The sequence below is a fragment of the Cetorhinus maximus genome, chromosome 14 (assembly GCF_964194155.1).
Source record: "Cetorhinus maximus chromosome 14, sCetMax3.hap1.1, whole genome shotgun sequence".
In the NCBI taxonomy this organism is placed as follows: Eukaryota; Metazoa; Chordata; class Chondrichthyes; order Lamniformes; family Cetorhinidae; genus Cetorhinus; species Cetorhinus maximus.
In genome coordinates this window covers 59,656,511-59,944,868 of record NC_135892.1, presented here as the reverse complement: position 1 = coordinate 59,944,868, position 288,358 = coordinate 59,656,511, and the positions used below count along the sequence as shown (strand labels likewise).

General features: G+C 43.2%; 2 protein-coding genes across 8 annotated transcripts; one reads left to right on the top strand and one right to left on the bottom strand.

Moving 5' to 3' along the window:
• Nucleotides 1-152,387: 152,387 nt before the first annotated feature.
• On the bottom strand, nt 152,388-240,771 carry asb3 (ankyrin repeat and SOCS box containing 3). 5 transcript variants are annotated; one of them, XM_078556992.1, is made up of 10 exons: nt 240,714-240,771; nt 228,367-228,571; nt 222,381-222,539; nt 219,212-219,324; nt 216,063-216,198; nt 184,038-184,215; nt 183,018-183,215; nt 176,104-176,355; nt 170,276-170,409; nt 152,388-155,047 (listed from the first exon to the last, which is right to left on the bottom strand). In XM_078556992.1, exons 2-10 carry the CDS (start codon nt 228,560-228,562, stop codon nt 154,821-154,823), a joined length of 1,593 nt encoding a protein of 530 aa, XP_078413118.1. In that variant the 5' UTR covers nt 228,563-228,571; nt 240,714-240,771; the 3' UTR covers nt 152,388-154,820. The 5 variants fall into 5 exon arrangements, with proteins under 5 accessions (XP_078413118.1, XP_078413115.1, XP_078413117.1 ...); XM_078556989.1 differs by having other exon boundaries at nt 240,652-240,742; XM_078556991.1 differs by having other exon boundaries at nt 240,515-240,732.
• A 251-nt stretch (nt 240,772-241,022) lies between these two features.
• On the top strand, nt 241,023-268,862 carry chac2 (ChaC, cation transport regulator homolog 2 (E. coli)). Of its 3 annotated transcripts, XM_078556985.1 has the most exons (3): nt 241,023-241,286; nt 251,350-251,385; nt 267,916-268,862. In XM_078556985.1, exons 1-3 carry the CDS (start codon nt 241,152-241,154, stop codon nt 268,297-268,299), a joined length of 555 nt encoding a protein of 184 aa, XP_078413111.1. In that variant the 5' UTR covers nt 241,023-241,151; the 3' UTR covers nt 268,300-268,862. The 3 variants fall into 3 exon arrangements, with proteins under 3 accessions (XP_078413111.1, XP_078413112.1, XP_078413113.1); XM_078556986.1 differs by lacking the exon at nt 251,350-251,385 and having other exon boundaries at nt 241,033-241,286; XM_078556987.1 differs by lacking the exons at nt 241,023-241,286; nt 251,350-251,385 and adding an exon at nt 251,947-252,114.
• The last annotated feature ends 19,496 nt before the right edge of the window (nt 268,863-288,358 follow it).

Here is a 288,358-nt window from a genome sequence, read left to right as displayed (position 1 = left end):
TTTAAAGAAGGATGTAAATGCATTGGAAGCAACTCAGAGAAGGTTTACTACACTAATACCTGGAATGGGAGTGTTGCCTTATGAGGAAAGATTGGATAGGCTAGGCTTGTATCCCCTTAAGTTTAGGAGAATAAGAGGCGACTTGATTGAAACATATAAGATCCAGAGGGGCCTTGACAGGATGGATGTGGAAAGGATGTTTCCTCTTGTGGGAGAATCTAGAACTAGGGATAACTGTTTAAAAATAAGGGGTTACCCATTTAAGACAGAGATGAGGAGAATTTTTTTCTCTCAGAGGGTAGTGAGCCAATGGAACTCTCTTCCTCAAAAGGCGGTGGAAGCAGAGTCTTTGAATATTTTTCAGGCAGAGCTAGATAGATTCTCCATAAGCAAGGGGTGAAAGGTTATCGGGGGTAAGTGGGAATGTGGAGTTGAGGTTACAATTAGATCTCATTGAATGGCAGAGCAGGCTCGAGGGGCCTAGTGGTCTACTCCTGCTCCTAATTCGTATGTAAGAACCTTTATGATTTTGCATGAAGTTAGGAATTTACCAAATTGAAGTCCTTGAAGAAAATGATAAAAAATGTTGTGTGAAAATAAGTAAATATGTGAGTGTATGCATGTGTATTTGAATATGTATGCACATATAAGCAGGCAAAAACAAACTGCACATTGTGGTTTACTGAAATTTAAACTGATTCACAGGGCTACTGAAGGGGAGTGTTCTACATAGCAACAGTGATTACAATGTGTTCCAGTGTTCCAGTGAAGCCCAACGCAAATTGGAGGAGCAGCACTTCATCTTCTGATTAGACACTTTACAGCCTTCCAGACTTAACATTGAGTTCAACAACTTCAGACCATGAACTCTCTCCTCCATCCTCACCCCACTTTTTATTCCCTTTTTCAATATTCATTTTCATTTCTTAATTTTTATTTTTTCATTTTTTAATTTTTATTTTTTATCCACTTAATTTTATTTATTTTCATTTTTATTCATTGTTTTATCCCCACCTTTTATCCTATTTTCAATCGTTTTTTTCCACCACTGTCCCCTCCCCCTGCCCCACCTCCACAAGGGCCATCTGTACTTGTTCATGTTGTTCTTTCCAGAGTGCTTACCCTTGTCCTGCAATTATCACATTCTGCTTTCTGACCTTAATGCCACCATCAGCACTTCCTTTAGCCAGTATCACTACCATTAACACTCCCTTTGTCCCTTTGTCCATGACATCTCTGGCAATCTCTCCTTTGCCTCCACCTATCGCTGGCCTTCTATCCAGCTCCACCCGCCCCACCCCCCTTAAACAGTATAAATTTCATCACATTTTTACTTCTCCTTAGCTCTGAAGAAGAGTCATATGGACTTGAAACATTAACTTTGTTTTTTTTCTCTCCACAGATGCTGTTAGACCTGCTGAGTTTTTCTAGCATTTTCTATTTTTGTTTCAGATTTCCAGCATCCGCAGTATTTTGTTTTTATCTTAGTGGTTACAATATATTGGCTGTGAAGCACATTAGAATGTTCTGAGGCAATGAAAGGTGTTATATAAAGGCAATTTATTTTCTTCCATTATTTCTTAATTCAATTCAACATTCCCTCTAAGCTGCCTGGGACCACCGCCATGCAGCAATCAGCAATGTACCATGCAGTACAATAAATAGGTCACGGACAGCCAAAGTTCCCTTAAAGATGCTGTGTGGCCCACAGCAACCTTGAACACACCACACAGTGCAATCAAAAGGCCACAAACAACAAAGGAAAATTGAAGAGCATTGATTCTAACCATATTGATTCTGTCTTAACACAAGCCTCTAAGACAAACTTATGTTCTAGCATTGCAATAACATTAACAGCATCTCCATTCTGTTTTTTCTCTACTCATCTTTCCTGAAAATGTTAAACCAAGAATATTAACTTCATAATCCAGTTATGGCAACTATACTATATCCCTCAAAAGACATTACCACTTCTAACTCTTCAGTTTTCTTTTGAATGTCTTTGCATTCACTTATATACCATTCAATCCTAATTCCAATCCTAATTTAATGTTTTGACATCCCTTGCCCTTTCTACTACCAGGTTTTTAATTTTACTGCCTCGCAGCCTTTTTACTTTCCCAATTCTTTCCCTAAACATACCTTCCAGTTGACATAGTGATTTACTTGTATTTCTTTCTATTTAGTATATTGTACTCATTGCTCACAATGTGGCCTCCTCTACATGGGGGGACCAAACCCAGATTTGGTGATCACTTTGCTTAACACCTCCAATCAGTCCAGAGTGTAACCCTGAACTTTTGGCTGTTTGTCATTTTAATTCTCTGCCCCATGCCCACCTGATCTTGGCTTCCAACATTGTTCTAATGATGCTTTACAGAAGCTTGAGGAACAGCACTTCACCTTTTGATTAGCCACTTTACAACTTTCAGGACTCAACATCAAGTTAAACAATTCCACACCGTAACCACCGATCCTAAAAAATGCTGGTGCTGCTTCTGCTGTTGCCATTTACAGCTCCTCTGAACCCATCTTTCTTTTCTTTATTTGTTCATTACCATCCCCTTTTGCCTTGCACCATTACCCCTCTTGTTGTTTAGTCTCTCCTGCCTGCCATCCTATCTGTTAAACCTGTAAAATCTCCAACTTCTTCCAGTTTTGTGAAGAAGTAATTGACCTGAAACATTTCTTTCTCTCCATAGATGCTGCCTGAGCTGCTGAGTGTTTTCAGAATTATCAGTTTGTATCAAAGACAGCACTACAGGTAAATAAGGCTGTGAGAAAAGCAAATAGAATTTCAGGTTTTCTCTCATGAAGTATAGAATAGAACAGGCAAGAGATTACCATAAGCCTATCTAAAATCTTAATAAGATCTCAGTTAAAATATTGTGTACAGTTTTGGGCACCACACTCCTAAGCAGGACGTTGACGGTATGACAGAGATTCACCAGGATACCCCTTGATATGAGGAAATTCAGTTATGAAATAAGACTTGCAATTCTTTAATAATGTCTTTTATAATGTAAGGACAATGCAGATTACAGGGCAATGTAATAGTAGTGTTCAAAACGATGAACAGGATAACACACAAACTGTTTCCAGTAGTTGAAGAGGTCAAGAAAGAGTGTTCATAGATTCAAGATTAGATATAAAAGATTTAGAATTGAGGACAGGATAAACTTCTTCACATAGATAGTTATCTGGCTGTGTAATTCAATTCCAAAGCTGATGGTTGAGTCAACAACTATTTCGACTTTCAAGATTAGATTGGATAGGGCTTTAGGTAACATGGGAACTGAGTGATTAAATATGGTTAGAACTACTTGCTCACACAGAGAGTAAATGTCGACTGGTTGGATGGAGGGCCTGGTTCTATGTTGTAGCTTCTATGTAAATCTATGTATATGCTGCAGATACAGATAACTTCACTGGCGCCCCAGAAATGGCACATTCCTATTCTGCTGTAAGAATGGGGATATAGTTTGGCCAGTAACAAATGCGAGCGTCAGATAAGCAACAATTTTGAGAAACAACTCTGTCCCTGTCCCTTTGCATGAATGGAGGACAAGTCTTGATTACAGGCACAGATCAATATGTGTCAACATCATTGCACTACTGAGAGGTCCTAGAATATATGCTTGAGATTGCCCCTAATGTACTTTTATGAGCATTTTTATTGCACTGTGCACTGTGCACCTCATTGGCTAGATATTTTGGCTCAAATCTGGGTATCAACGAGGTACTGTGGACCATCAGCAGCAGCAAAACTTTTTCAATCACAATCTGTAACCTCATGGCTTGGCATATTCCCCATTCCATAATTACCATCAAGCCAGAGGATCAACCCTGGTTCAATGTGAAGTGCAGGAGCACATGCCATGACCAGCACCAGGCATACCAAAAAATGAGGTACCAACCTGTTGAAGCTACAACACAGGACTACTTGCATGCCAAACAGTGAAATAAATATGCAATAGACAGAGCTAAATGATCCCACAACTAATGGATCAAATCAAATCCAGACTTGAATGTGATGGACAACTAACTGGAGAAGGAGACTCCACACATATCCCCATCCTCAATGACGGGAGAGCCCGGCATATCAGTGCAAAAGACAAGCCTGAAGCATTTGCAGCCATCTTCAGCCAGAAGTGCTGAGTGATGATCCATCTTGGCCTCCTCCAGAGGTCTCCAGCATCACAGATGCCAGTCTTCAGCCAATTCGATTCACTCCACGTGATATCAAGAAATGACTGAAGGCACTGGATACTGCAAAGGCTATGGGCCCTGACAACATCCTGGTAATGACAACATTAGTACTGAAGACTTGTGCTCCAAAACTAACCATGCCCCTAGCCAAGCTGTCCCACAACACTGGCATTTACCCAGCTAAGTGGAAAATTGTACAAGCATGTCCTGCCCACAAAAAGCAGGACAAATTCAACCCAGCCAATTATTGCCCCATCAGGTATCAGCAAAGTGATGCAAGATATCATCGACAGTGCTACCAAATGGCACTTTCACTGGCAACAACCTGCCCACCGATGCTCAGGTTGGATGCTCAGCTACTGACCTCAATACAGCCTTGATCCAAACATGAACAAAAGAGAAGAGCGCAAAAGCTGAGGTGAGAGTGACTGCCCTTGATATCAAGGCATCATTTGACCAAATGTGGCGTCAAGGAGTGCTAGCAAAACTGGAGTAAAACTGGAGTCAATGAGAATCATGAGGGAAACTCTCCACTGGTTGAAGTCATACCTTACACAAAGGAAGATTGTTGTGGTTGTTGGAGGCCAACCATCTTAGCCCAAGGACATTACTGCAGAAGTTCCTCAGGGTAGTGTCCTAGATAAGTGGCAGGTAGCATTTGCACCACCCCAGTGGCAAAGCATGACCATCTCCAACAAGAGAAAATCTAATTATTTCCCTTGACACTCAGTGGCATTACCAACGCTGAATCCCCCACCATCAACATCCTGGATGTTACTATTGACCAAAAACTTAACTGGACTAGGCATATAAATACTGTGGCTCAAGAGCAGTTCAGAGGCTGGGAATTCTGTGGCGAGTAACTCACCTTCTAACTCCCCAAAGCCTGTCCACCATCTAAAAGGCACAAGTCAGCAGTGTGATGGAATATTCTCCTCTTGCCTGGATGAGTGCAGCTCCCACAACACTTAAGAAGCTCAACACCATCCAGGATAAAGCAGCCCGCTTGACCAGCACCCCATCCACCACCTTAAATATTCACTCACTCCACCACTGGTGCACAGTGTCAACAGTGTGTAGCATTTACAAGATGCACTACAGCAATTCACCAAGCCTCCCTCGACAGCACCTTCCAAAATCACTTCTTACACCTAGAAGGTCAAGAGAAGCAGACACATGGGAAAACTACCACTTGCAAGTTCCCCTCCAAGCTGCACGTCATCTGATTTGGAAATGTCACAGAATTGTTACAGCGCAGAAGGAAGCCATTCGGCCTGTCGTGTCTGCACCGACTCTCCAAGTGGGCAATTCACCCAGTGCCATTCCCCACCTTCTCCCCGTAACCCTGCATATTCTTCCTTTTCAGATAATAATCCAATTCCCTCTTGAATGCCTCGATTGAACCTGCCTCCTCCACACTCTCAGGCAGCACATTCCAGATCCTAACCATTCGCTGCATGAAAAAATTCTCCTCATGTCTTCTTTTGTCAATTACTTTAAATATGTGCTCTCTAATTATCGATCCTTCCACTAAATGGGAACAGCCTCTCCCTATCTGCTCCGTCCAGGTCCCTCTTGATTTTGAATACCTCTAACAAATCTCCTCTCAACCTTCTCTTCACCAAGGAAAACAGTAATACATTGCCATTCTTTCACTATCATTGAGTCAAATTTCTGGAACTCCCTTAACATGAGTGTAGGTATGCCAATGCCAGGTGGACTTCAACAGTTCAGGAAGGCGCCTCACGACCATCTGCTCCAGGGAAATTTGGAGTGGGCAACAAATGCTGGACCTGCCAGCGATGCTCACAACCCATGAATGAACAAAAAATTAAGAGATGGAGCATTCCTTAAAGACGCTGTAGCTGTATTATTCCCCTAAGTGCCTGAAGTCATTCCAGCAGATGTCACAGATACTGAACGCTGTTCCGTGACAATCTGCAGAAGAAAACCCTTACTTTGTGACATTGCATAACAACTCTGCAATACATCAAATGAAATGCTCCCCAGTTCATGCTTTTTAAGTATCCTGTATCTTATTTGTAATCCTGATTAATCAGCATCTCAAAACAGTTCAGCAGAACCTGTGGTCATGCTGCATCTCCACACAGCAACTACCAACTTTTCTTTAGCCTTTCATTATTGTCTCACCAAATGCTACATTCATAGGGCTAACGAATTAGTTGTCTCCAAGAGTTAATTTCATCAAGCACAATGTTCCTGTAATAATTCTAATGAAACTTCAGCCAGGATCGGAGGATCACATATATTATAATGAAAGGTCTGGAAATAACAAGATTTTATTTTACTTCAATATTCAAATCAAATAAAGCAAATTTAAGTATGCCTGTCAAAAGATTGACTCAGGACATTTTATTTCATTGAGTAACTTATTCAGCAAAAAGTTTACTGCAGAAGCAAGAAAACTCTGCTCTGCCATGGTAATTCTATGATCTAGATCTTACAGTCAGCAACAATGCTGGGCGCATTGGTGCTGCCCATGAAGTTCTCTCTAACCCAATGACCCTACCCAATTTCCAACCTTATCTTCCGATCCTAGCTTAAATAGAAATGAGCAGGGTAGCCTCTCCAGGGTAAGTCCAGCAAGCATAGGAGAGCTGAGGAAGGAGAGGACACATTCACTTTTTACGACAGTGACTGCCATATTCCGGTAACTTTTTAAAGGTCTCAAGTCTTTTAATGAATGAGTGTGGGTTAGTGAATGGGTGACTGTGTGAGTGAATGGGTGAATGGGTGACTGAGTGAATGGGCAGGTGGGTGAGTGGGTGTGTGGTAGTTGTGTTGGAATTGTTGTTGGGTGGTCAAGGGTGTAGTCGGGTGGTCAGGGTGGTAGTTGGGGTCTGGTTGGGGGGTTAATCGGGTGGTCAGGGACAGTCAGGTGCTTAGGGGGTAGTCGCATGGTCAGGGGAGCTAGTCAGGTCTGGTTTGGGGCAATCGTGTATTAAGGGCTAGTCGGGTGGTCGGGAGGGTGCTTGGGTTTGGTTGGAGGGGAGGTGGGTCTGGTCGGGGAAGTCAGATGGTTGGGGGTAGTCAGGTGGCCAGGGGGGCAGTTGGGTCTGGTCAGGGGGGTAGTTGGGTGGTTAGGAGGGTAGTTTGGTCTGGGCGTACTTGGGTGGCTGGGGGGAAGTTGGGTAGCTGGGCGGTAATTGGGTGGTTCATGGGGGTGGTTGGGTAATTGGGGTGGGTAGTTGAGTCAAGTTGGGGGTAGTCAGATAGTCAGGGGGGGTAGTCAGATTGTCAGGGGGTAGTCGGGTTGTCGGGGGTGTTAGGTGGTCGGAGCAGTATACAAGATGAATCGGGGAGCAGTCAGGTCAACAGGACGGCAGTCAGGTGGTCGGGGGGAGTCGGGTTGATGGGGTAGTCAAATGTTCAGGGTAGTAGTCAGTCAATCGGGGGAGTAGTCGGTTGGTCAGGTGGGTAGACAGGTCGTTGGGGGTGGTCGGGTGGTCGAGGGAAAGTAGCCAAGTCAGGTTGGGAGGGTAGTCAGCTGTTCAGGATGGTAGTCAGGTAGTCTGGGGGTGGTCGTGGGGATCAGGTCGGGTCAGGGTAATCGGGTGGTTGGGGGGATAGTTAGATTGGCTCGGAGGGGTGGTTGGGGGGTCAGTTGTAGTGATCAGTTAAGTTACCCTGGCTAACGACTGAGTTAGGCCAGTTATTAAACTGTCTAACATTTCCAGGGTAAGTATGCAGGTAAGTCCCACATATCTGACCCAAGTCTCCACCTGATGTTCAGGGTCGGAGGCATTCACAGAGGGTCCTGCACAGCAGGGAATCAGTCCTTTGGAAATTTAAACCTCCCAAGCAATTTCTGGATATGTCTTTGTGTCAGGACTTCCACAGGGTCCTGGCGCACATCTCTCAACATACGTCCCATCTCCAATGATACAGAGACTGGAAGATTTGGGCCAAATTAAAGTGCCTGGGTACCTTGTCAGGATTATGTAATGCTGATGATAAATTGCACTGTTTACCATATATTTTTGCTTTACCTATTGACTACAGGAAGTTAATGTCTGCTCTTAACTATATGTTTCCATTATACAGCTATCAATTAATGCTATTGTATCTAAGTTAAACAGTTCTGATCTGTTATGCAATATACCCTTGAGAATATGTTTTAATAAACGGGCTCTTTCTTTTATAATACAATTGCTAGTGTGATGACCCATGTGCTTTAGGAAGCATATATTACCTGTTTGTGCGATGTCCCTTTAAGACCAAAGTGGGCTGGGGAGTATTCTGAAAGAGGGTTAATTGTTTCCCCAATTATAACATTATTAGGTTCCAAAAATGCCCATGTGACCTGGACTTGCCATAGGGATGAACAGCTAAGAGGCAAAGGGTTAATAGAAAGCTATTTGCATTAGGATTGGGTTTTAGTCTGTGTTTTCTGGTTGGCAGTTCAGAACAAATTGAGAATTTGTGTGAAGAGCAGACAAGTAATGTCCTCTCTGAATGGGACAGTTTTCTTTTTGTCAGTTTTAGAACAAATTCTTGTGTTGAAACAGGGCTCTGAGAATAAAGCAAAGTCTGGGCTACTGTGTGTTTTATATAGTTGGAAAGGACAGAGCACTGAAGAAAATGGAGGGCAAGGGATTGTGGATTGAACAATGCTCGTTGCTGCTGTTTCAGTGTTGCCAGAGCCCATCACACTGTTTAAAGAGGTTGGAGAAGGGAGTCCCTGAGGACTCTGTGCCACCAGGACTGTTGTGACCCAAGTCAGAGAGGGTTCATAGGCATGTGGATAATTTTAAATGAAGATCAGTAGAATAACAAACTACAATTGAAGTCATTAGTCTCTGGATACTTTTGTACTGCATCTCTGGCACTTACCTTGCTACAATAATATCACTCTTCATCTCATCAGCCCAATATAAATGTTATCCATACATGTTAAGAAACACAGAAGTATTGTCACTTTCTGAAATAATGTCAAAGGACTCTCAATGCCATCCGGGCGAGATATCCTATTTCTTCTATGTAAGCATGTAAAGGCTTAACGGATTGAAAATCCTAAGCCCACAGTCCCTCTGATTGCTTTCAGAAGCCTATTGTATGCTGCATAGCCTAGTAACTTTATTTTAAAAGGGATTAGTTCAAAAGGCCTATTTTTATTAAAATTGTATTTTGATATTTACATTTTCTGTTATGATCTCAAATTTCAAATATATATACTGTCATTTCACTGTATGAGTTTTAGCAGAAAAATAGTACATTGACCTGAGCTTTATATTCAGCGTATTAGGTACTTGGATCCAAAAGTTTAAAAATAGCGTGAATAAAATTCATACAATATAGTAAGCAATTTACAGAGTAGTCACTCCATACTGCTGTGTAATAAATGGAATTAATCAAAGTCTCAGCTCGATCAATAATGGTGGCACCTTTTTCACCAACATTAAAGGATGGAACTAACAGTCTGCAATGTCTCTGCATATACTGTCCTTCAGTTCCACCAAGGTCACCCTTTGAATGATCCCAGTTCTTTGCTCTATTGCAGAATTCTGTCAGTAATTGCTTGTGGTAGAAGAGGTTGTGATCCATTATAATCTTGAAAAGAAGGTTCAACTTTTTATTGTGTGGTGATGCTGTCATTTTGTTCAAATGATATATTATTTTGGCATGTGTTAGCTGAAGCACTTTATCTCTTGCAGTATGTCTGTGCACACCATTCAATACATGTAGAGAGTTCAGGAACTCTAAGGATTTTCAACAATTTACATAGTACACCTTAACCCTTAGACTTCCAACAACTCCAGGGAAAGGATTGCTTCCAGGAGCTAAACTAGGCTTGCTGGAAGAAACCCTTATATTACAGTAATAAAGCTACCAAAAAGTCAGAAGTAGCTATATTGCATTAACTTCAATCATATGGAATTACAACATGCATGTAAAGCATGATTTCAATTTTAAACAAGGCAAGTTGAACATTTTAGGGATTTTTTTTCAAACTCATTGCAGTGGTAAGGGACCCTGCCCACCAGCAACTCATATTGAAACATAATGGGAGCAACCCTTAATTCTGTGACCATTTCAATTGGCACAATATGACAGGGAGTACATCATCATCATCAAAAGCAACATCATTTATAGAGCATCTTTATGATAATAAAACACAACAGGAGCATTGTAAAGCAAAGTTGATACCGGGCCACATAAAGAGATCTGAGGGTAGATGACCAAACAGCTTTGTTGAAGTGGTAGGCTTTAAGGAGCTTCTTGAAGGATGAGAGCGATGTAGAGAGGCTGAGAGGCTTATAGAGGGAATACCAGAGCTTTGGACCTTGGCAGCTTGGAACCTGGGCATGCCACCAAAAGGGGAGCAAATAAAATTGGGGATGCGCAAGAGGCCAGAATTAGAATAGTGCAGAGTGTTGTGGGGCTGAGAGGATTACAGAGATATAGAGGGGTGAGGCAGTGGAGGGATTTGAAAACAAGGATGAGAATTTTAAAGTGAAGGCATTGCTTAACCGGAGCCAATGTAGTTGAACGAGCACAGGGGTAGTGGGTGAACAGGATATGGTACAAAAAGGACATGGGCAACACATCTTTGGATGCCGTCAAGTTTACAGTGGACAGAATGTCGGAGTCTGGCCAGGAGTGTGTTGGAATAGTCAAGTCTAGAGGTAACAGAGGAATGGGTGAGTGTTTTAGCAGCAGATGAGCTAAGGCAGGGGAAGTGTTGAGCAATGTTAGAAAAGAAATAAATGGTCTTAGTGATGGCACTGATATGTGGTCAGAAGGTCATCTCAGAATCAAATATGACACCAAGGCTGTGAACCATCTCGTTCAGCCACAACAGTTGCCTAGAAGACAGATGGAGTCAGTATTAGGCTACAGAGTTTGTAGCAGGGACCAAAGACAATGGCTTTGATCTTCCCAATATTTAATTGGCAGTAATTTCTGCTCAGCATGTCATTGTGGAATGGCATCCACAATTTGCAGTGGGCTACCCCACCCGCAGCACATCATTGGAAAATTATTCTCCTTTATTTCTGTTCCCCTGCTACACCCATTTTCCACCAGTTCTATCTTGCTATTTTCTTTCTATTTTGCTTTCATTTTAACTTTAATTATTACTTTTGCCCCTAACTAAATTATCTTTCATAGGCTTTGTTTCCCTTTGATGAATGAATTTAAAATAATTTACTTACCTTGTTTCATCTTACTTCTGATTCTCAAGATCCATTTTGAACATTGAAGTCAGATTAGAATATTTGGGTATTTCTTGGCTGATAACTAGCTTTAAAGATGTTTTTGTATAATAGATTCCACATCAAAATGTGACAGTTCTTCAACCAAGTACACTTTCAGTGAGCCCCTGAATTCCTTAGCACCCAGCTCAGTAAACTCGTCTACTCCAAGATGAAAAAATTAATTCACATTTTAGCGTAATATAGTTGATGCCAAAAAAAACTACTGTCACAGACTTTAGGAAACCAAAATTTGTATCCTGCATTTGCTTGTTGTCTTTGACAATAACTCGTTTTAAATTCCCCATCCCATGGTCATGCACCTTACCCTGAATTTAGAGGCTCCATCCCAAATTGTGGTGCCCCAGTCATTTGCAAAACAGGGATAAGCACATTATTCCTGAAAGGGTGCTTCAGTTTTAAAGGAAATATAATTTTTTTTCCTAAAATTACTGTAGGATACTAAAGCAGGTTTGTGAGGGCTGTGTGTGTGTATGTTTGTGTGTCTGTGTGTGACTAATTTAATTTAATGAAGACAGCCAGGCCGCAAGCTTTGAATCATCAAAGGGGTTAAGTATAAAAGATGGCATTTTGAAATGGAAATGGATGAGTTAAGTAAGACAAGTAAATAGTTAGAGCTAACATTTGCATTTGTAGATAAGTTGAGAGCTTTTGAATTTCAAAGAGGCGTGATAGGATGTTTTACAACTGGCAAAATCATAGATAAATAAGGCAAAGTTATTAAGTTTATTTATCCCAAAAGTGCTGGCCATATGGACAACATGAAAGGTTTTATTATTCTGGGAAAAGTAACCTCCAAAGCAAGGTTAAAACAATTGGATTTAGAGATCGAAGGGGAGAAATATATTTAAGGAAAGACTGGAAGCTGTATGAGGAGTGATCAGTTGAGATCATGATAGGTGGACTGTGTGAAGATGGACTGGAGAAGAGATAGCCTCTAGCCACCCCAGAGAAGTGTTTGCTTGTCCCGGAAAACAAGGCTTTGTTAAAAGCCTTGGATTTCCCGTGTTGAGTGAGAGGGAGAGAGAAGCTGTGAAATACCTCCTGGCCCCATGAAACTGAATTATCATCATTTCCCCATTAGGTTGCAGATGTTCTATGTTCCCTCAGCATCAGCTGATTAAGAATCTATTTGACCTGTTGCCTGGAAAAGGGTGTTGTTTTGGGAGTCTTTTGGGAAATGTTGTAAGACTAAATTTAACTATGGCCTGAATTTTCCCGTCGGCGATTTGGGGGCGGGGCCCGATCACCAATGGGAAAATGATGCGGAATGACGTCGGAAGGAACCCCCGACGTCATCACGGTCCCTTTAAATTTTTAGGAAGGCAGGCGGACAGCGAAATCAGCTGTCTGCCCGCCGACCTGTCAATGGCCAATTGAGGCCATTGACAGGCTAATTAAGATAATTAAAGACCTGCCCATCCACCCTTAAGGCTGGTGGGCAGGCCAGGAGCCTCAGTGGGCTTCAGATAATACATGAAACCTCATCCACTGGTGGGATGAGGTTTCATGTCCGTTTTTAAAAAGTCTAATAACGTTTATGTCCTTTTTATTAACATGTCCCATCTCGTGTGACATTGAGGACTTTGCCTCAGGGAACAGTGCGCTCTTTCGCACGCCTGCACGAAAGAGTGCACTTTGACAGTTGGGGATTCCCTTCCCCACCCCCGCGCAGGAAGTGCATAGTGCTTCTTTTCGGGCAGGCCGCTGGGCAGGACTTAATTGGCCCGCCCACTCAAAATGGTGGCGGGCCCTGTTTCGGTGGCGGGGGTCAGCTGTCCACCCGCCGCCAAGCCAGTGGGGCCCGCCCGCAATCCGTGGGCAAAATTCTGCCCTATGTATCTGTAATCTTGTGTGTTTAAGTTCTCTTTTCTTTTGTTAATACATGCTTTAATTTAATCATTAATATCTCCAAAAGTGGTACTGGACTCTTTACCTCTGACTCCAGTGCACATACCTTCTCATTATAAAAATGCAAATTGCAAATTGTTGTGATAGCTTGGCCAAGTTTCCCTTTGGGATTTGGTCAGCCTGGCAATTACCACCTGCCATTTCATAACACAGTGGCAATCACCCTGATACACCTGCCAGAAGGTAGAGTAGCTCACTTCATCTGAGGTTCCCCCGTCCCTTTCAAGCCAAAGATGAAAAATAGCCAAAAAATTTTCCACTCCCACGACTGATTACTCCGGTATAAGTGTGGGGATTTTTTAAAGGACTCATCAAAAATCATGCCTGTTATCATTTGACATGAGTTCTACTGATTCCTACTGGAGGTGTGTAATGGGTTGAATTTTGGGGGAAGCCCAGGAACTACTCACCTCTCAATGTAGCCCAGCTACTGAAATTTAAAGGTCCACAATACCACTTCAAATTTCTGGTCCTCTAAGTGGAAATCAGGCTTTCTGTACTCTCCAGGTCCGAGAATTTTTTAGGCCCATGTTTATTATCACAGATATAAGGAGACAGGTCCTGTCCTGTTTTGCACAGTTACCAATCTGAGACTGAAATCCTTGAACTCAAAATGTTACTAATTTCTGCCTAATTTGGTCCTACTTTGTAGTCATTCTGGGATGGTTTTGAAGCACCCTTTGAAGTGGGAGGAGCCATTATTCAGTATTCAATGCACAGCCACTCAAAATAATGTAATGACTTTACAGATCAGACAAGGTAAGAGAAGCCTACCAGATTTTCCAAGAATATGCTGTACTATAAGCATGTCTGACAGTTACAACTACATTTCTCGCACTGCATAAAAGTGAATTATCATCATTTCCCCATTAGGTTGCAGATGTTCTATATACCCTCAGCATCAGCTGTAATTGTTTTTTCATTCACAATCACTTATACGTAATCATCATATTAAAATGTCACATGGCAAAATATTGCCTGTAATATTTCCCCCATAATGTGCTATAAGAAGACACCTGGATTTGTCATGATGTAGCAGATGATGTGTGCCAGGCAGGTCAAATCCACCAGGGAAACTTGATCATGTGGTCACAACTGTTCTGCAATTTGTATTTTATTTCGGGATGCATGCCATGAATTCAAAAGCAATCAGACTACTGCGACTTCAGAGGTTTTAGAAAACTAAATTAAACATTTATTAACAAAAGAAAAGATTTCAAGCACATACATAAGTCTACAAATTACTATTATAACTCCTAAAACCCCTAATTAATCTGGTTTCCAGTTACACCTCCATTAAGGCAACAGTAAAAACAAATAGATATAATCAGACCCAGGCAAAGCAACACAATACCCTGGATATGAAAATTCAAAGTGAGTTTTCTCAGCTTCAGTTCCTGTAGACAGCAACTTGATGCACAGAGGCTGGAGGCTTTCCACACTTGTATTAGTTCTTAGAATACCTTCTTCTCTTGCACATAGCTTCATCTCCTTTATACAGGTTTCTCCCTTTTTAGTGCAAATTCCATTGTTCCAATACGTCTTTGCAACTTTACTTTTCTCTTAATATAAATCTTTCATGGTACTAATTTCATCAGTAACCTTTGAGAAAAAATAAGCATACTGTTTGGCTTAGCTTCTTCTGCCTAGGTATAACATCTTACCAACACTTTGAAATTCAAACTCCTCTAATTTATCTAAAAACGCAAATTTTACTTACACCTCACACTCTAAAACTTCAGCCATGTTTAAGTATTTAGCATTTCAAACCTAGCTTCTTGTTGATCACTCAAAACCTCCATAGCAGCTGTCTCCAATTCAATTAAATCCCACACACACACTCAGACTTTCCAAACCCCACTATTACACTTTTACAATAAATCACAATAATATTATGAAAATTATATTTTTATGACAGATTTTATTACATCTCAGAGTTTATGAAATTGACTTGGCTCTTTCTCAAAACAGTGTCAAGAAATAAGAAACAGGTATGGACCACAAATCTTTGCCCTTTCACTGCTTACCCCTGTGAAATAGAGAGAGTTAGAGTGGGGAGGTAGTAGACGACAGGTGCCAGAACCAAGTTCATGATGACATTCTGCTTCTCTTTATTCTGATCCTATTCTATCCCATGTGACCTGGTCGTAAACTATATCACCTCAACAACCCATTCTAATCTCTCTTAGTATGCTCTTCTGTATATGCCTAAGGGCAAAAATGCAAACCGGACAAAGAAGCAACAGGCTTCACTAGATCCATATCTAAGAGGACTTCCTGAGCATCAAACACACACAGGCAAATCAGATGTGCCCATTGCAGAAAGTAGATCATTTGCAGAGATCCACTAATTACATTTCAGGCAGCATGGCGGATGTGAATAAAACTATGCAGTTAATCCTGGAGAATTCTGCAGCTGTGGAAAAATGTGCAACTACAAGTTCTTCTATTGATGCGTTGGCCACCTTTGTGGAGGGTATCCACAGTCTTCACACTGAGAATGCCCTCCATTTTTTGTGTGGCACTACCACCGTGCTATATGGGATGGATTGCGAACAGATCTAGCAACTCAAGACTGGGCATCCATGTGGAACTATGGAGCAGCAGAATTGTACTCAACCACAATCTGTAACCTCATGGCCCGGCATATCCTCCACTCTACCATTACCACCAAGCTAGTGGATCAACTCTGGCTCAATGAAGAGTGCAGGGGGCATGCCAGAAGCAGCACCAGGCATACCTAAAAATGAGGTGTCAACCTGGTGAAGCTACAACACAGAACTCCTTGCATGCCAAACAGCATAAGCAGCAAGTGATGGACAGAGCTAAGCAATCCCACAACTAACAGATCAGATCTAAGCTCTGCAGTTCTGCCACATCCAGTCGTGAATGGTAGTGGACAATTAAGCAACACATTGAAGGAGGAGGCTCCACAAATATCCCTATCCTCAATGATGGAGAAGCCCAGCACATCAGTGCAAAAGATAAGGCTGAAGCATTTGCTGCAATCTTCAGCCATCTTGGCCTCCTCCGGAGGTCCCCAGCATCACAGATGCCAGTCTTCAGCCAATTCAATTCATTCCACGTGAAATCAAGAAACAGCTGAAGCCACTGGATACTGCAAAGGCTATGGGCCCTGACAATATTCCAGCAATAGAACTGAAGACTTGTGCTCCAAAACTTGCCGCACCCCTAGACAAGCTGTTCCAGAATAGCTTCAACACTGGCATCTAGCTGGCAATGTGGAAAATTGCCCAAATTTGCCCTGTACACAAAAAGCAGGACATATACAACCCGGACAATTACCGCCCCATCAGTCTACTCTCAATCATCAGTAAAGTAATGGAAGGGGTCATCAACAGTGCTATCAAACGGTGCTTGCTTAGCAATAACCTGCTCACTGACACTGTTTGGGTTCTGCCAGGGCCACTCAGCTCCTGGCCTCATCACAGCCTTGGTTTAAACATGGACAAAAGAGCTGAACTCCAGAAAAGAGATGAGAGTGACTGCCCTTGACATCAAGGCAGCATTTGACAGAGTGTGGCATCAAGGAGTCTTAGCAAAACTGGAGTCAATGGGAATCAGAGAGAATCAGACCACTCTCCGCTGGTTGGAGTCATACCTAACACAAAGGAAGATGGTTGTTGTTGTTGGAGGTCAAGCATCTCAGCTCCAGGACGTCACTGCAGGAGTTGCTCAGGGTAGTGTCCTCAGCCCAGCCATCTTCAACTCCTTCATCAATGACCTTCCTTCCGTCATAAGGTCAGAAGTGGGGATGTTCGCTGATGATGTGCAATGTTTAGCACCATTCGGAACTCCTCAGATACTGAAGTAGTCCATGTCCAAATGCAGCAAGACCTGAACCATATCCTAGCTTGGGCTGATAAGTGGCAAGTGCCAGGCAATGACCATCTTCAACAACAGAGAATCTAACCATCGCCCCTTGATATTCAATGGCATCACCATCTCCAAATCCCCCACTATCAACATCCATTGACCAGAAAATGAACTGGGCTAGCCACATAAATACTGTGGCTAAGAGCAGGTCAGAGGCTAGGAATCCTGCAGTGCGTAACTCACCTCCTGACTCCCCAAAGCCTGTCCACCATCTACAAGGCACAAGTCAGGAGTGTGATGGAATATGCTCCACGTGCCTGGATGAGTGCAGCTCCAACAACATTCAAGAAACTTGACTTCATCAAGGACAAAGCAGCCTCTTTGATTCCACCACTGGCTCACAGTAGCAGCAGTGTGTACCATCTACAAGATGCGCTGCAGAAGCTCATCAAGACTCCTTAGGCAGCACCTTCCAAACCCAACCACTACCATCTACATGTTTAAGGGCAGCAGACACATGGGAACACCACCACCTGGAAATTCCCCTTCAAGTCACTCACCATCCTGACTTGGAAATATATCGTCATTCCTTCACTGTCACTGAGTCAAAATCCTGAAACTCCCTCCCTAACAGCACCATGGGTTCAAGAAGGCAGCTCACCACCACCTTCTCAAGGGCAATTAGGGGTGGGCAATAAATGCTGGCCCAGCCAGCGAAGCCCAAGTCCCGTGAATGAATAAAAGAAGGAAGTGGCTAACTCTCAGGTCTTCAAAGACATTGGCCATGATTTTCTATTATATTTGGGTAGAATGCCAGGCAGGGGATGCACAGGAAGGCCAGGAAAATAAGTCATGACACAAATACACTGTGTCCCAGCACCTGTTGTACTTTTCCACAAGGCTTTGTTTGAGGGTGAACTCCCATTTGACCCAAAAAAAAGGCATTTGTGTGAGATGGGGCATGGAGGAGTGAGGCAATCCCAGGCTGACTGTTTCTTCAGATCCGATCTGGGATCTGTCAGGCAGTGAGGCTGGGTGGGAAGAGGAATATTTGGTCTAAGCATTGGAGGGGATATTCTTCTGAAGAGTTTTGGCATTTTCCTAGAGTCACCAGCCTTCTCATTTGTGGTTTCCTCCGAGATTGAGCAGGTGCCCAAGGGGCACCCGTAGTAGTGCAGTCCAAATTAGGAAACCATCCCAGATTCTAGATAACTCCATGGAGTCAGTGGCAGACATTCCTGACAAGTCAGCCATTGACTGGTGCCATTCAGTCTGTTTTCCTGTTGATCACTGGCCAAGGAGAGCCTGTCCAGTACCAGTGGCAGATGCGAGCACTCTCATGACAGTGAAACCTATGTACCCTTCCTCTGGATCTCTCTGGCATCTGCATGTAAATAATTAAGCTGCCAGAGCCAGGCTGGCTTTGCTATTTATAGCAGCAGGGAGGTGGCCTGTAGCAGATCTCCCTATCATCTCATCTGCTCTGAGTCAAGGTCACTACAGGTCCTAATGGCTCCTGCTGCAAAATATCAGTACACATCCCTCAGAGAGACCGGTGTGGAATGGTAATATCACCGGACTAGTAATCCAGAGGCCCAGGCTAATGCTCTGGGGAGAAGGGGTCAAATCCCACCATGGCAGCTGGTGGAATTTAAATTTAATTAATAATCTGGAATTGAAAAGTTAATCTCAGAAATGAGGTGCCATGAAACCATTGTCGATTGTTGTTAAAATCCATCTGGTTCAATAATGTCCTTTATGGAAGGAAATCTGCCTTCCTTACCTGGTCTGGCCTACATGTTACTCCAGACCTACAACAATGTGGTTGACTCTTAATAGCCCTCTGAAATGGCTGAGTAAGCCACTCAGTTCAAGAGCAATTAGGGATGGGCAACAAATGCAGGGCTTGCCAGCGACAGCCACATCCCATGAAAAAATAAAAAAGAATCACCAACCATTGAGCAAGTACAGGAGAGGCAAAGAGGCCAGATTCAAGAGGGAACACAACTGTAGGAACTAATGAAAGACCCAGTGATAAGAAACATTGGGACAGGGAAAATTTCAGTTCCATTAAATACTGATTTTCATTGAAGCGATCTGAGCAGTTGGAATGGCAATGCCAAGCTGACACAAACACTGGAAGCACTCAGCAGATCTGGCAGCATCTGAGCGGATGAAAACAGATTTAACATTTCAGGTCAAGTTCCTGAAAAGGCATCAACCTGAAACTTTGGCCAGAGTTTTCCGGCCACATTGGCATCAAGCATTGTGCGAGCTGAGGGGGGGAGCAAGGTGGGGAGAATATGGCAAGAAGGCCAAAAGTCGGTTTCACACCAGCACAAAAGCACAGTGAGGTCATCCGATAGTGTCTACCATGGTGGAACACTGGAGGCCAGCATGAACCCAATTTGTGTCCCGTCAATGGAATGCAAAGTAAGGTCCAACCGGAATCGACCCCCTTGCCGGATTTACCGTTACACCAGCGGGAAAACATGCCAACCCAGAACATATCTGGACAAGTGTGACACGCAGAAGTCGGGACTTACTGTTAGGGCCTTGCTTAGATCATGGACGTCCGAGGAGCAGAAGATGCTGAAGCCCGACAGCTACTGGACCCTGGAGGAACATGTGCATCGCATGGTGGGTGGATTCTCATGGACATGGCTCTGCCGCAAAGCAACTCACCGAATTTGGGAGCTCTCTGTTGATGTCTGAGGTCTGCTTGGGACATCACGGTCTTGGTCATGGGTGGCTATGGACAGCCGGCGAAGGAGGGGGAGGGGAAGGTGTAATGGGGGGTGGGGGGGCATTGCTGGGGGGGTGAAGTTGGGTGTGGGGGAATGAAGGTGCCAGGATGGTGAGGTTAGGAGAGGGCGGACAAAAGTGTTGAGGGGTGTGAGGTTGGGGCGGTAGGGGGGGGAAATGAAGGTGTCAGGCGGGTGAGGTTGGGAAGGGGAGGATAAGTACAGAGGGAGAAGGGCGAACGGGGGAGAATGCGGCAAGTGGGAGGTAGGTGTAAGGAGTAGGAAGGTGTAAGTGAAGGAGTTTGGAGGATGGAAGGAGTTCGGAGAGGAGAAGGAGTCTGAAGGACAAGGGAGTTTGGATGGAGGAGGAGTTCGGAGGGGGGAAGGCATCCAGGGGAGGAAAGTGTCCAGGGTAGGAGGGAGTTCAGAGGAGTGAAGGAGTCCAGGGAGAGGAATAAGTCTTGGGGGAGGAAGGAGTAAGGGTGCTGCAAGGAGTAAGGATCGAGGAGGGCATAAGGGGTGGGGTATGTCCAGGTGAGCATGCAAGAGAGGGGTCTGTGGAGTCAATGGCTGCCTCCTGGGGAATGAAGGGTAGGCATGGCAGGAGGGAATGGTGAGTATGAGAGGGAGCAGAGAGAGCCAGAAGGGTGGGAGAGTGAGGGTGTGAAGGTAGCAGTAGAAGGGACGGTGAGGTTGGTTGGTGGGGATTTGGAGGCAGACATAGACACTGGGGATGGGAAGGAGAAGGTTGGGGAGGTCAATGTGGATGGTGGTGGGTTACTCAGGAAGGTAGAGACCATGCACATTCACCTGGACATACTGGGGAAAAAAGGGTTTGGATTGATAGGTGACAGTGGGGAGGTGGAAGACGATGTCAGGGGGGTCGACAATGATAGGGGTAAGGACATGTTTGATTGGGGCAGGGGAAAGGACAGGGGGCGTTGAGTAAAAATCTGACTACGACCATCGTTGTCAAAATCGAGTGAGCGGAGCCTCGTGTTGGACGGGCACAGGTGCTGCATGCGAGTGTGATCAGTGGGTGGGAGATGCAGGTCAGCTCAGATGGACAACTGAACGAGAACCCCAGTAGGCAGCATTGAAGATGCTCAGGACAGCGAGATGAGAGTGATGGTTGAAGGCTCTGCGTGTGTGTGAGAGTGTTTGCACGAGGCTCCGAAAGGCCCTGCCACACACACACTTCTCCCTCCAGAATCACTCGTTGTCTGACTGTGTGCAGCTGAACTGCTAGTGGGAGGGAGGATGCAGTGGGAGGACTTACAAAGCCTGTAAATGAAGCTGAAAGACAACATTACACATTATTCAGTGGAAGTGAATATATTTTCAGATTATAAAGTGACAAAATGTGTTCACCCATGCAACCGCTTGTGATCAGAATTTCTTAACTTTTCTAGGCCTACCGCTTCTTCCGGGTGCTGCTCTGACATCCGCAGCAGGGGTGGAGACAGTCTGTGCAATGGTTGGCCCTGTTGCCTCTGATGACTTTGGTCTGCGTCCCCTGGAGAGCTGAGGGCTTAAGGGCCCCAGCTTGGTTTAGTTGTCCTCCTGTGGGCCAGCTGCTTCCTCTGCGGTGACAGAGGACAAGGTTGAGGGGGTCACAGGCAAAGGGGACTCAGAGGGAGTCCTGAGTAGGTGACCCAGGGGTGTCCAGCTGCCACTTCTTCTCCCTTTTGATGCCTGAGGGCCCCGGCCTGACTCCTGAGGGGAAGGAGCACTTGGGGGGATGTCAAGGTGCCGTGTTTTACCCCTCACGTTGCCACTGCAGGAACTCATCCATGGCTACCATGATGGAATGCAGGTTTGCACATATCTCTGCATTCTGCTAGACCAGGGTCTCCATGACATCTGCTGTTCTTCCCATGGAGAACTCCATGTGCGCACATGTGGGCATCACTCCATCAGAGAGCAGGCGGACGCACTCCTCTGACTCATGTGCCTCTGTGTTGCGGGCTTCCTCTTCCTGTATTGGATGGCTGACCACCTTTGTGCTCCAGTGGTGCTGATCGCCGCTGCCACCGCCTCCCAGGCTGGGTTGGTGACTCTGGTGGACCTCCTGCAGCCAGAGCAGAGGTAGAGCACATCGTGGCAATCTTCCACTGCGTCTAGCAGGTGCCCCAGGGAGGCATCAGCAAATTTCATGCTGCTGTCTTCTTTGCTTTCGGGGCCATGTGTCATCTGGAACAGCCCTGGTTCGTAAACATGAAGTGGGCATGTGCTTTGGTGCCCTTTAAATGTGGTACCCAGAGCAAGGGCACGCTGACGTCACAGTGGGGCTAGCAACTCTGAGCTCACCCATCAACGATCCAGCATGATTCCCGTGAATGCATTATTAATGAGGCAGGATGCCCTGAGAATGGGGCGATACCGCACAAAATCCTACCATTGCGGCCAGCAGGCAAAACAACTTTTTTCCCACCTATTACCACACTTTGTGCAAATCTGGGACAATTCTGTCCTTTAACTCTTTTTCCTCTGTCCACAGACACTGCCAAACCTGCTGAGAGTTTGCAGCATTTTCTGTTTTTATTTCAGTTTTTCAGCATCTGCAGTATTTTGCTTTTGTACAGAATGCAGGAGATATATATTCACTGTTGTTCAGTAAATACAAAGAATCAGACACATGGGGCCTTGGGGCATGATTTTTTTCAATGGGCACAACAAAAGATTTAAATGGAACTCTCTCTTATGAGCTCTACGCTCAATTGCCTGGTAGCTGGCAAAGGCGACTCATGAGTGAGCTCATCTAATGTTAAGAATTCCTCTGGGTGCCGAGCCTGTGGACTGTGCCCATCTGAAACTTCACTGATTGACAAGGCGATCAGCACAATATTAGCTCAGAGAATTAAATTTACAGCTGACAATAGAATATTTAGCACTGAGTAATAAGGCTGCTTATTGCTCCCTGTTTTAAAAAAACAATCCTCCTTATGGAGGTGTTTGCAAATCAAACCCATCTGCTAGTGGGCCCTCACTGTATCTTGAGTTCAGTGTGGCTCTCAACAGGGTTTATAACAGAATTGTAAATCTGAATAGCTTTATGTTTTCGGTCGCACAGTGTGCAGAGGAAGTCTGTTCTCTGCATCCTTTGCTCTCCCACCAGAGTGAGTGGATCTGAGCGGTGCATTGTTACAGCACAGTTTTTGTTTCTCCCAACACCAGGCTGCTATGCTGATGAAGTACAGAACCTAACCATGTGATGATCCTTCTATCAGAACTCATAAAAAGTGGAATAGCTCGATCTTTTTAAACACAAAAAATGAAAGCTTGCACCTCTCTTGTTAGACTTGGCAGCATTTCTCACCCACACACACTGCTCACCTCTTATATATGTTTGGATGTTAGGACCAGTAGTGTTTGTAATTTAGAAGGTTCAGTATGTAAAGGCTGGGCTACTCCTATTGATAGGTGATCTTGTGTGAAATACTTATAGTTTGTGTTGCAGTTTCATGTACATATACACTTGGAGATCATAAATAAACAGTACCAGCTTTTGTACCAAAAAAAAAGCCTTCTTTTGCAGCAACTGTGTTCATTAATTCATATGGGACAGCATCAAACAAGCCATAATGCTTTTTCATAGAGATGATCTGGAGGTGGAGAAGAGATAATCAAGACATTTGTAAGCTTTACAATAACTGGCCATACAATCCCTGCAGTGACTTGGCTGGAGGTCAGGTTGTAACATGCGATGCAATACATTAATGGCTTTCTTTGTAAAGTGCAGCCTCCACAAACACCAGGAGGGATTTTATGGATCCTGCAGGAATGGGAAACGTGGCATGTGGGATGACTGAATTAGGCAGGTTGTAAAATTTCATTGTCCCGCCATCAGGTTGAGATGCAGAGATAAAGTCAGCAGTGTGTTTGTGACGTGTCGAGCCTCGCACCAGCCTGTGGCAGGTTCATACTGGTAGTACATTGATGCCATGAATACTCATTAACATGAACCTGTCTTTAATTACATCCTACCTTCAAGATAAAGTCAGCGGTGCACAAGAATGTTTAAATGTTTATGTTTGTTTAAAGGTGGCGTGCACCAGTCTGCTTTGTTAGGTTGTTTGTAAGGTCAGCGGTTTTCAATTGTTCAATTCTATGGCACAAGAGAGGGAGGCAAGAGAATGGTAGCTTTCTATTGAGGCTTGGGACCAGCAAGGGTGATTCAGTGCTGAGGAGGGCAGATGTGGAGTGAGTTTGGGACATGAAGGAATGGAAGAGGGATCCAAGGAAGGACTGAGGGTGTGGTCAGGGCCATGGAGGAGTGGAAGAAGAAAGGGCCTGGTGTCCTGGATGTGGTGGGGGGGGTAGGAACAGTCAGTCAGGGTAAAAAAGGAGGGGCCTAAAGGGTGCTGTCAGTACTGTAAACATGTGTGTCCATCTCAGGGTATTGGCTGGCAGAGTCCTTACAGGGCTTTGAATTTGCCTCCAATATTTCAACTATCCCCACTGAGAGTGATCTCTGACAACGTCCTTTACCATAGAAGGGAGAGCCAACTGAGCCTGCAAGTTCAGCCATGTCCCACAGAGTGGTGAGTATAACACTGAACATTAACATGAACATTCAATAAAGAGTGAACCAAAAAAACACAACATTGTTTCTTCCACAAAAAAGGAAACGTCCCTAATTCCCTGCAACCATCAACGGTGAGGTGTGCCAGTACATTTAGCTCTCTGACTAACCTAGACTCAACAAATAATGATGATGCACACATGAATCAAGTGAAATCAATGTATTGTGAAATTGTAGATGTACTACCATGAGACTTCTTTAGTTGAACAATGAACTTTATTTACAGAGCTGCTGGATTAACTGAAGGCCTCTAGCAAGGCTAAAATATGCACTCTAGACTAGGAAAACTCCGGTCATTATAAGCTTCCCCATGCTCAGTGTTGAGTGGTTGTTCTGACCACATGCCTCTTACCTGGTAAGGCTGGCCTTAAAGCAACAATCACCACATCCCTATAGATAAAAACAAAAAGCTAAAAGCTACTGCGGATGCTGGAAATCCAAAACAAAAACAGAATTACCTGGAAAAACTCAGCAGGTCTGGCAGCATCGGCGGAGAAGAAATCAGTTAACGTTTCGAGCCTTCATGGCCCTTCGGCAGAACTGAAGCATAGTTAGAAGAAGGGAGAAATATAAACTGGTTTAAGGTGGGTGGGGGGGGGAGAGAGACATTAAGGGTGTGTTGATTGTGGAGATGAGCAGATAATCAAGAGATGTCACAGACAAAAGGGTCAAAGAGGTGTTGAAGGTGGTGATATTTGTCTAAGAAAAGTGCTAATTAAGAATGGAAGACAGGATATTCAAAGTACAGCTCTAGTGGGGGTGGGGTGGAAAGACTAACAAGGTTTTAGTTTTAGATTTAAAAATAATGGAAATAGGTGGGGAAAGAAGAATCTATATAAATTATTGAAAAAAAAGCGGGTGGGGGGGGGCGGTGGGGGGGAGAAACGGGGTGGGGATGGGGGGAGGGGGAGTTTAAGATCTAAAGTTGTTGAATTCAATATTCAGCCCGGAAGGCTGTAAAGTGCCTAGTCGGAAGATGAGGTGCTGTTCCTCCAGTTTGCATTGGGCTTCACTGGAACAATGCAGCAAGCCAAGGACAGACATGTGGGCAAGAGAACAGTTTGCGTTTGGTCTCTCCAATGTAGAGGAGACCGCATTGGGAGCAATGAATGCAGTAGACTAAGTTAGGGGAAATGCAAGTGAAATGCTGCTTCACTTGAAAGGAGTGTTTGGGCCCTTGGACGGTGAGGAGAGAGGAAGTGAAGGGGCAGGTGTTGCATCTTCTGCGTGGGCATGGGGAAGTGCCATAAGTGGGGGTTGAGGAGTAGGGGGTGATGGAGGAGTGGACCAGGGTGTCCTGGAGGGAACGATCCCTATGGAATGCCGCCAGGTGGGGTGAAGGGGAGATGTTTTTGGTGGTGGCATCATGCTGGAGTTGGCGGAAATGGCGGAGGATGATCCTTTGAATGCGGAGGCTGGTGGGGTGATAAGTGAGGACAAGGGGGACCCTATCATGTTTCTGGGAAGGAGGAGAAGGCATGAGGGAGGATGCGCGGGATATGGGCTGGACACGGTTGAGGGTCCTGTCAACGACCGTGGATGGAAAACCTCGGTTAAGGAAGAAGGAGGACATGTCAGAGGAGCTGTTTTTGAAGGTAGCGTCATCAGAACAGATGCGACGGAGGCGAAAGAACTGAGAGAATAGGATGGAGTCTTTACAAGAAGCTAGGTGTGAGGAGCTGTAGTCGAGGTAGCTGTGGGAGTCGGTAGGCTTGTAATGGATATTGGTAGACAGTCTATCACCAGAAATTGAGACAGAGAGGTCAAGGAAGGGAAGAGAAGTGTCAGAGATGGACCATGTGAAGATGATGGAGGGGTGGAGATTGGAAGCAAAATTAATAAATTTTTCCAGGTCCCGACGAGAGCATGAAGCAGCACCGAAGTAATCATCGATGTACCGGAGAAAGAGTTGTGGGAGGGGGCCGGAGTAGGACTGGAACAAGGAATGTTCCACATACCCCATAAAGAGACAGGCATAGCTGGGGCCCATGCGGGTACCCATAGCCACACCTTTTATTCGGAGGAAGTGAGAGGAGTTAAAGGAGAAATTGTTCAGTGTGAGAACAAGTTCAGCCAGACGGAGGAGAGTAGTGGTGGATGGGGATTGTTGGGGCCTCTGTTCAAGGAAGAAGCTCCTCTCACTTCCTCCGAATAAAAGGTGTGGCTATGGGTACCCGCATGGGCCCCAGCTATGCCTGTCTCTTTATGAGGTATGTGGAACATTCCTTGTTCCAGTCCTACTCCGGCCCCCTCCCACAACTCTTTCTCTGGTACATCGATGATTACTTCGGTGCTGCTTCATGCTCTCGTCGGGACCTGGAAAAATTTATTAATTTTGCTTCCAATCTCCACCCCTCCATCATCTTCACATGGTCCATCTCTGACACTTCTCTTCCCTTCCTTGACCTCTCTGTCTCAATTTCTGGTGATAGACTGTCCACCAATGTCCATTACAAGCCTACCGACTCCCACAGCTACCTCGACTACAGCTCCTCACACCCCGCTTCTTGTAAAGACTCCATCCCATTCTCTCAGTTCCTTCGCCTCCGTCGCATCTGTTCTGATGACGCTACCTTCAAAAACAGCTCCTCTGACATGTCCTCCTTCTTCCTTAACCGAGGTTTTCCATCCACGGTCGTTGACAGGGCCCTCAACCATGTCCAGCCCATATCCCGCGCAACCTCCCTCACGCCTTCTCCTCCTTCCCAGAAACATGATAGGGTCCCCCTTGTCCTCACTTATCACCCCACCAGCCTCCGCATTCAAAGGATCATCCTCCGCCATTTCCGCCAACTCCAGCATGATGCCACCACCAAACACATCTTCCCTTCACCCCCCCTGACGGCATTCCGTAGGGATCGTTCCCTCCGGGACACCCTGGTCCACTCCTCCATCACCCCCTACTCCTCAACCCCCACTTATGGCACCTCCCTATGCCCACGCAGAAGATGCAACACCTGCCCCTTCACTTCCCCTCTCCTCACCGTCCAAGGGCCCAAACACTCCTTTCAAGTGAAGCAGCATTTCACTTGCATTTCCCCTAACTTAGTCTACTGCATTCGTTGCTCCCAATGCGGTCTCCTCTACATTGGAGAGACCAAACGCAAACTGGGCGACCGTTTTGCGGAACACCTGCGGTCTGTCTGCAAGAAAGACCCAAACCTCCCTGTCGCTTGCCATTTTAACACTCCACCCTGTTCTCTTGCCCACATGTCTGTCCTTGGCTTGCTGCATTGTTCCAGTGAAGCCCAACGCAAACTGGAGGAACAGCACTTCATCTTCCGACTAGGCACTTTACAGCCTTCCGGGCTGAATATTGAATTCAACAACTTTAGATCTTAAACTCCCCCTCCCCCCATCCCCACCCCGTTTCTCCCCCCCACCCACCCCCCCCCAACCCGCTTTTTTTTCAATAATTTATATAGATTCTTCTTTCCCCACCTATTTCCATTATTTTTAAATCTAAAACTAAAACCTTGTTAGTCTTTCCACCCCACCCCAACTAGAGCTGTACTTTGAATATCCTGTCTTCCATTCTTAATTAGCACTTTTCTTAGACAAATATCACCACCTTCAACACCTCTTTGACCCTTTTGTCTGTGACATCTCTTGATTATCTGCTCATCTCCACAATCAACACACCCTTAATGTCTCTCTCCCCCCCCCACCCACCTTAAACCAGTTTATATTTCTCCCTTCTTCTAACTATGCTTCAGTTCTGCCGAAGGGCCATGAAGGCTCGAAACGTTAACTGATTTCTTCTCCGCCGATGCTGCCAGACCTGCTGAGTTTTTCCAGGTAATTCTGTTTTTGTTTTGGATCACCACATCCCACCCGTTTAATTCCTTATTTTACATTCTTTATTACTTTATACAGGTGAATAGAAAACAATATCAAAAATCTTGGAAATAATCACACTGGCACTTTGTCAAGAATTCAGATTATACACTTATATACATTAGGTCCAATAATTACAAATCAAGTCATTGAGGGGGTTTTCTGTTCCAGGTAAAGCAGTGTAATTCTATAGCCTGAGGCTCTCCTACAGGATCGACACTAACAGAAACTGCAATGACAGGTACCTCTTTTGGCACAGGCAGTTCATCACTATGTGATTCAATGGAGTCATCAATTATGTCTATAACAGGTCGATCAGGTACTTCAGTGCTTACGGGTTCGATAACATTCCTTGGTGGCAACACTGACTGTGGAGGCATTCCCTTGCTCCTCAGGTGATCCACGTATTTATGAACGATCCAGTCTTCCACATCTACTTGGTATGAAAGGGGTCCGGGCTCTCACAAAATAATTCCTGGGATCCAACTTGGACCACTACCAAAGTTTTTTACACAGACAGCTTCATCTACTATAATTTTATGGGTTCTGCTATGCAAATCGTGGCTTGTTTTCTGATTACCTTGGTTCTTCCCTACCCTCCCTGGCAAATTTGGAAATACGAGGCTCAGTCTCATTCTCATCGTATTTCCAAATTTGCTTCATAAGCAGTTCTGCTGGTTGAACCCCCTTTGTTGCATGTGGAATCGTGCAGTAGCTAAGAAAGAAGCGTGAGATTTTGGTTTCCGGGGTTCCTTCCAACAAATTTTTAGTCCTGACTTGAAAGTTTGGACAGTCCCCTCGGCTAGTCCATTTGATGCTGGATGGTAAGGCACAGTTCAGACATGTGTAATGCCATTTAGATTTGTGAAGTTCTGAAATTCAGCACTTTTAAATATGGCTCCATTGTCTGATACAATGGCTTTTGGCAATCCATGAGTCAAAAATCATTGGCGTAATCTTTCAATGGTAGCGTGCGACATCGGTGATTTCACCTCAAAAATCTCCTTCCATTTTGAGAGTGCGTCGATTGTGAGCAAAGTCACTGTGCCTGGGGATGGGCCCACGTAGTCTGTATGGATCCACACCCATGGCCGGCCAGGACATTCCCAAGAGTGGAGTTGGGCTGCGGCTGGCAACTTTTGCTGCAGTTGGCACTGTTGACCGCGCTAACTTCTAACTAACCTCAATATTTGCATCTATACCAGGCCACCACACATAACTCTTAGCGAGAATTTTCATTTTAGATATGCCAGGATGAGTGCTGTGTAATTCGGTTAGAAGCAGTTCCCTGCCTGGTACAGGAACGACTAGTCTTGCTCCCCAGAGTGCGATGACACCCTGCGGGTAAAAAGTGGTTTCATTTCCTCGGAGACTGGTTCATTTAACCATCCTGTAAGTATCTGGTCTCTCACTTTGGACAGAAGTGGATCTCGATAGGTCCAGTTCCTGATCTGTTTCACGCAGACAGGAGATGTGTCTAAAAAATGCAATGCAAGGGTGATTTCTTGGGATACTGCAGTACATGAGATGCTTTCTTGCAAGGGTGTTAGACTAAGGGCGTCCACATTCGATATGTGTATCCCAGGTCAGTGCTTGAAAGTGTATTTGTAGGCGGACAGAGTTAATGACCATCGCTGAATTCCTGCCGAGGCTATTGGCGGGATAGCCTTGCCTATTTGAAAAGGCCCAAAAGCAGTTTATGATTGGAGACGATAGTGAAGTGCCTGCCATGTAAGTACTGGTGGAATTTTTTAACTCCAAAGGCTATTGACGATCATAAGAACATAAGAAATAGAAGAAATAGGAGTAAGCCATTCGCGCCCCTCAAGCCTGCCCCGCCATTCAATAAGATCATGGCTGATCTGCCCCAGGCCTCAACTCCTCTTTTGTGCCAGCTCCTCATAGCCTTCATCACCCCAATATTTCAAAAATCTATCTACCTCCACTTTGAATACTTTGTGATCTAGCCTCCACAACTCTCTGGGGTAGAGAATTCCAGACATTCACTACCCTCTGAGAGGAGAAATTCCTTTGCATCTCAGTTTTAAATGAGTGTCCCCTTATCCTGTAACTATGCCCCCTAGTTCAAGATTCCCCCACTACTGGAAACAACTTCTCAACATCTACCCTGTCAAGCCCCCTCAGAATCATGTGCATTTCAATAAGATCACCCCTCATTCTTTTAAACTCGAATGAATAAAGGCCTAACCTGTTTAACTGTTCTTGATAAGTCAACCTCTTCATCCCAGGAATCAGCCTAGTGAATCTCTTTTGAACTGCCTCCAATGTCAGTATATCCTTTCTTAAATACGGGGACCAAAACAGTACACAGTACTCCAGGTGTGGCCTCACCAACACCTATTATTCCCTATTTTTAAACTCCAACCCCCTAGCAATACAGGCCAAAATTCCATTTACGTTCTTAACTACTCACTGCACCTGCATGCTAACTTTTTGTGTTTCATGCACAAGAACACCCAGATCCCTCTGTGCTGCACTTTTTTGGAGTCTCTCTCCATTTAAATAATAGTCTGCATTTTGATTCTTCCTACCTAAGTGCATGACCTCACACTTTCCTACATTAAACTCCATCTGCCAAGTTTTTGCCCACTCACTCAACCTATCTATATCCCCTTGAAGATTTCTTATGCCCTCATTACAACATGCTCTCCCACCTATTTTTGTATTGTCAGCAAATTTGGATACATTACACTCTGCCCCCTCCTCCAAGTCATTAATATAGATAGTAAATAATTGAGGCCATAGGACTGATCCTTGTGGCACTCCACTAGTTACATCTTTCCAACCTGAAAAAGAACCATTAATCCCGACTCTGTCTTCTGTGTGTTAACCAATCCTCAATTCATGTGAATACATTACCCCCAATACCGTGAGCTCCTATCTTGTGCAATAACCATTTACGTAGCACCTTATCGAATGCCTTCAAATACACTACATCTACCAGTTCCCCTTTATCAACTCTGCTTGTTATATCCTCAAAGAACTCTAGCAAATTTGTCAAACACAATTTCCCTTTCACAAAACCATGTTGACTCTGTTTGTGTTAAGCTTTTCTAAATGTCCTGCTATTTCTTCCTTAATACTGGACTCTTGCATTTTCCCAACGACAGATGTTAGGCTGACTGGCCTATAGTTTCCTGTTTTTTGTCTCCCTCCCTTCTTGAACAGGGGTGTCACATTAGTGGTTTTCCAATCCGCTGGGACCCTCCCAGAATCCAGTGAGTTCTGGAATATGTCGACAAATGCCTCCACCATTTCTGCAGCCACTTCCTTTAAAACCCTTGGCTGCAGGCCATCAGGTCCTCGTGACTTGTTTGCCTTTAGTCCCATTAGTTTGTCAAATACTTTGTCCCTCGTGATAGAGACTGTTACAAGATCTTTCCTCCCATTAGCTCCTTGCTTATTTGATACCTTTGGGATATTTATAGTGTTTTCCACAGTGAAGACCGAAGCAAAATATTGGTTTAAGTTATCTGCCATTTCCCTGTTCTTCTCAATCTGTGAATAACCGTTCTCGGCCACTGAGAGGTATTCTTGATACATAATCTATTGGCCTCTCAGGGCTGTCATCCATGTCATGGGACAACACTGCGCCAGTGCCATATGGAGAGGCGTCACATGTCAATATCAATTTTGTAGATGGGTCAAAGTGCACTAACAAGGTTTAGGAGTGCAGCAGTTGTTTTACTCTGTTGAAGGCTGCCTCCTGTGGAGCCTTCCAGGACCAATGATGGTGTTTCTTCAGCAGTATGAGCAAAGAGGCCAGCACAGTCGATAGGTTTACCATCCCTAGTAGCTTACCATCCCTAAAAATGATGTGAGTTTGGTGATATGTGGGGGAAGGCCTTAATCGTTTCTTCCACAGGGTGTAACCCTTCTGCGTCTACACGGTGTCCACGGTAACCTCGGTGGCTTGGAAAGTGCATTTCTCCTTTTTTAGTCAGATTCCAGCTTCCAGAAATCTTTTTAACATCTCCTCTAAATTTGCTGAATGCTCGGCCTCTGTCGATCCAGTTTTGAGGACACCGTCAAGGTATACTACAACCCCTGATAATCCCTGTAGCAAACTCTCCATCGTCCTTTGACATATTACACATTCCAAGGACACACCAGAAGGTAGGCACGTATACTGGAATAGGCCTTTGTGTGTGTTTATTGTGACCACTGGGATGTGTTACCTAACTCGAGTTGCTGGTACACGTGGCTCATATCCAACTTAGTGTAGGATTGACCTCCTGCCAGCTTTGCATACAAGTCTCCAATTCTTGGAATTGGATATTTATCCAATTCAGTGGCCCGATTAACTGTTAGCGTATAATCTCCTCAAATGTGGACTGTCTTATCCAGTTTTAGTACGAGGACGATATGCACTGCCCATTCCGAAAATTGAACTGGCTGTATGATGCCTAGTCCTTCCAACCTGTATAACTCAGCACCCATTTTTTCTCTTAAGGCATATGGTACCGGTCTTGCCTTAAAAAAACAAATTGGGGAGTTGCCTCTGGATTAACATAAATCTTGGCTTGCAAGCCTTTGATTTTTCATAATTCATTGCGAAAGACACTGTCGTATTTTTTTTAAACAATTCTAGCAGTCCTCCTTCCCGCACTTAAAAAATCTCGGACTAATTTAACTTGGTATCTTTTAGCCAATCATAGCCCAGAAGGATTGGTCCTTCCTCAGTCACTATTTTCTTTTTATTCATTCACGGGATGTGGGCTTCGCTGGCTGGGCCAGTATTTATTGCCCATCCCTAGTTGCCCTTGAGAAGGTGGTGGTGAGCTGCCTTCTTGAACTGCTGCAGTCCATGTGGTGTAGGAACACCCACAGTGCTGTTAGGGAGGGAGTTCCAGGATTTTGACTCAGCAACAGTGAAGGAACAGCGATATATTTCCAAGTCAGGATGGTGAGTGACTTGGAGGGGAGCTTCCAGGTGTCATCTTCCTGTTCCCATCTATCTGCTGCCCTTGTCCTTCTAGTTGGTAATGGTCATGGGTTTGGAAGGTGCTGTCTAAGGAGCCTTGATGAATTCCTGCAGTGCATCTTGTAGATGGTACACACTGCTGCTACTGTGTGTCAGTGGTGAAGGGAGTGAATGTTTGTGGATGTGGTGCCAATCAAGCAGACTGCTTTGTCCTGTAGTGTGTCCAGCTTCTTCAGTGTTGTAGGAGCTGCACTCATCCAGGCAAGTGGGGAGTATTTCATCATACTCCTGACTTGTGCCTTGTAGATGGTGGACTGGCTTTGGAGACTCAGGAGGCGAGTTACGCGTCACACAATTCCTAGCCTCTGACCTGCTTTTGTAGCCACAGTATTTATATGGTTAGTCCAGTTCAGTTTCTGGTCAATGGTAACCCCCAGGATGTTGATAGTGGGGGATTCAATGATGGTAATGCCATTGAACATCAAGGGGAGATGGTTGGATTCTCTCTTGTTGGAGATGGTCATTGCCTGACACTTGTGCGGCGCGAATGTTACTTGCCACTTGTCAGCCCAAGCTAGGATATTGGCCAGGTCTTGCTGCATATCGACATAGACTGCTTCAGTATCTGAGAAGTCATGAATGGTGCTGAACATTGTGCAATCATCAACGAATATCCCCACTTCTGACCTTATGACAGAAGGAAGGTCATTGATGAAGCTGCTGAAGGTGGTTGTGCCTAGGAAACTACCCTGAGATGACTGACCACCAACAATCACAACCATCTTCCTTTGTGCTAGGTATGACTCCCACCAGCGGAGAGTTTTCCCCCTGATTCTCATTGACTCCAGTTTTGCTAGAGCTCCTTGATGCCACATCGGTCAAATACTGCCTTGATGTCAAGGGCAGTCACTCTCACCTCACCTCGGGTGTTCAGGTCTTTTGTCTGTGGTTGAACCAAGGCTGTAATAAGGTCAGGATCTGAGTAGCCCTGGCGGAACCCAAACTGGGCATCAGTCAGCAGGCTATTGGTAAGCAAGTGCTTCTTGATAGCACTGTTGATGACCCCTTCCATTATTTTACTGACAATGGAGAGTAGACTGATGGGGCGGTAATTGGCCGAATTGGATTTGTCCTGTTTTTTTCTGTACAGGACATACCTGGGTAATTTTCCACATAGCCGGGTAGATGCCAGTGTTGTAGCTGTACTGGAGCATCTTAGCTAGGGGCACGGCAAGTTCTGGAGCACAGGTCTTCAGCATGTTGTCAGGGCCTAGAGCCTTTGCAGTAACCAGTGCCTTCAGCTTTTTCTTGATATCATGCAGAATGAATCGACTTGGCTGAAGACTGGCATCTGTGATGCCGGGGACCTCTGGAGGAGGCCGAGATGGATCATCCACTCAGCACTTCTGGCTGAAGATTGTTGTGAATGCTTCAGCCTTATCTTTTGCACTGCTGTGCTGGGCTCCTCCATCATTGACGATGGGGATATTTGTGGAGCCTCCTCCTCCAGTGAGTTGTTTAATTGTCCACCACCATTCATGACTGGATGTGGCAGGACTTCGGAGCTTAGATCTGATCCGTTGGTTGTGGGATCGCGTAGCTCTGTCTATCACTTGCTGCTTATGCTGTTTGGCACGCAAGTAGTCCTGTTTTATAACTTCACCAGGTTGACACCTCATTTTTAGGTATGCCTGGTGCTGCTCCTGACATGCCCTCCTGTACTCTTCATTGAACCAGAATTGATCCCCTGGCTTGATGATAATGGCAGAGTGGAGGATATGCCGGGCCACGAGGTTACAGGTTGTGAATGAGTACAATTCTGCTGCTGCTGGTGGCCCACAGTGCTTCATGGGTGCCCAGTCTTGAGTTGCTAGATCTATTTGAAATCTATCCTCTTTAGCACGATGGCAGTGCCACACAACACGATGGAGGGTATCCTCAATGTGAAGGTGGGACTTCCTCTCCACAATGTGCGGCGATCACTCCCACCGATAATGTCATGGACAGATGGCATCCGAGGCAGGTAGGTTGGTGAGGTTGAGGTCAAGTATGTTTTTCCCTCTTGTTGGTTCCCTCCCCACCTGCCACAGACCCAGTCTAGCAGCTATGTAATTTAGGACTCGGCCACCTCTGTCAGTAGCGGTGCTATCGAGCCACTCTTGGTGATGGACATTGAAGTCCCCCACCCAGAGAATATTCTGCGCCCTTGCCACCCTCAGTGCTTCCTCCAAGTGATGTTCAACATGGAGGAACACTTATTCATCAGCTGAGCGAGGTCAGTATGTGGTAATCAGCAGGAGGTTTCCTGGCCAATGTTTGACCTGATGCCATGAGACTTCATGGGGTCCGGAGTCGATGTTGAGGACTCCCAGGTCAAATCCCTCCTGACTGTGTACCACTGTGCCACCACCTCTGCTGGGTCTGTCCTGCCAGTGGAACAGGACATACCCAGGGATGGTGATGGTGGAGTCTGGGACATGATCTGTAATGCTGGGGACCTCCAAGTCTGGGACATTATCTGTATGATTCTGTGAGGATGACTATGTCAGGCTGTTGCTTGGCTAGTCTGTGAGACAGCTCTCCTAATTTTGGCACTCACGATTGCTGTTGTCGTTTCCGGTGCCTAGGTCGAATCGGGTGGTCCGTCAGGCTTCATTCCTATTTTGTGTCTTTGTAGCGGTTTATTACAGCTGAGTGGCTAGCTAGGTCATTTCAAAGGGTATTTGAGAGTCAACCACATTGCTGTGGATTTGGAGTCACATGTAGGCCAGGCCAGGTAAGGACGACATGTTTCCTTCCCTAATGGACATTAGTGAACCAGATGGGTTTTTACAACAATCAACAATGGTTTCATAGTCATCATTGGACTTTTAATTCCAGATTTTTTATTGAATTCAAATTCCATCATCTGCCGTAGCAGGATTCAAACCCGGATCTCCGGGACATTACCCTGGGTCTCTGGATTACTAGTCCAGCAACAATACCACTACACCATAGCCTCCCCTCAGTCACTATTATTACTGGGAGCTGGGCTGACTGCTGCCCATAGCTCACAGGTACCATGACGGTACCTTTACCTTTTATGGCTTCTCCCGTGTAAGTCTTCAACTGGGCAGAAGCTCTTTCCAGGCGTAAGGGTTAGGTACCTTCTCTCAGGTACTGAAATGTGAATTCACCCATCACTGTGGCTGATGCCCCTGTATCCACTTCCATTCCTAGAGGCTTCCCATTTACATGGAGTGTGACAGTAATAGGGTTTGCCTTGACTGATTTAAGATTAAGAGAGTGAATGTCAGAATCAGTTATTTCAGGCTTTTTCACCTTATGAATTCTAACACCTTTGCTGGCTGGTTGCTTGGCAGTCTGGACTTAGCTCTGCACTGCTTTATCAAATGTCCTCTTTTGCGACAGTAATAGCACTCGGCCTCCTTAAATCTACATGTTTCAGGAGTGTGGTCACCCCCACATCGGTAACAATTTAACTTCAGGATCACTGTCTGATTGCCTCCGGTATATTTTTTTGATTTCTGGGTGATTGGGAATGATTCCTGCTTCACTTCTGCTTCTGTGGTTTTAGCGCCATGCCTGGCTGCAGGTTCCCGCCCTAACTTGTAAACGGCACCATTTTGCAAGCTCTGTAGCTCCTGTGAATCTTTATCAGTGCCTTCCATGGCCAGCCCTATCTGCATTGCTCATTTTAAACTTACACCGACTTCTGCCAGCAATCGACACTGAATCGAGTCATTGCACACGGCACAAACTAACCAATCCCGTAGCCAGGTGCGCTTGGGGCTGTGAGACTGAGAATAAGGTTGTAGGTTTGACTCCCACAGATGCTCAAGAGAATTGCTTTCCATTTTGCCTCCTCCTCTATTTCATTGGCCTGGAAATAAAACCCGAGGCGTTTGATGAATTGAGTCCAGTCCTTTAGAACCATAGAACCATAGAAAAGTTACAGCACAGAAGGAGGCCATTTGGCCCATCTTGTCCATGCCAGCCCGAGGACACCCAGGTGCCCTTTCTAATCAAATGGGTTGATCCTCCCAAAGAGAGGCATCCTGGTGAGTATATATTCTTTCCTTCTTTAAAACGAGATTCTCACAGTTGTAGGGTGAGAGGCAGTACCAGGATCATTTATCCTTGTTGCCAGATGTAGAGATGTACTACCGAGAGGTTTCTTTAGTTGAACAACAAATTTTATTTACAGAGCTGCTGGATTAGCTGCAGGTCTCTAGCAAGGCTATGATACACACTCTACACTAGGAAAACTCTGCCCCTTATCAGCTTCCCCATGCTCAGTGTTGATTGGCTGTTCTGACCATGTGACCCTTACCCAGTCAGGTTGGCCTTAAAGCAACAATCCCACAGAAATATTTACCAATGAAAATTAATTTTAAAAAACACCCATGCCACAATTATGCTCCCATGTCAATGGCAATGGAATTGGGCAGGTAGGTTTTCACCATAATGCAGAGCCTCCCTGTTGACCAGGCAGTTCTTTTACAGCCCACCTGTACCTTCAGCATTGTCAGCAGACAGTGGGTTTCACCACTGAAAAGCATCCTCTGCCATGAAATCACACGTGTTTCCCATGTACACCACTTGCACTTTAAATTTTAATTGTAATCACGTGTGAAAGGGGAAAAAGCAATAGAGTGGAAGTGGCACACACTTCCGGTTCCACCATCGGGAACGGCATGTTCTTGACAAAATCCGACCCCACCCCCTCCAACCCCCACCACTATTTGAGACAACCGAAAATTTTCTACAACTGTGGTGGCTGACTACAAACTCTCTAGATTTATGCCAGAATTTTCTTTGGTGTTTTTGGGGGGAGTTTTTATCCTCAAGAACATTGGTTGGGGTTTAGAATTTATAATCAGGAGTGCAGCTTGGCTCCAAAATGCCCACTTCCGCGTTTAATGGAGGCACTTTTGGATGCCAGCAAGAAGGCGTTGAAGTCCAGGGTTTATTTCTGATGGGTGGTTATTGCCGTAATTAATGCCCCTAGGGGATGTTCGTGAGGTTTTTACCAGTTACTTTCAATTTTGCTCCAATTTAACATGTACTGAATGGATTTTCCAGGTCTCGGGGAACTAACTAGTATCACAGGCGAGATTAAGCAGCAATTCAGGTGGTTATTTAAACTTCTTACTGCTGCTACTGTCTCAGTTCCCTCTGACAAACATTTGCTGAGCGTTCTTGTGTGGAAACAGCTTTATAAAGTTGAGGCTTTCAAAACAAGACAGGTTGGGAGGCGTGTTGAACGTATTTGACAGCACATCAGAAAAGGAGGACCATCCCCATCCATGGTAGTGACAATATGCTGTGGTGGGATCGGCACATACATAGGATGAAGGTGCACAAGAGAGAGGCCCAGGTCGCTGGATTCACTACCCACATCACAGCACTTACAAAGGTTAACCCGGTGTGAAACATAATGAATGAAATCCAGCAGTCTGCTCCCACCACCAGGACCGTTCCCACTCTTGAAACCAAGTCCAACAACCACACATCCACCCATTGCACATTCACCCAATGGTTCAGATCACATACTGATATTCAACGTGAAACAAGTGAAAGATCAGGTTTGTGATTCGGAAGCAATAATGGGCAAGACATGTAAATGGTTCTAATCAATAAATTTTCCATGGAGCTACAGAAAACAAAACTGAATAACATAACATTTTGTTAAACACCCATATGCATATCCTTGATGAATTGCAATTGCTTGAATTTATGCTTATCACTTCTGCAGAATGCATTCCATGTGGCTTCAGCAGGGATACAATCTGGCTGCTCATGCGGGCCCACCCTTGATGTTTTTGGTCTATGGGTTTTGGAGCTCCTGAGAGGCTCACCAAAGCCTGTTGCACCTGCAGGTGGGCAGTCAGCAACTGGGGAAAAAAAGCATTGTCTGAGCAAGGACCAATGGGTGAGAAGTGGGAGAACTTTAAGTGGACTTCCCGCTTCCATAGCCTCCATTCTGATGAAAGGCCACAGACCTGAAACATTAACTGTTTTTCTCTCCACAGCTGCTGTCTGACCTACTGAGTATTTCCAGCGTTTTCTGTTTTTCTTTCAGATTCCCAGCATCCGCATTATTTTGCTTTTGTACCTATGACCTCTTTCACCATCATTCCTCTGCTGGATTAGTTCCGGCTGCAAACCAGCTTGATAAAGATCAGTGGCACATTGTAAGGCCAGTGGTAAGATGGCCATGGCCTGCATGGACTCATTTGAGAGGTGTGCTTGAAGCTCCCTGTAGACAGCCACAATCTCCATGATGAGCATTCTCACCTATCTACTTCACAAAATCACTAGTGTTTGAATTGGAGTCCTCCAAGCTCTTTGTTATTGTAAAGTGTGTGCAGATTAAATCTGTCAACACCTAGCTAAGTTGTTGATGCACTTCTAGCATTCTTCTTCTCCCTGGGGTTTAACATCACTGTCCAGCTGACTAGAGCTTGGAGAGGATTGCACCCTATGATACTGACTCTCCAAAGCTGTCCCTTGCATCAGTGTCTGCTCATGCTCACTTGTACATTGTGAATCACCAGGTGAAAACGCAACCAACTGTCTAAGTGAACCCACTGAAGTGTGAGTATCTGTGCTGATACATGGCTGTAAGTCCAATAATGGTGTACCCGCAGAAGGAGTGAGGAATCATCCCCACGTATGTCTGCAACACTTGTTGCACGTGTAAATACCCTGGGAGACAAGTGAAAGGGAGAAAATTTAGTCATGGTAAAGTCACAATCTTGACTATCACTATACTCAGTCTACAGCAATGAGTTGGACCATTTGCTGCCAGCCACCTTCAATTTTCTCTCCCTTTTCCCTGTATTATGTGCTCTCTTCTCCCACAAGGGGCAGAAAAAGAGACCCGTGAATGAGTGAAGGACAGGTGTTCACCCAAAGGATGTAGCACATTCAGTAAGAGTGACCATGAGACAGTTGCATCATGTTTCATAAGGATTGGGATGAGTGCCAATGATGAATGGATAAATGGGCAAGTGATAAAGTCCATAGAAAGTGGAGGTTGGGTGTTGCTGAAAGTTGATTGGGTATGAGGAGTGACATAATGGAGTTCAGTAAACAAGACAGAGTGAAAAGGGGGAAAGGTGGCACTGAATGACTCTGAATCAGCAAATGTACCCACCTTGCTGATTGGGTTAGATCATTTAATCACTTCCTGCATTACATCCAAGACCTGGGCACATAGCTCCTGTGACTCATCTCTTCAATTACCTCCAATCACATCCTGTGTGTGAAAGCCAAAGGTTTATTCCTCTCATTGCTGTGGAAAAGTAAATTCCTCCTGCTCCTGAATTCCCCCAGCTGGAATTCCAGTGAGACATCATTAAATCCGAATACTCATCTTGTACTATGCCTGCCATCCATCCCGAAATCCTTTAATTTCCCTAAAGGGGCAGTGGGCAATGGAGATTAGAGGACTTCAGGATGGATGGTAGACATAGCACAAGGTAGTACATGATCATGTCACCTGGGTTACCCCTGCCGCACAGCTTTGGAGACACAAGACCTGGAAGTCAAAATTAATTGGTACAAGTGATTTGAGATTGCACATTCCAACACATTTAGTTGACTTCCAGGTTTTACCGTGCAATTCCATCGTCCCCCCGACAACCTTCAGAAGCTACTTAAACTGTTAATACCAAGGCCCTTATCTCCTTCTGTGACCTTGGCCTGGTATTTGTGTGCTATTGTAATTTTGCAGGTAGCATCATAGGCAACACGACTTTTTAACAGCCATAATCCATCCAGTATCTACGTTTCTGGGATTTCTGGCAGTACTGGTGTCTGGTGCCAATCCCTGAAGGTTCACTCTCAAGGTCTATGGTTAACACAACCATTTCAATAACCTGTGATGACTTCATTACCAAGGTACTTTGTCCTCTCACCCTTAATAGTTCCCCGCTTTTGTCAGCCCTTGTAACTTCTTGTATGTTGCTTTCTAAAAACATAATACTTCTGTTGGATCCTAGTCACTAGTTTGGCTGGACTTACAGATCCAGGCTGCACGCTCATTTCAGGATGGCCAAGTTGGTACAATAGACAGAGTAGATCAGCAGACAGTGCTTAGGTAGAACACATTCTATTTATTTACAAAGGAAACTCAGTAGCCACATGTGTGCTTTCAACTCAAACCCTGTCTCTGCATTATAGGCTCTAACTATAGACTACTGAGATAGCCCGTGCTACTCTGCTATTGGATACCAAGATCGTGTGAACTTCCATTATAACATTGTTCTTAAAGGCGTATTACACATCAGGTTACCACATTCCCCCCTCCCTTTACTCAGAAATACATTTTGCAGTTACAATCATAATTTTTCTCAAAATATCAAATCATTTACACAGAGAAGTAATGAACAAATTCAGTCTTTCTGAGGGTTTCCTTATGCGTGTAGAACGTCTCAGCTCTACAGCTTCAGATGCTTTGTCAGGAACCTCCTTTTCTGAAGTTTTCTGAACATCAGGTTCTTTGGTGGGCACCTGCAAATCTGTTTCCTCAACTCTTGCAGGCCCTTCAAACACATCTGTACTCGGTTGAGTTCTTTCAACAGGAAACGTTGACACAGTCGTGAACACTGGTGGTATCATTTCTTGGTACTTTGTTTCTCTCCTCCTGATATGATCCACATGTCTCCATAGGACTTGGTCTTCCACTTTCATGTGGTAAGAAAGAGGTCCAGTCACTGCACTTCACCCGATAACCATTTGGGTCCTTCTCCAAATTTGTTTACATATACCGTCTCTCCTATGGTAAACTTCCTGTCACGGCTATGCCAGTCATGTCCAGTTTTCTGATTTCCCAACTCCTTTCCACCTTCCCCCCTAAATTTGGAGTTATTAAGCTCAATCTCGCTCTGAGACAGTGTTTCATCAACAATTCTGCAGGTGTGACACCTGTTGTTGCATGAGGTGTGATCCTATAATAGAAAAGAAAATGTGCTAGCTTGGTCGCTATGGAATTTCCAGTTAATTTCTTCATGCCAGCCTTGAACGTTTGAACTTGTCTGTCCAACTTAGCCACTCTATTAACTGTCAATTTGTAGTCTCCACAAATTTGAATGCTTTGGTCGGGTTAAAAATGAGGACTATTGGGGCTGCCCATTCTGAGAACTGCACAGGTTGTATAACTCCCAGTTTCTCTAATCTGTCCAGTTTGGGGTCAATCTTATCCTGCAGTGCACAAAGTACTGGTCTTGCCTTCATGAATCGGGGAGTTGCCTCTGGATCCATTTGAATTTTTGCTTGTAGCCCCTGGATCTTCCCAAGTTTGTCCTTGAAGATTGAGGTGTATTTTTGTAGTAGCTCAGGTAGCCCACTGGCTCTCAGCTGGAAGATTTCAGCCAGTTTTGCCCAAGGAGGATTGGCCCCTCGCCTGCTACCACCATCAAGGATGGTTTTACCGATTGGCTTCCAGGCCGTACAGCAACCTTACTAATGCCTTTGACTTTGATGTCTTCTCTCATGTAAGTTTTCAATTTGGCATCTGTTTCGTCCAAATTTAAATTACGTTCCCCATAATTCAAATATTTGAAAGTATGTTCATCAATTACTGTAGTGGAAGCTCCTATGTCTACTTCCATTCTAATAGATCTATTGTGCACTCTCACTAGATGGGTTCTGTTCTTCCCACCTTCAAATTATACAACAAATAAATATCTGAATTTGTTACTTCAGGCTCTTCTACATTATGCATCTCAGGGTATTTTCTTCTGTTTGAAAGTCTGCCTCATTCTATCCTTGCAATGTCTCATGAGGTGTCTGTTTCGATCACAGTAAAAACATTTGATTTTTTTAAATTTCCATTCATTACAAGGTTATCTGCTTCCACCTCTGTTACCATTATTCCATGTTTTTGCTGTAATCATTTCTTTTTATTTGTCTGCTAGCGGTAGCTGCTTCCCGCTTCTCAGCAGAGCCTTGCATTTTTGCATCCTTTTTGGCTGAGGCTTCCCACCCAACGTGGACGACGCACCATTTTGTGCTCCCTGTATGGCTGTCGAATCCCTTACTGCACTTTCCATGGCCAGTGCTATCTCTAATGCCTTCTTAAAATCCAAAATAGTCTCAGACAGTAATATCTCCTGAATCGTATCTTCATTTACACCGCACACCAAACAATCTCTAAGCATATAATTTATAGATGTACCAAACTCGCAATGTTCTGTTAACTGTTTCAGACCTGCCACATAACAAGGAACTGTTTCCCCTGGGGCTCTATTTCTTGAGTTAAATTTGAACCATTGCATCATTACCAAGGGCTTTGGCTGGTAATGGCTCTTTACGAGATTCACTCAGTCATCAAAGCATTTTGAATCAGAGGCTCTGGGTGCCATAAAACTTTGAATCAATCCATAGATCTTACTCCCAAATGTGGATAAGAGGATCGCTTGCCTCTTCTCCTCCCCCGCAATGTCGATCACTTGGAAAAAGAACACGAGATGTTCAATATAATGAGACCAATCATCCACGTTGGATCAAAAGGATCAATTCTTCCAAATTGCAGCATGCTTTGAGGGAATTGCATCAACGATTAGGACGGAAATTCTACTGACATTTATTGTGCAAGATATGGCCCAATTTGGTTTCTCTTGATTTCCTTTGTTAGCTTGTTTTGTTCTCGAAGCCAGCTTAACGAATCTTTGCTTTTTTCGCACTTTATCTTGCCTTTTTCTCATCCTACCTTGCTTTTTCTTGCTTTTTGCTCGTCACCAGTTTGTTGGAGCCTAATCACTAGTTTGGTTGGACTTATGGATCCGGGTTGCATGCTTGTTTTGGGCTGGCCGAGTTGGTACCATAGACAGAGTAGATCAGCGAACAGTTCTTAGGTAGAACACATTCTATTTATTTACAAAGGAAACTCAGCAGCCACACGTGTGTGCTTTCAACTCAAACCCTGTCTCTGCATTACAGACTCTGACTCTCGACTACTGACTACTAAGGCAGCCCACACTGCACTGCTATTGGATGCCAAGATCACGTGACCTTCCATTATAACATTTTTCTTAAAGGTGTATTACACATCAGATTACCACAGCTTCCTTGATGCTTATTGATTAGCAAAGAGTTTTTACATCTCTTCACTGTCTATTATATCTGGCATTCTCCTTTGTAAATATTCCATAGCAAGCACATCTCATGGCCTCCATCTTAATTATCCCTTTTATTTTAGTTTTTTTAAAATCTCAGATAGCTCCTTTTTGGTTTTGTTTTTGCTGTGCTGTTATACTTTTTGTTGTTCACAGGTCTTATTTTAAAATTTTTAGGGGACAATTTTCAATGGCTTAATCAGGTGTTAATGAGCTTCTGAAGCAGTCAACATGGGGTCTTCAGCTGATACACTGGCTTAGCCCACGTTTAAGGCAAGGTAACATCTTGGTAAAGAAATTGAAACTTGCACTAGGAAAAGCCACCTCATGTTCAGCAACTGGCTACCAATTAAATTGCCTGCTAGAGCTCATTAAGGAGGCTGCACTGCATTTTGGTGGCTAGCGCTTGACCTAACCTTCTCTCCTAACAGTGACCAGCTGATTCAGAGTAAACTAGCTACACCTTAGAATTTTGACCATTACTTAAAGATAGATCATATTTAATTGTTCACTTACTGTTGGAGGTTTGAAGAGGACATTTGAAACACACGGGGAGACTTTCTGGGACTGGTTGTCAAGATTTCATCGGCATTTATCTTGGAAACCAACTGAGAACTCCACATAAAAGCAGTGAGTTCTGTGCTACTTCGCTCTATCAGACTGCAAAAACGGGTCACCAGGAGAAAGGGAGTGTTTGATCATGGGCACCTTGTCTACAGGAGGAATGGGAGGAGGGCATGAGACCTGGCAGAGCAGCACCAGCTGCTGCAGGAATGGGTGAGATGGACTCGTTCCCTTCTTGAGTACAGGACATCCCTCCTCCTCGGGACATCCTTCACCAGGACCTCCAAAGCTACATCCAAGAACGTTTGTGCCTTCGCCCTCATACTTTCAGCATTTCTGAAACCCACCACTTTGTCAGCCAGAGTACGTCACACATGAAATGGAAGTAGAAGTGGAAGTATGGAGCTCACCTATACTGAAAATTATGTCTCATCAGCACTTGAGTGCTAGGATAGCACCTGCAGACAAGGTCAAATTATGAGAATCAGCAATTAGGATACTATTGTATACTTGTATATTGTATACTAAAACTGTATACTAAAATTGCATACTAATTGTATACTAAAACCAGACTTTCACACAGGCATGCCTTATTAGCACAGCATCCATTTAATGACTGTTCTCACTTTTTCATCAACATAATCCACTTACTGTCATGGGTTATTTTTTAAATTTTGATTTGTCTCAGGTCATCTAATTTTCACAGGTGTTCATTTTATCTTAACTACTCTCAGATGTTCTTCCTTTAGAACTATTTCTCCCAATTCTGCACCTTTGAAGATTCCTAGTGTATATGTCCCTTTTTAATTCTTGCCTCCTTTACCAAAGGAACGGAATGCATTGTTAGTAGTAGAATTGTAAATATTGCCAGGGCTCACTATCTGCAATAGGATCAGGGAATTGATTTCCTAATTAAAATAAAAAGCATAATCTAAGAAACTAATTAAGGCTGCTTTGCAAATAATATTTTAGAAAGACAAAAAATCCTCATGAGAAAATTAGGTATATTTTGTTATATTTTAATAATAAAATATGCAATTTCTTTCAACTTGTTACCATCAGTTGAATGTGTTTTGTCAATTCTCCACTGGAGCCCAGGAGGAAGCAAAACAGAAATCAAAGAAACCAATTTGGACGGTCAGTAATTTTACCTCTGAGCCAAAATTAAGGGTACTTTAATGGTATTACTCCCACTTCAGATGTCTAGTAATAGGTTCAATACAGCAGTAAGCAATTATCTAAATGAGAAAGCAAGGTTAATGTTCAGGTAGCGCTCTTTATCAGAACCTTCATCAGCTCTGAAGAAAGGTCCCAATAAAAATGATAAACTATCTCACTTTCAGTTGCTAATTGAATTGTTATGCAATTCAAGTTACTTTTATTTCAGGTTTCCAACATTCACTCTTTTAAACAAATATTACTAGTTAACTAAAAACTGTAACTTTGTTTGATCAATAATTAAGAGGGAGTTTGCATTAACTTTCCAATGTTTTAAGCATTTTAGAGTTGCTTTAACAATGGTCCGCACACAGACTAAGCCCGGAGCCTGCCTCACGATTACTCAAGAAAGTTGAATATGTTTTGTCAATTCTCCACTGAGGCCCTGAAATAGGGCCTGATTTTGACATGCTGAGGCTGTCAGGCTTAATAGCGGGCAGGATTTTCCCCCCGTCAAGAGCGAAGTTGAAGGGCAGGCGCGCACAGGCGTGCTTCCGATCGGCACCCCCGATCAGGGGTGCAGCGCCATTTTACGTGGGCGGGCCAATTAAGGGGCCATTGACAGGTTGGCGGGCGATTTTGCTTCACCCCCTCCTACCAGAAAATTTAAATGGGGCGTGGCGACGGGAGTTCCGCCCGACGTCACCGTGCGTCATTTTACGCGTCGGCGAGTGGGCCCCGCCCCCCGCTCGTCAACGGGAAAATCCTGCCCAGCATTACCAAAAAAAGTGTATTATTCTAACAGAAAGGACAATGAAAATTGAAATATTAAAGCTTTATATGTAGGTGAGGTGCAACGAAAAACTAATAATCTAACTAAAATATATATCTTGCAATTAGGCTATTTGCATTATGAAATGCTTAGAGATTTCTTAATTAGTATGTATGAAAACTTTTAATGTACACAACACAAGAATAATTACACAGATCAGCACTGAGTAAATGGAAGCAGCAATAAAACCTGCACAAAACCTAAAACTTTTTTTTGTGGTTTTTGGGCAGCAAAGTCACTGATGCTGTCCTCAAATGATAAGCTACGAAGTTTATCATTTTCTATGCCCATAATAGTTAGTGCAGACAACTTTTCTTGCAGCATTGTTGTCTGCCCTTGATGTTTTTCAGCTGCGAAAATATCCTTTCTTCTGATATTTCATCAGAAGCTTTACACCTTCACGCAGCTATTTTTCCAAGGCATTTAAATCAACCAAAAACGAAAAATTATTTGCAACATTTTCATATATGATTGCTCTTCAAGTTGGTTCAAGTGCATCCATCATAGGAATAAAAGATTTCACTTGAAACTTGTCTCTTGGAGAAAGTGTTTCATCAGCATTTGGTGCATCACCATCTTTGTAATGATGGTGACCACACACTTGTAGTCTAGATCAGGCAGTTCAGTTTCACCAAAACTTTCTTGGGTTTCTTTCAAGAAGTGAGAGAGTGACGTGTGAAGTTTGCACATATAGTAAGGGCTATCTGTGGATCCTGTAGAGCCTGGCTGATTTTGTGGAACTGATCCAGCAAACGATTCCAAAATTCTAACATGAACACAAATTTTAACTCACCATTTTCTCCTGCAGAATGCCAGCTTCTGTCCTTGTATCACCTTTTTCATTATCATCAGTATGAAGATGAGTCAGAGCACCAATAATTGAACCTTAACTCTCAGCTATGACTGAAGTACTCTTTGCATGTGCTTCCCAAGTAGTGTCAGAGAAATGTTTTAGTATAGTGGAATCAGGACTCAAAAATGATTTGAGTACTGTCCAGCATTGTGTAGAGGCAGAGAAGAATGTGCATAATTGTTGCGCAACAACAAAAAAAATTACTGCACTTAGGCAGCATGGCCAATAAGGTTCAGCGAATGTCCAGCACATGGAATATATATAGCATACTTATTTTTCTCCAGAAGTTTTTGCTGCATGCCATTATACCTTGCTGCCATGTTAGCTGCATTGTCATATCACTGTCCTCTGCACTTACTGAAGTCAACTGTATAGTCATTGCCTAGATAACCCAGCACCATACTGGCCATACTTCCACCACTATGGTTTGCTAATTCAAGGAAAGTTAGGAGGCGATCAGTGGGAAAGCCATCATCGGGTGACACATATCTTACAATAGCAGTTAGTTAATCAACATGTGAAAGATCTGATGTAGAGCCAACAGACAAACTGAAGTATCCTGCTTTTCTCAAGTCATCCAAAATAGATCCTCTTACTCTTCAACCAGAAGCTGGCTGAGTTCATCATGTATTGTTTTTAAAAAGCATGAAGGCTTCCCAGATCCACAGCTTCCATAATGTTTTATATGGCTGGCAAGAAATGGATTAAACTTAGCAATGAGTTCTATGAAGCCAAGAAAGTTCCCGTTATGTGGGGAGCCAAACTTGTCGTTGCCTCCCCTAAAAGCTAGTCCACATTCTGCTAATGTGCACATAACTGCAGTAACATGTTCAAGTACATGCCTCCAGTATTCTTGCTCCTTTTTTATCTGTTCCTTCAGATGTGAATCCAAGGTTAACCCACATTGCCTCATTAGATAGGTAAGCAAAGCTTTTCTATGAGCCTCAGAGTTCTCATAATTTTGAATTCCAACAGGGTTTCGCCACTCATTAAATCTATCATTAGCCAAAGCTGTTGATGATGTCGAGAAGAGTTTGCAGACAAAACAGTAAACATTACTGGTTGTTGGAGAGTATACTAGCAACATTCAATTGTATTTTTCACCATTACCTTTTGTTGAATGAACTAGGCCCTTTGAACAATATCTAATTTGGTTTTTGAATGACCATTTTGATTTCTCAAATGGGCCATTCCAATGTTGACACTCTGAGTGACCTTTCTGTGTCCAGAATGCAATATCATCCTCAGTCAAGACACCCCAGAGACCAAGATTATTGGACTTTGCATATCTATTTCCTTCAGCTGGGATTTCAGGCTCTGTTACATTCTCAGGTGTAGTAGTCACATTCATATCTGTATCATCTATCTTAGTAGAAGAGGTGGATGCTTGTGGTTGCTGTGGGCCCGGCTGACTCTCTTGAGTATGAGGTCCCTCCTTTTTCACAGTGAAATAACTGTCAGCTTTCAGTAATTATTTTACCTGACCTTCAAGCTGCTGCTTCTTTTTTTCTCTTCTGTCATCCACATTCTAAACTCCTTTTCATTTTTAACAGGCCTCTTGATAATAATGAGACAATTAAACCTTAGACAAATTCTACAAACTCAGTCCTTTATGTTTACAAGTATCAGTAAAAAGTCCACACATATATTTCAATAATATATATATACTTACCTGGGCCTGAATCTTCGGCTCAGCGAGAGGGGGCGGGGCCTGCTCACCGAGGCGTAAAATGACGCGCAGTGATGTCGGGCGGCCATCCCAACGTCGCCGCGCGTCATTTAGATTTTCAGTTTGGCTGCGCGCCTGCCAAACTGTCAAAGGCCTATGAAGGCCATTTAACTATCAATTAAACAAATAAACTGAGCTGCCCATCCAACCTTAAGGTTGGCGGGCAGGCGAAGAGCAGAGGCGGCCTTCGCATTTTTCATGGAACCTCATCTATGGGCGGGATGAGGTTTCATGAAGTGTTTATAAATTGAATAAAAATTAATTGACATGTCCCAGCTCATGTGACACTCTCACATGAGGGGACATGTCTTAAAATGTTTTCTTTTCTCTATTAAAATTTTGGGAACTTAAACTAATCTCCCTGAGGCATCTCCGTGCCTCAGGGAGATTTCTGCACTCTTTCGTGCGTATGCATGAAAGAGCGCAGGCCCTGACTCAGGGAACCCCCCCCCCCACCCACCGCTTCCTGCACAGGGAGCGCTCAGCACTTCCAGGTGCACATCACGTAAAATGGCGGCGCGGACCCAATCGGGAGCACCGATCAGGTCCGCACCCGCCCCCAGCCGCCCACACACAACCCCCCTGATGGGGCGAAAATTCTCCCCCTGGTGTCAAGGACAGAAGGGAGATCCCTGGGCAAAATTTTCTGCAGACAACTGCATCACGGATTACAACAGCATCACATGTGTTTTTCACACTTTACTAGTTTTCAGAATTTTCTTTAAAGGAAAACATTTTAAAATAAAAAAAAGTACTTTTACATTTATTATTGCCTTGAAAAAAGCCATATAAGGCACTGGTATTTAATGATCGAAGTGTCTAAATGGATCATGTGACTCTCGGAGGTCAGGGAAAGGGTGGCATCGACTCCCACCACAGAAATGAATTATAGTTATTTCTGTACCGATTTCTAAACTCAACATGACAAATAATTGTGTAGCCATATAAGTATATTTTTGTCATATCAGGACCAGAATGTCCATTTTAGAGAGTCTTTTTCCCCATTTCCTTTATTTTTCAACCAATTATGTAAAACATGAAAACTTAGTCCTTTTTTTCATATTTAGGGGCCCCTCATAATGTGAGGCCTTAAACTGTAGGCTACTTAGCTTATGCATAAATTCAGCACTGCCCTGAAGGAAGAACTTTCTTCATTTTAAACAAAGATAAAAACAAAAAGCTAAAAGCTACTGCGGATGCTGGAAATCCAAAACAAAAACAGAATTACCTGGAAAAACTCAGCAGGTCTGGCAGCATCGGCAGAGAAGAAATCAGTTAACGTTTCGAGCCTTCATGGCCCTTCGGCAGAACTGAAGCATAGTTAGAAGAAGGGAGAAATATAAATTGGTTTAAGGTGGGTGGGGGGGGAGAGACACATTGAGGGTGTGGTGATTGTGGAGATGCTCATCTCCACAATCACCACACCCTCAATGTGTCTCTCCCCCCCCACCCACCTTAAACCAATTTATATTTCTCCCTTCTTCTAACTATGCTTCAGTTCTGCCGAAGGGCCATGAAGGCTCGAAACGTTAACTGATTTCTTCTCCGCCGATGCTGCCAGACCTGCTGAGTTTTTCCAGGTAATTCTGTTTTTGTTTTCATTTTAAACAATCCTATGTAAATCGATCCCAAGTTGAAATCAGTAATCCTTTTCAATTGCTCATTCTTTCAGCATTTATCACATATTTGAAACAGGCACTACTGGGATTTCCTGCACTGGTCCTTCAGAATTTTAATTGTAAATCAGGGTCTTAAAGGCCACCTCAGCTATTGACCTCACTATAGACTTTCAGCAGCTTCTATTTGCCTCTGTGAAAACCAATCATGGTGCGCATTGAACACTGGACATATAAGTTCATGTTTCTGTACCCAAATCTTTCCTGCAGCTGTCATTAAAAACCTCAGTCTCATCATCGGCTATATAATGGACACTGTCTTCGATATGATGGAGGAGTACAGGGCAGCTCATGATGCCCAGACTACTTGTCATAGTACAGTGTTCAGGCTTACACATTGCTAACTGATTCAGCCAGGTCTTCAACTGAAGGATTTTGGCAAAAACATGCCCGCCTCTTTGATCAATAGTAACTTATTGTCTCAAAAGACAGGGCATTAATATGTGAGCTGACAGCACGAGGGAGACTGATTCAACTGCTGCCATAAAGTATGCCAGTGTATTGGACGCAATGAAGATCACGGAACAAGTGTGGAACATTGTGACTGGCAACAATAATACGTTCAATACTTCAATGAAAGTGGGTTATAAAGGAGAATGTGGACCAAGTACAGAGTGAGATTTTGTCACAGGATGAACTGAACTAAAATTTAATTAATTACGTACGTAGGGTGTTACATTTGATATTTTTCCAACAGCATTTCCTATTGTAAGCTGATGGACAAGTTTCCATTAGTAGAATATGTTCATATGATCTGAAAGTTACAACAAGTGTATGGCAAAGAAACAGGCCATTCAGCCCAACTGGTCTTTGCTACTATTCATGCTACATAAAAGTCTCCTGCAACCTTACTTCACTTAACCCTACCAGCAGATCCTTCTATTCCTTTCTCCCTCTTGTTCTTATCTAGCTTCCTCTTAAATGCATCAATGGTATTTGCTTCTTGTAGTAACATATGTTCCACATTCTTACCAAGCTGGGTAAAGAAGTTTCTCATGAAATCTGTTTTGAATTTATTCATGACTACCTTATATTTATGATCTCTAGATTTGGGCTCCCACAAGTGGAAACATTCTCTAGATCTACCCCAACAAATCCTTCCACAAACATAAAGATCTCTATCAGGTCATCCCTCAGCATTCTCTTTTCTTGAGAAAACAGCCCCAACCTGTTCAGCCTTTCCTGATAAGTATATCCTCTCAGTTCTTTCACTCTCTGCTGTACTGACCCAGCATAACCCAGGATTAACAATTATCTTATATGAGTAATACTGTACATTGGACCTTGCAGAAGATAAAGACAAACATATAAAACTGTAGGCTTAACACGGAAAACTTTCTGATTTCATTTATTTACAATTACATTGTTTAATGAAGTGAAAATGTAGAGGTTGATTCCATAATCTTGTGCTCCCAGTGAAGAGTGACTGTCGTTTGGGCATCACTTGGGAAATCGCTGATGTGCATCCTATGATTTTCCACCTGCTTCCAGTACTTCCTGAGATTCATTCTCTGTGAGTGCTTTTCCCAATGGGAAGAACCAATTTCAAAATCACTACCATAGACACATACATTACAGCAGGAATTTGTAATGCATACAACAGGGATAAGTGTTTAAATTGCTATTTGTCCCAACACATTTAAGCAATTCTTAAAATGGTAAAATCACCGGTTATAATGTATAAGCCATCTGTTTATAATCGCAACTTGCATTAATATAGAAAGTTTAATGCATTAAATGTGCCAAGGCTCTTCACAAGTGTACAAGAAATGAGATTGAGCTAAAAAAGGAGCGGTGATCAAAAATTTGATCAAAAAGATAAGTTTTCTTAAGAATTGTCTTAGGGGACAGAGGTGGAGAGTTTAAGGAGTGGATTCCACAGCACAAGGCCTGGACAGCTAAAGACACAGTCACCAATGGTGGGGTGAAGGAGTTAGAGGAATGTGGAGATCTCAAAGGGTAGTATGGCTGGAGGAAGTTACAGAGATAAGAAGGAGTGAGGCCTTAGAGGAATTTGATGAGGTTGATGAGAAATTAAATTTGAGATGTGGCTGGTCCAGGAACTAATGTAAATGAGTGAGCACAGGGGTGATGGGTGAATGGAATTTAGTGTGAGTTAGGAAGCATGCAGTGGAATTGTATATGAGCTTATGCTTATAGATGGTGGAAGATAGGAGGCCAGCAAAGAGAGAATTAAAATGTCAAGTCTGGAGATAATGACAATATGGTGCATCCAAATATATATCAATGTCATTACAAAAATACAGAGTAGTGAAAGATTCTTGTAGTCTATCCCCTTGATGTAAAAACAAATTTCTTAGATGACTGTCCTTTGCTGCTACCTTTGATAAGCTTACCGAACACAGGCAAGTGGTGTTGCAGTTGCTTAAGCATCTGCATCTATCTCAGAAAAATATAAAACAACGAGCAATGTTTTGTGAGACAAAGTGATGCATTACCCCAGTTATAAAGCATGTTTCTGGCTGGGAAGTTGCTAGTTGCTATAGGCATGTAGAGTCACCTCTGGACAACCATTTTAATTTTCAAGTGAGTAGAATTCATCCTCAAGCTGACTTAGCACATCTTTTAAAAGATATATATGATGTAATCAAGCCAAGACGGACAAAAAGTTAATGTTTTATCATGAGGGAGAACTGAACTCAGGGATGCTGAGCCTCAAAAGGATGCTGTTAAGTTTATTACAGAATTGATGAACAGCTGGATGCAGACACAGGGGACTAGATTTTCACAGAGTCAGGAAGACTCAATGGAACTTTAAAAATGGCAGGCGGGACCTGGATGCAGAAGTTCCATTCCCATTTCCGACAGATCCCATTTTTGTCAGTGGGGAAAGGGAATGAATCACACAGGAGAGAAACCTGAATTCGGAGTGCCATTTGAACTGTGCGCTGATTTCGTACAGACCCCAATTGGCTATTGCAAGGGTCTTAACCTGTATTGTGGAGTCATGAATTTATGGAGTATCTGTGGGCATTAACGCTCTTGAGGTGTGGATAAGTCTGTTTAACTGTCACAGGCCCAGTTTTTCACCACGACTGAGAGCCTCTCTGTTGTGGTGAAAATGACGGATGAGCCTGGAAAATTCTAAGTTCTGCACCCGAACACGATACAGTATAAGAGTCTAGAAAGGATTAACATGGGACTGGGTACAGTATTCCCACAGCATAATGTAAAAGAAGATATGACCTGAGTCTAGAGGGCATTGCTGGACTGGACAGAGACATGTGTAGAAGCAAGCATGCAGATAGCTCCTAGCTTAGACCTTATACCATATATATGCATATAGTTACTATTAGTTAATGGCATTGAGTTGGCATGGGGAGTGAGGGGCCAAGGGGGGTAGGTGGGGAGTGAGGGGTGAGGTCTTTTAAAACAACTGGGATGAAGTCCCAAAGAACTGAGGCCTGAGGCAGACCTTCTAACCAGCCCAACCTCAGCACCCACCTGTTTCCGGGGTCAGCGGGCCCAACTCCATCCCACACCCACCCCTCCAGCTCCTCTCCCCACCCAACACAAGGGAAAATCTTGCAATTTGGGGTACATTTCACTGAGACGGGTCCAGTGAGTCGGGAAAACTCCCAACTCAAGTTACCTGACTCGGTAACGAAAGTCCGGCCCAAGATATAGGATATTCATGGTGATGAAGAGGTTCACCTTAATAAACTTGTAACAGTTGTGTTGGATCCAGTGCCCTTGGTTTGGAGGGGCTAAAGTATCCAGGTTGCACGCTTGTTTTGGGCTGACCAAGTTGGTACAGAGGCAGAGAACATCCGGAGATCGTTGTTAGAATAAACTCATGCCACTTATTTACAAACTATACTCAGCAGCTACACTTGTGTGCTCACAACATAAAACTCTGTCTTCACTCCTCAGTGACTAATTCAAGACTCTCACATAGAGGTAGACGCGCTACTCTGCCATTGGATATTAAGATCACATGACTTTACATTACAATGCTTGTCTTAAAGATATATTACATATCAGATTACTACACGTTGTAAGTGCACTGATGCCCTACTTACTCTGCAAGAAGCCATCGAGCAACTTGCCTGACTTAACTATGGCTGAAGTTCTCACACATAGGGCTGAATTTTCTGCCTGTCGGGCGGGTAGGCCCGACCCAATCTCTGGCGGGTGGGGAGCCGATCCCCGCCAGAGAAGCAGGGCCTATCGCCATTTTATGTGGGCGAGCCAATTAAAGCCCACCCAGCGTGACATCCAGCAGGAAGCGCTATGCGCTTCCTGTGCAGGTGGGGGGGATTCCCCAAAAGCGAGAGTGCGCTCTTTCACACATGCACACAAAAGAGTGCACATCTCCCTGAGGCTAAGTGCTGCCTCAGGGAGATCGCTTACACTTTTGAAAAATTCCCTAACATGTCCCCCTCATGTGATAATGTCACATGAGATGGGACATGTTCATAATTTGCATAATAAGTTTATTAAACTTTTTAAAACCCTGCATGAAACATTATCCCACCAGTGGAAGAGGTTTCATGTTTTTTCTATTGCCCGCCGGGGCTCCTGGCCTGCCCACCAACCTTAAGGTTGGACGGGCAGGTCCTTTAATTGTTTTAATGATCCTGTCAATGGCCTCAATTGGCCATTGACAGGTCGGCGGGCCCGCAGCAAAATCAGCTGCGGGCCCGCCTTCCTGAAAATTTAAATGAGGCGGGATGACGTCGGGGGTTCACCCGACATCATCCCGCGTTGTTTTATGCATCGCCAAGCAGGCCCCGCCCCCTGCTCGCCGACGGCAAAATTCTGCCCATAGAGGAGGTATTTCAGGCCTGCACTGACAATAGGACACAACAGGGAGACAACTGACATTTTCACAATTAACACTTTACAGTGAATTGAAAAGTTCTCTTTGTTCCATTGTAGGAAAGGCTTTTTTGTATATTTTGGGGTTCACTCTTTATGTACTTTATTATATAGCAGCCAGTCAGATGTGGCAGTACCGCGCCATTCACTCAATTATAAATAGATTGCACTCTACATTAAATTCCCCTTTTTATAATTTACGACAGAATTTGCAATATTAAATGAGTATTTAAACACTTGTGATGCATTACACATCACTAAGCAATACAAATATTTCCCAGTACCAACACATGCTGCCGTCTATGTAGTAGACCCACTAGAAATATAACAACGTTTGTCTGAATGTCCTCATAGGGAAAATTGTTATATTTTCAAGATACAAAATAATTGATTGGTTTCATCTGGCATAATCCAAACTGCCTTCCACACGAATACTAAACAAAGCATGTCTCAAACGATAAATGAGCTCCAAGTAGAATCATAGAATGGTCAAAGCACAGAGGAGGCCATGTAGCCTGTCAGCTCGGATTTCTACAAGTACAAATTAGTTAGTGTCACTATCCAGCCTTTTCCCCATATGCCTGTATGTTTTTTCCTCTCAAATGCTCACCCAATTCCCTTTAGAAAATGACAATTGAATCTACCTCCCCCACCCTATCGGGTAGTGTGTTCCAAATCATAACTACTTGCTGCAAAAAATAAATTTCCCTGGGTAGGGTTTTGCCCCTGTCGGGTGGGCTCGGTGGGGGCAGGCGGGAAGCCGACCACCGCCCGCGATCAGGGCCGGACCGCGATTTCATGCTGCCAAGCCAATTAAGGCCCCCCAACGTGAAACACGAGTGGCAGTGCTGAGCGCTGCCTGTGCGGCAGGGGAGGAGGGCGAGCGCGAATTTCATGCATGCACGTGAGTGCGTGCTTGAAAATCTCCCCGAGGCACAGAGCTGCCACAGGGAGATGAACAGTTTTCAAAAAAAGTAATAATGGTTTTTAAAATGTTAGAAAACACATCCCCTCATGTCACTCTGTCACATGAGCAGGGACATGTTATAAATGAAATTTAAAATGTTTCATTTTATTTTTAAATGCTGGTGGAAACCTCATCCCGCCCGTGGATGAGGTTTCCTAAAAAGTGCAAGGGCCGCTTGGCCTTTTCGTCCGCCTGTCAACTGCAAGGTTGGACAGGCAGCAAGAAATTTAAGTTAATTATCTTTTTGATGGCCTTAATAGGCTTTTTAATTGTCGGTTGGTGTGCTGCCAATTACCGTGTGCACCCGCCATCCGAAATATCATAATACTGCGCGTTGATGTCGGAAGGTTCGCCCAATGTCAAAGTGCAACATTTTACACTCGAGCAGGTCGGGCACACACCCGCCACCGAGGTAAAAATTCTGTCCCATATGAAATCTTTAGTTCTTTTGCCAAACATTTTAAACCTGTGTTGTCTGGTTCTCGGCCATTCTCCCGCAGGGGGCCAGGTTTTCTCTTTCCACCCTGTATAGATCCCAAGTGATAGACTTATAAGTAAAATTAAAATCCGTGGGATTAAAGGGAGAGTGCCAGTGGGAATATAAAATTAGCGAAGGGACAGAAAGCTGAGTAATTGTGAACAGTTGCTTTTTAGATTGGAGGGAAGTGTACAGCGGTGAACCCCAGGGGGCAGTATTAGGAGCACTGCTCATTTTGATATGCAAGGCATACAAGGTATCAATTCAAAGCTGATGATATAAAACTTGAAAATGTATTAAACAATGAGGAGGATTAACAACAGACTTCAGGAGGGCATGGAAAGACTGAAGTGAGCAGATTCATGGCAGATAAAATTTAGTTGAGAGAAGTGATACATTTTGATAGAAGAATGAGAAGAAGCAACATAAATTATTTTAAAAGCGATGCAGAAACAAAGAGGCCTTGGGGTGAATGCACACGGGTATTTGAAGATGGCAAAATGAATTGAGGGACCTGTTAAAAAATTACATACGATCTTTGGCCTTGTTAATTGAGACATCAAGTGCAAAAGCAAGGAATTTATGCTAAACCTTTATAAAACACTGTTCAGATCCTGGTTGGAGCATTGTGTCCAATTCTGTGCACTACACTTTAGGAGAAGGTCAAGTCTCAAAGCGAGTGCAGAGGAATTTTACTAGAATATTACCAAGGGTATAGGACTTCAGTTATGTGAATAGATGAGAGAAGCTGGAGTTGTTCTCCCTAGAACAGAGAAGAGGGAGGTTTGATAGTGGTCATCAAAATAATGAAGCAACATAAGCCAATTAGCCCCATGAGCCTGTTCCACCATTCGATGAGATCATGGCTGATCTGCGAACTAACTCCATATTAACTTCCTTAATACCTAATAGGGAGAATCTTCTCCCCATCGGGGGGGCTGTGCAGGAGTGGGTGCTGGCGGGCACACAGCTGATCACCGCTCGCAATTGGCTGTGTGCCGCCATTTTACGTGGGCGGTCCAGCATGACACGCGCCCGGAAGCACTGAGCACTCCCTGTGCAGGTGGGGGGAGGAGGCTGAATCGGGGCCTGCACTCTTTCACGCATGCGTGTGAAAGAATGCAGAAATCTCCCTGAGGCACAGGGAGATTAGTTTGATTATTATAAATTGAAATAGAAAAAAAATTATTCAGACATGTCCCCTCATGTGACAATGTCACATGAGCTGGGACACATCAATGAATTTTAATAAAAATTGTTATTCAATTTATAAAACCTTCATGAAACCTTATCCCGCCAGTGGATGAGGTTTCATCATAAATGCGAAGGCCACCCGGGCTCTTCACCTGCCCGCCAACCTTAAAGCTGGACGGGCAGCCCAGATAACCAGCTCAATTAGTTTATTAACAGCTTTAATAGGCCTTTGACAGTTCGGCAGGCGCGCAGCCAACTCCAGTGCACGCCCGCCGAACTGAAGGTCAGAATGGCACACAGTGACGTCGGGGCGCACGCCCAATGTTACCACGCATCATTTTATGTGTCGGTGAGCAGGGCCCACCCCCACACGCCGACCCAAAGGTTCAGGCCACGGTGAACAAAAATCTATCCATCTTAGTTTTAAAATTAACAATTGATCTAGCACCCATTGCCATTTGTGAAAAAGAGTTCCAAGCCCCTTCTATCATTTATGTGAAGAAGTGTTTCCTGATTTCACTCTTGAAATGCCTGGCTCTAATTTTTTGACTATGGCCCTAGTTTTAGACATCCTGCTATCGGTGATTATACCTCTTTCTTAAGTTCAGCAACTGAGAATTATGATCGGCACAATCTCACATTAAGTCGAACAAATGTATTGAGAAATTTAAACAAAAGTTTCAATTAAATCATCACTGTGACTCCTGCCAACACAAGATGGCTGCCGATGCCCACCACTCAGGCACAGAAATCCAATGATATCGCTCCGCTGCGCCCAGCCTGCCAGAAAGCTCCTTTTGACAAGGGACAAAATGCTATGGCAATGGTTTGATTGACAGGCATGTCAACCAATGGGCAGACTCGGGGTGTGGTGGGCGGGGGAGCCAATGGGCAGGAGATGGTGGCAAGACCCAAGATCCCAATTCAGCCTCAGTCATTCATTTGTCCCAAACCAAGATTTTTTTTTGAAAAAGGGCTGGGGTGGGCTGCGTCCTTCGGAACTCACAGGCTGGGTGGCCAGGGGTGAGTTTGTGTGTGTGATGCAGCCTAACTCACACCCTCATTAACAGGTTAGTCAGGTGAACTCTACTCTGGGACAGACGGCATTGAAGGTGGGCCCAGGGGTGGAGGGATGGAGGGAGGCAGAGGCTTCTCGACAAAGAGGGTGGAGAGAGGAGGAACATTCCATTATCTTGACCTTTGTTTCCCTAAATAAGCTGAGTAAAAGCACTGCCATGTTGCTCCTTGTTTACTCTTTTGCTCACAATGACGTGACAGAGTTAAACACAAGAACTGTGCATGCAAGGCATTGGCAACAGACGCAGCTTTAAATCATACATTTATCCCTCAGATGGTTGATCTGAGATGACTGTAGGTTGCCTAGAATGATCTTTAACTGAGATCTTCCTCCTGGCTCACCGGGATTCTTCTCTTTGACACATACCTTCTGTCTTCTTCTTGAGCACTGCTGTGTGCTACTTTTTTCCAGGGGTTTACATACAGAGTACAGTTTTTGAAAGACCTCATGCACAACCCTCTTCTGGATGTGGATTGGGTGCATGATTGGCTGTTGGTTGGTTAGTGTACTCCCAAGTTGTCTTCCATTGGCTTAGCCATATAAGGACTTCTTCCTGTCCTACCTGTCTGGCTTTGATCAGTTTGCTGCAATTAACTGTTCTATTTCAATGTAAATTGTCCTATTCAATTCAGCAGTATCACTGCAATTAACAAGTATCAATGAAATTAGCAAATATTGCACTCATCCAGTTTTCACATAACAAACACTGCTCTGAACTCTGTTAATCCTTTCCTTTCACTACCTAGCATAAATAGTTTATCCCATTCTGCCCTATCTGTTTCCCTTAATTCCTGCAAAACTTCGATCAAATCATCCCTTAACCTTACAAAAATCCAGGGAATACGACCCTAGTTTGTGTAACCTCACCTCATAGTTGAAACTTTGAACAGCAAGTTTCATTCTAGTAAATCTACCCTGCACTCCCTCCAAGGTCAATGCACCTGCCTGAGTTGTGATGCACAGAATACTCATTGTACTGCAAAGGCAGGATTTTTAGGTCGGCACGCGGGCATGATTGGCGGGCACGGTTGGGATGGACCACCGCCCGCAATCGGCCCTTGACCACAATTTCACGCTGGTTGGCCAATTAACAGTCAGCCAGTGTGGAGCGCACACTGAAATGCTCAGCGCTGACGGGGTGGGGATGGGAAGAGGGCGGACGCTGACATAGGCGTGGGCGTGGGGGAACGCGGAATGAAAGCTCCCTGAAGGCAGACAGCTGCCTCAGGGACCTGAAGAATTTAAAACAAATAAAGGTTTTAAATTATGGAAAAAAATGTCCACGCATCAGAATCAGTCACCTGAACATGTACATGGTGAAAATTCTGTCCATACATTTTTATTTTTTATATTTAATAATGAAAACCTCATCCCACCCTTGAAACTCTAATTAGTTAAAATAAATGCAATAAAGATGACAGGCCAGGCAATGTACTGCAGCTGTAGCATATGGGAACTGCTGGACACCTGTGTGATCTCCAGCAACCACATTTGCAGCAAGTGTCTGCAGCCTGAGGAATTTTGGTGAAGAGTGGATGAGCTGGAGTCCAAGCTTTAGACAGTGATACATTTAGAGGCAGGGGGGCAAGCTACCTGGACACTTTGTTCCAATGAAGCAAGTGTGGGGATCCAGTGATAACACTGGAGGAACCATTGCCCTTGCACTTGTCCAACAGGGTTGACGTTCTTGCAGTTTGTGTGGACAAGAGCAAGGACTGCTGGGTGGATGAGCAAACTGACCACAGCAGGGGGACATTCAAGTGGGGGGAGTAAACTGAATGCAGTAGCTGTAGGGAACAATATAGTTAGGATGGTGGGCACTCTTCTTTGCAGCCGATAGCATGAGTCCTGAAGGTTGTGTTGCCTACCCGGTGCCAGGGTTAAGGACATCTGCTCAGAGCCACAGAGGAACTTGGAGTTGGAGGGGAAGGATACAGTTGGCATGATCCATGTGGATACCAATGACATAGGTAGGACTAAGAAAGATATTCTGCTAAGAGAGTATGGGCAGCTAGGGGCTAAATTAAAAAGCAGAGCCACTAAGGTAATAATCTCTGGATTGCTACCTGAGCTACCACCAAATTGGCATAGGGTAATTCTGATCAGAGAGTTAAATGCATGGTTCAATGATTGTTATGGGAGAAATGGATTTCAAATCATTGGGAGCTGACACCAGTACTGGGGAAAGAGGGGGCCGTGCCAACGGAACAGCATTCACATGAACCGTGTTGGGACCAGTGCCCCCCCGGTGAATAGTTTAACTAGGACTGTTGAGAGGGCTTTAAACTAAATAGTGTGGTGGGGAGGGTTCATGTGAAGGAGGATTTGGAAAATCAAAGAGAAAGAAGAAAGCAATAGTGCAGGATAACAATATGGGAAAAGCTTACCGGAGTTTAATTTAGGTTAACAGAATATGAGCACCAGGTTTGTAAACTTAATAAGTACATAACTGTTTATTGGAGCACAGGCAGGTAGTCGTCACTGAACCATGGGGCCACCCAGAATCTTCCTCAGGCCATGCCAATAAGCATATCACTTCTCATGAGTTCTTCCGAAGTTGATGGGTAAAAGTTAGAGGCTTCATGCTGGGATGAATGGTACAGAAAAGGAGGTCTGAAGAAGCTTTCTGGTGCTGGCAGATCTTTAAACATGGCACCAGCACATCTGACCATGTCAGCTGACAATGCGGTTGCCGACTCAATCGTTGCCCTCGGCCAATGACAGGTCAGCCACTCTGTGTGCCAGCCGCTGATTGATCGGCAGGCATGAGATGGCTCTGGAAATGGGAATCGAATCAGGAGGGTCATTACTACCTGCTTCCAGCTCAACCTTCCCTTTCCCAGGTCATGTAAAATCCTGGCTGTAGTACCTAAATAATGCTACTACAGAGCCCAGTTTAACCCCTACAATTATAAAGCATTGAATTTTAGAAAACAAGCAAGCAAAATTCTTAAGCCTATTTAATGGCCTCCAGTGGGAAATATGGAATGGTTGCGATCTGACTTTCTCTTCCCAGAATTTGTAAGGTTTTCTCCTCACAGATAACAAACAAGTGGTCTCAAGTTTCATCTCCGTGCCTGTTGCCAGTCCCTTCCAACAGTTATAGGCTTCCTCTTTCTTTCTTTAAGCTTTCATGGGATGTAGGTGTCACTAGCGAAGCCAGCAATTGTTGCCCATCTCTTATTGCCCTTGAGCTGAGTATTTCAGAGGACAGTCAGGAGTCAACCACATTGCTGGGGCTCTGGAGTCACATGTAGGCCAGACCAGGTAAGGATGCCAGATTTCCTTCCCTAAAGGGGCATTAGTGAACCACAAGGGTCTTTACAACAATCGGTGATAGTTTCATGGTCATCATTACTGAGACTAATTTTATATTCCAGATTTATTAATCGAAATCAAATTCCACCAGCTGCCATGGTGGTATTTAAACCGATGTCCCCAGAGCATTAGTCTGGGTCTCTGGATTACAAGTCCAGTGACATTACCACTACACCGCCATCTCCCCCCCTCAGAATTCTCAAGAATGCAAAAAATTCGAATCAGCTGCCATCAGTAAAACACTCTAGTGAATGCTCATATTGTCACACAGACCCATCCCATCACACTTCCAACAAGTGTGTACATTGGAGGAAATCTAAGCTAGCATGTCCACCTTTCCTAGTGCTTCAAGTAGTTTAAGAAGGGAGAATTTTCAGAATTTTACACAACTATGTCACATACCACGCTCTTGGCACTTAAGGAAAGATTTCACAATGGAGCAGATGACAAATTGCAGCAAAACACTAGTAAAGTTAGCTATTTTAAGTCATCAGTGAGTAGAATACTGACAACCCATAGTGACTGCTGAGGTCAGCCGTATTGCATCCATTTCACATTCCCCAATAGAGGTGCTGCCTTGAGAAAGAGGCTGAAGCAATTTACAAATCTGCATTCAAAAATCAAATATTTTGTAATTGCATGCTCTGTGCAATAGCACCCTCTTGTAGCCATTTGTGTATGTATATAAGCAAACTGGGATAAACCAGTTCAGTTGGCTACTTGAACTCCATCTGGATGCACCAGTCCCTTTTTGTCCTGCAAAGATATCACAGACTGGCCGTAAGGATAGGATTATGGATTCCCTTGCTGAATAAAATTTGGTTGGCAAGAATTCCAGCAAACCAGCAGAGGAACTGTGAGTTTTTTTTTCTTGCTGAAAATTAGGCTTGAAAATCCAGTCTTAGGGGATAGGCTGTTTGTACACGTGGGTGGAGTGACCTCAAAAGCTGTTACTGGGCACCTGGGAGAGTACATCCATGACCTAGAACCTTTCGGTGGATATGTAGAGTGGCTCGAGATGTTTTTCACAGTTAATAATATCCTCAAAGATCCTGATAATCCGGCTGTTAAACAGGCAGTGGCAGAATAGGAAAGGGCAATCTTTTTGACAGAAACAGTTCCAGAAGTGGATGAAATGAATAAGAATTTGCTTGCCCCACTAAACCAAAAGACACTCCGCTGTGAGACATTTTGTGTAAGCTCGAGCAGCACTACAATCCCAAGCCATTGGAATTTGCAGAAAGCTATAAGTTTAGAACCAGGAATCAGTTGCCCAACTAGGACATGGGAGACTTTATCGTGTCTTTAAAAAAGCTGGCCATCCATTGTAATTTTGGCGAATTTCAAGAGAGAGGATTGCAGGACAGGTTTGTGTGCGATTTAAAAAGTAAAAGCCTTCGCAATTAATTGCTGACATTGCCAACATTAACTTTCGACATAACTTGCCAAACAGCATTGCCATGAACATGGTGGAATGTGATTTGTGAGAAGTCAGAGTTAACAACTGCCAGTTGTCTGCTGAAGTAAATAAGCTGCAACTGAATAAACCTAAGGGCCCTAATGATGGCAGTTGTAGCAGAGGCACAACAAAGCCTAGTTACTGGTACTTAGGACAACATTGGGCATAGAATTGTCCATTTCTGAAGGCAGAATACTACAGCTGCAAGAAGAAGCATTACTTTGCCAAGGCATGTTGAAAGAATTTAAACGGCGAAAGCACTGGCTGAAGGAAACGGCAGTCACTGCATACGGTTGTCAAACTGCACCAGGTCAATGAGGGGTCGGTTGAGACCCATACAATCCGAAGCACAAGGAGATTCAGTGGAAATTTGCAGGGCATCGTAGTCCAAGTAGCGTTGGATAGAATTTCAATAAACATGGAGGTCAACATGGGTGCGTCAGTTAGCATGATTCCTGAATCACTATACTGGGAAAAGTTGAGTCAACATCAACTGGAGAAATCACGCATAGAATTATGAAGTTACGGAGGAGAGAAAATCCCCATAATGTGTCGGTTCCAATGCGATCTATATGATCAACACTTAGGGATGTACTTGGCAAAGAGTCTAGCGAGAAGCTATCTTTGGTGGCCAGGGTTAGATAAGGACATAGAAGACATAAAGTGAAACAACATAGAGTATGTCAAGTAGTAGAAAAGAAGCCACCATTAGTGCCTTTGCAACCGGGGAAATGGCCAGCTAGAGTGTGGCTAAGGCAGCAGGGAGATTTTGCAGAACTTGAAGGGCACCAGCTATTCATTGTGATAGATAGCCATTCAAACTAGGTTGAGGGGTTTCCAATGAATCAAACAAGAACTAGAAAAACTGTAGATATTTTGTTCAGAAGAGTTTGTAACACTCATGAAAATGAATGAGGTAAAGCACACCAGCGTTCCACTGTATTATCCTGCTTCAAATGGAGCAGCAGAGCACATATCACAAATTGTTAAGCCCGCTCTTGTTAAGGTGCTAGATACAAATTGAAAAGAACGCCAGCTATTGAATCACAAACTGTCAATTTTTTAATTTATTTATCGTATCAGACCTCACACTACTACTGGCTGAATGCCAGCTGCATTGTTTCTTAGAAAACAGCCTAGAACAAGGTTTTCATTGCTAAAGCTATATTTAGCACAGTCAGTAGAAGAGCAACAGTCCAGGCAGAAAGAGAGTCACGATAGGGATAGAATGAGAAAAAGAAGATTGAAATTGAACCAAAAGGTTAAGGTGAAAAGATCATCATCATAAGTGATCAAAGTGGCTACCAGGAAGAGTCGGGAAAATATGTGGTCCTCACACATACTTGGTCGAGGTATTTGGTAGTGGAGAGGTTACATTTGTACATATGGATCGTGCTTTACTTTCAGAGGTTCATGAAGAAGAAGGAAGTTGGGAAGAAACAAATGAGTCTGATGAATTGAATAGCTGGGCTACGAGTAGAGCGCCAGGAGTTACTTCAACACAAGTTCTGCCTGAAACCAGTTCAGTTCCAAGTCAAAGTCAGGCAGACATGTCTGATAAAGTGGACAATTCAATTGAAGGCCAAAGGAAAAATCAGTCTTTACTGGAGAAAGGGCAGTCAGTCTTTGTTCTCCTCAGACTTGGGTCAAGATCATTCCCCCAGTTTTGAAAGTTTGGGTCAAGAAAGGTGGTATCCTCTCAGGAATCGGAACCTAGTGGCTAACTTAGATTTGTAAATAAATGAAAAACAAGAAATGTATATAAGTTGTATGGAATTTGAACTTTGTGTGACTTTTTCATGCAGGAGGGAGGAGTACAATAGCACCCCCTTGTGACCAGTTGTGTATGTATGTTTATAAGAAAACGAATTAAACAATTCAGTAGAGCACTTGAACTCCATGGGCAGAATTTCACCCTTGTCGGGCGGGCTCGGTGGGGGCAGACGGGGACGGTCAGTAAGCCGACCGCCACCCGCATTCGAGGCCAGAAGGAGATTTCATGCTGGCAGGCCAATTAAGGCCCGCCCAGCATGAAACGTGAGTGGCAGTGCTCAGCGCTGTCTGTGTGGGCAGGGGGAGGAGGGCGAACGGGGTGAACGCTACCTTCGCACATGCATGAGAGCGCATATAATCATAATCTTCATAATCTCCCTGAGGCACAGAGTTGCCTCAGGGAGATGACGCATTTTCAAAAAATTAATAAAGGAATAAATAATGTAATAAAATATGTCCCCTCATGTGATTCTGTCACATGAGCAGGGACATGTTATTAATTAAATTTTAAATTTTTTATTTCATTTATATTTGCTTTAGGGAACCTCATCCTGCCCGTAGATGTGGTTTCCTAAAAATTGCAAAGGCCGCATGGCCTTTTCGCCTGTCCGCCAACCGTAAGGTAGGACGGGCAGTGAAAAATTCTATCCAATCGATCCTTTAATGGGCTTAACAGGCCTTTTAATTGTCGGCAGGTGAGCCACCGACTCCGGCGCCGAACGGAATATTGTGCGACTGCGGGTTGACGTTGGAACACTCGCCCAACGTCAACACGCATCATTTTACGCTCAAGCGGGTCAGGCGTGCACCCACCCGCCAAGCTAAAAAATTTGCCCCATATGCACGCACCAGTCTCTTTTTGTTCTGCAAAGATATCACACTCTGTACCTCATACAGTACCTTGTAGAATCAGGTCTAAAATTGATATGTAATGCATCTCTCACATCCAATAAAAAAAGTAACCTTTATTAAGATTCGTGCTGTCCAGAAAGTTTTTTTTTTATTTCTTTCATTCTTATAAAGCAGCTGAAAGTTTCATTATACTAATGTTGCTAAACATTTGTTGGACCTGGTTTTCTTTGGTAAATAAGTTCCAAGCCTTAAAACTGCACTTATGTTTGCACTAAACTGCAACATTTGATGCTTGGTTTTTCAAATTGCCGAAGCTGTAACCTTAAATTAGGAAGTCATTCTTCCCCAGTGCAAAACCGGGGCCTGAAGTTTACCCTCGGGGCACGCCCAAAGTCAGCGCAGCCGGAAGCGGATGTAAAACCTGCTCCTGGCTGAGATAGGGCTGTGAATGCAATCTTACACTGGCTGGACAATTAACAGTCAGCCAGCGTAAAACAGGCCTGGAGAAAGGCTCAGCACTGCCAGTGGGGGCAGGAAGAGGGTGGGCGCCGACATCACTGTGGGCACGGGTGAACGCTTCCACTGAGCTCCCTGAAGACAGACAGCTGCCCAGGGAGCTGCAGACCTCCAAATAATAAAAGAAAGCACAAAAATGCTGCAGAAAATGCCCATGCAGCACAATCAAGCACACAGAAGCATAACTCATTAAAAAAAAAGTCCCCAGATACTTCTTTTTATTTTCAATCCTAACGGAGATTTCATCCCGCCCTTGGATGAGGTTTCATCAAAAATGTAAAGCCTGCCTGGCTGGGCCACGAAAAATCGCTTTCAATTGGGCCATTATTGGGCTTAATTGCCTACTTAAATATCAGCGGGCGCTCTTCCAACTTTTGTGCGCACCCACCGAGCAAAATATCGCGCGAGTGCACAATGACATCTGGACGCTTGCCTGACAAAAATCTCACGCAGACTTATGCCCGTTTGGGTCGGGCAAGCGCCCACCCACGGGACGTAAAATTCCAGCCCTGGTGTGTACTTAGCTATCCAGGCCTGGTAGAACCAAAGTTCAATGGAAGATCCATACTGAGTTAGGTGATCTCACCAACGTACATGCCTTTTCGGTGCAGAAAGGAAAATCAACCAGACTTTCTGCTTCTGGTTGTGATTGAGTAAATCCTGCCAGAAAATCAGGACATCGGGTGAGAAACAGGATTAGGTTCAGCTGTGATGACCCACAAAGCTAACACGTAACAACATGCACAGTCTCGGTTAAACATGAAGGGCTGAATTCTCAACTTCAACGAGGGTACAAAGCAGATGGTCGTAGATTGGCTGCCTGTGACTTCAATGAAAGGAAATTCAGCAGGGTTTATCCCAAGCAGCCCATCCACCACCAACCACTTGATGCCTTGCCAAAGTTAAAAGTTCCACCTGCAGACTGGCCACTTGGTTAACCACTGGAGAGTCACCAGCAACTTCTGAAGCAGACCCACTTTCAAGAGAGAAAACGATGTAAAATTAGAAAAAAGAGAAAAGGTTACTATATTGTGCGTTTGTTGCTCAATTAAATCATGCTGCAGTTATCCTGCTTGATTAGGTAATGATCACAACTCTTTAATTTACATCTTTGATTACTGTGGTAGTAAGGCAGAAATAAACCTCCAGCAGAGTGTGTTTCTCAATGTCACTTATTAACATGCAAGCTAAAAATATTTACATTTATTAGTGCAGATGTGATATAACTTACTGTGGGTGAATATGTGTGTAGAGTGTAGAATAAAGAGCAAGTAAAATCAGTTCTTTTTTAATAAATGTATTATCTCTAATTATCTCATAGCATCTTGTATTTATATAATGCCTATAACATAGCAAAACACCCCAAGACATTTTCAAGCAGTGTTATCAGGCTAAATTTAACATGGAACCACACAGTGAGATAGAGAACAGGTGACCAAAAGCTTGGTCGAGGAGGTAGGCTTTAAGGTAGGCCTCAAAGGAGATGAGAGAGGTAGCAAGGCAAAGAGGTTTAGGGAGGTCATCCCAGTACAAGAGGCACAGGCAGCTAAAGGCACGTACACCTATGGTGGAACAAAGGAAATTGAGATTCTCAAGAGGCCAGAATTGGTGGTGTGCAGAGCTCTTGGAGGGTTGCTGGGCTGGCAGAGGTTACAGAGATAGGGACAACATTCATGGTAAGCAGCTCAGCCAAAACCTGTACTCATATCCTCATGGTCGCTCACAAAACCATGGGCCTGATGTCCTAAACATGCATACATTAAAGCATTTTAAAAGATAATTAAATCAAATTAGGTTATTTCCACGAGCACAGAGCTCACTCAAGCGAGACAATCAAAAGCAAAATAATGCAGGTGCTGGAAATCTGAGCTAAAAAAAGAAAATGTTGGACATATTTAGCAGATCAGGCAGTATTGGTGGAAAGAGAAGCAGGGTTAATGGGCAGGATTTTCTGGCCCCACCTGCCACCGGAATCACCTGGTCCCGCCAAAATTTCTGCCCCAGGTCTGTGGCATTCCATCAAGTCTTTCACCAAAATTGATCAGGGGCAGGATTTTCCGCTCGTCGGGCGGGCACACAATGTCATCGCGCACTCATGCAATATTTCGGTCGGCAGGTGCGCACGGGAGTTGGCACCGCTCCCATCGACAATTGAAAGGCCTATTGAGGCCATTAAAGGAATAATCGAGTTCAATTTTTTGCTGACGAAAAGGCCAAGCGGCCTTTGGGTATTTTAGGAAACTTCATCCACGACTTCCAGCAGCAAATAAAACTTAAATAAAAATGTTTAAATTTAATTCATAACATGTCCCTGCTCATGTGACAGAGTCACACAAGGGGACATGTTTTTAACATTTTAAAAATCTTTTCTTTTCATTTTCAAACATCTTCACCTTCCTGAGGCAGCTCTGTGCCTCAGGGAGCTTTTCCTCCGCGCACCTGCGCCCTCGCCCTCCTCCCCCCCACCAACACAGGCAGCGCTGAACGCTGCAGCGCACATTTCACGCTGAGAGGCCTTAATTGGTCCGTAATCGGTCACAGCCCGGTCGGCTTCCCGGCCTCTCCCGCTCGCCCCTGCCGAGCCCGCCCGATGAGGGCAAACTCCTGGCGCAAGCGTGCGTCAAATCTGTTCATCACATGGAGAATCCGTGAGATCTGACATGTCTGCTTTATGAAGCCTGATATATGTTTTTTGGTACATGTTATGGCAAGGTCTCCTTGTTGCGCTCAATGATTGTTTCGATAATTCTGCTCCATTAAGTGAATAACCGACACAATTTCCTCACTGCCCTCATCAGGCGGGATTTTGCCATGGAGCCTGATGCATGTTTGGAGGTCGGCACGGTGACAATTTCTCAGTATCAGCCGGCTTGCCAGGATGCTGCCTGTTTCCGCCTCTGGCCCTTTCTCAGGGAGGCAGCTTCCGGGAGGGCTGGCTACCTACCCACCACTGCTGGGTAGCCAATTAGACCAACTGAAATGTCTATTGAGGGCACTTTTCCCATGCTGTCTGGATATTTCAGATGGTAAAGGGGCCCCCGACGTGGCTGCAGCCAGTCACAGCCGCGATTGTGAGCCTTCTGTGGAAGGATTCCTTCACTGCAAAGACAGCCTGGCTGCTGTGGCCACAGTTTACTTGGCTGAATGTTCAATTCTTCAGATGGCACCTCTGGCCCAAGGCTCTTGAGCTGCCAACCTCTGTTTTGGGGCCTGCAAAATCGAGAACCTGCCTGCCATCCTTAACTGGACACCAGGTCGGAGGCAGCAAATTAGGAGGCCACCTCCTGGAAGATCACTGAGCCAGTCTCGTTGCTGGCGAGTGCAGACTCATGATCCCCATTTGATCCTGACATCGGGGTCCCAAAATCTATGGAAAAATCCAGCCCATCATGTCGATTTTAAGACATCCAACACCTTCAGCTTAAGTTCCAGTAAACCATTTCACCATATACGCCATTCTAGAGATTACTAGAGTTATCCCTCTGTTTACTTGTCTAGAGAATAAAGGGAAACATTGGGCCATAACTTCTGAGCTCCCCAGCATTGTATTGCGGGGGTACCCCAAAGATGCACTGGGGAATCCCCTTCGGGAGTTCACAGGTAAGATGTGCACAGCAATTGCCTGGAAATGCAAACTTTCCCTGGGCAATTGCCCTGCACTGGGAACCATCTGAAAATGTGATTTAATCATAAACTTCGGATGGTTCTGACGGGGTTACATCAATAATTACCCAAAAAAAGTTAGAATAATTAAAACCTCTTCTAACTTCCGGGAAACTATTGTACAGACCCAGACTGACACCCCATGGGACTCCCCTCACACCCCGGACCCCCCAGCAGACACCTCCACACCCTGACTGCACCTCCAAAGGATTCCTCCACACTCCAGACCCCCCACGGGACACCCCCACACCCTGACTACACCCCCCACAGGATTCCTCCAACAGCCCCTGACCCCCAGGGGTCCGCCCCCAACCGCCCCAACTAACCCCCCACGGGACTCCCCCCATCCCCAAGGGAACCCTTTTCATCCCGTCCCTCCAAGCCCAACTCTCACACTCACCCTTCCTGGCTGGAGGTCCAACCTGACCCTGCCCAAGGCCCGAGCCCTCCCCCAACCCTGGCCCAACATCCTTCCTCCATGACCCCCAGGCCCAAACCTGACCTGACCTGACCTGAGGCCTGAACCCCCCTCCAATGACCAGCACCCACCCCGCAACCCCCACCCCAGGCCCAACCAACCTGACCCAAGGCCCAAACCCTCCCTGTTCACCAGAGGCTTGACCGCGCCTTCCCTGCCTCCAGGCCTAATCTGACCCAACTCGAGGCCCGACAGCAGCCCCCCCCGCCCTCAAAGCCTGACCCAACCTGATCCATGGCCCGACCACCCCCAACCTCCAACCCCTAACCTCCTCCCTCAGACCTGCTGATTCCTGACCTCCCCAACCTCCAACACCCCCAACCACCGACCCCCCAGCCTCTGATCCCCCACCCACATCCGATTCACTACCCTGACTTCTGATCCACCTTTCCCACCTCTGATTGCCCCCACCCCACAAGTCCTATGCACTTACCTTAGACACTCAATTTCTCCCTGGCCTGTCAAGGATCTTTAAATTTCAATGGCCCTTTATACTGACCTGGTTTACAGCAGCTAGTGCCCTTAAAAAGTGGGTGTGGCCTGCTTCCCTTTGACTCTGCTGCACTTCCATGCTAGGTCCCGGGAACATGTTGCACTGCCTGGATCTCTCCCGGCCTGAGTCAGAAGGTCGGGCGAGATGGGCTGGGAAAAAAATTCAGATAAGAAATTGGGCACGTAGCGGCAATCTGACGCTAATTGCCACTCCAATGAAGTTCAGGCCCAAAAACAGACTGGAGGAAGTCCAAGCCCAATAATAGACTGGGGCTCTTTTCCCTAAAATATTGAAAACTGAGAAGTGACCTGATAGAGGTCTTTAAATTCATGAAAGGGTTTGATAGGGTAGACCTAGAGAAGCTGTTTCCACTTGTGAGCAGTCCAAAACTAAGGGCCATAAGCATAATATAGTCACCAAGAAATCCAATAAGAAATTCAGGAGAAACGTCTTTCCTCAGGGAATAGTAAGAATGTGTAATTTGCAATCACATGGAAGCATTGAGGTGAACAGCATAATGCATTTAAAGAGAGGCTAGCTAAGCACATCAGGGAGAAACGATCAGGACAGTATGGTGATGGGGTGTTGAAATAAGATGGGAGGAGGCTCGTATGAAGCATAATGTTATTTTAATGGCGACGTTGATGGACCTATCAGTGATCAAAGGCACAAGAATAGATATCATCCAAAAACATTAAGTGTGTCTTCAGGCAGAAGCTAGAGTTTATGCAAGACAGGATAAGCCAGAAGCAGTTAAAAATTGGGAGGATGAGAAACCTTCTTACTTACAGTGCTCACTTTTCTGCTCAGAGAGATGAAGTGATTACTAACCGGAAAGATCAGGAAGTAGAATGACTGAACCAGCGGGATCAAGATTTGGAACTGTGCAAAATGCAGACGACCGCTGCAGCAACATGTACCTAACCTCTAACAGGGAGTTAGTGTGCCGAAACAAGCTGTTGAGAGGGCAGTTCAAGAAAACGAAAAAAAATTAAAGAGTTGAAACCATCACTTAGGCTCATAGTAAATGCTGTTAGCTTCCATGCTGAGGAAAAATTAAAGTTGTTGAGGAGGGAAAACAGCTGAGAGGAAAAGAAATAGGTTAAAAGTCCACAACAAGGGTTAAAACTGCTGAGAAAGGACTAAGTGTCATGCTCTGTTTTAAGGGAGTGGCAGCTAGATTCCGTTTTCAGTATTTGTATGTGTGAATGAAAATCTGTTCATATCTCTGCATACGTGTGCTCTCGTCTCCAGAAGTAAAAGTAGTTAATCCTTTGTTGTCTGGCATTTAACGTTGAAAGCATATGTTTGTTACTTATTCCATCTATACACGTGTATATTTGGTGGGAAACCTGAGACATGTTTTGGCTGTGAACTAGTTGAAGCTGTATGTTCCTTGGGCTCAGGTTTGGGAATATAATGCAGATTTTTGGCATTTGAATTCATAGTCCAACATCAATATCTCTAAGTTGCTCAAATTATGAATGTATAAATATGATTGTTGAGTCTGGTTGTTTCAATTTAAAATCATGTGGCAAGAATTGGAAAAATATAAAAAATGAATTGCATTTTAAATTAAACTTACCGATCTGGGTGTTATTTTTATTTCTTTTTTTTTGCAACTTTAGGAAAGGAACAGTTTTTATTGTAAGAGATAAGCTTCAACCTTGAAGCCTTGAGAATGTTTGGCAGAAATCCAATTTGAACTGTACAAAGTATTTTGCTTTGACTACTATGGTGGATAACAACTACCATTGTTATCCATATTGTAAATTATAGATTTGTGGACTTAATGACCTTTTTCTCCACATAAGGTTACGTAGTAAACATCAGAAATTGAAAATTGGTTTAAGGGAGGAAAACATAAACAAAAGAGATATGGGAAAGATTCTGTTAATAGTTTTATTACAATGGTTTGAAAGGACAAGAGTGACATAATCTATCTTTTCTTCTTAGAGTATGTGCTATTATGTTTTGTGTTTAGATAGGAAGTGTTGGTTGGAATTAAGTTGGAGTATTAACATTAACTAACCTGTCAAGTTTTGAAAGCTAGAATTTCATTAGTGGCCACAGTGACATTCTTGTTATTATGTGAAGGTATGTGGGAGTATTTAATTCTGAATAATAAGACTTACACATCTAAAACTTGTCAGATTTTAATTTTAAATGATCGATGATGTGAATTGGATTTGGGATATTTGAATTGATTCTGGTTGACAATCATAAAAACAAAAAGCTAAAAGCTACTGCGGATGCTGGAAATCCAAAACAAAAACAGAATTACCTGGAAAAACTCAGCAGGTCTGGCAGCATCGGTGGAGAAGAAATCAGTTAACGTTTCGAGTCTTCATGACCCTTCGGCAGAACTGAAGCATAGTTAGGAGAAAGGTGAAATATACGCTGGTTTAAGGTGGGGGGGCGGGGGGAGAGTGAAGTTGAGGGTGGGGTGATTGTGGAGATAAGCAAGCAGTGATAGGAGCAGATAATCAAAAGATGTCACAGACAAAAGAATCAAAGAGGTGTTGAAGGTGGTGATATTGTCTAAGAAAAGTGCTAATTAAGAATGGAAGACAGGACACTCAAGGTACAGCTCTAGTGGGGGTGGGGTGGAAAGACTAACAAAGTTTTAGTTTTAGATTTAAAAATAATGGAAATAGGTGGGAAAAGAAGAATCTATATAAATTATTGAAAAAAAAGGGGAGGGGGGAGAAACGGGGTGGGGATGGGGGGAGGGGGAGTTTAAGATATAAAGTTGTTGAATTCAATATTCAGCCCGGAAGGCTGTAAAGTGCCTAGTCAGAAGATGGGGTGCTGTTCCTCCAGTTTGCGTTGGGCTTCATTGGAACAATGCAGCAAGCCAAGGACAGACATGTGGGCAAGAGAACAGGGTGGAGTGTTAAAATGGCAAGCGACAGGGAGGTTTGGGTCTTTCTTGCGGACAGACCGCAGGTGTTCTGCAAAGCGGTCGCCCAGTTTGCGTTTGGTCTCTCCAATGTAGAGGAAACCGCATTGGGAGCAACGAATGTAGTAGACTAAGTTAGGGGAAATGCAAGTGAAATGCTGCTTCACTTGAAAGGAGTGTTTGGGCCCTTGGACGGTGAGGAGACAGGAAGTGAAGGGGCAGGTGTTGCATCTTCTGCGTGGGCATGGGGAGGTGCCATAGGTGGGGGTTGAGGAGTAGGGGGTGATGGAGGAGTGGACCAGGGTGTCCCGGAGGGAACGATCCCTACGGAATGCCGCCGGGGGGGTGAAGGGAAGATGTGTTTGGTGGTGGCATCATGCTGGAGTTGGCGGAAATGGCGGAGGATGATCCTTTGAATGCGGAGGCTGGTGGGGTGATAAGTGAGGACAAGGGGGATCCTATCATGTTTCTGGGAGGGAGGAGAAGGCGTGAGGGCGGATGCGCGGGAGATGGGCCGGACACGGTTGAGGGCCCTGTCAACGACCGTGGGTGGAAAACCTCGGTTAAGGAAGAAGGAGGACATGTCAGAGGAACTGTTTTTGAAGGTAGCATCATCAGAACAGATGTGACGGAGGCGAAGGAACTGAGAGAATGGGATGGAGTCCTTACAGGAAGCGGGGTGTGAGGAGCTGTAGTCGAGGTAGCTGTGGGAGTCGGTAGGCTTTTAATGGATATTGGTGGACAGTCTATCACCAGAAATTGAGACAGAGAGGTCAAGAAAGGGAAGGGAAGTGTCAGAGATGGACAATGTGAAAATGATGGAGGGGTGGAGATTGGAAGCAAAATTAATAAATTTTTCCAGGTCCCGATGAGAGCATGAAGCAGCACCGAAGTAATCATCGATGTACCGGAGAAAGAGCTGTGGGAGGGGGCCGGAGTAGGACTGGAACAAGGAATGTTCCACATACCTCATAAAGAGACAGGCATAGCTGGGGCCCATGCGGGTACCCATAGCCACACCTTTTATTTGGAGGAAGTGAGAGGAGTTAAAGGAGAAATTGTTCAGTGTGAGAACAAGTTCAGCCAGACGGAGGAGAGTAGTGGTGGATGGGGATTGTTCGGGTTGTTAGATCATCAAGGCATTGACATATACTCCATAAAGAAACTGACTTTAAAACAATTAGGATAGAATTAAACACCTAGATAATGATCAAAGTAAGTAACATTAAAATAAATGGGATAAAATTTGGATTGGAACAATTAAGGACTTGGGAGAAATAATACTAAGTAAGAACTATTCACAAGATGAACAGAGATAAAGGGAGAGGCCGAGGATACTTTAAGTTCATGATTTATTGATCATATAGTAAACTATAGCCTTCTGTACAATGTATTATGATTTTCTTTACCTATGTCCTGCTCCTATTTCTTGAGACCTTATGGGCAGGATTTTTCGATTCTAAACTGCACTTTCCTAACTCTAAACTAAAATATACATGGATACCAGATTGATATATTCCATTAAACTACACCCAGGTTGAATTATTTTTGGGCGTGTGCCTGACCCGCTCGAGTGTAAAATGACGCATGATGACATCGGGCGAGTGTCCCAACATCATCACGCACTCATGCGATATTTCAGTCGGCGGGTGTGTGCAGGAGTAGGCAGTGCGCCCGCCAACAATTAACAGGCCTATTAAGGCCATGAAAGTCATAATTAAAGGCAATTTTTTTGCTGCCCGCCCCACCTTACAGTCGGCGGGCAGGCGAATCAGCCAGGTGGCCTTTGGATTTTTTATAAAACCTCATCCATGGGCGGGATGAGGTTTCCAATAGGAATTAAAAATAAAATAAAGATGTGTGAATCTCATTTATAACATGTCCCTGCTCATGTGACAGAGTCACATAAGTGGGGTCATGTTTTTAACATTTTTCAATTCTCTACTTACGTTTGTAAAAATCTTCAGCTCCCTGAGGCAGCTCTGTGCCTTCGAGGAGCTTTCAGTGCGAGCACTCGCGCGCATGTGCAAACTTACACACTTGCCCTCCTCCCGCCCCCCTCCTGCCCTCCCACACCTCCACCCCCACCCTGGCAGCGCTCTGCAATTCATGCTGGGTGGCCGTTAATTGGCCAGCCGGCGTGAAATCGCGGTTGGGGCTTGCTCCCGGACGGCGGTCAGTTTCACGACTGCTCCCGGGCCTGCCCGCCGCGCCCACCCAACACGGTAAAAACCCTGCCCTATGCACTTACAATGTTGCCTGAATTGTGTAACCAGTACAATCTGCTGATAACTTGGATTTAGCAACACTCCTGCAAAAGATATATATTGAGTGGGATGATTTATAGGTGGGAAGTGTTGGTCTATGTGCCTGTTAACAATAGCTAGGTTAGCTAGAAATCAGTTGAGAGGCCGGTAAGTTAACTTGCCCTCAAGTGTATGCCAATAACACTATTATTGAAACACTGACACACTGATAGAGGAGCTGCCTCTGGCATTCAACTGACCATCAGGTTCTGGTGGAGAGCCTGCCTCTGGCATTCGACTGACCAGCAGATCAGTGTGAAGGCAGTGGTGAAAGGAGAGAGAGGAGGGGGAGCCTGAATTCCATCGGCAGCGCATCAGGCTTCGTGCTGATAACTGCCTGACACATCTGCCATCTCTGCCACCCCAGGATGTCAGAGATGAATGTCACAACTGTTGCTCCAGGGCAACCCTCCTGCCACCCCGCCAACCTCACCGGTTCACATTGACCCAGTCCATAACATCAGCTGCTGGCGGCAATGGAAGAGGCAAAATCCCAGACAAGCCCACTGTTTGATGATGACTCACTGCGTGACCTCCCCGAGGCTGTGATTGAATGTCAGGAGGTTCTCTTCCTGCATTATGGGAAGAAGAGATTTCCCCACCAGACCAAGCAACCTGGAAACCTGGATGGAGGTGGCAGAGGAGGTGGGTAGCTGTGAGGTCATCTGGAGAACCTGGCTGCAGTTCCACAAGCGGGTGGACAGCCTTTTCTGCTCCACCAGTGTGAGTGACAAACCTAACTCTCTGTGTGGGCGCACACAGGTGGGTGAGTATGCGGGTGAGCTACATGGCAAGTGGTTGCCAGGGAAATGGAGGAATGGACGCCACATGGCCAGAATGCCAACTCAAGGAGTCTCGGCACCCTGCCTAGCTTTGGGTGTGTGGGGTCGGGATCGGAGTTAGGGAGTTAGGCACTGGGGAAACACAGCCAGGCAGAGGAGCGAGGAATGTAGATTGTCATCCCTATCCTGAAAGTTTGCTCCCTCCAGATATGGGGAACTCAACATTCTTCCCCTATCTTCACAGGAGGATGAAGCCCAGAACACCTGGGAAAGGGTGAGGACCGGAAGGGGACTACCCAACATGTCTATAAAGACACAGATGGAAGAGGACATCTTGCAGCTGGCTAGTCACCATGGTGAAAGACCCACAGCGATGTGGTTGACTCTTAAATTCTCACTGAAATGGCCTAGCAAGCCACTCAGTTGTAACAAACTGCTACAAATACACAAAAAAGGAATGAAACCAGACAGACCACCTGATTCGACCGAGGCACTGGAAACGACAACGGCAATCGCAGCCCTGTCGACCCTGAAAAGTCCTCCTTACTAACACCTAGGGGCTAGTGCCAAAATTGGGGGAGCTGTCTCACAGACTAGCCAAGCAACAGCCTGACATAGTCATCCTCACAGAATCATACCTTACAGATAATGTCCCTGACTCCACCATCACCATCCCTGGGTATTTTCTATCCCACTGGCAGTACAGAGCCAGCAGAGGTGGTGGCACAGTAGTATGCAATCGGGAGGGAGTTGCCCTGGGAATCCTCAACATCGACTCCGGACCCCATGAAGTCTCATAGCATCAGGTCAAGCATGGGCAAGGAAACCTGCTGATTACCACATACCGCCCTCCCCCAGTTGATGAACCAGTGTCCCTCCACGTTGAACATCACTTGGAGGAAGCACTGAGAGTGGCAATGGCACAGAATGTTCTCTGGGTGGGGGACTTCAATGTCCATCACCAAGAGTGGCTCAGTAGCACCACTACTGACCGAGCTGGCCGAGTCCTAAATTACATAGCTTCTAGGCTAGGTCTATGGCAGGTGGTGAGGGAGCCAACAAGAGGGAAAAACATACTTGACCTCAACCTCACCAACCTGCCTGCCACAGTCGCAGCTGTCCATGACAGTATTGGTAGGAGTGACCACGCACAGTTATTGTGGAGACAAAGTCCCACCTTCACGTTGAGGATACCCTCCACCGTGTTGTGTGGCATTACCACCGTGCTAAATAGCATAGATTTCGAATAGATCTAGCAACTCAAGACTGGGTACTAATGAGGCACTGTGAGCCATCAGTAGCAGCAGAATTGCACTCGAACACAATCTGTAACTTCATGGCCCAGCATATTCCCCACTTTACCATTACCATCAAGCCAGGGGATCAACCCCAGTTCAGTGAAGAGTGCAGGAGAGCATGCCAGGAGCAGCACCAGGCATACCAAAAAATGAGGTGTCAACCTGGTGAAGTTATAAATCAGGACTACTTGCATGCCAAACAGCATAAGCAGCAAGTGATAGACAGAGCTAAGTGATCCCACAACCAATGGCTCAGATCTAAGCTCTGCAGTCCTGCCACATCCAGTCGTGAATGGTGGTGGACAATTAAACAACTCACTGGAGGAGGTGGCTCCACAAATATCCCCATCCTCAATGACGGAGGAGCCCAGCATATCAGTGCAAAAGATAAGGATGAAGCATTTGCAACAATCTTCAGCCAGAAGTGCCGAGTGGATGATCCATCTTGGCCTCCTCCGGAGGTCCCCAGCATCACACATGTCAGTCTTCAGCCAATTTGATTCACTCCACGTGATATCAAGAAATGGCTGAAAGCACTGGATAGTGAAAAGGCTATGGGCCTTGACAACATTCCTGAAATGGTACTGAAGACTTGTGCTCCAGAATTTGCCACGACCCTAGCCAAGCTGTTCCAGTACAGCTACAACATTGGCATCTACCCGGCTATGTGGAAAATTGCCCAGGTATGTCCTGTACACAAAAAGTAGGACAAATCCAACCCAGCCAATTACTGTCCCATCAGTCTACTCTCCATCATCAGTAAAGTAATGGAAGGGGTCATCAACAGTGCTATGAAGTAGCGCTTGCCTAGTAATAACCTGCTCACTGATTCCCAGTTTGGGTTCCGGCAGCGCCACTCAGCTCCTGACCTCGTTACAGCCTTGGTTCAAACATGGACAAAAGAGCTGAACTCCCGAGGTGAGGTGAGAGTGACTGCCCTTGACATCAAGGCAGCTTTTGACCAAGTGTGGCAGCAAGGAGCCCTAGGAAACCTGGAGTCAATGGGAATCAGAGGGAAAACTCTCCACTGGTTGAAGTCATACCTAGCACAAAGGAAGATGGTTGTGGGTTGTTGGAGGTCAGTAATCTGCAGGAGTTTCTCTGGGTAGTGTCCTAGGCCTAACCAACTTCAGCTGCTTCATCAATGACCTTCCTTCCATCATAAGGTCAGAAGTGGGGATGTTCACTGATGATCGCACAATGTTCAACATCATTCGCGACTCTTCAGATACTGAAGCAGTCCATGTCCAAATGCAGCAAGACCTGGACAATATCCAGGTTTGGGCTGACAAGTGGCAAGTAACATTCATACTACACAAGTGTCAGGCAATGACCATCTCCAACAAGAGAGAATCCAACCATCTCCCCTTGATGTCCAATGGCATTACCATCACTGAATCCCACACTATCAACATCCTGGGGGTTACCATTGACCAGAAACTGAACTGGGCTAGCCCTATAAATACTGTGGCTACAAGAGCAGGTCAGAGGCTAGGAATCGTGTGACGAGTAACTTGCCCCCTGACTCCCCAAAGCCTGTCCACCATATACAAGGCACAGGTCAGGAGTGTGATGGAATACTCCCCACTTGCCTGGATGAGTGCAGCTCCTACAACACTGAAGAAGCTTGACACTATCCAGGACAAAGCAGCCCACTTGATTGGCACCAGATCCACAAACATTCACTCCCTCCACCACCGACGCACAGTAGCAGCAGTGTGTACAAGATGCACTGTATGAATTCACCAAGGCTCCTTAAACAGCACCTTCCAAACCCACAACCACTACCACCTAGAAGGCAGCAGATAGATGGGAACACCGGTACCTGGAAGTTCCCCTTCAAGTCACTCACCATCCTGACTTGGAAATATATCGCCATTCCTTCACTCTCGCTGGGTCAAAATCCTGGAACTCCCTTCCTAACAGCACTGTGGGTGTACCTACACCACAGGGACTGCAGCGGTTCAAGAAGGCAGCTCACCACCACCTTCTCAAGGGCAACTAGGGATGGGCAATAAATACTGGCCTAGCCAGTGAAGCCCACATCCCGTGAATGAATAAAAAAAAAGACTGGGCCCAGCTCCCACCATCCCCATGGGACGGGCTTTGACCTCTGGGGAAGAGGAGAGGACATAAGGGTGCACCGTCCCATCCTTGCTCAGCACCTTCCACCAGCTCAGAAACTCACACCATGGTGGGTACGCTCACGTCGGCCAATAGGGAAGTGCAAACTGGGTTGAGCCCATCACAAGCGCCAGACCAACTGTGAGAGGCTGTGACGATCCAGGCCTCTGACATTCAGGGAAGTGCAGGAGTTGAGGTCCATGCTGAGCCCCTGGCTGATGATGAGCCTCTGGAGTCAATTATAAGGTGGCAGATGGTGAATGCACTGGCAGGAAGATCTGCCAGGGATTCCAGAGGTTATGCGCACCCTGTCCCACACAGCGGAGGAAACATCCAGGCTATGAATGCTGCAAACTCCTTCTTGTCTGCGCGCATGGCCACCTCCATAGAAAGACTGGTAACTCTCAGATCCAACAAACCAATCAGAAGATGCTGTATATGCATGCCAACCTGCATGCCAATACATTGTCACTGAGCAGACAATGCCAAGGTGAAAAGAGGATGAGGCACTTGGAGCCTCCACCAAGTCATCATCTCTCTCAGGTAAGTAGGAAAGTGTGAGTGTGCCTCATGACGATGCATGAGGAACAGCTGTCTGCATCTGGGGGCTCCTTTCAGGGCACTTCTAATGGTGACAGCGTCTCCTCCAGTCCTCTGCCAATGACACCAGTGCCTCACGGTGCCAGTGACAGAGGAGGTTCCTGCAACTGTGCAGGAGTCCCTCAGCATGCTGGGACCCTAGAGGTCTTAAGCAACAAGAGGACATCCACCTAGGTCATCCCAGGCAAGAGGGCAGCAAGGTCAGCACCCTGACTCCTGTGCAGCTAGCAGTAAAGGATGAGCACCACGCGCAGCACCCAGAAAAGAACTAAGAGAACACATTTCAATGCACGTTTTCACAGCTTTTTGTTGGTGCTGTTTCACCATATCAAGTGTTATTATGTCATACTTTATTAAACGTGAATCACTGATTACGAATGAGCCATTGTCATGAGGGAATTCGCAGTTAGATGGTTTTGTCTCACCCAACAAGTCCACAGCCACTTGGGGTTTTCCAAGGCATCAAAGAAGCACTCTGCAATCCTGGTCTAGGAGTTGTTGGATGGGATCAATCAGATGAGGGTGCAGAGCATGAGATTGCAGATCCCTGATGGGTCTGGTGAGAGGTATCCAATTCGTCATGAGAAGCACCTCAGGGTTAGAGACTGCTAAGTCACCCTGGCACCTAATTCCTGTTGGGCCTCAGATGGTGCAGCAGGTGGTCTGCATCCTGCTGATGCTGCTCAGGATCGTTATCTGTACCCTTCTCTAAGGATACTTGGCATTCAAAGAGTTCCTCTGCTGCCAGGGCCTCCCCTCTGCAGGGCCAGGTCGTACAGCCCACCGCAAACAACCACAACTAGTGCTAAGATCCCCGTAGAAACCGATAATGTTAAAAGAAATTTGAATTTCCAGTTAATAGCTGGAAAAGATGACAGGACAAGATTTCACATTTTAAAGCTTTTACTGTAACAAATAACTAAAGCACCAACTTTTGGAGCCACTGGTATCGGGAGGCCACCCACACAATTGAGCTGATCTCCACTGCCAGCATCTGGCACAGAGATGTTACTGGGAGAGACGCAGCCTGCAAAAACACTGTCACTCCTACAGCTGCAGGTAGTTAGTCCTCTGCCTGTAGACACTGCCTGCCAGGTTAGCACTTTTCCTGGTGTGCTGTTGCAGCCAGGGACCTCTGCAGTAATCATCAGCACCCTCGGGCGGCTGTCTAGCAAGACACTGCTGTCCCTGGCCAGCTGCCCTCCTCCCCCTCCTCCTCTGGTTCTCTTCCTTTCTGGAGGATCCTCTACTGAGTGAACTACCCCACAGCCCTTGTGCTCAGGCAGTCCTCAATTTGAGTCATCCCTGTTTAACTGACATCTTGCTGCAAGCCCACTTAAACCACTCTCCCTCCAAAATTATGCTCCAATGACTTCTCCTGATCAGAAGGCCAAAATTTATAAACAGATAACCCCAAAACTCTCTCTGCAGGGTCAGCTGCTTCTTCCACACCCCTGCTAAGATTTCCTCTGTCCCCAATTTATGGCCTGGCAATCTGACACTCAGTAAATCCGGCTGTGATCGCCACCCCTCTCCTCCTCCATGTGGCCCATGCAATCTCCATAAAATTGCACAGGCCACATAAAATCAAAGTGAATTGCCCCATTAAGTGCCTCAATTGGGAAGCGGGATTCCAAATTCACACCCCGCCATCCCTATTATCACAAACTGGTGCCCATGATGTCAGTGGCCCAACCCAGTTTCAGGACGCCCAATTTTTCAAATTGGCGGCAAGGACAGCCATCCAAATTTTCACTGTAAAATTCAGTCCATACTTACCAAAATCCATGGAAAGGAACATTAGCAAATTTCATGGCATGTTACAGCTATAAACATCCGCAGACTGTCAACCTGGTCATTAATGCAGCTTGGGAGAGAGCGAGGGTTGGAGAGAGCACAACTGGGAGTAGGGAATGAAGTATGCCAGCTCACAGCACAGGCACAAAGCTTTATCTTTCTCCCAGGTTGGAAGACTCGTTTCTCACTCTGACATCTACTTCATACTGCTCATCTAGTAGTTGTAAGTCAAGGGGTTGGTAGAATAGTGGCAATATTACTGGACTAGTCATCTGGAGACCCAACACTCTAGCGACATGAGTTCAAATCCTGCAGCTGGGGGAAATTAAATTCAATTAATTAATATATTGGGAATGCAATGCTAGTCATGAAACCACAATTGTCATTAAAAAACACAACTGTTTACTAATGTCCTTCAAAGGAGGAAATCTGCTGTCTAGCCGACAGGGGACTCCAGACACACAGCTATGCAGTTGACTCTTAAGTGCCCTCTGAAATGGCCTAGTAAGCCACTTCCTTTCAAGGGCAATCAGGGATAGGCAATTGCAAGCAATACTCACATCCCAAAAACACATAAAAGAAAATTTGCTGAAGAGAATGGAAGGGACTGAAAGGGCAGTAAATTAACACAAATCTAACTCAAACTGACAGGATATGTCTCCTTACTTGCACAAGACTCTCATGTGAAATGAATCCAACCAATGCCAGCTGAACTTCCTGTGGATGTGAATTCACAGCCTAAGATTTAATGGTAATTAGGTACAAATTGATATAACATTTCTTCTCATCAGACAGTCCATGAGAATAATTCATATGAGAAACTGAAATGTCAGACTGCTGGAGGAGGCGTTACCTTTCTGAGGTTTGGCTAAAGCACAATTTAATGGTACAGTACATGATCTTTCAGGGTGCTGCCTAGAAATTTGTACAATGTATGCCAGTTAAAAGAAGTTTAATTTTTAAAACATCAGTGGAGTACTTTTGTAGTTTAAAAAACATTTGAAAAAGCATCTGCATTGTTGTTTTATGCAATTTGTTACAAGGCTAAATTGCAAAATATATATCCTTGAGCACAGGTTTAAATGTAAGATTTGCATATTTACAGCAGCCGAAGTGTGAAGGAGAAATGTTCAATATACAATGAGGTATTGTTTCAATGTGGTCACATTGCAAGGAGTTTTTGCAAAGACAAATAAATACCATTGTAAATCAAGCACGGTTTTTTACTGTTACACTCCCTGATGGGCTATTGTAGCTGGCTTTTTTTCTACATCTATTTATTTTCTGATAGCATTAGATGTTCCAAGTCTTTAGCATTATCTCACAATGAGGATGAAATGGAATAGCCTCGTGTGTTTAGCTGATCTCTCCTAACTGTGTACAATTACCCAGGATAAACCTAAGAATCTACAGGAAATGTGCCATAACTCATAAACACAAAAGCTTATTGTTGAATGTAATCCAGCCTTTATTTATCCAGCTCTATAAGCCACCAGTGAAGCAGTAGTCGATTAGAGACTTCTCTGATTATGGATATTCATTATTATTATTTTATGAACAATTTGAACTAGTGCATGGATTTTAAGGGAGAAATGCAAAACCAGACAGTAAATCACTGGATTTTCTGTACATAACGAAGAGATGGGCTTCTTTTCAGGTCCTGCTTTACCCCAAGTATCCGATCCTTAGAGTCAACACAATCCTTCGACAGCACCTTCCAAATCCGTAATTTCTACCATCTAGAAGAACAAGTATTGCAGGCACATGGGAACACCCTATCTGCCTGTCACACACCATCCAGATTTCAAACTATATCGCCATTCCTTCATCATCGCTGGTTTGAAATCCTGGACCTCCCTCCCTAATGCAGAGCATTACTTAAATGGAGAACGGCTGCATAATTCTGAAGTGCAAAGGAATCTAGGTGTTCTAGTACCTGAGTCATGAAAAGTTAGTATGCAGGTACAGCAAGTAATTAAGAAGGCTAATGAAATGCTATCCTTTATTACGAACGGGATTGAACATAAAAGTAAGGATGTTATGCTTCAGTTATACAGGGCATTGGTGAGACCGTACCTCGAATACTGTGTGCAGTTTTGGTCTCCTTATTTAAGCAAGGATGTAAATGCATTGGAGGCAGTTCAACGGAGGTTTACTAGATTGATACCTGGAATGAGTGGATTGTCTTATGAGGATAGGTTGGACAGATTGGGCTTGTTTCCACTCAAGATGGAAGAGTGAGAGGTGATTTAAACTGTCTTTTGAAGTGTACAAGATCCTGAATGGCCTTGACAAGGTGGACGTGGAAAGGATGTTTCCTCTTGTGGGTGAGTCTAGAACTAGGGGGCACTGTTTTAAAATTAGGGGCAGAATTTTCCCCCCATTGGGGGGGAAGTTCAGGAGCGGGTGTGCCTCCGATCGGCGCCCCCCATCGGGAGCGCACCGCTGTTTACAATTGGCCTGCCCAGCATGACGTCAGCAAGGAAGTGCTATGCACTTCCTGTGCAGGTGGGGGGTGAATTCCCTGAACCGAAAGAGTGCACTCATTTCCCGGAGGCTAAGTGCTGCCTCAGGGAGATCGGCTCCACATTAAAAAAATGTTAAAAACAGAGAAAAAAAATTTCCCTGACATGTCCCCTCATGTGACATTGTCACATGAGTTGGAACATGTCCATCACTTTTAGTTACACTTGTATTGAATTTTTAAAAACCAACATGAAACATCATCCCGCCTGTGGATGAGGTTTCATGCTTTTTCCAATGCCCGCCAGGGCTCCCGGCCTGCCCGCCAGCCTAAAGGTTGGACGGGCAGGTCCACTAATTAATTACTTTGTCAATGGCCTTAATGGCCGACCTGAGAATTGAAATGTGGTGGGGTGACGTCGGGAGTTCCGCTTGACGTCATTCCTCATCATTTTACTTGTCGGCGAGCGGGCCCTGCACCCCCCCACCACCTCCCCCCCTCCCCGCTCGCTGACCAGGAAATCCTGGCCTAGGGGTTGCCCTTTTAGGGCAGAGATTAGGAGAATTTTTTTCTCTCAGAGGGTTGTGCGACTTTGGAACTCTCTGCTTCTGAAGGTCGTTAAGGCAGAGGTAGATAGATTCTTGTTTGGCAAGGGAATCGAAGGTTATCGGGGGCAGATGGGTATGTGGAATTCGAAACACAAGAAAATCAGCCATGATCTTATTGAATGGCGGAGCAGGCTTGAGGGGCTGAATGGTCTACTCCTGTTCCTATTCCTTATGTTCTAATAGCACTGTTCTTTACCTACCCAACATGGTTCAAGAAGGCAGCGCACCACCACTTTCTCAAGGGCAATTAGGAATGGGCAATAAATGCTGGCCTTGCCAGTGAAACTCCCATTCCACAAACAAATAAAAAGAACTTCCCATCTTTTAAAGGAGCAGCGTAGAAATATTGATCTTGATTTATATACTTTGCTGATTCTATGCTTGATGACTTAGCAGACACAAAAACACCTCCAAATTGTTTGTAAATGAAAGCTTTAAAACTAAAATGTATGTGTTCTGTGACCCTTATAAGCAATCGACTACAATGTACCGAGTTGGAAGTACCCCCATATTTTCACATTTACTGTAATTCCAGATTTACTAATTCACTTGGCTTCCACATTATTTGTCAGGAGACTCCACTCTGGCCTTTTCTATTGTGGGCCATAGCTCCTCCCTCTCCATTGTTTCTTTAGGGTCTCTTTCTGTGTAAGCCACAGAGCATCTCTTCAACTCCTTGAAGCACAGTGTCCACACAGTCCCTAGCTGAGAAGCTCTCGGACATAAAATTAAATCAGTTACACAAAGAAAATAAAGAATTTACATTTTTATGGCACTCTAGGACCTCCTCATGATGTCCTAAAATGCTTCACATCCAATGAGTGATTTTTGAAGTGCAGTCACTTCTGTTTGTGGCAACTGCGACACCCATTGGTACACAACTAAATCTCAAAAATAGCAGATTACTAATGTAATTGTAGTAAGAATGATTAATGGGATATCTAGGTGCTGTATATAGATTTTCAGCGGATATGAATAATTCAAAGGAATGAAAGAAATTTCCTAATAAATCAGATGCATGAAATGAATTCCAAGTTATAATTCAGATTGATTACTGAGAAGGAGTTTCCCCAATAATAATGCTAATATATCAGCAGACTCTTAAATATCAATTAGAATGGGGTATGCAATGAATGCACATTCTCCAGCTGCCTGCAAATACGGGTAATTGGGTTTGTCTTAATAAAGTAGTGTCACAGAAATAGCATCACATCCTCAGCCTGAAAAATCATACAAATAAAATGCTGCTGGAGTTTTCATGCCCAAAGTGTGATGTTGTGTCTACATTACTTTCTTTAATAACAAACGTGATATATAAATTGCTTCAGCTCAGTTTTTTGTTTTGCATCAAACACTTCTTTCTACTCCTACTTGCTGAAATTTATTTTTTTATTTTGTTATAAAATTATCAATTTGATATGTTTCTCATTATCAGGTATGTATTTTGATCTATTACCGTAACCTATCTAAGTGCTAACTTATAACAATTTAAGATTAAAAAATGTTAAAAGACTGTCATGCTCCGTTACTGAAGGTTTCTAACGTGGCATTTTGTAGAGTGAAATATAAATAACTACAATAACAAACTAGTATTTAACATATTCATTTATTGTTTTACTAAACACCAGCTTCACAATTCCCTTGTATGTTTTTGTGATTGTGCATTCATTGGCTGCTGTTACGATTATGAGATTTATACGGTTGCTATGCTTTGGGACTGTGTCTTTAATTTATTGAAGGGGATCATGTGACCTGCTCTAATGTCTGCCTGACAGAAAGCCTAGTGGTCTGATTGTTAGTGATTAAAGGGGGCCAGGCTGTTTTACTGGAAAGAAAGTGCATGGTGATTACACTTGGAGACAATGGCAGCAACTTATGTGCCAACATCGGATAGACTGTGAGCCTCCAAAGTCCTGAAAAAGGTTTTGAGAATGTCAGGTTGAAAACAGTTGTGCTTTAAGCTCTCCATTTAGTTCCAAGATCAAACAGAGTTGTGGTCTCAAGGATAGCTAATCAACATGTCTACCTGGATACAAGGCGCATGTGATTCACACTGCCATGGTGATGGGGTTCGAGGTGGAAAGGGTACAGAGGAAGCCATTATGATATCAAATTACAGGATTTCCTAAAATATCACTGAATATCTTAGACAGGTTAGCCTGCCAGGGTCCGGGAGAGAGAGGGCAGCCAGAGACAGAGAGCCTCTATAGTTCACTGCACCAAAATCCAAATCAAAGCTCATTCACAGATTGTAAAGATCAAATTCATGAGGAGTTAAAATGAGGCTGGAAGATTCACATGGCTTTTGCTAGAGGGAGGATCTCCAATAATACTTTCCCCATGAAGGACAGTTCTGGGTATCATGTAAGTATAATAATTCTCATAATATTGTTGTGATTTATCATAAAAGTAGGTTAATAGTGGGGTTTGGATTGTATGTGTGTGTGTGTGTGTGTAATTTAATTGAATTGGAGACAGCTGGCCTGGAGGCTTTTATTCATCAAAAGAAGCTAGGTTTGAAATATTAAATACGTAAACATGGCTGAAGACTTAGAATGTAAGGTTTAGGGAATTTGTATTTTTTTGATAAATCAGGGCAGTTTGAATTTCAACAAGATGGTAGGATGTTTACACCTAGCCAGAGAAGCTAGGCCAAGCCGTATGTTTATTTTTCCCAAAGATTACTGACAATATTAGCACCATGAAAAGATTTATATTATGAGAAAGGTAAAGTTCCAAAGACATATGGGAACAATGGAATTTACATTAAAAGGGAGAAACATGTATAAAAGAGAATGAGGCTGTGTCAGGGAAGGCATTGTAAGATCTAACAGAAGTGTGAGAAGCCTCCAGTATTTGTGCAATAAGCCTGCTGTCTACAGAAACCGAAGCTGGGAAAAGCTAGTTTGAATTCTACCGTCCAGGGTATTGTGTTGACTTGCCTGGATCTGTTTGAAATCTATTTTATTTTCACTGTTGCTTTAATGGGCGTGTAACTGGAAGCCAGATTAATTAGGGGTTTTAGGAATTATTATAGTAGTAATTTGTAGACCTATGTACATGCTTAAAATTTTTTCTTTTGTTAATAAATGTTTAATTTAGTTTTCTAAAAAGAACTCTCCAAAGTCTTGGTGGACTTATTACTATTGAATTCAGGGCACGCATCTTGAAATAAATACAAATTGCAAAACCATTGTGATAGCAGGGTCCAGTTTCTCTCGTGGATTCAATCCACCTGGCATACATCACCCACCGTGTCATAACACTGGGGTTAGAAGTGGGCTGAGAAAGGAAGCGAGGTAAACCCTCAGGAGCTAAGAATCATTTTGGACTGATTTTGAGGGAACTGAATGTCTACATAAAGGATAGTGTAACGTATACCTGTGAAGTTTGTTTCCTCGGTTGTGCCAAAAACAAAGGGGAGAATTCTGTTCCATGTTTTAAAGTATAAGTTGTCTAGAAAAATAGTGTTTCATCAATAGAGATTTTTGTCTTTTGTTACAATAAATGTCTTAAAACATGAAATCTTGCCAAGTAATTCTTTCAGCTATTAACTGGAAGCTCAAATTTCTTTTTGAAAGCTATTGGACTCCATGGGTATTATAACACTGTAAGGTCTTTGAGACGTCCAGTAACAAACGAACGTTTGACATCTTCATTTATTTTTCACTAAACAGCACTAGCATTTCAAGCCCCATGTATGTTTTTGTGATTATGGACTGCAGCCAAGGTTGTAAAGCCTTCACCTGCCCTTATGATACTGGCAGGATATGGGTCATCCAATTACACCCCAAAGGGCATCAGTCCAGGTATTCAGAGCCATGCCCTGGTCTCCACCTACCAGGAATGTCTTGGCTGGACCCGAAACCCAATACTCTGACTCAGAGGTGGGAATACAACCACAAAGCCATCCATACACAAGAACTTCACTGGATATCAACCCAGCATTTACAGACCACATTCTAGACTCCATTTGCCAGGTTGTCTGGAGGGGAGATCATGCTCTTTGTCTTCTGACTCAGTGGCTGCAATACTACCAATAAACCTAAGGCTCATTCCCATTTGCTCTGATGCCTGCATTCCACCCGCTGGAAGTCCTAGATACAGATTTAAATAGTTCAGTGAGGCTGGTGCCTGTTTTGGATAGAACTACTTACTGCCTATTTCAAAGCCCAGCCAAAAATTTCATGGGGCAGACCTCAGGCAGAAAACTGGGACAAAGGTTTCTTTTCAAAGGTTTTCAATCTGCTGCCAACCAATTCGCACTGAAAAATCAGAGCGATTGGCAGGCAAAAAATTGCCCTCTCTATTTATAATTCTTATCACAAGCTTAGGCCAGAGACTTGAAGACAGATTTGATTGATTGAATGTTGCAAACAATTTAAGAGAATATAAAATACCAGCAAGTGAAGAGCAAACTGGTCTTTGTTTCAATCTGTAATGTTATCTGGACTTTTCTGTCAATTAGTGCACACCATCAAAATTTCAAAATTAGCAATCTGACCAAGAGTAAACCAGCACAAAGTGGGTTGATTTGTTATCTCCCTGAAGTGCAGATGCTATATGTGCAATCCCACATGTCTTTGTTTTTTGCCTACGAAACAAAAAATATATTTATGGGATTCTGACAGCAACAATATGGGCACAATTTCCTGCAGTACAAATTAAGCTCCCTGCAGATTTTGCTGAAATCCTTCACATATTTATATTGATTCTCTTATAATGTGATAAATTGACAGTACAGACATGTACTGCGGCCTTAGGTTGCATTAAATGTTTATGACATTTGAATGCAACAGCCTACAATCAAGAATAAACTGATAGAATTCCCATACGTAAATGCATAAAAAATTGAAGCTAAAAGAATAATTTTCATTCAAAATAGAAGTGTATTACAAAAGCATCCCTCATATCCAACCCTTAATTTTAAATCTAAAGCCTTTGTTCACGAGGGACAATACCATTTGTTTTTTTATTTTATTCTATTCAGAAATGCAACCATTATTTGATAGAACATTAACAAACCTCAATTGTTTGATACGCTGTAATATACCTTAAAAGTACTGGCAAAATGTAAGAATTTTGAAATGCATCATGTGACTGAAATCAGAAGACATGGAGCTCCTGCCTGGAAAGTAGACACAACCTATTTCTCTCGTACAGTAATTAGGGTTACAAAATCAAACTGCTTTTCAAGTTGTTGTTAGAATTCCTGTTTGAAAATGTCAATCCAATGGTAATGTCAGGAAAATATAATAATTCTCATAATGCTATTGAAATTTATTGTAAAGTAGAGTAATAGTGGGGTCTGTGTCTATGGGTCTATGACCGTGTGTGGGTGTGTGTGACTTAATTTGAATTAAAGGCAGCTGGTCTAAAGGCTTTGCTTAGCTAGGTTTGAAATATTAAGTAGGTAAACATAGGGGTAAAGGGAACATTTGCACTTTTAAATAAACCAGACTAGATTGATTTTAAAGGAGGGGTGAAATGTGTCACCGACTCAGGTGAAGTAAGAAACAGTGTGTTTATTTTTCCCAAAGATTACTGGTAAAATTGATACTATGGGGGATTTTTATTATCAGAGATGTAAAGTCCAAAGACATATTGGCCAGAATTTTCTGTTTGTCAGTCGGGCGGGCCCAACCGACAAGGCGGTCGGGCAGGCGGCCGATTGCTGCTGAAGAAACAGGCCGCGCCGCCATTTTCTGCGGGCGGGCCAATTAAGGCCCGCCCCGTGGGTAAGCAACTCCCGTGGAGAACAGGAAAATAGTCACGTGGGTGGGCGGCCTCAGACTGCCGGTTCCAATGGGGAGCCAGCAGCCTGTATAAAGAGTGGCCAGGCAGCCTGCTTGAGGCAGTGCACCATGGCCACTCGGGGAGAGAGGGAGGGAGGTCCGAGTGGACAGCAGCATGAGCAGGCGGAGGGAGGCAGGCTGCAGGAGAGGCCAGCGGGGGGCCGCTGTGCCCCCCAATTTTCAGATGCATGCCATGCTGTCCTCCTCCAAGAGGTGTCTATCCGTCGGCACCTTCTGTATCCGGAGGATGGGAAGAGGAGGGCCCCACATGTCACCAGCCAGGCGTGGGAGGAGGTGGGTGACGCTGTAAGTGCCCATGATGATGTGCAGCACACTGGCACCCAATGCAGAAAAAGATTCAATGATTTGCTGTACTCTAGACGGGTGAGTACCATGTCTGTCTTGGCCATTTGACCCAGAAGGCAGCCTTAGCCTTTGACACCCCCCCACCACCATGTCTTGCTATCGTTACTGCATAGGGCATCTGTCGCACGCTGGGTGGGCAAATGGGTACTGACCATGCTTACATCAGCCTTAGTGGTTGAGGAGAAGAAGGGTTCTCCCCACAGCATATGTTGGTGTTTGTGGCATTTGAGTAGTCTGGGGGCAACCTGCAGGGGAGGCTGCTAGACACATACTCAGAACTCCAACACATCATATTGATGGTGATGAGATGGTGCAAGGGGTGCCTCAAGGTCTTTTGGACAAGTGCCATCTGCTGGCATCGGCGCCACACCTGGTTGCGCTAAGAGCCGTGTGATATTCAAAGTGATGGACGCCAAATGTGTCCAAGGTGGCCATTGGGGGAGGGGGTTGGGACCAGCCGTAATATCTTCTGGGGACTGATCACCAATAGTGTGGACAGGAGCTGCTGGAAGCCTCAGATGGGCCACTGTGGTTGGGGTGCTGCGTGCGCGTGCAGAGTACATGAGCGATCAGCCCCAATAAATCCTCTTCTCTGTTTTGCAGGCAAAAAGTCACCACAATGCCCGGGAGCGCCAGAGGACTGGAGGTGGGCACACCCTCCTGCAGCGCTGCACGCCTTTTGAAGAGCAGGCCATGGAGCTGGGGAGGAGGCAGGAGGCCAGGGCGGCCGGGGGTGGTGAGGCTGGGGTCCAGCAGCCATGTGTTTGAGGTCCACAGTCCCATCCACTCTGTCTGCCCACCATCCAAACTACTGATGGTTGCTGCAATCATTAATGCTCATTCATAGACTGAGACACTCTGATGTGTGGGTCATACAGACGGGACCCTCGTCCCCTTGAGGAATCGCATCTCCACCACCTTCCAAAGTCACCTTATCCCATTTGTGACCACTATTCCCATGGTCTAACATGCCATTGGATCGCTGCTGCACAGCCAAAGAGTTATTTCATCTGAGGGTGTTTGGGACCTCCACCACCCTTTCACCCAGTGCGCCCCACATTACTTTGTCCAAAAGGTCCTCAGCACCTCAGCTGTGAACCTCATGGCACTCAACTTAGATAAATGCCATCACGTTACTCATCCCTGCGCCAAGGGGAAATGTTGCCTTCTGCCCACCCGGTCTATGCCCCTCCTTACGGAATGAAGGCCAACAATGTGACCTCACAATCTCCTGTGATTGACGCCAAATGTCACTACTGTTTGCAATGTTTTCTCAGCACCGCAACTATCCAGGCCACAATGCATCCAGGTCAGGTACCTCTGCACTCTCCCCACTCCTATGGTTCATAACATGCCATGTGGCATTCCTGAGGCCATCTGACCAGCCTGTCTGCATGTGTGTTTAATGGTTGGGGCTCCTCTTGACTCTTTTCCACCTCACCAATGTTCGTCTCCTTAGGGTCTTGAAGGGTGAGCGACTTATGAGGCTGGGGGGGAAAGGGATGAAAGGTTGAATTGAATGTACGCTAACTGATGCACTGTCCTTGTTGTTAATTTCAGCATCACCACCAGAGCGACTCGCACCTCGACCCCGCAGCTCCCCCTCCACACCTGAGGGGCAACAAGTGCAACTTGCAGCACATCATTTCAGCCAGCCAGGCACCAGCGCAGACACACACACCTCGGTGGGGACTTTACCGCTGATTAGTGTCCCGGGTCACAGGGGAGAGAGCACATCATGATCGCTGGAGGAGATGGTAGGGGCAGAGAGTGCCGATGGCGCCAGCAGCCGGAGGGCTGCAGGGGACAAGGCACATGCTGAGTCCGGCACTGATGCCGTGCCTCTGGAGTTGTCCCCAATGCAGCAGCTGCAGGACAGGCGTCAGGAAGTGCGTTTGCATCTGGCAGGGTTGCATGAGGGAGTGGTTCAGTTGCTCTCTGCGATGGAGGAGTCCAGGCAGAGTGCACGTGAAGGTTTGACCCTCAGGGCAGAGCTTCAGGCTTCCTCCAATGAGAGATTGGCGACTCTCATAGAGAAGGGCTTCAATCGAATGGAACATTTCATGATTGGGATACGCTCTAACCTGCAAGCCCTCACAGCGGTACTGGCCCAGTGTTGGTCATTCCCAATGTGGGAGATGTTGTGGACACCAAGTGTCGGCACTCGGTGCCCATGCGTCTGTGGTGAGCAGGGAGGTCGAAAGGGACCTCACATCAGTGCAGCAGCTGCCTGTCGTCGCTGCGAGCTCCTCTCAGGGCGCTCCGGATTAGAGCAGCAGCTCCTCCACCCCTCTGCCAGTCAACGTTTCTTCTGTTGAGGCTGCGACAACTGGGGAGGTGCCAGTTCAGGAACTGGCCACTCCCTCCCAGGCGGGGCCATCACAGGTTCCACAGGCCAGAGGACGCCCGCCAAGGTCATCGAGGCCAATAGGACAGCAGAGTCAGCAGGCTGTCTCTCAAGCCACTTCGAGCGATGGGGCGGCACCTAGACATAGCACCCGAAAACGTAAGCATAAGGCACCTTAGGCACTCTCCGGGTATGTCACTGGTGATTTTGTGTTGGCCTTAGAATAGGGACTCATATTTTTGTGAGCGCAAAAAAGTGCTGTGTGCTTTTCTTTTGGACAAAATAAAGTCTACCTTTGTAACCATGGCTGAGGGTCTTTTGTTTGTGGTTCATTTTTCTTTTTCACATATTTACCATGAGTGTTTGAGTGGATATTGATGTTTCTGTACTAAGCCCTTATTTGCAGCTGAACAGGTGGAAGATGTGGCACTTAAGTGCCACGTGTGGAAGTTCCAGGCAATGCTGTTCCTGCTGATCCATGTGTGTGGAGCTAACTGAAGGTTCTTTGATTAAATTGTTGCGGGTGTCCCTGCCTCCTTGGTATAAATCCGGGTCATCGTTTTGCCCCTCATCATCAGCCTGTGCTTCCTCATCCTCTGAGCCACTGCTGGATTCATCATGTGCAGCCTCATCCAGGGCATCAAGGTCTTCATCGTCAACTGCATCCCCCCTTTCCAGCGCAAGATTGTGCAGGGCGCAGCATGCTACCACTATCAGAGAGACACGATCTGGGGGGTACTGGAGTGCGCCCCCTGAGCAGTCCAGGCAACGGAAGCGCATCTTGAGAAAACCGATGGCTCTCTCCACCACAGCCCTTGTGCAGGCGTGGCTCCTATTATAGCGCTCCTCAGCTTCTGTTCTTGGGCGGCGGAGAGGCCTCATAAGCCACCTTTGCAGGGGATAGCCCTTGTCACCCAGCAACCATCCATCAAGCTGAGCCAGAGCACTGAAGAGCCCCGGCACCTGGGAGTGTCTGAGGATGTAGGCGTCATGGGAGCTGCCTGGGTACCTTGCACAGACTTGTAGAATCTGCATCCTGTGATCACACACTATCTGCACGTTCATGGAGTGGAAGCCCTTCCTGTTGACAAAGGCACTGGGCTCACCTGCTGGCGCCTTGATGGCCATATGTGTACAGTCTATAGCACCCTAGACACGGGGGGAAACCAGCAATGGCTGTGAAGCCTCTGGCTCGCTGTGTCTGACTTGCTTGGTCGCAGCGGAAGTGGATGAAGGTCAATGCCCGTCTGAACAGAGCGTCTGTGACCTGCTTGACACAAGTGTGCACAGCTGATTGGGAGACACTGCAAAGATCACCCACTGAGCCCTGGAAGGAGCCAGAGGCATAGAAGTGGAGGGCAACTGTGAGCTTCAGAGCCGCTGACATGGGGTGTCCATCCACACAGTTAGGGGAGATCTCAGGGCCAATCATCTGACAGATATAGTTGACTGTCTCCATTGACAGTCGGAGCCTTCTTCAGCACTGCACCTCAGTCATATTGAGGTAGCTGCTTCGCCGCCTGTATACCCTGGCAGCAGAATAGTGGCATCTTCTGTGGCCCCTTGCACCTTGGACAACCTCTTAGACCTGCGCCCCTTGTGCCTGCGCCTGGCCTCCCAAAGGTGGCTCCCCTGGAGGCTGATTGTCCTGTTCTGGCCTCCTCCTTATTTTATCCCTCCCTTCATCCTCAGGGTAGCTGCCTCCAGTGGAGAGGTCAGAACCCATACGCCCAGGCTAAATGGAGGCCTCCGGAAAGCTGCAGGCCCGAGAAAGATTACTGTCTGCAGACTGGTTTCAAAGTACACAAGAAGCTCTTGGAAATTGATGAGAACTGCTAACAATCACACAGGCAACTTTTAAACATTTTCAGCAATTAAAACTTCGTGTAAAACATGAACAACCCCTCCGAGTCCTGACATTGCATTCGTTTTCTTAAAAAAACTCCTACCCGCCTGCCCGTTGGGCCCGTGAGCTGGGACAAAATCCAGGACAATTGCCAAGTTAAGGGCCTTAACGAGCCCTTCAATTAATGGCGGGCGAGCGCCCCACTGCTGAGCGCGCCCGCCCACCGAAACATCGCGATGCCGTGTGCTGACATCAGCACGCGACATTTTAAGTGCTGACGTGCGGACTCCGCCACCCACACGTCAGCTGGAAAATTATGCCCAGTGAAACAATGGAAATTTGCTTTCAAAGGGGAAAATATGTATAAAGGAGTGAAGGTTGTGTGCAAGGGAAGCAATTCCAAGCGTGATGCCTTCAGCATCTAAGCCTCAAGCTGCTGTCTACAAGGAACTGAAGTTAAAGAAACTCACTTTGAATTGGATTGTTCGGGGTATCATGTTTCTTTGCCTGGGTTTTTCAAAATCAAATCTATGGACCAAATTTTCCCAAATTTGCACAAAGTACGATAATGGGCGGGCAAAATGGCCTTCCACCCGCCAATGGCGATGGTTGGTTTTCCCGCCGTATCATGCCGAGCCCGCCACATTACTTCTGCATTCCCGGGAAACATGCCATTTCCATGGCAGGCAGGCTATCGTTTGCCCGCCTGCCATCACCCTGCTGTTGCATCATGCCGGCTGCCAGCACAGCGCTCATCGCCACCAGCTCACCACCGCTCCCCAGGAGACATGGCCAGCAAAGGAAAAACGTTCGCAGCCCTATGCTTCAACGTTGGGTCCCTCGAGCAACTGCTGGATGCCGTGGAGCCCTGTCGGGACGTCCTGTACCCCAGCTCTGGCCGCAGGAGGGACAGCAACATGAACAATCCAGCTTGGGAGGCAGTGGCAGAGGTGGTCAGCGCCAACGTCCTTCAAAAGAGGACAGTCACCCAGTGCCGCAGGAGGATGAATGATCTCTTCCGTTCCACCAGGGTAAGTCACTCTTCTCATCACTCTCAACTCACGCACTCACAAACCCATCACACACCCACAGGGCCCTCACTCACTGCCTGTTCAAGGGACATCACCATTCATTCACCATCATTGTCCTCATCTCATCCATGGAACCACTCAGCACCTACACATGCCAGGCATACTTATCATCTGGCCTGGCAGACATCCTGCTTACACTCTCTCCATCTCTATCCATGCAGGCCAAGAGAGAGAGGTTGCAGACCGGAGGCGGAATGCCCGAAATCAAGGTCCTCACGGACTTTGAAAACAGAGCCATCCAGCTGGCCAGCGAGGATCTGGACCGGTCCCACTGTGGCACAGCAGGACTCCAAAAGCAGGCTGGGGCTCTCCAAGTCTCAGCCCTCCAGAGACGCCTGCCAAAGTCATCACAGACAGGGTGTTGCAGTCAGTAGGTTGCCTCCACCTCTGTTGTGGATGTCTGGGGAGCAACAAGACATAGTGGCAGGGCTAGGAATGTTAAGGAGAACTAGTTGCACAGCCTGGGCACAGATGTTAATCACTTGTACATACTGTTCACTATTGTCAATAAACTCCTAAAAATGTCTCCCTGCCTATGGCTCCTTGTTCTGATGAGCAGTGTTCTTGTCACTCAGATGTGAAATCTTCCTGCACAAGATAAAGGCAGGTGTCTCAGTCCAGGGCCTCTTCCCTGTGCTCTGTGTGGCCTTCAGACCACAGTGATGGTCCAGCCTCACACCTCCTGGAAACATTCCTGATGCCTGCACCTCAACGATGCTGGTCATTGCTGCCAGAATGTAGTGGGCAGGTGCCACAGAGTTCTCTCATACTCTCTGTGTGCTCTCAGCATCTTTAAGGAGGGGCTGGCTCCCATCTCTTCAGAATCTATGACCATTGATGATGGGCTCCAGCTCCTGAAGGAATCAGGTGCTGAAGGCAGACGCAGCATCAGGTGCTTCTAAAGTTTCATGGCGGTGCCTCTATGATATGCCCCTGATCACAGAGCGCAAGCGAGCTGCCCTCAGCCAGTTCTATGGAGTGTCCTCACTGCACGTCATCCTTCTGCAATCGAGTGACTATTAGGCCTCCACTGCCTCTCAATGACAGGAGCATTCTCACAGAGGGTATTCGTGCTGCCATAAGCCAGACTGGAGTCAAACATTCACAACTGCGATGTGAGGATCTATGGGGACACCTCACTGCATGTCGACATCATCCTCCACAAATCTGGCAGCTATGAGGGCCTCCCGAGTGCACCTGCCTCGTCTAGCCAGTGCAAGAGCCTCATCCCTGTCATCGTCGCCTCCGGGGACCTCTTCATCCTCATCCCCGTCCTCATCAGAGGAGACATGCAGCTCCTCCATCACCTCCTCAGCCAGCTTATCTCCCCATTGGAGTGCCAGGTTGTAAAGGGCGCAGCAGGTGACGACGATGTGTGACACCCTCTGTGGAGTGTATTGCAGGGCTTCACCAGGCTGGTCCAGGCACCGGAACCACATCTTCAGCATCCCGATGATCTGCTCCACCAAGTTGCGAGCTGCAGCGTGAGCTTATTATACCGTTGCTCTGCTACAGTCTGAGGCCGCCGCATGGGTGTCATCAGCCACGCCCTCTGCACGTACCTTTGTCCCTGAGGAGCCAACCCTGCAGCCTCTGTGTACCCTGGAAGACTCCCGGGATCTGTGACTCATTGAGATGTAGGCATCATGGACACTCCCTGGAAACCGTACGCACACCTGCAGGATGCATTTCCGGTTGTCACATACCAGCTACACATTCAGTGAATGGAAGCCCTTGCGGTTGACGAAGTCCATCGTGTGTAGCAATGTAGACCTGAGTACCACATGAGTGCAGTCAATCGCACCCTGCACCTGTGGGAATCCCGAGATTTGGGAGAATCCAATGGACCTTGCATCCTGGATGTTCCGGTCCTGGGCGAAATGCACAAAGTTGTATGCCATGGTGAAGGTGGCATCCATAACCTCATGGGTGCATTTGTAGGTGGCAGCTTGTGAAATCCCACAGAAGTCAATCGTGGAGCCCTAAAAGGAGCCACTGGCATAGAAATTGAGCACCACAGTCACTTTCACAGCCACGGGCACTGTATTCCCTCCATGTCCCCTTGGTGCCAAGTCCTGCAGTAAGTGGCAGATGAGAGCCACCAGGTCCCTAGACATGCGCAGTTGTCAGCAAGACTAGTTCTTGGTCATCTGCAGGAATAGCAGACGGCATCTATAGACCCTGGGTGTCACTAGGCGCCAACCAGCCATGGCTCGCAGTCACTCCTGGGCAGCCCCTTCTTCCTGAGGTTGCTGCTCCTGCCTTTGCGCGGCCAGGAGCTCAGTCACTCTCTCCTCTGTCTTCTACGGTATCTGTAGGCCATCAGGCATACAGCTAGGTCACCAGGCTCCATGTTCCTGACATGGTCCTCCTGCAGCATGAAAGAGAGAGAGACGTGGTTGGCATGGGTGTACTTAGCACCTTTCCTAGCCCTGTGTGATGGCTTCTTAACGCTTCCTGGAGAGTGCTGGTCACCCCTCGGATGGCCACAGATGATTGCGCTGCATGGCTGCCCTGTCAACCTGCAACATGGGGGAGACAGCTCCTAATTGGAATGCTGAGATTGCAAGGGACTGTGAGCGCCTTCAGCAGTGACTGCTACATAGCCAGTGCTGTAGAGGAGATTGTACAACGTGTGCAGTCCAACTGCCCCCCGGTCCAATAAATTTGTCATGGACTCACAGTCTGTGCCAGGAGGGGGTGGGGGGTGCTGGGGGGGTAAGGTACGGAGCGCTTGGTGGCCCTTTGGTGCCTCCACATTGTTTGCATGGTCGGGCAGGCTAGGAGCCTGACCCCAATCATATCACTGTGGCTGTGTCTGATCTGTCTCAGTTGCAGAGGCATGGACAGTTTATTCAGGTGTCCCTACTGCGTGGCCGCTTCCCTCGCCTACCCTGGCCCCCATCTCGATTTCTTGTGCACGGGATCCAATGCCAGGGCAGCAGTTGCCACCCCCCCCACCCCACCCCCTCGCCGCCCGACAACAGTCGCCTCCGAGGTGACCCTGGTGAGCTCTGCAGAATGATGCTGTGCACTCGCCTCCAGTTCACCCAAAGTGAAGACCGCCAAGTGCACATCGCCTCTGTGCTGTTGTGAAACACGTCGACGTGCTTTCCCGCTGACGTGGACAGACGATCCAGCCGGGGTGAAAGAGCCTGGCGGGATGGCCTTTTAATGATATGCTGATGTATTACAATGAGCTCCCTGAAGACAGGTGGTGGACGATCGCGACCTGCCTTTCCGCTGTCATGAAACAGATCATACGATATTATCCACGCACGCCACCTATCACGCCTGCCACCAGCATGCACGGAAAATTCGGTCCTAAGTGCCTTACTGTTGCCTCAATAAAAGTTAGAGTAATTAGGGGATTTAGAAGTTATCACAGTAGTAATTTGTAGATCTATGTCTATGTTTAAAATAACTTCTTCTATTAATAAAGGTTAAATTTAGTTTTGCAAGAAAACTATAAAACTCAGTGGTCTTATTACTACTGAATTCAAGGCTCACATCTCAAAATTTATACAAATTGCAAAACAGTTGTGGCAGTTGTTTCAAGTTCCCCTTTGGGATTTGAACAGCTCAGCATTTACCATCAGCTGTACCATAACAGGTAATTGTATTAATACAGACAGATAATAAGTTTGATTTTAAAATTTAAAGGAACAAAACAGATAAAAGCAATAAACTAAATTTCCTAAACAAGTGCCAAAGGAGTTCCTCTTCCAGTTTTTTTTAATAGATCGGTATGAAGAAGTCTGATCATCTTCTACTTTGTTTTGTCTCACATAGACTTTGCCTTGTTTGTGTTTTTGAACTGTCTGTGCTACATTGGCTGGAAGGAGTTATCTTACAATATGAAGAGAGTGCTGAAGCGCCTTAGGTTACCACCCAGTAACTGCAGGGTAGGCACACTCGATTTTGGTGGAGCAAAATCCTGAAGCTATAGAACAAAGTTATTTTATTTTCATATTTTATAAAGTGGTGCAGAAAGGTGACTCATTCTTGTATGCTTCCATTCCACAATGAAGGACCAAAACCAATCTCTGTTCTTCAATGTGGTCATGAATCTCTACTCTCTTCCTCAATATCTTACTGTGTTGCTCTGGTTCTCATCTCTCAAACAGTGTTTGTTTGTTTTATTCTTCTTTTTCTCTCTAATCTTGTGATTGTTCAAGTTTTCCTCTCTTTGTAATGTGTATCTGTGTCTGAAGGGCCCTCTATCTCTCTCTCCTGCTGTGCCTCAATTTCTCTCTTGCTTGTCTCCCTATCTATAGCTGCTGTTGTACAATGGTCCCTCACCATGTGGTGACTCTGTTATTTGTTCCCTGCTATGTGTGTTGCCATCGGCACTCCCCATGCACCTAGTCTCTTTGCTGTGCCACACATTTGGCGATTCTTCACCCTTTCCTCTTGAGCTCACCACTTTTTGTTATGTCCCCTTTCCTCTTCTTCCATTCTGCTTTCTCTTACCTTCATCCTCATTAGCTTCCTCATTATCTTTCCTTCCCCTCTTCTGCTGCTCCCCTCTGTGCAGCCTCACCTTGACCCAGCTTTGACTTTGCATCCCCATGTGCAGGAAAACCTTTAAATATGGAGCCCAGTTTACTGAAGGCCTGAGGTGGCTGCGAGTCGGGCGAATCAAAGAGCACCCCGCCAGGGACTCAGTGTGTTTCCCGGGAATTAATTATTAATGAGGCGGGACACACCAAGAATGGGACGATTCAGCGTGAAAAGCCGCCATTACAGCTGGTGGGTAAAACGTCCATTTTCCTGCCCACTACCACACAGTGCAAATCTGGGATGATTCTGCCCATGGACTTCTGGCCCTATTTCTTATATTCTTATATTCTTGTGTTATTATTCCTGGTCTTCATTGCTAGTTTCCTCCTCCTTGCCTTTGCCTTCCCTCTCCCTGTTACCCCTTCCTCTGCTCCATGTTTTTCTTTTCCATTGAACCTTTTGCTTAATCCCCTTCTTCCTAACCCGTTACTTTGTGCTTGCCTTTATGGTGCACACTTTGTCAGCAATCTCCCCCATTTCACCCTCCTAACCTTATCTTGCTATAGTAACCTCCTGGCCTCATGGCTGCTCTTTCTGGTAAGAAACCATGAGCTGGATTTTCCCTCCGGGGGCTCGAGACAGGTATTGAGACTGTTTCTGGGCCCCGAGCCTGCCCTTAGTGGGCAAACAGTTACTTACCTGCGATTTTCCCCAGGGCAGTCAATTAGTGCCAGGAGGGCAGATTCACCATCCATTTAAGGATGGTGGGTAGGGTCACATACCAGGAAGGCCAATCAGAGGCCTCCCAGCTTGAAAGGAGTAGCAGGCTGCAATGGAAAGTAAGTAAGAGAGAGGTAGCTTCAAGATGGAGATGCCCTATTTCCAACTTTTTTAAATCTTTAGTTAAAAATTTGATTCAGCAGCCATGACACCACTGTTTTGTTGGGTTGGGCTGGGGAGTGCCTATGGCTGCTCCTGCATCCAGATGATCAGGGAGGGCCTCTGGGCCTCTTTGGAGAGCCCCGCTGCCTGTGGGGACGTTGAGGTCGACTGGAACGTTCCAGTCAGCCTCCTTTAACAGGCCTCCATTCAGCTCTTAAAGAAGCCTAATTTGTTAACTGCTGAATGCAGGTGGGTAGCCCTGTCGACCTTGATCCCACCTCTGCAAAAATGGCCCCGAGGCAGGATGGAGCTGGGAAACCGGCCCACTGGCCAGAGGGGCTCCCGCCCGCCTCCAGTCCCAGCCTCAGCAGGAGCCAAAAATCCTGCCCGATATTTCCTTTTTAAAGTGCCTTGAGCCTTTATCAGGTTCCTGCTGAATAACTCACTGGGCGCCAAGAAGTGAGCAGGAGCTAGTAATGTGGGACAGGTGGCAAATGCACATTTTCAGTTTAAAAATCCACATTAAAAATGGAAACCGCAATGGGCTACATATATCTGAACTGTATGAACCAATCAAATAGCTTCTTCATGCTTTACTCATTCTTTCCTTTTTGTTTCCTACATGCAGACAATAGCACTTACTTTATAAAGAAAAATAGGCACACAGGATGGGGTTTTCTGCAGCTGCAGAATAAATTGGAATTTTCCCCTCTGGACTTTCAAGGCGAGTTGATTTTCCTGCGGCTCCATGTCAGGAACCATTTTTGTATCCCCTTGCATTTCATGAATGTTCATTAAAAACCCAGCTCCCCCTATGATGGCATAGTGGTATTGTTGCTGGATTAATAATCCAGAGACCCAGGGCAATTCTCTAGGGAACTGGGTTCAAATTCTGCCATGGCAGTTGGGGGAATTGATTCAATAAATATAGAACCACAGAAAAGTTACAGCACAGAAGGAGGCCATTCAGCCCATCTTGTCCATGCCAGCCCAAGGACACCCAGGTGCCCTTTCTAATCCCACCTTCCTGCACCCGGCCCATAGCCCTGCAGCTTACAGCACTTAAAGTGCAGATCCAGGTACTTTTTAAAAGAGTTTAGAGTTTCTGCCTCTACCACCAACTTGGGCAGCAAATTCCAGACACCCACTACCCTCTGCATAAAAAAGTTCTTCCTCATGTCCCCCCTACACCTTCTGCCACTTATCTTGAATCTATGTCCTCTGGTTCTAGAATTCTCCAACAAGGGAAACAATTTTATCCTGTCCACTCTTATCTATTCCCCTCATAATTTTGTACACCTCAATCAAGTCACCTCTCAGCCTTCTTTGTTCTAAAGAAAATAACCCCAACCTATACAATCTCTCCTCGTAGCTACACTTATCTAACCCTGGCAACATTCTTGTAAACCTCCTCTGCACTCTCTCCAGAGCTATAACGTCCTTCCTGTAATGTGGTGACCAGAATTGCACACAATACTCCAGTTGTGGCCTCGCCAGCATTTTATACAATTCCAACATTATATCCTTACTTTTATATTCTATACCTCTACCAATGAAGGAGAGCATTCCATATGGCTTCTTTACAACCTTGTCTACTTGAACTGCTGCCTTCAGGGACCTGTGTACTTGTACGCCAAGATCTCTCACTTCATCTACCCCTCTTAGTATATTCCTATTTATTGTGTAATCCCTGTAACTGTTTGACCTCCCTAAATGTATGACCTCACACTTCTCTATGATAAAATCCATCTGCCACTTTACCGCCCACTCCACCAACCCACCTATATCGTTTTGGAGATTATGGCTATCCTCTACACTATCCACTACTCCTTGTGTCATCTGCAAATTTCCCAATCGTGCCCCCCACGTTCGTGTCCAAATCGTTAATATATAACACAAACAGCAAGGGTCCCAACACCGAGCCCTGTGGAACACCACTTGAGACAACTTTCCATTCGCAAGGGCATCCATCGACCATTACCCTTTGTTTCCTGTTACAAAGCCAACCTTTTATCCAATTTGCCACATTACTCTGAATCCCATGGGCTTTTACTTTCCTGACCAATCTGCCATGTGGGACCTTGTCAAATGCCTTTCTAAAATCCATGTACACAAGATCCACTGCACTACCTTCATCAACCCTTCTTGTCACTTCCTCAAAGAATTCAATCAAATTTGTGAGGCAAGACCTTCCTTTAACAAATCCATGCTGACTATCCCTGACTAGTCCATGTCTTTCCACATGACAGTTAATCCTATCTCTCAGGATTGATTCTACTAATTTGCTCACCACCGATGTAAGACTAACTGGCCTATAATTATTTGGCATTTCCTTTGATCCCTTTTTAAACAATGGAACTATGTTTGCATTTCTCCAGTCCTCCGGTACCTCCCCTGTATCTAGTGAATATTGGAAAATCACCCTCAGAGCATCTGCTATCTCCTCCCTGACTTCCTTCAGCAGCCTCGGAAACAATCCATCTGGCCCTGGTGACTTATCAACCTTAAAGGATTTTAACCCTTCGAGTACTTCCTCTCTCTTTATAACTATCCCGTCCAATGTCTCGCAGTGTTCCTCCTGGATTATTATATCTATGTCCTCCCTTTCCTTTGTAAACATGAAGACAAAATATTCATTCAAAACCCTTCCCACAGCCTCTGCATCTACACACAAGTTTCCATCTTCATCTCTGATAGGTCCTACTTTTTCCTTAACTATCCTTTTAGCAATAATGTATTGGTAAAACATCTTTGGGTTATCTTTAACTTTAGTTGCTAATCTTTTTTCATGCCCCCTCTTTGATTTCCTTATTTCTTTTTTTACTTCGTCCCTGCACTTCCTATATTCGTCTAGGCTATCTGCAGTGCTTAGTTCTTTGTGCCTATTGTACACTTTCTTTTTCTGTTTGATCTTCCCCTGTATTCCTCTAGACAACCAGGGGAGTCTAGATTTGGCAATACCACTCTTACTTTTGTAGGGGACATGTCTACTTTGTACAATTAGGATCTCGCTTTTTAGTGTTTCCCACTGGTTTTCCATTGTTTTATCCTCCAGCAGTGCTGTCCAGTCCACCTCAGCCAAGTCCCTTCTCATTTCTGCAAAATTTGCCTTCCCCCAGTTCAAGACTTTTACTCCTGCCTTATCTCTGTCTTTTTCCATGAGTTATTTTCTAACTGAATTGTGATCAGTGTCCCTGATATGGTCGCCAACTGTCACTTCACCCACTTGCCCTTCTTCGTTCCGCAAGACTAGGTCTAGAATTGCATCTCCTCTCATTGGGTTTGTCACTAATTGGTTGAAAAAATTTTCCTGGACATACTGCATGAATTTTTCTCCCTCAGTGCCCCTTATATTGTTTGAATTCCAGTTGATATTAGGATAGTTGAAGTCTCCCACTATTATTGCTCTCTTGTTCTTACAAGCAGAAATTTGCCTACATATTTGTTCTTCTATCCCCCTTTCACTGTTTGGGGGTCTGTAGTATACTCCCAATAGTGTGACTGTCCCTTTTTTATTTCTAAGCTCAATCCATAAAGCCTCGTTTGTTGACCCATTTAGTACATCATCCCTTTCCACAACTGGAATTGATTCTTTAACCATTAGTGCTACCCCCCTCCTTTTTTATCTCCTTCTCTATCATGTCTGAAGACTCAATAACCAGGGATATTAAGCTGCCAGTTTTGTCCCTCCTTTAGCCAGGTCTCCATTATAGCAATGACATCCTGCTGCCATGTGTCTACCTGTGCCCTTAACTCATCTACCTTGTTTGTAATACTCCTTGCATTGAAGTATAAACAGTTTAACCCCGTCAATTTCCCTTTCTGGACACTTTGTAAACTTTGCTTCTCCTGTAACTCCTTGTCTATCACAACGTCCCTAGCTAATGTTCTACATCCATTTTCCTGATCTGAATCTGACCTATCTCATCCTACTCCTGGGATCCCATCCCCCTGCCACACTAGTTTAAATACGCCCCAACAGAACTAGCAAAAGCCCCACAAGGACACTGGTCCCAGCTCTGCCTGGGTGCAGCCCATCCGGTTTGTACAGGTCCCACCTTCTCCAGATCCGGTCCCATTGCCTCAAGAATCTGAATCCCTCCCGGCTACACCATCTCTCCAGTCATGTGTTCATTTGGTCTATCCTCTTGATTAAGCTAGTTACTCCCTTAAAAAATACACTAGCTCGGGGCCTTATTTATGTTAGCTAGGAACCTTGTTTCTTGACTAATTATACTTGTACAGTACTACTCTATGCTTTTTTTTTTAGCTCCTACCTCAGTTTTAAGCAATGAATTACTTTAATAGGTTGAAAAAAAACCTCACCAGGATTTACTCACCAATCAGCTGCTTTTTTAAAAATCCACTTTCAGAAGAGTGTCCCTCGCAGGTCTGGTGCACTCCTGAAGGTACTGCCTCTCCCTCTCTTTTTTTTTGGTTTGAGGGGGAGGGAGGGATGGAAACACTACAGCAATGTAATGTTTGGGGCTATTCTGTTCTTTGACAGTGGGTCCTCCTCGATCCCCTTCTGAGTTGCAGTGACTGCGCTGACTTCTCCCAGAATGCTTCTCAGTCACTTCTCACTACCGCCCTCTGTTGGATATATGGAATTAAAAGTCTAATGATGACCATGAAACCATTGTTGATTGTTGTAAAAACCCATCCGGTTCACTAATGCCCTTAAGGGGAGGAAATCTGCTGTCCTTACCTGATCTGACCTACATGTGACTCCAGACCCATAGCAATGTGTTTGACTCTTAAATGCCCCCTGAAATGGCCTCACAAGCGACTCGGTTGTATCAACCTGCTAGAAAAAGAAGGAAACCAGACAGACTACCCAGCATCGACCCAGGCACCGGAAATGAGAACGGTAAACTCAGCCCTGTCAAACCTGCAAAGTCCCCCTTATTAACATCTGGGGGCTAGTGGGAGAGCTGTCTCACAGCCTAGAGAAACAACAGCCTGACATAGCCCTCCTCACAGAATCATACCTTACAGATAACGTCCCAGACATCACCATCCCTGGGTATGTCCTGTCGCATCAGCAGGACAGACCCAGCAGAGGTGGCAGCACAGTGGTATGCAGTCAGGAGGGAGTTGCCCTGGGAGTCCTCAACATCAACTCTGGACCCCATGAAGACTCATGGCATCAGGTCAAACATGGGCAAGGAAACCTCCTGCTGATTACCACGTACCGCCCTCCCTCAGCTGGTGAATCACAGCTCCTCCATATTGAACATCACTTGGAGGAAGCACTGAGGGTGGCAAGGGTGCAGAATGTACACTGGGTGGGGGACTTCAATGTCCATCACCAAAAGTGGCTCGGTAGCACCACTACTGACCGAGCTGGCCAAGTCCTAAAGGACATAGCTGCTAGACTGGGTCTGCGGCAGGTGGTGAGGGGACCAGCAAGAGGGAAAAACATACTTGACCTCATCCTCACTAACCTGTCTGCTGCAGATGCATCTGTCCATGACAGTATCAGTAGGAGTGACCACCGCACAATCGTAGTGGAGACGAAGTCCTGCCTTCACAATGAGGATACCCTCCATCGTGTTGTGTGGCACAACCACAGTGCTAAATGAGATAGATTTCGAAAAGGTCTAGCAACTCAAGACTGGGCATCCATGAGGCGCTGTGGGCCATCAGCAGCAGAATTGTACTCAATCACAATTTGTAAACTCATGGCCCGGCATATCCCCCACTCTACCATTACCATCAAGCCAGGGGATCAACCCCAGTTCAGTGAAGAGTGCAGGAGGGCATGCCAGGAGCAGCACCAGTGGTGTCAATCTGGTGAAGCTATAACACAGGAGTACTTTCGTGCCAAACAGCATAAGCAGCAAGTGATAGACAGAGCTAAGTGATCCCACAACCAACGGATCAGATCTAAGCTCTGCAGCCCTGCCACAGCCAGTCGTGAATGGTGGTGGACAGTTAAACAACTCACTGAAGGAGGAGGCTCCACAAATATCCCCATCCTCAATGATGGGGGAGCCCAGCACATCAGTGCAAAAGATAAGGATGAAGCATTTGCAACAATCTTCAGCCAGAAGTGCCGAGCAGATGATTTATCTCAGCCTCCTCTGGAGGTCCGAGCATCACACATGCCAGTCTTCAGCCAATTTGATTCACTCCATGTGATAACGAGAAACAGCTGACGGCACTGGATAGTGCAAAGACTATGGGCCCTGACAATATTCTGGCAATAGTACTGAAGACTTGTGCTCCAGAACTTGCTGCGCCCCTAGCCAAGATGTTCCAGTACAGCTACAATACTGGCATCTACCCGGCTATGTGGAAAATTGTCCAGATATGCCCTGTACACAAAATGCAGGACAAATCCAACCCAGCCAATTAGCACCCCATCAGTCTACTCTCCGTCATTAGTAAAGTATTGGAAGGGGTCATCAACAGTGCTACCAAGTAGCACTTGCTTAGCAATAACCTGCTCACTGACACACAGTTTGGGTTCCGCCAGGATCACTCAGCTCCTGACCTCATTACAGCCTTGGTTCAAACATGGACAAAAGAGCTGAACTCCCATGGTGAGGTGAGAGTGACTGCCCTTGACATCAAGGCCGCATTTGACCAACTGTGGCCACAAGGAGCCCTAGCAAAGCTGGAGCCAATGGGAATCAGGGGGATAAGTCTCTGCTGGTTGGAGTCATACCTAGCACAAAGGAAGAGAGTTGTGATTGTTGGAGGTCAGTCATCTCAGCTCCAGAACATCACTGCAGGAGTTCCTCAGGGTAGTGTCCTCAGCCCAACCATCTTCAGCTACTTCATCAATTACCTTCCTTCCATCATAAGATCAGAAGTGGGGATGTTCGCTGACGATTGCACAATGTTTAGCACCATTCACGACTCCTCAGATACTGAAGCAGTCCATGTCCAAATGCAGCAAGACCTGGACAATATCCAGCCTTGGGCTGACAAGTGGCAAGTAACATTCATGCCACACAAGTGCCAGGCAATGACCCTCTCCAACAAGAGGGAATCTAATCATTGGCCCTTGATGTTCAATGGCATTACCATCACTAAATCCCCCACTATCAACATCCTGAGGGTTACCATTGACCAGAAACTGAACTAGACTAGTCATATAAGTAAAAGCAAAAAGCAAAACACTGCAGATGCTGGAAATCCAAAACAAAAACAAAAATACCTGGAAAAACTCAGCAGGGCTGACAGCATCTGCGGAGAAGAATACAGTTAACGTTTCGAGTCCGTATGACTCTTCATCAGAACATTAGCCATATAAATACTGTGGCTACAACAGCAGGTCAGAGACTAGGAACCCTGCGACGAGTAGCTCGCCTCCTGACTCCGCAAAGCCTGTCCACCAGCTACAAGGCACAAGTCAGGAGTGGAATGGAATCCCCACTTGCCTGGATGAGTTCAGCTCCAACAATATTCAAGAAGCTTGACACCATCCAGGACAAAGCAGCCCACTTGATTGGCACCACCTCCACAAACATTCAATCCCTCCACCACCGACGCACAGTAGCAGCAGTGTGCACCATCTACAAGATGCATAGCAGGAATTCACCAAGGTTCCTTAGACAGCACCTTCCAAACCCACAACCACTACCATCTAGAAGGACAAGGGCAGCAGATAGATGGGAACACCATCACCCAGAATTTCCCCTCCAAGTTACTCACCATCCTGACTTGGAAATATATCGCCGTTCATTCACTGTCGCTGTGTCAAATTCCTGGAACTTCCTTCCTAACAGCACCGTGGGTGTACCTATACCACATGGAATGCAGCAGTTCAAGAAGGCAGCTCACCACCACCTTCTCAAGGGCAGGTAGGAATGGGCAATAAATGCTGGCCCAGACAGCAATGCCCACATCCTGTAAATGAATTTTTAAAAAATCACTTTCACACTCAGAATCTAATTGCCCCACCAGCAGATAATTAGACTGGTCTGATTCACAGCCAGATGTAAGTGCTGTGCACCTGGCGACTGGCAGTTCACTCACGACTTCAAGGTTTGTACGCGCATCTACTTTTCACTGAGCTGCTCTAACAGCTGCTCCAGCTCTGTGCCAAGGCTGCTCAGAGTCACCCAAGACCAGCAGAAAGGGAAGGGGTGGAAGGCAGATGTTTGACAGGGGTGGTGGTGACTGGACAGAGGCAAGGGAAGGCATAGAAAGCAGACGCTTGACTGGGGGAGTGGGGAGGGTGCATGGTGACTTGCGCGTGGAAAGAAAGGGGTGGACGGAAGCACATAACCCGGGGAGGTTTAAAGGAACGGCGGGGATAAGTGAGTCAGTCCTGGGCCTGTGTGGACCAGTGTTCAGGCCAGAATATAAAGGCAGTCCTAGGGCAGAATTTTGCCCTTGGTGGGCGGGCTCACGGGGGAGGGTGGGGGCGGTCAGGAAGCCCCCCGCCGCCCATGATCGGCACCACACCACGATTTCATGCTGGCGGGCCGATTAAGGCCTGCGTGAAATGCAAGCGGCAGCACTGAGCGCTGCCTGTGTGGCAGGGGGGGTGGAATACAAGCTGGCCGAGTGCGAACTTCACTCATGCGTGCTCAGCCAGCTTACATTATTTCCCTGAGGCATCTCCGTGCCTCAGGGAGATGAAGAGATATTAAAAAAAAAGTAAAGAAAATAAACATGTAATAAAACATGTTCCCTCGTTTGACTCGGTCACAAGAGCAGGGACATGTTATTAATGAGAAATGAAAGTTTTCATTTTTGATTTGCTTTTGGAAACCTCATTCTGCCCATGGATGAGTCGTCAAAAAAATTGCAAAGGCCGCTTGGCCTTATCGCCTGCCCACCAACCATTAGGTTGGACGGGCAGCGAAAAATTTACGTTAATTGACAACTTAATGACCTTAAAAGGCCTTTTAATTGTCAGCGGGCGTACTGCTGGTTCTGGCATGTGCCCGCCGACTGAACTATTGCGCAACTGCACATTGATGTCAGCACGCTTGGTTGATGTCAATGCGTTGTCATTTCACGCTGGAGTGGGTTGGGCGCACGCTCACCCGCCAAGCGAAAATTTCTGCCTCTGGTGTAGTGCGTAGCACAATGTTGGGGCCAGCATTTAAAGGCAGTCCTAGGGCAGTGCGGACCATGCTACAGGGCTATGCCTGGCACACATATCTTGGTCCCAGTCCTCGGAGGGGTAAGGCCTATCTCTGCAGTGTCAGTCGTGCACAGCATGGTGTGCAGGGCATGGAGAGTCCCTCACGCATTTGGGTCCTTTGGGTTGGTGGCTTGGTACTGGGCAGTAGGTGGCACTGTCGTGGTCAGGGGAGGCATCTGTAGCCTGTAAATGGGGAACTGGTAAGTAAGAGGGGGGCACTCAATCGTTTCAAGGGGGAGTCCCAGTAGGTTACTGTGCATAGGGCTTCAAGATGGAGACGGGTGAGGTCAATATGGGGCATGGGAACATCAACAGCAAATGGTTCAGGGGGAAGGACAGGGATATTGATTACAATGACAATGGGCTCCAGGGTTAAAGGAGGAGATAGGAGAGTGATCGGAGGGAGGGAAACACACATGATGAGCTTCGAGGACAATAGGAGGGACTTGGATGGTGACAGGATGCAGGGTGTTGGAAGCTGATCTCGAAATAGAATCGGAGCAGCACCATCTCGACAGCCCAATGGAATGATGCATCAGGAAAATAACCTCGGAAAAAAATCACCAGGGGAGGGGTCTAAGAGTTTGTGGGAGAACTTGGCTACTGCATTTCTGGGCCGATTGAAGGGCACTCTAATAATTACCAGTTCAGAACATGGAGATCAAGGCTCAGCTGAGACATGATAGGAGAAGTCAAATGCCAATGGAAGGATTTGGCACCCTAACTCACGGTGTGCATTTTTGCTAGAATCCATTAAGGCTTGGGGAAAATTTTGATTTGGTATGATTAACCATTTGTACATCACAGAGGAACATGAAAAGGTCAGAAGAATCAAGCTATTAAGGGGCCATGGCTGCAGTACATATGCTACATGTTCCAGACAACCTGACATATTAGATTTGGGATGTTCAGGGCTTACAGGGGTCAACACCTGCAGTCATTAAATGAGTGTAAGGCTTGGCTCTAGTCTATTCAAAATGAGGCAGCCTGACAGTGCCCTGACTGAGATTGTTGATAGGAAATGCTGTCTTCCTGATGGCCTTGAATCAACTGAAGAGGATGAGAAGGACCCATCATCATCTGGCAAGGCTAAGGGAAGAGACTCACCCAGAGGAACATTGGCCAACGGGACCCTATGCAGCCTCAGAAACTGAGGAGGAAATACCAATTCCACAGAGGCATTTGGTGCAACCCAGGATATACTGAAGATGCCTCTCATACTTTGAGATGAGCGAGAAACAGTGCCACAGATGACTTCACTTGTCAAAGGATATTGTGGCTCACATCTGCCACAGTCTTTGGGAGGATCTTACGCTGCAGGGACTGGGAGGCCATCCACTGCCATGGCTCTAAAGGTGACCACCGCGCTCAACCTTTTTGCAAGTGGCTTATTCCAGGGCTCCACTGGGGACCTCTGCAGAATATCACAATCCTCCGCTCATAAATGCATCTGAGAGGTTACTGATGCCCTATTCAGTAAGGCACACAATTACATCCAGTTCTCCATGGATGAAGCCAGCCAGGCTGTCAGAGCAGTGGGATTTGCAGCGATCTCCAGCTTTCCACAAGTGTAGGCCACCCTTGAGTGCACAAATGTGGCCTTAAGAGCTCCCTGGCAGTAGCCACTAAGATTTATCTATAGAAAAGGCTTCCACTCCCTCAACTTGCAGCTGATCTGTGATCACCAAAAGCAGATTATGGAGGTTTGTGTGAAGTACCCTGGGGGCTCACATAACTCTTACATTTTGAGCTACTCGCAGGTGCCACAGATATTCGAGGGCCCTCAGCTTGTTCAAGGTTGGATCATTGATGATAAAGGCTACCTGCAAAATATGTGGCTAATGAAACCCGTTCAGCGGCCACAGAGTGCTTCGGAGGAAAGGTACAATGCGGTTCATTCAGCGACATACTCCACACGATTGGGCAGACCTTTGGCATGTTGAAGATGTGTTTGAGATATCTGAACCAATCAGGTGATACTCTCCAGTGCTCTCCCAGAGGGGGTCCTGCATCATTGCGGGTTGCTATGCTCTACATAACCTGGCGCTCCAAAGTGGGGGAATGGGTTGCCACATGGAGAGATGGAGGAGCGGGATGTCTCCTCCAATGAGGAGGATGCCGAAAGGGATGACATTGAAGAGGGCAAAGATGATGACGCCCCACAGGAAGGGGCCATTGCACAGGGCAGACGTATCACATGGGCCAGGAGACCCTTATAGCCACAAGGTTTCAGGGTGTTGAAGAAGACTAACTCATACAAGCCCATATCAGCTGTCCCTTCGATGCAGGGTAGACATTAACACCTTCTTTGTTGTCCTTAGCATCCCAGTGAAGGACATCAATCTCAGAATGAGTAGTCACAATCTTGTATAATGATTGCCTCATCCTTAGAAAGCTAAGCAGCCTATGGAGCATGTGGCCATTCTGTAATGGGGTAAGAACTCCACCAGTGCTCAATCTGCAGCAAGTAGACATGGTGCTGCCCTTTCAAGCATCGCACCAATGTTTCACTGTTTATGGCAGCCTTCAAGAGGCAGGAATATACTGCAAACATCAATGCACTCATGGCAGTATGCCTGGAGCATTGCAAGGTGCCTCAAGGGGGAAAATCATCTATCACTGGTTATTGGTTGACTGTCTGAGACTAATCTAACTCTGGGCAGCAGCATCTCTCCACAGGCCAACTCTCATGCATGACTAATGTTCTGGCCTCATCCTAATACTGAGTCCCCAGGCTGAGATCGCTCTTCAGGATGCTGTAATCTGTCACTCTACATCATGGGTGTGAGATTGCAAGTCAGGTAGCTTTTGTGTGCACAGAGAGAGCTTCAGCACAACCATCGTCTGATCACTGACAAGAACTCATGCCTTCGTCAGGAGCTTCCCAAGTTCATGTCCAGCATTGCCATGGCACCTGGGAGTGATATGGCCCAGTCGATCTCAACACCACATTTAAGGAATACTTAGTAACCTCGTTGATATTAAAGACCACTCAGCAGATGTACTAGAGGTTCGCTGTCATCCCATTACAGGTCTCCACATTTTCGTTCCAGCAGATTGAGGTATGTATGAGGAAGCCTAGGGCACTGATGGCACTGTCACAATCAGATAAGCATGCTGATTTCCCTTCTGAGAGCTAGTACAGGATTATGTCAAACCAAGCTATCCAGACCTTCAGGTGCAAACTAGCATCCTCACATGTAATAGGCTGGCATCATGAAACTAGACACACACATATAACATTGCATAATCATGGCCATTTAGCAGAGATTTCAAGAGTTACCAAGTGCAAACTCAGTCCATTACTCTGCATCATGCAGGTTGTTATGATATTGCAGGTGGTAATTGCTGGGCTGACCAGATCCCAAAGGGAAACTTGGCCAAGCAATCACAACGATTTGCAATTTGTATTTTATTACGAAAAGGTATGTGCACTGAAGTCAGAAGTAAAGATTCTACTACCACTTTTGGAGATTTTAAACATTAAATTAAAACATTTGTTAACAAAAGAAAATAAAACATAAACACACAAGATTACAGTTACATGGTTAAATTTAGGCTTACAGCATTTCCCAGAAGATTTCTACTTAGCAAGACTCCCAAATAAATACCCTTTTCCATGCAACAGTCCAAATGGATTCTTAATCTATAAAACATCCAGTAATATTACCACAAGGCACCCACGATTGCTATAAGGGAGGTATTTCACAGGGCCTCCCTCCCCCTCTTACTCAATAATGGAAATCCAAAGCTTGTAGCAAAACCTTGCTTTCTAGAACAAACAATCACTTCTCTGGGGTGCTTAGAGGTTGCTTTTTACAGGTCTGTCTTTGCACAGCCCACCTTTCAAGATTTCACATTGCTACTCCCTCATACAGCTTTCAATCTTCCCTTAAATATATTTTCTCCCCTTTTATCTCTAAACCCATTATTCTAAACTTTCTTTGGAATTTACCTTTCTCAGAATAAAAAAATCTTTCATGTTGTCATTATGGCCAGCCCTTTTGGGAAAAATAAACTTAATAGCTTTGCCTTAGTTATTTATGACTTTTGCCAGTTGTAAAACTTCCAGTTATGCCTCTTTGAAGTTCAACAGCTAACAATTCACTCCTCACTTATCTCCTAATGCAAATTCCATTCATACTGTATCTACTGGGATCTCATCTTAGCTCATCCATCTCCATTTCAAAATGCCTGCTTTTACACCTAATCCCTTTCATTATTTAAACTTTGCAGCCTGACTGTCTTCAATCTAATTAAATTAATCTCACACACACACACACACACACGTAATATTAGGAAAAGTTATATCTCCTTACAAGGTGGAGAGTGGGAACTATAATAGGGGTAATGTTTAGCCGTAAAAGTGGTCAAAGGTTAACACTGCAGGCTGGCATGAAAGGCTAAGGTCCCTAATGATTACTTAAACTTTATCCCACACCCAGACCTGACAGTAATTACATGGATGCCATTGAAAAGTTCACTTGGTTTGAATGACTCCAAGGTGGGTTGCATTTAAAATCACAGAGAACAGACTTCACTGCAGCAGCATCAGGATAATAAAAAACTTTCCAAGATCTATACTCATGAGACCACATTATATGATCCTCTGAGCTACATCTTACAAATGCATTGTCCAACCACTATGTCCAGAGAGCAACAGGCTTTGTTCATGTCACTTCTGTGGACATAACGATGATTGCCTGAGCTGAGATTGAGCGACACACCATAGACCTGAGGGACACAATAGGAGATACTTGAGGAGGGGGACATCTGTTACACTTGGATGACCTTGGAACATTTCATCACATGGAAGAGCCATTCATTACCTGAGACTTTGAGGCAGGAAAGCAAAATAGATTTACATATGTGCAAAATATATACAGTGAGGGAACTCCCATGAGGCCATTGTGCTCTCAGTACTTCTTAATTTTTCTAACCCTACCATTATGTCTAGGTGCATTCCCAACATCCCCAGCAGAAGTGGAGGCAGCCTGCTTACTGCTATACCCTGTTGCCTGAGATAACCTTGATGGTCATCCTCCAGAAGCCTGAGGCCTGGAGGGCCCCAGCCTGATCAGGGTCTCCTGCTCAGGGGCAGGTGCATCCTCTTCGGCCTGAGCAGCTAGCTTTGATGGGGTTCAGAGGCAGAGGGGATTTGGAGCAGCTGGAAACTCTAGGAGTGCTTTGTTTGGAGGCCCCTGGTGTCTGGCTGATGCTTCTCCTCCATTTGGATGCCTGAAGGCCCTTCTATGACTCCTTGAGGAGGGAGATTGAAGTGCCCCAACCACCCCCTTGCCTAGCCATTGATGCATCCCACTCATGGCTACAGCAATGGCGTTCAGGTCTGAGCACATAACCACCAGAAACTGCTGGACCAGGGTCTCCATGGTAGATGCCACCCTTCCAATGGTAACCTCAATGCACTTGCATGCTGGACCCATGACATCAGACAGAATGTGGACAGACTACTCTGTAAGAAATTGGGGTCTTTAATAAGCGGGTATTTTCTGCATTTTATGGGATTAGCTAAGCAGCATTTATTCTCCCCCTGGAAAGAGGATTTCTAAACACTTTGACATCTAAACAGTCTTGGTTCAGGCTGCCATGCTGAAATTCTTAAACTGATAGGATGGTGTCTTGTGCACCCCCTTATCTATGCAAGTGTTTAGAAAGGGCCAGGATATGACTTTCAGCGTGTGTAAACTAAAAAGCTGCCCTCGAGCAGGGTGATGTGCAAGGTGGGTGGTAACCACTCTGATGTTTTGAGTACCTGTCCTGTGTCCATTGGTCAGAGTAGTTTGAATAGTGATTTGACACTGGGCAAGTTACCAGGCCCCCAGAAAAAGGGTATATATATTGGTCGTACACTGGTGAGGTTTTGGTGAGAGATACTGCGGGTGCCATGGTGAGGTTGCAATACTCGTCGGTAGCTGTCTTCTTGAGATGGATAAGGAGGAGAAAGATGATGAGATCAACACACTCTGTGCCAACTGTTTGTCTGCCGTCCTAGATCAGTAAAACATTCTCAATTGTTACAGGTCGTGTACTTTTTCTGTCTAATTAGTTAATGTTTCATATCTAAATTGTTGTTTTCTAATAAACTTATTAAACCCTCTTCAAATTACTTATGACTAGTCGACTGCCCGTTTAGGTATTTGTGGTCCTGATCCCCAAAATCTTACAAATGGTGTCAGAAGTGGGATACACAATCATCAAGGTATAATTGGCTTGGAATGTGAGAAGCAATGGTTTTAGATTGTAGTTAAACGTGTGGTGTAGTTATTAAGCCAGAAATCGCAATGGCATACGCTGGGGAGCGGCTGATAGAGTGTTTGGCTGAAAGGAGGCTGGAGCAAGACGTTGCAAGTGCATTTTTGATAAGCTTTCTAAAACTGTTCAGAAAGGAAAGATTGAGTTGGAAAAGTCCAGAATAAGTTGGTCCACAGTGCACGTGTGTTTGCCTTACAGCTGAATATCAAGTATAAGGAGTTAAGATAACAGGTCAATAAGTTAGAAAATGGATTGACCTGTTCGATCAGTTCTGCTGCGAACAGGAAACACATGACTATGCAAGTATGCTATACAAGGTGAAAAATTAGCCAAACCCTGGAACCCATGAGGGTTGAAGTGGCTCTGGAGAAGCCACATGAATATTTCTTTTCGGAGTTAATCAGGGACCGGAGAGGTTCCAAACAGAGCTCAAAAGCAATGATTTTAAATAGATCCTTCTAGCTGCAGGCACCATAGAGTTAAAGCAAGAGATGGACACTCACGAGGTCCTAGTTAGCATTAAACAGTTCCCCACCAAAAGCTCAAGTGTATTCTCAGGAAGATCTGACTCCTGCCCTGTCATCATTCACGATCCTTACCCTGACCCTATGGAGTACTTTTGCCCAGCTGAGAGTATACCGTACATTCAAGTCAAGTTATTGTTAAAGCAGAGTGTTGTTAGTAAACATCAAAAGTTCAAAAAGTGGGGTTCAAGGAAGAAGCTAAGATGTTTAAAATTCAAACATGTTTTACTGACTGCTGAGAGGTTCTGTTTTTAAAAAAACTCAAATTGTACTAGTATAGCACTGTGAAGGCCAGTTCGTTCCCAAAATATAAAGATAAGCCTGAAGTTTGGCAGCAATCTAATTTCAACTTCTCAAAACATTTTGTATCAGAGGGGGAGGTCACGTGGCAGGGATGGAGTAAAACATGGCCAAAGACAGCTCCCACAATTTCTGTAATTTATCCCCATAAAAATTACTGATATTAGGGTTAAAAGGTTCAGCTTTTTGACTATCAGTATTTTGGGGCTTATCCTGATGCTCAACATACATTTGAAATGTTTAAACCCAGAGGCAAACACAATCAGAATGAAACCAGGCCTGGTGTTTTATTGACTGCTATGTCCAATACTACAGCTGGTAACGACATGGTGATTTCCCGCGCTGAATTTAATTCTGTCAGCACACTTGCTGACTTCCAGAGCACTATTCTCGCTGAATTTGCTGGACTCTGTACGGAACTACGTTCCTCTATTGCTACTCTACAAGCCTCTGTTGCTACTCTACAAGCCTCTGTTGCTACTCCACAAGCCCCTGTCACCTCCTTCAATCAAAGGCTGCGGGATATTGAACAATAAGCTATTGACTCGAGTGACAGAATTGTGGTTCTGGAGGCCCGCTGCACCCAACTGGAATCCCAAAATACTAAATGCTGATGAAGGTATTGCCAAAGGGAAAATTTAAGGATTCTTTCGGTGCCCGAGAGTGCGGAACAGGGAAACCCTACAACTTTTACTGAGGCACATCTGTTGGAGGTTTTCGGTAAGGAGAGTTTCGATTCACCGGTGGCAGTGGAGTGAGCCCATCGCTCTTTGGCGTCACGGCCGCAGCATGGCGAGTCCCCAAGGCTGATAATACTGAGAAAAAAACAAAATACTGCAGATGCTGGAAATCTGTAACAAAAACAAAAATAGCTGGAAAAACTCAGCATGTCTGACAGCATCTGCGGAGAGGAAAACAGTTAACATTTCAAGCCCATATGACTCTTCATCACAACTAAGGGAAAATAGAAATGAAGTGAAATATAAGCTGGTTGAGAGGGGTGGGACAGGTAGAGCTGGATAGAGGGCCAGTGATGCTGACAAGGGTGGTGCTGTTGTTGTCTGGCGCACTGACCTCTACCTCGCAGAAGCTGAGCGTCGACTCGCAGATATTTCCTCCAACCTCCCCCTGGACCATGACCCCACCACTGAACATCAAGCCATTGTTTCCAGGACTGTTACTGACCTCATTTGCTCTGGAGATCTTCCCTCCACAGCTTCCAACCACATAGTCTCCCAACCTCGGATGGCCCGCTTCTACCTCCTACCCAAAATCCACAAACAGGACTGTCCCAGCAGACCGATCATGTCAGCCTGTTCCTGCCCCACGGAACTCATTTCTTGCTATCCATTCTCTCTCCCCTTGTCCAGTCTCTTCCCACCTACATCCGCGATTACTCTGCATCATATCAACAATTTCCAGTTCCCTGGCCCCAACCATCTTCTCTTCACTATGGACGTCCAATCCCTCTACACCTCCATCCCCACCGGGATGGTCTGAAGGCTCTCCGCTTCTTCCTCGAACAGAGGCCCGAATAATCCCCATCACCACCACTCTCCTCCATCTGGCTGAACTTGTTCTCTCACTGAACAATTTCTCCTTAAACTCCTCTCACTTCCTCCAAATAAAAGGTGTGGCTATGGGTACCCGCATGGGCCCCAGCTATGCCTGTCTCTTTATGGGGTATGTGGAACATTCCTTGTTCCAGTCCTACTCAGGCCCCCTCCCCAACTCTTTCTCCAGTACATCAATGACTGCTTCAGTGCCGCTTCATGCTCTCATCTGGACCTGGAAAAATTTATTAATTTAGCTTCCAATTTCCACCCCTCCATCATTTTCACATGGTCCATCACTGACACTTCCCTCCCCTTCCTTGACCTCTCTGTCTCAATTTCTGGTGATAGACTGTCCACCAATATTCATTACAAGCCTACCGACTCCCACAGCTACCTCGACTACAGCTCCTCACACCCTGCTTCCTGTAAGGACTCCATCCCATTCTCTCAGTTCCTTCGCCTCCGTCGCATCTGTTCTGATGATGCCGCTTTCCAAAACAGTTCCTCTGACATGTCTTCCTTCTTCCTTAACTGAGGTTTTCCACCCACAGTGGTTGACAGGGCCCTCAACCATGTCCGGCCCATATCTCTCGATCATCCGCCCTCACACCTTCCTCTCCCTCCCAGAACCATGATAGGGTCCCCCTTGTCCTCACTTATCACCCCACCAGCCTCCGCATTCAAAGGGTCATCCTCCGCCATTTCCGCCAACTCCAGCATGATGCCACCACCAAACACATCTTCCCTTCACCCCCCCTGGCGGCATTCCGTAAGGATCATTCCCTCCGGGACACCCTGGTCCACTCCTCCATCACCCCCTATTCCTCAACCCCCACCTATGGCACCTCCCCATGCCCACGCAGAAGATGCAACACCTGCCCCTTCACTTCCTCTCTCCTCACCGTCCAAGGGCCCAAACACTCCTTTCAAGTGAAGCAGCATTTCACTTGCATTTCCCCTAACTTAGTCTACTGCATTCGCTGCTCCCAATGCAGTCTCCTCTACATTGGAGAGACCAAACGCAGACTGGGTGACCACTTTGCAGAACACCTTCGGTCTGTCTGCAAGCATGACCCAGACCTCCCTGTCGCTTGCCATTTCAACATATCACCCTGCTCTCATGCCCACATGTCCATCCTTGGCCTGCTGCATTGTTCCAGTGAAGCTCAACACAAATTGGAGGAACAGCACCTCATCTTCCGGACTTAACGTTGAGTTCAACAACTTCAGATCATGAACTCGCTCCTCCATCCCCACCCCCTTTCCAATCCCCCTTTTTCCAATAATTTATAATTTTTTTATATATATACATTTTTTAAAATATTTTTCTTTTCCCACCTACTGCTATTATTTTTAAATTTATTTCCATCCATCCTTTTAGGCTATTTCAATCCCTTCCCCCACCCCACCCCCACTAGGGCTATCTGTTACTTGCTCGTCCTGCTTTCTACCCTTAATGTCCCCATTAGCACATTCCTTAGCTAAAATCACCACCGTCAACACCCCTTTGTCCTTTTGTCTAATGACATCTTTGGCAATCTCTTCTTTGCCTCCACCTATCACTGGCCCTCTTTCCAGCTCTACCTGTCCTACCCCCCTCAACCAGCTTATATTTCACCTCATTTCTATTTTTCCTTAGTTCTGATGAAGAGTCATATGGATTCGAAATGTTAACTGTATTCCTCTCCGCAGATGCTGTCAGACCTGCTGAGTTTTTCCAGCTATTTTTGTTTTTGTGCCGATAATACTAAGACTGCATTGCTATAGAGTGAAGGAGCAAATTATGCATCTGCCTACTTTCATAGAAGCAAGATATTCATCTCCCCTGAACTCAGTGTGGATCTAGCCCAGCATTGTGGAGAATATAAATCTGATAAAGCCCAACTTCGTGAAGCTGGGCTTAAATGTGGCTTTCTCCACCCTGCTCACCTGTGTGTAACTTTCAACGGAGTGATAAGATTTTCAATACACTGCAAGAAGCTTTTTCAAGGACCGAATTGTACCGTCTCATAATAAGTCAAATCATGACTTCACCCAGGACAAAACGGTACTCAATGCTTAATTAGGTAACTATGCGTAATGGTTCTGTTACACGATAAGTTTTGTTGGTTATACCAATCTCTTTGTATCTTATATCCAAACCGCATTAATCGCGGGAAGTTTTACATAAACCCTACGGGTGTTTATTTTTTACCTTTTACCACATGTGCAGTCAAATTCTTTGAGAGTTGAATCTGTCTTAATATTCTCCCTCTCTTATTGAGTACTGTATTACAAAACTGTTGCTTCTGGACAGATTCTGCACCTTGTTTAGCATATACTGAGCTTTACAATACTTTTGTTTGGGATATTTGATTGTATATTGCTTTAATGGGGGCTGTCTTTTCAAGACACACTGGTAAGATAGGTATGAATTTTAGACTAGCTGTGAGGGGTAGCATTCACCTCGTTTAGGGAGGTTTTTGTAAGCTTTTCTTTCCTTCTTCTATTTTTTGTCCCCTCTCTTCTCTCTTCTTTTTTCTCTTTTTCTTTTCTTTTCCAAATGTACATACATACTTTCCTTTTGGTCAGTTTTTAACTGAGCTCTGGTTCAAAAATATTTAATTGTCATGGTTAACTATGGGGACCAAATGCTTTGATATGCTTTTATTATCATAATGTCCACTAACATTAAGGCCTCACAGGGCAGTTGTCCAATCCATTTTATCATCTGGAATGTGAAAGGTTTCCTGATCCGTGTGGAGCATCGTAGCTCCACGACTTCTAATTCTTTGACAGGAACCACATTCCCTGGAACCTCATTAATATCAGGTACCTCATTAGGCACAGGCAGTTCATTGTTGTCCACTCCGACAGAGACATTGAGCATGTCTATCCTTGGGCAACTTCAACAGGAACCACAGGTTCAGCAATGGTTACAGATGGAACATCATTTTGTTGGGGTATCTCCCTTCTTCTTAAATGATCCACTTGCTTACAGGTGATCCACCCCTCCACTTCCCTGTGGTATGACAATGGTCCGGACACAGAGCTTACTTTACCAGGTAACCACTTTGGTCCTCCACCGAAATTCCTTACATATACTGCTTCTCCAACAGTAAATTGTCACTCATGACTATGCAAATCATGAGTCGCTTTTTGGTTCCCTTGACTTTTCTTCACCTTCCCCTCAAAATTGGGAAGTATCAGGCTTAGTTTTTTTCGAAGATAGTGCCTCATCAGTAATTCTGCATCCTCTTCCTATGTGTCTTCTTCTTTCTATCACAGGGTTTAGTCTCCACCTTCTTTTTGACCTCCCTGTCGGCCAGACTTCTCTCAGATACATCTCAACTTGTCTTAGTTCAGTAGTTGAGCTACCCATGATTTCATTATCTACTCGCATCTTGGAAAGTCCTACAGCTTTTGTTTTCAAGGCCTCTTTAGCTTCATTCAGCTGATTCTTCAGCTCTTCTGTCTCCTTCTTGTACCTGTTGTCTTCCTCCTGGAACCTTGAACATTGCTGCGTCTTCTCTGCCAACTGGCTCTTCAGTTTGTTCAGAGTGATGTTAAATTTTTCCTGTTTCTCTTCGTAACTTTCCAGAGGTACAAATTTTGACCTGAGAGATCCTTGTAGTGTGTGAAGGTATTTCAACAGGTTTTCCTTTTCTTTGCAAAACTCACTCGCTTCACCTTGAATTCCGTCATTCAGCAAAGTCTCCTTGAGTTTCTTCCGCTGTTCTTCCATGTCGTTGTTTAAGACAGTCTTCAATTCTTCAGGTTGCTGAATGGCTACACATTCCTTTTCATCCAGTTGCAGTCCTTAGACTCTCCAGGCTCTTTGTGAAGTACTTTGCCTTGTTCCTTTTCCAACTCAGGAACTCTTCCTGCTTCCTTTTGAAATCTCACTGGCCAATCAAGGTTAACTTCCCGCAACCAATTTTGACCTAGAAGGCTTGGTCCTCTACCTTATAATACCATCACTAGTAGTTATGCTGTTTGGTATCTATAATAAGCATGTATTCTGGTGATACCTTTTATCTGGATTTCTTCACCTATGTACGTTTTCAACTTGACAGAAGTTTGTTCCAAGTTTAAATGTCGAGCACCTTTATTTAAATATCTGAAAGTGTTTTCTCCTACTACAGTGGTAGAAGCACCAGTGTCTACTTCCATTTTTAAAGGTTTACCGTTTACTTGCAATGTGGCAGTAATTGGCGCTGTCTTCCCAACTTTCATGTTAAATAAGGAATAAATGTGAGAATTCGTTGTTTCTGGCTCTTCCATACTTTATACTTCATTGGAGTTTGTTGCCTAGAAGTCTGTTTCAATCTCACTTCTCAATGTTTCAATATGTGTCCTCTTATGTGACAAAAATAACACTCCACCTTTTTATAACATCAATCGTTAGGAGTATGAGTGTTTCCACGTCAATACATATTAGTTTTCGAATTTGCTGCTAAGCTGTTTCCTCTAAATTTTCGGTTAGTGGGGGCTGTTTCCCGCTTCGCGGCAGAGTCCTGGCACCACTTTTGGCTGATCATTCCCAGCCAACTAGGAAAATGGCGCCATTTTGCACCCCTTGAATCGCTTATGAATCCCTTACAGTGCTTTCCATCGCAAGCACTATTTCTAACGCTTTCTTAAAATCAAGATTCACTTCAGCCAGCAAACTTTGGTGAATAGCATCCTCTTGCACACCACAGACCAAACGATCCCTGAGCCTGTCATTCAGAGTTTCACCGAAATCACAATATTCTGTTAGTTATTTTAATTTTACCACGTAGGTAGCAATAGTCTGCTCCAGAGCTCTATTCCGTGAATTGAACCTGAACCTCTGCATTGTGACTGAGGGCTGGGTTGGAAATGCCCTTTAACGAGGTCTACTAATTCACTGAAATTCTTTGAATCAGGGGCAAAGGGGGCCATCAAGCTATGAATTAAACTGTAGGTTTTGCTCCCACAAATACTCAGGAGAATCGCTTTCCTCTTTTCCTCTCCCGTGAGTTCATTGTCTTGAAAGTAGAATGCAAGATGTTCTATATATTGAGACCAGTCATCTGTGGCTAGTTCAAAGGGATTGATTCTGCCAATCTGTGGCGACTCAGGTGAGTATATCTTCCTTTCTTTTTAATTATCTTAGATACTCATAATTGCTGGGCAAGGGACAGCATCGGATCAGACCTATACCCGTTGCCATTTTGTTATAGATTTGATTTTCCAGGCGACTTTTCTTGGTGGAAACATTGAACTTTATTTACAAGACAGCAGCAGCAACTAGATGTGTGCATCAAACTCCATAACTAAGAAGAACTCTCTGCCCCACACTGCTAACTCATTGGTTTACACAAATCATGTGATTTTACAATACAGGACTATTCTAAAAGCTACAGCCCTACGTTTATCAAAACTATAATGACTACACTCACGTACCTCTGACCATTTTTGAATGCAGAAGGATTGGGTTGGGCAAATATTTCATTCTAATTTTCATAGGAAAGTGAGAGGTGTGGCAATTCTAACTCATAAAGGCATTCCCTTTGTTCACTCTCAGGTTATAGCTGACCCTAATGGCCACTATGTACAAGGCAGACTTTTTAACTGCCCATTGATCCTACCTAATGTATATGCACACAACTGGGATGATCACCATTTCATTTCAAATTTCTTATTTTCCATTCCTGATTTAGACTCATATCACTTACTTCTTGGAGGAGACTTTAACTGTGTTCTTCACCCAAATTTAGATCGCTCATCCACAAAATCTGTTCCAATATCAAAATCAGCCTCAACCATCAGGTCTCTTCTGCATAGATTGGTAGACTCATGGCATTTTTTATACCCATCAGCAAGACAATGCTCTTTTTTCTCTCCTGTTCACCACACCTACTTGCATATTGACTATTTTTTCCTTGACAAGAGGCTGCTCCTGTTTATTCAATCTTGCACAAATAATAGTTTTGTGATCTCTGATCATGCCCCCTTAGCTTTAGCAATACGGCTCTATGGCCAATCTGTTTCTCGTCCACCATGGTTCTCTTCTTCTGATGGACCCGGATTTTACTAAATTCATTTCCTTGCAAATAGATACTTTTATAGAACTTAACACCACTCCAAATGATTCCTTTGCTACTGTCTGAGAGAGTGTGAAGGCTTACCTACGTGGACAAATAATTTCATATACAGCTCAACTTAACAAATGCAATACCTCAAAATTGTCTCAATTGATTGTCCAAATTCTCTTAGTGGACCTGCAGTATGCTGTTGCACCTACCCCAGTATTATACAAACAGCATCCGGCTATACAGACTGAATTTGATCTTCTTTCTACTAAACAAACAGAAAAGCTTATACTTAGATCACATGGTATACTCTATGAGCATGGTGAAAGAACCAGTTGACTCCTGGCTCAGCAGCTTCACCAGTCCACTGCCTCTCAACTTATTACTGAAATCACCACTGCAACAGGGTCAACCACCACCGATCATCAGGAGATCAATGATCAATTCAAACTTTTTTATTCCACTCTTTATTCCTCAGACTCCTTTTCAGATCCTGGTTTATTTCACTATTTTTTTGATAATATTGACATCCCATCTCTAACATCTGACTCTATGAATGTGTACCTATGAAAGTACCCCTTTCCCAAGATGAAATACTAAAGGCAATTAAATCCATGCATAGTAATAACGCACAGGGCCTGATGAATTTCCAATAGAATTTTATTTAAAAATTCTCATCACAACTTTCTCCGTTATTATTGTCTCTGTTTTCTGAACGTTTTTTTCTCTAAAACACTTTCTCCTCCTGAGGCATCTTTGTCTATTCTTTTAAAGAGGGATAAGGATCCTCTGCATTGCAGTTCATACCTGCCTATTTCCCTTTTAAATGCGGATGTCAAGACACTAGCTAAAGCCTCAGCCCACCGCCTTGAACCTGTCCTTCATTCTATTATCTCTCCTGACCTGACAGGTTTTATACAGGGCAGGCAATTCTTCTTTAATTTAAGGCATTTTTTCAATATTATTCATAGAGATTCAACTGCTCCTCTCCCTGAGGTTCTTATAACTATGCAGTTCTACGCAGAAAAGGCTTTGGAATGGAGTGGAATGGGACTACCTTTTCTTCAAAAATTTGGGTTTGAGCCCATTTTTATAAAATGGATGAAATTATTGTATTCCTCACCGGTTACTTCAGTACATACAAATAATATCCACTCTAAACTCTTTGACCTCAATTGGGGTACCAGACAGGGCTGTCCCCATTCCCCCTCCCCCCTACTTTTTGCTATTGCTTTTGAGCCCCTGGCAATTTCACTGTGGACTTGTGGAGATATACAGGGTGTTATATGGGGTGGAGTCGAACAGAAACTCTCCCTATATGCTAATGACCTGCTTCTTTACATCGCTAGTCCAGCCTCATCTCTCATATAAATTTTCTCTATTCGTGAGCGATTTGGTCATATTTCAGGTTTTAAAATTAATTTGTAAAGGAGTGTAATTTTTCCTATTAACTCTATTGCAAAGAGTTCCCTTCTTCCCTCTGCTGCAAGGTCTCAGCAAACAGTTTTAAATATTTAGGAATTTTAATTACTCGATTCCTTGGAGACCTTTTTAAGCTCAAGTTTGACCCTTTGTTGGAATGTACGAAGCAGGGCTTAGCAAGTTGGTCTAGCCTTTCTTTAGCTGGTCGTATAAATTCTGTAAAGATGAATATTTTGCAAAAATTTCTATACTTATTTCAGTGCATTCCATTGTTTATCCCCAAGCATTGTTTTGGTGCAATAGGCCAATTAATTTCTTCCTTTATTTGGAATAAGAAAGCATACAAAATTAGTAACGTTTTTCTACAAAGACCCAAGCACTTAAGTGATTTGGCACTGCCAAATATTCAGTTTTATTATTAGTCCGCTAATATCCGTAATATTTCTTTATGGCTTCATTTGGACTCGGCTAATTTAGCGTGAGTGCAATTGGAGGCAGTCTCCTGTCAATCTACATCTCTGCCTGGTCTGTTGTGCTCCTTCATTCCTTTCTCAACCAGTCACTTCTCTTCAAACCCTATCGTTGGACAGTCACTTAAGATTTAGACCCAGCTCAGGACACACTTTGGGCTACAATCTCTCTCTTTATGCAGCCCTATTGATGTAAATCATTTATTTCCACCTTCATTAGGAGGTTTTGCCTTTCAAGTCTGGCATGCGAGATGCTAACTTATACATTGATAATATTTTTGCTTCTTTTGACTCTCAGAAATATGATCTGCCCCACACACACTTCTTTTGCTACCTACAAATCAGAGAGTTTGTGTGCAAAAAAAATCACTCAGTTTCCTTTATTGCCGCCTAAATCACTGTTAGATATTATATTAGAACTAAATCCTTTTGCTGGGGGTTAATTTCCAAATTACATTATCTAATTTTTCCACTGCACTGCCTTCACTTTTTACCTTAAAAACACTTTGGGAGCTAGATTTGGCTCAGACTTAATGGAAGTTAACTGGAAGTCTATTCTCTCTCGTGTACATTCCTTACTGTTATTGCAAGGCATGGGTTGCTACAATTTAAAATCTTACATCGTATCCATCTATCCGAAATGAAATTATCTAAGATTTATTCAAATTTTGATTCAACCTGTGATAAATGTCAAACTGCCTTAGCGTCTATAATTCATATGTACTGGGGGGTCGTGTCCTAAATTGTCTTTGATTTGGACAAACATTTTTACATCACTCTCACATATTTTTAGTAGCAACTTTGAACATTCTCCTATTACAGCACTCTTTGGAGTGGAACCAAGTGGCAACCTCTTACAAAAATTCAGACCCATGCACTCGCCTTTTCAACATTATTGGCTAGACATATTATTCTATTAAATTGGAAACAATTAAATTGGAATCTGTCCCGCCTTCTTTTACTAATTGATCTTATGCAGAATCCTAAACCTGAGAAAATAAAGTACATTCTAAGAGGCTCCACTGATGGATTTTATGTAGCTTGGCAACCTTTCTTAGATTATTTTGAGGAACTACAGCTCTCTGCTTTTATATAACTGACCTAATTATGTTGTATGTATTATATTATGTGAAACTATATCTGACATATGATTGTTGATGATTTTTTTATTATTTATTATTTTGGGGGGCTGGGGAGGATTTTTATTTTCTTTTTTTTTCTTTTTCTTCTTCTTCCTCCTACTCCTCTTTTCCTTTCCCTTTTCTTTCTCTTTCTCTTCCAAATGTAAGTGTATTAAATTACTGCTGTACTGCAAGCTTTTTTTTGTACTGATACTCATTATGATTGTTGTTAAAACTTAATAAACAGAGATAAAAAAACATTTTGTATCAGAGCGAGCTAAAGGAGAACAGCTAAAATTCAAATTGAAGACACTTTTTACTGACTATTTCTTTCAAATTTGATTAAGTAGCAAATATCAGAACTTGAAAATTGTTTTAAAGGAGACAAATGATAAACACAAGAGATATTGGGTGACGAACACCTTACAAAATGCTAAGAAGGTTTAGAAATAATTGGAATTTAATCTAAAATTTGGGAGAAATTGAAGAAAAGAATTTAGTAGAGCAAGTTTAAAATCAATAAAAGCAAAATACGGCGGATGCTGGAAGCATCTGAAGAAGAGTCATACGGAGCCGAAACTTTAACTCTGTTTCTCTTTCCACAGACGCTGTTAGACCTGCTGAATTTTTCCAGCATTTTCAGTTTCTGTTTAAGTTTAAAATCAAGTTTGTTTTTTGTGCTTTGGGAAGTTTTATTAAATTACATAAAGTAATACAATTGCGTGCCAAGTTTTCTCTGCCACCCCCAACCTGTCCCCCACCCCCACCAAACATGCAATGGGGTTAACTCTTTCTGCTGACAGTTTTTTTTTAATTCATCACACAACCTATATTGAGCATTATTAGATTTTAAGTTTCAAAACTTACCAGGAAGGATTAGATATATTAATCCGCTGGGCTCTTGGCCAGAGCCATAATGGATTGTTTGTGCTTTTTTTAAACAGGTGATGATGGTTTCCAGCTCCAAATGAACCCAGCAGTTTTGAGAATTAAAGCAAAGCAAAAAGACTTTACTTTTCAGAGACTTGGCCTTAACCACTTAGGCCATTTGTTACCATTTAATATCTTTCGAGACAGTGTCTGATTATGGGTGATATGGAAATCACCTCTGATTGCAAATGCTTTTTTGTCTCAGATGTAAAACCACCGTTTAAAACCACTAAGCCTATTTCTGAAATTGGAATTGATAAATAATTGGTCATGAGTTGCTACTTCAAGCATTCAATGGGAAATTTAGCCGATGCTTAAGGGGATAAACAAATTCTAATTTTCCCAAAAAAACTAATGGAAAAGCAGTCTAGGTGGTTTCTCAGTATCAAAAACAAAGTTTGTTTTTGGAAGAAATAAATTGAATACGAACAAAACCTGCCAGCCAAACAACACAACACAGCTATTTGAATTTGGGATAATTTTAAAATAAATAAGTCAGGCCCAATCTAGTGCAGGCTTGTCCAACCTTTTTGCTTTTGGGGCCACATTTTAAATGCTTAGGAAGAAAAGGAAGCAGGCTGAGAGGAATGGAAATTTATCTCACTATGATTCCAAACAACATTCCTCCGCATCTCTGTGAACAAGCTGCAGATGAGAAGACTAATTTATCGCTACCTCTCCCCTTGTTTTTGCCTGCAACAGGGAGTCATTGTAGCACCATGGCACATCCCAGACCTGATGCCCATCTGTCATTCCGTGAAGAGCCCTTCCTCCCCACTCCACCCCACCCCTGCCACAACTGTCTCGCTGGCCAGCTCCTGGACAAGCCTGATCTAGTGGATTTCTCTTGAGAAAATAAAATGTTGTCTAAGGGAAAGGACAAAGAAGCAAAACTTAAAAATTAATGACTTAAATAAAGTGGAAATATTTTATTTTTGTTTTAAAAATATTATGTAAACATGTTATTACGCTGTAAAATTTCTCTAGAGCTCCTGAAGAGATACAATGGCAATTAATGGGATGTCTCACTTAGAAATAAAATATAGAGTTAAGGATAAAGGACACAACACCAAATGTGAATTGGAATAACTCACCTTGGTGTAGTTCAATAGAATGTATAAATTTGGGTATTGATGTATGTTCTAGTGAAAGGGAAGTGTAGATAAGATGAATAAGGTGACAGCTTTCTCTTGGAGATATCTGTGTCATTGCCTATGAACTTTTTAAGAGAACTGAATTTGATAATCTGGCCACCATCTGAGACATTGGGGCCAGGCAGGGGGAGATAAGCAAAGATATTGAGACAAAGACTCCCTTTGATCTTTTGAGAAGATTACCAGAAAGTCAGGAAGAATTATGGAATGGTACATCATTTTCAAGACAGTGGAATCCCGGATGATGAAGTTGATTGGCAAAAAACACAGCACAATCCCTACAGACCTGATAAGCCTTCCATAAGGATTTGTGGGAGAGGGCAGAGAGGTTATCACCAAGCATGATGAAAGAATCCTGCCTGAATAGAAAATTTGGTAAAAAGAGAATCACTAGAGACCATATCCAACAGATAGAGAAATGTGTGAAGATGACTAACGAATGTGAAACTCCAACAGAGGAGTAAAGAAGGAATTGGGACAACGGTGATTGTGCAGAAGTGATTTATAATTTGCGAAGTAACTGACGTGCGAAAGTAAATGGTGCAACTGCACTGAAGAACAGGTCCCAGACTTACTCAGCTACTTGACAAACAGCATGACATGAAATGGTTAATATGGTCTGAAGCGTAAGAAAACATTTTTAAATGATCAAGGCACTGACACATATTCAATAAAGAAACTGACTTTAAGACAATTAATTTTACTCCCCCTGACCACTACCATCATAAAGTCAAATTAAAGTAAATGTAAAAGGAATTTTGAATTGGGAAAAGTTAAGGCAGCTAGGGAGAAATAATACTTAATAAGAATTATCCACAAGATGGATACAGGTGAATAGAGTGCTGGAGAATCTTAAAAGCTCATGCATAATATTTTGCTTTAATTATATATATATTAACTTATATGCTAAGAGCCCAGAAATTAGCAGCACTCCTACAAAGGACTTGGCGGGACCCACTGTGGGGGATGTAGTGGACCAGCCAGAAGTCCATTGACTTTCAGCGGGACCGGATAATCCCGACAGTGGTTTTCCCGGAAAATCCCCGCTTTAAGGATTTTTCCCTCTCAAAGAGGGGAACCACAAGATCTGCAGATGGGGGTGACAAACCAAGTAATCAGATAATTCTAGTAGCTTTAGTATGTTATCTACGATATGTAATCAAGAAATTAGAGAAACAGCTTGTATTTTAGAAGTAACTATGTTATTTAAAAATTGTTTGTGAGAAGTCAGTAAGGATATTTCTTTCTCAAAGGGGGGAACTGTAAGAAATTGGGGTCTTTAATAAGCAGGTACTTTCAGTATTTTATGGGGTTAGCTAAGCAGCATTGGTTCTCCCTCTGGAAAGAGGATCCCTTAGCACTTTGACTTCTAAATAGTCTTGGTTCAGGCTGCCATGTTAAAATTCCTAAGCTGGTGGAATGGCATCTTGTGCACCCCCTTATCTAAGTGTTTAGAAAGGGTCAGGATATGATCTTCGGCATGTGTAAACTAAAAAGCTGACCTTGAGCAGGGTGACGTACAAGGGGGTGGTAACCACTCTGACAATTTGAGTGCCTGTCCTGTGTCCATTGGTCAGAATAGTTTGAATAGCTGATTGACACTGGGTAAGCTATCAGCCCCCAAAAAGGGTATATTTATTGGCCGTATACTGGTGAGGTTTTGGTGAGAGATACTGCGGGTGTCGTGGTGAGATTGCAATACTCGACAGTACATGTCTTCTAAAGATGGATAAGAAGGAGGAGGATGATGAGATCAACACACTCTGTGCCAACTGTTTGTCCACCGTCCTAGATCAGTGAAATGTTCTCAATTGTTATGGGTCGTATACTTTTTCTGTCTAATTAGTTAATGTATCATATCTAAACTGTTGTTTCGCAATGAACTAAATAAACTATCTTAAAATTACTTTTGACTAGTCCAACTGCCTATTTAGGTATCTGTGGTCCCCAACACCAAAATCCTGTATGGAAGCCCCCAGGATGTTTGGCTGATGCTCCTCCTCCTTGTGGGTGCCTGAAGGCCCCTCTCTGACTCCTTGAGGAGGGAGGTTGAGGTGTCCTGTCCCCCTCCCGCCTAGCCACTGATGCATCCTACTCATGGCTACAGCAATGGTTTGCAGGTCCATGCACATATCTGGCAAAAACCGTTGGACCAGGGTCTCCATGGCAGATGCTGCACTTCCAGTGGTGACCTCAATGCACTTGAATTCCAGACCCAGGCAGAACGTGGGCAGATTCCTCCATCCTCCGTTCTAATCTGGTGACGGTCTCCAAAAACCCTGTCTGCTGTTCAGGGTCTTTCTTCGCAGCTACAACGTTTCTCTGAGGGCCGATTCCAGAGGCTGATTGTTGGACTCGGACTCAGCAGCGGCCTCCGAGTGTCGGAGATCTTGGCTGTCAATGCCTCCACCTGCTGTGGAGCTGTTTCTGTTCTGTGCTCACTAGATGGTGATCCCGAGCCTGCTCTAGAACTAGGTCCCTTTGAAGTGTGTGTTTGTGAGCTATTGAAGGATGCAGGTGAACGCAGTGACTGGTCTTCCTCGGATGCTTCCTCAGGGTCCTCATCCGACATCCAAGGTGCTCTGGGGGCTGGGGCAGAAGGGCTGGTTGGCGGTGTCTCTCCCTGGCCTTTTCTTGATGGTGGCTGCAATAGAGAGAAGAGATAATTAGTGATTGACTAGACAATCACCTACATTAAAGAAAGTTCTGAAGAAGGGTCATACAGACTCAAAACATTAACTCTGTTTCTCTCTCCACAGCTGCTAGACCTGCTGAGTTTGTCCAGCATTTTCTGTTTTTGTTTCAGATTTCCAGCTTCCACAGTATTTTGCTTTTACCTACATTAAAGAGCACTCACAGTGTCTGTGAATGGCTGATGACTACTGCGTGGACCCTCACTGATTTGTTGGGAGTCGCCGATCTCGCCTTTGGAGCAAAAATGTTCCCTGTCCTCTGCAGCCAGCTCTGCCACCTACTCCTCATAGGGGATGAGTGGCCTCAACTCCAGCATTCCCCCTCCGGTCTGGGATCTCTCCCTCTTGTTATGGGCGATCTTGTCCTGCATTAAGACAGGTGGATAGACTGTGAGCACTATGGATGAAAGAGCAGATCATAAGCATGCATGCCTGCTGTGTGTGATCCCCAGTAAGGACTGAAGATACGGCTTGTGCAGGATGTTAAATTGTGTGTGAGAGTTTCAGTGGTGATCTCCTTTTTGCTGATAGTGTGTGAGGTCCTTGTGGGCTGTAACCCTGCAAATGCCTGATGGCCTTATTAGAGTGAGAGTTTGGAATGAGGAGAAGGTTAACTTACCCTGGCGGAGTGAGGTCATTCATCCTCTTCCTGCACTGCATGGTGGTCCTCTCCTGGGGTCCACATGCGCTCACCTCCCTGGCAATCTCCCCCCAAGCCGGCGTAGTGAGGTTGATGGACCTACGTCCTCCATCGTGAGAGTCCTGGACTGCCTGGAGGAGTCTCTCCAGGCACTTGTTGCTGAATCTGGGGGAAGAGGGCTTGTTTCTTCTGGGCACCATCACTCACCACAAGTTCTGGGTTCCAGAGAGTGAATGTGTGTGTGGGTGCTGTTTAAATATGACGGCCAGACCTTCGACCCCATGAGGTAACGGTGAGGTGGACTAATCTCTGCCCACCCCACCACGAGGTTCGATGAGCTCCTAGTTTATGCATAAATAATGATCTGAAAAGTGGAAAATCTGGCGCGAGAACCCGCCCTGCCACCCAGCAGGAATGACACTGACTTTCCCGCCCCACACCGCACTTAGTCTCCAGAATGGAAAATTCCATCCACACACTTTGGGAGAAATAGTAATGGCAAGCAGAATAATTCTTCCTAGCCTGTTCAAACAGTTAAAAGGCAGAGTGAATCTGGATTCTATTTTGGGAGAAACTGCCTCCATTTAATAGAAACATAGAAACTAGGAGCAGGAGTAGGCCATTCAGCACTTCGAGCCTGCTCCGCCATTCATTATGATCATGGCTGATCATCCAACTCAATTGCCTGCTTCCGCTTTCTCCCCATACCCTTTGATCCCTTTCACCCCAAGAGCTATATCTAACTCCTTGAAAACATACAATGTTTTGGCCTCAACTACTTTCTCTGGTAGCGAATTCCACAGGCTCACCACTCTCTGGGTGAAGAAATTTCTCCTCATCCTCAGTCCTAAATGGTCTACCCTGTATCCTCAGACTGTGGCCCCTGGTTCTGGACTCCCCCACCATTGGGAACATCCTTTCTGCATCTACCCTGTCTAGTCATGTTAGAATTTTATAGGTTTCTATGAAATCCCCCCTCATTCTTCTGAACTCCAGCAAATATAATCCTAACCGACTTAATCTCTCCTCATATGTCGGTCCCGCCATCCCAGGAATCAGTCTAGTAAACCTTCGCTGCACTCCCTCTATAGCAAGAACATCCTTCCTCAGATAAGGAAACCAAAACTGCACACAATATTCCAGGTGTGGTCTCACTAAAGCCCTGTATAATTGCAGCAAGGCATCCCTGCTCCTTTGAATCCTTGAATCCTCTCGCTATGAAGGCCAACATACCATTTGCCTTCTTTACCGCCTGCTGCACCTGCATGCTTACCTTCAGCGACTGGTATACGAGGGCACTGAGGTCTTGTTGTACATTCCCCTCTCTCAATTTATAGCCAATCAGATAATAATCTGCCTTCCTGTTTTTGCTACCAAAGTGGATAACCTCACATTTATCCACATTATACTGCATCTGCCATGCATTTGCCCACTCACTCAGCTTGTCCAAATCACACTGATGCATCTCTGCATCCTCCTCATAGCTCACCCTCCCACCCAGCTTTGTGTCATCTGCAAATTTGGAGATATTATATTTAGTTCCCTCATCTAAATCATTAATATATATTGTGAATAGCTGGAGTCCCAGCACCGATCCCTGCGGTATCCCACTAATCATTGCCTGCCATTCAGAAAAAGACCTGTTTATTCCTACTCTTTGTTTCCTGTCTGCCAACCAGTTTTCTATCCATCTCAATACACTACCCCCAATCCCATGCGCTTTAATTTTACATGCTAATCTCTTTTGTGGGACTTTGTCGAAAGCCTTCTGAAAGTCTAAATAAACCACATCCACTGACTCCCCCTCATCAACTCTACTAGTTGCATCCTCGAAAAATTCCAGTAGATTTGTCAAGCATGATTTCCCTTTCGTAAATCCATGCTGACTCTGTCCAATTCTGCCACTGTTTTCCAAGTGCTCAGCTATTAAATCTTTTATAACGGACTCTAGAATTTTCCCCACTACCAACGTCAGGCTGACTGGTCTATAATTCCCTGTTATCTCTCTGCCTCCCTTTTTAAATAGCGGGGTTACATTAGTTACCCTCCAATCTGTAGGAACTGTTCCAGAGTCTGTAGAATCTCGGAAGATGACCACTAATGCATCCACTATTTCTAGGGCCACTTCGTTAAATACTCTGGTATGTAGATTATCAGGCCCTGGGGATTTATCGGCCTTCAATCCCATCAATTTCTCCAACACCATTTCCCTACTAATACTGATTTCTTTCAGTTCCTCCATCTCACTAAACCCTGCGTTCCCCAACATTTTTTGGAATGTTATTTGTGTCCTCCTTTGTGAAGACAGAACCAAAGTATGTATTTAGTTGGTCAGCCATTTCTTTGTTCCCCATTATAAATTCCCTTGTTCCTGACTGTAAGGAACCTACATTTGTCTTCACCAATCTTCTTCTCTTCTCATACCTATAGGCCAGGATTTCCCAGTCGGTGAGCAGGGTGCGGGGCCCACTCGCCGGCACATAAAATGGCGGGGGATGACGTCAGGCGGAACTCCCGACGTCATCCCACGTCATTTCAATTTTCAGGTCGGCGGGGGCTCAGCCGAATCAGCTGTGCGCCCCCCACCCCCCCGACCTGTCAATGGCCTATTGAGGCCATTAATAAAACAATTTAGACCTTAAGGTTGGCGGGCAGGCCGGGAGCCCTAGCGGGCTTCAGAGAAAGCATAAAACCTCATCCACAAGCGGGATGAGGTTTCATGTAGGTTTTTAAAAATTTAATAAAAGTTTAACGAAAAGCGATGGACATGTCCCAACTCATGTGACAGTGTCACATGAGGGGACACATCAGGGAAATTTTATTTTTCTGTTTTTAGCATTTTTAAATGTGGAGCCGATCTCCCTGAGGCAGCACTTAGCCTCCGGGAGATGAGTGCATTCATGTGCGAAAGGGTGCGCTCTTGGCTCAGGGAATCCGCCCCCCGCCCCACCACCCCCCTCCCACCCGCACAGGGAGCACATGGCACTTCTTGGCGGCCTTAATTGGCCCGCCCACATAAAATGGCGGCATTCTATCATATTATGGTCGCTCATCCCCAAGGGGCCTCGCACAACTAGATTGCCAATTATTCCTTTCTCATTGCACAATACCCAGTCTAGGATGGCCCGTTCTCTAGTTGGTTCCTCAACGTATTGGTCCAGAAAACCATCCCGTATACACTCCAGGAATCCCTCCTCTACGGTATTGTTACTAATTTGATTTGCCCAATCTATATGCAGATTAAAGTCACCCATAATTACAGGTGTTCCTTTATTGCATGCATTTCTAATTTCCTGTTTAATGCCATTCCCAACATCACCACTACAGTTTGGGGGTCTATATATAACCCTCACTAATGTTTTTTGCTCCTTAGTGTTTCTCAGCTCTACCCATACAGATTCCACATCGTCGGAGCTAATATCTTTCCTCACTATTGCATTAATTTCCTCTTTAACCAGCAATGCAACTCCACCGCCTTTTCCTTTTTGTCTGTCCTTCCTAAATACTGAATACCCCTGGATTTCAGTTCCCATCCCTGGTCACCCTCAGCCATGTCTCCGTAATCTCGACTATATCATACCTGTTTACATCTATTTACGCGGTTAATTCATCCACTTTATTGAAAATGCTCCTCGCATTAAGGCACAAAGCCTTAAGGCTTGTCTTTTTAACATTACTTGTCGCATTCCCACTATTTTTCACTGAGGCCCTGTTTGATTCCTGCCCTTGATTTCTCTGCCTATCACTTTTCTTATTCTCCTTTTTGTCTTTTGTTCTTGTCCTTGATTCCCCCAGGTTCCCATCCCCCTGCCATTTTAGTTTAAATCTCCCCAACCACTCTAGCAAATATTCCCCCCTAGGACATCAATCCCGGTCCTGCCCAGGTGTAACCCATCCAGTTTGAACTGGTCCCACCTCCCCCAGAACCGGTCCCAATGTCCCAGGAATCTGAAACCCTCCCCCTCACACCATCCTTTCAGCCACATATTCATCCGATATATCCTGCTATTTCTACTCTGACTAGCACGTGAAATAACTCACTCAAAAACTGAAAAGGAGAATAAAGCTTGTGAAATTTGATTTTCCTCATATGCATTTTGCTTTTCCTTGCTAGGTAGCCGATTTAATAGTGGACAGGGTTCTCAGTGCAAATGGTCCCAGTGAGGCACATTGTTTGAAGTATTGAAAGTGATATTATATTCTGGAAATCATATCCCATCTGGGACAGTTCTATTGGGAAAGTTGTCCATAATGTGTTGCGCTAAAAACTGAAAGGAAGAAAACTATCACTGTGCACATGGCAAAAGAAAATTCAATGTTATAAACTCTATATCTTCAAAAAACAACTTCACATATTTCGGAATACAAATGGCCCTCTGTTAATGAGCAACCTCAAAAATGACCATTCTTACTTTAGGCCTACTTTTATTTAGACCTGCCACGCCCCATACCACCCATGGAAAAATGGCCAATGGATGGGATGGCGCTGGGAAACTAGCACCATCAGCTGGTGTGCAAAATTCCATGCCCACCCAGCTCCGAGTGTGTATCCACCACCTCACCCCCACGCCCATCAATCAGGGCATGAAGATGCAACATTGGGGATATTATGTGAAGTCCCTAAGAGTAGGAAACATGGTGTGTGGCATGACTTAAGTAAGAGGGATGCAGAATTTCAATTTCCTGATGCGGATTGAGATGCAAAGATAAAGTCAGTGGCATGTTTGCAACATTTCGAACCTCACGCTGGGTTCATACTTGTAATACATTGATGCCATGAATACTCATTAACATGAAACAGTTTTTAATAAAGTCTTACCCTCTGGATAAAGTTGGCGATGCACAAAAATCTCATGGCACCTAGTTCACGATCACTTAAAGGTGTCACAGACCAGTTGGCTTTCTGCAGCTTTGTAAGGTAAGCAGTTGTCCATGTTGAACTCTATAGCACAAGGTGGGTGTTGGAAGTTGGTGTTTTGGTGCAGGGAAGAGAGGGTGGACAAAGGGGGGTTGTTCGGGTGCAGAGAGGTGCAGTGGAGGGAAGGGCCTACTGTCCTGGGAATGGTGGTCCTGTAAGGAGAAGGGGGTGCAGTTCCAGGCAGCGATTGTAAGATGAATGAGGGAACAAAAGGGCGGGGTCAGTCCTGTGATGTAGGGGTCATGAAGATCGTGCTGAGGATGCTGGGTGGCAGAGGGAACAATCACAGTTAAAGGGGGAGTTGTATTCAGTATGGGGCCAGGTCCAAAGTCAGGGTCAGGTATTGGAAGGTCTGATGGGTTAGGTCATGGGAGTGGACAAAAACACTGAGGAGGATAACGGGAGGGTTCAGGGTCAGAGTGGGCATTGGGATCGTCACAGGTTTTGGCACAGCGGGGAGAGGTGGCATGTGCAGGAAAATGGTAATAAGGTCCAGGGTAACAGAGGGGAGGTTCAAGGGCACCTGAAAGGAGGGGAAGGTTATGCTGGGTGGGTCAAGGGTGATGGGGGCTAATGTAAGGGTGACAGGAGCAGGGTAGAAAGTACAGGAACGGGTCTCAAGCGTCACACGTACGAGGGTCTCTTCTCAAACACAGCTTCTCTGAATGTAAGCTTGATTGAAATGAAGGGAGGATCGTTTTGGGTGGGTGGAGTTCATGTTGCACACAATTGACCAATTAAAGGGACTCCCTAATAATTAGTTCAATCGATAAGAACCATGGATGAGCATGCTGTCACATGTATGTCCGACCTCTTCACACAGTGCAGTTACTGCCATAACCATGGGCCTCATTCACTCGATATTCCTTCAACCTCGGGAGCAGGAGGAGAGAATGCAAAGGAGAGCTCTCGCTGTTCAACAACAGAGGCTGCAAGGCCAACAGCAGGCAGCACCAGAGGGGGAGGATGGTCCGGATGTAGACATTCAGGGAATGCATCAGCAAAATGGGCACTGGCACCTCGACACTCCCAAAGAACAAGAACAAACTAACTCCAGAGAGGTGATGCCAGAGGCATCCGAGGATGTCCCAGGAAATAGTTACGCAGACATATCCGATTGTCAAGACATACAGCCACGTGGATTTGGTGGGAATTCCTTGGTAGTGGCACTCAAGGTTATAATGGTGCTCAATTTCTACACTAGCTGTGGCTTCCAGAATGCACTGGAGTGTTGCTTTAGTCAGCATTTGAGTGCTTCAGTTGGAGTTTAGTGAGTGAGGGAGTTTTAAGGCTTAATTTAATTTAAGGGTTAATTTCTATCTAGTCTAGTCTTTCTTTAAATAAGCAATTAACTAAAATGTGCTCTTTGGGATGGGAGAAGGAGAGTTTTAGTCCAGCTTTAAAACAGGGCTCATTCAGGCTCTGCTTGCAGCCAGCTAATTAGCCAACTGGCTTAAACAGGTTTTCAGAAGATAGATTCAGATAGCATAAAAGCAAGCCATCAACAGTGCTGCTTTGGGCTACATTTGAGTGCTTTAGTTGAGTTTGGTGAGTGAGGAAGTTCGGTGAAGTGGGAATTAGGTGATCCTTTCATTTCCTACCTTTCCTCAGAAAGAAGAGCAGCAGCCTTGGTAAGTAGGAATTGATGAGTATTTCTACTGTCATTAATATTCTCTAAACTAGAGGAAGTAAAAGTAAAGGGTGTAATTTAAGGTTAAGCCATGGTAAGACGGCTCAGTCACATGGAATGCTCCTCCTGTGCAATGTGGGAAGTCAGGGACACTTCCAGTGTCCATGGTGACCACATGTGCAGAAAGTGTCTCCAGCTGCAGCTATTTGAAATCCGCATTTCGGATCTGGAGCAGCGGCTGGAGACACATCCACAGGCTGAGATCTTCGTGGATAGCACGTAAGTGAGGTGGTCACACTGCAGGTAAAGAGCGCACAGGCAGAAAGGGAATGGATGACCACCAGAGTAAAGGCACTGGATGACCACCAGAGTAAAGGCACTGGGCAGGTAGTGCAGGAGTGCCCTGGGTCCATCTCCCTCTCTAACAGACTTTCCATTTTGGATACTGCTGAGGGAGATGGTTTCTCAGGAGTATGCAGTGAGAGCAAAGTATGTGGCTCAAAAAGTGGCTCAGCTGCACAGGGTGGGGTGGTAGAAAAAGAATGTGAGGGCAATAATGATAGGGGATTCTATCAAAAGGGGAACAGCTAGACATTTCTATGGCTGCAGGTGTGCCCCCAGGATGGTATGTTGCCTCCCTAATGCCAGGGTCAAGATGTCACTGAGCGGCTGCAGCCCATTCTGAAGGGGGAAGGTGAAGAACCAAAGGTCATGGTCCATATCGGTACCAACAACATAGGTGAAAAGGATAAAGTCCTGAAAGCAGGATATAGAGTGATCGGAAATAAATTAAAATGCAGGACCTCAAAGGTCTCAGGATTACTCCCAGTGTTACGTGCTAGTGAGATCAGGAATAGGAGGATAGACCGGATGAATGCATAGCTGGAGAGATGGTGTAGTGGGGAGGGGTTTGGATTGCTGAGGCACTGGACCAATTCTGGGGAAGTTGGGACCAGTACAATCTGGACAGGTTGCACCCCATTAGGACTGGGACCAATATCCTTGCAGGGATATTCGCTAGTGCTGCAGGGAACATTTAAACTAGACTGGCAGGAGGATGGGAATCTGAGTGGGGAGACACAAGAGAGGGATACAAAGAAATGAAAGGCAGAAAAGTAAAAAGCAGAAGTGGAAGGCAGAGGAAACAGGGGCTAGCAGCAAATAGGGCCATGGTACAAAAAAAATGTGTGAAAAGACAAGTCTAAAGGCACTGTATCTGAAGGCACAGAGCATTCGCAATAAGGTAGATGAATTAACAGCGCAAAATGGGTCCGATATGATTGTGATTACAGAGACATGGCTGCAAGGTGACCAAGGCTGGGAACTGAATATCCAAGGGTATTTGATATTTAGGAAAGATGGCAAAAAGGAAAAGGAGGTGACGTGGAGTTGTTAGCTAAGGTTGAAATCAGTGCAATAGTGAGAGAGGATATTGGCTCAGAAAATCTAGATGTAGAATCTGTCTGGGTGGAGCTAAGAAGCAACAAAGGGTGGAAAACATTTGTGGGAGTTGTATATAGGGCTCTAAACAGTAGTGGTAAGGTAGGGGACAGTATTAAACAGGAAATTAGAGATGCATGTAACAAGGGTGCTACAGTAATCATGGGTGACTTTTAATCTACATATAGACTGGGCAAACCAATTTAGCAATAATACTGTGGCAGATGAATTCCTGGATTGTGTACAAGATGTTTTTTTTTAGGCCAGTGTGTCGAGGGATCAACTAGGGAACAGGTTATCCTAGATTTGGTTTTGTGCAATGAGAAGGGGTTAATTAATAATCTTGTTGTGCGGGGTTTAGGGAACAGTGATCACAACATGATAGAATTCCTCCTTAGGTGCGAAAGTGAAGTAGTCCAATCTGAAACTAGGGTCCTAAATCTAAACAAAGGAAACTACAAAGGTATGAGGCATGAGTTGGCTAAGATAGATTGGGGAGCTTCATTAAAAGGCATGACAGTGGATAGGCAATGGCTAATATTTAAGGAATGTATGTATGCATTACAACAGTTATATATTCCTTTCTGGTGCAAAAACACAACAGGAAAAGTGGCGCAACCATGGCTAACAAAATAAATTAAGGACATTATTATATCCAAAGAAGAGTCATATAAATTGTTAGAAAAAGTAGCAAGCCTGAGGATTTGGAGCAGTTTAGAATTTAACAAAGGAGGACCAAGAGATTGATTGAGAGGAGAAAAATAGAGTACGAGAGTAAACTTGCAAGGAACATAAAAGAGGACTGTAAAAGCTTCTATAAGTTTCTAAGAAGATAAAGATTAGTGAAGACTAACGTAGATCCCTTACAGTCCAAAACAGGAGAATTTATAATAGTGAACAATGAAATGGCAAGGCAATTAAACAATTACTTTAGTTCTGTCTTCACAGAGGAAGACACAAATAACTTCTCAGAAATATTAGGGAACCAAAGGTCTAGTAAGAAGGAGAAATTGAAGGAAATTAGTATTACTGAAAAAACAATGCTGGAGAAATTAATGGGACTGAAAGCCAATAAATCCCCAGGGTTTGATAATCTACATCCCAGGGTACTAAAGGAGGTGGCCATGGTATTGGTGGATGGATTGGTTGTCATCTTCCAAAATTCTGTAGGTTCTGGAACAGTCCTGGCAGATTAGAAGATGGCAAATATAATCCCACTATTTAAAAAAGGAGGGAGGGAAAAAACAGGGCATTACAGACTGGTTAGCCTAACATCAGTAGTAGGGAAAATGCTAGAGTCTATTATAAGGGATGTGATAACAGGACACTTAGAAAATATCAACGGGATTAGACAATGTCAACATGGATTTATGAAAGGGAAATCATGTTTGGCAAACCTACTGGACTTTTTTGAGGACGTAACTAGTAGGATAGATAAAGGAGAACCAGTGGATGTGGAGTATTTGGATTTTCAGAAAGCTTTTGATAAAGTCCCACATAAGAGGTTAATGTGCAAAATTAAAGCACATGGGATTGGGGGTAATATATTGGCATGGATTGAGAATTGGTTAGCAGACAGGAAACAGAGAGTAAGAATAAATGGGTCTTCTGTCAAATGGCAGGCAGTAACTAGTGGGGCACCGCAGGGATCAGTGCTTCCGCCCCAGCTATTCACAATATATATCAATGATTTGAATGAGGGAACCTAATGTAATATTTCCAAGTTTGCTGACGACACAAAACTAGGTGGAAATGTAAGTGGCGAGGAGGATGTTAAGAGGCTTCAAGGCTGTTTGGACTGTTTGAGTGAGTGGGCAAATACATGGCAGATGCAGTATAATGTGGATAAGTATGAAGTTATCCACTTTAGTAGGAAAAACAGAATGGCAGAGTATTATTTAAATGGTGATAGATTGGGAAATGTTGATGTACAAAGGGACCTCGGTGTCCTTGTACACCAATCACTGAAAGCAAACATGCAGCTGCAGCAAACAGTTAAGAAGGCAAATGGTATGTTGGCCTTTATTGCAAGAGGACTTGAGTACAGGAACAAGGATGTTTTACTGCAGCTGTACAGGACCTTGATGAGGCCACACCTGGAGTATCATGTGCAGCTTTGTCCTCCTTACCTAAGAAAGGATATATTTGCCATAGAGCGAGTACAGCGAATTTTCACCAGACTGATTCATGGGATGGCAAGATTGTCATATCGGGAGAGATTGGGCTGACTAAACTCACTGGAGTTTAGAAGAATGAGAGGGGATCTCATTGAAATATATAAAATTCTGACAGGACTGGACAGGCTTTTTGCAGGGATGATGTTCCCTCTGGCTGGGGGCTCTAGAACAAGGGGTCACAATCTCAGGATACGGAGTAGATCATTTAGGACTGAGGTGAGGAGAAACTTCTTCACTCAGAGGGTGGTGAACCTGTGGAATTCCACAGAAGGCTGTGGAGGCCAAGTCACTGAATATATTTAAGAAGGAAATAAATAACTTCTAGACTCTAAAGGAATAAATGGGTATGGGGAGAGAGCGGGAGTACGGAGTTGAGATAGAGGATCAGCCATAATCATATTGAATGGCAAAGCAGGCCCAAAGGGCCGAATCACCTACTCCTGCTTCTATTTTTTTATGTTTCTATTATGTGATAGGCGACATATTTGACATCTCACAGGCTGCCACACATAGGTGGATAGAGGATGTGACCGATGCCTTATTTAATCGTGCCAAACATTTCAGCCATTTCACCATTGAAGACAACTGCCAGGCAGCAGGGTCACCCATATTCAGTGTCATCGCTGGTTTCCTCTAGTGCAAGGTGTCATTGGCTGCACTCATGTGGCCGTAAAACTCGCCGGGAACAGCCAGCTGCATTTGTAAATCATAAAGGGTTTCATTCCTTGAACATACAACTGGTGTAGAACCACAGGAGAAGAATAATGCAGGTCTGTGCTCGTTTCCCAGGGAGATGTCATGACACATACATCTTGCACAACTCTCAGTTCCTGGAGCTTTTGAAGCCCCAGTCCAGTTTGACAAATGGATCCTCAGTGACAAGGGCTATTCCCTGTGTGCTGCTGATGCCAGTGAGGTATCCCCAGAGAAAGGCAGAGGAGCGCTACAATCAGGGTTATGCTCCACAGAGCACAACATTGGGCTTCTTAAAATGTGCTTCCACTCGCTGCCTTGATGGGTCTGGAGGGGCTTTGCAATACACATCCCAGAGGGTGTCATGAATAGCTGTGGTCTACTGTGCATTGCACAACATAGCACTGTTTTATGTCTTGGGTAAATGAGTTCATTGGCACACCTTCCTATGTTCTCCCCAATTGCTGCTTGCAATCAATAACAGGGAGAGACTAATGTAAGAATAAACTGTGATGGTTTGTTGAGACATAGGGCAGAGCATCAGATGATACGTGCTCACTCCGAAACCTCCAGAACTAGATTTACAGTTCCCAGTTGCCTGCGCTATACAGTAATTCATCAGTGCTGTCGCATGATCAGCACACTTGCATTCTCTTAAAAGGTACAGGGTACCTCACTTTACCACATCCTTCCCCCTTTACTTAAAAGTACAGCTAACAAGCTTAAAACACATTAACTATTTACACAATAACTATTTACAGGTCAAGTCTCTCAGGAGGCTTCTTTGACAGGTTGAGTGTTGTAGCCCCAAAGCCTCAGCTGGTGTTTCCGAGATCTCCTTTTCAATGGAAGTTGCCCACTATGTCCCTCAGCATGATTTCACCATCTTCCAGGTGTAGACATGTTCATTCTTGGCTGCCCCTCCCCTCCAAGCTCAAACAGATAAAGGGCAACAAGCACAAACCAATACAGCGATGAGCTACATAATATGAGGAGAAAGAGGAAAAGGGAAAAAAAATATTTTTGTTTTTCTTTCCGAGGACTGTCAATAATTTTTTTTCTTTGTGTGTCCTTTTCTTGGTAGCATTGACCGATATCTCTGTCTTCTCATTAATTTCGCTGTTGGCTGGACTAGACACAGGTGCAAGCTGAAAGTGAGTGAGCTCAGTAGTTGGGTTTTCCAACAGGTCTTCTGAGAATTCAGGGCCTTCTAGCTTTAAAACTTCAGGGCTTTTACACAGCTGCTGCTTCAGCTCTTCCAATTCTATCCTATTTTCATTTATAGTTTTCTGGAGAATTGTATATTGTTGCCACTTCTCAGCTAATTTATTCCTTAACTCAGCCAGACACAGATTTAACTCTTCCTTTTCTTCTTCATATCTTTCTCGTGGCACACATTGGGAGCTGATTGAATTTTGTAGCAGATGAAAGTCCTTTAATAGATTTTCCATTTCTTTTTGAAGGATGCTGACGTCAGCTTGAACTCTGTCCCAGTGTAACACTCATACGGGCTTCTCCCATTGGGTCTTTGAGTACTCATTTTTTTCTTGCAGCAACATTCTGGTTTAGAATTGGGAACTTAGCAAGACTTATCCCTCACACCCAGTTCCTTCCGAGGAGACTCGGTCCCCTGCCTAACATACAAACGGGGATAATTTTGCAGCCTGTTCCTCATGCTGCACCTTGACTTGGCATCCCCCTTCACATTTATTTTTTCGCCCGTGTATGTCCTCAGCTCTGTGTCCAAAACTTCTAACTTCAAAGGATGGGTTCCTTTACTCAGGTGTCTAAGTGTATGCTCTCCAATGCTGGGAAGATATGGCCTCCTGCTGAAAGCTCTCCCCTACCCCCACCCTCCCTGTTCTATTTCACTTCTGCTTATTCTCCATTATGCTGTAGGCCAACGGGGTTACAAACCACTGCACCCGTGTCTAGAAGCAATTGGATTGTGAATAACCCTTGAGATAAGAACGGTCCTTCAGCGTGCATTATACCACTACCTGTAGACTTTAGCAGCATTTCCAGTAACAGCACGTGGATCAAAAGTTAATGAGGGTTTGAATGACCCTATTTCCAGTACTATTATCTGTGGTGGTGAATAATTCCTTTAGTGTATTGTATTGATGATATTTCCTTTGTGCCATTGTATTGGGTCATCAGACTTCTTGATCGCATTAGTCAATGTCCAAACCCTTTTTGATGAGTCACTATGTTTTCACTAAATGTCGAATTAACCCCTTGCTGCCCAGCCCTGTACTGCTGACTGCAGCTTATCTTTTTGAAATTTATAGTTCCAATCATGAGGTCAAAACATATCCGTGGGCTTGACATATCCATAAATGTTCCAGTTGAAGGGGATTTCGATCCTACATCTGCCATGATTTCACTGGTGGAACAGGCCCATGAAGCTAAATGGCCTATTCCTGTTCCTATGTACATGTAATGAGATTCTTGGATCAGTGACTGACCAAGTTGATGTAACAAAAGTACTTTTTGTACTAATACTATAATGTTAATGAACCAGCTAGCAAACAATGGCAAAGGTTTTTACATCAGTAGTGTCCGCATACATAAGCTTAGCTTTTCTAATTCCTCTCCCACCAATCATTACACAAGTCTAAGCAGCAGAGGCAGAAAGCAACTTAGGGATCTGCTCAACAAAAATAAAAATACTTGGAAAAACTCAGCAGGTCTGACAGCATCTGCAGAGAGGAACACAGTTAACGTTTCGAGTCCATATGACTCTTCAACACATTCCTTAGATATCACCACCTTCAACACCTCTTTGTCCTTTTGTCTATGACATCTTTTGGCAATCTCCACCTATCACTGGCCCTCTATCCAGCTCTACCTGTCCCACCCCCCCTTAAACCAGCTTATATTTCACCTCTTATCTATTTTTCCTTAGTTCTGTTGAAGAGTCAAACGGACTCGAAATGTTAACTGTGCTCCTCTCTGTAGCTGCTGTCAGACCTGCTGAGTTTTTCCAGGTATTTTTATTTTTGTTTTGGATTTCCAGCATCCGCAGTTTTTTGCTGTTATCTTAGGGATCTGCTCACAGCATCCCCACCTTCATCTACATAAATGATGGGAAGACTGAATTTGCTGTGGTTCCTGCTAATTGTACTCATGGAAAGTATGTGACAGGCTTTAAAAACTAGCATCTAGAGATCAATGGCGGGGGCTTCAGTATAAAAACTGAACAGCAGTCCACACAAACACTTTTAGAGCACTGCCATCCACAAGCCCAATTAATAAATTAGAACTTTTTGAAGACTTTTTTTCCCCCAAACAGCTTGCTGGTCACTCTCTTTTCACCTACTTAGACAAGTTATCAAGAACCACAGTAGCAGGTCTCCCTCATCAGTCTCACACAATCCCTCAGGTGAAGACTGGGAAGCACAGTCCAAATAAATAAATAGGGCACTGGGCTTCGAATAGGGCTGAGGTCATAAAGCAACTTAGAGGCATTACACGCCACCCGGCTGTAAATGCTGCTCAAACTAGTCATAAGATCAACTGCATTTTAAGTTAGACAATGCTGTTTATTTGGCAAAAAGAAAATTCTGTGATAATGTGAAAATAATTTATTACATAATGATTAATTTGGTTTGAAGCTACAATAAATCTTTAGTTATCACAGCTGGAAGTCTGTGGGTGCATTGTTCTAAAATTAAAAATGGTTTATGCATACAGCAAGTTTAAACTGAACAAATAAAACAGTATGTAAATACAGGGCCTCATGGGTAAATTATGAATTTTGCAATTGTCAAATTTTTTACACAAATATAATGTACACTTCATATATATTAAACTGGCATTCTTACTAGTTAAGTGGTTCATTAGTTGTTTGAGAAACAATAAAAGATCATCGTGATGGCTATTTCATGAATGGCTATTCTATCTTCCGCTCTGAGTAACATTGTATTCTCATGAGTGCGTACTTCAAATCTATCCAATTTTTAATTTTTCTAGAGGGTTTTTTCCAAACAAGATCATCCATTTAACAAACTTTTGTCTTTACAGTTACGATAAAACAGCAACGTCAAAATATAACTTAATGCATTGCGGAGTGGTACTTTATGAATGATGAGGTACAAAGGGAAGTCTGAGAAAGGTATCTCATTGTGTAACTGGTTTTATTTCTTTGTGTCACAATCCTTGCTCAAAAAATCTCTGCTTGGAAGATCTACTCACCAACTCTTCACTTCTTTTGTTCAATTATATTTTTCTCTAATTGTTCAGTTCTAGTTATCCATCAACCCCTGTTCTTCACATCTTTAATGGCAATGGCCAAATTAAGACTCTTTCTGCCTACTGTTCATCAGCTTGTTTCCTTCCACATCAGAATTTATTGAAAGAAAACACATCAAAGTAATACTTAGCAGAAATGCAGAGAAAGGCTCCATATCTCAAAAAAAATCAAAAACAAAAATGTTTCTCTTTTGTTTCAGATGGTAATTTCTTTACGGTTTTAAGTGAAGACAAAGAAAATTCAGCTGCAACAAACAATACATTATCTCAAATGACAAGAATGTCAATAACACAAAAAACCATAAGGTTCATGTACAGAAAATAACACTTGTCTTTCAAGGTATAAAAATAGACTGCATTCAATTACATTAGAAGTGAGTATCTGACAGTATACACCATAAAAGCTACAAAATAGAAAATCCTTTTGACAGCTCACGAGGTGAGAGTCTCTCTTCCCCGCTGCCCATCCCCCATTCCACCCCTAAAATCTATAATCTAACAGTGATAATATGTGGTCTTTGAGAGAGTGCAAAGTGATTACCATATTCATATTGGTTTAGTGAGTCTTTGCTGCCCTCCTTAGACCATTATCCATTTGTTTCACATTTTCAACACATTTAAAAAGTAGTACAACTGTAGAATTCCAAGCATTGATTGATGATCTACTTTTCTGAAGGCGCCTGTTCCCAGTTTCCTAAGCATTGCAGTTGAAGTTCCAGCAGTTACACCACTGGAAAAGTTCTCCACATTTTGTATTTAAAAAAAAACCATTTACAAGAAATGACTTCAGTTGGCAGGTTACAGGTTCAGTCCATCTTATCCATTAGATACACACGGTCACTGTGTTGAAGATATTTTATTTAGGATTTATATTGTTTCTGTTCCATTGTTCAATTTTTTTTGATACAATGTCCCTTCACCAGCCTTAATTAGTTTCCATCAGCCAATCAAATACAAAATACAAATCTGGAGATAAGCTGTCTAGTGATGGCTCATAATTTATTTGTTTCACAAGTGTACTTAATTTCCTCACAAGCAAAAGACATCAATCTCAATGTTCCTTTAAGCAGCTAAATAGCTACTGTACTTGGATTTTAAATTATTTGCTTGGCTATCATGCACAAAATAATCTCAAAATGATAAATGTCACAAAAATGAAAAGGGAAATTGGATGGTACAATGGCCTTTCACCTCCTGGGTTCAAGTCTAGCCCAGTCTGTTTTCAGACAGATGGGGTAAAATTCTTCTTAATCTGCTGGTTTTAAGGGCCTGATGTGCAACATGTTTGGGATGTTTCAATCCAATTCCCAGCGGACATTGGCCTAAAGCACAAAACCGCCTTTGTACTCTTACAAATTAGTGCCAGTGTAAAGAAAGAGCATAGATGTTGGAATTGGAGTGGTAGGGAATGTTCTTTTGAGGTTGGTGTTGATGTATGCTGTTAGGGCAGGGTAGAGAGCGCATGACTCTACATTTAGTTGTGTTAGTTGTGGCTCACTTAGTAGCACTCTCACACTGAGTCAGAAGGATGTGGGTTCAAATTCCATGCCAGGTCTTGAACAAAAAAAAAGAAAAATCAAGGCTGACACTCCAGTGCAGTACTGAAGCAATCTCAGGCAAATGTAAAAGATCCCATGGCACTATTCTAAAGAGCAGGGAAGCTACCGCTGATGTCCTGGCCAATACTTACTCCTCAACCAACATCTCTAAAAGATACTCTGGTTATCATCACATTGCTGTTTGTGAGATATTGCTGTATGCAAAATGGCTGCCATGTTCCTACATCACAACAGCAACTACACTTCAAAACTACTTAATTAGATGTAAGGTGCTTTGGGACATCCTGGGGCCGTGAAAGGCAAATGCAAGTCTTTTTTGGGTGCTGATACTCGGTGCCTGTAATGGGACGCGCTCCATTCCCAGCACTAACAGCCCTTATCTTGATAAGCACAAAATCTCTGTACAGATATCATTAAGGAGGTGCATGTAGATGAGGATGAAGAGGGGCCAAAAAACAGATCTTTGGGGGACTCCAAAAAGAATGGTGCAGAGGCTGGGGAACTGCTATTGCTGAAGTTGCTCTGGGTATGATTTGATAGGCAAGAGTGAAAACAACCAAGGGCACTCCCACTGAGCTGCACAACTGAGGAGGCATTGGACAAGAATAGTGTGACTGACCATATCCACAGAGATGGGGGTAAAATACATCACAGTCTTGGTCACAGGGGAAGTCGCATGTGACTTTGATTAGTGCTCTTTCAGTGCTGTGGCAGGGACAGAAATATAAGTAGTGAGATCTAAAAAAATGGAGTTCAAATTTTTCCCTTCTGGTGATCAGGGATAATTTGGGTTGAGGTATCAATGAATGCAAGTCTTCAATTATGTAGAGATACTAGAGAGGCAGGGATTGTTTTTAGAGCAGAGAAGATTAAGGGTGTTTTGATAAAGGTGTTCAAAAATCATGAAGATTTTGGTAAGGGGAAACAATCCTCAGTAGCAGAGGGTCAGTGACTGGAGGACATAGATTTAAAGCAATTGGCATAAAAATCAGAGGCAACACGAGCAAACAAAATGTTACAGTGAGTTATGATAATCTGGAACGGACTGACTGAAAGGGAGGTGGACGCAGATTCAACAGCAATTTCCAAAAGGGAATTGGATAAATATTTGAAGGAGAAAGATTTGCAGGACTATGGAGAAGGAGCAGAGTTGGACTACTTAGATAGCTCTTTTAAAGAGCCTGTACATATATACGAGCAATTGAGCTACACATATCAGCAAAGTCCCAGCTTCGGCACAGCTTGTGCTGCTTTAGTTGATTTCAGCCAGAACAGTGATAAGGGTGTTACAACTGGCCTCTGCACAGAAGGGAAAAATTGAATAAGGTCCTCAATCTATCAGTATCGAGCACCCTTTTTAGAAAGTGCTCATATATGAATATTGGCTGAGAACAGAATTACACTCAACTATAATAATTCCCAGTTGAACAGCCTGTGAAGATTCACCGTCAAGACTTGCAAGTGAACGGCAGCTTCTTAGATGAGGTACTGCAGGACGTTGAGCAACTATGGAAGTAAACAAGGCCGGGGGGAATTTTAAAAAAAATGCGACAGCCATGGGACAGAGATTGTGCAAGAACCTCTCCCTGATATGACATTTGAAGATAAAATCCAGTGGCATCATGAATGAAAAGTGTTGCTCACAGTCCATCTTTCACAACATACAGTGGCAGGTCCTAAATCCAAATAGATGAACAAAAAGTTTAATTAAGGAAGCAGAATCGCTAAATTAAACTCTCAAGCTGCCAGAGATATGTGCAGGTTTAATGATGACTGACAACTTGAGTATTAAGACACGACAACCAAACCTTCCATATTTTTCTGTTTACTTTCCACACATCAGGCATTTCCTCTGATCAGTCTTCTGAATATTCAATGTAATCATTTTCTGTTTGTATTTCTTCTCGAATCTCTGAAATTTCTGGAATGTCATATAATTTCAAAACTTCTTTATAAAGAAGAAAATCATGCAGGCAGGCTGGAAGTGGTAACTGTCGAATAAATTTATCAGAACGAAGGTATTCACTTTTTAGTGTTGATCGTATCTTTAAACGACTGAGGTGTGTCAACGAAGGAATATCGTCTAAATTGGAACAGAAAATCAAGAAGTAATCATGAAAAATATATCAAAAATATATTAAGATTATCATATACACTTAGTGCAGCTCTGTGCTACGTCTCATCCTTGGAGGGATTTTAGCTGAAACCTCCAGTACTTACTTTCTCTTTCTGTAAGAATGCATCAATGTAGCAGTTATCAGATATTAACACATAGTTACCATTTGCAGCCGGATTATTTCATGATGTTTGCTTCTTTTCCTAACCCCTCCTGATACATAAGCTCTGCAAGGATGATGGTTATTATCAAGTTCTATTTTCAATATATAATAGATGCTCAGGAGTAAAATTCTGAAAAAGTGGTTATTTAGCTTTAGTGTCAACATAATTATTAGTCACTCTTAACATGCAGGATTTAAATTCTCTAGATCCTGGGTGCCAGTTAGAGAAGCTTTCCAAAGAAATACTGTCCCTATGCTTTTGTCCATTACCTGCTCTTTGGTCCAACATTAGGAATTCCTCATGCTCCACTTGTGTAATAATGCTGTAAAGACCAGAAGATCCAAAGCTAATCTCAGTTGAAAGAAAAACTGGAATGCTACTAAAGGCCTCAGCATCTCCGGGGAGTCCAAGTGGAATGGAAACAAAAAATCATCCCACTCCTAATCACTCTCCAATGATGCCCTGCTGGAAAGAGCTCATGTGTGAACAACATCCAAGGAGAAGTTTAACTTTGTGGTGCCCACAACATTCATTGTTGGGCTTTCACATGAAGAATAAACACTGGCAAGTGACAAGCAGCCACCCAGGATCCAAGAAACATCACTTCATGTAGGAGGCAATACCTTGAGGACAGATGGGGAGAAAATCAGCAACAAAAAAATCCTGCCAAATACAGTTCTAAAGTAGGGATCATAAAAGCTATAACTGAAAGCAACATAAAGTGAATAGACACCGCTTCAGAACTGAACATCCTCTACAATCATGCAAGATGTGTTGAGTGAAGGTCTAAAAGTCAGGTGGTAATTTCGATGGCACTCAATTTTTTGACAGATCATTCAAAATTTAGCATTATTATGCATAATGTTCTACACAGTGATTAATTCAACTGTGCTTGCATTGCTGGCACAGATTTTTTTAAAATAATTTTTAACGCTAAATCACCATGCAAATTTCAGACAAGGAGTAACTAACTAATGGAGGTCTCCAAGATTATGAAAAGGTTCAACAGGTTTGTCATAGAGAAGGTGTTTGACTTGGGGGTGAGACCAAACCTTGGGACCATATCCAATAGGAAATTCAGGACAATTTTTTTAACCCAGCGAGTGGCTAGAATATGGAACTCAATGCCACAGGGAGTAATTGCAGAGAATAGTACAAATGCAATTAAGGGAATCTGGATAAACACAGTGGGATAAAGGAAGTTAAGGATATGTTGATATGGTGAGAAGAGGAGGAATGGGAGGTGCTGTACGTGGGGCATTAACACCAGCAAAGATCTGTTGGGCTGAGCAGCCTGTTTCTTTGCTGTAAATATTTTGTAATTAAAATGAAATCGCTACGTATTTAATGGTAGTCAAAGCAGCTTCATAACGTCAGTAACTAAGAGGTTGTGTGCATTAGGGGAAATAGCCATTCATTTTTTGCAGCATTTGGTGAAGCTGTGAGTGAGATTTATGCCCAGAGTCATCACATTCATTATTTAAAATTATTGCAACACCACACAGTATACAATGCACAGTCGCTATAACACACAAAGTATTAATGATCCATGTATTTTGCATCTCACCACAAAATTTAATTCACAACTGACCTCATTCTGATGCGTCAGTAATTATTATTCTCCAAAATCTCAGCACACAAGAGTACGGTTGCTATGGAACCAGTCATGCAGAGGTAAAAGACGAGTAGAAGCATATTCAGAAACCTCTGAAATGTGCGTCAATAACCAGAATATGAAGTAAATAATTTTGTGACAAGCAAAATCTCATCCAACTTAGCTGCTACGTTGCAAGAAGCTCTGAAAACAGCTAGAAGTGAAATTTAGTTTTGTCAAAACTGGAGAAATGAGAAATCCATGAGAAGAAACACAATACCTGGCCAGTCTAGTTAAGTTTCTGGTCAATGATAGGCCCCCAGGATGTTGATGGTGGGGTATTCATTGAAGTGGGATAAATGAAATGATTTATGAAGATTGATATTAAATTGTGCATTAATAGTTTTAGAATATACAAATGTAGTTAGGAGAGGTCTTTCTAGGCATGATGGGAAATTTAGTCAGTACTATAGGGATGATGGGGTCCTTGGCCAAGAATAGTTCGAGGCGGCTAGCCCAGCAGTTCTAACAATAACAGCTTTCACAGACATTCATTGCTGAACAGAGCGAGGAGGAGATAAGGGGGAGTTGAAGGCCGTACCCAAGGCTGAGGGCTGAGATAATGGGAACATCTGCTGATCGAATAGCATGGTTAGTTAAGAAATTAATAAGAAACATTGTGATGAAAACTAGGAAGATAAAAATTATAAATGTATGCTACAAAGCCTGTATCAGAGAGAGAAGCACCATGGCAAGCTGTGATTCTCTCGCTCTAGCATATGCTTAAGTAAAGCCTTTACTTTCTTGAAAGCTCACAGATTCAGTGGTTATTTTTACTACAACAATTGGCGTAGTCAGCAGGACCCTCGGAATATTGGTCACTGGCACCAGATCGAATGTTGGCAGCAGAGGATGGGTGAATATGTTCATTTACCACTCATTAGATAAGGCGGTTAGCATTCTAAACGGGGAGCCAGTAGGCCAGTTTGAGGATCAGAACCAGAGTACGGGTCTGAGAGTGGAGTAACTTAAGATATTGTGGCACCACAATTGCAGTTTGGCTCCTTGGGTAAACAAGAAATGATTATTATAATTGTTCTGGGAGTAAACCAAAGACATGATGAACAACTATAGGGTAAAACAGGCAGGACTACTTCAGCCCACTTACTAGCGAGAACCAGCAGGGTAAAACGGAAAGGACCGCTTCCTAACCGGCAGGGTAATACGGGCAGGACCGCTTCCTAACCGGCAGGGTAAAACGGGCAGGACTGCTTCCTAACCGGCAGGGTAATACGGGCAGGACCGCTTCCTAACCGGCAGGGTAATACGGGCAGGACGGCTTCCTAACCGGCAGGGTAATACGGGCAGGACCGCTTCCTAACCGGCAGGGTAAAACGGGCAGGACCGCTTCCTAAATGGTAGTGGTCGAACTAGAAACGTAACATCAGCCATGACAGATAAGAGTTTAGGCTGGGGACCCAAAGGGTCACTCAGTGAATTTGTTAAAAAGGTAAAAAAAATTGATGTAAGTCACTAAAGCTTTTGTTCTGGCGAGGAGAAGAGAGAGGGGTACCCTTAGGGGAGTTAATGAGCAGGCAGGGACAGAGAAAATGTGAGCTTCGGTTGTTTTGATTGTCGCTGTAGATGAAAGTCTAAAATCCGTTTTCTCCCCCCAATGCTGCTTGAAGTTTTGTTTGGAGTATGAAAGTTTTAAGTTGTTAATGTAAATGTTATAAGAATGGAAATATACATTTCTTTATATATGTGTGTTTGTGTGCAGTGAAGAATGTGTGTGAGAGCTTTAATGTGTTGTCTTCCCTAAATTATCATGTGTGTGTGTATGTGTGGAGTTTCAGCAGTTTGAGTTAAAAGCCTCATAAGGAGGACTGAGAGTCGGGGTAAAGTACAATGAAACAAACCAATGTTGTTATAAGGTTAGAGTTGAGATTTCTGGCCTAAAATCACAATTCGAAGATTTTCTAAAGGAGATATAGTAGATTTTAAACTATCAGGGAGTTAACTCTTAGCACCAGCAGCTTCAGCTTTCAGGCTGTTGAATTAATCCATTTTGCCTCGAGCAGAACGGACCCTTGTGCTTTTATTTAGAGATAAATGCAAATATAACAAGATTTCTAGCAGCTTCAAGAATCTGAGAATTCATTTGGAGATTTTCAATGTCACAGCATAGTCATGGTTTAGAGGCTCGACTTTACCTTTTTTTAAAAAAAGACCTGACTCATTCAGGCCAACTGTTATCTTCTGTTTGGAAACAGGAGATCTAATATGAACACACTGACCAATGAATATCAGACCTTTTGAACAAGTTACTCTGGAAAACTATGATGTCATCTAAGTGAATGACTGAAAGGTTAATCAGGAATAAGAAATTAGAGGTAACTAGCTAGAAATGTAAAAACAGATAGCAAGAGCTTCTTTAGGTACTTAAAAAGGACAAGAGTAAGTAAAGTGAACATTGGTCTTCTAGAGAGTGACAGTGGGGAGTTAACAGTAGACATTAATGAAATGGCGGATGAAATGAACAAATATTTTGCTTCTGTCTTCATAGAGGATATAAAAAACATGCCAATAATAGCCGTAAATCAAGAGTTGGAAGGGAACTTACAGGAGGAGAAAGCCATTCAAACCCTCGAGATCATGGCTGATCTGCCCCAAGCCTCAACTCCCCTTTCGTGCCAGCTCCTCATAGCCCTCAATTCCCCGATATTTCAAAAAATTATCTACCTCCTCTTTAAATACTTTGTGATCCAGCATCCACAACTCTCTGGCGTAGAGAATTCCAGACATTCACTACCCTCAGAGAAATTCCTTTGCAACTCAGTTTTAAATGAGTGTCCCTTTATTCTGTGACTATGTCCCCTAGTTCGAGATTCCACCACTTACCCTGTCAATCCCCCTTAGAATCTTGTACGTTTCAATAAGATCACCCCTCATTCTTCTAAACTCTAATGAATAAAAGCCTAACCTGTTTAGCCGTTCTTGATAAGTAAACCCCTTCATCCCAGAAATCAGCCTGGTGAATCTCTTTTGAACTGCCTCAAATGCCAGTAAATCCTTTCTTAAATACGGGGACCAAAACTGTACACGGTACTCCAGGTGTGGCCCCACCAACACACTGTACAGCTGTAACAAGATTTTCCTATTTTTAAATTCCAACCCTCTGATAACAGGCCAAAATTCCATTTGCCTTCTTAATTACTTGCTGCACCTGCATGCTAACTTTTTGTGTTTCATGCACAAGAACACCCAGATCCCTCTGTGCTGCACTTTTTTGGACTCTCTCTCCATTTAAATAATAGTCTGCATTTTGATTCTCTCTACCAAAGTGCATGACCTCGCACTTTCCGACAGTAAACTCCATCTGCTAAGTTTTTGCCCATTCACTCAACCTATCTATAATCCCCTTACAGATTCCTTATGTCCTCATCACAACATGCCCTCCTACCTATTTTTGTATCATTAGCAAATTTGGCTACATTACACTCTGCCATCCTCCAAGCCATTAATACAGATAGTAAATAATTGAGGCCCTAGGATTGATCCTTGTGGCACTCCACTAGGTACGTCTTTCCAACCTGAAAAAGACCCATTAATCCCAACTCTCTGTCTTCTATGTGTTAACCAATCCCCAATCCATGCTAATACATTATGCCCAATACCGTGAACTCCTACCTTGTGCAATAACCTTTTATGTGGCACCTTACCAAATGCCTTCTGGAAATCCAAATACACTACATCTACCGGTTCCTTTTTATCAATTTTGCTTGTTATATCCTCAAAGAACTCTAGCAAATTTGTCAAACATGATTTTCCTTTCACAGTTGACTCTGTTTGATTGTGTTAAGCGTTTCTAAACTTGCTATTTCTTCCTTAATAATGCACTCTAGCATTTTCCCAACTACAGATGTTAGGCTGACTGGCCGTTTCCTGCTTTTTGTTTCCCTCCCTTCTTGAACAGGGGTGTCACATTAGCGGTTTTCCAATCCGCTGGAACCCTCCCGGAATCTAGCCAGTTCTGGAATATTTTGACCAATGCTTCCACTATCTCTGCAGCCACTTCCTTTAAAACCCTTGGATGCAGGCCATCAGGTTTTGGCAACTTGTCTGTCTTTAATCCCATTAGTTTGTCAAATACTTTGTCCCTCGTGATAGAGACTGTTACAAGATCTTTCCTCCCATTAGCTCCTTGCTTATCTGATATCTTTGGAATGTTTATAGTGTCCTCCACTGCGAAGACCGATGCAAAATATTGGTTTAAACTATCTGCCATTTCCCTGTTTCCCGTTATCAATTCTCCAGTCGCATCCTCCAAGGGTCCCATGCTCACTTTAGCCACTCTCTCTTTTTATATACCCGTAGAAGCTCTTGCTGTTTGTTTTTATATTTCTTGCCAATTTACTTTCATAAATCAATTTTCTCCCTCTTTATTAGCTTTTTAGTCATCCACTGCTGGTTCCTAAAAAATTCCCAAACTTCTGGCCTACCACTAGTTTTCGCCGCATTGTATGCCTTAGTTTTTGATTGGATACTCTCCTTGACCACCTTTGTTAACCACGGTGGTTCATTCTTCTCATCGAGTCCTTCATTTTGACCAGGATAAATGTTTGCTGAGCATTATGAAATATCTGCTTAAACTGCCACTGCACATCCACTAACCTTCCCCTTAGTCTATTTTCCCAGCCCACTTTAGGCAACTCTTTCTTCATACCTCCGTAATTGCCCTTATTTAAGTTGAGGACACTGGTTCGAGAGCCGAGTTGTTCGCCCTCAAACTAAATTTGAAATTCAACCATGTTGTGATCACTACGTCCTAGAGGATCATTAACTACGATATCTCTTAAATCTGGTAATGTGTAATGAGGTGGGATTAATAAAATAGCCTGTTCCCGGGTAGGTTCTGAAACGTACTGCTCTAAGAAACAATCCTCGATGCACTCTACAAATTCATCTTCCATGTTACCCCTGCCAATCTGATTTGTCCAGTCAATATGCAGATTAAAATCACCCATGACAATTGTAACGCCATTCTTACGCGCCTCCATTATTTCCCGGTTTATACTTTGTCCTACAGTGAGGCAACTCTCCAGGGTCCTAAAGGCGACTCCCACCTGTGACTTCTTCCCCTTGCTATTCTTTATTTCCACCCAATTCCACATCACAATCTATTGCACCCATATCAGTACTCACCATCGCACTGATATCTTCCTTTATTAACAAAGCTGCCCCACCTCCTTTTCGCCTATTTTTTTTGGAATGTCGAATACCCTTGAATATTGAGCTCCCAGTCTTGGTCACCCTGCAACCACGTCTCTGGAATAGCTCTCAAGTCATATTCATTTATTTCTATCTGTGCCGTCAACTCATCTATCTTGTTACAAATGTCTCGTGCATTCAGATAAAGAGCCTTAAGCTTTCACTTTTTATCATTATTACTCATTCTGGTTCTAATTTCTGCTGAACTCTTCTGCTTATATTATCTGCCCCTTCCTGTCACGTTTTGATTATCATTCGCCTCTTCACTACCCTGCACCTCTGCTCTCTGGTTTCTTTTTGATTTTTTAAGCTTCCCTTCAATTGAACCCTCTCCCTACTAATTAGTTTGAAGTCCTATCTACAACCCTAGCTATACGAATCACCGGGACACTGGTCCCAGCATGGTTCAAATGAAGCCCATCCCAATGGAACAGCTCTCTCCTTCCCCAGTACTGGTGCCAGTGCCCCAGGAATCAGAACCCATTTCTCCCACACCAATCTTTGAAGCTGCAGGCTGACAAGTCTCTGGGTCCTGATGGACTTCATCCTAGGCTCTTAAAAGAGATGGCTAATGAGGTAGTAGGTGCGTTGGTGTTAATTTTCCAAAATTCACCAGATTCTGGAAAGGTTCCATCAGGCTGGAAAGTAGCAAACATAACCCCTCTATTAAGAAGGGAGGGAGGCAGAAAACAGGAAACTATAGGCCAGTTAGCTTGACGTCTGTCGTGGAGAAGGTGCTAGCATAGATCATTAAGGAGGTTATAGCTGGGCACTTAGAAAAACACAAGATAACTGGGAAGACTCAGCATGTTTTATGAAAGGGAAATCATGTTTAACCAATTTACTGGAGTTCCTTGAAGGAGTAACTTGTACTGCAGATAAAGAGGAGCCATGCTGTACCTGGATTTCTAGAACGCATTTGATAAGGTTATTGCGGAAAATAAAAGCTCACGGGGTAGGGGGTAACATATTAGCATGGATAGATGATTGGCTGGCTGGCAGAAAGCAGAGTATGCAGAAATGGTTTTTTTTCTGCTTGGCAGGATGTGACAAGTGGAGTCCCGCAGGGGTCTGTGCTGGTGCCTCATCTTTTTACAATTTATATCAATGACTTAGATGAGGGACTGAAGACATGGTAACTAAATTTGCAGATGACGCAAAGACAGGTGGGAAAATTTGTTGTGAAGAGGACATAAGGAGGTTGCAGACAGATATAGATTGGTTGATTGAGTGGGCAAAAGTCTAGCAGATGGAGTATAATGTGGGAAAATGTGAAGTTGTTCAATTTGGCAGGGAGAATAAAAAAGCAGAGTATTACTTACATGGAGAAAGGCTGCGGAATTCCAAGGTGCAGAAGGATCTAGGTGTCCTTGTGCATGTCGCAAAAAGTTAGTATGAAGGTACAACAAGTAATTAAGACCTTTGGAAATCTATCCTTTATTACGAGAGGAATTGAACATAAAAGTAAGGATGTTATGCTTCAGTTATACAGGGCATTAGTGAGACCACATCTCGAATACTATTCAGTTTTGGTCTCCTTATTTAAGGAAGGATGTAATTGCACTGGAGGCGGTTCAGAGGAGGTTTACTAGATTAATACCTGGAATGAGTGGGTTGTGTTATAAGGATAGGTTGGACAGGCTGGGCATGTTTCCACTGGAGTGTAGAAGAGTGAGAGGTGACTTGATTGAAGTATAAGATCCTGAATGGTCTCAAGGTGGATGCAGAAATGATGTTTCCTCTTGTGGGTGAGTCCACAACTAGGGGGCATTGTTTTAAAATTAGGGGGCACCCTTTTAAGGGCAGAGATGAGAAGGGTTTTTTTTTCCCTGAGGGTTGAGGGACTTTAGAACACTCTGCCTTAAACCTCAAAGGCGGTGGAGGCAGGGTCATTGAATATCTTTAAGGCGGTGGCAGATATATTCTTATATAAAAGCAAAAAACTGCGGATGCTGGAAATCCAAAACAAAAATAAAAATACCTGGAAAAACTCAGCAGGTCAGACAGCATCTGCGGAGAGGAACACAGTTAACGTTTCGAGTCCGTATGACTCTTCAACAGAACTAAGGAAAAATAGAAGAGAGGTGAAATATAAGCTGGTTTAAGGTGGGGTGGGACAAGTAGAGCTGGATAGGTGGAGATTGCCAAAAGATGTCATAGACAAAAGGATAAAGAGGTGTTGACGGTAGTGATATTAGCTAAGAAATGTGCTAATGGGTGACATTAAGGGTAGAAAGCAGGACGAGCAAGGTACAGATAGTCCTAGTGGGGGTGGGGTGGGGGGAAGGGATCGAAATAGGCTAAAAGGTAGAGATAAAACAATGGATGGAAATACATTTAAAAATAATGGAAATAGGTGGAAAAAAAAAATCTATATAAATTATTGGAAAAAAGGGGGATCGGAAAGGGGGTGGGGATGGAAGACAGAGTTCATGATCTAAAGTTGTTGAACTCAATATTCAGTCCAGAAGGCTGTAAAGTGCCTAGTTGGAAGATGAGGTGCTGTTCCTCCAGTTTGCATTGAGCTTCACTGGAACATTGCAGCAGGCCAAGGATGGACATGTGGGCATGATAGCAGGGTGGAGTGTTGAAATGGCAAGCGGCCACCCAGTCTGCGTTTGGTCTCTCCAATGTGGAGGAGGCGAAGGAACTGAGAGAATAGGATGGACTTCTTACAGGAAGTGGGGTGTGAGGAGCTGTAGTCAAGGTAGCTGTGGGAGTCGGTAGGCTTGTAATGAATATTGATGGACAGTCTATCACCAGAAATTGAGACAGAGAGGTCAAGGAAGGGAAGTGTCAGAGGTGGACCATGTGAAAATGATGGAGGGGTGGAAATTGGAAGCAAAATTAATAAATTTTTCCAGGTCCAGACGAGAGCATGAAGCAGCACCGAAGCAGTCATTGATGTACCGGAGAAAGAGTTGTGGGAGGGGGCCGGAGTAGGACTGGAACAAGGAATGTTTCACATACCCCATAAAGAGACAGGCATAGCTGTGGGGCCCATGCGGGTACCCATAGCCACACCTTTTATTTGGAGAAATTGAGAGGAGTTTAAGGAGAAATTGTTCAGTGAGAGAACAAGTTCAGCCAGACGGAGGAGAGTAGTGGTGAATGGGGATTGTTCGGGCCTCTGTTCGAGGAAGAAGCGGAAAGCCCTCAGACCATCCCGGTGGGGGATGGAGGTGTAGAGGGATTGGACGTCCATGGTGATGAGGAGGCGGTTGGGGCCAGGGAACTGGAAATTATTGATATGGTGTAGGGTGTCAGAGGAATCGCGGATGTAGGTGGGAAGGGACTGGACAAGGGGAGAGAGAATGGAGTCAAGATAGCAAGAAATGAGTTCTGTGGGGCAGGAACAGGCTGACACGATATACATTCTTGTTAGGCAAAGGAATCAAAGGTTATCAGGAGTAGATGGGAATGTGGAATTAGAAATACAAACAGATCAGCCATGATCTTGATGCATGGGGGAGCAGGCTCAGGGGGCCAAATGACCTACTTCTGCTCCCATTTTTATGTTCAGATAAAGAATGTGTTCATAAACATGTGGGACTTTTAATCCGGATACAAATTCACACATGAGAAAGGGGTACTTTTAATTTTCATAGTGTAGATTTCAATTCTTACAAAGTTTAAAGAACTGAGGTTTGGTTCCGAATAAAGTTCTCAAAGAGGAAAGGGGATTTTTATTTTAAAAGGTTTGACAACAATTGACACTAGTTCAAAATGCTGTAAGCTTCTGTGTTGAAAAAGAGAGTTTAAAATATACTTGTAAGTCTGTTCCCAAAGCCTAAAATCTTGATGTTTGACAGAAATTCAATTTGTGGCAAAGTTACAGAAGGACTTTTGTTTTCAGAAGAAATAAATTGGGCAATAACAAACCTGTCAGCTCAACAAAACTGCTATCCAAATCTGGTATAATTTTAAAATGAAAAAAACGTCAGGCACGATCTAGTGGGTTATTTCTGGGAAAATAAAATGTTATTGGGGGCAAAAAGACAAGCAAAAGATGTTAATGCCTGGAATCAAATAGAAATGTCTGACTTAAGGTTTAAAATATTATGAGAATATTTTATTGGGTGAAAAGTCTCTCCAGACAACCTGAATGAGGTATTGCATGTGTAAAATGGCATGAGGAAATGATTAAGGGTAGGAGGTAAAGTTAGGGAAAAAGGACACAACATACAAACTTAAGAGAACTGAATTTGATAATCTGGCCATCACCGGAGACATTGGAGCCATATAGGGGAGAGGAGCAAAGATCTAGGAGTGGAGACTCCCTTTTAAAGGAAATAGTTGATATGGCCTAAAGAGTAAGAAAACAGTTTTAATCGATCAAGGCAATAGAGAAACTGACTTTAAGAGAATCTAGCGATGATCATGGTCAGAGGGAGTAAAAAGTTAAAGTAAAAAGCACAAGAATCTCTGTTCGAGACCATTGAAGGGTAAGTCGAAATAATATTTAACAATAATTATCCACAGGTAAAGGGAGAGCTGGAAAAAGGATAGGTGGATGTATTACTGACCATATTAATGCACCTGCGAGCTACAAGTAGGACCACAGGATTAACACTATGATGACAGGCAGAGTTATGCACCTCCCAGAGAGAACCACCACTGGAAGTGAAGATATTAGGCCATTGAAAGATAGGTTAAGAAGGTGCATTGTAGAGTTGTGTCAACAGCTTAAGGAATTGAGGTCCAAGGTAGGGCAGCAGCAGGAGGTAGCAGACTGGGAAAGAAGTGAGGGGGAGCAGCTCCCCCAGAACATGCTATAAGTGAGGGATAAGGTAATGTTTAAGGGGCACTGGAACCACCGGGATCTACCTCACAATGGCAAGGACCTTACTGGATAATGATGACTAGTGATACTTGTGTATGTTTGGGAGCATTGGTCACAGGTGAAACCTTATAGCTCAGTTTCTGTCAGCAGGAAAACAACCAGCAGCTCACTTAACTAGTTTGTTTCAGACAAATCCTCAGAGCAATGGCAATCTAGAGGACAGCAGCAACAGCCATCACACCCTTAACAATAACAATCGCATGGGAGGCGCCCTCTGTGAACATCAATAAATCCACCTGTCTGCAGCCAGGATAGTACGTACTGCTACCTAAAGGAGGGAGCAAAGAGTGGTCAAGGAAACTGAGCGTTTGGATTTCTGATAGAGTCACTACTAACAGTCAGTGTGTTATTCAAGTTGTGTTATCAGGGTCACAATGGGACACAAGTAACACTGCCCAGACCCAGTACCACATTCTACCTACCAATTCCATGGTGCTCTTGCAATGGCACAGTGGCTTCCTGGCTGCTCAAACCTGAAGGATGTGTCAAAGCCTCTTTACCGGCAGCACATCACCAAATCCAATCACCCACACTGATGGTGTTGATTAAATATGACAGGTGTGCAAAGCATTTACGGCCCAGTTTCTGGGCTGGGTGTATACTATTTAACATGCAAGAAAACTTGGAATGGTGGTATTAATATCTTAAAGGTTAAGACAACTGTGAACATTACAGATGGATGGGTGAATCTGCCTCCATTTGTTTGGGAACCAGGATTGGTGGGGCAATATTGTCAAGAACAATGTATAGATGTTGTTAATTGGCTTGGTTATAGCATTTTAATTTGTCAACTTATAGGTATAAGCAACTCACTTAAGTGCCCAGCCACCATGTCACCGCCTCTGGATGGGATAGTCAAAATCAGGAAACCCAAAGTGGTATTACATGATGTTACGATGGTGACCTTAGAAGTGACCTATAATTTGACCAGGTTCATCCCTACTAGCAGCTTGTGGCGATCATGCAGAATCCACTAGCTGGGCGAAACAAAAATTACAACGTTTGATCCAGGATTACAAGGCCTGCACAGCCCTGGGAATTCAGAATATCAGGAAAGGGAGAAGAAAGAGAAGTTTCTTGGCGATGTGGAGGGTTTGTTCAGAAGAGCCAACTCAGCCCTGAATGCATTGCAAATCTCCGGTATAAATGGTTATGTCTCTTGGGTATGGCAGGAGGACTGTGGCTCACGGCACAGGGAAATAAATACGGACTTACAGCCATACAGGTTGTGGTAAAAGCAACTACTCTGAATCTGTGAGCTGTCAAGAAAGTAAAGGCTTTATTTAAGCATACGCTGGAGAGAGAGAGAGAGAGAGAGAGAGCGAGCGAGCGTCATAGCCTGCCATGGTGCCCCTCCCTCTGATACAGGCTTTGTAGCACATGTTTAAAAGGTTTATCTTCCTAGTTTTCATCATAATGTTTCTCATTAATTTCTTAACTAACCACACTATTCGATCAGCAGATGTTCCCATTATCTCAGCCCTCAGCCTTGGGTACGGCCTTCAGCTCCCCCTTATCTCTTCGTCCTGTTCAGCAATGAATGTCTGTGAAAGCTGTTATTGTTAAAACTGCTGGGCTAGCTCCCTCTGGAACCATCCTTGACCAAGGACCCATCATGCCTATAGTATTGGTTAAATTTCCCATCATGCCTAGAAAGACCTCTCGTAACTACATTTGTCCATTCTAAAGCTACTAATGTACAACTTAATATCAATCTTAATAAAATCATTTAATTTATCCCACTTCATCAATAATGCTAATACTATTGAATATCAAGGGGAGATGCTTAGACTCTCTCTTGTTGGAGATGATCATTGCCTGGCACTTGTGTGGCATGAATGTGACTTGCCAATTAACAGCCCAAGCCTGAATGTTGTCCAGGTGTTGCTGCATGTGGACACAAACTCCTCAGCATCTGAGGAGGTGCAAATGGAACATAACATTGTACAATCATCAACAAACACCCCCGCTTCTGACCTCATGGTAGATAGATGGTCATTGATAAGCAGCTGAAGATTGTTGGGCCTAGGTAACTGCCCTGAGGGGTTCCTGTAGCAATATTCTGGGGCTGAGATGATTCATCTCGATAAAGCCACAACCATCTTTCTTTGTACAAGGCGTGAATTCAGTCAGTGGAGAGTTTTTCCTCCCACACTCATCAAGCAGTATCATGCTCTGTTACCCACCAGGCAGGACTACATCACCCCACCTAATATGACAGCTCTACACCATTCTCCACTGAGCATATCAGCCCACTATTTAGCAGTATATTTGTCCTTGCAACAGCTCCTCCTCCACCACCAAACATTATTTCAATAACCTTCGCCTTCCAACTGGGCAACTGAGCAGGCCTTCATACCCTCCCACATTCCTTCCCCCATTCCCACTTTAGCCACTGGTCTTTCATCCATCACCTGCTCACCGTCATTTATTGCCCTTTCCACATCAAGCTGAAATTTAGCCACTAAGGTGCCCCCATCCATCCATTAATTAACACCGGTCCTGGCTCACGCACCCACCCTCACTGACCAAGCTTGCTGATTTCTCCCACAACCCTCCCATCAGCAGCATTTTTGTCATTGCCATTTTGCCCAGTGAGCGAGTCAGTGGATCAATCAGGGTTTGCTACCTCCCTTCTGCGCTCACTGAACAACACTCCCCACCAACTTCCAGATGGCCCCAGGGGGCCAAGAAGTGTTCCACTCCCTCCCACTCATCATTCAAACATCTTCCATCCAGTTTTCCTTCTCCTGTCCCCTTCCTCTTCCCTCCCTGTCCCCAAGATTGTTATCTCTCGAAAGAACAGAGGTTGTTTATAAGTTCTGGTTTATTTTCTAATATGTAATGTAAACATGAATGCTTTCAGTTATAATTCATATTAAATGATAACTGAAGCGCACAGCAATCAAAAGAAAGCGGACCAAGAAACAGGTAGCATTTGATGCATTTACAATGATGAAAACCATGAGGTAAAAATTGTATAAAACACTTGTGCTCCAGCAAATAGAAAGTTTGAACAAATTATGAGTCAAAAAAGACAGCAATTTCTAGATAAACAAAAGCAAATAAACATGTTTAAAACCATGAAGGGAGAATAAAAAACAGCTCGACAAGATCAAGAGGATTCAACACAGACAAAAGCAATAAGCGCAGTGGGAGTTGTATAAATAGGTTGGCGTATCTCAAACAGAAACTTTTTCAAAAACAATATTTATGATTGTTCTAAATTTAGCGACCTCAGTTCTCAGTAAGAATCTGTGTCTAACTAAAGTCACAGCAACTCAACTGCATGTCACCAATTTGCACTTAGAAAGCTTACATACCAAAATATTTCTGGTGAACCCAAGTGGAGTTTGCTCTGCGACAGAAAAGAATCTGTCCCACAACTGAAGGAAGTCTCTTCCAGTTTGTAAACTCAAGTGTAAAGTTAAGCATGTTATCATTGGCAGTATTCAACCTGCAGAGCAAAAAACAAATGATACATAAATAGAAAATCTTCAAATGCTGAAAATCTAAATAGAAACAGAAAATGATAGAATTACATAGTAGATCAGTCAGCATTTGCAAAGGAGCTCTACTGCTATTGATGAGTGGTACACTACAAAAATATAACTTCTCTGTCAAGAAAATGGATTGGGCCTGTGTATTTTCAGTACATTGCTTTTATAAACAACAAAATCATGCCCAAATGAATTCTTCTGTTCCAAGCAATTCAAATCCATACATAATGTTGAAGTCTGAGAACTACATGATAACTGTGTCAATAAACAATCGGGATTGCACCTCAGAAGCAAAAATTAAATTAGACCAAATTACTATTGGTGCCCTTCAAGCAAGAAGAATAACTGCATTGTTCAAAGTTTGAATCTGTTGGTATGTCAAATGGATTGGACTCTCCTGCACCAAACATCTGGAGATCTACACTGACCAACTAGTTTCCTGGGCGCACTGCCTCAATTGTCCAAGACAGTGCTTCCATTTTGAATTTCCCTTTAAGACATGTGAAATGTCTGAGATGCATGGAAACTCAGGCTCAGAACTGAACTATGCAAAGTTGTAGATCATGATGAGGATAGTCATCATCTTCAGGATGACGGATGGGATGGTGGGATGGTGAATGGGCAGGTAGAGCTCAATGAAAAGTGTGAAGTGATAGACTTTCCGAGGGCAAACAGTATACTATAAGTGGTACAATTTTGAAAATTGTAGGTGAGGAGAGAGATCTTGGTGTCCATATAGGGCAAGATAAGATAGTTAAAAAGGCTTATGGGTTATCTGGGTTTATAAATAGAGGAATAGAACATAAAAGCAAAGATGTCACGCTAGAACTTTATAAATCACTAATTAGGCCTCAGCTGGAGTGTTGTGGACAATTTTGGAAACCATATCAGGAAGGGTATAAAGGCCTTAGAAAAGGGGACAGAGGAAGTTTACCAGGATGTTACCAGGGATGAGACACTTCAGTCATGGGGCGAAGTTGTAAGCATTCAAACTATTTTTCTTAGAACAGGAAAGGTTACAAATGACCTAATAGAAGTTTTCAAGATGCTGATGAGAGGCTATGGTAGAGCAACTAAATAAAAAAAAATCCAAGGGGGCCAATAACTAAAGGTCATAGATTCAAAATCATTGGAAAAAAGATATGGGAAGGGGAGATAAAGAGAAATCTTTTCACTCAGATGTCAGGATCGAAAATGCTCTACCTGAAAAGGTGGTAGAAGCTAAATCCATATATAATTGTAAAAGGGAGCTGGACAGATCCTTGAGGATGAGGAATGTACAAGACTATGGACAAAGAGCTAGCAGAGATATAACAGGCCAAATGGCTTACATCTGTGCTGTAAACTTCTATGAAATAGAATCTTCTCTTCAAGCAATAGGGAGTAATCTGTTAATCTTGACCTTCAGTGTGAGCACTAACTCACTACATATAAAATTACTGGACTAGAAAATATCACAACTAACTGGAAGGACCGACTTGGATGCAAGGACGTAATCCCTGATGATGGCATCCCTTAATCAAACATCTAAAGTGATCTCCTTCCACTTTGTTCCAAAAAATATACAGATGAGGGGAAGAATATTCACTGTTGGTTTTGTTTGCTTGGATCAATACCAAAGGTGTTCCTTCTAATGTAAAATTGCTGATACTAAGCTGATGCATTGAACAAGCGCTGGTACAAAACAAAGTGCCTTCCCCAAGCCTTTTCTAGAGTTGAAGTCATTGAACCCACCTGGTGCTGAACAGAGGTTTTAGACAGCATTGTGTTTTCTGAGAGGGTGAAACCTCCTCCCTTTTCAGTAAAACCAGCTCAGATACCTGAAATTGGTCTCATTAAGTGTCGAATTGAGAGCCATGGCAGATTTTTCACACCACATCATTTTCTGACAAGAAGCATCAGTGACAATGTTCGCTGGTATAAAACAGAGTAAGCATTGGGCTACACTTCGTACAGATTTAAAGCCTGATAAACAACCAGGGATCTCTTTCAAAAAGCAGTGAGCAACCAAAGTTGAGGATGATAGTGGAAATCAAATTTTCATTACACGTGCAATGTGAACAGAGTCAATTTTTGTAATTAAAGGATAGACCAAATGCACCTTTGCTACAAATGAAAATTTTGCACACAAAGAAGAACAGAAAAGATTGAGATGACACAACAACAAATGTCATCCTGCCCAGGGAGGTCACCCTCTTTTCCAAGGAACACTGCACCAACTTTTGAATAATGTAAAAATTAATATATTTGATCATAATATTTTAGTAAGAAGTTAAAATTATAAGTGTTATTTATAATATTTAAAAAGGTCTACAAACTTTGTGGTGGCCAAATGAGTTTTTGCATGAAGGGATCATTTTAAAAGAGCTCAAATAGACAGCCATAAAGTATACTTTCCAGGTTTATCAGCAACAGGCTCTTGGCCTTTTGGGTTAAACAAAATAATCAGTCATACTAATGCTGGAAAAAACAAGGAAATGAGTTTCCTAGTGATAGATTATATTACATTGCACCAATTCACGCAACAGTGAACTTGCCTTACAATTGTAGACAAGCAGATTTACCACTGGACAACACATCAGTAACAAACAAACTCAATGATTACCTTTTATGATAATACCTTGAAATACCTGACAAATAATCAACCAAATACATTGTTGGCATTTACTTTCTATTAATGTGCTGCTTTATTTCATCATGAACAAAATTACCTCCAAATTGGAAGCACTCGGTCAGATTTATAATGTACAACCTTCCTAATGAAATCTTATCATTGGAAGAAAATAAAAGCGAAAAGATTTGAATTTTAATTAGATGATAATATTTATTATAGTCATTAATCATTTTTACAACTAAATATCTACTAGTTTTTGAGTTTAAGCATGATTAGCTGAAGAGTCATTACATGCAAAAAGCAGATTTCACTATTTATAAAGGGCAGGAGCAGATATTTGTCTTTAATGAATATATCAGTAGAGAATGATCAGTGTTTGTTATCTGCTGCGGTCATGAAGCAAGCAAAAACATTTGCTATTTTTGAAATAATTTATTCAAAGAGGTATAATCAAGCAACTATTAAGCACAGACTGGATTGGTAAACTATAGTCCCCAAGTAACAGAAGCACAACATAAGCTTAATTTTGAACTCTTACAGCACTCACTTCATCATTCCCAGAACCTCTAACACAATAGCTTACTCATACAGCTCTCAATTTCTGTAAACATTTGTATAATTCAAAGCAAGTTTGCATAAAATAACTTCAGTCCAAGATTAGTCTATATTTGCATCATCCTTTGTTTCAACTGCTAAAATCTGTGAAGCTCCAAAAGTGCAGGTACATAGAAATTGCTGTAATTTTGCACAGAACAAACTACCTGCACATTTTCCTCTTTTAACTGTTATAATGCATCTGGTACATAAGTAAAAGTAATTTTCCCCATTGTTTAGTGTGTCTTACCTAAATTTTTCCTCCCTGCTATCTCAAGTTGCTTTTGTATTGGTTGTTTTTAGACCAAACAGGCTCTTAGTGGAAACATCAAGATAGAGTTTGAAGCAGATATTATGTTAAAATCCTTCTTATAAATGTCCCAAAATAACGCATGTTAATCTTCCGAGGTTGTTCAGCAACATTTGAATTATTCCTTGATCTGCCTTGGAATCTGAGAATTAGTCCTCTATCTTCCTCCATGCATGGGGCGGGGGAGAAAAATACTGAATTTGGAATTCTGGATTATAGTTTCTCTGGGATTTATATCTTTATTGCATTTATGCATTCTTGGCATATCATGAAAATATATACATTACTTTTCTTAAAAAAAAACCCAAATAAATAGATTAGCGGATTTAGTTTCTTTAATGCGCTATTTTGACATGAATAAACTTTTGTTTTTACCATTTAAATGCTATCATTCCCAATCTATTTTGTTGGGCTAATGACTGCATTAAAACAGATAAAAATCTAACAGATTAGTGTGCTTAAAAAAAAGTACACAAAATAAATCAAATCCCTGGGCCTTGAACAAAATTAAGCTGGAGTTAGCCTTCAATAAGATTCTTAAAATAAATCACATATACATAACTACATTCTTTAAATGCTAGAGACTTGAAAACAGAGCCCTGCTACCTGCTCTCTATAATGCTCCTGATTGGAGTTCTTCTGTGCAAGAAAACGAGGAGGAATTTTTTATAACTTGCACTAAATATGTAGTCTCCTTTGATTTGGTGATTCTGTCTCTGTCATGCTTTAATCTTCTAGTGACAAAGACTGCTTAATGCTCATGAAAAATATAACTCCCACTGTTTTATTTTAGAACACAGAAATGTCTGTAATAAAAGGAGCAGGAGAAGACAGGCAAGAGAGCAATATATTGGTTGGAATCCAATAATACCAAGTCTCTATCCCAAAGATCCAAGGTTGGCTTCTCCAACTGAAACTAAGGGCGGGTCGAACATTCTGTCTATTGCATTGCAGCCCTGACATCAAGATAGAGGAACAGCACACGAATCACCCACCAAAATCTACGCTGATCCAAGGAACCTAGACGTCAGCAAAATACCAGCATCCAAGTCAATTGAGAAACATAAGTAGACCCCACAGTGGTGCTTCACTGGCCTGGAACACCCGAGAAGATGACAGACTAACACAATATCATCTCTCTTATAATCAGCTCTCCTGAGTGGTTATCCTGCAATCACATTTTACACCCTACCTTCCAGTGGACATCCAAGATACACCCATACGGCATGGCCATTTGTCTGATTTATTATAATAATCTAACATTGGATACTGCAATAGAATCAGGGTCAGGTCCAAGCCTCGGGCATAAATCCTGCTCTGACACTGTTACCCTGCAGAGAAAGATTGAGGAATTTTATCGCCAAGGTTTCTTTTTGCACACTTTGCGCTGGTATCTATTCCTTTGTTTATCATTAACAGCTTCTCAGAAATATCAAACTGTAGACTTGAGTTTTGGTTCTTCATTAAAATTTTTTTTTTGCTAATTACTGCTTTTTATTGCTTTTTTCTGTGTAATTTTACTGACTCAAAAAATACTTAAAGTGTAGCAGGTGAACCATTGTATAACAGGTAGATCTTACAATGTCTTGTATCTGGAGCTTGGGGTGGAAAAATAAGCTTTCAAGTGAAGCTACTCATTCCAATGGAACAAACAAAGGTCAGGTATTAGATTGTGAATGCTGCTTTAATTAGAAAAAGTTACAGATGGAAAAAAAATCTAACTGCAACATTGAGAAATGTATTAGTACATTGATATGCAACATTAAACTTCTGCTTGGTACAATATTAACAAGCACATTAAATGGTTAACTCCATACTTAAGTTGGCATTTAAAAATCAACCCTACACTTCTGCATACATAATATTTTAATCATTCCCTGTGGAATATTAGCCTGTTCTCTACCATCAGTCTTGGATGTGATATCCATTACCAAATGAGGCTTGCAAATAATGAAACAACATTGCATGCTCAAGCTCATTAGTTAAATACAAACAAAGTGGGCTGGAATGATAATATTTCAACCAACATGTCTATTTCCTGTCTTACTATTTTAGTTATAAAGAAGCCATTTGCAATTATTTTATTGTAATTTTAAAATAACAAGTAGGCACATCTCTGACCTTGTCACTTACCATGTTTCACTAAGCAGATCAACAGGATTCAATCCAGCCAGTAACAGATGAGGCAGCCAATGCTTATACTGATGTTCTGATGATAATCCATACTTTGCAATGTCAGCCAAATGATGGTCCGATGGCAATATGTAACCCTGTGCCAGAAGAAACTGCAGCAAATGGAAGCTCTGATATTGCAGGCAATAACAATAATGAAGACCTGTTACAACAGCTCCAGCTTTAAGGAGGATATAAACAATTGCGAAAAATCTGGGGAATAAAATAAATGAGCAAAATTAGTCTGACTTGCTGAATCATATAAACAGATTATTTTTCAGGACACACATAACATGTAACAATCATCATCATTCATCAATTGAGCCATTTTCCAAGGTTGATTAATAATGAATAAATGCATATGCATCCAATCATTTTACATATGCAAATCAAACAATTGGCCAGTTTTGCCAGCTGCTATGATATAGCTTATGGCTCTATCTGGAACACAAGTATAAGAAAGCAAATTTTCTTTTTAATTTTGCTCCAGAACAACAAAAAGAAATCACTCTGGCGTAAACCATTCAATACCTTTATCAATATATCAGGGACAACGTCTCGGTATCTATCTACCCTGTCAAGCCCCTTCAGAATCTTGAATGTTTTAATAAGGTCATCTCTTTCATTCACTAAACTCCAGAGGATATGGGCCCAATTTACGCAGCCTCTCATTGAGTAATCCCCTCATCCCAGGGGCCAATCAAGTGAACCTTTGCTATACTGACTTCAATGCCTTAAGAATGGAGACCAAAGTTGCACACAGCATTTCAGGTGTGATCTCATGAAAACCCCATACAACTGTAGTAAGACTTCTTTATTCTTGTACTCCGATCCCCTTGCAATAAAGGCAACATGCAATTTGCCTCCCTAATTGCTTGCTGTACCTGCATAGTAACTTTTTATGCTCCTTGTATGAGTGCACCCAAGTCTCTCTGAACATCAATATTTACAAGTTTCACGCCTTTTTAAAAAACACTCTATCTTACTCATATGAAGAAAGTGAATAACCTCACACTTTCCCACATTATACTCCATCTGCACCTTGTTGCCCACTCAACCTGTCTATTTTTCTTTGCAATCTCTGTGTCCTTCTCACAGCATACATTCCCACCTGGTTTTGTATGGTCAGCAAACTTAGATGCATTACTCTGTCTCTTCATCTAAGTCATACATATAGATTGTAAATGGTTAAGGCCACAGCACTGATCCTTGTCGCACTCCACTAGTCACAGCCTGCCAACTTGAAAATGTCTCACTTATCCCTACTCTCCACTTTCTGTCCATTAAACAATCCTCTATCCATGCTAATATATCGCTTCTAACTCCATTAGCCCTTTTCTTGTGTATTAACCTTTTGCATGGCATCTTATTGAATGTCTTTTGGATACCCAAGTATATCATATCTGCTGGTTCCCCTTTATCTACCCTACTAGTCACATACTCAAAAAACTCTAATACATTTGTCAAACAGGATTTTCCAGGATTTCTTATGCTCTGAAGAGTCATACAGATTTGAAATGTTAACTCTGTTTCTCTCTCCATAGATGCTGCCTGACCTACTCAGTTTTTCCACCATTTTCTGGCTTTTATTTCATATTTCTAGCATTCGCAGTATCTTGCTTTCATTGACTTTGCCTGATCATACTCTATTTTAAGTGTATTATTAAGACTTCCTTACTAATGGATTCCAGCACTTTCCCTATGACTGATGTCAGGCTAACTAGCTTACAATCCCCATTTTCTCTTTCCCTCCTTCCTTGAATAGTGGTGTTACAAATCCGAGTTTCTCCAGTACTTTTACTCTGCTGATATTAATTACCTTAATTTCCTCACTCTTATTAGCCTTAGGTTACCATCTATTTCTGGTATGTAACTTGATCTTCTACGGTGAAGACAGACACAAAAAAATTGTTCAATATCTCTACCACTTCGTCATTCCCCATGATAATTTCTCTTGCTCTGCTTCTAAGGGACCAATGTTTACTTTAGCTACTCTCTATTTTTATATACATGTAAAAGCTTTTACAATTTGTTTTTATATTTCTGTATAGTTTGCTATATTTTTGTCCTTTTTATCAACTTTTTGGTGGCCCTTTGCTGGAACACTCCCACTCCTCAGACTTACTGCTATTCTTTGCAACATTATAGCCTCTTATAATCTAATGCTATCCTTAACCTCCTTAGTAAGCCATAGATGGATCTTTCTCACTGAGTTTGTTTTTCAATGGAATATATATTTGTTAAACATTTTGAATTATTCCTTTAAATGTTTCCCACTGTAGATTTGCCATACCTTTAAATCTATTTTCCCAATAAATCGCAGGTAGCTGTCCCCTCATACCTATGCAATTGGCTTTTTTAAAGTTTAAGATCTTCTATAACAGAATAAACTAAAAGTCAGAATAATGGAACAAGGAGAGCCAATTCAAAAGGATATTTTAAATTACAAACATACTAATTCGATGGCTGTACTATCTTGACTAAACACTTTCAATTCCACTGCCTAAAACACTAATCCTTGGAGAATGCAAAAGTCCAAGGACAATCTGGGGAAAAAAATAAAAGTAAGAATTGCCACAAACTTTCTTCAAGATGCATTTAAGGGGAGGCTAGATAAATACCTCAGGGGGAAAAGATAAATAAACAATTACGCTGATTGGGTTAGATGAAGTAGAGTGGGAGGAGGCTAGTGTGGAGCATAAAAACTGCAGGGACAGGTATGCTGAATGATCTGCGTCTGTGTAGATCCTATATAATTCTATGTAATTGTATGGCTCCTTCATTACATTAATTAGTATACAGCTGTTATGAGTTTTTCTACTGCCACTCTCCTTAGATAGTGGTTGAAGCAATTTCCAATCCTGGCTTACAATACCATTTCTATATTAAGAATAGGTGTTCAGGTCTCCAGTTTTGGATAGGCAAAGCTGAAAGTTTTCCAGGTTTTTGATGGTCTAAACTTCAACAATGGAAAGTAGAACCAAATCAGCAAAATAGCAGACCACCCAATATGCTAATTCTAATGCTACTTCCAGCACAGTTTATTTCCCCATCTCATTTCTTTTCAGTTCTACACTTTTGACCTTCGGTAATTCTTCCTTACTTTTCAATTTTAAAAACTCAATTTCAAACCTCATACTATTATTTCATGAGGCATCTTTGAGCATAAACAAATACATTAAAGGAGCAATCAAATTTTCATTGCAATAAACTAATGAAAAGCAGTCTAGTTTTTTGGGGAGAGAAATAAAATTGAAGGTTGTTAATGGCATTTGAATGTGTGTGTAAATTTGGAATGATAAAATGTCAGGCACAATGCCATGGGTTATTTTTGAGAAATAAAGAATTGTTTAAATTAAGGAATAGATAAACAAGTGTTAATGCCTTGAAATCAAATGGAAACGGTTGTTTTATGCTTTTAAGATCTTATGAGAACGTTGTATTGGGCCATAAGATTTCTCCAGGCACCTTGAATGAGATAGAATGATTATTAATGGGGCGTGTAAAATTGAATGAGAGAAGGTGACTCCTAGCCTCTGACCTACTCTTGTAGCCACAGTATTTTTATGGCTAGTCCAGTTCTGTTTCTGGTCTTTGGTAATCCCCAGAATGTTGATAGTGGGGATTCCACCAATGGTAATGTCATTGAATATCAAGGGGCGATGGTTAGATTCTCACATGTTGGAGATGTTCATTGTCTGGCACTTGTGGCATGTATATTACTTGCCACTTAATAAGCCAAGCCTGGATATTGTCCAGGTCTTGCTGCATTTGGACATGGACTGCTTCAGTATCTGAGGAGTCGCAAATGGTACTAAACATTGTGCAATCATCAGTGAACATCCCCACTTCGGATCTTATAATGGAAGGAAGGTCATTGGTGAAGCAGCTAAAGATGGTTTGGCCTAGGGTTTAGAATAACTTCCCTTCTTCAATGCCTCCATTTATAAAGTCAAGTATCACATAAACCATTTTAACAGTCTTCTGAACTTGTCCCTCCACTTTCAAAGACTTATATACATAAACCCTCAGGTCTCAGTTCTTGCACTCTCTTTAAATTTGCTCAATTTAGTTTATTTTGCCTCTTCTCATTCTTTCTACCAAAACTAATCACATCACACAACACTATATTAAATTTTATCTGTTGTGTTTTCCCATTTCACCAACGTTTCCATGTCCTCCTGAAGTATGTTACTGTTGTCCTCAAAGTTTATTACGTTTTCCAAGTATCATTTGCAAACTTTGAAATTATGCCCTGCATACCTAGTCCAGATCCTGAATATTTATAAACGAAGAGCAGAGAGACCCAACTCTTATCCTTGGGGGGGTGGGGGGGAACATACCATTGTACACTTCCTTCCAGTCTGAAAAACTGCTCACCACTACTTCCTACTTTTTCTTTTGTGTTGCTTATATCGCACTTTATCAAATATGTCTTGAAAATGTAAATATAATGCATCAATTGCATTCCCTTATCTAGATATCTGTGGCTGTGGCTCAGTTGGTAGCACACACAACTCTGAGTTGGAACGTTGTGGGTTCAAGACCCACTCCAATGGCTTAATCACAAAAATCTAGGTTGACATTCCAGTGCATTACTGGGGTAGTGCTGCACCATTGGAGAAGACATCTTTCAGACAGTCAAAGCCTGAGGCCCTGTCCGTCCTCTCAGGTGGATGCAAAAGATACTGTGGCACTTTTTCAAAGAAGAGCATAAGAGATATTCCGAGCGTTACGGCAAATATTTAATGCCCAATCAAAAATAGATCGCAATTCTGCACTGGTATTTCCAGATTACATGAACTTGTCTAAGCTTGTCATATGACCACACTGACAAATCAGAGCAGAGTTGGGCCACACAATAGCCTGAAATCAAGGAGCACTGGGCAAGCCCTGAAGAGTCTGAAGAATGCCCGGCCATTCGCCCACCTATTTCCCTAGCCGATGCCACAAAGGCCATAGAGAAATCTGGGATTTCGCACTGCAGCACGACAACATGTTTGCCGGCACAGATGACACCCTGGACTGTATCGCGTACGTCCGAAGACAACAAGCTAAGCAAAAAAGATTAGAGCTTTACCAGAGCTAACTCCCGACATTTTTCAATGCAAAGCTCCGGCCTTATGCAAGCGGAGGCCATTTTAAGATGTGAACAAATCGAATAAGTTCCTCGTCACACATTTACTGCTTTACTGTGTTTTCATTTGGCATTTGAATCTGTTGCTTTTGACATAGACGGTATTTGTAGGCAGATTACATGGAGATGCATTCATGTGGGAATGTAGCCTCCTCAGCAATCACAGAGCTCAGCTTAATGAAAATTTGTGGGCAAATCCCTTGGCATTCAACTCATTGGGGTTTTACTGTACTGTCCCCATCTTGTTCAAATATGCCAACAACGCCCCTCCTTAAAAAACTTGACCCCTCCAACCCTGCAAACTACTGCTCCATTTTTAACTTCCCTTTTCCTCTCCAAAGTCCATGAACGGTCCATGCCCAGTATTCCCACAGCTCCATGTTCAAATCCTTAAGCAGGTTCCACCCACCAGAGTACTAAGACAGCTCTTATCAAAGTCAAAAATTACATTGCACATGACTGTGACAAAGGTAAAATATCCCTCCTCATCCATGCTTTTGTTACTTCTAGATTTGACTGCTTCAATGCACTCATGGCTGGCCTCCCAGGCTCCACCCTCCATTTGGGGCCATCCAAAACTGTACTACCCATGTCCTAGCTCGCATAAAGTCCTGCTCAACCATCACTCCTGTGTTCGCTGTGACCAATGTTGGTTTCCCCTCAAGGAATGCCTCAATTTTAAAATTCTCATCCGTGTTTCAGAATCCTTTCAGGGACTCACCACTCCCCATCTCTAATCTCTTCCAGCCCTACAACCTTCAGATAACTCTCTGCCTCAGAAGTCGGTGGAGACAGGGTCTTTGAATATCTTTAAGGTTGAGGTAAGTAGATTTTTGTTAGGCAAGGGAATCAAAAGGTTATCAGGGGTAGATGGAAACGTGGAATTAGAAACACAAACAGATCAGCCATGATCTTATTGAATAGCAGAGCAGGCTGATGGGGCCAAATGGCCTACTCTGCTATTTTGTATGTTTGTATAACTGCATTGCCCCAATTCTGGCCTCTGAGCTTTCCCAATTTTAATTGCTCTACCACTGGTGGCATTGCCTTCAGCTGCCAAGGCCCTAAACTTGAATTTCCTCCACCTCTCTATATCACTTATTCTTCGTTTAAGGCACACGCTTGTCCATACTTTTGGTTATTTGCCAAACATCTCCTTATGTGGTTCGTGGCAATTTTGTTTTGTGATGGTCCTGTGAAGCCCTTTGGGACTTTTTTGTCAGCTTACAAGTGCCACATAAATACAAGTCGCTGCTGTTGTAATAATGAGGATTTAATAAAATTTAAATGTAAACAAAAACTTTTACTCTTGGTCTCTTATCTCTCTCAATCTTTTTTTCCCCCTCTCTAATTTGCTTTATGTACATGATTGAATTAAAATGCTAACTTGTGCTTCGGGTCAAGACTCTGTGCTGTTCAGTAACCATTCATCAATCTGACTGGTTAAGGTAATTCACAGTTGCCCTGTTCACAGGTGCCAGATCTCCTGTAGAAAGCACTGCTTTGGAATAGTTTTCTGATCACATGCAAAACTCCATGGAAAATCTGTGGGCAAAGTGCAATTAATGGCTGGTGCTCTTTGTTCACCGCTCAACATAAAATGTGGTCCCATTTTATTTATATATATATATATATATGTAATACAGTATTGCAATATCTATGCAGCTATAGCCACAGCATGTGTCTTTTACAATTCTGCAGAAATTGAAATCAAAGCTCTAAAAGTTGAACAGCTTACCTCCGAGAAAAAGCCATGCACAATGGTGATAGACACTCATACAATTGGCACTCCTGGGCGTTAGGACTGTAGCCTGCCTGTAGTAACATTTTTAAACACGTTTGCTGTCCTCCATACACCGCTGAATAGACTGGGCTCACCTTATTCCTCCCTGTATCACATGTTCGATCAGTGATTGGTATTAAGAATTCCAGCACCCTGCCAGAAATCCATACATACTATGAAATGAATGTGCATTCACAAACAACAGAAACAAGAAAAAATGCTCTTGGTTCTCATCTTAAATTATAAACATTACAACAAGATTTTGAATGATAAAGAGCTAACATAATGTATACAAATTTATTTGAGTAAAATTTGAAACAGAAGTCATAAAAGAGAGTTTCAAGAAGTAGGTTGGGTGAGATCTTTGCAGAGGCCAACTTAAGACCATGTTTTGGTTGAGACTATCTAAGAGAACCATTTAGCCTTGCCAAGTGTATTCACTGCAGCAGTGAATCTCAATGAAATGCCAAGTATAAAAGCACAGATGTCAACCTAGAAAACAAAAAAAAGTTGGCATGCCCCTGAAAAATTGACAATTTAAGAACAATCCTGTCATGTGAAAGCAGGTAGTTTCAAGGTCTTTGTAACTTAAACAGTAGGCATACATAACCTTCCTTCACTTATACTGCAAAGAGAAAATGTACAAGTGCCTGTGGGTGAAATCGAAATGCTGAAGGCACAGAATTAGGGGATGTATTTCTGGGTGGCAGTGGAGGGTGTTCTAGGTTTGCTCCCTTGGAAAATTCTGAATTTTTAATTTAAAAATAATGCATTCTCCTTTTAAAATTCATTTCAAAAACATAAAAGAATAAGTACTACCATCACAATGGAACTTTATGATCTTCAATTCTGTTTTGCAATCCTACACATACCTGCTGTGCAGCAATGTTTAATATCAATTGCAAAAATATATTTTCCAATCACACACTGCTCAAAATACATGTCTTTTTAATAACTCAGTCTATGAGTACTTACTTGACTTTTCCCATCTGGGCAGCAGCGTGAATGGGCAACTGCCAATCATCTTCGCTGCAGGAAAGGTTTGTATCAGCTCCATTTGACAACAGAAGTTCAACACATTCTGTATGGCCTTCCTGAGCTGCGATGAACAATGGTGTGGCCTTATCAAAGGCCTGGCAATTAACATTACTACCTGCAAAGTAGATTTAACAGGTTATCTTGCTGCAAATTGAGTTCATGGCTACGGATTAAGAAGAGTCATATCTCAAGACCACTGTGTAATGCATTTGAAATATTAAAGTGCAAGCTAATTATTTACTTACTGAAAGTCTATGCTTTTTAACCATTATTTTATCATTATTGGACCAAAATAATTTGAATGAATCTGTATGACAGATGGAATTTACCAGAGTGTTCAATCTAGCAAGGCTCAATTCATATGCATATCACTTCAATAAAAGAAGCAACATGAATTATATAGATAGAATATGTAATGAGACAACAGATCAACTTTTTTTTTAATATAAACTCACTTTGATATTGCATGCACAAGTGAAAACAGTTAACTATCTGGATTGTGTGTTTCAGGAACATCTGTCCCTTGCACAAATACTTTTATTACATGTAAATTCTGTGCCAATCTATTTACAAACCGCGGTAAATGGGGAAAGGCACAATCCAACTATTTTGCTAGGTATCAGTTGTGGATTACAGTACTGATGCAGATGTATGAGATATAGAAACCTGAGCCACATTTAAAAAGACATCTCTATACAGTGCTGCAATAATTGTTGCCAATTTTCAAAATTCTTAATGTGCTCCACAGTTAAAGCTGAAAGAAACAATGTGAAGTAAAAACCCTAAAATCCGCAATGTGATCTAAATTCATCCACAAAGCCCATCTTACCTCCTTTTATTAGATGTTACAAAGGTGGACAAATCAATCAGGCATGAACACTAGAAACAGGTTGCATTTAAGTGAAAATGCCTACTTCGCCAAAGTGCAGAAGGACAAAAACAGCTTATGTACTGAATAAATGCCAAAGCAATTTATTGCCAAGCACACCCTGTACTTGCTGAATTCAATACCATTATACAACATTTAGCCAAGTTATTTATCCACATTAACATGCTATTTGAAGTAGTACAATTCTAGAACTTGTTTTCTGGGTGGGCTAATTGGACAAACATGGTATTCAATAATATTGCTTCATTCAGGCTGGTTTTATTGGTTATTTCTGCCATACAAAGTATCATTAAAGGTATGCACATGCTGAATTATGCAATATTTTTATTCATTCATGGGATGAGAGCATTGCTGCCTAAGCCAACATTTGTTGCCCATCCCTAAATGTCCTTAAGAAGGTGATGAAGAGCTGCCTTTTTGATCCATTGAGGTCCATATGGTGTAGATACAACCACCCTGTTATTAGGAAGGGAGATCCAGGTTTTTGACTCAGCGGCAGTGAAGCAGAAGCGACATAGTTCCAATTCAGGATGGTGTGCGACTTGCAGGGAAATTTGTAAGTGGTAGTGTCCTCCTGTGTCTGCTGCACTTATGCTTCTAGGTGGCAGATGTCGTAGGTCTGGAAGGTGCTATCAAAGGAGGCTTTGTGATTTACTGCAGTGCATCTTGTAGATGGTGCACACTGCTGCCACTGTGGTGGAGGGAATGAATTTTTAAGGTGAATTGGGTGCCAGTCAAGCAAGCTGCTTTGTCCTGGATGCTGTCAAGTTTCAGTGTTGTTGGAGCTGCAATCATTGATTGGCCTCAAAAAAAAAAATCACAACCATCTTCCCTGGCAGACTCCAAAACCAAATATCAGTGTTTCTGACTAAGTGCCACTTGTTACACAAGGGGAGCAGTGGTGATAAAAGATAAACGCTTATTCATACAACACCCCGAATGCAACAAAACACTCACTCAAATACACAGACGCTTACACACAAGAAAATGTGTTTTCCAGATGACATGTACACTTAGGTTATTAATGGAATAACAAAGAAACAAATCACATGTTTAGATTAGTCTTTTAAGATGAAATTGTTGCAGGTTTGGATGGAGTCCTTGCTCATTGTTCTTTGAAGGTGAACAGAAGTTGAAAGTCTCAGGATTTCCAGAAGTTGTGGCCTAGCATCTGCAGAAAGTAAATATACTTTTGCAGATGAAACAAATTAGTCCTCCTCGCACTGCCAAGGTTGACTGGTTGTTTATGCGGGGTTCTGTTCTTCTTCCTGTTTGCCCCAACTGACTTGTCTCTGGCCTGTCCTTGGAATAAGATTTGCTGTCTCAAGCCAGGTTTCGCCCATGTGACCACTGAATCAATGCTTCCATTGTCCACACAAATGATTCGAAGTTAGATGCTATTGCCACACAATTGAGGATGAATGACAGCTGTTCACACCTGCTTATGGTAAACTGGTTTCTCCCCATCTCTCTTTGTTAGGTTTCAAGTTCCACAAACATGGAGTCTAGGGGGGAACCATTATATTTGAGTTTCTGTAAATACCCAGGCAACAGGAATTGTAAATTCATGAAGGATTTTGTATCCACAATGCCTTTTCAACAGAGAGCACTTCACCCATGACATTTAAATTTTAGTGACTTTCCAAAGACGTGAGTTAATTATTGTCTGTGCAGAGATTGCAACAAGTCACCTGACCCCCTGGATTCCATCTTCGGTCAAAGTAGATTTTCCATATGCCATGCTTTTATTTCAAATAGTAAAAACATTCATCATTTCCATAAATTTACAGGCATATGGCGCAAGCATGACAAGCTTGAGAGCACGGAGGCCAACACCGTCCATTACTTTGTTGATGATTTAGAGTAGATTGATAGGGGCAGTAACTGGAACTTGGATTTGGTCTTGCTTTTTGAGGACAGGTAGACCTAGGCAATTTTCCACATTGTCAGGTAGATACCAGTGTTTTAACTGTACTGGAATAGCTTGGCTAGGCGGCGGTCAGTTCTGGAGCACAAGTCTTCAATACGGCAACTGGGATGTTGTTGGCATAAAGAACCTATTTTCATTTTTCTTGGACTGTGGCTTTAAAAACTACCATGGCTGCAGTTGAAAGACATGTTCACTGGAACAGGATGAGGAATATCTACAACATTGCTATCCTGGAACATAGGGTGCCATAAGAGAACAGGATGGTGCTAGAAAGGAGTCCTGGACTAAGGGGAACTGCCTGATGATAGCATTTTAATTGGCTCCTGACCAGGGTTTTGAGAGATAACAGTGCATACAGTACAGCTCCTAGCCTGCAAAGAGGGAAGACCTAAAACCTATCTCTCCTGTGTTTAAGAGATTCCGGTAATTCTGCCATAGTAGCTAACTGGTGATTCCTCATATCCCTTTAACCTGCTGTCTCTGAAAACCCCTGTCAAGAGGCAAAAGGGGAAAAAATCACCAGTAGAGACACTGAAAAACCAGTTTTTCAACCAGTGAACCACAGACAAAGTGCTGGGAGACCACCTCATGTCATCAACAACAATCCGCAAAGAATTTGGAAGATAGCAATCAAAATCAACCCAACTAATCCTGTAGTCTGGGTTGGTGCTATTGAACTGCTTTATCTCACCCTTAAAATCCATGCTTCTCCTGTATGTCGCACTTGCAGGTCGTGCCTGTGTGTATAGGGATTTAACAAGGGGTAGAGTTTAAGTTATAGAATTAGAGGTTAGCAGTTCATATTTCTTTCTTTATTTTGCCACTAAAGACAATAAACAGTTATTTACTTATGAAGTTTACAAACCTGGTGCTTGTATTCTGTTAACCTAAATTAAACAATTAGGTAGAATTGGGGCAATCTGGTGGTTTGGTCAAACTTTTCACATTTGTCACGGCTCGGGGAACAGTGGGGCTGGATATTACAGGGCACTATCCCCAGTGAGTCATGACATTAGCCTCTGCTGTATCCAATCCCTTCAGCCATTTCTTGATGGAGTAAATTAAATTGGCCATGGACCTGTCAATGTGTACTCTATCAAGTCCCTCAAAATCTTGAATGTTTCAATGAGATCACTTCTCATTCTTCTAAACTCCAGAGTACAGGCCCAATTTACTCAGTGCCTCACCATAGGCAACCCTCCCATCCTGGGAACTAATCTAATGACCCTTCGCTGCACTACCTCCAATGCAAGTATACCCTTCCTTAAATATGGAGAACAAAATTGCACAGTACTCCAGGTGTGGTCTCAAAGCCCTCTGCAATTGTAGCAAGACTTCCTTATTCTTGTATTCCAATCCCCTAGCAATAAAAATCAACGTATTTGTCTTCCTAATTGCTTGCTGTACTTGCATGCTAACTTGGTGTTCCTTGTACAAGTACACCCAAGTCTCTCTGAACATCAACATTTGCAAGTTTCAAAGTATTCTGCTTTTCTATTCTTACTATCAAAGTGAATTGCCTCACACCTCCCTGACATTATACTCCATTTGCCACCTTGTTCCCCACTCAATTTGTCCTTCTCTTTGCAGCCTCTTTGTCTTCCTCATAGCTTACATTTCCACTTAGCTTTGTATTGTCAGCAAACTTAGATACATTACTGTCTCTTCATCCAAGCCATTAATATAGATTGTAAATAGCTGCAACACCAGCACTGATCCTTGCGGCACTCCACGAGTCACAAAGCTTGTCAACATGAAAATGCCCCATTTACCCTACAGTTTCCTGCCCATTAGCCAATCCTCCATCCATGATAATATATCACCCCCAACTCTATACACCCTTTTCTATTAACCTTTTGTGGGGCATCTTATCAAATGCCTTCTGGAAATCCAACTTTACTACATCAGCTAGTTCCCCTTTATCCACCCTACCAGTTACATCCTCAAAAAACGCTAATAAATTTGTCTAGCACTATGTCCCTTTCACGAAATTGTGTTCTATGACTTCCTTAGTATACTATTACAACTTTTTTAACAAGAGATTCCAGCACTCTCCAGATGACTGATGTTAGGCTAACTGGCCTATAGTTCCGGCTTTTCCTCTTTCTTCTTCCTCAATAGCAGTGTTACATTTGCTAACTTCTAATTCACTGAGACTGTTCTAGAATCTAGGGAATTTTGGAAAATCATAACCAGCGCATCCACCATCTCTGCAGCTACCTCTTTTAGAGCCCTAAGGTTTAGGCCATCAGATCCTTTGGATTTGTCAGATTTTCTCTTAAATTTCTCCAATACTTTCTCCTCTGCTTATATCAATTACATTAAGTTCCTTTTAGCCCCATGGGTTACTCTCTATTTTGGGTGTGCAATTTGTGCCTTCTACTTTTGGGTACACAATTTGTGTCTTCTACTATGGAAACAGACAAAATATCTGCTCAATGTCTTTGCCATTTCCTCATTCCCCATGATAATTTCTCCTGTCTCTGCCTCATTGTGACCAATGTTTATTTCAGCTACTCCCCTTTATATACTTGCAAAAGTTCTGTTAAAATCTGTTTTGATATTCCTGGCTAGTTTACTCACATTCTATTTTCTCCTTTTTTATCCACTTTTTGGTCACCCTTTGCTGTTTTCTAAAAAAACTCCCAATCCTCAGGTTTGCCACTACCCATTTCCATGTTATAAGCCTCCACTTATCATCTAATACCATCCTTAACTTCCATAGTAAGCCACAGATGGATCTTGCTTGCTGTGTTTTTGACACATTACATTGAAAAACATTTTGGATTGTTTCTTTACATAAACAGTGGGAAACATTTATCACCATCATTTTAGTCTATTTTCCCAATCAACTTTAGCCAGCTCTCCTCTCACTGATGTGATTGGCTTTGTTTAAGTTCTAGATTTTTGTTTGGGTCTAGAGTAAGTAGTTTTAAAATTTAAAATGGAATTCTATTGTATTATGTTCACTTTTACGACGAGATTACAAATGAACCCTGCCTCATTGCACAATACCAGATCTAAAATAACTTTACCTCAGTCAGTTCCACAACAAATTGCTTCAAAAAAAATATGGCAGGATTACAAGAACTTTGATCTGATCCACAGGTTGTAGGATCGCTTTGCTCTGGCAAAGCATGTTTAGCATGCAGATGGTCCTGTGCTGTAGCTTCACCAGTTTGGCATTTCATTTTTAGCATGCCTGGTGCCACTCCTGGCATGTTCCCGTCCACTCCTCATTGAGCCATTATACATGTGTTCGCCCGTGCAAATTTGTGCTTTAAGTTTTGGATGAATCAAAACACCCGATACGCAATACAAGAACAATATGGCACACACTTATTTATCTACCCACCAGTGTACTGTCTACTGGCACAAGCAATGAGACATGCATCATTACATTGATCTAAGGCATTGCACATTGTTTCATTGCACATCATGAAATAACAGAACAGGTTTATGTACCACCTCTCTTGACGGTCTCTAAATTAACAGACTTCTAGGCCAACATTCCGTACTAGATGTGCAGAAATTTCCTCCAATTAAATATTGGGAAGACCGAAGCCGTTGTCTTCGGTTCCCACTATAAACTCTGTTCCCTGGCCTCTCACTCCATCCCTCTCTCCGTGGCAAATGTTTGAGATTGAACCAGATTGTTTGCAATGATGATGTCATATTTGAACCAGAGATTAGCTTCCAACCATACATCTGCATCAATAAGACTGCCTGTTTCCATTTCCATAGCATTGCCTTACTCTGCCCACGACTCAGCTTAGCTGCTGTTAAAATCTTCATCCATGCCTTTTGTTGCCTCTAGACTTGGCTCTTCCAACAGACACCTGGCCTGCCTCTCACATTCTACCCTCCATAATCTTGAGGTCATCCAAAACTCTGCTACCCGTGTCTTAACTAGCACCAAATGCCATTCACCCATTGTCATAATCAATAATTTTAAGTGTTTATGTTTGAGATGCAGCTCTAAAGTTTGGAAACAGACCACTAGTTCGAGGTTTTACATTAAACTAAATGAAATATTTTATTAATCTACACAGGTTAAAATATATGTACACATGGCTACAAATTGCTACTATCACAACTTTTAACAAATTCCCAAACTAATCTCCATTAAGACAACAGCAACCCACAGACTTAACCAAACACCAAGCAAAGTATTTTCACCTTACAAATTCAAAATGAAGCTCTTTCATGTGGAGCCAGTTGGAGGCTTGCACCTGCCTTTTGATCTTACGTTGCTTTTGCCTGCACACCCAAAAACTACTGTAGTTATAGCTACCAGCCCCACTTAGTGTCAATTCTCATTGTATCAACAACCTCTTTGAACTTCACCTTTTAACAATGAAGCCCCTTTCATAATACCAATTTTATTAGTAATATAAACATATGGCTTGGTAGCTGGTAGAAAGGTGTCAAATTTTCACCTCACTTCTTGAACACTCTATTCAAAAAATGCAAATGCACGTTATCTCTCTTCCATATCAAAACTAGTACCCATCAAAGCACCCAGACTAGCTGGCTTTAATCCAATTTAGACACACCCACAGTCTAAACCTCTATTTTAAAAGCAAAATATTTTCCAAAATATTCTATACATTAATAGCTTCATGACATCCTTGCTCAATAATCTACATTAGCTCTGAGTTAAGCACTGCCACAATTTTAAAATTCTCACCCTTGTTTTGAAATATATCAATGCTTCACCCCTTCCCTATCTCAAATATCCTCTAGCCCCATAACCCTCCAAAGTAGTTGCACTTCTCTAAATCAGCTCTCAAGCATCCCAGATTTGATCCCCTTCACTTGTGATGGCATGCCTTCAGCTGTCAAGGCCCCAAGTTCTAGTGCACACTCTTTAAACCTCACAAAACATTCCTTAAAATATACCTGCATTACCAAGCTTTTGGTCATCTGGCTTAATATCTCCTTGCATGGTTTTGTGTGAAGTGCCTTGGGATATTTCATTATGGTAAAGGCATTATAGAAACACAAGTTGCTGCTATTGGTTCCAGCCTTTTTGCTGGAGGTGTCTATTTTGCTCCACAGCTAAACCACCAGATGGAACAGATTTGACATAGATAGCAGCTGTAAAAGATTCAAATTCAATTTTGTGCCATTTTTATTCTGATTTGTGTGTAGTGTTATTAAAAAAAAGTATGAAAATAGCATTAGCACTTCTAATGGAGTAGAATGTACTGGAAAACATTACGTTTAAAGGAAAGACAGCACTGCAACAAAAATCATTTTTTCTCAAATACAATACATGAAATACATATGAAATATATGAAATATGAAACACAATATGGAAAACCTCAATTGCTATGGAAACAAAGTGACACCGAAAGGTCTGTATTACACATTTCAGTAGATCAAAAAATTTCTATATTACGTTAAAAAAAGCCTTCTGCTTAATTTATCAAGTGCTGCAGTTTCTTGCCAACAGTCACATGCTACCTGCTTTCTCCTCAGAGTTCTCTGGTTTCATATAAGTTGTAGTCCTGATTGCTAAGCAGATGCTGAAAGTGGATGTCTGTCCATGTTATGTTAAGACAGGATTTGGCTACGGTGTGAATCCCCTTCTCCCTTCCTCCCACACCATGTCAACATTGACCATGAAGGATCAGGCTTGAATAATGGTAACTAGAGGAAGGTATAGGCAAGTGCCCAATTTCTGTGAAGCAATTCCCTAATAAGTAAGTACTTTGGAGGCAAGGTGGAGACAAAATTGGTGATTTTTAAAAAATTTGATGCATGCTATTTTATATTTTCCATCAGTAAAATTTCTGAACTGGAACACTGGTTTAAAAATTGCAATCTTACTTTTTAGAGAGTATAAGTAGTATAAAGAGGCAATACATCAACTATAATAATTTACAATGTCCTGCTATAAAGGAGAAGATCTACAAGGGTCAACAATCTATTACAGAATAATCTTCTGTACAACATGTCTTATGGCCAAAAAGATCTGTTTCTTCTGACACCATCCTACACAGCTAGAACTGTTGAGTTACCTGCTTGGCATTGGCCTGCCCTTCTATGGGTCAAATAGCTGCGGGGGTGGGATGAGGCATTTGTGGCCTCATTAGGCCCAAGGGAGGGTGGGCAGGCTGCCCGACACCTCCACCAACCTCCGTAAAATGAAAGACAGGTCAGGGGGGGCGGGGGTGGGTGGGGGTGGTGGGCAGGCAGGCCAAGCGCTGTATTTTGAGCTTCAAATACCCTGGCAGAGGATCATAACATTCTACCAATTGTTTGAAATTTTTATATTTGCTTACCATTTATTCCAGATATTCTTTATCACAAGTTCATCCTCTATTGTTATGCAAAACATCAGCAGCAACTTAAAATGATACTGATAAAATAATATTTTAACAATGCATAAATTTATAGAATATGAAGAAAAGCATCTCATCAGCACCACTGTGTGGAGGATTGAAAGAATACCAATTATTTTACTAAAGCCAACAATATTTCTTCCTTTAATTTCAAACTATATTTTAACCAGTTATTAATGAATGATTTACAATCACTCAATAGCTCTATGACACAAACAGTCGCATATTTGACTATTGCTGAAAAAGAAACATGTCAAAGTTTTTTAACTTGGACTTATCAGGACACTTCGCAAGAATACCAATATAAGGGGAAAACAACAATTTATACTGTATGAGAAGAGAATGCTGATTGGTTGGCAAGTGAACTCTGATTGGTAAATGCATTGTCATGGAGAATGCACCAGTGATGGTTGCTGACAGTTAATTGCCAAGCATTGTTTGAAATTTAAAATAGGCAGTTTGACCCTGATTGATCAAGGCATTGCCCTGAGGAATGAGTCAGTGAATGGCTGTCATCTATTTTGCTTAGCTGAAACAGGTGTAATGTGTGTACATGTTCTTTCTGTCTGCAAAGAACAGGGCCCCTATGTATGTAGCTTCCAGTACACGCAAATGTGCCACACTGAGCCCAATTGACAATCCTAAATTGCATAATTCTTAGTGCACTGAGGATTATTTAGCAAATGTTGTCCAAACGCGGAATCACATCTAACGTTGGGCACTATTTTTAGTTTTGCAAGAACGGGCTGGTTGGGTACGGTCTGTACCTTGCCAGTTAAAACAGCAGCTGGGACATGCTGTTTGATACAATCCACCAATCTTTGGATGTATGGCCTGCATACCTAGCCTCACATTAGCACAAATTTATATATCACATTACTCATTTGTGTGATAGGCATACTTCTCCAAGGGGAGATTCTATTGATTAACGATGTGCAAAGTTTGGTAAGAATTTGCAGCATAACAAATGTGGCAAGGTAACATAAGGCCTATCATTTCCAGGAAGAATGTCTGCTAGTTGTGAGGTTGCTATGTGAAATGTGTTAAGGTTCAATCCATATTCTAAAGAGTTGGATCTCCAGAAACTGGGCACTAAATTGGCAATAACACTCGTGGGCTATTGGATGCCTAGTGTGTAAACTTTGCTCTGCATTGAACTGTGCTACAATTGACATAGGAGTGCTAAATTCTGGCAATGGTACTGTACATAAAATCAAAATTGGGAACAGGGAGAAATGCTATTGCTAAATTGGGAGCCTTCTTGCTTATCCTTTGAGGTGAAGATGTTTATCATCTGGAGTGTTTAGTGGGATTCCGATGGACACCAAGGCCAATTTGTGCCCAAAAGGTTCTGCTACAAATAGGACAGGATATCACAGGTGTGTGTGTTTTGGACAAATTGCTGGTTCGGGATTACCTCTCTTTGCCTCCCTCTGCCTCTGAAACATGCTTGCTTTCAAAGGAGGCCACAGCCTTTATTTGGTTGCACCTGGTGAAGCGATCCTGGGCGAGCTTCTCCTAAGACCCTGGTTCGATATCAAAACCCCATGAGTAAAGCCTTCAGAGTGCCCTTGTAGCACTTCCTTTGACCACCATTAAACTGCACCCCAGACTTAAGATCCCCACAGGAGATTTGCTTTGGTAAACGAGTGTCGGGCATTCTGGCTACATGACCAGCCCAACCTGGTTGTGACTAACTCAATATGGTGTGGCTACTTGACAGGTGAGCACCTCAGTTTCTGGTATTTTGTCCTGCTTCCAAAGGCAGCTCAAGTGAAAAGTGATTGAGCATCTTGGCATGACACAGTCTAAGTCTCACATATGTAGAGTGCAAATGACTATTGCTCCATAGGCTTTCAGTTTGGTAGGCAGGTTTACATCTCTTTGCTCCCAGACTGATGTTTGAAGTCTGCCAAAGGCTACACATACTTTGGCAATTCTTGCTTTTGTCTCATCATCAATACAGACAGCTCAGGAGACAGTGTGCTGCCAAGCCAAGTGAACTTACCACTGCTGCTAGGCTCTGGTCATGGGCTGAATCTTGGACTTGAGATAGAGCTTTCCTGGAGCAGGCTGTTACATCACTTCATTGTCAAGCGCCAGAACTCTTGGAGCTGATGTTATCCCAGCTGAGGTCTACAAGGCTGGAGGCCAATGCCTAGTCAAGTAGCTCACTGAATTTTTTCAGTTTATGTGTGGGGAAGGAACCATCCTGCAAGAATACAAAGTTACCTCTGTTGTCCACCTGTGCAAGCAGAAGGGAACTCACCAATCTTGCGACAATGGAAGAACCTCACTCTTCTCCATCATCAGCAAAACCTTTGCCAGGATCCTCCTGAATCGCTTTGCGCAGCATCTCGACCAGGATCTGCTGCACGAGAGTCAGTGCAGTTTCAGAGAAACCACTGATATCGCACTCTCAGTTAGACAGCTCTAGGAGAAATGCCAAGAACAGAACATGAACCTCTACACCACATTTGTTGACTTGACCAAGGCCTTTGGCACAGTCAGCCATGAGGGCCTTTGGAAGGCATGGAGAAACTCAGCCACAGAGAAATCCATCACAATGGTTTGATGGTTCCATGAAGGCATGCTTGCACGTGCCCTGGGTGATGGAGTGTCTTCTGATCCATTCCCAGTCGCTAATGATGTTAAACAAGGGTGCATGCTAGTGCCAACACTCACGTTTTTCTCCACTATGCTCTCCAACACCTTCCATGATGGCAATTCTGGCATTAAAATCAGTTATCACATGGATAGGAAGCTGCACTGAGCCGACCCCAAGCAAAGACCAAGCTGTCCACGGACAATTTCCTGTTTGCTGATGACTGACTAGCTGCCAGTTCAGAGCTGGACATGCAATATAGTTTAGGACTTATTCTTCAATACATGTGACAACTTCAGTCTTATGATCAAGTAAGATTCCCTTTAAACCTGTGTTCCTCCACTGCTATTTTTTGCCCGCTAGCCAAACCCATCTATGGTTAAGTGGTTATGAAGTGGAACTTGCCACCTGCAGGGAGCAGTTGAGGAGAATAGCAGAGACACTTTCAAGGCAAAGCTGGATAAACAAGAAGAAAAAAGGAACAGACAGATGTGTTGACGGATTTAGGCGAAAAGGGTTTGGAGGAGTTTTGCATGGAGCATAAGCGGGCATGGGTTAGTTGGATCAAATGAATTGTTCATGCGCCAACTATGGGAACAGGAGTGGACCATTTAGTCATTGAATCTGTTCCACCATTCACTGAGATAATGGCTGATCTGCAACCTAACCGAATATATTTGCCTTTGCCCCATACCCCTTATACCTTCGGCTAACAAAAAACTATCAATCTCAGTTTTAAAATTAACTACTGATCCAGTAACAATTGTCATTTGCAGAGGACTGTTCCAAATTTCTACTGCCCTTTGTGTGTAGAAGTTTTTCCTAATTTCACTCCTGAATGGGCTGGCTCTAATTTGTAGACTATGTGTCCTGTCTCGGACTCTCCAACCAGTGGGAATATTTTCTATTCACCCTTTCTGTTCCCCTTAATATCTTGAAAACTTTAGTTAAATCGCCCTTAACTTTAAATTTCGAGGAATGCAACCTTAATTTGTGTAATCTCACTTTATAAATTAACCCTTGGAGTCCAGGTAACATTTTGGTAAGTCTACACTGCACTACCTCCAAGACCAATTTAACCCTCCTAAGGTGTGGTGCCCAGAAGTGCTCACAGCTGTGGTCTAACAAGGGCATTTGTATAGCTGAAGCATGTACTTTGTAAGCTCCACATCACCACCACCCATCCCTTCATTTTCCACATATTATTTTCAAGCTCATTCCTTCCTATTTTATCAACCCAATTCCCGATAAACTGCATCATCCAATTTTCTGGCTTCCATCCTAAATTATGCTGTACATAGTTCCATCTTCACAGACACCATCTCTATCCTTTGCAGAGCCACAGTCGTGGCTCCTCCTCAAAAGTCCACTCTCAGCTTCTTTGTCCTTGTCAATTACCATTCCATCTCTAATATACCTTTCCTCAAAGTCTTTGAACATGCTGGTATCTATCAGATCCATGCAATTCTCTCCTTCAGGTTCCTGTCTGAATATGTATAACCAGGGTTCCACACTTGCCGTCGTACTGAAGCAAAGTTATAGATGACAATCTTGACAACTGTGATGCATTATTCCCATCAACTTCTTTATTTGACATGTACAACTAGACAATCCTCTAACACCTCACTTTATTGCCCAGTTCTGCAGGACAAAAGTCGATACCAAGTCTCATTTTAAATTTTAAATTTAGTGGATTTAAAAGGAGATTATTGAGTGCACTATTGCTGGATTTTTCACTCAGGGCGGAATCGACCCAGATTTGCACTAAGTGCAATAGCTCATTAATCAAGCATTCCCAGGAAACACGACGTTTCGCTGGCGGGCGGCCTCCGATTCACCTGCCATGCCATTACCTCGCCGCTTCCTCAAGCTGGGCGCCATATTCAAAGTGCAGCCACACACACACCCAAGTGCTTCAAACCCAGGGCTGCTGCACAGAAGACATGGTCCCAAAAGGCAAGCAGACTACAGCCCCCCCAATTCAGTAATGCGTCCTTGAAATGCCTTTTGGACAACGTGGAGGTGCACCGTGATGTCCTCTGCCCCCCACTCCGAGTGAAGGCCAGTAAGCAAGGTCACCAATCCAGCTTGGGAGGCAGTGAAGCAGTGGTCAGCACCTATACCATACAAGAGAGGGTGGCACCCAGTGCCAAAAGGGGATGAATGGTCTCCTCCGTTTAGTCTGGGTAAGGCACTCTTCTCATCATTCTCAACTCTCACACTCTCAAACCCATCACACATTCACAGGGATCTCACACCTCAAGGGGTACCACCACTAACACACACTCTCACATCTGCATCAGGCTCATATCCTCTGGAGCTCGTGTCCTCATCTCATCCATGGCTCTGCTCACCACACAAACCTCCCGCACAGTGCCATGTGTCCTGCTCTCACACTCTCCACCTGTTTTCATGCAGGAGAAGCTGGCTGACAACACCTTGGAGAGGTCCCAGACCTGGAGTGGAGCAGCCTCACTTTGTGAAACATGCCTTCATGCTGACTGGTGAGGATGTGAACTGTGCCACGGCAACTGTGAGGTTGGCGGCAAAACTAACTTGAGGATCCTGCACCACATCATCCCTCACTCAACGCAACTGAGTGCTCTCTCTCTCCTACTTTTGACTCTGCTGCTATGCACTAATTATCTCTACTTTGGTTCACAGGGAGGTCTGCCAAGCGACCGACACCCTCCACTCCATCCAGGTCCTCACCTCCAGCCAAGAGGACACCTCCTCCATTGAAGAGCCAGAAATATGCAACCTGGAGAACCGTCACAACACTTATCCACACCCTCCACCAGCGCACACAGACACACCTCGGTGGGACCTAGATCTAGAGCAGGCTCAGGTTTACAATCTGGTGGTCACCGCACGGCCATGTATACGCAGGAGACACGTTCAGCCGAGCTCCCCGGCATTCTGAGGACTGCTGGAGAAGAGGCATCTGTGAGGTCTGAGTCAGATGACAAGCCACTGGATTTGGCCATCCAACTCATCACAGAGGGTCATGCAGAGTTGTTGGAAGACGTCAACAGAGCGGCACACGAGTCGGACTGCGTCGCCCGCTCTCTGATGAAGTGGTGTCCACATGTGCGTGCATGGAGGTCACCATGGGAAGGGTGGCGGATGCTATGGAGGCCCTGGTCCAGCAGAACTCGGAGATGCATGCAGATCTGCACTCCATTGTGGTATCCATGGGTAAGTTCCTGCAGTGGCAATGCGAGAGGGAAAAGGGGTATCTCGACGTCATCCGTTACTCCTTCCCCTCAAGGTGTCAGGTCGGGGCCCTCGGGCACCTGAAGGGAGGAAGAGCGGCCGCTGGACACCCCAGAGTCATCTACTCAGGAATTACAGAGGCTATCCTCTTCTTTGCCTATAATCCCCTTAACCTCATCCTCTGTCACTGCAGGGGGAACAGCTGGTCCATAGGAGGACAGCAAAAACAAGCCAGGGTCCCGTCCCATTTCCCTCCCACTACCACACCGAAGTCATCAGAGGCAACAGGGCCAACCATTGCATAGGCTGTCTCCAGCCCTGCTGTGGACGTCAGGGCAGCGTTAGGCCTAGAAAAGTTATTAAATTCTGATCACAATTGGTTGCATGGCTGAACACATTCTGTCACTTTATAATCTAAAAATATATTCTCTTTCACCAAATATTGTGTAATGGTGTCTTTTGGCTTCATTTACAGGCCTTGAGTATTCCACCTGCATTCCTCCTTTGCACCCTCACCCTCCCAACCCTACCCCCTCTCATTCTCACCATTCCCTCCTACCATGTTCACCCTCATTTCACTCCTCAGGAGGCAATCAACCCACAGACACCTCCCTTGCACATTCACCTGGTCATAGCACCTCCCCCACGACTCCTCCCACTCCCCCCCCTCCACGACTCCTCCCACTCCGCCCGCCCCCCCCCCCCCCGCCGGACTATTCTCTTCCCCCCAGATCAACTGGTAACCACACTTTGAATCATCCCACATCAATTAGTGCTACATTCTCAAGTTTTGTCTAACAGCCTAAAAAGGATGAAATCAGAATTAAAGAACACCTGAAACATACAGTTGTTTAGCTTTCGGAACTTCCTGCTTGAATTGAGTACACTGATTTTGCAGGTTCTTTGGGGCTTTTAGTAGACTCACAACAGAATCCATGCCAACTTTAGGACCATGACTGCTAGACAAGGTTTGTGGGGTAGCCATGGTATGCCCCCACGATACTTTCAAAGCAGACTTAAGGGTGCAGTGCAGAACATTCACCCAGCCTTCACACGAATTAGAATCTCAGATGGCTACCATAATGGGCAGAAATGCAGCTGATTCAGATTCCACTAAATTTCCTTACCCCTTCTCCCAAAGATATTATGGGCAGAATTTTGCCCTCTTCGGGCGGGCTCGGTGGGGGCAGGCGGGAAGCCGACCACCCCCCACGATCGGGGCCAGACCGCGATTTCACGCCGGTGGACTAATTAAGGCCCGCCCAGCATGAAACGTGTGCTTCAGCACTCAGCACTGCCTGTTTGGGGCGGGGGCGGGGGGAAGAGGGGGAGAAAAGAAGAGGGCGAGCGTGCAAGTTTGCGCATGCATGCAGCATGCTCCAAGACAGAAGAGCTCCAAGACACAGAGCTGCCTCAGGGAGATGTAGATATAAAAAATGAAGAGAGAGTTTTAAAGTGTTAAAAAAAAAATGTCTCCTCATGTGACACGGTCACGAGCAGGGGCATGTTAAAAATTAGTACGAAATATTTTTTTTTTTAAATGACGGATCAAAACCTCATCCCACCTGTGGATGAGGTTTCACTAAAATGCAAAGGCCACTTGGCCTTTTCACCTGCCCGTCAACCATAAGGTTGGACAGACAACAAAGAATTAACTTCAAATACATTGTTAATGGCCTTAATAGGCTTTTTAATTGTCGGCAGGCGAGCTGCTGACTCCCGCATGTGCCCGCCAACCGAAATATTGCTCAAGTGCGCAATGACTTCAAGACGCTCGCCAGACATTATCGCACGTCATTTTACGCTCGTTCAGGCCAGGCTCATGCCCACCCGACGAGTTAAAAATTCTGGCCTGTTTTATTTGTGACATGCCCCACCGCAGGTATTTTGGTGCTAATGATTTTATTACATAGCGGATTTAGCTTTTTTCCTTCAGTAAACTAACTGCTATCATAAACACTATAACCTTTTTCTAAAAATAATCTAGCAAAAACACCTTAAGGTGATAACAGAGTTCAATATTTCTCAAATAAAACATCAACTGCTGCTGGGGCTCTTTGGCATTCATTTTGGTGGTTCTGATTCTCTGTCTGGTTTCTAAAGATAACTCAGGCTCAACAAACCAGTACAAATTACTGTTGATGGCAATTTTTAAGATTTTTAACCAGGGCTGACAGTTCCAGAAATTACATCATATTAATATTTACACTGATGTCAACTCCATTGAAAACACAGCACAAAGGATTGTGGTACAATAAGGAACCAATTTTTCAGGCTCTTTACCACATCAGTTTCACTAAACTCCATAAATTGAATGCATCATGAATATCCATGCAACTAACAGATCCCACAAATGGTGTTGCTACAGAAAGGTTACAGAAAAGAAAGGAAGAGTGGTATTTAGATAGAGCTTTACACAACAAGCGCCTTACAGCTAATGAACTACTTTTGAAGTGTAGTCACTGTTGTGATGTACTAATCTTGTGCCCTCACCATGGGTGAGTTGGGTGGGATGGGGCGGGGGAGGGGAAACCAGGGAGGTTAGGTCACGTTTTATATATCACACAGGAGCCGCCTCCATCCTGATTAGATTCCTGGTGGGAAGGCTTGTGGATGGCCCTCCTGCCTTGTTGCCAATAGAGTCCCTTAAGTGCCCACTTAAGGGCCTCATTCTGCTGCTGCTGGTATTAACCCAGTGGCAGGCAGCAGAGTAGGGGGAGAGGGTGGTCTCATTCAAAGGCATTCGATGCCTTAAGGGACCCAACATCAGGAAAGAGAAAGGCCTGCTCAGAGCCACACCCCTTGCTTCTGACCCAACACCCTGCGACTACGCTATCCCCACCTCGCAAAGCCCCCTCACGCCATCATTCACCTGTGGCCTGGGACCCAGCATCAATACTAGACCCTGGGGTGGGTGTCATACCAGCAGCAGATTGGCCAGCAGCTCTGCAGGCGAGACTACACCCCCAGGGTTGACTTCAGGATAAGAATGGTGTTGACCTGAGAAGTGCCAAACAAACATGCAAATTAGCAGGAGTAAACCATTCCGCTCCTCGAGTCTGCTCAGCTATTCAATAAGATCATGGTTGATTTGATTGTGGCCTCAACTCCACTTTCCTTCCTATCCCCAAACCGTTAGATTCTTGATTGACGAGGAAGTGAATCTAATTCAGCCTTAAAAATATTCAATAACCCTGTCTCCACCACTCTAGGGAAGGGAGCTCCAGACTCATGATGCTCAGGAAAAAAAATCATCTCCATCTTAAATGGGTGACCCCTTCTTTTTAAATTGTGTCCCCTAGTTCTAGACTCTCCCACAGGGAGAAATGTCCTTTCAGCATTGACCCTGTCAAGCCCTTTCATGATCTTATATGTTCCAATAAGATCACCTCTTATTCTTCTAAACTCCAATGGATACAGGCCCAACCTATTCAACCTTCCCTCAAGGGTAGCCCCCTCATTCCAGGAATTAGTCGAGTGAACCTTCTCTGAACTGCTTCTAATGCAATTATGTCCTTTCCTAAATATGGAGACTAAAACTGTACACAGTACTCTGATGTGGTTTCACCAATGCCCTGCAAAACTGTAGCAAAACATCCCTACTTTTATATTCCATTCCTCTTGCAATAAGTGACAACATTCTATTTGCCTTCCTAATCACTTGCTGTACCTGCATACTAACTTTTTGTGATTCATGCAGCAGGGCTCCCAGATCCCTCTGTACATCAGAGTTCTGTAATCTCTTCCCATTTAAATAATATGCTGCTTTTTTTATTCTTCCTGCCAAAATAGACAAGTTCACATTTTCCCACATTATACCCTATCTGCCAATTTTTGCCCACTCACTTAACCTGTCTATATCCCTTTGCAGGCTTCTTACGGCTTCTTCACAACTTACTTTCTTACCTCTGTCATCAACAAATTTAGCAACCGTGCATTTGGTTCCATCATTCAAGTCATTAGTCTAGATTTGTCAACAGTTCAGGCCCCAGCACTGATGCCTGTGGCACTCCACTCATTACATCTTGCTAACCCAAAAATGACCCATTTAGCCCTACTCTGTTTCCTGTTAGCTACCAATCCACTATCCATGCTGATGCGTTACCTCTTACACCACGAGCTTTTATTTTGTCTAATAACCTTTGATGTGGCACTTTGTCAAATACTTTCTAGAAATCCAAGTACACCACAACTAGAGGGTCCCCTTTATCAACATTGCTTGCTACTTCCTCAAAGTACTCTAATAAATTAATCAAACGTGATTTCCCTTTCACAAAATCATGCTGACTCTGCCTGATCACAATGAGATATTCTAAATGCCCCACTATAGCTTCCTTAATAATAAATTCCAGCATTTTTCCTGTGACAGGTGTTAAGTGAACTGGCCTGCAGTTTCCAGCTTTCTGTCTCCCTCCTTTCTTGAACAGAGGAGTTACATTCACTATTTTCCAATCTGATGGAAATATTCAAGGGTATGTGACTTTTCGAAAGGGCAGGCAAGAAGGAAAGGGTGGTGGGGTAGCTTTGTTAATACAAAGTTAGTACATTTAGATGGAATAAGTACGATAGCAAGAAACGATCTTGGATCTGAAGATATAAATCCGTATGGGTGGAGATAAGAAATAACAAGGGGAAGACGACGACACTGGTGCGAGTAGTCTATAGGCCCCTGAACAGTAGCTATATTGTAGGACAGAGAATAAATCAGGATATGAGGGCATGTAAAAAAGGCAGTACATTAATCATGGGTGACTTTAATCTTCATGTATTTGGCAGAAGTAGCCAGGAGCAAAAATTCATAGAGTGTATTCGGAACAGTTTCATAAAACAATATGTTGTGGATCCAACCAGGGATCAGGCTATTTTGGATCTGGTAATGTGTAAAGAGGAAGGTTTAATAAATGATCTCAGAGTAAAAGATCCCCTAGGGAATAGTGACCTTAACATGGTGGAATTTAGCATTCAGTTTGAGAACGAGAAACTTGGGTCAGAAACAACTGTGCTAAACTTAAATAAGGGTAATTACAAAGAAATGAGGGCAGAGTTGGCTAGAGGGGACTGGGGTAGGATTTTAGCAGAAAAAATGGCTGATGAGCAATGGCAGACGTTTAAGAAAATCGTTCATGACTCACAACAAAGATATATCCCAGTGAGGAAGGAGATAAACCAACCATGGTTAACCAAGCAAGTTAGGGATAGTATCAAATTGAAAGAAAAAAACATACAATGTGGCAAACATTAGTGGTAAGCCAGAGGATTGGGAAAGTTTTAAAAGCGAACAAAAGATGACCAAAAAATAATAAAGAGGGAGAAAATAAACACTGAGGGTAAACTAGCAAGTAATGTAAAAACGGACAGTAAGAGCTTCTGTAAATATATAAAAAGGAAGAGAGGCCAAAGTGAACATAGGCTCCTTACAGAATGAGGCTGGGGAAATAATAATGGGGAACCAGGAAATGGCAGAAGAGTTGAATAAATACTTTGCTTCAGTCTTCACGGTAGAAGACATCAATTGCATTGCAATACTAAATAATCAAGGGGCAAAAGAGGGGGAGGAAATAAAAATAATAAATATCACTAGAGAAAAAGTACTAGGGAAACTAATGGGGCTAAAGGCCAATAAGTCTCCTGGACCTGATGGGTTGCAACCTACGATATTAAAGGAAGTAGCTACAGAGACAATGGATGCACTGGTGATAATCTTCCAAGAGTCCTTAGATTCTGGAAAAGTCCCAGAGGATTGGAAAACTGCCAATGTAACACCCTTATTCAAAAAGGGAGGGAGACAGAAAACAGATAACTATAGACCAGTTAGTGTAACATCTGACATTGGGAAAACGTTAGAGTCTATTATAAAGGATGTAATACCAGAACATTTAGAATTACATAATCTAATCAAACAGAGTCAGCATGGCTTCATATAGGGGAAATCATGCCTAACAAATTTATTAGAATTCTTTGAAGAGGTAACTAGCAGGGTAGATAAAGAGGAACCAGTAGGCGTAATATATTTGGATTTCCAAAAAGCATTCGATAAGGTACTGCACAGTTACTTAATAAGATAAGAGCCCATGGTGTTGGGTGTAGTATATTAGCATGGAGAGAGGATTGGCTAACTAATAGAAGACAGAGAGTTGGGATCAGTGGGGGCATTTTCAGGATGGCAACCTGTAAGTAGTGGAGTGCCACAGGGATCAGTGCTGGGGCCTCAGTTATTTACAATACATATCAATGACTTAGATGAGGGAAGTAAATGTACTATCGCCAAATTTGCAGATGATACAAAAATAGGTGGGAAGGCGAGTGGTAAGGATGACACAAGGAGTCTACAGAGGGATATAGACAGGTTAAGTGAGTGGGCAAAAAAGTGGCAGATGGAATATAATGTGGGAAAATGTGAGGTTATGCACTTTGGCAGGAAGAGGAGGAGCTTAATATTATTTAAATGGAGAAACACTGCAGAAGGCTGCAGCACAGAGGGATTTGGGAGACCTTGTGCATGAATCCCAAAAAGCTAACATACAAGTTCAACAGGTAATGGGGAAGGCAAATCGAATGTTGGCCTTTATTTCGAAGGGAATAGAGTATAAAAATAGGGAAGTCTTGCTAAAACTATACAATGCCACACCTAGAATACTGGGAACAGTTTTGGTCCCCTTAGATAAGGATAGGAAAAGATATACTGGCATTGGAGGCAGTCCAGTTCACTAGGTTGATTCCAGGTATGGAGGGATTTTTTTTTTTTATGAGAAGAGGTTGTGTAGGTTGGGCCTGTAATCATTGGAGCTTAGAAGAATGAGAGGTGGCCTTATTGAAACATTAAGATTCTTAGGGGGACTAACAGGGTAGATGCTGAGAGGTTGTTTCCCCCTATGGGGAAGTCTAGGACCAGAGGGCATAATCTCAGATTAGGGGGTTGCCCATTTAAGACAGATGAGGAGGAATTTCTTCTGAGGGTAGTGAATCTGTGGAATTCTTTACTGCAGAGGGCTCTAGAAGCTGGGCTGTTAAGTATATTCAAGGCTGAGATAGACAGATTTTTAATCAGTAAGGGAATCAAGGGTTATGGGGAAAAGGCAGGAAAGTAGAGTTGAGGATTCTCAGATCAGCCATGATCTCATTGAATAGCAGAGGAGACTCAATGGGCTGAACAGCCTACTTCTGCTCCTACGTCCTATGGAACCTTTCCAGAATCTAGGGAATTTGGAAAATTAAAACCAAAGCATCTAATACCTCAGCAACTACTTCTTTTAAGGCTCTACGATTAAGTCCATGAGAACCTGTGGACTTGTCAGCTTTTAGTCCCAATAATTTTTTCAGTACTCTTTCCCTGGTGATCGGAATTGTTTTAAGTTCCTACCTCCCTCTCACCTCTTGTTGGACACTTATTTCTGGGGTGGTGTTTGTATCCTCTACTGTGAAGGCAAATACAAAATATCTGAAATTCATCTGCCATTACCTTACTTTCCATTATTAAATCCCCAGACACACTTATATCTCTGTGGCGCTGCCGATATATCTCTGTGGCGCTGCCGATATATCTCTGTGGCGCTGCCGATATATCTCTGTGGCGCTGCCGATATATCTCTGTGGCGCTGCCGATATATCTCTATCTCTATATAAATAAATAAATAAATATAGGACCAACGTTCATTTTACTTACTCTTACTGTTTTTATATTTCTAGCTAGCTTTCTCTCATACTCTAATTTTTCCCTCCCTATTATTTTTTCAGCCATTCTTAGCTGCTTTTTTATACTCTGTCCAATTTTCTAACCTGCCACTAATCTTTGCAGAATTGCACACTTATTCTTTCAATTTGATACTATCTTTAACTCCTTTAGTTAGCCACAGATGCTACAACCCTCCGCTATAGTCTCTCTCTCTCTCACTGGAATGTATTTTTCTTAAATATCAGCCACTGCATCTCATCAATATATATTATCTTCCTAACTTAATTTCCCAGTTCACTTTAGTCAACTCTGTCTTCATACCCTCAATTGCTCTTATTTAAGTTCAAAATACTAGTAGACTCAGACCTTCACAGCACAGGAGGTGGCCATTCAGCCCATTGCGTCCACACAGGTCAACAAAGATCTGACTACACTAATCCCACTTTCCAACGCTCAGCCCATAGCCCTGGAGGCTATGGCAATGCAAGTGAATATCTAAATACTTCTTAAATATTACAAGTTTCTCTGACTCAACTACCTTTCAGGCAGTGAGTTCCAGACTCCCACCACCCTCTGAGTGAAAAAAACTTCTCCTCACCTTTCCTCTTAGCCTTCTACCTCTTACCTTAAATCTATGCCACATGATTATTGACCCCTCTACTAATGGAAAAAGTGCATACCGAAAAATGAGACGTCAACCTGGTGAAGCTATAACACAGAACTACTTGCATGCCAAACAGCATAAGTAGCAAGTGATAGACAAAGCTAAGCGATCCGACAACCAACGGACCAGATCTAAGCTCTGCAGTCCTGCCACATCCAGTTGTGAATGTTGATGGACAATTAAACAACTCACTGAAGGAGGTGGCTCCACAAATATCCCCATCCTGAATGATGAGAGAGCCCAGCACATCAGTGCAAAAGATAAGGCTGAAACATTCGCAACAATCTTCAGCCAGAAGCGTCAAGTGGATAATCCATCTCGACTTCCTCCAGAGGTACCCAGCATCACAGAAGCCAGTCTTCAGCTAATTCGATTCACTCCACATGATATCAAGAAACAGCTGAAGGCACTGGATACTGCAAAGACAATATCCCGGCAATAGTACTGGAGATTTGTGCTCCAGAACTTGCTGCGCCCCGAACCAAGCTGTTCCAGTACAGCTACAACACTGGAATCTACCCGGCTATGTGGAAAATTGCCCAGGTATGTCCTGTACACTAAAAGTAGGACAAATCCAACACGGCCAATTACCGCCCCATCAGTCTATTCTTGATCATCAGTAATGGAAAGGGTCATCAACAGTGCTGTCAAATGGCACTTGCTTAGTAATAACCTGCTCACTGATGCCTAGTTTGGGTTCTGCCAGGGCCATTCAGCTCCTGACCTCATTAAGCCTTGGCTCAAACGTGGACAAAAAAGAGCTGAACTCCCGAGGTGAGGTGAGGGTGACTGCCCTTGACAAAAGGGCCGCATTTGACTGACTGTGACCTCAAGCAGCCTTAGCAAAACTGGAGTCAATGGGAATCGGAGGAAAACTCTTTGCTGGTTGGAGTCATACCGAGCACAAAGGAAGATGGTTGTGGTTGTTGGAGGTCAATCATCTCAGCTCCAGGACATCACTGCAGGAGTTCCTCAGGGTAGTGTCCTAGGCCCAACCATCTTCAGCTGCTTCATCAATGACCTTCCTTCCATCATAAGGTCAGAAGTGGGGATGTTCGCTGATGATGCGCAATGTTTAGCACCATTCAGGACACCGCAGAGACTGAAGCAGTCCATGTCCAAATGCAGAAAGACCTTGACAACATCCTCGCTTGGGCTGACAAGTGGCAAGTGCCAGGCAATGACCATCTCCAACAAGAGAGTATCTAACCATCGTCCCTTGATGTTCAATGGCATCACCATCACTGAGTCCCCCACTATCAACATCCTGGGGCTTGCCATTGACCAGAAACTGAACTGGACTAGCCATATAAATACGGTGGCAAGAAGAGCAGGTCAGAGGCTAGGAATTATGCAACGAGTAACTCACCTCCTGACTCCCCAAAGCCCATCTACCATCTATAAGGCACAAGTCAGGAGTGTGATGGAATACTCCACACTTGCCTAGGCGAGTGCAGAAATTTGACACCATCCAGGACAAAGCAGCCCACTTGATTGGCACCACACCCACAACCATTCCCTCCCTCCACCACCGACGCACAGTAGCAGCAGTGTGTACCATCTACAAGATGCACTGCAGGAATTCACCAAGGCTCCTTCGATAATGATCCTGTTTTTATACAGCTTAATGGCAACCTTAAAAGAGCACTATTGCCAATTCGGTTGTGGCTAACTGAGTACAAAGACAGATAGTCTGCCTTCCAAACCCACAACCACTACCATCTAGAAGGACAAGGACAGCAGACAGATGGAAATACAACCACCTGGAAGTTCCCCTTCAAGTCGCTCACCATCCTGACATGGAAATATATCGCCATTCCTTCACTATCGCTGGGTCAAAATTCTGAACTCCCCTCCTTACAGTGCTTGGACTGCAGCGGTTCAAGAAAGCAGCTCACCACCACTTTCTCAAGGGCAACTAGGGATGGGCAATAAATGCTAGCTCAGCCACCAAAGCCAACATCCCACGAATGAATAAAAAAAAAAACTTGTATATAATTTCAGTTGAAAGTAAATGGAACACCTACCACATCCTCCTGGCTACCCCAAAAAGTAGAAAGAAGCTAACTAACAGTTTTATCTTGTAATAAAAAACGTGAACAGGAAATGCTGGAAACACTCAGAAGTTAAGGCAGCATCTGTGGATAGAAACAGGGCTAAAGTTTCAGGTTGATGACCCTTTATTAGAACTGAGGAAAGATAGAAATGCAACAGGTTTTTTGAATAGTCAGTCACATCTCAACTGGACACATTTTTGTTTCTTTACTTGTCACATTACCACTCACTTTGGCTTTTGTACCATGTAAGCTTTTGTCATTTAATTTCTCTTGCCCTCCACTCTTTCACATACGTTCCTTTTTTCCTTACTCGACCCTCCTCGCAGCCCCACCCCCAGCCTTCACTTGCTTAAAACCTATTACATTTCTATCTTTCCTCAGTTCTGATGAAGGGTCATCAACCCAAAATGTTAACTCTGTTTTTCTCTGCACAGATGCTGCCTGACCTGCTGAGTATTTCCAGCATCTTCTGTTTTTATTTCAGATTTCCAGCACCTACTGTATTTTGCTTTTGTGTTGGTTGTTCCTTGTTTGCTAACACGTGCTTAGACCAAGAATAACAGTCAAATTTACTACGCAGAGGGTTTTTTTTATTCACAGGATGTGGGCTTCGCTGGCTGGCCCAGCATTTATTGCCAATCCCTAGTCGCACTTGAGGTGGTGGTGAGCTGCCTTCTTGAACTGCTGCAGTCCATGTAGTGTAGATACACCCACAGTGCTGTTAGGAAGAGTGTTCCAGGATTTTGACCCAGTGACAGTGAAGGAATGGCGATATATTTCCAAGTCAGGATAGTGAGTGGCTTGGAGGGGAAATTCCAGGTGGTGGTGTTCCCATCTATCTGCTGCCCTTGTTCTTCTAGATGGTAGTGGTCGTGGGTTTGGAAGGTGCTGTCAAAGAAGCCTTGGTGAATTCCTGCAGTGCATCTTGTAGATGGTACACATGGCTGCTACTGTACGCCAGTGGTGGAGGGAGTGAATGTTTGTGGAGGTGATGCCAATCAAGCGGGCTGCTTTGTCCTGGACGGTGTCAAGCTTCTTGTGTTGTGGGAGCTGCACTCATCCAGGCAAGTGGGGAGTATTCCATCACACTTCTGACTTGTGCCTTGTAGATGGTGGACAGGCTTTGGGGTGTCAGGAGGCGAGTTACTCGTTGCACTATTCCTAGCCTCTGACCTGCTCTTGTAGCCACAGTATTTATATGGCTAGTCCAGTTCAGTTTCTGGTCAATGGTAACCCCCAGGATGTGGATAGTGAGGTATTCAGTGATGGTAATGTCATTGAATATCATGGGGAAATGGTTGGATTCTCTCTTGCTGGAGAAGGTCATTGCCTGGCACTTGCGTGGCACGAATGTTACTTGCCACTTGTCAGCCCAAGCCTGGATATTGTCCTGATCTTGCTGCATTTGGACATGGACTGCTTCAGTATCTGAGTCGTCCTGAATGGTGCTAAACATTGTGCAATCATCCCCACTTCTGACCTTATGATGGAAGGAAGGTCATTGGTGAAGCAGTTGAAGATGGTTGTGCCTAGGACACTACTCTGAGGAATCCCTGTAGTAATGTCCTGGAGCTGAGATGATTGACCTCCAACAACCACAACCATCTTCCTTTGTGCTCGGTACGACTCCAAGCAGCCGAGTGTTTTCCCCTGACTTCCATTGGTTCCAGTTTTGCTAGGACTCCTTGATGCCACACTCAGTCAAATGCAGCCTTGATGTCAAGGGCAGTCACTCTCACCTCACCTCGGGAATTCAGCCCTCTTGTCTATGTTTGAACCAGGGCTGTAATGAGGTCAGGGGCTGAGTGGCCTTGGCAGAACCCAAGCTAGGTATCAGTGAGCAGGTTATTGCTAAGCAAGTGCCACTTGATAGCACTGTTGATGATCCCTTCCATTACTATACTGATGATCGAGAGTAGACTGATGGGGCGGTAATTGGCTGGGTTGCACTTGTCCTGCTTTTTGTGGACAGGACATACCTGGGCAATTTTCCACACAGCTGGGTAGATGCCAGTGTTGTAACTGTACTGGAACAGCTTGGCTAGAGGCGCGGCAAGCTCTGGAGCACAAGTCTTCAGCACCATTGCCTGAATATTGTCAGGGCCCATAGCCTTTGCAGTATCCAGTGCTTGCAGCGTTTCTTGATATCACAGGGAGTGAATCGAATTAGCTGAAGACTGGCATCTGTGATGCTGAGGACCACCGGAGGAGGCCGAGTTGAATTATCCACTTGGCACTTCTGGCTGAAGATTGTAGCAAATACTTCAGCCTTATCTTTTGTACTGATGTGCTGGGCTCCTGCATCATTGAGGAGGGGGATATTTGTGCAGCTTCCTCCTCCAGTGAGTTGTTTAATTGTCCACCATCATTCACAACTGGATGTGGCAGGACTGCAGAGCTTAGATCTATTAAATCATATAGCAAGTTAGTGCATCATAAATCATAATTAAAAACAAAAATAGAATCAGTGCATAAAGGAATCTCTATCCAATAAGCAATAAGCATTTCCTTATATAATGACTCGAAGAAAACATTTTTTCTCACTTCCCCCTTCGTTCTTCTAGTGGTAATACAAGTTATAATTCAGCAACAATTGGAAACAATTATTCACATTTTTATCCTCTCAAAAATGTTTATGATTTTGAAACTCCCTACTGGATGTCTCAGCTTTGCCTGTTGCAGAAATAAGTCACATTTTGAGACGTTCTTCATGACTATAACTTTTTTTCCAATATTGTTCTAGTGAGCCTTTGCTGTACATTTCCAATGGCTACAATATCCTTCTTATAATGCACTACTCCAGCTGTGGCCAAATCAATGCCTCAAATCCCAATGTGGAAAATCCAAAATCACATTTGCCTTTTTAGTGACTTTATTACATGTACTTCTACATTTAAAGATTTCTGTAGCTGCACTCTCTTCCACCACTCTAAGAATTTTACCACTTCGGGTAAACTTATATTTACTAATGTGATTCTTGTAGACAAGTTATCTCATAAAGCAGCCAAGTTTAAAGGATCAGTCACTTTGAGTAGCCAGGGTGAAGTTGAAGTTTGTGAGGTAAGTAGGTAGGACTGGCGTGGTGGTGGTGGGGAGGGGGTGGTGAGGTGAGATGGTCAGGGGACGTGGTGTGGGGGCAGGAGCTGGGTGGTGGTCAGGGCTGTGGTCATTTGTTGGGGGGGGTGCGGTCAGTCTCCATAAGTTAGAATGGCTTTAATTCTAACTTTTTTTGGGTAACTATGACTGTAAGTTGGAACCATCCAAAGCTTGCGATTTATATTATACTTTCAGATGGCTCCCATTGCAGGGCAATTGCCCATTGGAAGTTTGAACTTCCTGGGCAATTGGTGTGCAATCCTTACCTGGGGACTTTACAGGCATTGTTGGAGAATTAAATAATACAAAAATGAATGTTTTATTTATCTCACCTCTATCTATCCAATATTTCTTTCCTTCTGTATTTCGCTTTCTGTACTTGATTTCACAGAATCACAGAGTGCAGAAGAGGGCCTTCAGCCCATCGAGTCTGCACCGACACATGAGAAACACCTGACCTACCTACCTAATCCCATTTACCAGCACTTAGCCCATAGCCTTAAATGTTATTTAACATTGAATTCAATATGCCAACTGGCACTTTCTCGTTCAGACTCTGTACTATTCATCAAAAGTTCTTTAACCCGATTGGTTAAGGAGATAAACAGTTGCTTGTTCACACAGGGCACCTTTTTGAATGACTGGCCGACAGGAACTTCTGACAGGACCTTCGTGCATGTGTCTAAAAGTTGGATTGCCATGTGTGTACACTCAATGACACCCTGTGCATGTGGGAAGCCAGCAGAGAAGCAAACAAACGTGCCACCTCATTCTGACTGGCATCATCACAGAAGAAATGCAGAAAATGGCCAGCATGGACAAACAAGCCATCAGTCACCTGTTTTATGCGTTCGTGGGCTACTTTTTAGGATGTCCTGCATGTATCAGAGAGCCCAGAAAGGATCCAGATATTGAAAACTGAGGGCAGTGGTAACTTTAGCAACCATAGACAGTCCAGCAGAACGGGCAGACAAGTGACAGGTGGCATTTAACACACAGAACTACAAGCTGATGTATTTTGGCAGAAGGGATAGGGGAAGGCAATATGGACTTAATGGTACCATTCCAAAAAATATGCAGGAACAGAAGAACCTGGGGGGGTTCTTATGCATAGATCTTTGAAGATGGCAGGTCATATTGAGAATTGTTAGCAAAGCATATGGGATCCCAAGCTTTATAAACAGGAGTATTGAGTACAAAAATAGGGAAGTTATGTGTAACCTTTACGAAGCTCTGGTTAGGCCACAACTAGACTGTTGCATCATGTTCTGATCACCACATTCAGGAAAGATGTGTGAGGATGCTTGAGTCAGTGCAGAGGAGATTTACCAGAATGGTTCCAGGGATGAGGGATTTTAGCTGCAAGGTTAGATTGGAGAAACTGGGGTTGTTCCCCTTGGAGCAAAGGAGGTTAATGGGAGATCACATAGAGGTGTACAAGATTATGACAGGTTTAGATGAAGTAGACAAAGAAAAGCTATTCCCATTAGCTGATGGTACAAGGCCTAGGGAACAAAGATTTAAGGTTTTGAGCAAGTGGATGCATTGGGGTTGCATGGAAGAACTGTTTTACACAGCTAGTGGTAATGACCTGGAACTCTGCTTCCACCACCCTCATAGGCAGCGAGACAATGAATGATTTCAAAAGAAAATTGGATGGGCAATTAAGGGAAATAAACTTGCAGGGCTACAGGAATATAGCAGGGTAATAGGACTGATTGCTCTACAGAAGTGACATGAACTTGATGGGCTGAATGGTCTCCTTCTGTGCCAAAATGGTTCTATGCTAACACATGGCCGCCAAGCATGTCCAACAGGAAACAAGTCTAAGAGACTGCATTTGTTTGCCACAAGCTGATATGACAACCTCAGTCTCCAGAAAAGCTGCTGTTTGGACACATCAAGGAAACCCAGCCTCTCTGTGTACACTTTATCGCAGGTAGTGCCTCAAGTGAGCTGCTATCCTCTTTGCTGATTAGCCAAAGGCCTTTCAACAGTATGATGGTGCTGGCAATACTGTCCTCATCCAAGGTCCTGAGCCAGCCCAGGCATCGGCTATCCTGATGTAATGCAGAAATCTTCCAAAATGTAGAAAGTAAACTCTCAGCAAAGGTATTGTGAACAAACTCTTTCCCACCAGCAGGTAAGAAAGCAGCTGTGATTATCAAGTATTTATTGCTGTGTTTCCATCAGTTTGGTTCAGCACTTGCCAATTTCTGTTGTGTTCTCTTGACTTGCTTTCATTGGCCCATTTTAGGAATCCCAAGAAACACATGGATGCTCCGTTAAATTTTGAAGATCAGTTAAAATTGAGCTCTAATTGAGTGATCAGCATATATTAATAAGTAACTCACCTCTCTCAAGGGGGTTTTGCAAGCAAGCAGCCTAATGCGCTCCAGTTAAATGTGGAATTTGGTGGATTGGAGCCAGCTTCCCAATAAGCTAACATTTTTCTCAACTTTAACCCCCCCATCTGCACACTTCTCCAGGTTAAAATTAATTATTTCTCATTTCTCTGCCTCAAGCTTTTCTCATCATGGAGGCTCTCTCCATTATCAACTCGCTCTTTCCAGATTCTCGCGTTATTTGCTTTTCTTTCTGGTTCCAACCTTCTTATTGGCTGAATTCTGCCACTGCAGAGAATTAGCACCATTGCCTCAGTGAGAGTAACAAAAGGTATATTAATAAAAGGGAGAGCTTCCTGGCTTTGATATCTGGATTAGAAGGGTCAATTTGAAGCTAATGGCCTTGCGTTGCTATTACTCTCCTCATCAAGATAAAGTACTGAAAATTGAACAACTTTCTATTTTGCCACCAAGTAATCCCAGAAAAAAGTTAACATTCAGGTACAGAACGAATCTCTACGCCACTCAACAGCATATCTTGATTAAAATCTCAATAAAGAAAACTGGAATGTATTCTTCCATTGCCCTTGTACCCTTTGACTGAAATAGTATATTCATACTTATTACAAGCTCAGTCAAGTTACAACACAAAGAACTGGGTTATGTTGCCCAAACATATTTTATAAAATAAAAATGTTTGTACTCATTCAGCATCTTATTAAGAGGAAACTTCTCAAATCACTTCAAACAATGAATCATTTTTTGGAAACTGGTGACTGTTAAGTGGGAAATAAATAGTCACGGTATTCCAAAAGTATATTTGGAACAGTCACTACATTCGTGTGAGGTTCCTGCAGCTGGCAGAGAATTATTTACACTTCAGAAACACTGTCAACATGCAAACATTATGCACGAATATGAAACAGCATGCTAACTTACTATGCTACTTAATTTCTAAGGACTGAGCCATTTTTAACATGAATTGAAATTATATAATTTTGAAGACTGAAAGCAATAAACTTATTACAGGAGAGAAATACAAACAGTGCAATTGCAATTCTATGATTTTAAAATAGCCTATTCCAAAATTAGCAGCACTATTGCATTAGATGAAAGTATTAAGATTCTGGACAATTACCATGTTGTAGAAGAACTCTTAGACTTTCCAGTTTTCCATACTGAGCAGCAAGAAACAATGGTGTAATTCCATAATCATCCCTGGCTTCTTTATCAGCCCCCTTTTCAAGCAAGAGCATCAATATTTCTAAGTGTTCCTGCAAAACATTATAATTCAAAGGTTTCAGACACGATACTTCTAAAGTTAACTATGGTTCTGGCCTGTCCAAGTTAATGTGAAAACTAGTTTGACAATTCACTGGAACCTTTCAGTTAAATTACCAGGCAGTCATAAGTCTAAATTTTTCAGTCAAAAGCAGTCAAGGAAAAGTTTGCTCAGCTGCTCAAGAGGGATTACTTTACCATAGGTAATTTTATGATATACACACACAGAGCACAGCTGTTAAGTCAAGCTTGATTGATGATAGGGGAAAATAGACAAGAATACTGTGATTGATACCATGACAAGGGCACCAGTCAAATTCCTGACCCCTTCCCCTTAAAGTCTTGTCAAGGAACCATTTTAGGATCATATAATCTTTGCCTAGGAGTTCATTACAGCTAAATTTGGTTCACCAAACTTCCTTACTTCAACCAGATTTTATTGGCTTTTACACAACCAACTTTCCATCAGGATCACACAAGCTAAGTAAACGAATTAACCTTTTCTCAAAAATTAGCAAAGTAGTCAGACAGCATAGTCATGAACAATTATTTATTAACACTAAAGTCATAGTTAGCAGCACTTTAAATTTAAACATTGACAGGTAGGGTTAAGTGACAAAAAACAATGAGGTTACAATGGCAATTCAGTGACCCCACAATAATTCAGCATTAACTGTTCATTGATTATAAGTGTACAATAGCGATCAATGTCTAAAATTGTTACAAATTACTGAGATTAATTTAGGGTTCAGATAGTCAACTAGTTGGGAGCATTAGATAGCCATTCTATTAAGTAAATTGAAGTCTACATGCTTATATTTTACAATGTTTCCAGAACTTATATGACTTCATCCCTATGAGTTGTCATAAATGAACTAGCTGCCTCACTTTCCTGAGAGCTATCAGTCCTAAATCTCCTTCTGTAAAGATGTTCTCTTCCTCCTGGATCTTCTTCTGGGTAAGTTCTAGTAGCTGTATCTGGACTGGCTGGCTCAAATCTAATTTTCATTCATTGGAGGGAAACTTGGGTGAAGGGAAACAAGTAGTAAATTTTGGTAGGAGGTCCAAGTAAGTTTCAGGAGTACCTGTCAGAATGCTAAATCAAATGTAGTGGAGACAACGCTTCTGCACATCACAAGTAAAGCTTTCAAGCATACTTTCGACTGCAAGAAACTTGGATCACACATTTGAAAACATGTTAAAGGCGGATGCATTAAGAACCAAAGTGCTGAGATACTGTTAACAAATTTTGCAAAAATATTGCATAAACTTTGACGTCTTATCATAAGTGGCTTATTATTGGATCCTTTTTCACAAACTAGCCAAGATATCAACCAGCCAAGATATCAACCACATAGTGCAGCTAATGGAAGAATCATCAGGATAACTTTTGCTCCTTCTATCATTTCCCACCCCACCATACGTTTCAGCAATTGATATCAGGTCAGCTTTCTTTTGTCTACTTGCTTCAAACAAATTCTACCTTTAAGTGGATGTCCTATCTGGACAAGAATGCATGTATTATCAATCTTTATTGGATGAAGATGACATGTTCTCCCCACCCAACCCCAACCTCCCATAACCCCCAACCTTCTGACCTTATGATGGAAAAAAAGCTATTTAATGAAGCAGATGAAGATAGTGGGGCCAGAGTCACAGCCCTGAATAACTCCTGCAGCAATGCCCCAGAATGCTGCTTCCAACAACCTCCACCATTTTCCCAGGCCAGGCATAACTCCAGCAACTGCAGAACTTTCTCCCTGATCCCCAATGATTTTAGTTTTACTAGGGCTCCTTCATGTTACACTCTGTTGAATACTACATTGATGTCAAGGTCAGGTGCTTTCATCTCATCTCTGGAATTCAACTCTTTTGTCCATGTTTGGACAAAGGTTGGTATGAGATGGAGAGATATGCAGACCTGACAGAACTCAAACTCTGCACCAGTGAGCAGGTTGACAGTGATTAAGTGCCATTTAGTATGCCACTGAGGACTCCTTCAATCATTTTGTTGCTGATTGAAAATAGGTCGATAAGGTGGTAATTGTTTGAGGAATTAGACAAAAGGGCACAACTGGGCAATTTTCCATATTGTTAGATAGATGCCACTTTTGTAGCTGTAGTGGAAATGCTAAGCTAGGGGCACAGCTAGCACTGGAGAACTAGTCTTCAAAATTATAGCTGGCATACTATTGGGACCTGACAGCCTTCGCTGTATCCTGAACACTCATCTGTTTCTTGATGTCACATTCAGTGAAGGTTGGGGACTTCAGGAAGAGGCCTACATGGCTCATCCATCTAGCCCTTTTGGCTGAAGATGGTGCAACTATTTAAGCCTCGTCTTTTGCACCCACGTGATGGTCTCTCCCACTCCTCATTGCCTACAAGGAAACCTTCTAAAAACAAATTAGCTTTGCAGTTTGCTTCTAGACGAGCTGCTCTTTCACATTAGTGCTCCTGATGAGGCTGGCATTAGGCACAAAACATGGCTATCCAGCATTAAATACAGTCAGGATCTGAACAATGTCATTAGACCCTGACTTTTAAGTGATAGAAAGGCTCTTGCCTGCCTGATTACTGGCTGGCTTGAACATATCTGTTAAAATGGCAAGCAGTGCAAAGCTAGTGAGGAACAGATTAATAATTCACTGCTAGGCATCCTACAAAGAATAAAGATAGCCTGGCATATGCAAAAAAGGTAATAGACAAAGGTAGCAGGTACATGGGAACACTAACGTCTCCAAGTTCACTTTTCAAGTCAAACATCATCTGGGCTTGGACATATATCACCATTTCTTCATCGCTGGGTCAAAAGTTCCTGGAACTCAATACTTAATAGCACTGAACATCATCACCTTCAGCATTTCTAGAAAGTCCAACACTACCACCACATACTTTCAAGAATGTAAAACAAAATAAATACATTACTCCAGCAATCATGTCAATCTTAACATTACATCAAAACTTGTCCTTTCCCATGGGGGCAAATAATGAATGTCACAGTACCTGATAAGCTGCTTGATGCAGAACACTCCATAAACACGCAGAATGGGGTCCATTAATTCTTGCTCCATGCCTTAGAAGTGTCCTTGCAACAGCAATGTGGCCTTTCTCAGTAGCTTGAAACGTGCAAAAATTGAAATAATCAAAATTTCTCTTCCAACAACTTGAAACAATGAGTCAACTTCCTCAGCGTGGCAATCAGCATCAGATTGCCACTCCATGCCCAATTATTTATTCTAAATTTCTTCCATGCCTGTCTCGTCCGTCCTTCTTGCCGGGCGAGATCCAGGCAGCGCAGCTGTCTCTGAAGCTCAGCATCGCAGTCCAGCTCTGTCGGAGTGAAGAAGGACACGCCCCTTTTTTTAACAGCACCAGCTGCCATAAACCAGGTAAGTTTAAAGGTCCCATTGAAACTGACAGGCCAGGGAGAATGTAAGTGGATAGGATTTGGAGGCCTGGGGTGGATCGGACTTAGGAGGTCGGGAGGGAGGTACAGTCAGGTCAGGAAGGGGCAGGGGGTTGGGATGGAGAGGGTGGGGGTCAGGTCAGGTTGTGGGAGGCTTAGGCCTTGTGGGGTGCGGGGGGGAAATCGAATCAGGTCAGGTTGGGGGAGGGAGTTGGAGAGAATTCCTTGGGGAGTCGGGGGAGGGATCACTGTGTGGGGGGAGTAGTCGGGGGCAGGGGAAGACCCCTCAGGAGTCAGGGGTCTGTGTCTTTACAATAATTACCCAGGACAATTCTAACTTTTTTCCGAGTAACTATTTGTGTAATACAGTCGAAACCATCTGACGTTTACGATTTAAATTGCATTTTCAGATGGTTCCCAGAGCAGGGCAATTGCCCAGAGGAAGTTTGTACTTGAAGTGCAAACTTGAAGTTCTGAGAGGGGTTCCCCAGCGCATCTTTGGCGTGACCCCCACTCTCCCATGAAACCCGACACTGGGGAGCTCCGAAGTTACAGCCCAGTATAGTAGCATTTAAAACAGTAATCATATCAATACATAGAAAATAAATGGATGTATTTTAAATACCGGTTACATTATGTGAAGAATTAACTGGAAACTTAACTTATCTAGGTGAAATAGCAATCCAAGTATAAAACAGAAATTTTATATCTAGAATCAAACTCATAATGGCTTCTTCTGATTTTGTGGGCTGATACTTTTAAAATTGCAAATAAATGGTTTAAAGAATCTGCAGGTTTTTTTGCCACTTCTATTTTTAGAATAGATCTCCTGCAACTCACGTGCCTCAAGTGTGCACAAAGTATATTTTTGTTATCTAATTGCATTGGCACATCCTATTAATTCCCAGAAGCTTATGCTGTGCAGTCCTGCCAGCAAAAAGATCAAGGAGGGACACGTGTGAATGAAAGAGAAAAAGGGAAATTGATTTTAAAATGTTCTGATCAGTTATCTGATGATCAATAATTTCCTGTGAGGGAGAGACAACCCTGTTTTATTACTCTTGCACACATTTGGGATCCCTAAGCCTTGGCTTTGGACTAAGGCAAGCTCTGATGTGTCCTTACTGGGGGAAAGTGTTTCTGTACTTACGTAGATTTTTCAGTAGCTTAATGAAAGAAAAACCTGAAGGAAACGTTAATCAACACTAAAATACTAGTTTTGGGGCTTTAAAATGACAAAGAGGAAAGAGACCACATACAACGCCACCCAACTATATCAGGGCATGAGTTTTCAATAAATTGTGTTTCACTCAGGCCTATTGAGGCTAGTTTTTACAATGCATGCAGATGCTTAAATGAAAAATTCAATTTAGTCCAAACACAAAAATTGTAAAGACAACCCTTGTCATACCTGTGATCAGATTAATTGGAGTTCTGAGCCTTGGCTAGTTGTTAAAAAAAAACAGCCACATGCAGCTTTCCAGGCAGTTAGAGATCAAATTTTATGCTGCCCTCATCCCCACAGTGGTTAGTGGAGCTGAAGAAGCTCAAAGAAATTGAACTCCTTTAAACTTTATGAAAAATAAAAATTATAACAGATATAGAACTAGTATAACGAATCATGCAAGGCAAAATGGGAGAGCAACTTCAGGCAAATGGGCAGGTGCAAACACAATTTTAAATATTCAAAAATTGCAGTCTGTGTTGAGTGCCTACCATTAGCACTGTGGACAAAAGCAACTCACTATCTGTCTCACTGTTGAAATATATTGAATGCAAAATAGTTTTAATTACAGTGGATACAAACTAAAAACTTACCACAGAAACTCAAATCTCACCATGCTGTTAAAAGGGATTGGAATTGACAAGTGTTAATTATTGATAAACAACCCCAAATTGGCACAGAAATAACTACTACACTTGTGGAGTCTCAGTCCTTTAGGTTTAATTGTGGAGATTTTAAAAATTTAAAAGTTAACCTTTTCTACATTTCCTTTGTCACTTTTTTCTCTCTTAATCCGATCTTTTCCTTTCTATTCCACTTTCTGTGCCAGAACTGACATTGAATTTATCCACCCTAATTTAATTTCCTTTTCAGTACTTGCGCTGTTAATTTCATAATCTTTCAATAAGGTTGGTTAAGGAGGTACACAATTGCTTGCCCTGTTTACTCAGGACCCAAATGCCGGGGGCTGAATTTCACCAGCCTTTTGGGGACAGGCTGGGAAGTGGAAAGGCTGTCAGAGTGGTATAGAAAGGTGGGGTGCCTGACATCTTCCTGCCATGGTGTCATTTTGCCAGCAGCAGAAAGAATGATAGACAAGCTGCCCACCCCAAACCTAATTTAGCCATTTAAGTAGCCAAAGGGCGGCTACTTTCTGCCTTCGTGGGCATTTCTTACCTACTAACAGGTTGTGCAGGGGGCGGGGGTGTTTCTTTTGGGCTCTCTTTGGCCCACAGAGGGCCCTCCGCATGGCAACAGCACATTTGTGCACCAAGACCTCCCCTACCCATACCCTCCCAGCCCAATCGCCTGACTATCCACAAACGGGGGCTTTATTGGCCCCAGCAGGCAGACTTCTGCCACCTCTGAAAAATTCCGGCCCCTTTTTCCCTCGCTACGATGGTATCAGCTCACACTTTCAGCTACTTGATATGCAAAAAATTTTAAATCCTAAAAGTGCAAGGGCAAGTCTAACAACAGACACTGTTAGATGTCCTACCATAGAAAACCATAGCCCAACATCCATGGTTCTGGTGCCTTACCTAAAAAAAGTGGTGTTATGTTTTCATTAGTGACGGCATTCGGATCTGCCCCAGTCTTTAGCAGAATCTGAACAATTTTTAAATGGCCACATTTAGCAGCAAGATGTAGTGCTGTTTCGCCTTCAAAAGTCTTTAATTCGATGCATGGAGTTGACGAAGCTAGAGGGATATAAAAAAATGAGCAATTTCCATTGAATTAAAGTTGGTCTTTTCAAATGCTTACATAACTTAGTCTAATACTTTGTTCTCTTTTGCCCCCTTCCTTCATTTTTCACTTTTCTTCATTGTTTCAGTTTCACTCCTCCTCTATTTCCTCCTGCCCCTTACTGTCCAATTTCATATCTCAGCAAGCCAGAGGCACTCATGTAACGTAGCTGCTGCACTCTAGATCAGGTCAAGAAGCGCTCGTGTAGGACCGCCATATGAGTGAGCAGGCAGGTAAGCAGATTGTTCAGAAGGTAATTAGGAGAAAGGAGGGAGGACAACAATAGGGTGGGCGACACTCCAGGTAGACAGGTAAACAAGCAGGACAGCTTTGTAACTTGACCTAGACTTGACCCAACCAAAGCTACTGCCAACACTCACCAGGCCCCTGCCCAACTTCTTGTCAACTTTTCCTATTTTTAAGTTCTTCTCCTTCCCAATTCTAATTGCAGTCAGTAAACAGTGTAAGAGTCAAACAACAGCAGACAAGAAAACTGAAAAACATCTTGCATTGCTCCTCTAATTTCAATACAAACAAACATCCCAACCTGCTTCACAACTAAGCATAAAGAAAATGGGTAGAGTCAAGACGGGAGAGATTAAAAAGGGGTGACAGAAAACTTGACTTTTTTTTTCTTATTTATTTGTTCAAAATGTGGGTATCACTGGCCAGGCCAGCATTTATTGCCCACCCCTAATTGCCCTTGAGAAGGTGGCGCTGGGCCACCTTCTTGAACTGCTGCGGCCCATGTGGTGATATACCATCCTAAATTGGAAATATATCGCCGTTCCTTCACTGTCGCTGGGTCAAAATCCTGGAACTCCCTTCCTAACAGCACTGTGGGTGTACCTTCACCCGCTGCAGCAGTTCAAGAAAGCAGCTCACCGCCACCTTCTCAAGGGCAACTAGGGATGGGCAATAAATGCAAACCCAGCCAGCGAAGCCCACATCCTGTGAATGAATAAAAAAAAAAGATATATTTCCAAGTCATGGTGGTGTGGGCTTTGAGGGAACTCGCAGGTGGCGGTGTTCTCATGCATCTGCTGCCCTTGTCCTCCTAGGTGGCCAACGTCACGGTTTGGAAGGTACTGTCAAAGGAGCCTTGGTGAGTTGCTGCAGTACATCTTGTAGATGGTACACACAGCTGCGACTGTGCATCAAAGTTATAATTTTTTTAAGGGGACAGGGACATGAAGACATTTAAGGAGGGAGTTTCAAGATGGCTGAAAGCTCTACTAGCAATTGCCTGGTTGGAGAGTGGTGGTGGGAAGGTCAAGTGCACAGAAAGCGGCAGTCAAAGGAAGAAGCCATTGAGGAAGACATATTGGGATGGAGGTAAATGCAGACATGGAGTGGAGTGGAGAACAGCATAAAGATGGAGGAATTTTTAATCAAGGGCAAGAATTATAATTTTTACTGTGTTGGGGACAGTGGGAGCAAAAACTGGAGTAGAATACATCTGGCAAAGTTTTGATCAAATTATAGTTTATGGAGGATGGAAAGTGTGAGGCCAGTGAGACAGCTATAAGCATAATTGAATCTGAAGATGACAAAGCCAGTATAAAGGGTTTCAACAGCAGAGAGGCTGAGGCAGAGGTTAGCAATATTGAGCAGGTGAAAATAATTATGACACAAAGGGTGTGGTTTTAAAGTTCAGGTCAGAGTCAAACAGGGTGACAAATTTACAAATCATCTTGTTTATTGTAAGACAGTATCTGGAGAGGAAAATGGAATTGTAGCGAAGAGCAGAGTTTTTAACAAAGGAGTTTTAGGAGCAATGAGTAAAGAGCTCAGAGCCACTATTACATTTGAGAAACTAAGAAGACAAAAGGGATTTTAGAGATTGGTTGGCAATTTGAAAGGGTGAGCAGGTTGAAGTTAAAGGACACAATAGCAGTTTTGAAGGAAAGGAAACCATTAACAATGTCAGTTAGCATGGGAGCCAGAAGAGGGAGTTGAATAGCTTAAAAGGTGAGGGGTAGGTTTAAAGGATGAGATTTGAAAGAACTGGGAAGAGATAAGCAGAAAACTGAAAAAAGGTGGGGCTGTATCTTCAGGTCGGAGAGCGGGGGTGGGGCCTGCTTGCCGACGCGTAAAATGCTGCAGGGTGACATCGGCCCGCGTCATTCACATTCTCAGGTGGTCGGGCACGCAGTCAAATCGGCTGTACGCCCGCCGACCTGTCAACAGCCTATTAAGGCCATTAACAAAGTAGTTGAAGTCATTAATGGACCTGCCCGTCCAACACTAAGCTTCCATCCATGGGCGGGAAGAGGTTTCATGAGGATTTAAAAATCTCTCTATTTTAAAAGTTATGGACGTGTCACATGAGGGGACATGGCAGGGAATTTTTTTTCTCAGCTTTGTTTAAAGTTTAAAATGTGAGCCGATCTCCCCAAGGCAGAACTTTGCTTCAGGGAGGTCTGTACGCTCTTCCACGCACATGCGCGAAAAAGCGCACTCCCAGCTGAGGGATCCCCACACCGACCCCCCCCCACACCCCCGCCTGCACAGGGAGAGTATAGCGCTTCCTGGCGGACGTCACACTGGGCAGGCCTTAACTGGCCGCCCACGTAAAATGGCAGCGCACCAGAAGTCCACCCGCGCCCGCTCTTCCCCCCCAACGGGGGGAAAACGTTGCCCATGGGATCCTATGTTAATGTAGGCATCCTTAAGAGGAGGAAGCAGCAAAGGGTGATGCGCAGGTGATATCAATCTTAAAAGTCAAAGAGGTCTGTAACCTTCTCATATCTGGCAACCGAGTTGAGGTAGTTATGAAAAAGTGGGGCAAGATTCATCTTCTCAGGATGATCAAGTAGGTGATTTTGAGAAGTGGGTATGAAGCACGATATTTTATGGTGTGGCCAAGTTAGATCTAATGATTGATGGCTAAGCCAGATGTGCCTTAGGCATGTGTGAGCTTGCATTCTGTTGACTTGGAGCAGTAAAAGGAGCTGAATTAGGGGAGTGACAGAGGTGGGGAAATAGTGATTGATTTGCTAGAATCAAGGGTGGTGCAGGCTGTGATGAGGGAACAATCAAGGATACTGACAGCAACAAAGTTGCTGTGATGGCTGATGGACTAGTCATGAAAATTGGGAATTTCAGAGGGAGCTTTGAGGCAGTTAGGGAAGAATTTGTTTTTCTTGTGGCCAGGTGGCAAGAATAGTGGGAATAGAAGGGAATAGATCTATGCAGGCAGTAAGAGAAATAAGGAAGTGATCACAGGTTGCCTAGTCAATGATCAAGATCTTGGGTGCAGAGAGGACAAGGGCAAGATCGAGGATGCCAAAGGAAATGGGGTCTGATAATTTATTTCAAGGGCAGATTGAAGGAAGAGAAAGGTTACAGGAGACACACTTAGGAAGGTGCAGGTATGTTTAAATCACCAAGTATGAAAGTCACTCAGTAGACACTCAGGAAAATAAATAGGAAGAAGTTGACACAGAGGTGCTATAAACAACAAGGATATGGAAAGAGAGGTGTGAGGTGTGGAAATTTTGTTTATTCATTCAGGGAATGTGGGCTTCGCTGGCTGGGCCAGCATTTATTGCCCATCCCTAGTTTGCCTTGAGGTGGTGGTGGTGAGCTGCCTTCTTGAACCGCTGCAGTCCATGTGGTGTAGATACACCCACAGAGCTGTTGGGAAGGGAGTTCCAGGATTTTGACCCAGCGACAGTAAAGGAACGGCGATATATTTCCAAGTCAGGATGGTGGGTGACTTGGAGAGGAACTTCCAGGTGTTGCTGTTCCCATCTATCTGCTTCCCTTGTCCTTCTAGATGGTAGAGGTCATGGGTTTGGAAGATGCTGTCTAAGGAGCCTTGGTAAATTCCTGCAATGCATCTTGTAGATGGTACACACTGCTGCTACTGTGTGTCGGCGGTAGAGGGAGTAAATATTTGTGGATGTGGTGCCAATCAAGCGGGCTGTTTTGTCCTGGACAGTTTCAAGCTTCTTGAGTGCTGTGGGAGCTGCACTCATCCAGGCAAATGGGGAATATACAATGAAAGGATGAAATGCTTACTGGGAGGGGGAGTTGATGAGTGGGAGGGAGGCCAGGGTGACCCTGATAATGAGGGCCAAGGTGCCAGACAACATTCTGGGGGAGTCTGGTGAGGGTGAGTCCATAAAAGGGAAATGGAACTTTCTGGTCATGAGCCAAGTGTCCATCGGCACCTGGATGTCAACAGAATTATCCATCAAGAGAACAGGACACAGAAACAGAGAGAGGGAGAATGGGAGAGAGGGCAAAAGAAAGTCAGAAGCAAAGAAACAACAACACAAAAGAAAAATGAGACAGTTAAGAGTGTGTGCGCTCCACTGTGAATACCACCATGGTATTGCCATTAAGTGATATGCAATTATTAGACTATTTTACATTTTAACGAAAATGGTTTGCAGCTACTTTTATTTGGTCAAGGAAAAAGTGTCTGTTTGCCTAATTTGATTTCGATGGAAAGTGCTATCCTACAACATTCTGCCTTCTTACAAAAGGCTTCTAGGATCGTAAAAGATAGCACAGCCTGGACATGATTTTTGTACAAAATGACTGATCACAAACAATGGTGTACATAGTGTAAACCAGCCTAGATTTTAAATTTTACTTTAGTAGGATTTAGTGTGCTTGCTTAATTCCGCCATTTTGTACTAACGTGAACAGAAAAGAAGCCATATTGATATTGCAAGACTTATTGAAACAAGCTAACTTAACATAGTACTATGAAGTAGTCACCGACTAGCTATGGATGATTATATCAGAAGGAAGTGCCTCAATTACCCTGTAATTGATGGATAAATAGTTAATAATCAATTAAGTTAGATTTCTGTATTTTTCCATTATTCGTATGTAATGATTAAAACTGCTGTCACAGAGTCTGGGAAAGAGAAGGCCTGAACTCCATGGGATCCTACTGCATCAGGAACACACTGGCCTTGACTGAGTCAGCCTTAGTTTGATCAATGGGTTGCCTGTAAATCTTAAGGTAAGGAACAAAGTTTGAAGCAAACCTATTGTCTTAAGTTTAAGGCAATATGTGCAATTAAACAGAACCTTTACAACATTATTGATCAATTAGCCACTTCCAGCAACATTGGCTAAGGTGGGGTGATGTGTGTTCTTAGGTATAAAAAGGGGTTAAGAGAACCATCTTGGCGTGTACACTAAGTGAAGGGAAACCAGTTTGATCTCTGGGAACAGAAGGGAAAACTCCTGTCAGCACAGAGATGAAGAGTGTAACACTGGGCCCAGGGACAGAGGCAGAATTGCTCTTGATGTGGGCCCAGGATAGTGCAGTTTCCTTCGTCTTTAGAGGCGAATACTTGTCGGCGCAAAGGGTTGGGATAATTGATATCCTCCGGGACAGAGGAAGCTTCCTGTCAGCACAGGGATCAAGTCTGTAGGGTTTGGTTGATGAGCATACTTTTATTTTCTTCTTATTATTTAAGTGATAAGTCTTTAGTTAATTGATAAGTGTATTGTTGTTTTATTTGGCTTATGTTCAATAAACTTTGGATTCAGTGTCTGAATCTTTGCCAAACTCAAACAGTTTAAAAGGTTAATTTGGGATCCAGTAATTAGGCTGCCTGCAATTAAATTAAATCAAATTTGAATTTATTAAATCCCCCTTTTAAGACTTACAATAACTGTCAACTTTTACTAGGATATCACAAACTGAGACAATTCCTACAACTGTAATGTGTAAGCAATTAGTAAGGCTCAGGGTTTAGGTGACAGGGACAGGTCTTATTTCAATAATAACTGTATAGTAGTTTACAGTACCTGCATGTATTAAAAGTCTCAAACATCTCAAAGATTTGTGAGTTGCGGCTTCATGGATTGGACACCAACCACGGTTGTCTGCAATATCAAGACTATGACCTTTTTGAATCAAAGCCTTCAAAAGTTCTACATTTCCTTTCCTTGCAGCAAAACCAGCAGCTGAACAGGTATTAGAGTATGCCTCAGTGAAGTCCATTTTCCAGAGCTGAATAAATAAAGCAAGAACATTAAATTGAAGTCAGAAAATGTTAGATGTCACCTCTCTCCTGCACATTCCACCTTAAGAGTTGCCACCCAAGTATTCAAAGCTGACGTTACAAAGTTAAGGATTATGACAGAATAAATATGCTAGGATAAGGCATTTTACTAAAAGTATCTTTGAAGGAACAAAGATTGCACTACTTACAAGACTAGTATATTACTAGAATTTCAGAAAACATAATGATGGGTGTGTGTTTAAATTTGTACTATAGAGAATGGCAGATTTTTTTCCTTCCAACCTTAGATTCTGTCTGAAAAGAACATCTTGGATTAGATTTTCCAGGTGAAAATAAAAGCGAGGTTATCAGCATTCACCATTAGTCTGAGTAAAGAGTAAATCAGACAGTAACTTATGGTGACTGTACAAGTGTAATTAAACCTGGAAATCAGGAAGCTGCTGACCGAGCTGCCTTGCTTCTCCAGGACATCAGTGTCTTGCTAAGAGACTCAGCATTTATGTGCAATTATTTTTTCCTATAGAATACCAGTCTCAATATCTAGTGACAAAAATAATGATACAACAAGCACTTCGACAGGATTAGATCCTGATTAAAATCTCTGTACCATAGAACCATAGAACACTACAGCACAGAAAACAGGCCATTCGGCCCTTCCAGTCTGTGCCGAAATATTATTCCGCTAGTCCCATTGACCTGCACCGAGTCCATTACCCTCCAGACCTCTCCCATCCATGTATCTATCTAATTCATTCTTAAAACTTAAGAGTGAGCCCGCATTTGCCAAGTCAGATGGTAGCTCGTTCCACACCCTCACCACTCTCTGAGTGAAGAAGTTCCCCCTAATGTTCCCCCTAAACCTTTCCCCTTTCGCCCTAAAGCCATGTCCTCTCGTGTTTATTTCTCCTAATCTAAGTGGAAAGAGCCTACTCGCATTTACTCTGTCTATACCCCTCATAATTTTGTAAACTTCTATCAAATCTCCCCATATTCTTCTACGCTCCAAGGAATAAAGTCCTAACCTGTTTAATCTTTCCCTGTAACTCAACTCCTTAAGACCCGGCAACATCCTAGTAAATCTTCTCTGCACTCTCTCAATCTTACTGATATCCTTCCTGTAGTTAGGCGACCAGAACTGCACACAATACTCCAAAGTTGGCCTCACCAATGTCTTATACAACCTCACCATAACATCCCAACTCCTATACTCAATACTTTGATTTATGAAGGCCAGTATGCCAAAAGCTTTCTTTACAACCTTGTCTACCTGTGACGCCACTTTCAGGGAATTATGTATCTGAACTCCCAGATCCCTTTGTTCCTCCGCACTCCTCAGTGCCCTACCATTTACTGTGTATGTCCTACCTTGGTTTGACCTTCCAAAATGTAACACCTCACACTTTTCCGCATTAAATTCCATCTGCCATTTTCTGGCCCATTTTTCCAGTTGGTCCAGATCTCTCTGCAAGCTTTGAAAGCCTTCCTCGCTGTCCACAACACCTCCAATATTAGTGTCATCAGCAAACTTGCTGATCCAATTCACCACATTATCATCCAAATCATTGATATAGACAACAAACAACAATGGTCCCAGTACAGATCCCTGAGGCACACCACTAGTCACAGACCTCCAGTCTGAGAAGCAATCATCCACTACCACTCTCTGTCTTCTCCCACACAGCCAATTTCGAATCCAGTTTACAACCTCTCCATGGATACCAAGTGTCTGAACCTTCTGAACTAACCTCCCATGTCAAAGGCCTTACTAAAGTCCATGTAGACAACATCCACAGCCTTTCCTTCGTCTACTTTCTCTGTAATTACCTGAAGTCCTAGCAGACTGGTTTCTAAATCTAAGCATTTGTTCCTCCAAACACAACTAATGGGTAAGGCCCAAACAGATGTCAGAACTTAAAACAAATGAATCAAAGAAGCACCAATATAAGAAAGCAAGTGTATCTAAAAAATAATTTTCACCCACTTGCCAAAAGTATTAGTTGACACTCACACCTTAAAACGTAATCTCTATAAAGACGACCTTCAACTGATGATTACTTACCAGTGATAGAAACCTGTAACAAACAAACTAATACAAGAGATTGAAAGGTCGCATTGAACTATAAATTGATGCACCACAGTTGTTGAGTGTAGTTGCTTAGAACCCTTATTGAAAGGTCCCTGATTTCAAGCATGAGCCACCTGAAACTGATAGCATTAAAGTCTATTCTCTCCAGAGGCACTCTAAAGATTTGCACACAGAGGCATATTTCTTCCCATTCCTCTCCCCGTAAACTTGTACCTTCCTCTGCTTCAAATATTTATCCAGTTTTCCCTTAAATAGGTGCTATTATCTCTGCCTCAACCACTGCCTGTGGCAAAACACTCCATGCTCCAACAGCCCTCTGCTTGAACCAATTCATAAGCCCCATCTTGGGGAAGGGGGATTCTTCAACCTTTGAAATAACCATTTCCGCATGGAAGTCAAAACTGGTCCTTTTGTGCACATTAAATGGAGCCTGTAATTAAGTCACCTGTATAAATCAGCCACCTGTCCACTGTGGCTATATCTCATGTGGAACTGAATTTAAAAGCTTTTAAAAACTCTATTGTGGGAATCAATTCAATCATTATCCAATATAGTATGAATAAAAATGCAGCATCACTTTAATTCAATTTTTTTTAAAAGATCAAAAGTAGAAAAATTTGATCCAAGATCCTTTCACACTAATTTACATACTCAGCTTCAACAATAGTCTGTGGCAGAGAATTCCAAATTCTAATTCGCCGCCATGTTGTGAATATTTGTCTAAACACCCCCACCTATCATTCTTTTTGCAATTATCTTAGATTTGTGACATCTTGTTACCATTTTGCCAACTAATAGAAACGTCTTAGCACTATTTATTTTATTCTGCAAAGTTAAAGTAGTTTCAAATCTGTGAGAGAAGGAATCTAGCACAAGGAATTTAAACAGAGACCCCCCCCCCCCTCCAAAGAAGCCTTGGGAGAAAAGAAAGGGAGGTTGGGAAAGAGCAGTAATTTGCAAGGACAAAGGAGTTCCTTTTTGAAGATTGGGATGTTGATGATGCAGCTTTGAAAGGCAGAGAGGCAATAGATCCATTTACACAATCAACAAGCATAGGGCCAGGAAGGGAAATTAGATGGGAGTTTGTGAAAATGGGTCAAGGGAGAAGGCAATGGGTCTCAAAAATGAAACCAGCTTAATGAGTACCGAGGAAGAAGGAAAAGAAACTTGAAAGAAAAATGGGTTTAAGGTATGCCAGAGGTGGGGAAGCAGTACAGGCAGCCGAATCAAAGGTCTTTATCTTGGTGACAAAGGGTTGCATGAGCTCCTCGTGCTTCTCATTAGAGGTGAAAATGGAGTGGGCAGGTGAAAGTTGTTTAAGAAAACAACTGGTAGAACAGAAAAGCAGCCATGATGATCCTCTAGGATAATCCTACAGTTTTGTTATAAACAGATATAAACAGTTTTGGCAGAGGAAAGAAATCCCAGCAGGATTTGATGTAGTCCAGCCAAATTGAGTGATGGACGGTGTTACAAGTCCAGGACTTTACCTTCAACATTCACTCATATACAGTGGTGCTAGTCGGTCCCACAAACAGTCTGAGAACCTTAATATTTCTGGGTGTGCCCATACAGTATCTAACCATACAATAGCGCAAGTCAACGGCCAAACAATGGTAATCCTTTGTGAACCAAACTGGATGTTCGTATTTCTGACATGTAGTTCTCCACTTTTTTCCCCAAAAGTGGACCAAGACAACAATTGGCAAGATGAGGTCAGATGCAGATCATTAAGTTGCTTTATTTTACAAAAAATAAACATACAGAATAACAGTTACAATCATACTCACTTAATTCAGTCAGTCCTAATGCAAATACATTTAGTCGTTTGGTAGTAGGGAACTTGAGCATTGCTGAAAAGACACATGTTGTCGAAGCTTTTCATCTCCCAGTCATCAGGACAATTCAAAAGAATACCAAATGTAAAGGAACAACGACTTATACTTCATGAGAAGAGTGTGCTGATTGATTGGCAAGTGGACTCAGGATTGACTGCAGATAATGGCTACCCTGATCAGATCATAGCGCAATACGCAACAAGCAAACTGAGAATGGGCCCAAGGCTGTCACCTTTGGCCCTGAATAGTGCCTAGTCTACCTCAGATCACCCTGGACGGGTAAAGTATCTCAAAAATTCAAGTAACAGATGAAGCAAGTCACTTCATGCTACTACAATGCAGTAGCAACGCCACTAACAGGATGCTGCGGCCAAGTCAAGACACGCTGCTTATCACAAGTGAGTAATGTGGTATATGAATTTCAGTGCCAGTGTGATACTAGGTACATAGACCCTACATCCCAAAGACGGGCAGATCATAGATCATATCAAACAGCACGTCCTTTCAGGTGTTCGCAACAAGCATGTACCGACATACCTGACCGGCCGTGCTTGCAAAACACCAAACATAGTGTGCAACATTAGATGTGAATCCACGATTAGACAACATTTGCTAAACAACTAAGTATTCTAAGAGTTACGCTGACAATCAATTTAAGATAATCATTCGAGCTTACAGTGTGGCGCATTTACGTGTGCTAGAAGCTACGTATACTAATACGTAGATCCCTGTTCTTTGAGACAGAAAGACACACATTGCTCCTTTGTCAACTAAATAAAATAGATGACGGCCATCCTCTGGTTCATTCCCCAGGGCCATGCCTTAACCAGTCATCAGTTAACTGGTGCATTCGCCATGGCAATGCCTCTACCAGAGTCCACTTGCCAAACAATCAGCACTCTCTTCTCATGAAGTATAAATTGTTGTTCCCTTTTCATTTGGCATTCTTGCAAATTGTCCTGATGAGTGTAAGACAAAAAGCTCCACCAACGTATCTTTTTTCAGCAACACTAAAGAATATATTATGGAGTTCCCATATCAGTGAGTAATTTTGCTTGACTTAATCAAAATAGCTACCTAGGAAATCGGTTGAGCGGCAGGGAACAAGAGAGTAGGAATAATCAAAAGGTACTCTAATGGGCAGAATGCGACTAATGGTGTTCCACAAGGATCTGTGTTAAGGCCTCAACTATTCATCATATTCATTAATGACTTAGGATGATGGGGTAGAATGCCACATATTCAAATCTGCCGATGACAAAGATAGGCAGCAGTATAGATGGAACCATAAAATTACAACGATATATTAATAGATTAGAAGAATGGGCAAAACTGTACCAAATTGAATTCAATGTAGGCAAATGTGAAGTCATCCACTTTGGACCTAAAAAAGGGTAGAACAGGCTACTTTTTAAATGGTGGGAAACTAGAAACAGTAGAGGTCCAAGAGATTTGGGGGCCCAGGCACACAGATCATTAAAATGTCATGAACAGATATAGAAAATAATTTTAAAAGGCTAATGGAATGCTGGCCTTTACATCTAGAGCTATAAAATACAAGGAGGTAAAAGGCATGCTTCAGCTATACAAAGTTCTGATTCGACCACACCTGTAGTATTGCAAGAAATTCTGGGGCTTCACACCTTCGGAAGGAGGTACTGGTCTTGGAAGGAGTGCAGCATAGATTTACCAAATTAATACCTGGACTCAACGGGTTAAATTATGAGGAGAAATTACATCATCTAGGGTTGTTCTCCCTGGAATTTAGACGGTTAAGGGGTGATTTGATTGAAGTTTGAGATTCTAAGGGGAAGAGATAGGGTAAAGAGGAAAACTATTTCTGCTGGTTGGAGAGAGTGTAGGACCAGAGAACAGTCTAAAAATTACAGTCAGGCCTTTCAAGAGTGAATTCAGGGAACAATTCTACACACAGCAGTGGAGATTTGGAACGCTCTCCCACAAATGGCAATTGACGTTAGATTAATTGTCAATTTTGAAACTGAAATTCCACTGGTTTTTTCAAGCCAAAGGTATTAAAGGATATGGGGCAAAGGCAGGTATGGTTAGGTCATAGATCAACCATGATGGCACCAAATGATGGAACAGGGTTGAGAGGCAAAATGGCCTTTTCCTGTTCCTATGTCTCTCCTGAACTTTCTTTCTAGCCCTCGTCAAAACATTCCCTCAATGTTTTCTGTTTGAAGATCTAATCACTGCTTGAATCTGAATGTATTTTTGCTCATTGTGCTCAGGGCCAAAAAGGAAGACAAAGAGTTTATAATACAATTTCAGCATTTATCAAATACCAAGACAAGCTAACAAATGGTGTGTTTAGTGTCTTGAGGAAAATTAGCATTTGGATGACCTTCTGTCTTAACACCTATCAAAAAATACACGCTGCTTATCACAAGTGAGTAATGTGGTATACGAATTTCAGTGCTGGTGTGATGCTAGGTACACAGGCCCTATGTCCCAAAGGCTGGCAAATTATATCAAACAGCATGTCCCTTCAGGTGTTCGCATCAAGCATGTACCGACCATACCCAAAGTGAATACATTTTGCTTTAAAATAATACTTTCCCAAATCCTTTGTGAAAAAATGGCCCAAAAAACACCAAACTGTGATTGAAACTTAATAGGTTACATGCTCAATGCACACAAATTTGTGCCTCATGTACTTGAGAGCGCAAATATCTGGGCTGTACCTGAGGGAATGCCAAATATGCAAAACAGCAAAGATTTTGTTGGGAAAGAGGACAAAAGCAGAGATGAGGGAATGATTGAGAAAATTAACAACAATTTGCATCTCACGGTGACTCCTGACACTGCTTGAAAGTCTTTTATTCCCAAAAATATACTTTATTCATAAAATACCTAAAAGGTCATTTCAAACCATTTCAAATTTGACATTAAGGAAAGTGCAATAACTTTTAATTTTTCTCCATACAACATGTTGAACTCTGAGATGCCACAATACAATTGCATTTATTATATACATTCAATGACAAGCATACAGCCAGAGGGGTTCTACATTACCACCAGCCCTTTGGTGGACTGCAGCAGAAAGGTCTCAGATGGTGGCCTTTCCCCACTGCAGTCTTATTTGCACATGTGCAAATTGCACACATTTGGAGAACTCTCCAGAGGACTATGGCATACTTATGGCCCCTTCAAAAGGAAATAACTTTTAAGATTGATGTGTCTATAAAGAATTCTTGGGGGGAGTAAGAAGCAAACCTGAGTGCTTAACATCTAGTTAGAAGCTATAATGTTAACTTAGTCATATTTGCTTTATTTAATTCTTTTATATAGAATAAAGTTTGTCTTGTTTAAAAAGTGAAATCTTGTGATGTGGTTTTATTAGTTAAAACATGTATTCCGATTTCTTCTTAAATGCTAACAGTCCCTAACCAGATTGTAACAATGGTGTCACCAAAGATGACATGCATATATGCCAACCTAGCAATCTGACAAAAGCTGAGTTTAAAAGCAGCCCTATCCACGTGAAATCGAGTTAGATTGGAGGTGCAGTGGAACACAGTCTTCAGCTGCAAGTTTCCCCAGTGAGGCCTATGAGCACAAAAATAGCAGGGGGAATGGGACTTTTTATGAGTTTCAGTAAAGTAGCAGATTTGAATCAGCTCAAATTTATGGAGGGTGAAAGATGGAAGAACGGCCAGGACAGCATTGGAATTGTAAAGTCAAGGTAACACAGGCATGGAAGAGGGTTTCAGCAGCAGAGGAGCTGAGGTGGGTGGAGATGGTGGGGTGGAGATAGACAATGTCACAGAGGTAGAAGTAGGTGTTCTTTGTGATGGAGCAAAGGTGCTGGCAGAAACTCATCTCAGGGTCAAATAGGACAGCAAGTTTGCAAATCTATGATTCAGTCTCAAACAATAACCTGTGAGAAGGATGGAATCAGTGACAGGAACCAAAAACAGGCTTAGGGGTTCCCAGTATTCATTTAAAGAAAACGTGTCTTCATCCAGAATTGGAACTCTGACAAGCAGCATGACAAGTCTGAGACAGTGGCCAGGATCAGAAATAGGGTGGTGAAGTAGAGCTGGGTGTTATCAGTGTACATATGGCACCTGATGTGTTTTCAGATGATGTCACAAAAGGGGCAGCATTTAGATGAGGAGGATGCCAAGGAAAAATTAATGGAGGACTCGAGATAACCATGTGGGAGCTAGAGAAAAAAACTACATGGGATACATCCCATCCAGCTGGACAACAATGGAGGGGCGCTAGAGGAGGATAATGCAGTCAACCTCCAAGGTGGCAGGCAGATTGGGAGGAGACAGAAGATAGTTTCTCACAGTCACATAAAATGTAATTTATTGTGACAGGGCGGAAACCAGATTGAAAGGGTTCAAACATGAAGTTGCAAGAAAGGTGGGTAACATTTGAGAGGTGACCAACACATTCAAGAGCTTTGGAGAGGAAAGAGAGGTTGGAGGTGGAACAGTAGTTTGCAAATACAGAGGGTCCAGGGTGGGTTTTTTTGAGGAGTAATGACAGCAGATTTGAAGAGGAGGTGGGTATACTTGAGAGGGAACTGTAAACAATAGCAGCTAACATAGGGATCCGGATGGGAAGTTGGGCGATCAGCAGTTTGGTGGGAATAGGGTTGATTGAATTGGGGATAGGAGAGTATCTCAGTCAAGATAAGCTTGAAGAGGGCATGAGGGGATGTAGATAAGAAGCTACAGAAATTACAAGTTCAGGGTTAGGGCATGGGGGACCTTATGGGAAGGTTGACCTAGTGAGCTAGGAGAATGGAAGTAAAGAGCAAAAGCAGCTGAACAAACGGACTCAGTCTTAGTGACAAGAAGTCCATGAGCACATCACAGCTGTTGTTAGAATGAGGAGGAAAAGTCAGGGGAGAAGGGCTTCAGAAGATATTTTGGCATGGAGAATAGAAGCCAGTGGTTGTCACTGCATTCCAGGATGATCGTGGAACTGTGAATAATGTTGGCACAGGAGTGTACGACTCAATAGTGCCTTATGTGGTCCAGACAGATCTTGCATTCAATTGCTAAGCCAGTTGTTCACCATAAATGTTCAAATCTAGAACTGTTCCTGATATCCCAGGTTCACAAAATGCAGTTTGCAGCATTAATGTAGTTAGAAAATGGTAAAGAGATTTATAAGTACTGAAAGCATGAGATTTATTTTCTAGAGAGAAGTGAGGCATCCCCAGAAAATGTTGCATTTTCAATTTTTGGCACATACTCTAATTTTGCCACTACATCAAAAATATTTTTTTCCTGGAAGGGTTTCAGCAATTTTAGATTAGGAAGGAGGTGTAGAGACTGCAAAACAATTTTAAAGGGTCAAGAAAATCTGAGCCCAGACACTTTATATCAATTATTGAAATGAAATAATTATAACATGTGTCTACAATATACAATACAGGAGCACAATCTTCACGCACAAAATAAAACAAATCCATTATCACGTCTGTCCCAGTATTCAACTCCATGGAGACACAGTGGCAGCTGTGAAATGACATGAATTGAGGGTATTCTGATTAATGTTTGAACTAAACTAGTGCAAGTCAGTATCATTGAAACATAACTTTAAAGCCAAGTTCTAATAAACTTGGGTTCGTACTCAAACATTATCTTGTCCTTTCCTCTTTAAAATGTTGATCAATGTACTTGGTATTTCAAACATTTTCTAACAGTAACCATATAATTAATTTGTTCTTAAGTTTAAGAAGGGAGAGTCACAAACCATGGTTTTGAACTGAAGACAGACAGATTTCAAAGGAAAGTGACATAAATTGACCACAGTATGGGTAAATTACAAACAGTGCAAGATATTCAAAGTAGTAACTGGCACAATACAAGATATATCCTCAAAAGCTCCACTTGTGCAGTTAAGCAACCATGCAGAACAGGTGAGGTAAGATGCAGTATCTAAAAGGTTTACATAAATACAAGGAAAAATAAAAACTCAGCAGACTGGGAAATCTATTAAAAAAATCAGCATAATACAAAGAAAGTGTTAACAAGATGCAAATGGATATCCAAGCACAACTGTTACATTTTATAAATAAATTGAGAAACAGAGCAGCAAAGAGATGTAGGTGAAATCCTAATCGACAATAAGAAAATGGCAAACTTGTTAAATGAGTTGTATCAATTTTCACAGTAGAGGAAGGAGGTAAAATATCAGTGGGCGTTAAAAATGAATCAAGATGGGGAACTTGATGGATAATAGTACAAGTTTCTGGTAAGAGAGAAAATAATGATACACAAGATAGACAAATTAAAACAAAATTGCAGAATTATTAGTCACAATTTTCCAAAGCTTCAGGAATTGGTCTGTCAGATTAAAAAACTACAAATGACACTCCAGTATTTACCACTCGAGGGCTAGGAAAACCAGGTAGCCACGGACCCGGTCTAACATCAGATGTGGGGAAGTTACTGGAATCCGTCTTCAGGGACAGTGACTTAACACTTGGAAAGTACAAGCTGATTAGAGAGTCATCATGGGTTTCTGAAGGTTAAATCATTTCTGACTAATCCAATTGATTGTTGAAAAATTGGCCACTAACATGGTTGATGAGGGAGAGTATATGGGTGTTGTCTACATGCCGACTTCCAGAAGACACTTGATAAGGTTCAGAGCAATACATTATCAGCAAAAATGTGTGTGGGGAATTGAAAGCAACCTTGCAACATGGGTTAAAAATTGGTGGAGGGGAGGAAGTGTGTGTGTGTGTGGATAAAGAGAACTCCCTGATTGTTGAGATATAACGAGTAGCATTTCCCAGGGTCTGTACTGGCACTTAACTTTTCACCATATACATCAATGACTTGGATGAAGGAAAATAGAGTTTATGTCCAAGTTTGCAGATGACACTAAATTATACAGATAGGAACAGATAGCTACAAAGTAATATGGACAGATTAAATGAGTTGTCAAAAGTGTGGCAAATGAGATTGATGTGGGCAAAGTGTGAAGTCCACTTTGGATTATTTTTTTATTGGTGAGAACCAAGAACAAAGACCCAAGTACACAGATCACTAAAAACTAGTGCACAGGTACAAAAAAGGTTGATGGAATATTGGTCTTTATCTCAACAGAGATGGAATACAATGAAGCTATGCTTCAGTTGCACAGAAGCTTGGTCAATCTCCATCTGGAGTTCTATATTCAAATGTGGCTACCATGACTGAAAGGATATAATGACCTTGGAGGGACTACAGTACAGATTTCTCAGGATGATACCCAGGGTTTAAGTGTTAAATTAAGAAAACCAGCTGCATGAAGTTGGCTCAAATTTTCTCAAGTAAAGAAGGCTGAGGCAGCATCTAATTTAATTTGTTTGAAGTAAAAGGGGTAGAAAAATTATTTCCTCCAGAACAAGTCAGCATTTTTCCCCACACAAAAGGTGGTTAAAAATCTGGAAATCTCTCTCTCCCACCACCCCCACCCTCGAGAAAGACTGGGGATATTGGTACTCGGTTTAAATTTAAGACTGAGGTCATATATTTGTATTGATAGGATACCAAAGGAAATGGAACATAGGACAGTAATAGAGTTGAGACAGAGATTGGTCATTGAATGGCAGAACATTGTTTGGAGACTGAAAAGCCTTACCCTGAACCTATACTCCACTATCAAAGGTTTTTATTGGTTGATACGAACTTTTTCTAACCCCACTGGAAAAAAATGCTAGTGTTTATGACACATCGACAAACTGACAAAGTGGCAAGTATAGGAAAATAAGGTAGACACAATCTTCAGTTACATTTTCGGACCGACACCAATTCTTTCAAAACGGTACACTTACAATCAATAATAAAAACAGAAAATGCTGTAAATACTCAGTAAGTCAGGCCACACCTGTAGTTCTGATGAAAGGTAACTGACCTCGAACGCTAATTCTGCTTTTCGCTTTACAGATGTTGCATGAGCTGTTGAGTATTTCCAGCATTTTCCGTTTTTCTTCCAGATTCGCAGTGTTTTGCTTTTATAGCAACACTTACAACTGGGCTTAATTTAAAGGCAAAATCGGCTGCAGCCTAATGAAGTAGCGGGTGACAAGATTCCTCCAAATGCAATACTCCCCGAATTTGATTTACAATAAAAATACAGCCTCACTAACAGAAACCAAAATGAAAACCTGATGCCTGAACTTTCTGACTCCTCCATTATTCACCATCAATCTCCAGTTTTCCCTCTCACCTTTCCCACACCTTCCTGTTTAGCTGATACGTCACCATCCCGTGCGTGCGCGCGCCCGTGCGTGCGCGCGCCCGTGACTGATACCTGATTGGTTCGCCCGGCCGCGATCCCTTCAGCAATAGGTTTAATCTGACGAACGAATCAGAGGAGAGCGATGTTTGGGGGAGGGGGCGGTGCGCAGGGTTTGTTGGGAATTGAGCAGGCCGGCGCCAGTGGAACGCGAGATCACGTGACAAAGTGAAGCCAGTGGAACTCCATTTCCCGTGAAGCCTTTCGCGCCCCACAGCCCCGTGCGCCTGCGCTGGAGGTGGCCGCGCTATTGGGGAATCGGTTCCCGGTTTGATTGCGGAGGCACTGAGACCTTTCCTGAGATCGGTCTGTTTACGGTTAAAAGGGACACAGCAGTCGGTAATAGTCGGGGGGGAAGGGTGTGCCAATATGTGGATATTCGGTTACGGCTCGCTGATTTGGAAAGTGGATTTCCCTTACCAGGAGAAGTTAGTGGGTTATATTCGGGGCTACATCCGTCGCTTCTGGCAGGGCAGCACCGACCACCGGGGTGTCCCGGGCAAGGTGAGTCAGGGAGGCGGCTCTGGGCTCTCAGCACCGGCACAAGCTGCTGAGGAGCTGACATTTGATCCGAATAATTGTCTCCAGTTGTGGCAGCTGTTTAAATCCCGGTGAAGTGACAGAAGATGTCTTCCCCCACAATCCACCCTTCAGATCTTTGGGAGTCGGCTGTGACTCTCCCCTTCTCCACATGGTCACACCTCTGCTCAATATAAATTGGGAGTAGTGCAGACAGGACTTGCTCCTTTTAATGCCTTACAGTATAACCAGCCCGTGCTTTGATTTTCGGAGGTTTTGCAGCCGACTCAAAAACCATGTATAAATCCCCAATAATATTTTCCCTGGTCACCATAAAATGTGGGTCAGATTTATTCATGGATCAAGCGATCTTGATCAGTTATTAACTGTATTCACGTTTGTGGGAGCTACAAGCCTTTGTCATTCCATAGTTAATTTGTGCTTCACTAGTTACTTATAGAATAATAACATTTCTATGTTAAATTTTGACTCACCCACTGCAGTACCACACTATGATTCAGTGCTTACGGACTCTCCACTTGCCTGGATGAGTGCAGGTTCAACAACACTTCAGCTTGACACCATCCAGGACAAAGCAGCCTGCTTAATTGGCATCCCATCCACAAACATTCACTCCCTTCACCACCGATGAACAGTGGTGGCAGTGTGTACCATCTACAAGATACACTGCAGAAACTCACCGAGGCTCCTTAGGCAGCACCTTGCAAACCTATGACTGCTACCATCTAGAAGGACAGGAACACCACCGCTTGGAAGTTCCCCTCCAAGCCACTTGCCTTCCTTACTTGGAAATATATCGCCATTCCTTCACTGTCGTTGGATCAAAATGCTGGAACTCCCTAACAGCACTGCGAGTGTACCTACACCACAGAGACTGCAGTGGTTCAATAAGGCAGCTCAGTATCACCTTCTCAAGGGCAAATAGGGATGGGCAATAAATGCTGGCCTAGCCAGTGACGCCCACATCCTGTAAATAAATTTTAAAAACTAAACCTGAGATTGGTCTGCATATGCAGTGCCCTGACTTATAAGGCAAACTTACTTATCTCATTATTTCCATTATTGGCATCTTTGATATCAAACATAAATTAAGTGTTTGGTGATAACACTTCAATATTGATACAACTAAAACAAATCTTTGGCATCATGATTGCAAACCATCTGCATAGATTTTTCTCCTCACCCAAGTTATTTTGTCAAGCCATCAAAGTCAGGAACGCGCTGAAATAACAGAACTAATCTGAACAATAAGTATTGAGGATTGAGTCACCATTGAGTAAATGTTTGACTTTCAATGGTGGACTTTCAGCATATACACCGGTGTGCAAAGTGTTAATATTAAAGGTAATAAGGGAGCAACGAACCTCAAAAGTCCTAGGTATACACCAGATTAACTAGAGCTCCAAAGTGCCTTGGAAACTGCAGCAGCTGCTGAATGCCTGGTCAATTTGACTGTATTTGTAATTTCATCTCTTGGCCATTACTTTGTCTTAAATTTTCTTGGAGTTGGGAGATTTGAAAACAGCTGGAAGATGTGGCCACAATGATTATGTGGCATTGATCAGAAATAAGTAAAATTCACACTCCCAGTTCTTGGCCTGGGTTTTGCAATCAGCAGTGAAGCAATGGTGGTCACTGTTAAACTAAAAGGAAACTGCTCACAAAGATTTAGCAATCTCGGCTGTGGATTTCCTCTTTCTCAATGTTAATTTGAATCTGGTGCCAAGTTAAGGGTAGTCCAGACATTCCAACTACTGTGAAGTCATCAAGCAGGGTAAACAAGCAATCATGTTGAACAATTCTCCGACATCAAACCAGGAAGTAAAATGCAATGATTATCCTTCATTTTAATTTAAACTTCACAGAAAATGAAATAAATGATTGGGGCATACATGTGGGATTAAAGTAGAAGATGAAGTATCATGAAAAATTTTTCTTAGATATACTGTTTATAAAAATGTGTGAATTTTTTAACATAATGGAGAAATTTGATAATTCTCAAATATAAAATCTGTTTTTCAGGGCCATTGAGGCTGTTTAGCAATAATTATAAACTTAGTATGCTGTTAAAAAAACCTAGTTACACTTTAATCAACAAGATGTAACTTTATCAAAGATTTTTACGACGAAGCTAATAGCATATAGGGCAAGTTCTTGTCAGTTCAGTGATTTCTAATTGATTGCCATTCATGGGGACTTCAACAGTACACCCTATAGAGAAGAGTAGAATTACTGACAGCAACTTCTGGATTTCTGTATTTCACTGTGCAAATGCAGACTCCAGAGGTTGCTGGCAGTTTCAGTAGAGCATGATAACGAACACTGACACTATCAGTGTCGTGACTGCCACAAAATCTGGGCCATTGTTTTTAATTTTCGATAATGTATACTAAAGTATGTATACTCTGCAACAAAAAGGCTATATCTTTTCACCAGTTAATATTTTATGCATTTTAAGAGGTCTCTTGTTTCTAGATTAAACAGTTGAGTTTCTCTAAATTATCCTCATTGCTTATTCCTTTTCACCACATCTACCATGCTCCCCTCGTTATCCCTCAAATACTTGTACATGTTCCCTAAATGTGATCTGACCTCTGCATTGTGAAGTGTCAACATATGCTCTAGTATCTTGTACTCTAATGCTCTGACTATATATCCGAAAGTCATGAGTATGCCATCACTCTTGGACCTACTTTCTAAGTTTCTCTCAGTATAATTCACTTTGATCTATGTGCATTTCTGTAATGGGGCTGGAAAGGAACTTGGAGTGGGAGGGGAAGGATCCAGTTGTCATGGTCCACGTAGGGACCAATGACATAGCTGGGACTAAGAAAGAGGTTCTTTTGAGGGAATATGAACAGCTGTGGGCCAAATTAAAAAGCAGAAGCACAATGGTAATAATCTTTGGATTACTACCTGAGGCATGAGAAAATTGAATCACTGGGATCAGAAAGTTGAATGCACGGCACCAGTAATGGGGAAGGAGGAAGCTGTTCCATTGGGACGGGTTTCTCTTGAACTGTACTGGGACCAGTGTCCTGGCAAATCAAAAAACTCAGGCTACAGAGAGGGCTTTAAACTAAACGGTAGGGGGAAGGGTTCATCTGAGGGGAGATTTAGAACATTTACAAGAAAAGACAAGACAAGGCAATAGCACAGGGTAGAAATACGGATAATGATAACCAGAGTGTGACAGCAAGGGACAGAGTGCACAAACATATGAGTGCACCAGCAATTAGGGACAGAGTAGGGACGAAAGGTAAAAAGACAAAATTTATGGCTCTTTAAGTGAATGCAAAAAGCACTTGTAACAAGATAGATGAATTAATAGCATAAATAGAATTAAATGGGTATGATATGATAGCAGTTGCAGAGTTGGGGTTGCAAGGTGATCAAGGCTGGAAATTGACTATTCAAGGGTATTTGACATTTCAGATGGATAGGCAGAAAGGAAAAGGAGGTGGGGTGGCTCTTATAAAGTTTGAGATCAGTGCAGTAGTGAGAAATGATCTTGGCTTGGAAAATCAAGATGTAGAATCAGTTTCAGTGGAAATAAGAGCTAGCAAAAGAAAGGTCACTGGTGGGAGTAGCTTATAGGCCTCCTAACAGTAGCTACACTGTAGAACATTGTAAGAAAGGTACTGTAATAATTGTGGGAGATTTTAATCTTCATATAGATTGGACAAATCAAATTAGCAAACGTAGTCTTCAGGATGAGTTCATAGTGTATTTTGGACAGTTTCTTAGAACAATACGTTGGTGGAATCAACCAGGGAACCTGAAATGTATAATGAGACAGGATTAATTAATGATCTCATAGTCAATATAGACACAGAACTGATAGAATTTCACTTTGAGAGTGAGAAACCTGCGTCTGAAACATAAGTGAAGGCAATTTCAAAGGTATGAAGACAGAGTTGGTTAAAGTAGACTGGGAAAAGGTGTCAAAAGATAAGACGGTAGATAGGTAGTGCAGACATTTATTTAAGGAAATATTTCATAACTCTCAACAAAGATATATGCCTTGAGAAGAGAAAGCTTCTTTGAGAAAGATGAAACTGACTGACTGAGGAAGTTAAGGATGGTATCAAATTGAAAGAAAAGGCATCCAATGCTGCAAAGATTAACAGTAAGTCAGAAAATTGGGAGAATTTTAGAAACCAGCAAAGGATGACCAATTAAAATAGAGAGAAAAGAATGAATGAAAATAATGAGAGTAAGCTAGCAAGAAATATAAAAACAAACTGAGCTTTTACAAGTATATAGAATGGAAGAGAGTAGCTAAAGTAAACATTGATCCCCTAAAAGATGAGATTGGAGAATATAAAATGGGAAACGAGGGAATAGCAGAGACTTTGAATTTTATATCTGTCTTCACGGGCGAAAACACTAAAAGCATCCCAAGAATAGTAGAAAATCAATGGGGGAAAAAGAGAGGGAGGAATCTAAAATAATCACAATCACTTGAGGAGAATGTACGAGGAAAACTAATGGGACCAAAAGCTGACAAATCCCTGGACATCAGTGCAGGAGTTCCTCAGGGTAGTGTTCTGGTCCCAACCATCTTCAGCTGATTTATCAATAACCTTCTCTCTATCACAAGGTCAGAAGTGAGGATGTTCACTGATTACACAATGTTCAGAACTATTCGTGACTCCTCAGATACTGAAACAGTCCATGTCCAGATGCAGCAAGACCTGGAAGCATTCAGGCTTGGGCTGATGTGTGGTACAAATGTTACTTGCCACTTAAGTGCCAGAGAATGACCATCTCCAACAAGAGAGAATCTAACCATCTCCCCTTGTCAAAACAGCCTGCTTGATTGGCACCCAACCACCACCTTAAACATTCACTCCCTCTGTCAGTGGTGCATTGTGTCAGCAGTGTGAACCCTCTACAAGATGCATTGCAGCAACTCACCAAGGTTCTTTTGACAACACCTTCCTAATCCGTGACCTCTCATCTAGAAGGACAGGGGCAGCATATGAATGGGAACACCACCATCAGCATGTTCCCATCCAAGCTGCACATCATCATGACTTGGAACTATATTGCTGTTCTTTCACTGTTGCTGAGTCAAAATGGAACTCCCTTCCTAACAGCACTGTGGGTGTACATCACATGGACTGCAGTGGCTCAAGAAGGCAGCTCACCACCACCTTTGCAAGGGCAGATAGGAATGGTCAATAAATGCTGGTCAATAAATGTTGGTCTAGCCAACAACTCCCACGTGAACAAATAAATTTTAAAAAACCTCATGGCCTATATCCTAGGGTCTTAAAAAAAAAAGTGACTGCAGATATAGTAGATACATTGGTTATAATGTACCAAAATTCTCTAGATTCTGCAAAAGTCCCAGCGGATTGGAAAACCACAAATGTAATGCCTCTGTTCAAGAAAAGAGAGACAGTAAACTTTAAGTCAGATAGCCTAACATCTGTCATTGCGAAAATGCTAGAATCCATTATTAAGGAAATAGTAGCAGGACATTTAGAAATTCATAATACCATCAGGCAGGGTCAACATGGTTTTATGAAAGGGAAATCCAGGGATTGTGTTGGGACTGTTTTTTAATTAACATAATTGTGCCGATGCAAGCACTGGACTTCCACTTTTCTGACATGACCCCTTTCATCCTCGTTGATGCTACTCGCCCTGTAAGGAGCTGCCTGCTATATCCATCTTTGCAGAAGTAGCCCCCAGCATGGCTGCCATCTTTGCCGCTGGTGCTCTGCAGGCAGTTTCCATCTCCTGGAGACACTTGAATCCTCAAATTGGGTGCCAAGCTCACCTCCTGTCCAATTAGGGTATTTACATTTAAATGAGATTGACACTGCTGTGGTGCAGAGTTGGGCCCCGGAATTCATCCGGGCGTCAGGTTCCTAACCCCAATTTAAACATCCAACCCAAAGAATCTGCAACGGGTATAAATAGGTTAATTGAGTGGCCTAAAATTTGGCAAATGAAGTATGATGTGAAAGGTGTGAGGCTGTCCACTTTGGTAGGAAGCATAGAAAAGCAGAATATTATTTAAATGGAGAGAGATAGCAGAATGCTGCAGTACAGAGAGATCTGGGTGAGCTAGTACATGAACCCCAAAAAGTTGTCCTGCAGGTACAGCAAGTAATTAAGAAGGCAAATGGGATGTTGGCCTTTATTGCAAGAAGGATGGAGTATAAAAGTAGGGAAGTCTTGCTATAATTGTGTAGGGCAGGCTTGTCCAACCTTTTCATTTGGGCCACATTTCCATTTTTTCCCTCAAGGGGCCAATGAGCAAATTTCAGAAAGATAAAGTTCAGCACAAATTTAAACTGAACTCAACATTTTATTTTGAAATTATTAAGAAAAGAAACAATGACTGGTCTATTTTTTCTCAATGTCATAGCAATAAGTTAGGTTAAAAATAAGTAATTAATAAAAATGACCAGAGTGTGAGAGGGTCAGAGTGTGTCACCCAGTCTTAGGGTGCTCACTCACCCTCATCCACTGTAAGTGGATGTGTGTATGTGTGGTGATGAGAGTAATTGAGAAAACTGAAATTGGGAGTAAGGCAGACACAAAATCACACACTCCCTCTCTCAGTCACGCTCTCTCTCTCTCTCTCTCTCAAGCTCCTTCCGCACACTTGCTCACTCTGCCCGCCACACTCACTTGCTCCTCCCACCCACCTGCATCCGCTGTGGAGGGGGAGTGAGCCTATCAGCAGCAAACACGGAAGAGAAACAACCCCTGATTGGAGGAGCTGCTCCTTGCAGCATCTTCCATTCCAACTTACCTGTTTGACCGGCTCTGGGGGCCGCATAGAGGGGCTTCACGGGCTGCATGTTGGACAAGCCTGGTATAGAGCATTAATGATGACACACCTAGAGTACTGTTTCCAGTTTTAGTCTCCTTATTTGAGGAAGGATATGAATACATTGGAGGCAGTTCAGCGAAGGTACACAAGGTTGAATCCTACAATGAAGACATCCTCGGATGTCTTATGAGGAAAGGTTGAGCAAGTTGGGCCTGTACTCATTGGAATTTAGAAGAATGAGAGGTGATCTTATTGAAACATAAGATTCTGAGGGCGCTTAACAGGGTAGATGCTGAAAGTATGTTTCCTCTTGTAGGGGAATCTAGAACTAGGGAGGCAAGTTTCAGCATAAGGAGCCTCCCCTTTAACATGGGCTGAGGGGGAATTTCTTTCCTCAGGGTCATTAATTTTTGGAAATCTCTACCCCAGACAGCAATGGAGACTGGTTCATTGAATATATTGAAGGCTTAGTTGGACACATTTTTGATCTACATGGGAGTCAAGGGTTATGGGAGGCGGGCAGAAAAGTGGAGCCCAGACCACGATCAGATCAGTCATGTTCGTATTGTATGGTGGAGCAGTGTTGAGGGTTGAATGGCCTATTCCTCCTATTTCATAGTTCTTATGTAATATTTAGCAGTGTCAAGTTTAATTTTGCCAATTGTCTTTGCAATTACGTTGCTAATTTAAATTCTGCAATTTGTTTTCAGTGCCTTCTATCTTTACTTTTTCCCTATGTTAGTGCTGTCACTTAAATTTGAGCAGCTTGCATTTGATTTCAAATTTAGGACATGAGTATAGATGAGAAAAGCATGTTTTCCAAGCACTGAACCCTGCATGATGCCTTTCAAAACCTCCCAAGTTAACATTATGCCTCTCAAAGTATTTTATTTTAAACCAATTGCTTAATCAAGGTTCATGTTATACCTTGGGCTTTTTTTTAAATATAGTTTTTAACTTAGAAATTTTTCATGTGGGAACAAATGGTTGAAGTTCACTATCATAGTTTTTTTTTATTTGTGGCATTTTCAAAGAACTCGGTTTGTCAATCATACTTGTTTATTAAGGATATACCATACAGATATTCCTGCAGCCAATCTTTAGATTAGTTTTTATTATATGTCCTGTTCTCGATAAGCTATTGAGTCTGATGTACTGGTTCAGACTTGCACTGCAACAAAGCAGGGCAAATCAAATCAAGCCAAATACTGCTCAATAGCCAACTCCCAATCATCAGAAAAATGATGGAAGGAGTCATCAACAGTTCTGTCAAGCAGCACCTACCAATAACCTGCTTACTGATGCAGTTTGAATTCTGCCAAGAAGACTGCTGCATATCTCAGTACATCCTTGGTCCAAGCTTGGACATGACCTGAATTCCAGAGTTGAGATGAGAATGACTGCTTGTGTTGATAATTCTTCACTGAAAATGAGAATTGTACCTGGCATTTCCGATTTTTTTCTAGTGCAAAGACAGATCTTTTGTTTTGCATTTCCTCTGGGGATTAAATTTTTTTTATTCTTTAACAGAATGTGGGCGTCACTGGCAAGGCCAACATTTGTTGCCCATCCCTGATTGCTCTTGAGAAGATGGTGGTGAACTGCCTTCTTGAACTGCTGCTGTCCATCTGGTGCAGGTACACGCACAGTGCTGTTAGGAAGGGAATTCCTGGATTTTGATCCAGTGATGATGAAGGAGCGGCAACACAGTTCCAAGTCAGGATGGTGTGTGGTTTGGAGGGGAACCTGCAGGTGGTGGTGTTCCCATGCATCTGCTGCCCTTATCCTTCTAGGTTATAGAGGTTGTGGGTTTGCAAAATGCAGTTGAAGGAGGCTTGGTTAGTTGCTGCAGTGCAGCTTATAGATGGTACACACTGCTGCCATTGTGTGTTGGTGGTGGAGGGAGTGAATGTTTAATTGGTTAATGAGGTGCTGATCAAGCGACCTGCTTTGTCCTGACTGGCGTTGAGCTTTTTGAGTGTTATTGGAGCTGTACTCATCCAGGCATGCAGTGATTATTCCATCACACTCCTGGCTTGTGCCTTGTAGTTGGTGGACAGACTTTGGGGAGACAGAAGGCGAGTTACTCACTGCAGAATTCCCAGCCTCTGACCTGCTCTGTGGCCCAATTTATGTTCAATGGTAACCCCCAGGATGTTGATCATGGGGGTTCAAAGATGTAAGTTAAGAAACATTTTCTGTGTATGGCAAATACAACTTAGTGTTTCTTTATTATTGAAAACAGCACATTTATCAAGGTGTTGTATTGAAAATATATCTATCATTTATAGTCCAGAAACATCAAATTAAAGCATTCAAATATTTGCAGTTCTTGGGATGTGGTTGACACTGGCATGGGAGTTTTATTGCCCATCCCTAGTTGTCTGTAGGCATTAGAAGTCAACCACAGAATATGAAACTGCAGTCCCATGTGAGCTGAATCAGATAGGAGTGGTAACTTGAGTGAACCAGTTGGGTTTCTTTACAAAAGTCCAGCTGTCCCATAAATTCCCAGAATTAACTGAATTCAGTTTCACGACTTGTCATGGTGAGATTTGAACTTGCCACCTGTGACTTGCTAGTCCCAGACCTTAAACAATAGACTATTGTACTGTATAATCAGTATTTCCTCTTCAAATTGAGGTAAAGTTTTATGAATAAAACAAATCTAAAATTTCTAAAAGTACTTTTCTTCTAGGGTTTATTTCCATTAAGGTCTGTAATTTACCAATGTAATTTTAATTATTATTTCCGCTGTACAAATAGAATAAACTTGGAGAACATTTTAAAATGCATAAAATTTAGGGTATCAAATGTTCATCATGGCTTAAGATTCAGTACGTTCAAATGTGCAATGCTAAATAAAATTTAGAATATAGACTGACTCTGTAGTACAGCAACTTACTTTGCCTGATAGCAGCGAGGTAATCTGTTCCTGTTAGGTTGTGGGAGAGTACAGGTAAGTAGTCTGTAGAATGGTTTCTGAAAGGACAAGTTACAATGTGTTCTGTCATTAATAAAATTCTGGTTTAAGTCACATGCTTTTTACTGGAACCATAGTATTTGGAGCCCAAGTGTATGTCAGTTTTGTTGTAACGTAAGAAAATAATTTTTATTTTATGAGGTCTTTTAAAATTCGACCAAATTTGGCTTGTCCTTAATCATAGTATAATTAAATTGTGTGATTATACACATCTTAAGACTTTATGTATTTTTATTCCATTCCTGTAGCCTGGAAGAGTTGTCACACTTGTTGAAGATCCTGAGGTAAAAGAATAATGCATAATTATAAATCAGTCCTTCAGTTTAAGATTTTCAATTCATTCATAAATGTATTTGAAATATTTAAGTTTCTGCATAGGAACAACAGCAAGCCATTGTATATTTATTAGCTGATCAAGTGTATGCAAAATAGCAGTAGAATTCTTCTAAATTATAGTGTTGAATATTGCTGCTAAGATCTATTCTCTCAAATAACACAAACTTTGCAGTAAAATACAGCACCTTTTATTTATCAGCATCCAGATTAGGAAGGATGGGGAAACTATATTAAACTAAAGCGTGCTTGTTTATTGCACAGGATTTAAAACTAATGCTGACAGATTAGCAAAAAGTCTCAGATTTAAATTTCCCGTCCTTGTCTTTAAATTAATCCATGCCCTTGCAGCTCCTTTATCTTCTTGAGCAGTGCCCTACCCCTCCCACACTAAGACCAGAATTTTCCATCCCCTTTGGCATCGGGCATCATGGTGGGCATGAGCAAATAATATGGCGGGAAAGCCAAAAATCGGGTTCAAGACGTCGTTAGACTAGTTTGCGATCATCCGCTCCACCTGCCGGACATCAGGGATATCATTTTAAAACATCTATGTAATTATAATCCCTGCTCACCGGAATCATCCTCCTGTGCTGGATCATCCAGGAACACCGACGTGTTTCGTAACAGCATTTAAAATGTGTGCACCTGCTGAGCTGAACTTCGAGGGGAACTTGGAGGTGAGTGCTCACTAATGTTGCGCAGCACTTGCGAAGGTCACGTGTTCGACTTCAAGGTTGAGGTGCCACGCGTTCAGGCGAGGGCACAGACAAGTTTTTCCTGGCTGGCTGACAGTGCGATGCCGAGGCAAGGTCTGCACTGTGTCTCTGGCGAGATGGTAGGGGGTGGTGGTACGCAAGGAAGCACGGTCTGAAGCGAGTTGCGCAAGTCAAAGGCTACACTGCAGTTGGGGTGAGGGGGTGGGGGCAAGGCAGCACAGTCTTATGGTAGAGCACAAACACATGCAGGAGCTGGGGGGGGAAGAAGCAGCCACGCATTCGGGATACCTTGTATAAAGTGACCATTCCTCTCCCGCTGAGACAGTTCAGGCGCAGCCACATTGACAGGCTTGGAGTCCAGCCTCTAGTTTATCTGCCCTTTCAGCCAACGCTTTAAAGTGCCACCAAATACTCCAGAACCTTTCATCCCTCGGGCCCAGACTCGATACTAATGAGCATTTCAGTGCAGAACAATTGGATGAATGTGCAAGTTGTGCAATCTCCTTGCGAAAACTGGCCATGGAGCAGTCAGTGATGGAGCTGCTCAGAGCCCCTTACAATTTCTTCATCAGGTTTGGACCAGTCTCCCCCATGGTTCAAGCTAACAGTGCACCCTTGCAGTGTGGGTTAGGAGAATGCCTGAACTGACAGCACAGCATGCAGTCAGTCCAGTGGGTGAAGCTGCCCCCAATCAGTCAGGTGGACTGGGACGAAGGTGTTTGGGGCGTCAGGCAGCCATGCAATGAATTAAAATCTGGCCATCCATGTGGTGGCTAGCGCACTCCAGCATGCGTTAAGGGGCCTTCAGGCTTAACCAAGAGAGGTTCTTAGTATACCCAAGCTAATCCATGCATATCTCTCCTTCATCCTGCAGGAGGAGTACATCAAGAGCATGGAGCCTAATAACCTAGCTGTATGCCTCATGGCCTACAGGGAGCAGAGACAAAGGGGAAGACAGCAACAGAGGCACCTGGCTGGGCAGAGAGAGGAGCAGTGCACTCAAGACGAAAGGGCAGCTGGTGCTCCTGTGCACACCGCTGATGAGCCACAGCGAGCCGTCGCTGGGCAGCGCCTAGCTAGACCTAGGGTCTATAGACAATGCCTGTCATTTTTGCAGATGATCGAGAAGGAGTGTCGTCAAAGACTGCGCATGTCCAGGGAACTAGTCTGTCATGTCAGCCACCTGCAGCAGGATTTGGCGCCACGGCGACATGGAGGGCATCTACTGCCAATGGCTGGGAAAGTGACCGCGGTGCTCAATTTGTATGCCACTGGGTCCTTTCAGGGCTCCACAGTTGACCACTGTAGGATCTGGCAAGCCTCCACACACAAATGCATCCAGGAGGTCACAGACGCCATATTCATGAAGGCACACAACTTTATGCATTTTGCCCAGGATCAGGAAATCCAGCAAGCAAGAGCACTGGGATTTGTGCAGATCTCGAGTTTCGCACAAGTGCAGGGTGCTATTGACTGCACTCATATGGCGCTCAGATCTCCGCTATGTCAGCCCCACAAGGGCTTCCACTCACTGAATGTTCAGCTGGTGTGCGACCACCACAAGTGCATCCAACAGGTCTGCGCATGGTTTCCAGAGGGTGCCCACGACTCATACATTCTCAGGAGGTCTCAGATCCCCGACACCTTCCAGGGTCCACAGAGGCTGCAGGGTTGACTCCTCAGGGACAAGGACTACCCGCAGAGGACGTGGCTGATGATGCCCATGCAGCGGCCTCAGAGCGCAACAGAGAGAAGGTACAACAAGGCACATGCTGTAACTCGCACCTTAGTGAAGCAAACCATCGGAATGTTGAAAATGAGGTTCCGGTGCTGGACCGGTCTGCTGGAGCCCTACAGTATAGTCCACAGAGGATGTCATGCATCGCTGTCGCCTACTGCACCCTTCACAATCTAGCGCTGCAACAGGGAGAGGAGCTTGCTGAGGAGGAGATTGAGGAGCTGTATGTCTCCTCCAATGAGGAGGCTGTTAACCGGGATGAGGGCGAGGAGGTGCTCGAAGGCAAGGATGACGGTGATGTGGCCATCACACTGGCCAGATAAGACAGGCGCGCTCGGGAAACCCTCATAGCTGCTAGATTCATGGAGGATGATGACAACATGCAGGGAGGAGACACCATAGATCCTCACATTGCATCTGTGAACATTTGACTTCTGTCTGGCTGATGGCACTGCACATACCCTCTGTGATAAGGCTCCTGTCATGAAAACGCAGCGGATGCCCATAGTCCCTACATCCCAGGAGGATGATGACTACATGCAGTGGGGACACTCCGTAGACCTCACATAGGAGTCAGACTTTCACATAAGCTGTCTGGCTGATGCTCGATCGCTTGTGCTCTGTGAACAGGGTTATAGCATGGAGATGCAACTTCCCTTGATCCTATGGCATCCTTCATGAGCTGAACCCTTCAGGACCAGACACTGTCACCGGACACAGATGCTGATGAGATGGGGGGTGGTGGGCAAGCTGCACCTCCAAGGTGCTGAGAGCACACAGAGAAAATGACGGAACTCTGTGTTGCTGGATCTGGACATTCTAGCAGCAATGATGAGCCCCTTTGAGGTGCAGGCATGATTGATGTGTCCAGTGACTCTGAAGGTGCACCATCAGTGTGCTGAGAAGGTTGCACAAAGCACAGGGAAGAGGCACTGGATTGACTTTATCTTGTGCAGGGACCAATGTTTCCCATTTGAGTGATACGAACACTGCTCATCAGAACAAGGAGTCAAGTCAAGGAGACATTCTTGGGAGTTTATTTACAATAGTGAACATTATGTACAAGTGATTAACACCTGTGCCCAGGTTGTGCAACTATATCTTCTTAACCTTCCTAACCCTGCCACTATGTCTTAGTGCTCCCCTGACATCCACAGCAGAGATGGAGGCAGCCTGCTGACTGCTACGCTCTGTCTATGATGATCTTGACCGGCATCCTCTGGAGAACCCTGGCCAGTTTTCGGGGTCCTGCTTTGTGACAGTGGCACTCTCTTTGGCCTGTGGAGCTGCTGGGGTCATAGGAAGAGGGGATTCGGATGAGTCAGACACTCCCGGAGTCATTTGGGTGGATGACCCCACAGTGTGCACCTGCTGATACTCCTAATGGGTGCCCTAGGGCCCCTGGCTGACTCCTTGAGGCGAAGGGGAAGCTGGAGTGAGATCAAGCTACCCCACGCTCCTCTCATGTTGACACTGTTGGAGACCTACTATGGCGTCAGCGATGGAGTTGAGCCCTCACAGCAGTGCAGGACCAATGTCCTCGTCCAAGGTCTCTTTGGCGGCTCACCATCCTACCGGTGTTAACCTCGGTGCTTTGCATGCTGGCGCTATCACCTGAGACTGAAGACGGACGGACTACTCCATTGTGCCTTGCAATCTGAGGAGTGTAGTGCAGCGGACATCCCTTCCTGATGTTCCCAAGCTTGCCTTTGCAGCTCCAGCAATTGAGGTACGACTGAGCCCAGAGGTTCCTCATCTGACTTGAACCCAGCAGATTTCTGGTCTCCAGCAGTCCTCCGGATGCCAAAAACCTGGGAAGTCCCTGCTACTGCCTGCTGTGGATTAGACAGTGCAATGTGCTCGCCAGATTGTGACCCCAAGGCTACTCTAGAGCTTGGTCCCACTGAGGTGTGTGTCTCTGCGCTGGTGGAGGGTGTGGGTGAGCGCTGTGACGGATTTTCAATGACTGTGTCATCAGACTCTTCGAGATTTCTTCGGGGCGCAAGTTGAGGATCTGGGTCGTGGACCCCCTCGGCTGCTTCCCAGATGTACTTCAGAAAGCAAGGGGAGATAATTAGTGCAGGGCAGGGGACTGCGGAACAGGGGAATTCACTCACAGCATGGTTACCTGATGGATGTTGCACTGCTGGATCCTCACTTGGTTGAGCACCGCCAGCCTCCACGTCAGCACAGGAACGGTCCAGATTGTCGTCAGTCAGGTGATGACTCTATTTTCAAAGTCTGTGAGGACCTTGATTTCTGGCATTCCTCCACCAATCTGCGACCTGTCCCTTTGTTGTGTGCCAGCTTGTCCAGTATGAAAAGAGATGGAGAGGGTGTAAGCAGGACACCTGCCAGGCCAGATAACAAGGATGCCTGGCATGTGTATGGGTGGTGAGTGATGCCATGGACGGAATGAGGACATGATCCGCAGGGCAAATGAAGATGTGTGAGTGTGTGAATGGTTATGCCCCTTGAACTGGCAGTGATTGAGATCCCTGTGGATGTATGATGGGTTTGAGAATTGAGAGTGATGAGAAGAGTGACTTACCCTGGTAGAATGGAGGAGATCATTTTCCTCTTCTCGCACTAGCTGGCTGTCCTCTTTTGTAGGGCGTCGGTGCTGACCACCGCTATACCGCTTTCCATGCTGGATTGGTGATCTTTCTTGCTGGTCCTCGCCCAGAGCGGGGGTAGAGGACTTCAGCGGGTCTCCACTGCAACCAGTAGGTGCTCAAGGGCAGTGTTGCTAAATTTGGGGGCAGCATGTTTCCTCCCTTTGACAGCTAACAGTTCCCAGCAGCTTCCTATCCCTTGAAGAGTGCTAGCTCTGTCCAGGGGCAGCCTTTAAATATGGCGCCTGATTTACTGAAGGCCTGAGGTGAGAGCGGGGTGGGTGAATCAGAGGCTGCCCCGCCAGCGACCCAGCGTGTTTCCCAGGAATGCATAGTGAAGGAGGTGGGAATGGGGTGATACCGCATATAAACCCGCCATTGCAGCCGGCAGGTAAAATGTCCTTTATCCCACCCACTACTGCACTTATGCAAATTGGGGATGATTGTGCCCTAAAATGCTTCAAGTTCAGCATTAATTGAGTGGTCCTCCCTTCCCAAAGCCTCTATCACACAACATGTGAGGAAACCAAAATGGACGCCCTATTCTAACTGAGGCCAGACCAACATAATGTATAAGGACAAAGTAGTATATTTTGTCTTGTAATTAATTATCCTGTAAATCCACCCTAATCTGGCTATCACTTCATGGCTCATGAGCCTTTTGAGATCCATGCACTAGAACACCCAGATCTCTCTCTTCCTTTCCCTAATTTAATGCTTTTCTCTAACGGTTGTACATATGTTTAGTATTCATCCTGCCCACATAACACTGCACTTTTCCAAGTTAACCATCATTTGCCAATCAAAATCCCAATGCATCAAGATTGACCTGATGCAGTCGAGCACCACCTACAATCATGACATTCGCACAACTCTTGAGTATCTTATGCAAAATTGCAGATCATATCCCAATATAGAACATTGTTAAAAATAATACAGCAAAGATCCCAACACTGAACTCTGCAGGAAATCACCAGTGACCTGTCTCCAAATAGATCCAAATCCATTTATAACCACTTTTTCTGTGGCGTTCCAGCTAGTTCTCAATATATTAGTACAATACTGGAAGTTTGGATTTTGTAGAGAAGCTTCTTATACAACTTCTATTTATCCCTCCATTTTTGGGCCTCCCATTGGCAGCTGTGCTTTTAGTTGCTGTCCTACCATGAAATACTTGCTACAAAGCCCGTAGTCTTTCTATTACCTTTCTTTCCCTAATACTCTCCTAAAATCCACCTCTTTAACCAAACCTAAGCTTACCCCTCCCGGTCCCTCTCTTTTAGCTGCCATCCAATTTCCCCCTCTGTGAAGATCCTAAAGTCATTTTCTATGTTAAAGATGCTATATAAATGTAAGTTGTTGATAGATTTTTGCAAAATTTCCTAATTGCATTTTTCCATGTTTTTTGCTTGCTGGTGTTTATTGTCAGTCTTGACAGCATATCCTTTTATTTTGCCCTAATCCTCAGCTTTGCTTTGATTCTGCCTTTCTCAGTAGGAACATAGTGGTGTTGAATGGTAACTATAGATCCTGTAGAGCAGACTAGTTTCAAATGGTGTGACTGTTCTTTTGTAATGCTCATTATGCATTTGCCATTTAAATGCTTCCTTTCTTTTAAAACGAAATCCCCAGAAAGTATCACATGCAAACCTTGTTCAAATCATATTGAGCTAAGCATGACACCAAGTTACATCTATAACATTTTGGGCCGTAACTTCCGAGCTCCCCAGCATTGTATTGCGGAGGTACCCCAAAGACGTGCTGGAGAATCCCTATCGGAAGTTCGTAGGTAAGGTTTGCATGGCAATTGCCCAGAAGTGCAAACTTCCCCTGGGCAACTGCCCTGTACTGAGAACCATCCAAAAAATGTGATTTAAATCGCAAACTTCGGATGGTTCCGACTGGGTTACACCAATAATAACTATTGCACAGACCAAGACTCACCCCCCCACCCCCCACCCACAGGATTCCTCCCACCCCCACAGGGACACTCTTTTCTCCCTCCTTCCCCTACCCCAGACCTGACCCAACACCCTTCACTTGTCTGGATTGATATCCATCTGCCACAGTTTTGTCCATTTACTTAATCTGTCAATGTCTCCTTGTAGTTTTATGCCCCAATCTACACTACTTAGTATATTCTCCAATCTTTGTCATCAGCGCACTTGAATATATGATTAGTTGAGGCTTCAGCACAGATCATTGTGGAACTTCCTTCCAATCCAATAATGTACCCATTATTAATACTGTCAGTCCTCTACCACCTAATCTCCTAACCAAGTCAATAATTAGCCTTCAATTCCACAAGCTTTAAATTTAACTAACAGTCTCTAATGTGGAAATTTATCAAATGCCTTCTGAAGATCTATGTTAACTACATCAATAGATGCCCCATTGTCTAATATTTTAGTTCCTTTCTCAAAAAATTCAATTAAGTTTGTTAGACATGATCTACCCTTTACAAATCCATTTTGGCTCTCTAATCAGCTCAAATTTCTCAGAAGTGCTCATTCACTCTGACCTTAATTATAGATTCTAATAACTTCCCCAAATGTTAGACTAAGAAGACTATAATTTCTTCCTTCTTTATCTCAACTTTCTTAAGTTTGCAATTTTTCAATCTCACTTGCCACGAAGGGCTTTGGAATTGACTAGGGAACAGTTTGTGATGGGGGCCAAAAAAAATGGTTTTGGCCTTGCCAAGGTTTAATTGAACGAAATTGTGGTGCATCCAGACCTGGATATTTATGATAGGCGTGCTGACAACATATAGGGCAGGGATCAAGTGAGGTGGTGGTGAGGTATTGCTAAATTTAATCAGCATACATGTGGAACCTGATATCTCAGCATATAGATGTGGAATAGATGAGTGCCAAGGATAGATCCTTGGCAGCTCCAGGGGTGACTTGCAGAGCTGGAAAGAGAAGTAGAAGATTCTCTGGCTCAGATTGGATAGTACGATCAAGTACTCCTTGTTGGGATGGCCAGCACTTCGATCACACCCTTGAGTTCTTGAAACCAATTCAATTGTGGGAGCTTAGATGGTTACCACCACACACCCCAAGTGCCCCATAACACCTTGAGCGGATATACACTTCTTCACAATAAGTAAAAATGCAACCAAGAAAAGGCAGTCTCACTAAGCTGGATAATGGAGGAGAGGCTTTAGTGCAGGATGGCATGGGCAACTGTATTAAAGGCTGCAGAAAGATCGAGAAAGATGAGGAGAGACGCTGTACTGTGATCCCAGTCAAAATGTGTAACTTGCAACTGATTAGGCCCATTTTAGTGCTTGACAGGAATCGAAATCTGTAGTTCAAAAATGTCATTTGAAGAAAAATGGGCACAGTTTTAGAGAGATGGCCAGAACAAAATGAGGAATGGGATGTTGAAGGTGGCTAGCAGGGATGGAGAAGTCAAAGGTGAGTGTCTTGATGAGGGGAGGGGTAATGACAACGGTTTTGAAAGCAATTTACATGGTAGTATGGGGGCCAGGATGGGAAATTAGGTGGTCAACAGTTTACTGGGAATGGTGTTAAAGGAGCATGGTGCCATGAATCTCATGGACAAGATGAGCTTAGAAAAGACATGAGGGAAAATAAAGACATGGTGTTATGACGTAGCAAGTGATGTGTGCCAGCTGGACCCATATCCACGAGGGAAACTTGGTTCCGCAGTCACAATGGTTTTGCAATTTGTATTTATTCAGAGAAGACTGAACACTGAAATCAGAAGTAATAAGTCCACTAAGACCTTTAGAATTTCAAATGAAAATATTTTTTAACAAAATAAAAGCTGTCAAACACATACATAAGATTCCAATTACTTAATACCATAGTAAATACTAAAATTCCTACTTAAGCTGACTCCCAAATACCTTGTAAGGCAACAGTCAAAAATAGATTTTAAAATTAGAAAGATAGGCCACCACCTCACTTGATCCCTGCCTGATATGTTGTCAGCATACCTATCATAAATATCCAGGTCTGGATGCACCACAATTTCATCCAATTAAACCTTGGCAAGGCTAAAACCATTTTTTTTGGCCCGCATCACAAACTATGTTCCCTAGTCAATTCCAAAACCCTCCGTGGCAAGTGAGATTGAAAAATTGCAAACTATCACCTATAAGGGCTGGATGCAGCAGATTCATGCAGACATGGCTGGAGGCTTTTCTGAGGCTGTTTCACAAGCTTATGCTAGATGTCACAGGGCCTCTCTCAACATAGCCTTTCGTTCTCCCTTATATACTTTTCTCTTTTTTTTGAATCTGTAAATTCCATTGTCCCATATGTCTTTGAAAATCTACTTTCCCACAATATAAACTTTTCATGGCGATAATATTGTCACTAACCTTTGGGAAAAATAGACACACTGCTTGGCCTATCATATCTTGTTAGATGTAAACATCCTACTATTTTTTTGAAATTCAAACTGTCCCAATTTATCTAAAAATGCAAATTTTCCTCACCCTTTACATTCTAAGAATTCAGCCATGTTTACATAGAGTCATAGAGGTCTACAGCACAGAAATAGGACCCGTCAAGTCTGCACTGGTCAAACATGTACCTAACTATTCTAATCCCATTTTCCAGCACTAGGCCCATAGCCTTGTATGCCATGGCATCACAAGTGCACATCCAAATACTTCTTAAATGTTATGAGCATTTCTGCCTCTACCATCCTTTCAGGCAGTGAGTTCCAGATTCCCACCACCCTCTGGGTGAAAAAATTCTTCCTCCTATTCTTCTAAACCTCCTGCCCCTTACCTTAAATCTATGCCCCCTGGTTATTGATCCCTCCACCAAGGGGAAATGTTCCTTCCTGTCTACCCTAACAATGCCCCTCATAATTTTATATACCTCATTCATGTCCCCCCTCAATCTCCTCTGCTCCAGGGAAAATAACCCCAGTCTATCCAATCTCTTCTCATAACTAAAACTCTCCAGCCCAGGCAACATCCTGGTAAATCTCCTCTGCACTCTCTCTAGTGCAATCACATCCTTCCTATAATGCGGATTCCAGAACTGCACGCAATACTCTAGCTGTGGCCTAACCAGCGTTTTATACAGTTCCAGCATAACCTCCCTGCTCTTATATTCTATGCCTCAGCTAATAAAGGCAAGTATGCCTTCTTAACCACCTTATCTACCTGAACAAAAACAGAATTACCTGGAAAAACTCAGCAGGTCCGGCAGCATCGGCGGAGAAGAAAAGAGCCGACGCTTCGAGTCCTCATGACCCTTCAGCAGAACTCCTACCTGTCCCGCTACCTTAAGGGACCGGTGGACTTGCACACCAAGGTCCCTCTGATCCTCGGTACTTCCCAGGGTCCTACCATTCATCGTGTATTCCCCTGCCTTGTTTGTCCTGCCCAAGTGCATCACCTCACACTTATCCAGATCAAATTCCATTTGCCACTGATCAGCCCATCTATATCCTCCTGTAATCTAAGGCTATTTACCACCCCACTTGAGGCAATGGGAATACAGAGGCCCCATGAACTGGCATGGGCAAGGAGATAGCCATGAATATGGATAGTGAGGATAGGTGAGCAGTGAACTCTTGAGGAAAAAGAGCAAAGTAAATTGAGATGGAGGTTGATATCACAGAGGATGAAGATCACTCTGTGCAGATCCTGATGGAGGAAAGGAGTAAGGATATCTTGCTGAGAAACTCAGGATGGAGCTTGGATGGACAAGAAATAAAATGAGTTTAAAGAGAAGCTAAGAGGAATAAGGTGAGGAGGTTAAAGAAGGTTAGTGCTACAGCCATAAACGGAGACACCAGGGACTTGTAGAAGAATGATAAATACTCAGGGCTGAATTTTCATCCTTGAGGCAGATAGCTGCCCGACTTGACACCATCCGCCTCGGGAGAAAGTGCCCGCAAGGACTGGTCTTTCATTGTTGGGGGCAGGTGAGGACTGCCCCAGGAAAAAGTTCGGAGGCAGCCACAGGGCCTGCCGGGTGCAGAGGTGGGCTGTTTAAAAAATCCATCTCAATGCTGTGGGACTTCATCCCAGTTACAATGAATGCAGGATTTCCAGACCTCACCCCTCACATCCCCTCACCCATCCCCTATGGCTCCTCATGCCCCTATGCCAAGATGTGCCCCCCAAACAACACCTGTGGCCCCCCCATGCCAAGCTATGGCACTTCCATGTCCATTCACCCACTATACACTGTATAGAAGCAATGAATGCTATAATCACAGTAGGATAAGTTTTTTTTTAAAAAAAGGCTTTTTTAAAAAAATGTCATTGATAACTTTCCACTCAAAAAAAAATCTTTTTACTACAGCACAATAAAAGTGTCAATCAGCCAGACCCTTTAAAATATCAATTGCAGAAAGTGCAAGTACTTGAAACATCTATCTTGTGTAAATAAATATATCTTGTGTAAATAAACATTGTGAAATTGACAGCATAGATCAAAGAGCCAGTACTGTCAATCAAGCAATGCCTTCCCTGGGGTGCAGGTGTTTCAACAGGCTAATGTATTTCTGGACTGTCAGCCAAGAATATGCAATGGGTGGGATTTTCCAATCTCTCCCACCAGCGGGATCTTCCTGCCCCACCAAAGCAAATGGAAGTTTGAATAGCTCACCGAACCTGCCGTGAGGGTACCGGATGAGTAAACGGAGGGTTTTTTGTTTAAGGGGAAAGTTATCAATGAATTACTTTTTTTTCCAAATTTTTCTTTACACATCCCATTGTTACTATAGCATTCATTGCTTCTAACACTGTGTAGTGGGTGAATGGACATAGATGTTCCATAGCTTGGCATGAGGAGCCATGGAGGTTGTTTGTGGGGGCATACCTTGGCATGAGGGACATGAGAAGGGCCATTTGAACTGGCCTTTCAAAAGGTTCCCTCATGTAGACTATGGCTCACGACACCTCTTGAGGTATCACAACTCTTTGCAAAGCTGGCCCAACTCCATGAAAATTGCGGAGAAGTAGGATATGCCTAAGCCTGCAATGGAGCCAGCAAGGCTGGGAATGCAGGGTGCAGGCTTGCAACCCAAAGCAGCCCACAGCCTTAAAAGGCACTCCCAAAAATCAGAAACCCCAGGAATGGGGTCAGGAATCCCAGACCCACCCGCCATTCTTAGAGTTCCCAAGTCATCTCGACTTGGCAAAAATTCAGCCATCAGTGTTCATTTGAAGGTTAATAAGACTGAGATGAACACATTTAAACCAGGGTTACCACAGTAGTAGGGTTACCACAGTCCTCTCCCCGTTCAACGGACCCATTTACCCACCTCCAGTATTCTCCCTCCACCTGGACCCCTCCCTCTGGATTCTTACCTTCTCTTGATCTTTTCATTGAGAACTGTTGGCGTGACATTAGTCGTCTAAATTTCTCTGCTCTTCTCACCCACTCTAACCTGTCTCTGTCTGAACTTGCTGCACTCCATTCGCTCAGGTCCAACCCTGACATTGTCATCAAACCTGCTGACAAGGGTGGCGCTGTTGTTGTCTGGCTCACTGACCTCTACCTTGCAGAGGCTGAGCGTCAACTCGCAGACACTTCCTCCTACCTCCCCCTGGACCATGACCCCACCACTGAACAACAAGCCATTGTTTCCAGGACTGTTACTGACTTCATCTCCTCTGGAGATCTTCCTTCCACAGCTTCCAACCTGATAGTCTCCCAACCTCGGACAGCTCGCTTCTACCTCCTACCTAAAATCCACAAACAGGACTGTCCCGGCAGACCGATCATGTCAGCCTGTTCCTGCCCCACGGAACTCATTTCTTGCTATCTTGACTCTATTCTGTCTCCCCTTGTCCCGTCCCTTCCCACCTACATCCGTGATTCCTCTGACACCCTACATCATATCAACAATTTCCAGTTCCCTGGCCCCAACCGCCTCCTCTTCACCATGGACGTCCAATCCCTCTACACTTCCATCCCCCACCAGGATGGTCTGATGGCTCTCCGCTTCTTCCTCGAACAGAGGCCCGAACAATCCCCATCCACCACTAATCTCCTCCGTCTGGCTGAACTTGTTCTCACACTGAACAATTTCTCCTTAAACTCCTCTCACTTCCTCCAAATAAAAGGTGTGGCTATGGGTACTCGCATGGGCCCCACAGCTATGCCTGTCTCTTTATGGGGTATGTGGAACATTCCTTGTTCCAGTCCTACTCTGGCCCCCTCCCCAACTCTTTCTCCAGTACATCAATGATTACTTCGGTGCTGCTTCATGTTCTCATCTGGACCTGGAAAAATGTATTAATTTTGCTTCCAATTTCCACCCCTCCATCATTTTCACATGGTCCATCTCTGACACTTCCCTTCCCTTCCTTGACCTCTGTCTCAATTTCTGGTGATAGACTGTCCACCAATATCCATTACAAGCCTACCGACTCCCACAGCTACCTCGACTACAGCTCCTCACACCCCGCTTCCTGTAAGGACTCCATCCCATTCTCTCAGTTCTTTCACCTCCGTCACATCTGTTCTGATGATGCCCCTTTCAAAAACAGTTCCTCTGACATGCCTTCCTTCTTCCTTAACCGAGATTTTCCACTCACGGTAGTTGACAGGGCCCTCAACCGTGTCCAGCCCATCTCCCGTGCATCCGTCCTCACACCTTCCTCTCCCTCCCAGAAACATGATAGGGTCCCCCTTGTCCTCACTTATCACCCCACCAGCCTTCGCATTCAAAGGATCATCCTCCGCCATTTCCGCCAACTCCAGCATGATGCCACCACCAAACATATCTTCCCTTCACCCCCCATGGCGGCATTCCGCAGGGATCATTCCCTCCGGGACGCCCTGGTCCACTCCTCCATCACCCCCTACACTTCAACCCCCTCCCACGGCACCTTCCCATGCAACCGCAGAAGGTGCAACACCTGCTCCTTTACTTCCCCTCTCCTCACCGTCCAAGGGCCCAAACACTCCTTTCAAGTGAAGCAGCATTCCCCTCAATTTAGTCTACTGCATTCGTTGCTCCCAATGCGGTTTCCTCTACATTGGAGAGACCAAACGCAGACTGGGTGACCGCTTTGTAGAACACCTTCAGTCTGTCCGCAAGTATTACCCAGACCTCCTGTCGCTTGCCATTTCAACACTCCACCCTGCTCTCATGCCCACATGTCTGTCCTTGGCCTGCTGCATTGTTCCAGTGAAGCTCAACGCAAACTGGAAGAACAGCACCTCATCTTCCGACTAGGCACTTTACATCCTTCCAGGCTGAATATTGAGTTCAACAATTTTAGATCATGAACTCTGTCCTCCACCCCCACCCCCTTTCCGATCCCCCCCTTTTTTTCCCAATAATTTATATAGATTTTTCTTTTCCCACCTATTTCCATTATTTTTAAATGTATTTCCATCCATTGTTTTATCTCTACCTTTTAGCATTTTTCGATTCCTTCACCCCACCCCACCCCCACTAGGGCTATCTGTACCTTGCTTGTCCTGCTTTCTACCCTTAATTAGCACATTCCTTAAATAATATCACCACCTTCAACACCTCTTGGTCCTTTTGTCGGTGACATCTTTTGGTTATCTCCACCTATCACTGGCCCTCTATCCAGCTCTACTTGTCCCACCCCCCCTTAAACCAGCTTATATTTCACCTCTCTTTTATTTTTACTTAGTTCTGTTGAAGGGTCATTCGGACTCGAAACGTTAACTGTGTTCCTCTCCACAGATGCTGCCAGACCTGCTGAGTTTTTCCAGGTATTTCTGTTTTTGTTTTGGATTTCCAGCATCTGCAGTTTTTTGCTTTTACCACAGTAGAGATAGGTGAGAATAATTCCATCATGGAGTACATTTGCCATCTTTAGAATATACAAATTTTAGGAATTTTATGTAACAGTTGGAATTTATTCATTAATTGAATGTGGGCATCACAGTCAAGGCTAGCTATTGCCCATTCCTAATTGCCCTTGAGAAGGCGCTAATGAGGTACCTTCATGAACTGCCACAGTCTGTGTGTTAAATTTGTAACAGTTTAATAAAACTGAGACACTTGCTTGGCCATTTCAGAATCAACCACATTGTTATGGGTCTAGAATCACGTATTGGCCAGAATAGGCATGGACAGTAGACTCCTCTCCCTAAAGGGCATTCATGAACCAGATGGGCTTTTATGACCATCTATTAGTTTCATGGTCACCATTACTGATATATCTTTTTATTCCAGATTTATTTAATTGACTGAAGTTCAATTCCCTGGCTGCCATGTGGGATTTGAATTCATGTCTCTGGCCATCGTTGGTCCAGGCCCCTAAATTGCTAGTCCAGTAACATAACCACTATGCTATCGTTTGCTGGATGGTTTTTCTGATCCAAAATACATTAAATCGGCAGAAAATATAAATAATAGTAAAATGCTGATTTTCTATAGAAAAACCACAGCACATCAAATAGTAAATTCACTAAACTGTAACTGAGCCTGTTTTATAATAAGCTATCCATGATTGGCCAGAGAGGCTTCTGTTCTCTGCTATCTTTGGTATGATTATGTAAAATTAAACACCATTTTAATTTCATACATCAGAATTATTCCCTATTTAATTTGATGCTTATCAACACTAGTTCCATAACAGTGTGTTTATTGAGACCTCAAATTTTCTTTTGAAGGAGGTGATACAAAAACAACATTAAACTGTCTGCAATCTTGATTTTTTTTTCCATGCTTGCATCTTGTCAGAAGAAAGACAGGCTTTCAGTCAAGTTTCATTACTTTGGTGAGAGTTTCCATTAAATGATTTGTTGGATCAGTGTAAATACTTTAGATTTTAAGTATTCTGAGGCATTTTGTCCCACGTTGAGTTTCGGATCTCAGCCAAGAGGTTGAGAGTCATGCATATTACACACAAGGATTTCCCCAGAGGGAATGCTAAGCAATGTTCTCTGCCTGGATTAAGATTGGTTCAGATAAAAATGGGGGTTGTGAGGAGGAGGTGGAATTCTTAATATGGTAAACTGAAGTTTCATGATTATTCATCTTTTGTACATTCTGTGTTGCAATATAGTAATTTTATGGGGCAACTCAAGATAGGAAACAATTGCTACCATTGATATTTTTCAACTGCAGCATTGTATCAGAGTCAGTACAAAACATTAGCAATAAAAATTAAGATGTGAATATATATATATGTGTGTGTGTACGGCATTAGAATCTGCCATGCTATTAATCCGGGTTGGAAGAGTGCAAATTGCACCAATCCAAAGCATGAATATTTACATTGATAACCATATACAATTGGCTCAATAATCCATAATGCAACCTCAAATGTCTTTAGTGCAAGTAGCTTTTCCATGTTTGTGAAAAATGTATATCTCATTAAACTTGTTTTCTGCAGTAAACTAGTGCAATTCATTATTGAGTAAGATGTATTCTTTGGACAAATGCATTACCATATCATATGTTTATGTTCAGGGCCTTGTATGGGGTGTGGTGTATAAACTTCCAGATGGAAAGGAAGAGGAGGTAAAGGAATATCTTGACTTTCGAGAAAAAGATGGTTACAGGACTATTACAGTTACATTTTATCCTAAGGATACTTCAATAGATCCTTTCCCTGTGATGCAATACATAGGAACATGTGATAATCCCAATTACTTGGGCCCAGCGCCCTTGGAAGACATGGCTTTGCAGATTTCAAATGCTGTTGGGCAAAGTGGAAGGAACACGGAGTACTTATTTGAACTTGCTGACTCCATACGCAAGCTTGTTCCAGAAGATACAGATGAACATCTCTTTTCATTGGAGAAAATGGTCAAGGAGCTTTTAGAAAGAAATGGAAAAAATAACTGTATATAAAGGATTGTTGCAATAAAACAGGGCTAGATCAGAGAATGTCTTCACCTTAACCCCTTTTTACTCTTAATTTATTCTTGCTGTATCACTATTTTTCCTGACAATGCCCACCAAAACATAGGGGTATTAAATGCAATGCTGATGACCTTAGTGTGATATTTTAAAAGTATGTATGTATCCATGTATTCTCTGTATCAAAATGTGTTCTCTCATTATTCAACCATGGTCCTTAGCAAAGTCATGCTTAAGCTCGAGGCATACTTGTCGACGAGCCTGGTTATAGTTTAAACCCAAGAATGGTTTGCACTGCATACCCTGAATATTTAGGTATTGGTAATATCATTTTTAATATTACCATAAATTCTAAGTGGAGAAGTCAAATTTCAACTTGGCATGCTTATATGATTATCTAGTAAAATGTCATTCATATGGATGCTGTCTGCCTGTTGTTGCTGGAAACAGCAGCCATCCAGGGATTGAAATCAGTGTATTAAAGTACAATAGATGAACAATGGAATGCATAATTAGTCCCAGAAGTTGATCTTGTATGTAGAACATCTGATAATCGAAGCATTTGTACTGTGACCATTGCACTTCCCTGCAGAATCTGTAGAACACTTAACTAAAACGAGAAAATGCTGGAAATATTCAGTAGCATCTTTGGAAAGAGAAGCAGAGTTAAGGTTTCAGGTCGATGACCTTTCATCAGAACTGGAGAAGGTTAGAGATGTAACAATCTTTAAGCAATTTCAGAGGCGGGGAAAGGGAAGGAAAGGACAACAGGGAAGGTATGTGATGGGGTGGAAGATAGGAGTGATTAAATGACAGAAAGGGATGATGGTGCCAGGCAAAAGGGAGTGGTAATGGGACAAGTGCATTAGAGCAGTGACCACAACTTGCAACATCATAACAGTAACAATATTTTCTAAAAAGTGCTTCCTTAGCTGTAAAATGGTTTGGAACATACTGAAGTCATGAAAGGTGCTATGTAAATGCAACATTTTTCTTTTTTTCATGTGCCTTTTACCAGCCCCTTTTTGCACCATCATCCCTTTTTTATTATTTAATCACTTCTGTTTTCCACCCTATAAAAGACCATTCCACCTCTTCCTTCTCTAGACTTGCTTAATCTAACATTTTCCAGTTCTGATTTAAGGTTATTGATCTGAAACATTAACTCTGTTTCTCTCTCCTCCGATACTGCCTGACCTGCAGAGTATTTCCAGCATTTTCTACTTTTATTTCAGATTTCCAGCATTGGCAGCATTTTCCTTTTGTACTCTAGACCACATGTTGAATATTCTAGGTGTTTAGTCTAAGTCAAACTATAAAATGTCCGAATTGCACTCAAGCTTGTGTATGTGGTTTATGAACAATATCTGCCTCTCTGCACTATATCGATATGCCGATTTTTGTCAAATACTTCGATGTTTGGAAAAGATGAGATTGCAAGCTACAGTACAATAAGCCATAATTATTTTCGTACTGTAAAAGCTATCAATAGAAATACGTCATTTTTAGTTAGTTTTAAATTCAAATAGAAGTCAGAGTTTTGATATTCACTGGAAATTCCATTTAAATCGAGATTGCTCTAAGGCACCATTGTAATTCACATTTGTCAAGCTGCTGTTGTTTAGAAAGTGATTCTATGTTTCATGAATGTAATCTAAAGTAATATCGTCATTGAACTTCATTTGCCAGTTTTGAATGAACCTCAAATAAACAATAAGCCATTTTTAAAATAAAGACAAATGTGATACTATTAATAGGAATGTTGATTTCAAATGTATCCCTTCTTTGGTGTTTACTTATGGATACTGACAAATTCTAAATCTTATAAATTCTAATTTGAGTGGGAATCATGTATTATGTGGTACTGACCGTTATTATTTAAGGCTTGAAGCTAACAATCCTAATTTCTATTTGGTATTCCCTGCTAACCTGTTTAACACACAGCTATTTTCATAGCTCCAAGTTGAATTGATTTCCACATTCCATCCCTTTCTAATTGAAAAATGGAGTTTTCACAGTATTTTACAGAGGAATCATTCAATCTGTCCTGCCTGTGACAGCTCTTTGAAAAAACTGTCTCATTTAGTCCCACACTCCTGTTTTCTCCCCATAACCCTGAAAATTAGTTCTCTTCAAATGCATGTCCAATTGCCTTTTGAAAGTTCCTATGGAATCTGATTTCAATGAGCTTTTAGGTAGTGTGAATCAGATCATAATTTCTCCTTTAGTTCTTTTGCCAATTATTTTAAATCTATGACCTCGGGCTGACAACCCACTTGCCAGAAGAAACCATTTCTCCCTATTTGCTCTATTAAAATCCCTCAATTTTATACATATAATTTTTAGTTTTAAGCTCTAACAAAAGCTAGTCAGACTTTTGACTTGCACTGAAAATTACTTTTAAATCTGGATTGCTCTAAGGCACCATTATAAATCACGTTTGTCAAGCCTCCACTGGGGCTCTCTTTAACATTCTCAATCCCAGTTTCTCTAATCTCTCCACATAACTATAATCCCTGATTCCTGGTATCAATCTGCTTAACATTCTCTTTACTGTCTCGAAGGCCTTGACATCATTTCTAGGGCAGAATTTTCCCCACAGTCAGGGGGGAAGTTGATGGGCTGGCACGTGCGGGCGCGCTTCCAATCGGCGCCCCCGATTGGAGGCACAGTGCCATTTTACGTGGGTGGGCCAATTAAGGCCCGCCCAGCGTGACGTCCACAGGGAAGCGCTGTGCGCTCCCTGTGCGGGCAGGGGGGAATCCCTAAAATCGAGAGTGCATTCTTTCACGCATGCGCACGAAAGAGTGCACTCATCTCCCTGAAGCTAAGTGCTGCCTCAGGGAGATTGGCTCTACTTTCAACAATATTAAAAGTAGAAAAAAAATTCCCTTACGTGTCCCTCGTGTGACAATGTCACATGAGTTGGGACATGTTCATAATTTCCATAACAACTTTATTAAAATTTTTAAAACCCTACATGAAACCTCATCCCGCCGGTGGATGAGGTTTCATGTTTTTTCTAGTTGCCACCGGGGCTCCTGGCCTGCCTGCCAACCTTAAGGTTGGACGGGCAGGTCCTTTAATTGCTTAATTGATCCTGTCAATGGCCTCAATTGGCCATTGACAGGTCAGCGGGTGCGCAGCTGATTTTGCTGCGCTCCCGCCTTCCTGAAAATTTAAATCGGGCACGGTGATGTCAGGAGTTCCCCCCGACGTCATCACATGTTATTTTATGTGTCGGCGAGCAGGCCCCACCCCCGCTCGCCGACGGTAAAATCCTGCCCCTAAAGTGTGATGCCCAGAATTCTATCCAGCACTCCAGCTGAGGCCAAGCAAGTGATCTGTAAAGGTCTAGCAAAACCCCCTTGTTTTTGTACCCAATGCCCTGTTTACAAAGCCAAGTGCCCCATACACACTCTTAGTTGCTTTATCAATTTGCCCTGCTACCTTCAAGGATTTGTGACAATGTATCTTCAGATCCCTCTCCTGTTGCAGCTCCCTTCCCCCTAAAAAAGTACTATTTAGATTATGCTATGTTGTTTTTTCCCCAAAGTGCATCACTTAACACTTAAATGTATTAAACTGCATCTGCCACATGTTGCCCATTTCATCAGCCTATCTATGTCCTCTTGAAGTTGCTACTCTTCTTACTATTCACTACATTGCCAAGTTTAATAATCACCCACAAGCTTCAAAATTGTACTCCCTATACACAAGTCCAGATCATTTGTATAAAACAAGAAAAGCAATAGTCCTACAACCGATCCTTGGAGGTCCCACTGCAAAAGTGTCTCCCATCAGAAAAGTATTTGTTTACTGCTACTCTCTACTCTTGAACCATTTAGGTACCCAAGTTACCATAATACCATGTGCTTCAATTTTCCATGCAAGCCTGTGGTATTTTATTAAATGCTTTTTGAGAGTCATTTACTGTACCACCTTAACCCTTTCTGTTACTTCATCAAAAGAACTCAATCAGGTATGTCAGACATGATGTGCCCTTAACAGGTCCATGTCAGCTGACCCTTACTAACCTATGCTTCTCCAAATAATTTTGTTTTTAACAGTAGTCCATAGTAGTTTTACCACCACTAACTTGACATTGGCCTGTAGTTACCAGGTTTATTCCTCCCTTTTTTGTAAAAGTGGTGTAACATTTGCAATCCTCCAGCCCTTTGGCACTATTCCCACGTCCAAGAGGATTGAAAGATTCTGGTCAGAACTTCTGCTGTCTCCACTCTAGCTTCCCTCAGCAACCTAGGATTCATCCCATCTGAACCAGGTGATTTATTAAATTTGTGATACCAATTTATTTTGGCTCTATACAATATCTCTACACCACCCACATCCTCCTGTCAACTACTACAGCATTAACTTCATAATTTCAGGAAATTAGAGGTGCGTGTAACAATACAATAGAGATTTAATACATGTTTTACAGGTCAACAGGAAAAGTGATCCAACCGTGGCTAACGAGAAGCTAAAGATTGTACTTGATCAAGGGAAGAGGCTTAAAAAGTTGCCAAAAAATGTAGTAAGGCTGAGGATTGGGAGTTCTTTTAGAAATCAGCAAAGGAGGACCAAGAAACTGATTTAAAATAAAGGAAAATAGAATATGCAAGTAAAATTGTGAGAAACATAAAACAGACTGTAAAACCGTCCATAGGTATGTAAAAAGGAAAAGGTTAGCTAAAACAAATGTGGAACCATTATAGGCAGAAACAGGAGAATTTATAATGGGGAATAAGGAAATGGCATAGAAACTAAACAAATATTTTGTGTCTTGTCTTCAAGAAGGAAGATACAAAAAACCTACCAGAAATACTATAGAACCAAGGAACTAGCAGGAATGAGGAACTGAACAAAATTAGTATTGATAAAAGTAGTACTGGAGGAATTAATGGGACTGAAAATTGATAAATCCCTTGGACCTGATAATCTGCATCCCAGATGTGCTGAAAGAGGGGGCTGTAGAGATAATGGATGCATTGGTGGTCATCTTCCAAATTCTATAGACTCAGGAATAAAAACAGAAAATGCTGGAAAACTTCAGCAGGTTTGACAGGTCCACTCTGAAGAAGGGTCATACAGACTCGAAACTTTAACTCTGGCCAAGATTTTACATTTGGCATGTCGTCTCGCGATGTTTCGTTCAGCAGGCGCGCGCCGGAGTCAGCTGCGCGCCCGCCAATAATTAAAAGGCCTGTTAAGGCCATTAAAACCATCAAGTTTACGCTGCCCGTCCAACCTTACATTTGGCAGGCAGGCAAAAAGGCCAAGCAGCTTTTACATTTTTTACGAGCGGGATGAGGTTTCCTAAAGCTTCTACGAATTAAATAAAAACTTTTTCTGAAAAATAAAAACATGTCCCATCTCATGTGACACAGTCACATGTGGGGACGTTTCATTAAATTTTTATTGCATTTATTTTTTTCAAAAGTGCTTCAATCTCCCTAAGGCAGCTCCATGCCCATGGAGATTGAAGCGCTCTTTGCGCTGGACCCAACTCTCCCTCCTCCCCCCACCCGCAGAGGTAGCGCTCACCACTCGTGATCCACCCTGAGTGGACCTTAATTGGCCCACCCGCGTAAAATGGCGGTGGAGCCGATCATGGATGGCAGGTGGCTCCGCAACCACTACCACTGAGCCTGCCTGATGTGGGAAAAATTCAGACCTCTATTTCTCCCTCCACAGATGCTGTCAAACCTGCTGTTTTTTTCCAGCATTTTCTGTTTTTATTTCAGATTTCCAGCATTCGCAATATTTTACTTTTATCCTATAGATTCAGCAATGGTTCCTGAAGGAGGGAGAGAGAAAATGGGGAACTACAGACCTGTTAACTTGACATCAGTAGTTGGGAAAATGCTAGAAACAATTATAAAGGATATGTTAACTGAACACTTAGAAAATAATGGTAAGATTGGGCAGAGTCAACATGGTGTTGACTCTGACAAACCTGTTAGAGTCTTTTGAGGGGGTAACTATCAGAACAGATAAGGGGGAACCAGTGGATGTGGTGTAATTGGATTTCCAGAAAACTTTTGATCAGGTCCCACACAAGAGGTTAGTAAACAAAAAATAGACCAGATAGGATTGGGGGTAATATACCGGCATGGAATGAGAATTGGTTAACGGACAGAAAACAGAAAGTAGGAATAAACAGATCATTCTCAGGTTGGTAGCTTGTGACAAGTGGGGTACTGCAAGGATCAGTTTTTGGGCCCCAGCTATTCATAATCTATATCAATGATTTGGATGTGGGGTCCAAATGTAATATTTCCAAGCTTGCTGAGGACACAAAACTAGGTAGGAATATGAGTTGTGAGGAGGATGCAAAGAGGCTTCAAGGAGCTATAGACAGGCTAAGTGAGTGGGCAAGAACATGGCAGGTGGAACATAATGTGAAAAAATGTGAAGTTATCCACTTTGGTGGAAAAAACTGAAATGCAGAGTATTTTTTCAGTGGTGAGAGATTGGGAAGTGTTGATGTCCAAAGAGACCTGGATGTCCTCGTTCATGAGTCACTGAAAGGTAGCATGTAGGTGCAGCAAGCAATTAGGAAGGCAAATGGTATGTTGGCCTTTATTGCACAAGCATTTGAGTGTAGGGGTAAAGATGCCTTGCTGTAATTATATAGAGCCTTGGTGAGACTGCACCTGGAGTACTGCATACAGTTTTGGTCTCCTTACCTAAAGAAGTATATATTCGCCATAGAGAGAACAGTGATGGTTCACCAGACTGATTCCTGGGATGGCGAGATTGTCCTATGAGGAGAGGTTGAGGAAACTGGGCCTGTAATCTCTAGAGTTTAGAAGAATGTGAGGTAATCTCATTGAAACATGCAAAATTCTTACAGGGCTCGTACAAGGTAGTTGCAGAAAGGATTTTTCCCCTGGTTGTAAGGTGTCTAGAACCAGAAGACACAGTTTCAGAAAAAGGGGCAGGCCATTTGGGACCGACATGAGGAGTAACTTCTTCACTCAAAGGGTAGTAAATCTTTGGAATCCTCTACCCCAGAGGGCTGTCGAGCCTCAGTCATTGAGTATGTTCAAGATATAGCTTGATAGATTCTAGATAATAAAGACATCAAGGGATATGAGGATTGTTTAGGAAAATGGCATAAGGATACAAGATTAGCCATGACCTAATTGAATGGCAGAGCAGGCTCATGTAGCCAAATGGCCTACTGCTCCTATTTCCTATGTCCCTATGTTCATTCTCCTTTGTGAAGACAGATGCAAAGTATTCTTTCAATACCTCAGTCCTTTAACTATCTTTTTACTTTATATATGTTTATAAAAGAGTTCCATGTTCCTTTTAATCTTTCTAGCTATTAGTTTCTCATGCTCTTGCCTTGCCCTAATATCCTTTTTCAATTTGCTCTTGCATTTTATGTATTATGCCTGTTTTCCTACTATATTCTGTACCTGACCTTTGTCATAAATTACATTACACAGAATATACAGAATAATACATAGAATGTACAGAATAGAAACAGGCCATTCAGCACAAACTGGTCTTTGCTAGTTTGACTCCACGCAAATCTCCTACAATTCCATCTGCCTCATCTCGACCTTTCAGCACATCTTTCCAATCCCCTTTCTCTCGTGGAAAGAACACAAAGTAAGATTGTATAGTGCCTTTTACGACCACTGGATATCCCAAAGCATTTTACAGCCAGTGAAGTATTTTTGAAGTGCAGCCACTGTTGTAACATAGTGGCAGCCAAGTTGCACACAACAAAGCTCCCATAAATAGCGATGTGATTATGACCAGATAATCTGTTTTTTGTGATGTTGATCGAGGGATAAATATTGGCCTGGACACCAGGAAGAACTTCCCTGATCTTCTTCGTAATAATGCCATGGGTTGTGCCCACCTGAAAGGGCAGACAGAGCTTTGGTTTAAGTCTCATCTTGAAGAAGATTGTTTAGTTTTAGCTGTCTAATTTACTTTTGAAAGCATCTAATCTATTTGCCTCAATCAGTTCCACATTCTGTTTTTGAGTCAAGAAATTTCTTATTGGATTTATTAGAAAATAGGTATGATTCTATCTTGTACTTACGGCCCTTACTTTTTCCACATTCTCTTCTCATTTATCCTGCCAATCTATTTATAATTTTAAAGACCTTTATCACATCACCTCTAAGTCTTCTCTTTTTTAAAGAAAATATCCCCAGCCTTTTCAATCTTTTCTGACTGGAAGCTGGAAGCTCTCAATTTTGCTAATAATTGTTAATAATTTTTGCATTTTCTCCAGTATTTCTATCTCCTTCTGTGGCCTGAATGGGGTCCAAGTTTAACATAACTTCACAACTTTTGAATTCTACACCCCTAAAATAAATCCCTATGCTTTGTTCTCATTTTAATTGCTTTGTTAACCCCTTTTTCATTTTTAATTTAACCTCATTTCTTTGTCATCCACAGAGCTTTGGATGCCCCATATTGAATATATTTTGTTTCTGCTTGAAATATTTCCACATTTGTCTGAAATTTGATACAAATTTGCTCCCGCATAGCTCTTTCTCACTATTTGGGAGACTATAATAAACATCCAGCAATGTAACAGCTCCTTTTCTGTTTCTTAGCTCTAACCCAATAGATTCAGTCCCTCCGTAGAACTAATATTATCCTTGATCAAGACTGCCATACCCTTCCTTTTCTTTCCCCTTCCTGTTGCCTACTGAATACATTATAGCCAGGAATATTCAGTTACCATTCCTGTTCATGTTTGAACTAGATCTCCATTTCAGTTTCCATATCACAATCCTATGTGGCAACTTGCATCTGTAACATGTCAACATTATTTTTAACACTTTCCATCTTAATACAGTGGGATTTGTTTTTTCGTCCATCTAATTCCTGTCCTTTTACACTATTCTTGTTCCATTGCTATTTGTGTCTCGTTTTTTTAATGCACCTTGTCTCTTCTCACTGCTGCTATGTCCTGCTACCCCTCTGCCTACCAAATTAATTTAAACTCCACCCTCACTGCCCCTGCCCCCCATTTCACTATTTAACCAGCCTAAAAAGACATTTCTACAATCTCTGCATGTTGTACAGGACCCATCATCCCCAAAACTGGCTACCCTAGGAATCTGAAACTCTCCCTATGCACCACTTCTGCACACTTCTTTACCTGCACTAGCTTCCTGTTTTGTCATCATTAGCATGTGGCACTGGGAGTAATCCAAAGATTACCAATTAATGAAAGTCTTTACAATGAAATTTGACAATCCATATCTATTAGGAATTGAAAAAGTGGATCCCATGGCCTCTGACTTGGTCATTGATATTGAAGCTTCTAATGTATTTACTAAACATTTCTACAGAGCATAAGAAATAAGAGCAGTAGATCATACGGCCCCTCAAGCCTGCTCCGCCATTCAATATGATCATGGCTAATCTCCCTTGATTCCCTGAGATACCAAAAATCTGTCTAACTCAGCATTAAATGTACTCAGCGGTGAAGCATCCACAGCCCTCTGGGGGAGAGAATTCCAAAGATTCACAATCTTTGAGTGAAGAAGCTTCTCCTCAACTCAATCCTAACTGATCGATCCCTTATCCTGAGATTGTGCCCCTGTGTTCTAGATTTCCCCGGCCAGGAGAAATAACCTGTCAGTGTCTACCCTGTGAAGTCCCTTCAGAATCTTGTACATTTCAATGAGGTCATTTCTCCTTCCAGGGTCATCTGAGGTAGACTGAACACTTTTCAGGGCCAAAAGTGACAGCCTTGGACCCGTTCATGAATTTGTGTGAAACACAGCGTAAAGTGATCTGATCAGGGTAGCCATTATCCTGCAGAATGGCTTTCATGCGCCACTGTATGGTGAGAAAATGGCTCAGGTCCTATTTATGAGGTTTCCGATAAGACCAATCTTATAGCGTGTGGAACTGTAAGAATCCCAATGCGTGTATTGACCAGTGAAGGTAGGCTTGCGGTAGACCGTGGTAGAGAACCCCCTGGCAGATTTCTCGACTAGTGCATCAAGAAATTGGAAGTTTATTTGACTGCTCCATATCAAAGGTGAATTTGAGCGCAGGATGGAGCTCATTAAGACATGCAAGGAAATTATTGCATGCAGCTGTGGATTTAAATATAACAAACACATCATCCACATATCGGAAATACGCAAGGGGTAGGAGGTTAAGTGCCATTCCATCTAAGACACGTTTCTCATGGAACTCAACAAAGATGTTTGCAAGAGCTGGGCCTAGAGGGGATCTCATGGCAACATCATCTATTTGGGCATTCATGGTGTCATTAAAGCTGAACTCAACTGCGCAAGCTGCCAAGTTCATAAGCTTAATGAATACAGATTAACGCAATGGTGGTGGATCTAGATAGCCTGATATAGCACTATAGTGCAAATATCTATGGTTTCCTTAAGTGGAAAATTGGTGAATAGGCTAGCAATGAGCACATGGATACAGTATCACTATCGATATGCAAGTCCTGTATGGTCTTCGCAAATATGAAGGAATCTTTCACCATATATCTGAAAAACTTGCTAAAAACTAGTTATATCAATTCACCCAACCATTTGGCCAAATCATGCTGTGCAAACCTGGTCATGGGTAAGATAGGGCATAAAGGGACATCATTTTTCTGTGTCTTGGGCAGCCCATACATACGCAGACGCAGCAAACTGTGAGGACGAACCCTGTCATATATCACGTGCAGCTCATCGCTCTTATACAAATCCTGCAAGCCTTTTTTTAGCTTACTTTTGAGCAAGGCTGTCTAGTCATGTTGGGCAGCAGGTCCAATGGATACAAATTTGGACCTGTCATTAAGAATGGCATGCATTTTGTTGATATAGTTGCGCTTGTTAAGGTGACTATTCCCGTCCCTTTGTCAGGTTTACTGATGTGTATGGCCAGGTTGGTCTTAAGGGCTTGCAATGCTGTAAAACATTCGTATACGTGTGAAAATCAGACATATCGTTCAGAATCCCGCAATATGTGTGCGGTGGATCAGCTAGGTGCACTTTCAAGGATTCAGTGTGTACTAGAAGCTACATATATTAATACACAGGGCAATGTTCTTTGCAGACAGAAAGAACATGTACACATAATGTGCCTGTGTCAGCTAAGCAAATAAGTGACAGCCATTCGCTGGTTCTTTTCTTAGGGCAATGTCTTGGCCAATCAGAGTTGATCTGCTTGTTTTAAATTTCAAACAATGCTTGGCAGTTAACTGTCAGTCACCATCAACTGGTGCATTCTCCATGGCAATGCCTCTACCAATCACAGTCCACTTGCCAACCAATCAGCACTCTCTTCTTATATAGTATAAATTTGTTGTTTACCTTGACATTGGCATTTCCTTGCAAATTGTCCTGATGAGTGCAAGATGAAAAGCTTTGACAAAAATGTATCTTTTTTCAGCAATACTTAAGCTTTGCACTACCAAATCCAAGTATACTATAGCTACTGGTTTCCTTTATCTACCCTACCAGTTATAACCTCTAAAAACTCTAATAAATTTGTCAAACACTACTTTCTTTTTGTTGAACTTTTCCCGATCATACTATGATTAAGTGCATTGTTAATACATCCTTAATAATATATTCCAGCATTTTCCTGATGACTGATGTCAGGCTAACTGCTGTGTTGTTCCCTGTGTTCTCTTTCCCTCCTTTCTTGAATAGCAGTGTGTTATTTGCTAACTTCCAATTGGCTGGGACCATTCTAGAATTTAAAGAATTTTGGAAAATCATAACCAATGTATTCACTATCTCTATAGCTACCTCTTTTAGAGCCCTAGGATGTAGGATATCAGACCCTTGGGATTTTTCAGATTTTAGTCCCTTAAGTTTCTCCGGTACTTTTTCTTCTCTGATATTAACTGCCATAATTTCTTCACTATTATTAGCCCCCGGTTACCCTTTATTTCTGTATGTAATTTGTGTCTCCTATTGTGAAGACAGAGACACAATACTTGTTCAATGTCTCTGCCATTTCCTCGTTACCCATAATAATTTCCCCCTCTAATAGACCAACATTTATTTTAACTCCTTGCCCCTTTTTTGTATACTTGTGAAAGCTCTTGCAATGTTTTTTTAATATGCCCAGCTAGTTTACTCTCTTTTTTTCCCCCTTTTCTTGATCACCCTTTGCTGGTTTGTAAAACGCTCCCAATTCTCAGGCTTACTACTGTTCTTTGCAACATTCTACAAACTCATCTTCCATACTACCTTCACCAGTTTGATTTGTCATCTCTATTCCACTTCCTGATCTTCTGAACCAAGATCCTTTCTCAATACTGTCCTTATGTCATCCTTTATTATAAGGGCAACTATTTTGGGGCTCATGTGCATTATTTTTGAAGCTGAATTTCAAAACCTATCTCACAATGCTGCAGTCATGGAATTTTTGACAGGGAATGTAAACAGACTTCCATTAACCTCCAGAAGAAGAATTTTGAAATTAATTCTGTATTGTCAAAGGATCATTTCAAATGAAGTCAACAGATGCTCTTTGTTTCTCCATCTCAAGTACAATTGCATTGAGTTTATAATTTTGAGTTCATTGAAATTTTTACATAGAAAATTATAATCCATCGTTTAGAAAATGGTCATTGAGAATAGAAGTAGCCTTGCAAACATGAATTGCTCCTTCTCTTTAAGTGTTCCTAATGGACTTGCCACATACCTCACACTCTTACATCTTGTAAGGCCTTCCAAGATCTCAAAAGAATTACCTCCATAAAGGATAAATTTAAGTTTCAAAAGTATTAATTGTATTGTTCTCACACACAATGGGAAAATGAACAATCCAATTGGGGAAGCTACAAAGATATCTTTGCATTTTAAGAATACCTTTACCCTATGCTCTGTTTTGAGGATACTCTGTAACCAGACCACACACTTCACTCATTCAAGATTTATGTTATCATTCGATTTTCTAATGGACCAGCAAAGTTAAGTAAGAAGGAGTCAATTAGTTTAATTGCTTGCACTAAAAAAAATTTTTAGGATTACTTGTCCTTCCTAAAGGCTTAAATCTCAGAACTTAACACAAATAAAGGAAAAAAATGGCAACCTGCAACAGCCAATTCACAACTGATTATCTGCTCAAGTTGGATTCAAAGAAAGTTCAATTCAACGATCTGTATTTATTTAGTGCCTTTAATGTACTACAATTCCCTAAGGCACTTCACAGAGGCATTATAAAACAAAACATGACACCAGGCCACATAAGATATTAGGGCAGATGACTGAAGGCTTAAAGGCAGGTTTTAAGGAACGTCTAAAAGGACGAAAGAGAGGCAGGGAGGTTTAGGAAGGCAATCCCGAAGCTTAGAGCCTAGGCAGCTAAAGGCACGGCCAATAATGGTGGAGAGAATAAAATCAGAGATGCTCAAGAGGCCGGAATTAGAGAAACACAGGTATCTTGAAGGGTAGTAAGGCAGAAGGAGATTTCAGAGGTAAGGAGGGGCTAGGCCTTAGTGGGATTTGAAAACAAGGATGAGAATTTTAAAATCAAGGTAGTGTTAACTGGGGGCAGAATCATCCCAGATTTGCACTAAGTAAAGTAGCAGGTGGGAAAAAGGACGCTTTACCTGCTGGCCACAATGGCAGGTTTTTGCGCCGTATCATCCCAAATCCACCTCATTAATCGTACATTCCCGGGAAACATGCTGTTTCGGTGGCGGGCAGCCTCCGATTCACCCCCTATGCTATCACCTTGCCGTTTCCCCACGCTGGGCACCATATTTAAAGTGCAGCCATGCGCACACCTCTCAGTGCATCCAGCCCGCGACTGCTGCACAGAAGACATGGCCCCGAAAGGCAAGAAGACTGCAGTCCCCCAATTCAGTGACACATCCCTGGAACACTTTCTGGGCATCACTGGAGCCTGCCACAATGTCGTCTACACCCGCTATGGCCGCAGGAAGCCCATCAAGGTCACCACTCCAGCTTAGGAGGCAGTGGCGATGGTGATCAGTGCCAATGCTGCACTAAAGAGGTTCGCCATCCAGTGCAGAAAGAGGATGAATGATCTTATCCGTGCAGCCAGGGTAAAGCAGCTATCCCATCAATCTAAGCTCACACTCACAAGCCCTTCACTGGCATCTCACTCACTGCCAACTCAAGGGATATCACCACTCATTTTCTCACACACACCTTCACATCTCCATCTGGCCTCATCTCCTCTGGAGACTGCCTCCTCAGCCCTCACTCCCTTGAGGCCACTTGCACAGATCAACATGTGTCCCCACAAATACCCTGGGATACCCCCCTTCCCCAGTATTGCCCCAATCCTGCAGCCTCTTCCCTTGTCTGAGGTCACTTCTCCCACTTACCCAAGCAAGCCATAGCCCTACAGCCTTTGAAAAGCCATCCCCGCCTTACGGTTGGTCTCATAAGTAGAGATCTGGCCATGAGCCCTGCTTAAAGTGATCTGGTGCTGCCTGTGAAGCCTGGCACTGATGACCATGAGTAATGCCCGAATCAGGTAGGTAAACAAGCCCCAAAGACCCGAGCGAAGTGCAGTTCGCCAAGTGCACATCACTTATGTTCAGTTATGAAACACGTCGGGAAAGGGGCCCACCATTGATGGGTGGAGTGAACTGATTTCATGACGTCGTGAAACTGATTTTTGGCCTTCCCACCATATTGTCCACTCACAACCACCATGAAGCCCGACACCAAAGGGCACAGAAAATTCCACCCTGGGTGTCAGTGTAGGTCAGTGAGCACAGGGGTGATGGGTGTGAGTTAGGGTACAGGCAGCAGAGTTTTGGATGACCTCAAGCTTAAGGGGGGTAGATTGTGGGAAATAGGCCAGGGTTGCAGTAGAATAAGTCAAGTCTGGAGGTAACAAAGGTTTGGATCAGGGTTTCAGCAGCAAAACAGCTGAGGCAGGGGTGATCTTACAAAGGTGGAAATTGACAATCTTAGTATATGTAGTTGAAAGGTCATCTTGGGGTCAAATGTGACACCAAAGTTGTGAACAGTCTGGCTCAGCCTTGGACATCTTCTAGGGAAGGGGATGGAAATGGTGGCCAGGGAGTGGAGTTTGTGCCAGAGATTGAAGACAATGGTTTCAGTCTTCCCAATGTTTAATTAAGGAAAATTTCTGCTCATCCAGTACTAGATGTCTGACATGGCCATGCCTTCTGCTGCCTAGGCCTAAGCTCTGACAATTTAAAAGTAGTGAAGCAATCATGAGAGGTTGTGGTGAGGTAGAAATGTGTGTCATCAACGCTGGAAACTGACATATTTTTGTATAATGTTGCCAAGGGCAGCGTATAGATGAGAAAGGGGAGGGGCTAGGGATAGATCCTAGAGTTATGAAAGAACTTGAGAATGGTAAACCGGTTGATCTGAATTCACATCTGAACCTTGTTTGGTTGAAGTTAATGTCCTTTGAATTACTGGCTGCAATTGACATGAAGTTTCGCAATGGAGAACAACAGTCCTGATGTTCATTTCAGCTAGGAAGGTGAATAAGCCACCAATCAACCATTCCTTATTTGTTGTAAACATGGAGAAAATTTGGGCTTTAATCAGATTTTTGCCTGTGGAAGTATCTAAAGCACATCTGACCACGAGATGAAAATATTAGTCTCTTTTTCCCAACACACCTTAAGTCTGACATTGGTCAGGATGATTGCTGTGAGCAGGGTGAAAGTCAAACTGAGAAAAAAAATCACTGAAAAAATCACCAAAGGCATGGAATTGGAAGGTAATAAGCTCAGAGCACAGAAAAGAGAGGTTAGAAATGAGCTGTGGAATAGACAGATGTGTTGCATGTTGCTTTTTGGGGAGGTGGTAATAGCAGTTTTGAAAGGGACAGAGACAATGCCTAAGGGGAGCTATTAATGATATCAGCAAGCATAAGGCCAGAAGGAATAGTTGAATGTGGGTTAAATAGGAGAGAGATTTAAAAGGCAGGTGCTGGATCTTATAAAATAAATTAACTTGAAGAATTTAGCAGGAGATGGGATAGATGGTGCAAAATAACAAGATTTGGAGTTGGTGAGAGATTAGGGGGAAGTTGGGACACGGAGGGAGGAAAGAAAAATGGAGGCAGAGGCAACTGCACAATGGTCTCAACCTTAGAGATAAATCCATGGTTCCTCATACTTGATATTAGAGGTAAGAAATATAAAGTACTGCGTACAGAAAGGAAAAATGGACAGCATATACTGTCCATTATACTGTCCAATGAATGGTGCTGAATAGTTAAAGATGAAATTGGAAGAGACCTAGGAATTTTAGTAGGCTCAATGCAGAGCAACAATCAATAAAACCAACGATGAACTAGATAGCCAAACCAGCAGGAGACAAGTCAGAGGGGGTCATGATAAAACACTATTGTTCAGAACACATCTTGAGTGCTGTGTCCAGTCTGATTACAGCAAGATCAAAGAGAAGCGTTCAGTTGTTAGAGCAGTGCAAAGAACCAAAGTTCTGCTCCTCAGTTGTATCGGTCAGAGGTATTCAGAAAGATTGGACAAATATGGGCTTTTCAACCTTGAAACAATGCATCCGTAAGGTGATCATGTAAAGAGGTATTTAAGCTTTTGGTAGTATGCAAGAGATGAATCCAAAAAGTATTTAATTTAAATTGAAAGTAGGTGAATGGATCACCAGTTCAAACTAGTTTGAAAGGAAATTTAAAACTAATATCAAGGAAGTTTTCTTTCGCATAAATTGTGACCAATGGACTGGATTCTAATTGAGTCATAAAGGCAAGAATTATAAATTATAGATAAACTATGATAGAATGAATGGCTTTTCTCATCCACAATTATCTTGTGAGATTAGTGGAAATAGGGAAAAGGATTGTCATGGAGAAACGATTCTTGGGGTTTTTCTTCCCCCTCAAGGATGATCATGTTCAGCCAGAGCTGTGTCTAATAAAATGGTGATGCTCAATATGGTTCAGCCAGATCAAATTATATCAGTCGTGTTTCAGGTGTGTTCAATTTTGTAGCTCTCTGACAGTTTCATGTATCAGGTGACCAGTAGAGATGGAAGAATGATTTGATATGAATGAAGATATTGAAGGCAGAGGTGAAGAAGCAGTCAAATGAGCAAATAAAGAGCAGGTATTGTGACAGATGGGTGTGGTGAGGCAGGGTGAGGCGGGTGGATACAGGGAAAGGGCATTATAAGTTTGAGAGTGAATTAATCAGGGATCTGGAAGAGTTTTTTTTTAACCATGGGGCAAATGGTAAGAAGAGTGAGCTTATAGGAAACCAGATGGCAAGCATATGAGAAAGTTATAAGTGATAAAAACTTCAGAAATGAAGAGCCCACAAGTCATGGTGAGGTCAGGAGGGTGGCCATTGTTGCAGGTGAAAAAGTTTGTGAATAGTGAGATTGAATAACAAAAGGGCAATATTGTCAAAGAAGATGGGGATAGTGAAGTTTACATGTTTCAAAGTGCGATAAGGGAGTATCATTGAGAAAGTCAGCATGGACTGGGAAAGGTGATGCATGAGAATTTTAGTTGAGAACCAGTATGGATGGATGGGAGTATGGTGTTTGATTATTGCTGTTGATTACTGGTTCATTTATTCATGAATAAGTTTTGAACAAGGTTGCCAATCTTCAGTGGTTAAGGTTGAGCTCTTATGAGGGTCCTATCCTACAAACTCCATTCTTCTACAATGAAGTAGTGCAGACCATGGGAAGGGAGTAAACAGAGTTACACAAAGACATACTCTCAACACATTATTGGCCTCTGCAACAGAAAGCAAGTTAGTTTCAATGGAAGTGAAGTTCAGGTAAATGAAATTGTCAATGTATGAGAAGAAAGGAGAGAGACAAGACAAAAGAATGGGGAACATGTCATAAGAAAGGGAATGAAACAGAGAAAAGAGGAATTGTACGGTACAGAAGGATATCATTTGAGCCATTGGGTGAGATTTTCTGGCCCCACCCACTGCTGGGATTGTCCGGTCCTGCCGAAAGTCAACGGACTTTAGGCTGGGCCACTGAATCTCCCACAGCGGTTCCTGCCAGGACAGGGCTGAAAAATCTCAGCCATTGTATTTGTGCTAACTCTTTGGAAGTCCTAACCCTAACTCCCCTGTCCTTTCCCCATTGCCCTGCAAATTGTTCCTTTTCAAGTAAAAATCCAATTCCCTTTTGAAAATTTTTATTGCAGTGAATTCCAAATCATAACTTACTTCATCTCTTCTCTGAGTCTTTTGTCAATTGTCTTAAATCACTGCCTTCTGATCACTGAACCTCTTACCAATAGAAACAATTTCTCTCTTTCAGACCTTTCAAAACCCCTCAAAACTTTGAACTGATTTATTAAATCGCCCCATAATGTCTTATGTTCTAAGGAGAAAAATCTAAGAATCTTTCCTCTCTTCACATTACTAAAGTCTATGGTACAATTCTATTACATCTGCTCAGCAACCTATCCAAGGTCTTGACATCCTTCCCAAAGAATAATGTCCAAAACTGGACATAACACTTCAGCAGAAACATAACCAGTTATTTATAAAGTTTTAGCATAACTACCTTGCTTTTGTTTATCTAGTATTATCTTGATTTCAACTGAATAGGTCGAAACAAAGAATGTCAAAATTTCCCTCATTGGCTAGATTTTAACCTTTCTTGGTGTACTCATGGTAGTTAGTATATTTTTAACTAGAATTTGAGGCTTTATCTGTAGATGATTTGCTTTTCTAGGTCTTGAGCTTTATAAGGTTGTCTATGACTGCAATAGACCACTGACTCATGAGAAACTTACCAATATCTATAGAGAATAATTTCCCCATATGTCCATGCAGGTTTCCACGAAAGTTCTCAAAGTGGGACTTAAAAGGGAACCTTAGCATTTTAATATATCTCGGTAAGCATTTTGAACATCCTGAATATTTGGAAATCAATAGTTATTTTGTCTGCATTTTAATCAGTGTGTTTTTACAAAGATTTTTTTAAGGTATTTATTTGCTTAAGGAGCAAAGAAACTTAATTGATTAATGACCTAAAAGTGAATCATAATTATTCGAAAATACAAACAGGCCAGATGTTAGGTGTTTTTTCTTTTCACAGAGTAGGGAGCCTCTGGAATTTGTTGCTGGTTCGTGCATTGTGTGCTGACTTTCTGCACATCATCAAGAGAGAGGTGGACCAGTTCTTTGTTACAACAAAGATCACATCATATAAATGGTAAGTGGATGAGTAGCAGTAAGAAACAATTATCATTAGAATCTCAGAATTGTTACAGCGCAGGAGGAGACAATTTGGCCCCTCATGTCTGCATCAGCTCTGAATGGGCAATTCACCTAGTGCCATTACCCCACCTTCTCCCGTAACCCTGCACATTCTTTCTTTTCAGATAAGTCTAATTCCCTTTTGAATGCCTTAATTGACCTGCCTCCACCACATTCTCAGGCAGTGCATTCCAGGCCTTAATCACTCGCTGTGTGAAAATGTTTTCTCATGTCACTTTTGCTTCTTTTGCCAATTACTTTAAATCTATACCCTCTTGTTCTTGATCCTTTCACAAGTGGGAACAGTTTCTCCCTGTCTACTCTGTCCAAACCCCTAATGTTTTTGAACACCTCTATCAAATCTCCTCTCAGCCTTCTCTGCTCCAGGGAAGACTGTCCCAATGTACATGTTAACATACACATGTGATCTCTCGCACTGGTTTAGGTGGCCTGATGGTGTTGGAGAAGAATTTTCCCATTACTGACCCTGGATTTCTTTCTGGTTTTATGTCTCTCCCAGATTACATGACTGCACGTTGTTTGGAAGTACCTCATGATGCTCCTTAATCTTGAGTTAGGGGCAGGCTTAAAGAACCAGCTGATCTTTTCCTGCCAGTCATTTTTGCTTGTACATATATAATTGTGTCAGGGTATCCACTAACTTCATGATAGCATATCAGGCCCAATGCACTTTAAAGACTGGTTCACTTGAGGAAAGGAAGAAGATCAAGTTACCTTGCCTCAGCCTTAAGCAATAAGTGATATTACCAATCCCCTACTGTGAATCATTGAACTGCAGCTCGGCATCATGATCCGCTCTGAAGAGAAACTAAGCATGTACAGTTCTCTCAC

Excerpts from the sequence above, each read along its gene's own strand:
- chac2 (XM_078556985.1), top strand. The coding sequence starts at position 241,152 with ATGTGGATATTCGGTTACGGCTCGCTGATTTGGAAAGTGGATTTCCCT. Across the intron at positions 241,287-251,349 it reads ACCGGGGTGTCCCGGGCAAG|CCTGGAAGAGTTGTCACACT; the intron begins GTGAGTCAGGGA and ends CCATTCCTGTAG. Across the intron at positions 251,386-267,915 it reads CACTTGTTGAAGATCCTGAG|GGCCTTGTATGGGGTGTGGT; the intron begins GTAAAAGAATAA and ends GTTTATGTTCAG.
- asb3 (XM_078556989.1), bottom strand. The coding sequence starts at position 240,690 with ATGGTGAATAATGGAGGAGTCAGAAAGTTCAGGCATCAG. Across the intron at positions 184,216-216,062 it reads AAGAGTTCTTCTACAACATG|GTAGTAATGTTAATTGCCAG; the intron begins GTAATTGTCCAG and ends TCTACTTTGCAG. Across the intron at positions 155,048-170,275 it reads GGTTCACCAGAAATATTTTG|ACGATATTCCTTCGTTGACA; the intron begins GTATGTAAGCTT and ends GTTCCAATTTAG.